Source organism: Galleria mellonella, unplaced genomic scaffold, assembly GCF_026898425.1.
Source record: "Galleria mellonella isolate WM207_F2 unplaced genomic scaffold, CSIRO_AGI_GalMel_v1 utg38, whole genome shotgun sequence".
Lineage (NCBI taxonomy): Eukaryota > Metazoa > Arthropoda > Insecta > Lepidoptera > Pyralidae > Galleria > Galleria mellonella.
In genome coordinates this window covers 8484793-8695091 of record NW_026442090.1, presented here as the reverse complement: position 1 = coordinate 8695091, position 210299 = coordinate 8484793, and the positions used below count along the sequence as shown (strand labels likewise).

Sequence of the window (210299 nt, the reverse complement as noted above, 5' to 3'; positions counted from 1 at the left end):
AAGTAAAACAATACAAATAGCACGTAGCTTAAACATTGAATACCAAAGACAACAAAAATTTAGACCATAATGAAAAATGTTTACAAGCTTAAATAATAATCTATTAAGTTTCAAACTAAATAATAAGAAAAAACAAAATTGCCGTGTATGTAAAACTCTGTAAACTCTGTAAAACAAAATAGTTAAATCTAATCTCGTTCCCACGCTAAGTCGGGAATCCGTAATTTCATTTCTAATTCCTTCTTATAAAAGCTTTATAATATATATAAGTATATATAAATATATATAAGTTTCTTACCACAACCTGTCTTATTAGTAATTTATCAATCAAATGTCTCTAATCAAATGCAATGCGCCCTATAAGAAATTTTTTTATTTTACATTTTATATTGAATATTATATAATATCCACCTATAAAATGTAAAATTTACAAACTGCTTTCAGCAACTTGTTATGTATAAATTGAAAATATTGTCAAAAAAATAGATTCACTTGTGTAAATTACTAATGAACTGTTATGAAAAATAACTTCAAAGTCATTTTCAACAGACTTCAAAAATAAGAAAGATCTCAAATCGGTTTTATTTTTTTCCTTTTTGTTTTGTTTCCTTATAACTCCACCAGTTGTAAACTGATTTGGAAAATTCTTATTTTGTCCGAAAAGATATACTTACAGACTGGTCCTATAGAAATTTTATCAAAATCTGTTCAGTAATTTTAAGATTAAAATAATATTAATGGAATATTAATATTTTTAGGTCACAATAACTAGTTTTGTCATTATTGAAGTCGGGTTTTTTGTGGTACATCTTTAATTATTTAAAGTTGTAAAACAAAAGATATTCATTTTCATAATCTGAATCGACACTTCAATGTTAAAATATACAGTCTTATTCAAAGCGAGGATGTGGCCAACTCCTTAACTTTACCAATATTATACATATGAATATAAGTTTGTTTAGTTATTACCTATTGGCGCTTTAACGACGAATCGTTACAGAATTTCGCATATACGTACTATTTTGAATAAAAAAGAGCAAAGGCTATCTTTTGTATCAATTAATCAATATATCCCGGTAACGCGAACGAAATTACCGCTACAGAAAATTCCTAAAAATTATTATATTATATTCATTTTTCTGTGTAGATGGACCTACCTAAACATATATACTATATACCACAAATATATCACAGTGTAAGTTATGAAAAGTAGTTCTTTATACTGTGGATATGTATTATAGATATGTATTATTTATTCGAATAAAGTAACTGGCACTGTAATTTTCAATTATTTTAAACTTTATACATCCTCCACTTTATTAGTATAGGGAATGTAATTATTTCGACTATTCAGAATACTTTAAAGTCAAAGTTCTGTACTTCAATGTACATTATTCTTGAATACACTCATTCATTACAGTGTCCGAAAATTAAAGTTTTGGGACTTATTAAATTTTCATAATATTAAATACGATTCCAAGAAAATTTAAACAACTTTCAATATCTACGAATCACAACAAACACAATTAAATCAAGAGCCGAAAGTGATAGACATTATTTTCAGCTACTGCTATATATTAACTATATATATATTAATAAAAAAATATCTACATACATTCAGAATGTCCAACTCAGCAATATTAAAAGCTAAAGCCGAAATAAAGGAATCTTTATTTCTGACCACATTTTGTATGAAATGTATGGGATTATCTTTTGAACATCCAAAGACTATGACAACTTATATTATCCAGAAACTAATGTTCATTCTTTCTGTCTGTGCTATATGTTATCACGTCTTCGGTGATATAGTTTACATAGGTATCACGATGGTTCATTCACCACAAGTGGAGGACGTTGTTCCCCTTTTTCACACTTTTGGATACGGTGCTTTAGGTAAGAAGTGTTATTGGGATTCTTTATTTAAAAAAGTGTACAAATATATCATCACTTTTTTTCTATGCTAGTATTTCAGAAACGTATATTTTTTTTCTATATGATATGGGTATAATTTCTTGATATGAATAGTACCATGAACAACATTATACCTACATACCAGTATTGTGTCTAACTATGCTCGCGACGCCATTCACGTACTTATATATTTTACCACAATAAAAAATATTAATTATTTGGTATATTTCATCAAAATTAGTTTATTAAATTTTGAATTTGGATTTTATGATACAAAAACATGTTCACAGGTCATATTACTTTTGTATGAGATGTGCCGTAAGATTATTTCTTAACGATCGGTAATAAAGCAACGTATATTCAACAGTGAATAATAATTAATTGAAATGTTCCTAATGATAATGACTGATTTTTAGTTTTTATCATTTCATTCATATATTTGAAATCGGAAAGTTAATGTGATTCCATTTTGAATATCCAAAGTTTCATAAAGTACCATAACTAATAGAGTGATTAATATACTTCTAGGTATCGCAAAAGGATTTGCGCTGTGGTACAAGAAAGATAAATTTAAAATATTAATTGAAGAACTAGCTGTGATTTGGCCGAATCCACAATCAGACGAAGAAGCACAAACTTTTAAGGAAAATACGCTTGCTACCTTGCACATCACCCATAAATGTAACCTAAAATAGTATATTGATACAGTTCATTTACTTTTTTATGTTTAACAATATTAAAACAATATTATTATTTTTAGAAAAGAGGCGAAATACTCTATTTAAAATGTCAGGAATCAGATTACGCGAAGTATATTTAAAATGTTTAATCATTATTATTGATTTCTTAATACTAATAATATAATAATGGAAAATTACGCATTTAAGTCAATGTGTTTTTCTTTTTCATCTGAAAGCCCAATATAATAAATTTCCTAAAAAAACAATGATATAAATGAAGGTTGCTCTTTTACATTTTAATACAAGATTGTAAAATAGTTGTGAAACCTTTTAAAAATCTAATCACACGACATTTTTATTGATATATGCGATGCAAAAATTCATTCGAACGTTTGATACTTAAATAAATCTTTTTCTGGAGAGATCAATCAAATTTAAATACTATTAATTCCTAAAATTGTTTCTGTCTGCTGTCTCAATTTCTATCTAATATATAACAAATTCTAAACCAACGAACGAATTATGAATTTGAGCCTAACATCATACCACAAGTATTTTATATTCACTATCTGGACTTAACGCGACGCGATTACAGATAAATAATACACAGAATTTCTTGCTGACATTTCGACATAAGTTGCACCAAATGTGTAAACAACGCAAAAGTTAACCGTACTATAAAAATTATCTCTCCCTATAAAATTTAGACTAAAACAATAAAAGTCGATACTATGAGACAGCAGACTTAACGAAATTATATGTTTCCATTTTAGTTGTTTTTATGAGGAACCAAAAAAGTCGCTATACATGTGTTTGTATTTTAGGGTACTTCGCTATAAACGTACTTGGCGTGTGGTTTTATAACTTGACTCCAGTTGCCATATACATTTACGAGTTATTGCTAGGACAAAACCCTGAAATGGGCTTCGTATGGCACTCTTGGTACCCATTCGATAAACACAAACCCTTGGCACACATTTTTGTCTATTTCTTCGAAATATTCCTGGGTAAGATTTACATTGGTGTAAGTAATTTACGTTTAAAATATAAATATCCTATATTTGTTGTATTAATAATCCTAAATACATTTTAACAGTAGTATATAAATTATAGTATATAAAAAAAATAACAACTGTTTTTTTATCCATTCTGTACATAATTTGTATTATCCTAAAAGTATATTGTATATTTTTACCAATAATTAATAATTATCATTGTGCTTACGTATTTTAGGACAAACGTGTGTATGGGTTATGGTGAGCACTGATCTACTGTTTTCTGGGATGGCCAGTTACATTGGCATGATTTTACGCATGCTACAACGACGATTGGAAAAAATAGCCTCAACCGATCAGACGGATGACGAAATTTATAAAGATATAGTCGCAAATATTAAGCTCCATCAACACCTTATTAGGTTTTGTTACTAATTTATTTTGTTAAGTGTGAAATGTTATTTTATTTAAGAATTTTCAGTAACTCTTTATTCCCACCAATTTTTATTTACAGATACTGCAACGATCTTTCTGACTCATTTTCACTATCATTCCTTGTAAATATTGTGCTGAGCTCGATCAACATTTGTTGTGTCGTATTTGTTATATTCGTAAGTATTGCATTTTGCAGCCAAAACTTACCATTAATTTGTTACAATATATATACGAGGTTAACACACCCTTTTCAGTTAAAAAAAAATTGTTTTATCGTATTACAAATACTTAAATTTATTTTTAAACACCAGATGTACATTTACAACATAAATTTTGTAACACAGCACAGTAAACATTTATAAGAATTTGCTTGTATTTTGTTTGAGATATTTTACTTTTACCAATTACTTGTTTAAATTTTTTTGAATACACATGTTAACAATTATTCTATTGCTCTCCAGTTGCTGGATCCATTATTGGCCGCCAGTAATAAACTATATTTAGGTTCAGCTTTGATGCAAATTGGAATCCTGTGTTGGTACGCCGACCTTATCATTCATGCGGTAAATATTAAAATAGATAATATTAGTTATTAGTGTTATATAATATTACTCAAATATCTTCAGACACAAATTATTTATTTCATAATAAATAATATAGAAGATATATGAAGTGATAATCGTAGTGAGTGGCAAAAGCTCCACCGACAAGAGCGCAGCTCTTAAATAGGATAGATAGATAGATGAAGTGATATAGTATAGTATGATATATGACATAGGATATATGATAGACATGGCATGGCATGATACCAATGTTTTTTTTATTTAATTTTTTTATTATATTGATGGATATATATGATAGGTAACAATAACAAAAATTTTATGAACTTACTATATTTGTCGTTACCAACAAGGGGCTTATGGCGCACTGCGTCACAGCGTTTCGACTTGCACTGCGGGCTGCGGCCCGCAATACTTACAAAGCCCGTGAAGACGTCAATGCGGACGGAGGTGCATGTACATAGAGATAATTAAAAATGAACATAAGTTTTAAATAATAAAAAAAAATTGTTTTTTGCAGAATGCGGACGTCGCCGTAGCAGCGTATAATAGCTGCTGGTACCGTACTAATCCTCGCTGTCGTCGCGCTCTGCTTTTCCTTATACAGAGGTAATTCCAACTGTATCTTCCTAAAATATATGACAAGTTCGATAACAACAGGCTAAAACATGCCCAAAAGAGACAATAAACAAAATGAACAAAGAAATCGAGGTCTATGAACCTACAGAGTGAAATTGAAATCATTAGCATCCTTTTATAGAAGTGTTCAAAGTCAAACTAACTTTTCCTAAAAGATTAAACATCAAAATAGTTCAAATCTTGTTATAATATTGTGCATCTGTTTAGTATAAGAAACTTTTAACGGCTTTAAAATCAATGTTTAACTTCACAAGTAAATCACTTTCTTAAAATGATGCTAAAGTTTCCTTATTTTTTCGAAAGCTACTTTTAACAAAATATGGACTCTTATATTCTTTTTTAATATTATTACAGAGCTCAAAAACCTATTGCGTTTAGTGCTATGGGTTTTACGAATGTGTCACTCGCTACTTATTCGTCGGTAAGATACACCTACATCATAATTAATTTTAAACTTTCATAGAATTCATTAAAAGCCTTTTACAAAACCAATTCTAAATAGCAATTCTAATATATAATCATTATATTATTAGTTGTAACAAAATTTAAACAATATCACAAATATATACATAACAGTTTATTAATTATATTTTCAGATCCTGACTACATCATACTCGTACTTTGCTCTTGCGTATACTATGTATAACAAAAGTACTCAAGGCAGAGCTAATAGAAATGCGTAATATACCTATATGTAAATTTATATTAAGTCACTCTGGGTTAGTCTGCATATGCAGTAATTTAGTTTCCTTGTATGTATGTACGAGTAAGTTTGATTGTGTATTTATATGTATATATTTATATTGTTTTATCAGTATTCTTATATTTGTAAATTTTAAGTATGAGATTTGTGTACCTTCTTATTTAGAATATTAGAAGTGTTATGCATAGACATATCAACATTTTAGATTTATTAGGTGCCATTTAGATGTGTTATGTTGTCTAGTATTAATGTTGCACTGGTCTTGTAACTGTAACACCTAATATTTTTCTTTTTTTTTAATTTCCTATTTTTTTTTGTCCCCCCCAATTCACAATTTCTAGTAGACATTAAAAAATTAACTGGAAGAGATCTCTTTTATAGGATAAGTCCGCTATTGTATTTATTCTTTTCTGAAGAAATCTGTATCCCATAATTTAAGACTTTACTATACAATAAAGTGTTACAAACAAACAAACAGTATATGTAGTCATTAAAAAGCTCTCGATTTTTTTTCAAAATTTTTTTAAACATATTTTATCACAAACAATAATAAAAACGTTCAGACAGTTAAAACTAAAGAATACCAAAGATCACTGGGGTATGTTAATTAAAATAGTTAATACTATTATTGATATTCTTACACCATACTTGGCCTCAATTTTTAATAAATATAAAGGCAATGGTGTATTCCCTTTTAATGAAACATGGCAAGTTAATATTCCTTATTATATCTGGGGATAAATCTGAACTCGAAAACTACACACAGATTGCAATTTTGCCAGTTTTAAGTAAAGTTAATACTTTTATTTTATTTTTTATTCTAATGAATGAATTACGTTAAAACAAATGCTTGAATATTTTAACAAAAATAGACCACTTCATAGTAAACAATACGGTTTTACTGCCAGTAAGTCGATGATCGATGCCAAAGTTGCCTTAATGAAACATATCTTTGATGCATGGGAAAGATCATAGGAAGCCATTAGGGTTTTTTGTGACCTTTCAAAGGCATTTGATTGCGTAAATGATCAGACTCTTCTGTTTCAACTAAAGCACTGGTATTAAAAAGTTGTCTTAGTCTTAAACGAGTTGTATTTGAAAAATAAAATACAAACTGTGAATATGTAAATTCAAAAGGAGCCGATATAAAGATGGGCGTTCCCCAAGGCTCTATTTCAGGTCCTTTTCTTTTTTTAATTTATACTAACGACCTATCTTACATGGTTGAGAGAATAGCTAATATAGTATTGTTTACAAATGATACTTTATTATTATTTCAACTCGACCATAAAAACGTATAGACACAGATGAGGTTAACGATGCTCTTTATGCTGTCCTAAAATAGTTTACAGCATACAATTTATTATTCATTCTAAATTGTAAAAAGTGCGTTACATTCACACTTTCAAATATAAGACAGGTTAATACATGCATATTACTAGATGGACAAACTTTAGATTTTGTTAACGATATCGTATTTCTCAGTATCACTGTTGATAATTACAGAGGGAACCTCGTTTATCAAAATTAGCTTAGCGTAGTTTTAACTCTGCTGCTTATGCAGTAAGAAAGATTAGGCAGTTAATAGATGTTGCAATAGCTTAACTTGTTTTAGCTACTTTCATAGTATTGTAATCTGTAGCATATTATTGTGGTGTAGAGCGGAATATATCTAAACTACATTCATATTACAAAAAAGAGATATAATCAATTTTTGTGGTTTCAAGAGAATCAGTACCTAACCGTTTTAAAGAATTACCCACAGATGCCTCTCAAAACAAATATGAAAACATAATGTATGTAAAATTAAACTTATATGATTTTACTAGCGGCACGATATGTGCTTTGCTACGTATAAAGTGAAATAATAAAAAAAAATTAACATCAAATTCATTTATTCAAACAAAAATTACTAAAAAACTGAGAAAAGTCCACGCACACATATACATAGTATACATTTGAACAATTTAAGACTCACCGTTTGTATGAATGCACTCAACAATATGTTTAAAAATATAAACACAAAACAATAATTATCGCTGACAATTTGCTTTAATCGAAGCACGTCCAAAATGAAATGACCGAATGAATGACATAACAACATGCTTGTACTGTCAACACTGAAAAAAATTTCAATTTGACAGCACAATCCCCATCTTACAAAAATTTTACACAAAAATCCCATAAAAAAATGACCCGCCATTTATTGAATTCATTTGTTATATAAAATCTGATAAATGAAGAACCGCTCGACCAATTTTGTGCAAACTACACATAAACCATCTACTAAATAGTCCGAACAAAGCCTAAACATTTGGTTTGGATAGGCGAGTCCGTTCTTGAGTTATAAAATTACAACGAAAAGTGGCATTAATTTTTATATATATAGACAAATGTAAGTGACCATACAAATAAAAGCTTACGCAATAGAAACAAATTGCTGTTACCACCAGATCGAATTAAAACGGTCAGTAATTCATTTTTGAGAAATTGTGTAAGGTTTTATAATAAACTTCTAATAATAAGTCCTACCTGAATCCTAGACCTACCTGAAAAAAAATTTTAATTTTCTGCAAAATTGACCCTCGGTAAAAAGGCATATTACAGGATAGACGATTACACCAATTATAAAAATGTATGATCAAATTAAGATTGAACATATTATACGTTAAACTAATATTATATTATGATTGTTTTACTAATTAATAATATCTATAAAAATTGACATTTTTATTTACAACTTATCTATATTAATTATTTTGACTGAAAATGTTAATTCAATTCTTATAATATATGTATATTTTGATAATCATATAGTGTATTGACGTAATTTGCATACATGAACTATTCAAGTAACTTGAAGTTAGTCACGCTCACTACAAATACATGACTGGTGACGAGGAGATAGGCCGTATCTTTAAATTCTTTCAATAATGGTTAATCGCAATTATTGATTACTGGCTCATTCGTCATACTCGTGAACGGGTGCTGCTTGTGATTACTGCTCTGCTCATATTTGCTTATTATCCATTTGATAATACATATAAATAGAACTTATTTATACTAATTATAATTACAGTACCCATACAAACGCAAAATTATGTTGTACATAATAATTTGAAAGGAGTAACTGTTGAGTTTCTTGCGGATTCTTTTCAACAAATAACAATATCTCGAAGCAGCAGAATACAATCACAAAAAAATTACGATTTAAAAAACAACAAAAGATTAAACAAACCCTTTTGAATACAGAATATTCTATTCATTAAATTATGAAATAAAAAAATAAAAAATCTAAAAGTTATATTCTTTACATAATTTCTTTCCTAAAAACCTTCTTTATAAATAGCTGGTAAAAAATCTATTACTTCTAAACTGACAACGGTGTGCTACAATCAACATCTCCATGTCATTTATGATACAGAGATTCTGGTATATTTTCATCATCAATATTAAAAAATAGTGTGAATTTGTCGACTTCAAGGTTTGATTTTTCTTTATAATAAAAAAAAGAATTAATGTTTTAAACAACCTTTTATCATGGCTTACTTTTAAAGTTTTACTCAATATGTAGAATCATTAACCTCATTATAAATAAAAAATAATTAAAATAATTATTATTCCTTAATAAGTTATATACAATATAATTTAAACCAACACGTAAAACAATACTTACATAGAACAAGAATGAAAAACTATTTCTGTTTTCAAACGCCAATTATTACTTATATTCTTCATAAAGTTTTGTTTTACTCATCGATGACTTAAAATATTCACTTATTATAAAAGAACATACAAACATACCATATTAACACAAACCGAACCAAGCCCATTCAAATTAAACAATACAAAATATATGTCTCCTAGTTTGAACATTAAATAGAACAAACAATCAAAATGTATGTCATATCAATTGTTAACTTTACAGGTTAAAATAAACGCATTTATATGTAGTATTATGCATCAAACTAACAAAAAAGAGAAAAGAAAAAGAATAAATACTAAATCGAAAATGGCTGAATTTTATGAGTATGATGAAACAGCATCGGTAATTGCATATTTTTGTATATTTTGTATATAAACCAGTTTCTTACAATATTATGATTATGGAATATTATGCATTCAGAAGTCCCTTACTTTTTTATACAGCATGAAATACAATGTATGCAAATAACCTGACAATCTACTTGATGGATAGTGGTAACCATTGCCTATAGATATGAACAACGCCATGGACATCACAAAATAAACTTAAACAACTATTCTTGAAGACCAATATGCCTCCTTTACCTATAATTTCACTATCACCCACTCTTTAAACCAAAACAGTTTTAGAAACCTAAAAATTGAGTGACAACACACTAAAAATTCCATTACTACCACACTAATACTCCACTCCACTTATTAATTTTCATATAAGGTATTAACAACTAATTTTGCATTTTTGGAGGAAGAGGTTTTCGATGTAAATATAAAGTACTGTATTGACTTGCCTAAATTAAATCCTGATGAGGCGAAGTTCTTACAACTAGTGTCCGATGATGATGTGGAAACTGTTATGAGTTATCTTCAGAGCCATTCCGAATTGAATATAAACTGCGTTAATATGCATGTTAATACTTTATCATTTATTGGGAAGGTTTAACGTAAAGCAAGTCACACAAAACATGGAATGGCAAACAAGCTGACCACTAACAGTATACATGTAAACACAAGACATTATTTTGGATTCTACAGCTATTAAGACAACTATTACCACTAAAATACATGTTACAAGCATAATATGTTTTTACATGTATTTTAAGATGTTCTCAAAAGTAAAAACTTATTATGAGTGCCATAGGAGATACGCAATATACTCGTATTCTATGTCTACTTAATACTACGGTTGCCACTTTCTATCGATCGATGTATTAAATTATTAAAAAAATATATATAGAAACGCTCTCTTATATTTAATGACATGACCATTACCAATTGCAATGTAGGGCACATCGGCTCTTCACATAGCAGTGCAAAACCGATCCGAAGCAATGGTGGATTTTTTGTTGAGCCAACCACATATAAAAATTGGTGACAACATATTACACGTTCAAGATAACAGTATTAAAATTTTGGGTAAATAGTGTTCTTGAAACGATTTCTCATGACACAATTTTATTAGTATAGCTATACATATATCTCTTAATTTTACAGTAATGTTGTTGGAAGCTCAGAAAAAAGTATATCCAGGATTGCTGGACAGAATATGCTGGATCAGCACATTCCACTCAATTTCCAGAACATGTAACACCTTTAATATTGGCAGCACAGTTGGGTCATTATGAAGTTATAGGTTTATTAATTGCTCGTGGTCATACTATAATAAAACCTCACCGACCGGATTATCATTGTAAAAGTTGCAAGTTAGTTTTTCATTACAGTTCTTAAGAATATATATTTAGAACACACGATATCGAAATAACAGCAGTACCCAAGTTATATGAAATTAATCTATTTGTGACCTTACTTATATCAATTCACCATTTACAGACTGCGCTGATTAAATGATTGTCATCTAGCTAAGACTCAACAGAGTTTAAATAAATAGTATATAAAAAAATATAGATACTTCTATACCTACACTAGCCACAAAATCTTTTTCTTAGACTGAAAAGATTATAAACCGATTTGAAAAATTCTTTTTTTTATCTGAACCTCTCGTTTCTTTTTTTTATTTGACCTCGTCAATGATGATCCATTGTATGCAAATATAGCGCGTCTCTCTACCTGCCGCGCCATATCTTCACCAGCGTATCTTATTCAAACGTCCACGGATCCTATCCTGGCATCATTCCAGCTCACATCAGAGTTAGCAGATAATGCTACTGCATACAGACAGATGGCTGCAGCCTACTTACAGCTGAGGGATGACGTCAGCGCTTTCGCTGTTGACCTTATAGGTGACACTCTTTCTTTTAAATGACACTACAAAATTGTTTCGGAAATTAATCATTCTTGCAAACATAATGTTTAGTGTTATTATAGACAAAAAATACCAAAATTATAACGTCTATGCATCAGCTCAAAACTGTTCTCACATTTCTATACCACATATTACCTACTTTAAAGGCATTTCTTTCATAATAAAATAATTTCAGTCATCTTCAACATTATTATGTTTTTAAGTGACTCTATTTAGGAGTAGTTACTTTTAAACTTTTGCGTTGTTTGCACATATTTTAAATTCACAATCGGGACTTAACACGATACGATTACAGGTAAATGATACTTACGTACCTTATCATTTTTTTTTTTGTAAACTTCTACAATAAAAACAGGTATATAAGTACTTTTACCTGTAATCGTGTCGTGTCAGATTTAAAATATCTATAAAGAAATTAATAAACATACATTTTTTGCATGTATGTAATCTAAAATCTTTACTAATTCTGAACCGATTTTGATTCTTCTTTTTATAATCAACAGGATTTTGCTCTGTATTGTTACATATTTGTTATTATTAAAGTCACTTTTTTACGGGACAGAAGGTTTAATTACTTATATATCATAAAATATTTATGTATATAAAATCTCTTAGCTCATTTAACAATATAACATTAATTAGAAATTTGCTACTGTAATAAAATATATTCGGTACTGTAATAAAAGTTACTATCACAATTTAATTAATACATAACTGTCACATATTAAGCAAACATGTTTATAAGGTTGCTGACGGACTTCTGGAGAGGTAGAGGTGATATTAAAACAATCAGGGTGCGATCAGCAACGATACTTTGTATTACCTCGGCTGCTTATGGCTTTAGACTACAAACAGAAAGAATTTGTTGCACATCCTAACACACAACAGGTATAAAATCTATATCACTGTATTTCTTTTTATAGAATAGCAATATTAAATACAAAAAATAGAATGAATTACCCTAGGACTTAAAATCTCTTTACTTTTTTTAAATCTATTATACATATTGCGCAATGTACGCATCTAGTACCAAAGTAATCACGGCTATTCTGCTATGCTATGCTATGGAAAATATCTATGCTATGGCATAGATATTTTCATAAAAACAGCCAAACCTAATTGAATAGCGTTGTGGTCCCGGCATAAAATGGACTACATTTACATTTGAAAGACTGCAAACTGATTTATTATGATCAGATTGTGTCAATACTACTCTAGATACTGAGAAACAATCACCGCATTGCAAATATACATGATACAATGTATATAAATGAAAAAAGCTAATATCAAAAGAGAGAGGTTTTTGGCACTTGATTCCCTTTGCCTATGTCATAAACTTGGATTGAATTTTTACATCTAGTTGAAATTCCTTTTGCATTAATTATATATGACAGATTATAGGTGCAGATTGAATTGACCTAAAATATAAGTACTTATTTTTAAATAAAGATAAAAACATTATGTTTATAACTTTCAAGATATCACATCCTTATGATACGAACACCTACTGATAGTTTAATAACTAGATTTCGAAATTACCTACTATAATTTTAATTTATGAACAGCTTGCATGCGATATAAATTATACAATTTCCTCGCGCATTTACTTATCAGCCATATTTTGTTTGTCTAATTAAATCGTATGCAGATAGCACCACGACACATGCTCGTTAGACACTGGCAGATACCGTTGAACAAACTTATTACTCATGCAGCTGCTTACTTCGTGTTCCTCACTCTAGTCTTCTACATCTCAAATCAAGATAAAAGTGAACAGAAACGGGGCCCGCCAAATACAGGTTCGTGTTTTATTAACAGATGGCGCTAATGAGAGTATCTCATTAGCGCCATCTATGTATCTAGATTATTGGTAGTTAATTTTATTGTTTTCGATTATTTTGAGAGGTTATTTAGATAATTTCATTTGAGGAATAGAGCCGTTGTAAACTTACAAACAACAATATAAATATTCTATGATATTAGTGTCAAGATATTGATAGTGCCTATATTATAGGAATAGAGATAGATATGTACTACTAAGCGTATGTTTGAAAGTCTTTCTATAATTGATTTAGAAAAGTAGGTACTTAAATACCATTTTGGTTTAATATTTTCTATCTTTTACAAGATAAATTGTAATTATGTGAGCTCAAGAAATACATCTTTTTTGATAACATCTCTCAAGTTAATATAATTACGGTGTTTCATCCAAGTTACTGTCTGTGTTATAGGTGCTGAAGCTCCAATAATACTATACGTATGTGGTTACCTATGGTCTGCCATTAGAATGTGTTTAATGCTAAGACCTCGTCGATATTTTTCTGAAATGTGGAACTGGGCTGAGATTATCATGAAAATTTGGTCTTACCTTTACATTTTGGATAACTGCTGCAATAAAAGTTGCTGATGCAGATACTTACTAGGTACTTATAATAAATTTTCTATTTTTTATTTTCAACACAGCATTTATTTCTTATTTATACGAAAATATAAAGGCAGGCAGAGTTACCATTACATTTTCGCCCATTAAATAAATTAATTGTCTCCTACTACAAGTTGCAGTGAGCAACCAAAAGTGGCAAAAATCCTCTGAAAACTGAATTAAAATTTATCATTGCAACTCATTTATTTTTCATAAGTATAATAATGTTAACAAAATAGTTTATTTACATTTTTTTCAGAACGCAAATATTGGAGCCAGCATGATCCAACTTTACTAGCAGAGGGCACGTTTTGTTTAGCAACTATATTTGCTTACTTCCGACTAACGTTCCTGTGCCAATTGAATTAGGTACCATCTAGGACCATTGCAGGTATGTACTCGTATATTATACAGGTAAATAAATAACGGTAATATATATATATATATATATATATATATATATATATATATATATATATATATATATATATATAGCAAGTTCATGATTTTAGGTTTCTCTAAGAAAAATGACGATTTATACGATTAAAATTGACATTTATAAATATGTAATAGTATTTTCGATAATTATATATGCCTTTGCTGCGGGATTAGCGCGACTCTATCAATACTATGATGGCATGGTTTATGAAGATGACTTCGGAATGAAAACAGTACAGGTATTTATATTTCATTGAACTCATTAATTTTTTTTTAATTAATATTACGAGGGTCGGTGCTGCCCATCCCTCGACTATTTAATTCCCTTAGTTACCTCTTACGACACCCACAGAAAAGGAAGGCCCATTCAATGCCAGAATCACACATCACCCAATCCTCATGCGTCGTACCAATCCTCTTTATACCCGAAAAACTGCGAAATACCCATGCACCTCTTTCACTCTTAGCTTCTCACATCTTATTTTAAAAAGCTCGTGTAAAACTGATAAGATATACGCGTATCTATAAAACTTTGAGATCTTACTCTGTCTGTGATACCTATTATGTAGAGAATTATATATCTAACTATCAGGTAGACAATTGGGATAAATTTTATTTTTAATAGTTTAACTTCTTATAAAGAGTGACCCAGGGCTACATGCCCTGCATTTGCGTTCACATTACAAATTGATAGAGTTTATATGCTATAAACCCACGCTGACCTCACTAAAATTACTCCACATAAATATACGTTATAGCATAACGTATTGCCAATATTAACTTTATAGTCTTGTGGACATACAGAATGTAAACTTACGATACGTATCTTTATCATTTATCTTTTTACCATACCATCTGATTTTTTAAGATATTTACTCCTTTTTAAACACAAAATAAAAAATGTTTTAATGAAAATGTACTCTTTTTTTCGAGGCTTTTTTTAATGACGAAAGAAACCTTCGACAGCTTAGTCTTACATCAAACAGACGCAATCTTTTAATTTACTGTGTGAAAAAAAAGTTAATAAACTTAAATAAAATTTTATAAACAAATAACCTACGTACCTACGTTTTATTATGAATTTCAGGTTTCTTCATTTACAAGCATTACGGACACATTAAAAACCTTGTTCTGGGCTATGTTCTGTATGGTTCCATTGGAAAGTGCTGATGTGGTACTTACGAATGTTAAAGATACAAAGACCCCTCAAAAGTTTCAAGATAATCGACATGAGTATACAGAACTAATTGGATACTTCTGTTTTGGTTGTATGTACTCAATTATTTACGAAACATTATAGTCTTTATATTCCTGTATATATATACCATATATATTTAAACGACGAAATTAAAATTCTTGATTGAGTGATTGACAGGCATGTGTAAAGATACATACGCAGAGCGGAATTAAACAACCAAGGGGGTAAAAAGTCCCACATTGCACGAATTGTAATAGAATTTGTTTTGCATAACCCACAAAATTTAATAGGCCCATCGCAGCCAATATTCTCCGAGACATGAGTCAAGATTACCCTATCATGCAAACATGAATAGAATTATAAAAGTGGGTAAAACAATCAGCTCTACTCTATTCGCATACCCTATTTCAACATGTCCTATTAAAATAGATAAATTTATTATATATGTATCTAGACTGCTTTTTATGACAAAAACAATGGTAATCCCGCCTGTGCTATCTGTATTAGCTAGCGAGTACCAGTGAGTGACGAGGTAAGGATGAAGTAAGGTCAGTTAGCCCATCGTAACAAATTCGCCTGGAATTATCTATGATGGTTTCCAGAGGAGCCACGTGGAAATAAACTACTAGAGTAGGTATACTGCAAGAGGTCCGTTACTTTGTTACTAACAATAAGATATATGTTGTAGGTAGTAGTAGTTGAGGGCGATTTTTCTCTAAAAGCGATTTAACTCTTCAAACAGTTCGTAATTTTACAATTAGATAAAATATAAAAATTATACCTGAAGACTCAATGACAAATACTAAATTCTTGTCACGATTTGTGTGTATGTACCTTTATTGACCTCTTACTACTTCACAGAAAGTGATATGCCAGAGGTGAGTAGTAAGAGCGCTCTAAACGCCGAGAGAGCTTTTAAACTGCTGTCAGTTCACTTACACCTACCTACTAAAAAAATATACTCACGACTGTAATTTCTGATGGGGTAGCCAAAGACATTTGTCGACTTTAATCGTTGACATAGAACATGTCCATATTTCGCCGAGCATATTAGATTCATACTTAAGCATTATTGATATGTAGAATTAACAATATAATCGATTTATTTTGTAGGTTTTGAAGTTATATCGGTAATTGTAGTATTAAACATGCTTATTGCAACTATGTCGAATACGTTCCAAAGGGTTAATGATAATGTTGCTATTAAATGGACATTCGGAAAAACAGAAGTGTTATATGTAAATGATAAAATAAATTATTTGGCTTGTAAAAAAAAACGTAGAAAAAGATCTTTAATAGAGAATAACGAATAATAAAATCTACTAAGCCTACAGTGGAAACAGTACATGATAAATTCGGCCTGATAATTTTTTTTACTAAAATGGCATGATTAAATGCTGTCAATAGAAGTTCCACTTAGCTCATTTACCCACTGTACTATTGTTTAATTATAAATAGACATTTATCTACCTGACGCCTCTACTTACAACTACTAGACATTATGTGCGAAATAATGAAATGGTAACGGTAACACACGACAGTTACGTAACACCACGCTTGTGAATATTATACACGTTTTTGTTAATTACAACCCGGCGTGTAAGTGCAGTTATGTAACGTCTCTATTCGTTACCTTGTATTATTCATTAGATCCGTTAATTGCGAACCCATGCTGATTTTTGCGCCTGATGTAATAACGTGATCAAGAAACCGTGAGACCACTATTTAAGTCCAAAAAAAGTGGGCCTACCAGAAACTTTTAGATGCTTAAGAAAGAATTATCTGACTAGTACTTATCGTTATGTTAGAATTGTTTAAAAAATGTATTTTGAGTCAATACTTAATATACTCAATTTGCATTGGCAAATGAAGATAAAAGATAAGTAATAACTATATAGAATTCAATTTTTCTCAAATAGCAAGCATCATACTTTCCTACATATACAATTCAAAAACATTAAGATATCTACAAGAGTGCAGTATTAATGCACATATACACTATTGCCTACTTATTCAAATTCATCATAAGCTTTTTGTAGTGCTATCTGAAAAAAAAATATACCTAAATACTTACTGTCTAACAAATAACATCAATTTTATTCCTGAACTCATATGAGTATGTAATAAGTAGATAATGTGTTTTATAATCGTATTTATAATCATTTTCATAACATTCAAACTCTCACACTATTCATATCTTTTCCAATAGTTACTTATAGTATTTACCCACAGGTTTACATTAATTACATGTTGCAAACAACCCTTCCATCGCCATTCAACATGATTCCGACGGCAGCTGGCATGTGTAACATTGTTATGTGCTTGTGGACTAAAATTAGCAAGCCAAAGGGAATACACGCGCGTTGGTTCCTCTCATATTGCTGTTATATGGTAACCTATGTTAAAGACTATGTTTTCTTTAAGTAAAATTGGCCAAATAAAAGAATATCTTGGATAATTAATGCTGCTGTTCCCAATTTGCTCGAAAATTATTTTAAATTACCATAGATTTTACAAAACAAATACACATATAAAATTTCATAAAAAATAAACCAAAGCAACCTGCAGCCTAAATTTATAGATTTAGATTTTATTTCACCTATAGATTTATGATATATCCCGAAGAAAGATACGCAAAAAATTCAAGAGAAAATGTTAGTTAAAATTTAATTTGTCGCCAAGACCGTTTTCATTAGATACAGCAGTTTTATGTATTATATACTTTTCTATAATTAACTTGAAATAATAACAAAATTCTATCAAGTTCTAGGAGCGTGACGTGGAAGCGAGTCTGCAAAAAGAGTTTCCGTCGTTGATGTCGGTGTTGGTACAACGATATTTTAGAGACAAACAGGTGACTACTGTGAACAACTTTGATGAAACAATATCGGCTCTAAGAAAAGACGTCACATTCATCAAACATGTACTTGAAAAACCTGACAATAGATCTCAAGCAGCATGAAGCATTACAGCATTATTATACATTTTTACCAGCCCTTTTATGCAACCTAAATATTTGCAAAAATTTTATAATAATAACGGAATATTTAAGCTAAACAAAAAGCACTTTTTTTATAGACCTTTTGTTTATTTATCGAGATCGAACGTTGATTAGATATCATTATTATGTGATTATATGTATGTTAAAATAAAAATATATTTCTGTAGAGTATAATAATATATTATTTTAATCTATATATTTACAACTTAGACAAGTATTTAAACTTAATATAACATATAAAATACATAATATATCTTCGTAATACATCATAAGCTGACATTTTACATAAGATTTTGACACTTAAATAACCATAGGTCAAAATCAAATATACTTTATATTGACGCTAATAAGGATTAGAGTAGCGCTGACGAGAAATTCCTAGTGCATTTCCACCAACAGTAACACTAGTACACATATATTTGCAGTCACTTTAACAAGTCTTCTTCTGGCATACATTGATATATATTTGTGGAAATATGCCCAAGCATTTTTTCACTATATGTACTTATAGAACTTAATTAAGGATTAAGTACATACAAGTATAATGATATATAAAATGGCCTATCAAAAATTTGTCTAAATTTAACAATTACCTATTTATTATTATACATATAATTAAATCTGTTAACTTTTTTATAATCGAGTATATTATAATGAATAGAACCGGACATTCCTTCTCAATACACAATAGGTACATGTTATTTAATAAATCCGTAATTATAATCACTATATCCGCCGGGGAGCCCCGGATATATCCACGGTCCGTCCGCGTCTGTTTCCCATCACATCCTCACGTGGAACTTGCCCGCTTTGGTTACATACTTTACACCTTTGAACGGCTTGTATTTAGCTCCATACATGTCCAGGCGACTAACCCGCAGACCGCTCACGGCCAATTGTGGAATCGTGAAGTGCACGTTGATACTCGGATTCGCCCCAGATGTGTCAGCGCCCGAGGCCACTGAAATCTATAATTGGTGTTATAATTATAGCTCCCGGTAACGAAATTAGGCTGTATTGATGGATACTTTCAAGAATTCACTTTCAATTAATATTTTTATATTAGTACTAAAAGTGGGATACAAACTGACAGTTCACCTAATGAAAAGTGACTATCGACCCCTTTAAACATGAATAACACTATGCTGTCTACGACAATAGCAGCCTTCAAGCGTTTCCAGTCTTAAATAAAATTCTTATGCCTTCGCAATGAGTATCGTACTCTTTAGATAGAAACATACATTGCCGTTATGTATTCAAGGTCAACAAAGCGTGCATAATGTCCCTGGTATTGCAAGTGTTCATAGGCTGCTATAACCACTTACCATCAAGTGAGCCGTATGCTTGTTTGCCACTTCAGTGGTATAAAAATGCGTTAAAAATGGATGATTTGATGATAGTGAGGTAGCGCACCCAAGTGAATTATATAAAACAATCTGAAGTACTACTACTAATCGTGTGAGAGCGGATACCATATAGTGTCAAGAGTTTCTAGGCTACTTTCGTTACATTTATTATTCTACTAGCTATATCCCGCGACTTCACTCGCGTGGTGCAACGCCTATGCTAATGACAAAAAATAATAAAGATAATCAGACAATCATAATTGTTAATAAATTTTAATAATTCTAAAAAAAATATTAATGTTTAATGAATTATTAAAAACTTAACCATTACTTTTTGAAAACTTTCTAAAATTACGAAATCGCATAAAGCACGTTTGTTATTTGCATTCGGATTCGCCCCAAATATGCCAATGCCAGAGGCTACTGAAATCTGTTATTAGTATTATAATTATAGCTCCCAATAACGATCAAAATGATTTATAACTATACTTCTGACAATTCACTTTCATAATTAGACATACTTAACACAGTATAAGGACACTGAGTAAATAGAAATCAACTAAGTATCAATTAACTTAGTGAGCCGACATAGTGGGGTCAATCGTTGAGAATAAATCATACTCTTTTCAGTTGATCGTATTCATAGTGCCATATTGTCACCATATTTTCTCTGCATTCGCTCAGAACGGGGTGGTCATATGTCGTATTATAATAAAAAAAAAAACTTGATCTACCCGGAATTGAATTACAAATGATTTTTTTTTTTTCAAAATAAGCTCTACTTTGACTATTGCTGTTGTGCCCTATATAATTGTTTCGTTTCAACGTATAATGTAATTACATTGCAGCTTTAATGACTATCAGATACAATGAAAGATATGTTTTACAAAATAAAAACTATACTTACAGTTCCTCTGATATTAGGTAACTTTGGTAGTTCTATTCGCCCGATATCCCAAAGAAGTACTTTACTTACAGGATCATATGAGTATTTTCCTTGATTTGCAGTCAACGAACAGTTTAGAACACATTTTGGCATACATATTTCTAATGCTACATCTGTAAATAATTATAATTATATGCAATCAATATAAATATTTGTTGAAAAGCCATAAATAGTACAATCTATGGCTAGAGAAAGTATGTTATTATGCATATATGGCTATATACTATAATTTGTCTTACTTTCTAAAGTGCGTCCCATAGTTTGCTTGGGGCCCACAGTCAAATCTAACCTGCCTTGATCTCCATTACTTCTCAATGCAAGGCTATGCCGCACATATATTGGGATTGCCACCACACTTTGCGAACCAATATGATAGGACATCAAACGAAAATTTCCATCTGGGGGTATGAATGACAATATCCTTTCAGACTGGAAAAAAAATTACAATAAAGGTGATGACCAAGTATAACTGTAAACTTAATATTAAAAGAAGTACATAAAAATACATCTTACCTCCCAACGTTTAAATCTTACACACGGATGAAATGATACATCATCAAATAATCGTGGATTCACAAATGTTAGCGTCAGATCAGGCATTCCACTTAATTTTATACAACAGTCAATCTGTAAATTTATTATGTGTGGTTAATAAATAAAGTGATGTGACATTCCAAAAATCAGATTGTTAATTTTCAATTATTGCAAGTATTTTATAGTTTAGTGTTTAAAGTCACAAGCTTATTTTCTTTTATTAAAGAGAATCTTTCAAAGGGCGACAAGTTATTGAATTTTGGACACTTCTCCACACTGATTGGGAGAAGAACAAGCAATACAGTTAACCGAAGATACAATAAGCGATGATTTTAACCTAATTGTTGGTTTACTAGTTACTTATTTTTTCTATAAATTTAATTAAAATTTCATATTTAGGTATATCTACATTTGAATCCAGTCGTAACTCAAATGCTTCCCTTGTTATTCATAATTATTATCATATTCATTATTATCCAATCTACTCCACAACAAATTAAATAACATGAAATTACTATCAGGTAACTGGTATTTCGAAAGTATCTCTAAATTTTCTTTAATGTGAATTAGTAAGTCAAACAACTGAATAAAAGACACTTAATAATTCTTGGTAATTTCATATTACTACTACCACTAGACGATATAACAGGTTTCTGTTCTATATTTTTCAATTGATGTTTTATTGATTTTACTATTTGCTCAAAACGAAATGTCAGTTTTAATTCACTAGATGTATCACACCCAGACAATGATGCTAATAGTTCCATCTGTGACTTATGGAATTCATCCTCAATATACTTTACATCCTGTAAACTATAACCAATTAAATCGGTGCCCTCTATCATATCTATGCGGGCAAAAGCATAATCACGCCCAATGCGATTTCTATCGCCTGCATCCCACTATAAACGACTAGTTTCCATTGTTAAACAAAATCAACTATTTTTTATGATTTTAAACTGTTAACATGGGCTTTTTATTAAAATGCATCCATGTACCATCATGTGTAATGTTGCCAGGGATTTATTATACTCATACATTATTTATATTAGAGCTGTGCATTCTAGAAATATTATGTTTTTTTTGTATATAAAGTACATTTCATTTTACATTTTTTTTTATATATATAATTAAACATATAAAAAATGTAAAAGATGTCATAGATATTGTATAAAGAAAATCACTTCCTAATCAACTTTAATTTATCAAATATTGCTAAAAAGAATCATAATATTCAGTCTGGAATCACTTACATAACCCTGTATTTCAGCAGATACTGTTGCACCACTTTTATCTATTATTGCATCAACTTCTTCTATAACATCAAAGTATGCTTCATTGTTGGCATATTTAACTCCAGATCGACGCCATGGGACATTAGAAAGTTGTCCTGATGGGAGTATTGATGAAACACTGAAAAAGAATTCCAAATATAATTTTAATAACTTGGATGACTCAAAATATTTAAGAAATTTCTATTCTTGTATTGCTGTACTGTGAAATGCAAGGGAGTGATAATGCATGATATTCTTAATATGCTGTCACACAGAGACACATTTTTGTAATACATACAAGATATGTGTAATAATATATTATAATAAACTGTATACAAATGAATGTATAAAATTTTCTAAAAATATTAAAATAGCCACAAATAAAAGAAACAACTATATCTATTTATATGCTAGTAATACCAACTTAGATTTTCCAGTAACTGTATTTGCAATAGTTCTTAGAATATTTGGTGGTTTTATTAATTCCTTTAAGATGTTGCTCTCTGTCGCTAATGGGAAACCATTGTCCAACATTTCATCTAGCAGCTAAAAATGAAACAACAAAACTGTTAAATTGAGACATTTACATTAATAGGAATTTAAATTAATAAATAGTAATAATAATGTTAAAATAGTATCTTTACCTCATAAACTACAACATAGTTTTCTTTAATTATAGTCTCAGTACAGTCTGAAAAGTAATCCTGTAAAAAATATTATATTTTTAATAATAAAATAAGAGATGATAAATATTTTACATGTGCAACTGATACAAACCTGGAATGTATCAACAACCCGATGCAAGAATTCAATAACAAACAATGGTGATACCTCTTGCTTGCACACTGCTACCAGGGCTACCCCACCTTTCTGTATAGAAATCAAGTAATGATGAGGAGCAGCTAGAACCGGGGGCACATCCTGCAATAGATATAATCAATGAAAATATGTATTGTGCATTACAGACCCTGAAATAACTTCAATATGCCCCTTCTGATAAACTGCATATGGTAGTCTCTAGGGAAAACTTTGGCAGAGAGCTCAATCTACAGGCTGAGCATTTGCAGAAAAAAAATCTTTAAAAACACATTGTTAACGGCCATTTAAGTGCAATCATATGAGGATAAATCCTCTGTCAATGGAGAATGGTGCAATGACAAAAAATTTACAATATACAATCTGTTGTACAAATGGTAGAACACACAAAGGGAGACAAAGCCTCGCCTTAGACCTAATTAATAAATTAATGCATTTTCACTTGTACACCATTCCTAAGTCCCATCAAAAAGTAACTAAAAAATTTAATTGGAAGGTACATTGACCTATTATAGGTAAGATTATTGATATTAACACAGAATTAATAAAAATATCTCATAATCTTGGTCAATATCTGTCCACTACTAAACATTGGCCTACCCCATAGCTTGCCATAAAGAACAGTTTTGAGCCACCTGTATCCACTAACTCCCTACAATATGTTTGAGGTTGTCACTCACAAATACATATCTCATGTACTGGGGGATTATCCTACACTGGGTTTGCCCATACAGGGTTGCCTGTCTAGAGACTTTTTCTCCATCAGTTGCCAGTTTCTTTAAGCTATAAAATAATACTATTTAAAAATAAACAAAAAGACTTCAAAATAATTAGTTTTAGGAGATGTTTAATATAGATAAAACACATGGCTTACGAGACTGATGATGAGAGGTGGAATGGAAGTAGATAAATATTATACACTGTAGTACATAAGTAAATGAACTTTAAAAGAATTTTGATAAGGGCCAGACAGATATACATTTATTATTACACAATTTACAAAACAATACTTTATAAGGGCATGTGTTTATTCAGTTTTTTCACGAGTGAGATGAGAGATGATAACAGATATTAGCCCTAGTAACTACTCAGACATTTTACTAGTTATATCCAACCTTAATAATGTTGGTTGTCATACTTACATTAGGAGAAGCTCGCTGTGCTTCCAAATAATAATCACATACAGATCTTGGTATAACACTTCTCCAATGTTTCTCAAGGAAAACATCCCTATAATACACACATAGACATTTAAAAAATTAAAATTGCTAGCAAGATGAATATAGCCTTCTATAAGATATAAAATAATCATCATCTTATCATATCAGGCTTTAACTGTCCACTGCTGAACATAAGCCCTTTAGGGGTTTTGCCAGTAGTTGCCACGCTTGGCAGGCGGATTGGCAACCGCAATCAGGCTTTAGACATGTTTTACGAGGGACGCTGCTGCCCATCCCTCTCCCTCGTTTAATCGGCTCTTACTACACCCATGGGATAGATAGGGGTGGCCTTTTCTATGCCGGGACCACACGGCTATAAAATATAAAATAGTAATTTGAGAGAAAAAAAGAGTAGTTTAATTCAAACTTATAAAAAACATAAATATGTTTAGCAATTACAATTTAAAATTAAAGATAAGATATATTTTATTTACATACGTACCCAGAGGGATTTATGATAAATAGACTATGAATCATTATCGAAAACTAAATATTAAATGATTGTCTGTTTTGTTATCTAGTCTAAATTAGAAATGTACAACATGAAACATATTAAACAGATAAAACTTTCTATTTTGAAAATTAAAATATCAAATAATCTAATGTCAATGCAATGAGTGACGTAAAGAAGTGACGTTGTATTCACCACTAGTGATGTGCGATTTTACTAAATCAACTACTAATTAATTTATTGAGCAGTTGAATGCTTTAAAAATAATTTGTATCAGACGAATGATTTTTAAAGCATTCTACTAATTTTCTCTGACTACTAATATTATTCGACCACAAATTTGATTCATTAGTACTTATTGATGTACGAGTCGGCACGAACATTGCTGAGTCGACATAAATGCTAGAATGCTTCTTTTTTGTAAATGGGCAATAATATAATGTAGAAAGTATAATTTGTAGTAATTAATTATTATATATCTACGTTGGAACAGAATGTAGTTAATCACTGTTTTGGTATTTTTTTTTCTTGTCAGTCAGTTCGTTTGATGTAGTAATTGACACAGAAAATAAGAAACAGGGAACGGACTTGTTAATAATAAATTAGATAGATTTAATTGTTACTAGTTAGTAAAATTAAAAAGATATTAAAAATTAGTATATTACTAATTTAATAATCAATTTATAAAATTAGTAATCAATCATTATTCGAATAACAAAATCGTTTGGATTCATGCACCTCTCTTCACCATTAAGGTTCACAAACTAAATTCAATATGATTATGATTATAGCTACTTTAGTATCACTCATTATAACACTATCTCTTATGTTTATAGGCAATGGCAGTAAAAAGAAAAGAATTATTAGTAGTGAGGTTTAATGACCGCATTGTTACCAATATTCATATTAAAAGGTATAAATTAATAATTAATCGCAATAACGTATCTCTATCTATATGTATCATATATATATCTGTATCTATATCTATCTACCTGCGCTAACGATATGCATTGACGGGGCACTAGTAAGTAATGATAGGTAAGAATAAAAAGTCAGGTCAGATAACCCATTGTGATGAATACACCTGGAATTCAGCACAATGGTTTCCAGAAGGGACCACGTGGAGGTTGACCTGATGGGGTATACTATTGCTATAGGGTATATTTTACCAGAGGGAGACTTTGTACAAAAGTCGATTGCTTGGGTACCTCTGTCCCATTTGTGTTTCAACCGTGAAGCAATTGTGTTCGCATGGCTGTGTTTCGGTTTGAAGGGTGGGATATGGCGTGAATTTACTGGGTACAGAGGAATGATAATGATAATTCTTTATTTAATAACAATTTACACCTAGTTACATCTACTAGCCACCGAACTAGGCTGAGCCTGTATCTCAGTGGTTAGTTAAAAACTACCTTTGACTTAACATAAGACGGTACAATCTAAAACATAAATATGCTTATGTGCGTGCGTGCGTGCGTGCGTGTGTGCGTGTGTGTGTGGAATAACACCTGAGTCCTCAGGAATGGCAACGCATGGGGGGTATCATGGGCGAAACAGTATACTCTGTTATGTCCATGGTACTGCTCATGTCTATAGGCGACGGTTACCACTTTCCATCAGGTGGGCCGTCATCTTGTTTGCCATTCTAAGTTGTATAAAAAAATTACTAACAATAGGACTAGTAGCCTGCATTACTAACAACCCTTCCTACCAGTGTTTCAGGCGATTACAATAAAGAATCAGAATATACTCTTTGATCAGAATTCACTAGCAGTACGCGAATTAAAATAATTTCGTTATTCAATTAAATTAGTAATATTTGCATTAGAATAACTTTACTAATTAATAAACGACTAAAAATGAAAAACAAAACATATCCGTTCCCTCTATGCACTACTTTAAGAATAGATGGTACTGTATATACATATAAAAAAAAATCTATTCAGAAATTATTACTCCAATATCTTTAATAAGTAGTAATAATAGTAATTAATATACTTAATCCTCATTTTTTTATAAATGAGAAGTCCGAATGTTGCTAATTTTTAATAAATGTACTTAATTGACAACATTATTAACAATTAATAAAAATTCTATTGTTTATGTTGCGACAGAACGATCTTGAATCCACCATCGAGATTAAATTAAAAAAATAAAATAACAAACATTTTCGCATTTGATTGATCAATTCGAGTACACTATTTTCGCATCGTCTTGTACATGAACGGATACTAATCAATCATTTTAACGATTAGTAGTAGCACTTTATGACCAAGGTATTTTGGTTATATACTTTTTTTAGTAAGGTGACCAACTATACTAATTTACTAAGTTTTGTACTCTTTTTTCGAAAACCGTACTCTTTTCAAATCCTCTACTCTGAAACTACTCAGTTGTAAAATTTTATACTCATTTGTATTTCTAAAACATTTTTTTAGTTCATTTTATTGTAATTTTATTACTTACATTTTTTAAATTATTTTGACAGTGATTTGAATTTCATTCCAATTTCAGTAACACATATCCCACATAAAAATTTAAAAGTTTTAATAGAAATTTCCTTATGTTGTCCAGGCACTAATGCTGCTGTTGAAAGGGTATTTTTACTAGGGAATGATTCTTGGAGCAGTGAGAAGTCGCAACTTTCTGTAAAAACATTATTTGCCATCTTAACAGTCAAATTTAATATGCAAAAAGAAAGTTGTTCGGATGAGGCTACATTATTAGACGAACATCCTCATTTAGCAAAAAAATCCACTCCGAAGAAAAATATGTTTTTAAAAGTAAATAAAGTATTTATCGTTTTTTCTTCTTTTTTTTTCACCTATGAAATACTTGCAAAGTGTACTCTTTTTGAACAAAAAATAGTTGGTCACATTATTTTTAGTAGTACAATGAACGAATAAAACTAATACGGGGAATATTTTCAGATACATTCGTTTGATATACTCAATGAAATAATTAGTAATCGTATTAGTAAATTCACGCTTTCATAGAATGTGCTAACAGTCACCAAAGAATTATTGTAGGATTCTTTATGTTATAGGTATAAATGCTCTTTAGATTTTCATTACTACTTATTGATTAACGAAATAGGAATACTTTCAAATTATTTAGCTATCATACCCTTCTACTTATCCATAAAATTGTCTCTTCTAAACGGATTATAATAAATTTATTAACAAAAAAGTCGACTCAATACTATATCGTAAGCAAAGGTTACTATGAATAACAGAATGTTTTTATAAGATAAAACAAAATGTAAACACAGAGGCTAATAACAGGGTACACTAACGTACCCTGCAATCTCATATAAGTTATCTTAGTCAAACAATCACTAACAATTATCTTTCATCACTAATTAATAATAAACTACATTAATATCCTAAGACCATAACTAATCTTTTGAAGTAATACTAAGCAAAAATTCAAAACATCGTGACTGTTTATCTATAGTTTAGAATTTTAGTACTGAGGTTATAGACAATGGATTCAGTTATGAGACACAATTTGATATAAATTTATAAGTTTTAATCTATTTAGACCATATTGTTCTTTAGAATAAAGATTTTGATGCTATATCACAATATATTAAATATAAAACAGTTTTGATGCAATTTATTAAAAATTTAGTTTACAGTGATCCTTAATCATTTAGTAATATCAAATGTAAATTTTAGAAATATAGATTAATTATGCTTCAGAATTGACATTATTATGCAATTAAGTAGTCTATTAAATTAAAATTAAATAATGTATAGATTAAACAAATGAAATCAATCAGATAAAATGAAACTCTAAAATATTCTTAAATTTTTATTGAGACCTGCCTTTAAAAAGAATTAACGGTTGGATTTAGCTACTCGCTCCAACTCGTCCTTTTTCTTGATAGCATAAGAATTTGATGAACCTTTAGCAGCATTGATGAGTTCATCGGCAACACACTCAGCAATTGTTTTGATGTTTCTAAATGCAGCTTCACGAGCCCCTGTGCACAATAACCAGATAGCCTGGTTCACACGGCGTAGTGGAGACACATCCACAGCCTGACGGCGGACCGTACCAGCACGGCCGATTCTAGTTGAGTCTTCACGGGGACCAGAATTTATGATAGCCGTTACAAGAACTTGCAATGGGTTCTCTCCAGTTAAAAGATGGATAATCTCAAAGGCGTGCTTCACGATACGAACAGCCATGAGTTTCTTGCCATTGTTGCGTCCATGCATCATCAACGAGTTGGTCAAACGTTCCACAATAGGGCACTGAGCTTTACGGAAACGCTTGTGTGCGTACCTACCAGCAGAGTGAGGTAAATATTTAGCATATTTCTCCTTTACAGAAATGTAATCCTGAAGAGACATATCCGAAACCTGGACATCATAACAACTCCATCGCCCGAATAACTTAATTTCGGGAATATCAGCCGGTTGTGGTAGGGGCATGGTTTCAACAGCCATGCTGCCAGACTCGATGGTTTCTTCATTCCAGTTCTCCTCCGCCATTATTAAAGCCTAAAATAAACAATAACGTTTTAGTGCATCTAAAACATTTGAGTTATTTATAAAATTAATTTAAACGAAAAGAAAATACACACACTTTTTATTACAAAATAGAAATTATAACCTCGCGCTGTCAACAGTACACGAGAAAAGGAAGTAAAGCCTTTCTACAATTTGAGATGTTGGCATTGCTATTTTTTTTTAAGTTTTTTTTTATTATACGGTCCTGAATACTTAATATTCCATTTCTATAGTTACCATAGAGCAAGTTATCATTACGTTGTTGTTGTACGAAAAATTTATGTTATCTATTATAAAATATTAATTCCTAAATATTTATATACAATATAAAATAGATATAATACAAAATTATAATTATAATATGATAAACAAAAATGATTTTCAACTTTTTTATGAACCATTCCGACTTCACAAATCCATAGACATGTCTATGGTTTCATCCACAGACTAAGAACTTACAATTCCGAAATCTTTGTTCACATACATATTATTATATCTGTAGCTAAGAACAAGGAATAACATAGAAGGAATGACAAAATAAAAACTGTAAATCATATGGTTGCCTCCTTTCTTCTTATGCAAGTATAATTAATAAAAAGAGAATGAAAAATATAACAGCGGTTGCTATTTTTCTCAATTCATAGCAGGCTAGTGTATAAAAAATGTTATACGGCCGTATAACCTTACCAAATTCAGATACAACCTGCTTACATACTTTCTACATAAACTGTGAATAAAAACATATTATCTACTAATGTAAAATTTGTAATTGACAAATAATTGACGTATTTTTTTACACTTTCTATGCACTAGCCTGCTATGAATTGAGAAAAATAGTAATTGTTGGTGTATTTTAAGTTATCTTTTTACTAATTATATTTGCATACGAAGAAAGAGGCAACCCTATTATTTACAGTTTTTAATTTTATTACTCTTTCTATGTAATTCTTTGTTCTTAGCTATGAATTGATAAAGATAGCCACTGATGGTGTATTTTTCATCCTCTTTTTGCTAATCATATTTGCAAAAAAAAAAAAGAGGCGACCATATTATTGACAATTTTTATCTTATTATTTCTTGTTCTTAGGTCTGTAGGTTCCTTCCACAGGTTGCATCGCACGTAAGATAGATAGGTACACTAACGATTCTATTCTATTCTTTGCCTATGGTATTGTTCATTAGCAAAAAGTTCTTCTCATATTCCTGTTGCTTTTAAAAAAGTTGTATTTTAGTTTTGACTCTGTTGCATATTTATCTTGAATTCCTAATAATAAATTCAATAAAGAATTCTTCAGTAATTTTATAATAATCAATATCTTTTGTAAGTTACCATATTTGTATTATATTTTTAGCTAACAATTACACAAATATAATAAAAATTATCAACACGGACAGGTTATTACAGTGTACAAAGTTCGCGATGGCTGCATTGAAGAATACTAGTAATTTTAAAATGCTCACGGTTCTGGCACCAAAATATTGTCCACGCATAAATGCAAGAAGAAATCTAAATCTTCAAGAATATCACAGCAAAGATCTTTTAAGAAAGAATCAGGTTACTATTCAAGATTTTCGAATTCTTGATAACTCTTTGGATACTAAAGCTCTGACTGGTTTTAAAGCGAATGAGTATGTAATTAAAGCACAGATCCTCGCCGGAGGTAGGGGCAAAGGTCATTTCGATAATGGTTTCAAAGGAGGTGTTCATTTGACTAAAAATCCTGATGACATTTTGAAATTAGCGAAAAATATGATTGGGCGTAAGTTAATCACGAAACAGACCCCAAAAGAGGGTATTCTGGTAGATAAGGTAATGGTAGCAGAGAGTGTAAATATTAAAAGGGAAACATATTTAAGTATACTAATGGAGAGAAGTTACAATGGTGCAGCCTTGGTAGCATCCCCTGCAGGTGGCATGGACATAGAAACAGTAGCTGAGAAGACTCCTCACTTATTGAAAACAGTCCCCATTGATATATATGAAGGTATCTCAGAGAATTTGGCTAATGAAATTGCTGAGTTTTTAGAGTTCAAAGGCCAATTGAAAAATAAATGTGCTGAAGAAATAAAGAAGTTATGGAAACTATTTTTAAAGGTAATTCATACTGAATATAATAAACAATTACCTCTCTAGATAATTAAGGAATAAATATGCACAATTTATTTAAACCTAATGTTATAAACATTTTAACATGTGTAATAAACTAATTACATTAGCAGCAAAAGTTATATCCTACACTGAAGACATTGAAGCTTAAAGCTTAGCATTTTTCAGCAATAGGGTTGTTTAATTGTAAAATTTAATCATGTCTGACTAGGTGTTGATATTATCACTCGCAATTCTTATAACAATGTATAATATAATAAAACTATTCTAATAAATAGCATTATAATTAATGCTTCTATTATATAGTATTTTAATTAAGAACCTTGTAAAGTGTAATTTTTCACAAAATTTCAAAAGCTATGTGAAATATGAGATGTAATTATTACTTGAAATAACTTTAGGTAACTACTTATATTAGTCAGATTGTATTTGAGTAATAAGTTAAATTATGAATACATAGGTTGGGTACTATGTTAGCAAGGTGTGGCATCTGTGTACACAAACATATAACAGCTGTTTCAACTAGCTCTAAAAACACTATGTGTATGTTGCATTTAATGGGTGACCTGATATAATATCCTCTGCACAAGATATCTATTACTCTTGGTTGGATGGTTCATGTAAATTCACTATTTTAACCTCACCCTGTAATTACTTTCATTATTGCTAGCAACATACCTTGACAGGTCAATCTCTAAGCAGTTCTCACTGAATTAAAGCAAGGGCCAATTCTTCTGATTTCATTCCCTCCTGTCATTGTTTAGCTTATTTGCTATTTTAAGTTACTTTAAAAAAGCTGGAATCAATCAATTTATATCTCTAATAAAATCAGGTAATCATAATATTTATTTATATTACTTTAATTAAAAATAAATATAACAAAATATATTAACTTGCAGGTTGATGCTACCCAGCTTGAAATAAATCCTTTAGTGGAAACTGATGACGGAAGAGTTGTTGCAGTTGATGCTAAAATCAATTTTGATGATAATGCTAAATTTAGACAAGAAGACATATTTGCCCTTGATGATGTTTCAGAAACAGATCCTCGTGAAGTAAGTATTCAGTTTCTTTTGATTAAATAACTCCCTGGAGTTTTGTTTTTTATAGAAATTTACAACAATTTTGTTTTGCTAGTTCTAATTATTTATAAAATATGGACTCACACTAACTTCACATGAGTTAGGATGTATTACATATAAACCTTCTACAAAAAATGTCTAAATAAAAGTGAAGCCCATATCAAAATCCATTGCAACATGCATACAATTTTGACATGGATTTCACTAGTTTTAGTTTTTTCAACATGGACAGAAACTTTGATTTAGTATGTTATTATTTACCACATTATGGAGTCAGTCATTATGATTATGTAGAATACAAAAATAATAAATACCTGGTAAATGTCTACTACTCAAACCAAGTAAATCAATTCCTAATATACAACATCCAACCATAAATAAATAATTTTATAATACTATATTTAAATAAACTAAGTGTATATCTTTATCTGCATTGACCTTTTAATTGCAAATAGCTTGTTGATGTTTATTAATAGGTATGAAACTTGACGGATAGATATTATTAACTCACAGAATATTACAAAAAAAAAAATTTATGTTGTGTTTATATTTTTTCTTTATTATAATGGGTAATAGTCTGTTTCCAGCATTCTTTGCACCAAACCCCTTTTTTGCATTCCCAATGTGAATTATATAAAACCTAAAAATGTATATATTTTCACCTCATATTAGGAAATCAACAATTTCTTTTTTTTTTAATAAATCAGTTTGGATGCAATGATTATTTTTTATGCAACTTAGAATGATAAACAAGCTGACAGCCTACCTGATGAAAAGTGGTAACCACCATGATGAAAAGTGGTAATGACTATGAACATAAACAGTACCATGGACATATTAGATTATACTGGGTCACCCATAATACTCTTTATGAATTGCCATTCTTGAGGATTAAGGTATTATGCCTTTGTACTGTGTAATTTCATTGTCATATCCCACCCTTCAAACCAAAACAGCAATGCATCTTGCTTCACAACAGAGACATGAATGAGACAAAGGTACCCAAGCAGATGACTTGTACAAATTCAGCCTCTTTCAAAGTACATAGTTATATATTTAACATACAAAAGTAAAATGTAATTACATAAAACTGACAATAAATTTTTAATGTTCCATTAGTTTTCAATGAAAAATAAAAAAACGCCCAGAAAAACCAATCCACAAATCATATTTATATAAAGTACTTATCTTTATATATGATTATTATATTATTGCCTTTTTATATATATTTCTAGTAGTCTTATCTTTTATACATATAAACATCCATTTTAAATAAACATACATTATCAATCAGTTTTTTTCATTACTAAAATATTGAATGAAAATATTGCATAATAATGTTTATTTATTTTTTTTATTTTAATAAGAATTCTTTAAATAAATTATTTTAAATAAATATATACTTGAGTGTCACATTAATTATGCAAAACACAATCAATAAATTGCTTCTGAAAGTTGTCTACCTGTTTATAGTTTCTATCCATTTTTTTTATTTTTATATAATGCCAAGTACCAAACTAAGCAGAGCTTTTGCTATGCTTGTGGCATGCTATATTTTCTAATGTATATATTTATATTGTTTTAATATATAAAAACCTGTGTCACTATGTTCTTTTACTCTAATCTCCAAAACTGCTCAACCGATTTTAATGAAAAAATTTCATTAAAATGTTTATAACAATTTTATTAATTATGTATTGTTTACACACATACAAATTAAGAGATATAAAAAATGTTACAAATTTCTTAAATTTTAGAGAGAGGCAGCATCTTGGAATTTAGTTTATATTGATATGGATGGCAGCATTGGATGTATGGTGAATGGTGCTGGTTTAGCTATGGCTACAATGGATCTAATCAATTTGAATGGTGGAAAACCTGCAAACTTCCTAGATCTTGGTGGTGGTGTTGGCCAGTCTCAAGTGTCAGCTGCATTAAAGATTCTTGAATCAGATCCCAAAGTAAAAACTGTATTTGTTAATGTTTTTGCTGGTAAGTATAAATTTTATATACTTATATTTGTCCATATTCCAAATTTACTCTTTCTATAGTTTTTTAATGGTAATGGTATGGTAACTCCACTTGCACTATCAGAACAATTTGACCGAGTACAGTAAGGTATGATAAGTGTGAATGAAAACAAGTCAGTTGGCCCATTGTCATGAATTCATTACAAATTAATCATGATGTTTTCCTAGAGGAATCATGTGGAGATCAGCCTGACAGGATATATAGCTAGTAATGATGCCAGTTCCCATTACTAAGAACACCCCCACCCCCTTATAAGCATATAAAAAACCCAATATCACAAACAAGGATGTGAAACTTTGATTTTTCCAATGTCAGTATAATTAGAGATTTTTTCAGGAATAATTTGACACAAAATAAAAAATCTAATAAAAATTTTTAAACCTAGGTATCGTCAGCTGTGCAACTGTTGCTAACGGAATAGTTGCAGCATGTAAAGAAAACCCTCCAAAATACCCATTAGTCATCAGGCTGGAAGGTACCAATTCAGATATTGCGAAGAAGATTCTAGAAGAATCAGGATTACCAATGACTATCATAAATGACGCCGACGAGGCTGCAAAGACTGCTGTCAAGTTAGCACAATAAGTATAACTAATAATAAAAGTACACTATGTAATTCAAATCGTATCAGAAAACCATACCTAACCAATGTATTGTATCGAGCGAAAGCAGTAGACAAGTACAGATTTTAAACCATAAATACCGATACATGGAAAAATTCGCATAAAATGTCCTGCTTGTCCAAGATAGTTTTGTATTGTATACAATTAAATTCTGTCAAGCACATATATAAAAGTACAAAGGTATAAAAGTACAATGAAATTATATATTATTTTCACTGTGAAATGTCCTCGTCTACGCAGGCTCTTGCTGTTTATAATTTATCTTTAGACTTAAGCACAAATACTGTTTCTTTCCCATACATATATTTCACAGAAAACTATATATATAATTATTATTTATTTATAAATCATTGCTATTTATTTCACAAGTAGCATGCAACCATTCAGTGAACTCGGGATAATAATACGAATATGATATTAATGAACTTATGTTTTATAGACTCATGTATTTAAAAAAAAAATGGTTTTGATCAACTTTCTTTTATATTTATATTTTATGTTTTAGCTATCTCAGATTTGATTTAGCAATAAGTCCCCTAAAGTCATATATATATAGTTTCTTATTAATATTATTATATTTTTTAACACTGAAATGAACTAAATCACGATTCGATATCGGTGCTAGTAGGTCGCGAGCTTACGATGAAAATTTGGTTGGCCCATACAATTCTGACGCATAATTACATACAATCTCAAGTGCTATTTTTTTAGAGAATGATACATTCAACCGATCAATTTTACATGTTACGAGTATTATGCGGGAATTTTTTTTTTTATTATTGTATTATTTTTAATAAATTTTAATTGTGAACTGTATATTATCAAGACTGAATTCCGAATTATTTTCGAAATGTCACTGTTTTCTTTAATAAAGTTTTTGTTATTTTTGTACATAACTGTACTTTATAATGTAAAAAGTTGTTGTTATATTAGTTATTGGAAAATAAAATAAAATGAGAAGAAATAATTTTTTTATTAACAATAAAATACAGAGCTATTTTATACTGAAGTATAATAATTATTACTGGTCAATAATTAGACACGGAATAGATTTAGCCGGCGCCCTTGAGGTGAGGCTTCACTGCTAGATAGAGACATGTTAGCTTGGATTTCCTCGAAACTAGGCAAATGTGCCAGCTTGCCCCGTGCAGCTACAGACGGTCGTCCGTTTAGCATACGCCGCGCAACACGTACAATATCATCTGCTGTTATTTTTTCTGAAATATTAAAATAGATTTATAATAATTTAAAATTAAAAATAAAAACGATTTCATTGTTGACAAAAGTAATATGAAATCAACACGGGTTACTTTCGAGTTGGTATAGAATGAAAAAAAGAATTTTCAAAGTCCGTTTAGAATTGACGAAAATATGGCAATACAATAAAATTCTAACGAATTGAGAGCTTAGGACTTTTGGCACTTCTATGAGACGTACGGGGAGGCGTCACGTCAGGTAACCGCTTAAGCCCTTTCCTTCCCCGCGGACGACTTGCCGTCCACACTCCCGACGGTGTTATCAGTATATAATCAAGATTGTTAATATTTTTATTTTACAATTAACGCCTCTCTTTAATCACCGAGATGATAAAAAAAAATTATACAGCTATAAAGAGTAATTACTCTTTAATTAAACAAATTGCCGTGACAAAACATATTCACACGAAATATATACGAAAATAATCCACACGTGTCAGCTTATCAACCCTAATTCATGTTAGAACAAGGATGAGATTTTTTTTTTATATCAGGGCAAACGAGCAATCGTTTCACCTAATGTTAAGTGCCTACCGCTACTAATGATCCCCCGCAACATCAGAGTTAGGGGGGGGGGGGGGGAGGGATTGTTAGTAATGCAGACTGAGAATCCCATTGCTAGCAATATACCCAACCAGGTCGACCTCCTCGCGGTTCTCCCTGGAAACTATCATGGTTAATTCCTGATGAATTCATCATGATGGGCTAACTGGCCTGTTTTCATTCTCATCTATCACCCTAACTAGTGCTCCGCCAGCGTATCCCGTTAGCGCAGACGGGGTTACCATACCTTTTTCACCCATCAAAAAAAAACATTATTGCCGCCGGACTTTTAAAAATGAATATGCTCTTTTCTTGAAGGTTATGATGTATCGGTAAGCAAATATTGCTGCTGGAAGTTGGTTCCAAATAGTGATTTTGCGTGGAAGAAAGTGCCTTGAAAAACGCACGGTAGAGGACCGCCACTAATCCAGATGATTGACATGGGACTTTGGTTTGTGGCGAGTTGTACGGTGGTGAAAATCAGCAACAGGTTGTAACACTCCTCATGATATATCCAGTAAAAGATGCACACAGATGCAACATTTCTATACACTTTCAGTGGATAGAGAGTCGGACAGTAAGGCGCCAATCGTCAATAATTTGAGCTGCCCGACTTTCGAGTGTGATACAACGGAAGGAGCTGGTGGTATGGCTCTCCTGCCTATAGGTGAGAATAGTATTCCAAATGTGGCGTGAGTAAAGCTTTATGCAATTACTAGCGGTGTTCTGCCATGAAATACCGTTTTTCTGTTGAGCACTCCTAACTTTTTGAAGGCAATCTTAGCCTTTTCCTTTAAATGACCGCAAAACTGGACGTCGCTGATCGTCGTCGTCAAAGATTACCAAAACTCGACTTATTATCAAGAGCAGTGCTTTGAAAGTGAGGAAATACGACAAACATCGTCTTTTTTACGGTGAATGCGCAGACTTGTATCTTCTTTTTAGGGTTAAATTGAACAAGATGTATGTTCCACCCCAGATCGCAACTTCATCGAGTGAAGTTTCGATTTCAAACGAGCATATTCCAGCACTCAGGAATGGCAACGCATGGAGGGTATCATGGGCGAAATAGTATACTCTGTTATGTCCATGGTACTGCTCATATCTATAGGCGACGGTTACCACTTTCCATCAGGTGGGCCGTCAGCTTGTTTGCCATTCTAAATTGTATAAAAAAAACTCATCTGTATGTGCCCGCAAGATATTTGCATGGCCGATACATAATGCATCCTCCGTACTCTTATGCGAATAGCAATGAATATTAGTGATCTGTAATATATCATTGATATGGAAAAGAAACAGGGTCAGGGATAGTACACAGCTTTGCGAGACACTAGCATTCACAGGTTTTAAATCAGAGCATGCTCCATCAACTACGATCTTTATACTACGTTTCTTGAGAAAACTGGCGACCCAACTGCATAATCTTGCAGGTACCCTAAGAAGCACCAGCCGAGCGTCCATGTCGAAAGCGTACTAGCGATCACAGATCAGCCAGTGCTCTTATGCTAGGTATAGGCCTATAGTTAGCTGGATATGAACAATCTGCCTTTTTGGGGATTGGGTGCACCAAAGCAGTCTTTCAAAACTTTGGGACTATACTTGAGTAATAGAGCAAAAAAAATGCCTAAGAACCGGAGACAACTTTGGCGCGCACATTCTAAACACAATCTAATCTGAAAAATCAATAAAACCTATACTAACCAATTTCATTAATGAAGAATGAAGGTGGTTTCCTTTTGCCTGTAGCCAGCACTTGACGGCCGACATCTTCAAACACTACTGGTCTTGCTTCCAGATTCATAAGCAACATTGACTGAAGCTGTGTCTTTGCTCTCTGTAAAAGATATTACATTGTTATGCTATTTATTCATTATCTGATATCTACACAAGTCAACAATCTTAGACAATTTTTAATAGAATTTCGGTAAAGATATATATAATATATTATTTGTAAATTCATAGTATATAAATATTTTAAAAATGTTATTGTGGAAACTTTTGGATTAGATATTTTAGAGTATAAGAGAATGATGAATGTGAAGATAAAGATAAATTTATTTTGCAAACATGTGAAATAAACTAATATCAGCTCATATGAGTAGAGCCATACTCAGCAGTGGAACAATAAATAACATACCTTTAGTTCAATTTCGCCGACCTTTCCAGCCATATTAGCAAGTTCGCGAGCAATTACGATCGTCGTATCGTATAAACGATTCGGTGGCGATGCTGAATGAACACAAAATAGACCAGTGTCTCCGTAAGCATGATTATATGCAGTTGCATTGAACATCCAGTGATATCTGGAAATTATTTTAAATAAAATTAATTAGAAGTATTCCAAGAATAATAATTTAAATATGTACTGATTTTGTGCTTATGAATTCAATATTTACAGTACCTATTTAGTACATTAGTATACAGGCGAGTATACATTCCCTTGCCTGGTCCGCCTGCCGAGAACGACCCACCACCACCCATCATCATATTCAACACACAAGTAGCCACAAAATCAGGATCACCGTGGGAACAGCCTGCAATAATAATACATTTATAGCAATATAATACAGTTTGTTTGAATGTGGTAAGTCAGATTTGAAAAGTTATTTTTGCATTTCTTATTATTATATTTGATAGCTTATTTCTTGAGGAAACTTATAAGGTGTTATCACGATACTATCCGCCGCGGACGAAGCCGCGGGATACGGTTAGTAAGTATTAACATTAAAAATAGTGTATGGTTTATACTAATAGTAAACAAAATATTGACTTTTTATACAACTTAGAATGGCAAACAAACTGATAATGCTGGCAAATAACTTGCTGAAAATGGTAACCGTCGCCAATAGACATTATACTATTCATGTCTATAGACATAACAGAGTATACTGTTTCGCCCAAGACACTTCCTATGCGTTGCCATTCCTAAGGACTCAGGTGTTATTTCTATGTATCCTGTAAATTCACTACCATATCCCACCATTGAAACCGAAACACAGCCAGGCAAAGACAACTGCTTCACGGTAGAAACATGGGACAGAGGTGGTCAAGTAAACGACTTGTACAAAGTCCCTCTCTGATACATTACTGTTAATTTAAATACATGTATCTACTATTGTTATTGCTTTAGGCTTTAAGGGCTTAACTAATTCTTATGAAACTTGGCACACTTATAATGTTATATGCGGAGGCAAGCAACATTTAGGTAAATCAATATATTCTAATCATGCAATGTTACAGGGACAGTTAATGTGACTCCATTCTATTTAATATATTTGAGCTGTAAGTAATTCATAAAGAAATTACTTACTTTCTAAGCCAATAACCACATGTGACAATTCAGGTAAATCAGATCCTGGATATAAAGGTATTTCACATTCTTCCTGAAAATAATTATTAAAATCTCATTTAAATGTGGAATGTGACAATGTAGACAGTACTAAATATTAGTAATTATGTTTGTTATTCTAAGTTTTATAGTATAAAAAATTCCAATAACCTGTTCTAATCCTCCAGTATATTGTGCAATAGATTTGTCAACATTAGGTTTAAATGAACTGGTTTCTTCAGAGTGCCATGTTGGCTTCATATCAACAAAATATTTCTGAACGAACTCCACAAATGGCCCATGCTCAACCTGAAATTTTAAATAAATAAACTATATAGTATGTATATAGGTGGATGAATCACTTTATAATTATAGCAATAGTGAAATTTTAAATCTATGTTAATTTATTTTTATACTTTATTGCACACCTTAAAATAAATACAAATATTTATTGTAAAAGCTTTTTCCAGCAAAACTAAAGTAAATCACTTAAAAAGTTTGTTTTAAATCAATAAATACATAAAAGTAAATTACCCCAACTGCTGCAACTACCATTCTGTCAGGCGTATAATGATTTTTTAAATAATTTAAAATTATGCCACGATTTATTTTATTAACATTTTCTGGTGGGCAAATTTTTGGCAGTCCAAGTGTATTTCCTTTATATGCCGCCTACAAAAAAGCAAACAAATTATGTATTATATGAACCAGTAAGTATATAATGATATACATTAAAGAGTATTACTAACAGCATGTATCATATCCATTAGTATTGTTTCCTGTTCTGGTCTCATAGATAATGTATCTAATTCAAATGCAACAGCTTGCCTCGCTGCTTCTATTTCTTCTGTAGATAGTTGAGGCCTTAAAGTTACTTCAGCTAAAACCTAAAATAGAGTAAAAGATAAAAATTTTGGAAATTAATGAAATGGTAACAATCCTATCTAGTAGCCCTATGTACATATCACATTCACCATAAAAAAAATATGCCATAAGAACCATGATAAAATTTTGGTAATCAGAAATTCAGTAATCAAAAATTTTATTATAAAACCAAATAGAACAATATAGAAGAAAATAATCAATAAAGCATGATTGAATTTAAAATGTTTTTCTTTATTAATATGGGTTATTTATTGTAGATAAAGTTGTGTTAATGGTGCCAACATTATCCTAGACACATTGACACCTTACAACTTCCAACAAATGTGCTGACAGCAATCAATTATGTTTCTTCTCCAGTTGACAATTTTTTAAATGAAAACAGGTCCACTTTAATTCTATTAGCCATAACTTAAGTATATGTATAATTGGTCAAATCTAAAACTGATGAAGACATTATGAATAATATATTTTGTATTATTGTATATAGTCTAGAATCTAACCTGTGTAACAGCTTCCAGTCCTCTAGAGTCAGCACTAGTAGCATAAACAGTAGTATCTCGAGAGCTCTGACAATCACATATACCCCCATGTCTTTCAAGTTCCCTAAGCATAACATCACGAGTTGCAAATTTATGGGTAGCCTACAACAAAATGGTATCTTTAAAAGAAAATTTAAATGATATAAATATATTCATGATTGTAATTCCAGATGGAGTATTTCCAAAGGCATTTCTTACAGTTTGTCATCGTGATAAAGGTAATTTTGCTAAGTATATATGAATCCAATGTGACTAGGGGGCAAGAAGCAAAAGTCTACAATATGCCTCTGATATATTATCTATAATTTTGAATAAATTTTGTAACATTTATGACATTGAGTAGCATTTTTTAATAAACTTACTCCAAAGCTTAACTTTTCAAGAAAGTGACAGATACCATTTGGGTACGCTACTTCAAATCTTGGTCCGGAATCAATAACCACTGAAAAAAAAAATACATAGTGAATAATGTATCATAAAATATTGTTATGAATAAGTTTTGTTAAAGCAAAATAAACATGTCTCAAGGGTTACCATTTTCTATTAACTAAAATTAGTTTTTGCACCCAATAAAATTTTGACACTGGTATTCTCAGATTTAAGAAATAGGTTTATTTTCATACAGCTATAAACTACTGGCCAGTTGTAATTAAAAAAAATATGGTTTTTAAATTAAGTTGACACACTCTCAGAAACAATCGCTGCTTTCTGTATCTTTTAAATTGCCAAGATAGCAGTTAGCATAACTATGATGTGCTATTCTAATATAATAATACAAAACTCCCGAACTATGTCCTGTATCAGGGCAATTTCCATCGACATGGAAGATCATCCTTGTACATCCTGTACCTAAAAAGGGCGATAAGTCGGGCCCTTCAAATTACAGGCCGATTGCGATCGCTTCCCTTCTCTCTAAGGTGATGGAGCGTATAGTTAACGCACAGCTGTTAAAATACCTACAGGTATTTTAACAGCTGTGCGTACGATTTGTTGTGTGACCGCCAATATGGCTTTCGCGATAGTCGCTCAACTGGTGACCTCTTGGTATATCTTACGCACCGATGGGCATCAGCCATTGAGAGTCAAGGTGAGGCGCTCACGGTTTTGATGTTGCAAAGGCATTTGACCGGGACTCGCATCGGGGTCTTCTATCGAAATTGCCCTACTATGGACTTCCCGACAGCTTCTATAAATGGGTCGCCAGTTTTTTATCCAGCAGACGCATAAAAACCGTTGTATATGTAGATAGCATGGATATTAAAGCTGGCGTCCCGCTTGGCTCTGTGCTGTCCCCAACGCTATTTCTGCTGCATATTAATGATATGTTAACCCTTGGTAACATTCATCGTTGTGCAGATGACAGCACTGGGAATGCCCATTATACGGTCGTACCAATATCCTACGTTCTGTTGTGGAGAACAATCTTGAACAGCTTGTGTCTAAAATCGAGAGAAAGTTAACTGGAGTCTCTGATTGGGGACGACAAAACTTGGTCCAATTTAACCCCTCTAAGACACAAGCTTGCACATTCACCGCTAAGAAAACCCTATTTGCTGTGGCCCTACAGTTCCAGGGCATGTCTCTTAACATCTCTAAAAGCATTGGGATCCTTGATGTCGACATCTCTAGTGACGTACAGTTCCATGGCTACCTCGAAGATAAAGTGAAGCTGGCATCCAAAAAGCATTACTTCACGTCGGATCAGCCATTAATGCTTTACAAATCGCAAATCCAGCCCCATATAGAGTATTGCTGTCACTTATGGGCGGGATTACCTAGATACCAGTTTGAACCCTTCGACTCAGTGCAATGACGAGCTATGAGAATTGTCGATAATCCCAGGCTTGCAAGCGGTATCAAACCCTTAAGTCTTAGGAGAGATTTTGCCTCACTCTGCATGTTCTAATGCTTGTACAACGGGTTGTGCTCAGAGGAATTATTCAATATGATGCCTACGGCCACTTTCATCATATGGCTCACCATTGACAGGGAGTTCACCCTCATACTCTACAGCCTAAATGGTCATGTACAATGCGGTTTCAGAGATATTTTCTCCCATGAACACTCAGGTTATGGAATGAGCTCCCTGCCAAGGTTTTTCCAAGAGACTACAGCATGGGGTTCTTCAAAAGGGGGTAAAAGAGGTTTCTTCAGGGTCGGCAACGCACACATAATACCTCTGGTATTGCAGGCATTCATAGGCTACAGTAACCACTTACCATCATGTGGGCCATATGCTTGTTTACCACCTCAGTGGTATAAAAAAATAATAAAAAAAACAAAATACTCACCTCCAGCAGTACAGAACTGTCCAAATTTTTTTTCAGATGCAACACGCAGGCCATTGCTAAGGGTTGTTACTTCAGTAAAGTAATCTTCTGACTTTGCAGAAGTATATATAACTGAAGGTAAATTTGTTAGTGGCTCAGAAAGCGGAGGTAAAGGACTCACACTACCTTTTGGTAAAGCCTGAGCTTGTTTATCAAAGTCTTGGCTAAATTTTCTAATACCCCATCTAGTATTAAGCCTGAAAGTATTTTTTATAAATGGACATATATAAAAAGTATCCTTTAATCTTTACTTACAGTTGTAATAAACTTATTATCCAAACCATTATAAAAAAAAAAAACAATAAATGTTATTTATTATTTTATGAAAAAACAAATAAAAAAATATTTATGTAATAATAATAATGCAATGTAATAACACACTGCGTAATAAAATAAAAATTTGTTACGAAAGAATTAATATCTAATAAATCTTACCCATTTTTTAGAGAAAATAACCTAGAGAAAAGAAATTTCACATCAGTTACATGTGACATATTTATAATTAATTAATTTTATAAATTACAGAATGCTGAAATATTTATAGGTAAAAAAGAATATGATACTTAGGTAACATATAAATATTTTCTTTAAAATAATATTAAAAAATAGACTGTTATTCGCAGAATTTAACTTTTTTAATTTTGACGTAGGATTAGTGATGTAGCGATGAGCGACTTTAACCTATTACCAATTATTCTACTGAATTCGATTACTAATCAATAAGTATATGGATGGTTCTATTCTTGATGGAATTTTCAACGGCTCTTCGTATTTCGTATATTTCTTTTTAATTTTATCACTTTAATTTGCAGCCAAGCCTAAAAACCTAACTTTTTTTATTATGGCACTGAAAATAAGCTCGATTTTAAAACATATATATACAAAAATTATACTTTGAAGAGTCAATTTCTCAGTCTCCTGACTTGTCTCTTGTACAAAACAAAAGCTTTGATGCTTAATAATACCCCAGTTTTAGAAATAAAATAGATGTTTTGCACTGAAATATAAATCCTTAATAAATGAACTTTTAACGGGTTTGTGTATTTCGTTACTAGTATTAAATTTAATTAAAAATACTGCATTATATTTTGTCTCTTTACTTTTACATCAGTCTCCTACTAAATTTTATGAAATTATCAAAGTGTGCGTAATTTAGTTCGTTGGTGTTCTGTTGAAATGAACGATCGAAGTGAAGTTAGCTTATGATCGTTTGACTACGTCTAGCTTGCGTTCTTGAAGTCGCAGTGACAAGTTGTTTGAGTGAGATTGGGTCGCGATCGGTCAGCTCCTCAGTATCCTGCACGTAATATGACAAAGACAGTAATTACCAGCTTTTTTCTACCAGTTAAATCTAGTAATATATTGAAGTACTTGTATAGATTTGCTTTGATTTAACATTAAAATGGTGTGTAGACTTTGTTATTAACCAATTACTAAAATATTCTCAGTCTCCTGTCCTCAGTCTCCTGTCCTCAGTCTCCTGCCAATTTGATGAGCAGGAGACTAAGATTAAATCAGTATACTGAGACTTAGTATTCATTTTGGAAATGATTATCTATTTAATACTTAATTATTTTACTAATTATAAATTGCCATACTTGTTTTATACTAAATTATTAAGCAAACTAGGAGATACCTTTACATGCCCGGAGTGCTTATAAGACTGCGACTACAAATAAATATGCATTCAGTATTCATATATACTGAAATGTAATTAACATATAATTTGCAAATTTTTATTAAAAGATTTTTAATTTGTCTTTGAATAAATAGGTATTTTCTATTGAATATTCTCAAAAAAAATGTTGTTTGTTCTTGATCTAAGATTTATAAGATTGTAATATGACTGATTATGATTATCGTACAGTGAGATATTGTGAGGGATATAGTGTGAGTGTGTGATTAAGTAAAGTTGATGATTAAATAAGAAAAGTATTATAGAAAACTGAATGTTAATACCTCTGTCTATTAATACTCAATAATAATTAATAATATTACTTAAAAACCTGTAAGAAGGTTATGAAGAGTTTCGAGTTTTATGTTTCTGATTTTTTTCTGTGAGTTTTATCTTCCAATCTAATTCAAATGATTCTTCATTACGTAAAAATGTTAATTATTTAGTACCTGAGTAATTTGATTACAATAAACATTGGTTTACGATGACTTATTTGTGGCGTATATATATATTGTATATATAACAAACCTTTATAAATACCTTTTGAATTTCTGTAGAAAAATAAATTATAAATAACAGCGCATGCGAAGTTGCGCGCGCAGTATAAATTGGAAATTGTCATTCTTTTTAAAAATATATAGACGTTTGAACATTGAATTAAATATTTTACTTACTCATTTCCCATAACTGGTGACCCCGTAAAACGCATATTACAATGGCATCGTCTAACAACAACGACGAAATATTTAAAGTGGGAATACGAGTTCCGCCATTTTGGCCGGAGGAACCCGAAATATGGTTTGCTCAGGTTGAAGGCCAATTCGCCGTCTCAAATATAACAGCAGATGCAACGAAGTTTAACTACGTTATTGGACAACTTGACCACCAATTTTCAAAGGAAGTGAAGGACATTATAATTTCACCACCTCCGACGGAAAAGTATGAAAAATTGAAAACTGAACTTATCAAACGTCTAAGTGCCTCACGCGAGAAGCAGGTAAAACAACTACTTATGCATGAGGAATTGGGAGACCGTCGCCCGTCACAATTTTTACGGCATTTACAAAGCCTCGCCGGACCGAACGTGCCAGAGGACTTTCTCAAGACCATATGGACAAGTAGACTACCACGCAACGTACAGACAGTGATAGCTGCTCAACCTACAGCGTCACTAGAGGTACTTTCTGATTTGGCAGACCGTATATTGGATATTGCCCCTGCTACTCCGCAAGTGTCAGCTGCATCAACATGTGGATCATCACTTGACGCTATGGCCAACGAGATAGCTGAACTCCGGAGGCAGATGAAAGTGCTTTTGGATCGTCAGTCTCGTCCCCGTTCCTGTCAGAGAAGTCGTAGCCGCTCTGAAACGCGATCGGAATCCAACTATAGAAAATTTCCGAAATGTTGGTATCATGCAAAGTTTGGTTCCAAAGCGAAACGATGCGTAAAGCCTTGTGATTATCAGGCGGGAAATGCACAGGGCGGTCGGTAATGGCGACGAACGGCCGTCCCAACACGTCTGATCGCCTGTTCGTCGTAGATCGTCGGTCGAAGATGCAATTTCTAATCGATACAGGAAGCGATGTTTGTGTCTTCCCACGACGAGCACTGCATGAGCGTCGTCCTAAATCAGATTTCCAACTTTCTGCTGCTAACGGTACTACGATCAGCACATTTGGATGTACTCACCTGGATTTGAATCTTGGTTTGCGCCGTGATTTCCCATGGCGTTTCATTGTTGGTGACGTCACTAAGGCGATTATAGGAGCAGATTTTCTAAAGTTCTATGGTCTTCTAGTAGACTTACGTAACCAACGATTGTTAGACAACACAACGACACTGTCCGTCGTTTGCTCTCCTGCACACTCGTCGACTGCAATTTCTTCTATCAAGATACCAATCGGCGAGTCTCGCTACGACCAAATCCTGAAGGAATTTCCTGAAATTACAAATCCATCCAGAAAACAAGCTGATATCAAACACAATACCGTTCACTTCATCAGGACTACGCCCGGACCTCCAATTTACTGTACTCCACGCCGTCTAGCGCCAGACAAATTAAAAATCGCAAAGGCAGAATTCGAGTCTATGATTAAATTAGGTATTGCTCGACCATCGGAAAGCTCCTGGGCCTCGCCATTACATCTGGTACCGAAGAAGGATAACGGATGGCGGCCTTGTGGAAATTACCGAATGCTAAATGCTCGCACCATTCCTGACAGATATCCAGTTAGACATGTTCATGACTTCACACACAGTATAGCAGGTTGCACAGTATTCTCAACAATAGATCTTGTCAAAGCCTATCATCAAATCCCAGTAAATCCAAGCGATATCCACAAGACTGCCATCACAACACCGTTCGGGCTATATGAATTTCCTGCCATGACGTTTGGTTTACGAAATGCTGGGCAGACTTTTCAGCGTTTTGTTGATGAAATGACGCGTGGATTGGATTTTGTTTACCCTTACATTGATGACTTCTTAGTCTTTTCCAAAAATGAGGATCTTCATGAGCAGCATCTGCGTATACTATTCAATAGATTGAAAGATTACGGAATTGTCATCAATATTTCAAAATGTAACTTTGGTCGGTCTGAAGTAAAATTTCTTGGATATAATATATCAGCCAATGGTATCAGACCTCTTGATGAGAAAGTTGAAGCGATCAAATCGTTTCCTCCTCCCAAGACAGTTCGAGAACTCCGCAGATTTTTAGGGATGCTGAATTTCTACAGACGATTCATTCCCAGCGCTGCCGAAGTTCAAGCACCTCTACATGCTCTCATGACTGGCTCAGTTAAAGGTTCTTACCCTATCAACCTGTGTGATGATACCCTTCAAGCCTTTGAAGATTGCAAAGAGAGTCTATGCCGCGCTACACTTCTTGCTCATCCGGATTGCCAATGCAGACTTGGTCTTGTGACAGATGCTTCAGAAACTGCAATCGGAGCCGTCTTACAACAATATAAAGATGGAAATTGGCAACCGTTAGCCTTCTTTTCACGTAAGCTAACCTCAGCGCAGCAAAAATATTCTCCTTATGATCGAGAGCTGCTTGCCGTGTACGAAGCATTAAAATATTTTAGACACATGGTTGAAGCCAGGGATTTCACGATCTTTACAGATCATAAACCATTGTGTTACGCCTTTCACCAACGCAGGGATAAATGTTCACCGAGACAGTTTCGTCATCTGGATTTTATATCCCAGTTTACAACTGACTTGAGACACATCTCGGGAAAGGACAACCTAGTCGCAGACACATTGAGTAGAGTGGAAGAGGTGGAACTGTCTATCAATTTCTCTCAACTTGCCGAGTCACAAGCAGCTGATCCAGAATTAAAGAATCTGTTAGAACATGGAACTTCATTACGTTTGGAGAAGGTGAAGATACCTGGAACGCATGCAGAATTATATTGCGATGCGAGCACTCCAATTCCTAGACCCTACGTAACAAAGTCCATACGCAAACAAGTCTTTGATAGCCTGCATTCATTGAGTCATCCTGGTGCTAATGCAACAATCAAGTTAGTAGCAGAACGCTATGTATGGCCAGGGATTAAAAAAGATTGCAGAGAGTGGACGCGTACATGTCTAGCTTGTCAACGTTCTAAGATAACTAGGCATGTATCCTCACCTTTAGGTACCTATCAGCTGCCACGAGCTCGATTCATGCATGTTCATATAGATCTCATCGGACCACTTCCAATCTGTAATGAAAATCGCTATTGCCTCACTGCTATAGATCGATTCACTCGATGGCCTGAGGTGATACCAATACCCGATGCTACAGCTGAAACAGTTGCTAAAGCTTTTCTTGCTGGGTGGATATCAAGATTTGGTTCTCCGGTGGACATAGTTACAGACCGCGGCAGACAGTTTGAATCTTCTTTGTTTCAACATCTTTCAAAAATATCAGGATTTCAGCATAAGAGAACTACGGCATATCATCCTGCATGTAATGGTGTTATAGAAAGATTCCACAGACAGCTGAAAACCGCTATTACCTGTCATACGACAGAGAACTGGATGGAAGTCTTACCTTTAGTTCTGCTCGGGATTCGAAGCGCCTATAAAGAGGACATACAAGCAAGCACTGCAGAGCTAGTCTATGGTGAACCGTTGCGATTACCGGGAGAATTCTTCGACCCAAGCACAGCTGGAACAACAGACGTTACAGAATACACTGCCCGCTTACGCTCGTTTGTTAATAACTTAAAGCCTTCCCCTGCATCAAGACATACGAAACCATCCATATTTATTTATAAAGATTTACCAACGGCTTCACATGTATTTTTAAGAGAAGATGCAGTTCGAACTTCCTTACAACCAGCATACACCGGTCCATATACTGTCCTGGAGAAATCTGAAAAAGTATACAAATTATTAGTTAAAGGCAAACCTGTTACTGTATCAATAGATCGCTTGAAACCTGCCTACATATTAGATGACCGCAGCCTCGCTCTACATGAACCTCTGGACGCCTTACCTCCACCTAAAGAAATTATAAAAACAAGAACAGGACGAGTAGTTAAATTTCCAGATTACTATCGCCCGTAGTAACGGTCTCGGAGGGGAGTGATGTGGCGTATATATATATTGTATATATAACAAACCTTTATAAATACCTTTTGAATTTCTGTAGAAAAATAAATTATAAATAACAGCGCATGCGAAGTTCCGCGCGCAGTATAAATTGGAAATTGTCATTCTTTTTAAAAATATATAGACGTTTGAACATTGAATTAAATATTTTACTTACTCATTTCCCATATATTATTTGAAATCTCAGTACACTGTTTCCAACCTCAGTCTTCTGGGGGGAAGGGATTGTTAGTAATGGGGAGGTAGGTCCCCATCGCTATCAATATACCTTATCAGGTCGACCTCCACGCGGTTCCTCCTGAAAACCATCGTAACTAATTTATCATTGAATTCGTCACGATGGGCTAATTGACCTTCCTTTTCATCCTCACCAATCATCTTTCACTGGTGCCCCGCTAAGGTATATCAATAGCGCAGGCGGGGTAACCATTCCATTATCATCCATCAAAAAAAAAAAACCTCAGTCTTCTGGATACTATTATTTTTTAAAAGGCAATAATAATCACATAGCTTGTTTTTTTTTTACTAACCCGTTTTAGATCAATATAGAAACAATATAGTTCAAACTACTTCTTTTGCCTAAAAAGCAAACAAAAGTTCGTGCCGAAATTAACATGGTTTTCGTCCTTCTTAAATAAAATCACTCGTATAACTAAGGGATACTATTAACATCATAGTCGAATCAACCTGATCGCTGAGATGGAATGCAAAATGTTTACATCCGTATAACCGTATCAAGTTCAGATACTGCTGCTGTTCAGATGCTTGCATACTTTCTACATAAACTGTGTCGAATATATAATCTAGTTATGTAAATGAACAAAAACAAATTCACACAATATAGAACACTAGTCTGCTATGAATTGAGAAAAATACCAACTGATGGTATATCTTCCGTCCTCTTTTTACTAACATATTTGCATAAGAAGAAAAAGATTTACAGTTTTTAGTTTATTCCTTCAATGTGATTTCTTTTTCTTAGCTCCTTCTATATAATTCCTTGTTCTTAGTCTAAAGACAAAATGATCTCTCAAAGCCACAGAGTATATAAATCATTACTTCACACACTGACGTGTGTAAAGTAATGATTAGTGTCGGCACTACCTTTATATTTATGAAACAGAAAATGAATCTATCCAATCATTTTGAGATATCAATCCAATAAAATTTATTACTATTCATAATGTTCTAGAGATATTTGTAATATAATTGTATATAAAATATCGATATCGATTGATATTATAAATGATCTAGTTACTATATAGCGTAAAATTTTCAAATTCAATTAATAAGTTGCATAGGATATATAAAAGTTTTTTGTTCGAAGTGACGTAACCCTGTTTAAAATAGTAAACTAATCTCAACTCTACTTACCTGGAAATTGGAATGAAACTATTTTTTTGTATACATAGTCTCTCTAAACTGTTTCTATATAAATAATAATTTTAAATGAATATCATGCATAAACAATTTTACACTGGCTTCTCCTAAGGTGTATTTATTGTTAGTTAAAGTCAAATTAACAAAGCTAACATGAATTTTATAAAACTTGTTAGTATTCGAAACTTTTCTTCGAGTCGAAACATTCCTCGAGTTTGTATAGTCGGCGCTGGACCTGCAGGTTTTTATGCGGCTATGCACATAACAAAAAATCTTCCAGCAGTCAATGTTGACATAATTGAGAAGCTACCTGTACCATTTGGCTTAATAAGGTAAGTTAATGATAAGCTATTTTTGGACTGATGTTTAACCGCCCCTAATATAATACTATGATATATTTTATTTCTGTGTATTCAGGTATGGAGTAGCACCAGATCACCCAGAAGTAAAAAATGTTATAAATCAATTTACTAAAGTTGCTCAGCAGCCCAATGTAAATTTTTATGGCAATGTTACTTTGGGGAAAGATATTAGAATCAGCCAACTTCGGCAACATTATGATGCTGTTTTACTGGTAATAATAAATTTCTGTATATTAAAACCTAAAATTAAGTATGATTATTCAGATACATTAATTATTGCAATTAATGTATCTGACTTTATTAAACAAAATAAAAGTTATCAACTGTAAGTTTTAAATTCAATCACAACAGTTCATTTAAATTTGAAAATGTTCATAGTATTTTTAATTTAAAAACTTATATTTATTTATTTTTACTTATTAAATATATCCTGTTTAGACAACAAATACTATTATTCATCATCATATCAGCCTAATGACATTAATAATCTATATTAAATGTGTAAGTTTAAGAATGCCTGTCTGATAATGACTTGTAATTACATCTTTATTATAACATTTACTGATGTTATATTTATATTTAACTGCACTACTTTGTTTTTGACTTGCAGACATATGGTGCAGAAGAAGATAAAACTCTGGGTATAGAAAATGAAGAGGCTGACAATATTGTAGCAGCTCGTAGATTTGTTGGATGGTACAATGGCCTGCCTAGTGATAAAGACTTGAAGGTTTGTGATAATAATAATAATAAATTTCCATTATATTACAGAAATATTATAAAAAGTTAAGACATTGATAAGCTAAAAAAGTAAGTCACCTTGTCGGAATATATTGATTTATGACATCATTTTATGATATGATAAATTAAACCACTGCCCTTTTTTACTTTTATAAGCTCTTATTTAATGATTAGTTTTTGTTTAATGAGTATTATTTATACTTATTAACGTTATTTAATTATGATATCATTGTTTTATTTTTGCCTAACAAATAGCTTTTAGATATATCTTAAAAATTTTAATATAATAATGATTTATTTATAATTATATGAAATACCTCAGTGTAAAACAGAAAACTCTAATATATATATATATATATATATATATATTCCAGATATTTCATGATTCCAGCACATTAATAGTAGGTTGATGTTAATCTTTTATAAAAGACAGAACTGTACTCCAGCAGTAGATTATTATTATATTGTGTGATAAGCAGATATTACTTTCAATATATGGTAGCTCATATAGTCTGATAAATTTATTTAATTTATTCAATAAAATTAAATTTTTAGAAAACAAGTAATTTAATTGAAATAATTAATTTAAAGTAAATTAATTTAGTTAGATTTTCTGAAAATTATCTCTTGATTTTCAGATAGATTTATCTGGTGACACTGCTGCTATTCTTGGACAAGGAAATGTTGCACTAGATGTAGCAAGAATATTATTAACACCAATAAATGAACTTAAAAGTACTGACATAACTGATCATGCTCTGAATGCTTTAGCTGAATCCAAAATAAAAGAAGTATATTTGATTGGAAGAAGAGGCCCATTACAAGTGGCTTTTACTATTAAAGAACTTCGGGAACAACTAAAATTAAGTAATTGCCAAACAGTTTGGAGAAATCAAGACTTTGAAGGAGTAGAAAATATGATTAATGATTTACCTAGACCTAGAAAAAGGTTAACAGAACTTATGTTGAAGTCTCTGAATGAATATAAAAGTATACCTATTCATAATGATAACAAATTGTTTAAACCAATATTTTTCAGAGCCCCTAAAAAAATTTTAGTTAATAGCCACAAAAAAATTACTGGGATTGATCTAATTTGCAATGAATTACAGGGGAATAAGTTGGAAGAACAGAAGTGTGTGGCAACAGCAAATACTGAAATCTTAAACTGTAGTTTAGCATTTAGAAGTATTGGGTATAAATGTGTCAAAGCAGATGATGAGATTGTTTTCAATTCTAATGGGTTGGTGGAAAATAGTAAAGGTATTGTAGACAATAATTCTAATACTCTGGCAAAACTTTATGTAGCTGGCTGGCTTGGCACTGGCCCTATTGGAGTGATATTACATACAATGGGAAATGCTTTTCAAGTAGCAAAAGTCATGTGTGATGACTTGAAAAATAAGGACTGTTTCACTGATAAAGGTGGTTTTGAAGAAATAAAAAAAAATTATATAAAAAATAGTAGTCCTATTGTAAATTGGGAAGGCTGGGAGAGAATTGATAAATATGAAATTGAACAAGGTAAATTGAGAAATAAACCAAGAGAAAAGGTATGTAGTATAGAAAAAATGATAGATATAGCTATAATTTAATTTTTTTTTTATTTTTATAATGACTTGGAATGTGCATAGATTGCTGTTAAATTTATATTGAATCAAATGAATTATTAAATACATATTTTTATACTTCACTTTGAAATATAGGTGATATTAATAAATTAAGCTATAAAGATAATTTCCAATTACAATTTTTTGTATAATTTGATTACATCATTAAATTATATATATAATATGTATCTGTAGGTACAATTTTTATAATTTTACTGAAAATAAATTATTTACACTTACAAATTTTTTACTTAATTTGAAAGTTTTAGTAGCTGCTCAGTAGTCTGGTAGGTAACAGGTTTTATGGTTTCAGATTTGAATGAATAAGATATGTAGTCTTTTTTTAAGTTAAAAGAATCAGATCCCCATCCATGTTATCGGTAGTATTATATTTTCTTTGCAACTGCTATATGTTGGGTAGCATTAGCAAAGATTTTGTTATTCCTTGTTTTCAGGGCACTGGTGAGCTATGATTGATAAGGATAAGAGCACGTTAGTACCTAAGTTCAATGTGATGAATTCCACAAGAAACAACCAAAATGGTTTTCTTAAGAGGGCATGCTGTTATTCTAGCAATGTGACCTGCTAGATTCTCATTACTAATAATCTACCCGAAGGCTATTTAAAAGACATTGCTCAGCAATAAGATAACCTTCTGTACTACACGAATTAAAAATTCTTCAACAATTCATGCAATATTGGTACAATAAAGTGCTAAATCAATCTCTTATCCCGCACACGATATAAGTTATAAACTTGTAAATTCTAATTCGGCTTGCAAAATACAAAGAAAGAGGGGAGTCTCCTCCCCGCCCTCTCTCTCCCTCTCCCTCCCCCGATTGAATTTTGTAGTGATGTGATACGTTAATATAATTACTATTACCAAACCAATCGTGCAATATCATAATTAAGGAAAATGTAGATAGTCTGTTTAAAGATTTACACTGTACGCGCCATTTTTTTTAAAATACGTGTAGTTATTAAGTGGTAACATTATTATAGGTTAATCAATGTGTATTTATGACTGCGACTGAAGGACTTACGTTCATGATCATGAATTAATTTAAAAAAAAATCAATTTGTCAATGTCAGTTGTCACTGATTTTCCTTTTAATATTGAAGACTAGGCAGCATGGTCTCCTACCTTAGCCTGTTCCACAATGGACCAACGTACTAAAAAAAAATTATGTCAGTAAGCCAGGATCATTTTTTGAAAAATAAATAAAAAGTAACCTAAATTTTTGTACAACTATTCTTATTTAAAACTATCTACATATAGCAAATTTAATTAAAGTTAGATGTGATTTGAAATACGTAAATCTAAGTTATAAGAGAAATATTTGTGTTTAAATTATTTTAAGTATTCGATATTTAATAACAATTGTATAATTTCATCGACATGCCAATGGCAAACGATCTTATTAAAATCGGTGACTACATAGTTATTCAAAAACAAAATTATAGAAAATTGCATAAATTAAATAAGCCTAATTCCACCATTATGTTAGGGCGCGATAGTATCAATCTTACTGGTATTGCATGCTGTCCGTATTACTCAATTTTTAAAATGATATCTTCTGGAAATAAAAAGAACAAAGAATATAATTTGGAATTAACAGATATAGCTGTTAATTTAAAGGACGAAATCGACGTAAAAATATCTGGTAATGATAATAGGAATATTGTGGATGATGGTCGGTCTCAAAAGTTAACTGCTTCCGAAATAGAAAATTTAAAAGTGGATGCCTATAGAGCATCTGATATTGTAGAGACATTAATAACGAATTCTAGTACATTCCATAATAAAACAGAGTATTCACAAGATAAGTATTTGAAAAAAAAAGAAAAAAAGTATTTTGAGTATATTCAAATTTTACGACCAAACTTAAGAATAATTGCTGAAATTATGTACAAGTTGGATGCAAATAAAATTCAAGGGATTCGTGTTGATACATTGTCACAAGTGATATCATTTGCTAATGTATATTCTGAAGGAGTTCATTTGCTTTATGATTCTGGGTCAAATGGCCTTATGGCTGCTGCATTACTAAGTGCCATAGGAAGTGGAACCTCTGGGAAACTTGTACATATGCATCCAGGGAACATGTCACAGAAGCAAGCTTTATTGGCAATGAATTTTGAAGGAGAACATTTAAATAGATGTATTTCTGTGAATGTTTATTCAGTATTGAGGCAATTTCACCAAGGATGCGACACTAATAATACATCATCAGAGGTCATAGAAAATAGTTTAAAAAGAAAAAATGATGAAGTAATAGACCATAAAGTGAAAATACCAAGATTGGAAAATGATGTAATAAGTGAGATTGTACCTAATGTAGATTGTGATAGTTCTGAGCAAACTCAGCCAGAACCTAAGAAGCCAAAATGGCATTTTGATAATATAGCAGCATCAGAATTAATTAGAGATAAAGTAGATTCATTAGTGATTACTTGCAAGGAGGACCCTCAAAATATATTCAAAGAACTGATGGAATTTGTAAAACCTGGACGACCTTTCGTAATTTATTACCCAGTAGCAGAACCATTGCAGCAGTTATATTTGACATTAAGATCATACAGTAATGTGGCTGCTCTTCGACTTATAAACAATTGGATGAGAAACTATCAGGTTAGCAGTAGAATATATTGCATTGTACATATATTGTAATCAAAGTGTTATATTTATTAAGCTGGGATAGTACTGCCTACTACACTGCAATACTAATCAGATCTGTATGCTCTAGATCAGTGTTTCCCAATCTTTTTATGCCATGCCTCACTTGAACATTTCTAAAATTTTTATGCTCCCATACATAATTTTTTCTGACATTGCATTTAAATGGTTTCGAGCAAGAGGGTTAAAAACGCTTCGAGTTCATTTTTAAATTGCCTCCCCTTTAACTATCAAATTGCCCTCCTGTGGGGCATAGGCCCCACGTTGGGAAACACCGCTCTAGATTGTGTTTCCACATGTTCAAATGTTTGGAGTTTCATAATAGGCAATTATAGCTCTAGGTGTTTAGATCCAAATTATTTTTTAAGATGTTTGGATGCAAATTATACTCAATCAAATATTTGGTGCTTTGTTTGGCACCTAAATATAGTCAGGTCAAACAAAAGGCTGTATTTGCAGGCTAAATCCAACAAAGTTAATTGTAGAAAAATACTGGATGATTGGTCATAACTTCAGATTTGTAATGTTTTAGTAAATGGCCAGAAAAACATTTAATATTAGCATATGGCATTCTGACTATCAAAAATGCTTGTATTTAAGTTTATTTGAATAAAAAATATTCTTGTTCATATTATGAATATTATACATAATCATTTGCAGCCTCTGAAAAAAGCTTCCATATATATCATTGAAATTACTAAAGATATTAGTGGTTCTTAGATTTAACATCAAATTTAGTTTGAAAAAATAATTGACAAGTATTGTTGCGTTCATACCCAGATTTACAATTAATCCTCCATGGGATAAGAAAAGACAATGGAGCATTGGTAGCCTCTAATTTTAAACAAAACCACCAGTGTTTTTATTTCAAAGAGGAGGAAAATATGAGTCTTATTAACTTTTACATGTATCTTCATCTACTGATAGATATAAGATAAAAGTAGCCTTAGTCCTTTGGAACTGTCCTTTTGGATGGACACAAATATTATGTGTATAACAAATTTCATTACAATCGGTTAAGTTGTCAAATTGCCATGAGGCAGTGGCGTAACAATAAGGTGGCAGAGTGGGCAAAATGTATGAGACCATGAGCACAGGAAGAACATTTATTGCATGAATTTGTAAAAAAATTTAATAATTTAAGAATTAGAGTATTAACTCAAGAAATATAAATTAACATGATTTCACTAAGGTAGTTCCAAGTAAAACAAAAATGCATTATAGTATGTATATTTACTTAGTGATGTAATATATAATAAAAATGAAACTACAACATGAAGCTTTTTCAGATAGAGGACCCCACCTAATTAATTTATCACAGGTCTCATATAGCATAGTCACACCACTGTTAAGCAGTGACAAACACACTTTCATTTTTATAATATTAGTAAGGATTATTATTTCCTTTCTTTTTCAGGTATTACCAGAGAGAACACATCCAGAAGTAATGATGAATGGATCTAGTGGATTTTTATTAACAGGTTATATACTGAAATAATAGTCCTGATTTAATAATATGCTGTACATTTTAATATGTACATACTATTGTATATTTATAGAATAAGAAATGAAATATTATAGCAGTTTTTTACAAATTTATTTTTCATTTACTCAAATGCACATACCATATTCTAAATGCATTATAAAATTTGATGATCAGTGTGATTGACATGCCATCTTATATAGTACTAATTATAAAGAAAATCTTTTCTTCTAAAGTAAAATGTTATGGATGTAATGTGAGGACTACACATACTAAGCACAATTTAATAGGTACATTTCTTTTATAATAGTATGTATAGTAGATATATTATTGCTTTATGATTTTTCGTTGTAATAACACATTCATAAATTCTATCATACCAATTTCCTTCTAAAATTTTGTATTTTCATAAAATTGTCAAAGATTTTATAAAAAACATTTATTCGAAATATGCATCTATAGTTGAAAACTGTCAATAAACACTACCTACGTAAATAGTCTTTCCAGATTTACATAATTTGTTTTTAACTAATGTAACTGTACAAAAATGTGTCCGCGGTTTAATGAGTAGGATTATACTGTACTTTTGGAATTTATGAGGAATGTAAATCAGTCTAATATATGGGTTGCATTTAATGTTGTTTTAGAAATTAACTTATTTCTCATCAATGCTCAAACACATAAAATATGCCTGTTGCGACTCTTGAAGCAAAATGGTCGAAAACTAGGATCGCAAATGTTGATATAAGACACTCATGTTTAACTGCCTTAACACAGATTCTATGGAAAATTTGCCCCCACTACTCTCATTGATCAACTTGTTTTTTTTTATTCAAAAGGACATTATGATGGTGGCAACATATGCTACTATCATATAATGGATACCAACACAAGTAGAGAATTAATTGCACTTGTTTTTGTTTTAACATTTGGAGTCGCCTCTGTATATAAGTAATGTTTTAGACAAGAATAAAATTTTACTTTGAATTTGTGTTTGAGCTTACATGGCGTAAACCTATAAGCATTATATATTAAATTCTAAGTAGCCATAATTAATTATTCGAGAGAGGAACATTATGAAAATAATCATATATATATATATATATAGAATGATATGAAAAAATTTTGGCACTTACATGGTGGTCAGTGCGCTTGTTCATTATCTAATATATCTAAACCATGGGAATACAATTATAAGGATTGAATTATTCAAGTATTTTAATTATATTTGAATAGATGTAGTGACTGCAAACAATTTGGTACAATACATTCACATAAGGTATTCTTTAATAATTGTTATTTTATCATCTCATCATTAATAAATTTATTTTCACTGTTTCTACAAGCACCATCTATCAAAACTGATAAGCACCTATAAGGTCACTACACCATTGCAATAACATCTAGATGTCACTACAAAGTTGATTTTAGCAATTGATTTTATTCAATGACAAAAGAAACATTGTTCATAAAAATTGTCATAAACATATAAATTAACTTGTTCATATAACTCTAGTGAACGGTGGACATGTATTTGTAGCATAAATGCAGTCATAATGGAAATGCGAGTGATATGATTACATGGAAGCAACAGCGATTGATACATGCCTATAAGCATTTCATATGATACAAAAACTATTTTACGCTTGCGCTCTACGCTTGTAAATATTAATTCATTCAAATAATTAAATAACATATATTACTCATATATTACAGAATATTATCATAAAATAAAAACATTTGTTTATAAATATTATAATTTCTTTAAACCTAAGTATTCATATCTAAAACTGAAAAGATAACAAAAGTCATAAAGAAGATATAAGGGAGATCTTTTGAAATTATGAGTGTAATGTGCGAATTCACAAATTATATTGTACTTATTGACTGACAGCTGAATGAGAAACAAAACATAAATAATACTAAAGCAGCTGAACAGTCATAATGTAGAAATGGATAATATTTCGAGCGATAAAAATACTGAATCAGCGACTAACCGTCAGCGTGTAATGAGTCGCTAAATATTGATTTTTTAATCACTTCCAATTTTATCAATTCAATTTTAATTAATTTATTGCCCGATTGAATTTTATACTATAGTAGAATATATTAAATTTTAGTGCTCTCCTAATCTAACGGAGGCTGGAGCAAATATACTAGTCCTATGTGGAAAATTATTCCATGTCTTAAACCTGTATATTGTATTGTTGATTGTATCAAAATACGAAAAGATTAACAAATACTGCATCAGAGTTTGCAACATAAAAGTTATTGAAGATATAAATTATACAAACACTGCACATGCAGTAAGGTTAAGTATTAATGTTAAATTTAAGCTTTGGTATTGGTGTTAATATGTTGAAAGGCATATACTGCTGCAGCCAGTACTATGCGTAAAAGCTGTAGCGCGGGCGGAGGCGTAGGCGGACGCCGGCCACGAGTCGTCACGAGCTAGTGGTCGCAGTCTCCTCGCCCAGCTATGATGAGTCTTCATCGTACCATGTACGAAAATCACAGCTCTCATCATAATCATCCTGAAATGTATTTGTACATTTTTATTACACTTTTAAAATCAATATTGGATGAGCTGAAATGCAATTCCCTAGTCGTAGTTCCATATTTCATACTTTTTGTAAACAGAGGCTACCATGTCATAGTATATTTTGTGATTTCCATGACGCTGCTCATGTGTATAGGTGATGGGTACTACGTTCGATCAGGGGAGCTAAGCTCGTTTGTCATTTTAAGTTTCATAAAAACAAGGCTTTTTGCAATCTTTATTTATTATAATACTAGTTTATACCCGCGATTTCGATTGCGTGATCGGGATATGTTACTTAGATATGTTGAACTGGGATAATAAGTAGCTTATATCAAATTACGAGTACAAAAATTGTACCAGTACGAAGTCAGGACGGGCATTTAATTTATAATATTATATTTTATACATTGATAAAATTATGTTTTGTAATGCATTTATGCTTACCGCCATCCAAGCGTGATCGAGGACGTCTTCGGCAGCAAAGCGCAATTCCGGTTGCGGCCGTAGCATGTTCGCCACAAGATCAATAGCACCAGCTGAGACCCGCTCCCAGTGTGGCGCAGGAAACTCTAGTCGCGCCGATAAAATTGCATCAAATAATTTTTCTTGGTCACCATCAGGAGATGAGAATGGAGGGAATCCACATAACAGTATGTAAAGGATGACACCAGCAGCCCACACATCAATCTGTAATCAAATAAGGACACTAAACAGAGAGGTAATATTTGACTAGTTGGGAATGTAATGAAGCTAGTACTGAAAGTTACAAATTCATGTCTGAATAAAAGTCAGACGCATTCTTATACAACAATGAAATACTTAATGATTAAAAGTTCAAGTGTAGGAAATGTAAATACTAGGCGCAGCCGTCCTTGCAACTTGAAACTGTGAGAACCGGTTATTATTGCGTCATTTCTAATTCAAATAGTCAAATTTTAAACGAATTTCGTGAGAAAGTTTCTCACGATATTACGGCCGATTTATTTTATAATTTTACTTATGTAATAGTACAAATTAGTAACTTGTTTTATTTTTTTTATTATTACGAGTAGAATTAGAAGTTTTTTTTTTTCAAAATTGTATAATTTTATGAAATTTTACAACACTGCTACGGCGAAAACTGTATATACTAATTTGTACTTAATTATTGATTAATTATACACTTAATAATTAAATTACAATCAAGTTAACAATATATTATTTGTATTACAATAGTACTACATATTTCATTATACCTTTAGTCCATATCCTGTTTCTAGTAGAATCTCAGGAGCTACGTAAGTAGGTGTGCCGCAGACAGCATGTAATGGCCGCCAAACTTCAACTGCTAGGCCGAAGTCAGCCAGTTTCAAACCGCGTATACTGCCATCGGAGCCTACTTCTACCTAAAATTGTTTATTATGAAATCAATTTCAAATAACAATAATTATATTATTTTCCATTGTTTTCTCAGTATATGCTTGTAATTGTTTATATTTATAATAATTATACTATTGTAACTTTTAGGACAATAAAGTGTATCTATCTATATATTTCCACTGCAGTATTAAATATAGAATTATATTTTATTAATTTTTTTATTATTATTTTAATATGATCATGCAGTAAGAATACATGTATTAGTAGAATATGTTATGTTTGTAATTTGTTTGTATACAAAAATTTTATGGAACAAAATGGAGCTTCATTTATTTATATATATTGGGAATTCTTTGAAAATGATATCGTCCAAGTTGCGTTCACGGCATTCATTTAATCGAGCTCTAAAATTTTCTATGACGGCTCGGCATGTCCGTGATGGCTGCCATTTCGTGACGGATATTTCCTTCTAATTGTGCCAAGGAAGTAGGTTTGTTGGCATAAACTTTAGATTTGACGTAACCCCACAGGAAAAAGTCCATAAGGGTTAAATCGGGACTTCGTGGAGGCCAATTTATGTCACCTCTCCTGGATATCAATTTGCCAGGAAAAATTTCACGAATTCGTGGTAAAGATCTGTTGGACGTGTGTGAAGTTGCTTCGTCCTGCTGGAACCATGTTCTTTGGTTATAACCAGGAAAGTTTTGCAGTTCCGGCACGAAGAAGTTGTCTAACATCTCCACATAACGGTCCGAGTTCACTGTAACTGTGCGCACCCTTTCATCTTCAAAAAAGAAAGGGACGATAATCCCGCGCGCCGACATTGCAGCCTATAAGGTTACTTTAGGCGAATGTAGGGGTTTCTGATGTTTGTGTTTTGGATTAGTTGCACTCCAGTATCAACAATTTTGTTTGTTTACATGTCCATTGAGATGGAAATTAGCTTCATCCGAAAAGAATATGTTGGTAAACGTTGAAAAGCGCTCAATCATCTAATTTACGAAGTCAAGCCTCTGCCCAGCATCCTAAGGCTTTAATTCTTGCACTAATTGAATTTTGTAGGGGTGCAGCTTTAAATTTTTGAGTAAAATGCGGAACAACGACGATCTATGCACGTTTAAAGCATAAGCACGCTTTCAAATCGAAAGGTCTGGGTTATCACGAACAGATTGAGAAATACTGTCTATGTTTTCGACCGTTCTCAAAGACCTTGGACGTGGATTTTGATTTTTCCAGCGTTGAACCGGTCTCTTAAAACTTTTTCACCCATTTATCAATGAGTTTAGGGCTTGGCGCGTCATTTAAATGTAGAATATTGCAATATTTTCTACGCGCTAGTCGCTGAATTACTGTTTTTGTAAAACTCGCGTACGCACAACGCACGATCCGCTCCCGAGAAACGCTCCATAGCGACTAAATTCCCAGAAGCTAGGCTACCGAACGACATACCCCCGCGCCCCTCAGAATAGTTGCATTCGCTTAATAACAAAAACAAATGTCACCTTTCTTTTGAAACACCCAGTACTGTACTGGCCCTCTAGACAAGTCACAAGCGAATTCGTCGTCGACATCGCTAGCGAGTCCGTGAGTTGGAATGAGTCATCCGGCGTTGCTATCTCATTCTATCTCACGGACTAGCTAGCGATGTCGATTCCATCGGCGAATTCGTTTGCCATTTGTCTAGAGGTCCTGGTAAAGCGTAGAATAGATTGCAAACAGGTCCACGCAGAAGTAATGGGCAAAAGTTAGTAATATAATTATGGATGATTATCTTTCAATTACTCTTAGAGAAGTTAACTAGTAATTAATTAATCGTGATACAACCAAAAGAGTCCTTAGTAAATAAGCTACAATATATTGTACCTATTTAAGATGTACTACGTTCCGACATACAAAATGTAAATAGGCAAGATTAAGCTTATCGGATTTGAAAACAATGATGCAATTACTATAAAATCGTATTATGAGTAGAACATGATAAAGATGATGTATCAATTGCGTTAGTCATTCGCTTACCAATAGATTCTCGGGTTTGATGTCACGATGCACTATTGAAAGCGAGTGTAGGTATGCAATAGCTGATGTTAAATGGCCGATTAGCAAACGGGCTTGTGGTTCAGAAAATTTGGAAGCAGCCGCGATACTATCAAATAAATCGCCACCTAGAAATATAAATTATTTTAGTGTATTGCAAATATAAGCCTAATGCGGGATAACGTAAATATAGTGTTATTAAATTATTAATCAATTAGTTGGATGACACGACTGATGTAAACAATGTATGATGATGTAACTTATGTATTATCAGTTATTTAATCAGTAAGATTTATGCAACAGCTAATTAAAGATAATGTAAATCAAAATATTATAATAATAAAAAAGACAAAAGTAAACAAGATCTTTCTTAAGTTGAATTTATATAACGGTATGGCAATTGTCAGAATTTCGTAGGGGTTTAACCTGTTATAATGATATTAAGATATTAAGCACATAATAGTGAAAATGATTTCGAAATTTTCATAAACAGACTAAAGTGAGAATGTTAGAGAAATAAAATAGCAAAAATATAAAGGGATGCAAAATATATTGTTGTATACATACCACTAACTAGTTCCATAATTAGGAATAGCCATTCGGGACTGTCTTGTTCTTCAATTAATGATACGATACGAGGGTGGCACAATTTCCGCATTACTCGTACCTACGAATATAGTACCTTTTTAATACTAAGACAAAATTTTAATAAAATGAGAAAATATATTGAAATATAACGACTCCGTAGTAATTTTATATAGTGATATTCAATACTTGATTGCGGTTTTCATGTTGTATGTATATGTAGCGATATTATTCGCCAGTTATGGAAAAACCAATTTTGATCGTTCTTTTTGTAATAGAAAGGATTTATGTGTTGCTTCTATAGTAATTTAGCTAAGAAAGTGTAATTTTATTTCAGAATTTTTTTAAAATATTTAGTTCCGATAGTATGTGCACCTGACATCAAGAAACTCTTACTATTAATATTATAAATACGAGTATGAAAATTTGTAAATTTTTTAGAAAGTTTGAAATTTAGACATTTTTTACCTTTACTTCGTACGATCACTTAGCATAATAGATCGTATAGCAAGCCCTTAATTAACATATATATATATATATATATATATATATATATATATATATATATATATATATATATATATATATATATATATATATATATATATATAATACTCTGTATTCTCATCTATGAGGGAAAAGGTCACGGGACATAGCTAGAAAGTCATCAGGCATAGCATAAAGCAATGGACAACTCTTATTTTTAATTATATTAAAATATAAACAAGTACCCAATATTTACCTCTGCTTCCACATAATGTTCTTTGCCCTTACACTTGGCTTTGTCTATAATTTTGAGAGCGTATTCTTTGTTTGTTGTTTTGTCTTTACAAATTCGCACAACTGCGAAATTGCCGTCACCTGTTAAAAAGATGATAAGTTTGGATTAAAATGAATTTCATTCAAACTGATGTACAATAGAGTTCTTATCAGACTAGAGTAATCAATGAGGCTGACAAATACAGTATCCATTAAAAAAAAAATACAAAATGTGACATAGTCACATTTTATTTATTTTAAACTCTCGTTATGCAGCTTACAGTGAAGAAATCTAATGATACTCTATTAATTAAAATCCATTAGTCTTATTGGTTCTAAGTTATGGTAAAAGTAAAAAAATTGTAAAATTAGAAAATCGTTACCCCTATTTTTCTAGATTCGAATAAATAATTGATTTCTTCATATTTATGTAATCGGTATATGAAATTGAATTTAATAGAAGTTTATGTCTGTCAATAACAAGTAGCGAACATTAAGAGAGATTTTAAATTAAAAAAAAAAAATAACATTCATATATTAAAAAAACAAAAATTAAATTGTCCAATGTGCAAAACACATATATATCAAATTATTTATATATTTAGGCGCATAAAATAGTTATTTATGTGCATCACAGTGCTAGCAAAACAGGTTACTACTCAGCATTATGTCGCAACACAGCTATGCTGCAGTGGTAGTTTTTATAATATCACATAATGAACTGTAATTGCACTATAATCTAGAATATCATTAATTAGTTAATTTATTAATGTACACACATAATGTTTTCTTTTTAATTGGCATATTTAGTACAATTTTAGCATATCTCCATAAATTTAATAAATTAAATAATATTAAAATATATATATATATATATATATATATATAATACAATATCAAATTGATCAATATATATGTTTTTAAATTAACTCATTTTATTATCTAATGTTTACTTTGTGTTCATTATGGTAAAACAAATGATACCTATGATTTTTCCGACGTTATACTTGAGTCTCAGCGGCTGCGGCAGTAGCGGCGCGGCAACATCATCCGCGGCATCGCCGGCGGCGCCGCCGCCCGCTTCGCTGGCTGCTCGAGCGGCCCCACCGCCTGCCTTTACAGGCATACGGGGCTTTGGTCCCGTCCTATGAGTTTTAAATTATAATAAGAATGACGGCTTTTTATGGTGGGAAAATAGACAATAAACAAAAATTATATAGCATTCAAGTTTTTATTATTTTTCTGCAACCTAGAATGGCAAATAAGCCCCATCTGATGGAAAGTGGTAACCGTTGCCTATAGACATGAGCAGTACTATGGACATAACATAGTATACTGTTTCGCCTATGATACCATGTGTTGCCATTCCTGAGGACTCAGGTGTTATTCCTCTGTACCCTGAGAATAAAATCGCATGTAATCTGTGACCTACTACTACCCTCCATTTATAAACCCAACTGATTTTTGTGCTGTTTGATTCAATTGGGTTCAATCAAATTTGTCTTAAATACTACTGTAGTAGTAGTTCTATACAACACATTAAACATCAAATATAATTTGAGTAAATCGAATAGAAAACGTGTATCTATTGACCAAATGTAAAGGAATTCGTAAGGGGGGAAAGGCATTGTTAGCAATGGAGTTTGATATCCCCATTGCTAGCAATATACTCTTTTAGGTCGACCTCCACGTGGTTCCCCCTGGAAACCACCATGAACAATTCTTGTTGAATTCATCACGATGGGCTAACTGACATGCTTCATCCTCACCTCTCATGTCTCACTGGTGCAAACGTACCTTGAATTCCTAGTGATGGGTGTTTTTCTACATTGTAAAACAGCTCTACTCTCTTCAAATTCTAATTCAAAATCTTCTTGATTAACCCTGTATAAAAAAAAGTGAAAAAGTATAAACAATACAATATTGTGGAAGACTACATTTTTACTTTATCACTGATTTGAAACAATACATTATCACATTAATAGTGATATATATATATATATATATATATATATATATATATATATATATATATATATATAATATATATGGGGGGAAAAACACACTGATTAATACGACGGTATCTCCACTAGGTAGAACTATAGAGCGTACATTCTTAAAATTTGGCTGAAAAATTGTTTATTTTACATATGGATAAAAATGGATCAGGAAAGGATATATCACGTGAAATATAAGATATATAAGAACGTGAAAATGATTTGCACGTCACAGACGGAACGTTTCCCGTTAGGATATTTCATATAACTATAAATTGCGTAATAGTTATAGAAACATATAGATAACGTATCTCAGAAAAATATACAAATAGATAAAACAAAGTCATCTGAATTATGCAAATTAATGTGTTTTCAAGAAGCAGCTATATTGCTGAAAAGGCAGTAATTTTAAAAATTAAAATTAAAATATGTATATTCCATACCATACTGTTTGGTCAACTTGATAATAGTAGGCTATAGTTGTATTTTACTTTTGTGGCGGAGGATTCATGCCCAGTAGTGCATTGGTCGCTTTATCATATATTATTTCTTACCCATAATTTAGACCAACTGAGAGAAATAACAAGCAGCCTATGACCTTTTTCATTCCAAATACTATGTATGTGCGTTTCGAATATCATGACAAGAGCAGTTAAGGCGTTAAGAGTTAACAAACAAACCCATAATCAAATTTATAATATTAGAGAGAAATTACCTTTCATTTCCATAAGCAAAAAACACATCTTCATCGTCAAAGAATTGGTGTAGAGCGGTGACAGCGGTGCCCGACTGCGTGAACACTTTCCGAACGCAGCCAGTGTCCAATTTGATACATTCCGTGATCGCTGCGAGTGCGTGCTCCAATGTCGGACTGTTGCGTTTGTTGAGCAACAGTCGGCACACCTGCACGGAAATTACAATACGTTATTACTTTTTCAGCACATACTGAGCGAAAGCTAAAAAGAAGCAACCTTACTTATATAATACTTCTATAGTTCAGTACAAGTTTAGATTCTAATATCTAGTTTGTGCAAAACCGTAACCAGGATAATACAAAATTAAAAATCCAATCGCAACCATACGTAGTCATAAAGATTCAGATCGGTCTATTGGCAAGTCTAATAAATATGTTCAATGTAAATCAAATTCTTGTATAATTTGTTAACGGTCTATTCGACCATGATCTTTAATTTAACATTATAGTATGTAATTGTTGCCAAATTTAAATTTGGCAGTGAACTACTGTTGAGGGTTTAACACTTCAGTGCTTAGGAATGGGAATAAAAAATTAAACCCTTTTACTGTAGCTCCGCAATTCGAGAACACATCCATTGTCATCTTAAAAACTATTGGGATCCTCAGTGTCGACATCTCCATTACTATAGTGTTCTGAGGTCAACTAGAAGATAGGGTCAAAAGCTAGCGTCCAAAAAGCTCGGGGTGCCCAATAGAGCGAAACGGTACTTCACTCCGAGACAAAGATTTGTACAAATCGTAAGTCTGGTCCTTCATAGAGTACTGCTCTCATCTGTGGGCCGGAGCACCTGGATACCAGTGTGGTTCTCTTGACTTGGTTCAAAGACGGGCTATGAAAATTATTGACGATCCCAAGTTCATAGGCGGTATTGAGCTCTTAAGTTTAAAGCGAGACTTTGCCTTTCTTTGTGTTCTACCACTTGTTTAACGGATTGTGTTCTAAAGAATTGTTTGGAATATTGCCTATAGCTATCGATAGGGAATTCATCCTAACACGCTTGGGTCTAAATGGTCACGTATAGTACGGTTTCAGAGAAATTTTCTCCCACGAACGCTCAGGCTGTGGAATAGGCTCTCTGCTGAGGTTTTCCCTAGAGACTACAATATATAGTATACAATACAAAATATACTATATCAAGGTTTTTTTCAGGGTCGGCAAAGCGCACGTGACACCCCTGGTTTTGCAGGTGTTTATAGGCTACAATGACTGTTTACTATCAGATGGGTTGTATACTTGTTTGCCGTTGTACGTTGATATAAAAAAAAATGAGAACAGATGATAGGTGCTATGGCATCACATTGTATTCTACAAGGTCTATAGTGCTGTTCTTGTCTATAGGCGACAATTATCACTTTCTATGAGGTACCGTATTATTAGTAAGGACTTGTAAAGGTCGAAAACCTCCATAAGTACGATTTTTTTTTATAATATACTACGTGCCCCAGCAACTTCGTTCTCGTAACTGTGACATCTTGTTTGACCGAGATAAAGATTGATCTGTGTCCTTTTTCCATGCTAAATGCTATATATATATATGAGGTTGGTGAACTGTGGTGGTAACATACACACTTTTAAATAGATAATATATTAACAAGGACAGTATATAGACAGGTATTATATTAGTCATAAATATTACTAGGATTCACGATTTCATATGTGAGAATTAACAACAATTAAAATTAATAATGGGTAGTATTTAAACATTACCTTGCGAGGTTTCACTCCATTCCTAATTATAGTAACTATCCGTGGTCGAACCACATTGTCGCCGGCTGGGCTAACGCGCGCTGTCCCGTTGCCGGTAGTGCTACTACCATTAGCCTGCAAATAACATTAAGTGTAGCGTCATGTCGTGATACTGTCACGTTATCGTGGCATATAACTGAGTCGGTACTGTTATGTTTAACTGTATATCGTATATATGCTCACGACTGTTATCAATAATGGGCATTTAAGATAATTTTCCAGGAGGGGGAGGTGCTGGTTTCTTTGCATACGTCTTGTTGCACAGTTGAAGGCTTCGCTCAGATCTCGGGGTGGGTCTTCGATATTTATGGAGTAGGCGCCGCAATCCCCCCCGCCCTCACTCTAAAATACACCTATGGTAATAGTCAATACCATAAGTGTCGACTTATTTAATTTTGTGGTGTAGATTGCAACATGATGGGAAACGAGCCTATCGCCGTCTGTCGGATTGGTTTGTTAAAGGTATATTCTATCACTAGTGAATTAGTCAGAAATTACACAGACACAAAATTTTTGGTGTTCGCAAATTCGAACTCATAAATCAATGTAGTATTATGTCACAATGCTGTGTACGAGAATAAACCTAAAATCATAGTTAGTAATGGGGTCTAACTAAAAAAAATGCTGATTGAGTATGTTGCTAGACAATACAAGTAGAAAAATAAAACAAATGAAATGAATAAATACACTTTTGAAAATAAATAAATATTCTTTTTCTATGAATCTAATATTAATACATTTGAACTATAGAACTTGTCCATAAAGAGTGAGGTGTGGCTACAATAGTTACCACGCGTTTTTTTTAATGTTGTTTTAATTATAGCTGTATTATTATGTGTTTCGTGATTCTACTGTGAAGTAGTTGTGTTTGTATGGCTGTATTTTAGTTTGAAGGGTGGGATATGGCAGTGAATTTACAGGATACAGAGGTATTGCGGGCAAAACAGTTTACTCTGTTATGTCCATGGTACTGCTTATGTCTATAAGTGACGGTTACCACTTTCCATCAGGTGGGTCGTCAGTTTGTTTGCTATTCTAAGTTGCATAAAAAAATATGTATGAGTATTAATTATATCTATACTTATATAGATGAGACTATTGTGTTTATATTAGAGTAAATAATGTACCTGCAAATATCGGGACAACCGGTTGTTTGCTCTGGCAGGAGACGGACTTGCACTGTCACTTAATGATTCTGGGCCACTCAGTCTAAAAGACTGAGGTGTCACAGCACTAGCTTCGTAGTCTAGACGTTTAAAAGGCTCGCCAAAACCACTACACACATATGATTGACCATCTTCTAAATCATCTAATTTGCCTATCTGTAAAATTTATTGCTTTTTGAAATATTTATCAACCATTAAAGATTTTATAATTCTAAAAATAGTTTTAAAAGTAGAATTTATAATTTAAAATTCTATTTTTAAGATTATTTTCTTTCCTAGATACAAAAATCTAAAAGACTTTTTTAAACAGTCATGTACATTTTTATAGAAATATATATATGTTGTGTCTGCAAATGAACCTGATCATTTTGACTGACCAGTATAAAAAAATATATTCATTATTCTTCATGTCAAATATTATATAAGGAAATGAATGTTTTAAGCTTTTATGGATCCTAGCTCCATTCAATGTATATTATATAGAAAAAGCAATTTTTTTTTCAATTTGTCTGTTTTAATTTACGTGTACACATATACTGGATGCAGTATTTTCGCTAATTCTAAACAATAAAATTTTTTCATCAATTGAGTTTAAGCAGCGTTTAACATGTGCGCCATAATAATTTTGTAATTTAAGGCATCATTTTTCTTCTATGTCTAAATATATTTGTTGCAATGTAAAACTAAGGTATCTCTCATTATGATTAGTTGAGGTAACAAATGAACACACTCACATTCATAATATTATTAAAAAAAAGCATGAGTAAAAAGAACATGTATTATTATTTACAAATTACTAATATATTTATTATTGCTAAAACAAGTACCTACTGAGGCTGCTTTTTTTTTATTAAATATGATAAATAATACTTACTTTTCTACCCTCAAGGGAGTATATTGTCCTGACACCACTGGGAAGAGTGACATTATCAACAAGCACCCTAGTCAAGTCGGCAGTTAAACTATCAAAAGACCTATGAGATTAAAAAAAATATTATTTATAATTAAAAATGATAATAAACAACATGCATGCATTATAAAAATAAAATATAATCTTAATAGGCAATATGATAACTATTTTTAAACATTTAGCACTAGGCTATGCCTGCATAAATTAGTTTATAGAATATCCTACTTGTTAAATTATAGGATATAACCTGCATCTGAGAATTTTATTTAAATATGTTTAAGCTTGCATAAGCAACAAAACATATAAACATCCTTAATTTTTCACTTTTTGCATTAATAGGATTGCATTTAGGGCTGCTATTGCAAAAAAATAATCTTAACCTTTAACCTTCAATAATAAAATTTTGTATCATAATTAATCAATTTAAATTTAATATCAAAACAACCTGTAAGACGCAAGTGTAAAGGCATCAATAGTGTCAGCTACATGTAAATATTATATGTATCAAAGTCAATGATATAATGATCAATGTGTATTAACAGAAGGATAGTATCCCTATTATTTACTTTAATATGATTGAATAAATATGAAATAATCACTCTTTTATTTGTATTGTTTGTAACTTGTTATACTTGTTAACATGCATAAAAAGTTGTAGAGAAAAAAGATCCAACGAACATTCTTGTTTTAATAATGAAGTGATATTTAAGCAAATGGAACATTCTTTTTATATTTCAAATCCATAATTTTATTAATATCATTATGTCACTGACATTAATAATGTTATCACCATTAGTGTCAACATCAAATTTCAGATTACATCCCAACATACAACAAATTCATGTTTGACACCTTTAATAACAAATATCACTTGCTTCATACTTTATAAGGCATGTAAAACTGTTGTCTAGTTATAGCAGGGCTATGATGTGGCTTTTGTGTCATAGTATAGAATTTCAAATAAAATAAAGGTGGATTAGAAACACCAGAAAATGACACCCTCATATTATTAGTCAATGGAATTATTTTCTTCAAAGATTTGTAAAATCACAAAAATGTAGAAAAACACTTGGAATAATATTAATTAATATAATACATACATCATTGACTAATATGATCTACATGATTTGAAGGGCTGACAGGCATGTAATGTTTACATTGTTTCTATTTTATATATATTTGTAAAATAAACAGAAAACCTTAAAGGTAGCATGGTTAAAAAGATATAATGGAGTGCCAAGAAATAGGCCATCAAGAACAAAAGTTTATTATTTTATAAAGTTTGATTGAATTAGTAAATAGACAATCTATTAAGAGTCTGAAAATTTAATTCAGGAATAATCAAGACTAATACATAAATGAAATGTTATTATCGACAGACATATGCTAGAATGATTATTTTATTGTGTCATGCTCCATCACAGATGTGTAGGTAGATAGTTGGGTGAAAGTGCTTGAATAAAATATATTAGAATTATTTAAATAGCTATAAATTATTGTAACTCACCTGTATCTTTCTGGCAAGACTGGGATTATAACACCTGAATAAAATTTATCCCCATTTCGAAAAAACCTAACTCGTTTCGCTTTCCGCGCTGGTTGTGATCGAAGCATTACGTTACGTCGGTTCGTCCTACTTTTCATAATTTCCATATCGCTAAAATCTTTTTCAAGCTCACAAACGGAGCTCGATCGACTACCACTACGGCTCAGATTATTCTCCATCCTGCTGAAAATAAAGAAAGTTAGAAAAAAGTTACGATGTCACCTAACGGATATCTTTTGCTAACACGATTCGACCCTCACCTTATTTTGTTTCGGTTTAAAATTACACAATTATTTTATACACGAATTCAAGTCATTACTTTCAATTATATCTCATTTTGTACAACTTCGTTATCTATACAATTTGCGAAATAATTAAACTAAGATTTCCGAAAATATGAATCACAGAAATCAGCGCAAAACGAACACTAGAACGATTAATGAATGAATGAATGAAATAAGAGTATAGACGATTTCTGAATTATAGAGACAAATGATTACTTGAACTTGAAATAATGAATGAATAAGAATGAATCAGGCCAGCAATTTAATTACTGAATAGCTATTGGTCCTAAATGTGACTCCATTACTTTAATTTTCTTATTAGCCAATAACCTGTGCAAAAATGAAATTAAGGAAATAATTAAACGAATCACAGATAATAAACATGTTTTCTATGTTCCATATCACCAAGGAATTAGCTTTCAATTTTATTTTTACAAATATATTTAAATTCAAAATATAATAAATAACAAGATTATATTTGTATTAATTTTTTATTGCTTATATCAATAATAAAAATAAATTTTATATGGCTCTTGTATTCAAGAACAAGGACTTATCTTTGTCGTACATATAATTTTTTTTAATTTTTTAATCTGGTAAGACAACAAACAGGTGACGCATTTATCAATTTCGTTTATGTCAAAAGTACAGACAAAGAGTGTGTTATTTTATATTTAAAACTAATTTTATTAAATTTCTGTGCAAAATGTCGTCAAAGAAAAAGGTTTTATTGAAGGTAATCATACTCGGTGATAGTGGCGTGGGTAAAACATCACTCATGAATCAATTTGTCAACAAGAAATTTTCCAACCAGTACAAGGCAACAATAGGCGCAGATTTTCTCACAAAAGAAGTGATCGTCGACGATAGAATCGTTACGATGCAAATTTGGGATACTGCTGGCCAGGAGCGGTTCCAGTCGTTGGGAGTGGCGTTTTATCGCGGGGCGGATTGTTGCGTCTTAGTGTTTGACGTAACTGCCCCTAACACGTTCAAGTCCTTGGAGAGTTGGAAAGACGAGTTTCTGATACAGGCATCACCAAGAGACCCAGAGAACTTCCCTTTTGTTATATTAGGCAATAAGGTCGATTTAGAAAATCGTGCCGTATCTGCCAAACGTGCCCAGCAGTGGTGCCAGAGTAAGAATGACATCCCTTATTTTGAAACAAGTGCCAAAGAAGCTGTGAATGTAGAACTAGCATTCCAAACCATAGCCCGTAATGTCCTCGCCCAGGAAACAGATGCAGAGCTTTACAATGAATTCCCAGATCAACTCAAGTTAACAGCCAACGATAATGGACGTAACAGGGATGGAGATAATTGTGCTTGCTAGGCCTCAGTAAATAATAAACTCCAGCACTGGCAATATATTAGTTTCTCATTTATTAATTTTAAAATTATAGTTACAATTATTATAAACTATAAAAGTATTGTGTAAGTAATGGTTTCTTTTGTATTGATATCATGTAAAAATGTATAGAATTGATAGAAACACGTTTGGGATCTTTGTTTTTTTGCACAACAACTAATAACTTGTAAATGCCTGCACTTTGTGAAAAGTACAAGAGTTTTAAAATAAAAAAAAAAATACCATTAATTTTATATATTGGGTAAAATTAAAATCATTAGCGTCCTTTTATGTGAATTCTCTATTGATGAAACTGAACATTCTTTCTAAAGAAACATGTTGAAAAATCACAAAAACTAAGTCTCCTATACTAAAGTGGTGCATCCATTGTAAAATTATTATGGTAATTATTTAAGTAGTAATTTGAAACTAATGGTTTCACTTGATATTTATACATTTCTTAGTTATTTTATATTTATTCATCTTATATAAATAAACTTTATTTCATTCACTTTACTATTAATGAAAAAAAGCATGAGTTTTGTTACTTTTGTATACTAAAGAAAGTTAACAGTGTTCATACCTAAGTCTGTACTATTTGTAAATTTTCAAAAATATTAAATATTTTGACTACTTTTAAAGTGCTCTTATGGTGAACTGAAACATTATTGTCCTATATTACAAGTTGCATGACTACAATGATTTTTCAACTGCTTTATATTTTGTTTACCATCAAAAGCTAAAATTTCAGTGATAGTTTTATAATAGTCATCCAAGATTAATGTTTTAGTTTGCTATAAGAGCACTTTTCTAATAAATATTCTAAAATATCAATTTTGAATATTGGAAAATATAATGCAGATATTGGCAGATATTGGTATGAATTCCAAAAATTGAGTGTAAAAATCTATGTTTTTTTTTTCAAATAACTATTCCTGTATTTCATATGAAAGGGGTTAATAATTGTATTCTTTATAAAATTAAATTACTTTTAATTTGGGTTGCATGATCGGCATTTTAACAATAATTGTAATGGTTATTTTGGTATACTTTGTATAGAGATTAATATATTATTATTACAATGCTATATATATTACATTATATTGAATTACCTACCATTATTTGAACAAATATTGTTAAAGTCTATGATAATTATCTTTATAAAAATTATATATTACCACCTAATTTTGGTTTCTATTAAATATGTATAAGACAAAGGTTTTTCATGGCTCAGTTCCATCAAATATGATGTAATATGGTTATTTGATGTCATATATCTCACAGTCTGTCCATTAAGTATTTAATTTTTCATTAGTCATACGTATGATTAGTAAAACTGACAGTGTTATCTATTATATACTCAGCCCCTTTAAAATTATATATTAAATGATTGGATTGTCAGCTCTGTATGCAGACTTGTAGAGTGCTATAAGAAATTCAGATTGCAGGCTTTATCACAAATTGTATTTTAGTTCAACATCACATACACAAAAGTTTTTCTTATTATTATTTTTCTTACATCAATATTTTATTCTGATCATAAATAAATATGTAATATAATCGAAGGTAATTATATTTTTTTCACTATGTGATTTTTGTGATTGATTTATGTGAAGAGCTTTATTCTCTTAATTTTGTAGTAACAAAATTATGGGAACAGGTAATTTTTATATGTAATGCAACATCTGAATATAATTATCATTAAAGTTTTTGTATATATTTGAATTTTAAAATGTTAGTTGTAAGTAGTTAATGATAACAGTATGTTATATTGATAACTAGCATTTTATTTATAACACTAATAGTGTTGTAAGAATAAAAATGCAACTACATATTTATGGTACCTATATGTTATAGTATGTCACGAACACACAGGAGGTCAAACAAATTACGACAGCTTTAGTGATGCCTAATGCAAAATCAGCTTTTTAAGTGTTTAGATATTTAAAATTAAAATGCGTAATACTGAAATTATGTTATTCTCGTTTCCGTTATATGTCATTCAATTTTATATTTGATTACATATAAATATTTTTATATACAATTTCAGTTTAGAAAGTTTACATTATTGAATTGACCGACCTTGCCTTTTAGTTTAATTAATTTAACAACATTTGTATTTTGTCATATAATATATACACTATATTACATGCCTTTCATTAAATTGAAAATTTTATTGTATTACTTATTAAAAGTTCCGAGACCTAGTAATAATAATAGGTAATAAAATATGATGTACGCTGTAATAATGGTCGCTTTTAATTTTGTATCAATAATAAATAAAAATAATCAAAATGTTGTTTTAAATTTAGAGTTAATATGTTACTCGAAGGATCAAAATTTTTTTAACACGGATCTACCATGAAATGAAATTCCGAAATTTCGGACTCAATTTAGTGTTTTTGTTTATACTAAAATCGGATCAATAAATGGAGTTTAACATTTCGTTCATCATACATCCTATCATAAAAGTCCAAAGAAACAATAGCATTTTTAATATTTCCAAATCGCATGTATTATGTAATTTTAACATCAAATTTCTGTTTCATTTGGCTCCGAAATTTCAGAAAACTTCATGGTAGGCCCTCTGGTTTATACTAGACGATTCAATTCACGGAGCTATAAGGTACGCACACGAGGGGTGAAATGAGATTGTACCTTGTTTGCGCGGTTATTTGATTTATCTAAATGTAACTGATATTTAAATAGACTCTCGATCGTTATTGTCCTCAAATAAATAAGCACATATATTAAGGGTTATAAAGTTTGAAATAGATAAGGATTCCAAATAAATTTATCATTATAACGGTTAAATGCCTCAAAATGAGATGATGTACTTAACAGTAACCATGGGAACTGTCACTTTATGTCTGTGTGCCCCACGTCACAAAATATTTCACTGGAGTCATTCATTAGTATTGTTTGTGTGTACATATAAGTAGAAGAAGTACACATGAATATTGCAGCTCGGCTTGCGCATGCGGGGGGGAGTATGTAAGGGGGGCGATGGTCAGCGTTTCAGCTACTGTTGGTCGCACAATTCAGTCTCGCTTGTGACATGAAAGGGCGCGATTCTTCACACGCATCACGGTGCTTCGAGCAATGCATCACCATGAACAGCCGCCAGGGAATGCATGTAATGGTGAGTACTACATTTTTTCGAAACGTTTTCCTATATGATGTTTATCTGGATATCACTATCGTCATTGATGAAAACTTCTAAGTTTAAGGTAGGTACCGCGTAAATATCTTACTGTTTAGGGCGTTTTCCTATATACTAGAAATAAATTCTTCAATATTTTATGTAGAATAAAAGGTGGTGATCAGAAATCGTAAAAGTAAAAGGTATAAGCCATAAAGTGATTAAGATTATAGACGTGTGTCTGTTAGAGGTAATATTTACATAGGCAAATATTAATTCTGTAATAATTACAACAAGTTTACAAGTATTCTAATTTCGTAGAAGAACAGGCATCTTAAAAATATAATTACTAAATAGGTAACAAGAATAACAAACGTACGTTTACCAATACTAAATATAGCTGATAAATGATTATGAGTAATCACAGGTTTCCAAATTACTTATAATAATTTTTAAATATTAGTATAATATGTAAGGAGGCTCTTGACTGATTTATCAATTTTCATGAAGTTGGTTCTGTCCGTATAAGACGAGAATCCACTAAGAAAGGATTTACTAAAATTTTTACGCAATGGAAAAAGTTACGAATATAAAATGATTTAATGTAGTCTCAGTTTCATTTTTTTATTCTGACATGTGGAGAAGCAGAGTACATAAATAGATAACCCATATTCGGGTCACTTTTTCTATGCGTATAACAAATATTATGAACTAGGTAAGCACTTGGTGCAATTGCGCGATTTTGTTAGTATAAACGGCGAACAAAAACTATAATCAAAGAATGAATAGAGGGCGCCTATAACTCTTTTTCCAAAAACCTTTTCTGTGCGTACCCAAGTCACTAAGTGTCTTACGTGAAATAACCCAATTTTTTAGAGTTGAGTAGTCCAGTTGTATGTATTTTGCAACATGAATATAGTTTTCATTAATCGCTATTAAAATAAACTATAATTATTTAAACCCAAAGAATACCATAAGAATAAATAATTTTAGACTTTGCATTATAAAATATACTATATTGCGCATAATGGTGTTCTTCATGTATTGTCATTTCCTCTCTTAGGCTCAGGTATACCTCTTGTGTTCTGACACAAAAGCCATAACTGATTGCATCAGTGAATTCATCTTTCATACTAAAATATGATCAGATACAAACCTAGCTGTAGGTTTGTATCTGATAATATCAGGTTGCGTAGTAATTCATCTATGCTTCCGAGCAGAAATGGAGACACTGTGACTCTTACTCAGGTGACATATACTAAACTCATTTAAAAAGTATATGTTATCCTTTGTGACAAGACGTTAATGTTTTATATGGTCTGCCAATCGAATATACTATCAACATCTGTGACTGGATGTCGTTACCTAAACCAATTGATAGAATAGTCGATAATTGTGATTTATATGTCATGATCTCAGATTTCCGTTGCGCAGTTGAAGTGCTCCTACACAATTTACAATGGCTGTTGGTGTAATGGTGTACTTACCGATAACCAACCAATTGTACGTTACAATAGTACACAGCTTTATAGCTTATGCCGACAAGAACACTGTGTTCGCGGATAAAATTTTACATTTTATGTTAGCCTTGTCCGCTAAGGCTTTTATAGGTATGCGATGCCTGAAATAGTAATACGTTTAAGTCGTATCACAAACAAAATTGCATACAGCAAGGCACATTTTTTTTTAAACCACAAGTGTGGCAAACAAGTATACAGCCGTTTGATGGTAAACGGTCACTGTAGCCTATGAACGCTTGCAACACCAGGAGTGTGTTCGCGTTGCCAATCCTAAATAGATCTTAATATTAAAGAACTCCACACTGTAGTCTTTAGGGAAAGCCTTCGCAGGCAGCTCATTTCGCAGCCTGAGCGTTCATGGGAGAAAATTTTTCTGAAATCACACTGTACGTGAGACCATTTAGGCTCAAGCGTGTTAGGATGATTTGTCTGCCGATGGCGAACGGTACCATAATAAAAGTGGTTATAGGCATCATTTCAAACAATTCCTCAGAACACAATCAGTTACACAAGCGGTAGAACAAGTAAGTCTACCTATTTAGATATATTTTTAATTTCTTGCAAAATATTCCTTTAAATCATTGCTTAGAATCTAAGTTAAAACATTGTGCACGTTTGTATGTTCACATTGTGACGTGATTGAAACGAAATTGCGCGTAAAAAGTCTGAACCGAGTTTAGTTATTGAAGGCCGTATAATAGAGCAAAAACGAAATCCATTTGGACGAAGTTCGCGCTTAAAAATGTAATGAATCATAATATTTTATAGACATTATTGTTGGTATTTATGGAACACTTGAAAGATTATTATGGGTATTATCATTGTAAGTATTTGCATCACGTTTTTTATCGCTAATAGAATTATTTTGTAGATTGGTAGTTGATGGCTGGGCATGTAGTTGGGCTGTAATTTAAGTGTCGGCTATTCTATAAACAGCTCAACACCTAAATTACCTATAGTAGATTCGACCCTCATGCATTGTAGTGAATAAGTGCCATTATATACGTTTAGGCATAATAGCAGGGTAGAGATGTGTGATTACTTCTCTTCGTATTTTAAATGTTACACAAAAAATGTCTGTCAACAACTTCGAGTCTTTACGAGATAGGGAGAGATAATTGAGATCTAACAGCATTTTACTCAAATGTTTAAATATCTAAATTAATATTAAAAAGAGTTTTTTAAAATATTAAAAACATCAGATTATTATATTTTTGTTTGTAATGGATATTCTTCCAATCAAAATTCTTTTATTATAGAAAATTACATTATCAATGGCTATATATTATTTTTAAAATAATTACAGATCCCTGCGAAAATTACAATAACGTAGTCCAAGGTATCTAAAATTTGCCTCTTAAAGTTATAAACAACTAATTTATCTACCTGTGCGGAGCCTGATTGAATTAATTAATTTCCAGGATTTCAATAAATTTGAAGAACACACCTACTTAATTCTACAATTAAAAAAGTAAATTCTCCTTTTACACATAGCACGTACTGTCATAGTAGGTACATTACGCTACGTACATACATTTAAGCATCTACTATAGTAGAAATTGAATTGTGCTCCCTTGTTAAAATGTCTAATAGTAATTGCTCCAATCAAAATGATTGATATGGCAAAGCCAATGTATTACATATTTAAATATACTTTTTGACACAATGAAATCTAAATCTGTAGGTAGAAAAATAAAACCATAAAAACTAAAATTATATTGTCAAAGGCGACATTCTCATAGACAGTTACTTAGTAATTTAATATTGATTATTGGCCTTGTAAACAATAAATATTGGAAATCTTGAACCTGTATCATGTTGATTTCCAAGGGGCGTATAAGTTCATAAACACAATAATTAGCATGGTACTGGATAACAAAATGCTGATGGATTATTTGATGTAAGATATATAGTAACTGTCGCATATATGGCGCATGAAAAGTGGACATTACAGATTACACTGTGACACCTGTAGTGCTGATCATGCGTAGCACCTTGATCTGTATTATCTTGATATCCTGTAATTTCATTTTCTGCAGTGTTATCTCGGCATAGAATAGGTCCCTTCTTTTCCCGTGAGAGTCGTTAGAGGCGAAGAAGCGTAAGAGGGAACTTAACTGTCGAGGGATAGCAGCAGTGTTCCCCTTTAAATATCACCAAAATCTAACTGTGGTTGCTAACCCGCCTGCCAAGGGTGGTAACTATTGGCAAACCCCCCAACAGGGGGAGGCCTATGTTCAGCAGTGGACAGTCAACGACTGGTATGATCATGACGGTGTAGTGATTTACTTTTAAATATTTTTATGTTAGTTATTATAAAGATGTCACTGAGAAGCAGTTAAACATATGTTAAATTTTATATATGTATTTAGTAATTACAATATTACAACTAATCCATTAAATCACTATCAACTATCATGACTGTATTTACATCTCATAGATCCTATTTTTCTTGCTGCAAGGAATTTATATCGTTGCAGATTGACATTAACATTTGGAGTTGATTTAGGCCGATTATAATGTCAAATAGTCCTATAATAAAATTATTTTCATCGTAAACAAACAGACATATATGTTTTCATTTGATATTGGTTTTATTAGCTATTTTTGGTAATTTTGGCTATTTATGCTAAGTTTGTGAGCATTGAAAAATTTCTCTCAAAATCGGAGTAACTGTATGCGTGCACAACTATGGTATGGGTAATAAATAATAATTATAAATTAATAAGTTTATTACAAACATTCATATAGATACATTTAGTACTATTGAGTGAACAAAGCCGCGAAATAGCCTTATGGTAAATATAGAATGTAATGTAGCGACAATTAGGTCTGTTCACATTTTGTAACGCGGCAAATGAAACTCGCGCCAAATGGTCATCGCTATTTAAATTGAGATTATTTATTAGAATCGTTTCAGTAATAAAAGTGTGTCATATGATACACTATGTACGGAGTTAGTACCTAATTACATTTCACAAATTACAAGGAAATGACAAAATTTACGATTTTGTCATTTCATTTTATAATTGTTTACTTTAATTAAATTAATTTTATATTTATAAAGTATGATTTGATATGTTGTATATATCATAAATTTTGTGTACGATCAACGAGAAAATTAAAATTCGAATTCGAATATCCGGGTTTGACTACGTTTAATCTTATACACAAAAAATATAAAAACTTTCGCATTTTTGTGGTCAGAAAAGCAGTTTTCAACACACTGTAATTTTTTTTAATATGTAAGTAAAAACATTTATCTTACACTATTAAATATGAGTAAGGTTGTATTTACTACGTATGTGTATAAATTAAAGGTGTAACAATTTATATTTTAGATCTAAATATTATACAACATAAAGATGACTTCCAAACTTCACCAAAGGATCACTAGTGATATATCGACATTAATCATACTGACGATTTATGTTGGCACATATACTTCAATATTAATGTAATACATTGTTTGGGTATTTAGGTACTTATTTATTCCATCAGATTGTATCAAATTAATTGTAAGGCGTATGTGTATATTCATTTTACTTTAGTGTTTATCAACATTGATTGCCAGAGAGATTGCATAAAGAGCTCTGTTTTATGATATCAATGCTATCAATATACTTACTGTAAAATGATGACTCCAAAATGACTGTATAGTATTGATGGCGGTTTAGTCACTAAATAAATACCTACAGAATTATCCTATTCTTATTTTGCAATTAAGTATAAAAATAGTATAAATGACGTTTTAATGTTTGAATGTTTGTTATTTAAGATTGTTCGTAATATTTTATCATATACTGATCTTATAGTGGAATAACAAATACAGTACTTTTTATCATAATTCACTCGGAAAAAGTTGCAGAATAACTACCTACTAGGTAGTTATTCTGCAACTTTTCCCGATTAGATAAAATTATCAACACAGACGTTTTTGTTACTTAAACTATTTACTTCCTTCATCCAAACTTTTAATTTGAATAGTTGCTACCGGTTTTCTATAATTTATAAATGATTCACCTTCACAATAATTTTTATTTCATTATAGACGGTTTTTTTGTCGAGTTTTTATACCTATAAATTTTTTAAATTTCATATTTTAAAATTTGAAGATGTTGTATTTATCGGAAATTCTCCTGTGAAGTAGACAGAGAGAACCGATTGCAAAAGATTTCTATCTTTACATACATTTTTGTCTAATCCACATTCATAACGCGATTCATCTATTAAAAACTGTTTTATAATTTAATAATATAAAATGGAAATTATACATACTGTACAACCTAAAACGGAAATAGGTGAAAATATGAAGTTTTGCAGCCAATTCTGATTTATAAGAAGTTATGAAATTTAATGTAGAGACGAGCGTAGTTCTATATATTACGAGTATTAGATTTTTTTTAGTAAATAGAATCTCTGTTATATGTGTGGTTTTTTTTTGATGGGTGAAAATGGTATGGTAACCCCGCCTGCGCTAACGGGATACGCTGGCGGAGCACCAGTGAAGGGTGATAGATGAGAATGAAAACAGGCCAGTTAGCCCATCATGATGAATTTATCAGGAATTAACCATGATAGTTCCCAGGGAGAACTGCGAGGAGGTCGACCTGGTTGGGTATATTGCTAACAATATATGTGTGGTTATAGACGTTTTAGATAGAGGACATTATAGGAAGATGATATTTTTGGAACTAGGTGCATAGTGAATAGAATGCCAGCCTTGGCTCTACATGAGATCTTATAACTATTAAACATTGTAAAGGTGGGGTGACTTGGCATCATATTTTAATGTGGAATATGTTTGATAGCAGGAATGGCACGAATAGGTATGCATTAATATAAGTACACTCATAATAAATTTTACTTCCAACTACAAATATACATTTCACATCTACATAGGTATTAAGATAAAGTATATACCAGATTTGAAGTTAGACTTTCAGAAATACAACTGTGAAAACTGCATTAAAACGTGCAGTAGTTTTGTGTAATACCGGAATAAACATAAGGCCGAGCGATAGATAAACAAAATCTTAAAAAAAAATTGATTTGGCTTCTGTTGCTCTTGACCCTTCATATCAATTTTTTTTAAATGTCTCATATGTAATCATCGTCTAGTGAGAATTTTATTATATTAGTAAGATAAGATTAGGTAGTAAAGACGTTTGGGTATCAGTAATTAAATATAATTTTACGTTATCAGATCAAGTATCAGCTTAGGTTAATGTTAATTTCACTTTATCCAAAAGCGAATAAGATAAATTTGGGAAACCCATCTTATTGATATACTTGTATTGTTAAATCTATACTTATATTTTAATAAAACTATATCTGTATACACAAGGCGAATTCGTTGAAAAGTTGTTAGTTGTAACTTTGGCAAAATCAAAAATCTACATGTGCTATAGAATACATTAGACAGAAGTTTTATGACTTAAAAATTCAAAAATGACAAAAACATTTGTTTTTTTTACTTGGATATACTACGCCAGTATGGAAGGAGCAAAATTTTTTGTTTGAAAATGTACAGTTTCATTGATAGAGCGATTTCTATTTCACTCTATATAATGAATGAAATTCAAATATTTTTTTATAAATTATTGATATGTCGATATAGGTAGGTCGATTTAAAAAAAAGTGTGTGTTTTGTTGAAATCGGTAGAGTCAATAGAGTTGAGTAGTTTAGTTAGTAGTGATGCAGTATAGCTTGAACCTTCCATTGTATAAATTGAAGTTATAGAGTACAAAAATGTCTTTATATATGTTAAAAAGATTCCCGTATAATGCTAGATTCAAATGATCATGGATGACCATGAAGTTGTGGTCATGGGTAAAGTTAGTATGATGATATGAGTGAACAGTCTTAATACAAACTAAAGTATATATGTATGTATATATATAAAATTAATTATCATATGGTTCTCTCTAAGCATTAATTAATATGTAAAGCAAACTACATCATGGGTCATAAGTAGGTGTGTAAGACAGTGTAAAATAGTTAGTTGACTCTTTTTTAAATGTCTGCCGATTTGTAATAATAACAATAATAATCTTTTTTAAAATACATAATTGAATAATATAAAAAGTCATTACCTACCGCTCTTGAGTTGGCAAAGAAATTTTAGGTAATTGTGACGCATGCGTGGAAATTATTGATTGGCACAACGCTGATTTCACTCTCGCTATGTTTTTAGCAAGATTTGCTGATAACTATTAAGATATTTTATGAATGGATTTTAGGGGTTATCCAAGGGCAGTCAACTTCTGTTCTTTGACCTCGCTACCTACTAATTCAGTACCTATATAGGTCTATCCACGAAATATAATTTTAAGAGCAACTATATACCTAGTGACGCATTAGTTACTAACAATGGTATTTCAACGTTAATTGGCAAACTACTCTATGAGATAAGGCTTCTTTTGTATTGAGCGAACCTTTATTGAACTAATCAACTGGCTAGGAAAATTTCTAATAACTATGAGTATTTGTAGCAAATTTACAAGCGAATGTATATTTTCACAGATCAGCGTCAGGTCGGTAGTAGGCCCGGTCACATGACAACGTTCGCAATCTCAGAATAACTGACGGTCCGGTCTAAAATTATATTACGTATCGCTTCAAACTCGAACAATACCATTCTTATTAATTGCATATTAGTAATGTGTATATGTCATGCAATGCATACTTACAATACTACTGCTTAGTTATGTACATAGCAAAGAGGTGGGTAGGTATCCATTAACAGTACAGTAAAATCATCGACATTTAATACATTTGTTTACTAAGCAATATACGTAATGTTCACGGTCTAACTGTGGTCTAACCACAAGCATTATACATATTTAATTATTACCTATTTATTTGATATGCAGATCTTTTTGCATACTTTTTTTTATTTTGTGTGTGCGTGCGTGTTTGTGTGTGTGTGGTTTTTTTTTTAGTGGATGTTAATGGAAGGTAACTCCGCCTGCGCTAACGGTATACGCTGACGCGCCACCAGTGAGGGATGATAGGTGAGAATGAAAAAGCAGGTCAGTTAGCCCACTGTGATGAATACACCTGGAATTCAGCACGATAGTTTCCAGGGAGGACCACGTGGAGGTCGACCTGACAGGGTACATTGCTAGCAATGGGACTGGTAGTCTGCATTATTGTTTACATGACTACATGTTTTGTGCTGCACTGATATATCTATCAAAAGTGTGATGATTGTACTATTTCCGTACAAAAAAGTGGGTATAATATCTATTATAATATTAATCGATTCCAAAAGAAAAGCACTTAATAACTAACATACAATAATCTAACTTTCAGGAGACAACAAGCTTGATTTGTACGAAATTCAAATTTTCCCTTTATTTATGTTGGGAGAGTTTCAATATTATTGTTTTATGTGTGGCTTCATTCATGCCAAATGTCACGGTTATATTCAACGAGAAATGGATAATAATTGAATAGAATACTTACCATTTTATCTTTGATGTATGATATCTGTTTTTATGTTACTGTATTTCACTTGAATTATTCACTTGTCATTGTATATTTTATTTATGGTGCAATAAAGAGTTAAATAAATAAATACTTTGCTCAGTAGAATAGATTTATAAAAATAATGAAAAGTTAACAAGATTAATTTTAACTGGAGCTTTATTCTATTTAAAGTCGTTGAGAGGTTTAATAAAGTTATAATTAATTTACATTTAAAAAAGTACTTTTTAAAGACCCCAGGCTTTAAAACTTACTTTTTAAAGGCATATCTTTGCCCATAATTTCAAGCTCCGCTCTTGATTTTGGGTTGGGTAGTAGACTAATACTGGTGTGGGCAGGGCCCACTCGGTCACCCCTCTAAATATGCATATGAATATAGTTTATTCGTTTATTCTAATCTTACATGTATATAAATTATAATATTAATATATTTTGAAGTATTATACATAATTATATAACTCAGTATTTTTGCCTTTACACGAGCCTTACGGCGTAGAATCTACGCTCGTAACAGTCTAGTATTAATGTATATAATTTTATTTTATTAAATTTATCTTATATAATGCAAATGAACTACCTTTTTAGAGTTCTAATTAATTATCTATCATAAAATGGCCTGTAGAGTCTGATGACACGTAATAAAATTACATTGAAGGGACTCTAAGAATTATGCAGAATGTTTAAAAAAAACAAAATAAAATAATATAAATTAAAGACAGAAAATAAATCAAAATTTTCAAGATAATAATTAGACTTATTTTTTATTCGATTACGACAAAATCGAAAATGATATACTGAGATAAGATCTTTAAAAAAAATATAACGATATAATTTTCCTGGAAAATAAGACTTGGTAAATTGGTACTTGAACTATTTTAAAATACGAATCATGTGTTATTTTATCATTATAATTTTTTTAACTCGTTATTTCAATTAGAAACATGTAAGTACATATCTTCCATGGTTACAATTACGAGCTCGTCTGACGTCACCTATTTTAGCAATTGGATATATTTCGACGTAACCTAATCATCAAATTGCGCAACAACCATATAATATTACTAAAACAAGTAGATATTGTGAAGAAATAAATATTTTTAAAATTATTAATTAATTACTAGTTCAAATAATTGATAATGTTTTGTTTAATATTTAGTATTATTATTAGTTTTGTTGGCATCTGTAATTGAGTTTTTCAGATATCAACAATATGTTCATTATGGAAAAAATTCGTACTACTAATTTTCACATCGCCTTTGTCGTCATTTTTTCATAGTTTTCTTAAAACAATCAAGTCAATAGAGGAATTTACATGTATTTCATAATTCGTTTTACCATTATTAATAAAAGATACATTTTTTAATTACTCTTAACTAACTAAACCTATTCGGCCATAAAATTTCTTAGATCTATCCAGTTTCTATTTTTATTCTTCTTTATTAGTTAGTTCTTTTTATAGTTATATATATTCTTAGTTAATTAAAAATAAATAAAATAATTCTCGACAAGAAAATTCTATGTTAGTATAGACCTATTTTTTTATTAATTAGTAGTATATCTATATTATTTACTAAGTAAAAAAGTGGTTGACTACCAAAATTAAAGTAGGTATTTTCTTCAGACTGAGGATACAGTTATAAGAATTTATTTACCTACCGATATACATACATCATTATATTTATAAGGAAAATAATGTCAGTGTAAAAAGTAATAATTAAATACAGTCAAATAAAATTACATATATTGCAGACTATAGTCACCGTACTCAAACAAATATAAGATTATTTTGTATTTAAATTGGTTTTTAAACAGTGACTATTGAGTTATTTGTGTGTATTTCCTCATTTAATCATTAAAAATAAAAAATAAAAATTGTCTACTTTCTATTATGCCCTTAGTAATTACTCATCTTTTTACTCTTACTCTTTACTATGGTGTAGAAAAGTGAATTTCCTACACCATCTTGTAACATTCCATAAAATCAACTAATCGATAAGTTATATAGATATGTTTTAATGTAATAACTGCCGGTTTAACTTATATGTATTGTAGTATAGAAAGATTGACTAATTTTGGAAACATTCGGGACTTTTAATTATGAGCAACCGTGACTGGATCGCGATATTGATGTGATTTGCGGACAGATAGATTTACAGAAAAGTTTCAGCAATTTGGCAACACCAATTGGCATAGGTAAACCAAAAATGGATCTGTGAAAACGTTATAATATTTATGCCACAGATATTATTTTATTAACTTTTAGATTAGACTTTTACACTGCATGTTTTATAAGAGACGAGAAATAATGCGATCATTTACGTAATCTATGGTAGTTTACCTAAGTCATCTCGATATTTTGACCAGGTTACACTGGCCGTGATCATGAGTAAATTAATGTAGTACCATCGTCTCTCTGCTTCCAATGCAAAAGTATTTTCTTTTACCCATTAATTGTCCCATATGTGGGACAATACAATACAATACAATACAACACAATAATTCAATACTATCTTCGACCCAATTTCATGACAATAAAATAAGCGAGTGTTAGGAAGGAAAATAAGTCCCGATTACATGTATAAGGACATCGTTATTCTCCTTCATCGGGAAAGGTTGGGGTGAAAGACCTTGTCGTCCTTAAAAAAGGAGACATTGCGTCGCCTTCAGTATTATCTGCGACCTCTAAACGTCCTTTGTACTGATCTTTTGTTCAGAATATGCACTAGCGAGCATTTTTTTTTAATCTTAAAAACAATATCTTCCTTTATGCAAATGAAAGCACAATTTAAAGAATAGAAAAATGTATATAATTATGAATATTCGAATACATTCACCGCTATAGTATCTCATAGAATAGTCGCAAATAGTAAATAATATGGTATGACTTTTTTTAGTTTTTAGTTAAACATTTTGAATATAAAAGGTACAGTGTAATTTTAGATGAAGATGTATTTTTTCACTATTTATTGTAATTAAATATTAGATGAATAAAAAAGATTCAGATCAGCGGCAAAAAAATTTGTGACCATCTGGTGGTAAAGTGTATCATTCTTCTTTTCAACCGACTTTAAAAAGAAGGAGGTTTAATTCAGTTATATTTTTTTATGTTTGTTACCTCATGACTCCGTCAGTTCTAAACTGATTTGGCAAATTCTTTTTTTATCTAAAAGAACATTGTTTTGTCACGTAACATTGAAGTCGGCTTTTTTGTGAGACACAATCTTTAATTATTCATGTGTTGTATGAGGTAATTTAAGAAACGTATTGTAGCTCCCGTACAAAAGATGGAAATACTTATAGTAAAATTATATGAAACCGCCTAACGTGCTGAATAGTAGCCTACCTACCGTCTTTACAATGTTAGACTTGTATTCTAGCAAGATAATAGGTTTTATGACATTTTGATGTGGACAATTTACATGTGCATTCATTTCAGTCAGTAATTTTCATGAATTTGTCAAAATATAGTATATTCTGTATCTGTTCACTATTTTGTAGACATTGACGCACTTAAATATTCATTAGGTAGTCTATTTTCGTAACTACCGAGAAAAATTTACAAATCTTTTCGTTTCAGGCGGACGTGGTCGTACCGTCAACCTATACGGTTCATTGAAAATTGTATATATACTTACAACATAATTTCAATTGTTTTTCTATACCAATGATGATATTGGCAAAAAAGTATACAGCCCATCTGATAGTAAATAGTTGACTGTTGTCTATGTTATATGTTCGTACTATATGGATGCAGTTTTTTTTTTTTTTTTATAATTTAAGTATATATATAAATCAATAGTTCCTCTCGATACTCTTACAAGAGTAATAGTAGAATTTAAAAATAATGTAGTGGAGCGCTGAAAATAAAATAAGTGGTCATGAAAATGTACCTATTTATTTTTCATATAATTATCTGTGTACAACTAAAAACAAACAAATTACCCCATCATATATCTACTGCAGTAATAAGCACTTTAAAATATAATTTTAAAACACTTAATGTAGGTAGGTACATACGTAGGTACTTTGTCTTTATTGCTTCAAGCATAAATTTAAGTTCAAAGACGCATACAGACAGGCTAATCTTAATAAGGACACTTGAATAGATGACCATTAGAAGCTTTATTTTTAATGACTTAAGTCCAGCTGTATACATATAAATGATAGGTATTTCAGTTATTAGTAACAGTAACATATATTTAGATTTTCTCATTTAATAAAATATTCCATCTGTTGATGTTTCGAAAAGATTGCACTAGCCATAATTAACCTTGATAATATCAGTTTACGTAGTAAATTCTATATATATATAAATTATATTGTTTCTATGTGACCCATTTCATACTCTTTTAAAGACATTCGTGACACCTTATGTTGCGTTTTGTTTTCATGTCGACTCTGCTCTAATTATCTTTATCTCATAGTGACAAGACTCAAGATTCAAAGAATGTATAAGTTTGAGTTTTATGTGTACTCTATCACTTAGCATGGTAGTTAACACCTCATGAACTCGGTCTAGTGCCAAAAAATTGCTGTAGTCAAATGACGCGAGTGTAGTAATGTTTATATTCGTTACTGACTATATTTGTTTTAGGAAATATGAATCTATTTAACTGTTTCTGCGGTCCGTTAAAATAAACACAACTGAAAGTGAAGTGAGAATAAATTTTCATGCGGTTTTCGGTCGCACTTATGCTTGATTTATATCTTATATATTAACTTTATGTAATATATCAAATTGTTAAATTTTTAAGCAACACCAAAAAGGAACAATTCGTCTATAATTTTGGCTGCATTTTTACTTCCGTGAAGCTCCTGAGCCCCAGAAATTTTTAGAACAAATAACTACTTATTACAAGGCAAAATCTACTTTTAGTTGGATCACAATTCGGCGATCTATATTCAAACGTTTTCAGTCTAGTCTACAAAAGATAAAATAATTTTCAGTATTGTTTGTTTTTGATATAATTGAATTAATTGAAATCAATGTAATTCAACCATAACTAAATGTACTGTATTTTCTGTTTGTACAGATATTTTCATTATATCCGATTAGTAGAATTTTATCTTTCATTTGGGGATTTAATAAAGATATGATATTTTTAAATTATAATTATTACGTAGATATTTATTTAGAATAGTTTTCCTTTGATTGAATTTTAACGATATTATAAATTTTTATTTAATTATTAATTTACCAGAGGGAGACTTTGTACAAAAGTCGTTTGCTTGGGTACCTCTGTCGCATTCGTGTTTCTACCGTGAAGCAGTTGTGTTTGCATGGCTGTGTTTCGGTTTGAAGGGTGGGATATGGCGTGAATTTACTGGGTACAGAGGAATAACACCTGAGTCCTCAGGAATGGCAACGCTTGGGAGGTATTATGGGCGAAACAGTATACTCTGTTATGTCCATGGTACTGCTCATGTTTATAGGCGAGGGTTACCACTTTCCGTCAGGTGGGCCGTTAGCTTGTTTGCCATTCTAAGTCGTATAAAAAAAAAAAAAAATATATATATATATATATACATTTAAAACCTAATGTATGTCTACTTACGAGTATATACTTTAAAGAAATAAACATATCAAATTCGCTATTATGAAAAATTTGCATTCAAAAAATCTAGTAGATGGTTGACAATTTTTAGCTATAAGAAGCAGCATAATCATTTTGTAGTATTCGATAGCATCGTCATGGTGCTAATGAGGAAATTGAAGACAAATTTTATTAAAATATTTAGTTGTTAGGCTTACCATATAAGGAGAATTTAGTATATTTATTTAGAGTAAGTTAATTATTAACATAGAATGAGTTGGACATAGACTATGCATGCACCTCCATCTACCTCTGAAACTTTAACTTTATCCCTTACGTATAATACTATATTAAATGCACTATTGAAAATAATAAACATTGCACTGACCATTATGTTACATATTCGCGTAGTATAATACCTATTCGCGTATTCTACGATAGATTGACAAATATATGTACAGTCCATTAAATTTCTCCTATATCTATACTGAATTAAAAATTAGCTGGAGATCTAATATACTGTATTTCTTATATCGCCTTCGAGATGAAAAACTTTAAGGATATATAGTATTCTGTGACCACAGCTAAATATATATTAAACTATAGTTTATGTTTCTAACTACACACAATATTTACGTAATTGACTAGCAATAGGTAAATTTTGCAAACAGTTCTAATATTGTCTTACTACGTCACAGAAATTCTTTTCTTTTACACGAACGAACGCACATAGATACAACTAAATTTATATTTTTCGTTTTTATTTATATTGTTCCCATTATTGCAGATGTTGCTGTTTACTGCACATGTATATACAAAGCATGACCAACATGTTGTAATTATATAAAATTTGTCTGGTGGATATGCTTTATATTGTTTATTAGATTCTGAAGATAAATATTGTGTTAATAAAATCAAGAAATGGTCATAAAATTTGATACAAAATGTAAAAATTATTAAGGATTTGATATTTTTTAAATCAATCTTAAGAAAGAATATATAAAGAACATTGAAGTCTCTAGGATACTGATAAACTGTCATTAATAAATTAATATTTTTGAAATATTTTAAAACGTATAGTTTTTGGTTTCTATTACCTTTTAAAAGTAATCAATTAAGTACTTATGCATAGACTTTATATAGCCACCACCAATAAAAATGGAATGGGTTAACATTTAGCATCATAATAATTATATATAAAATATAATTATATTATCTATATAATTAGAGTAATGCGATCTTGCAGTATCTTTACAATCGGAATTAAAATAAATTTGCGAGTATTATTTATTGTAGACTAAAAAACTATTTGTTGTCAGGAAAACTGATAACTATCCTGTTTTTGAAAATAAAATTGGAATTGACACAAGTTGTGTGTGATCGATTCGTCCTTTTCTTTAAATGTATTGTATTGAAAGTGACGATTTTCGTACATCTTAACTATATTTATAATTATAAATCAGTGAAACATTACGTAGACTAATCAAAGTTCAAATCTATTCCCATCGTGTAGGTATGTAAATGCAATGGTGGCATCGTCATATCGTTACGTTAATGCTCACTATGAAATGAAGTTATAAATAGAGAGTGTTTTGTTTATTTGAAGTTTGATAAGGATGTAGCCGGGGTAGGTGTCGAATCTCGTGGCCATTGATCGGTGGGCGGGCAGCGTTCACAGCGGCGGGCGGAACACCCACGTGTTCGCTGAAGCTCAGAATAGACAGTCCGCTCCGCGCCATCGCACCTCACTCATACCGTCCGAATTACGTCTCTCCATATTTTTAAAATTATTATAATTAAAATTGTTGTTATCATTGTGTTGAATGAAAAATTATAGTGATTTTTTAAGTATTTAATATTTACTTGTGTGTTAGTGGTTGGTTATGACAACGTAAGCAAACGTTCAATGTGTGGTCAGTCACGTACGCTGTGCAGAAGTGTGTGACTAATATTGTTGCTGTCGTGACATTGGCTTAGCTCTATCAGGCTGTTGTAGACGTGTGTTGCGTTATTATCAATAAGAAAAACCTTGGCTCAGTCGAGTTTTGTGCGCGGGCGCATCTGAACAGTCATAAGCGCCGGCGCCGCGTGTAAAGGTGTGAAGCGCCAAGCGCATGTGCGATGCGATGCGTGAAAAACTCTCTGAACTGCTGCGTGGGACAGTGCGTGCGCCGACAGATAACACGGACAAGTTGCAGAATGGCATCACTCCAGTACTGTTGTTCTCTGATCAAGGTTTATATTTGAATTACGTATTTTAAAATTTAATCTGGTCAAGTTTTATTGTGGCGTGTTTAAAAACTGATACTTTTAAAACCAACTTTACACAAAATTTTGTAACCTATCGTGAAAATTGCATCATATTTCGTCTTATAGAGTATATAGGTACAAAGTCATTGGCTTCGGTATACAACATGTAACAGAAGCATCATTTCAGAAAAAAAAGAGTTTAAAATTATATATCCTTTTTTGTATGGGTAAAAAAAAACGATAAGGTTCTGAATTTAGAAATGAAAACCGGTTTAGCAAGGGTAACAGGGTAGCTTATAAATTGGTTAGGTGGGTAACCTAAGGGTAAGGTTATCTGTCCACTGCTGGACATAGGCCTCCTCCAAAAGGAGGTTACAAATTAAACAATACCTACCAAACATTATATAGCTTAGACTTAAATTGAAGAGATTGAATGTTATTAATATTATAAAATTAAGGCAGTTATTAAAAAAAGATTTAACTATTCCGGTTTTTTTTATAAATTTAATCTAGAAAAATATTTTTTTCTTATCCGAGGATTTAGTCGTACATATGATATCCTTGCGTGTAATTATATACTTTGCCTTAAATTTGCCGCTCATAAAATTTACCGTATTAGGTTCCGAATTACTCAGCCTGCTGGTAAATCTACCACTGCATCCTGGAGATGAGAAAAAGGCTGACAGATTGTCATATATATAACGAAAAAAGAAAAATAACTACGAATATTTTTTGCTATATATTGATTACCTGTGCCTACAGTCTTTTTTGCAGTAGTGTAAATAAACTCTGTAAAAAATTTTATGATAATTTCAATATTCTGCCTTCCGTACTTTACAATAAAGGTTCGAAGCTACATGTATAATGCTTTCCTACTTAACTATCAATTAAATAATTCTGTATTCATGCATATTTTTGAAGAATTAATGAGTTTTTTATTACAAAAAACAGTGGCTTATTAAAAATATTCTTACATGATAACAACTATCCTATTTTGATATTATAACTAGTCTGGGCATAAAAATAGGATTGCATAGATCGCCTTGTACAAAGTAGATATAGAGTCGTCAGTCATATTCCAGACGCTTCAAAAGCTTGGTATCAGCCGTATGTTCATATATAGAACTATCTAATATATAACAGATACAACAACAGTTCGTCTGTCGAAAAGCAAAAAAGATCGGGGCGGCCGCATGCCGTTAGAACTACAAAGGCTCTTAATGCTGTTAAAGCCAGAGTTCGTCGTAACCCCATCAGGAAGCAAAAAATCTTATCGCGAGAAATGAAGATTATCTCTAGGACTCTGTCGCGTATTTTAAAACAAGACCTGAAGCTCGGTGCTTATCGTCGATATACACGACATGCCCTAAATGAATCTTTACAACTAAAGAGAGTGGATCGATCTAAATGCTTTTTGTCGCGATACACAGGCGAAAGGCACAGAAATATCCTCTTTACCAATGAAAAAAAATTCGCAATTGAAGAACACTACAATAAGCAAAATGATAAAGTGTACGCTCACAGTTCTCAAGAAGATGTTCAAGTGGTTGCAAAGGTACAACGTGGTCATCATCCTGCGTCAGTGATGGTTTCGTGGGGCGTGTTAAGACACGCCCACACACACTTCATAAGTGAAGGAGTCACAAAACTACATTTTTGTGAAAAAGGAGTGAAAACTTCAGTCAAAGTGTATCAAGATACAGTCTTAGATCGTGTTGTGAAACCTCTCAACAAAACACTTTTTAAAAATATATCGTGGACTCTCCAGCAGGACTCTACACTTGGTCAAAAGGCACAAACTACCCGAGCCTAGCTAGAAACCAACTTTCCGAACTTTAAAAGAGCTGAAGACTGGCTCTCATCTAGCCCAGACCTCAACCCTTTAGACTTCAAATTATGGTCAATTTTAGAGGACATGGCCTGCTCTAAAGGACACGGCGACATTGAGTCTTTTAAAAAAATCTTTGTAGTTTTTTCCCTTGGAAACAGTGCGTCAAAACATAGATTCGTGACCAGACAGATTTAAGGCCAATATAAAAGTCAAAGGTAGCCATTTTGAATAGAATATTTTTTTTATTTTTCGCTGAGACTTTAATAAATATGTAGGTATAAATTTTAGTAAATAAGTAAATAAACACATTAGTGAATTAAGCCACAGATGTTTTATCTAATGTTAACACATTACATTAGTTTTAAAAACAATAGATCATAATTCTGACATACTATGTAATAAGTAATAATAGGTATATATCTATCTACCTGCATTGTTATATTATTATCAATTCACATTGTCTCATTCATATGAAGTTTGAAAACATGGTTAACAATATCTACGTATGCAAATATATGTTTTTAATTTCAAGTAAGTGTTTAGATCATTTATACTTGGTTATATCTTGCACTTTTATCCTAGTAAATTTGAATAAAAACTTACAGAGTTAATTAAATTCCCATAATTAAGACCTTACAGAGTTAATTAAGATCTCTCCTATAAAGGGGGTTTTGTCGCTTGTCGTCACCTTTGGCAGGAAGGTTGACTACCGCAGTTAGATTTTGGTGATATTTTAAGATAGACGCTGCTGCCCATCCCTAGACCTTTAAGTTTCCTTAGTTATATGACACCTTTTATGATACCCGTGGAAAAGGAAGTGGTGGTCTATTCCATAACGGGACTACACGGTAGTAATTTAGGATATTATATACCTATTACAGGCTAAGTACTGTGTCACAACACATGAATTTTTTTATGGAATGTTGTTTAAGAGTGATTTAGTAATAAACATTTATAATATTTGTAGGATTAGTACATATCTAGTATACCTCATAGAAAGTAAAAACATTATAATATATTAATTATCAGTTGTTGATGTACTCAGGTTATTTCAAATTCCTGCCCAAATGGATAGAATATACACATATTTATTTATTTTATTTATTTAACTCTTTATTGCACCATAAATAAAAATATACAATGACAAGTGAATAATTCAAATGAAATACAGTAACATAAATAAACATATACATAGAAAATCTAAGGAACTGTAATGTAAATTATTTAATAATAACATCTATTTGCAGTGGTCGCGATTATTACCTACTAATGAATATAATAAAAGTGCTTTGTTGTAAAATTAACGATGTGTAAAATAAATGTTGTAGATACAAAATAAAGGTCAGGTTTAATAGGTTTACACATAATACAAACTCAGCATGATTTATTATATATTATAATGCTAAATAATAATATAATACTATTAATCGATTAGATTACAGCCTCATTTTAATAGAGGAAGATTGTAGAAGAGCCATTTGTATGGCTATCTTTGTCCCACTTGTGTTTTTGTCGTGGAGCAAATACTCTTGTATGGCTGTGTTTCAGTTTGAAGAAGCATAAGATCATAAATCTCAGAAAAGGTAATGCATGAAGTGCATTATGCGATGAACATGTTGTTATTCATGTATTTAGCTAACGTTTATAACTTTTTATCAGTTGGGCCGTTAGCTTATTTTCTATTCTAAATGTCATTAAAATCATAATACTTGTAGTAATTTATTGGAATTTAATACGCAAAATTACTGACATAATTGACATTGTATTACAATATTAGTGCACTTAATCTACACACCTACTTAGAATAAAAAAAAAGGATACTTCGAGTTCTTATGGGTGTTTATTTATTGTATTTGTAAAGTAACTACGTCTTATTGACTTACATATACAATGATGTAACCTCAGAATAATTTATAACTTAAACAAAATAATACCACTTCTTAAATCATAGTGAGCTAATACCATATGTTTAGACTAAAAATTTATGCAACGTTAATGAAGTGTACCAATATAATAATAATTTATTAGTACGTAGATACTTATTTGAATTAGCAATAGAGGTCCGAGTAACGAAAATAATAGCTTATAATAATGCGAGTAAGGATTAATATAAAAGAAACAGCTCCAGAACATAAAAACTTTTCAACTAAAATTGTTTATTGAAAGTCGATAGATGAGTTAGCTGTCATAATAATTTACCTAGTTACCACATATATAACAAATACCTCTCCCTACATTTTAAATATTAGGTAGGTTTAATATCATCTACTTAACATACATATCGCGGTTAAAGTTTATTTTAGTTTCATTCAATTGTATTCGTAGTAATATTTTCTATAGTAATATTTAGCTAGAAAAAAAAACTTATACAGTTCTCTAAATATTTATTTATGATATGTTACTATTTTGTAATGGATGATGGCGGGTTAGAAAATCAATATAATGAAAAAAAGCGTGATGATCGAAAACTCTGTTGATATTGAGTTTTATATTCGCAAACATTAACTAGGAAAGCTAGAAATAGACAAAGCAAATTTAATTAAATATTTCTTTATTGATTTCTCTCTCTCTCTTAAGTATGCAATAAACAACAAAATCAACAATTTTTTTTTAATTCAGTAGTAATGAATAAAATTAGTTGACAAGTAGCCATTATTATTTGTTACAGTAAAAACTATTTTTCCTCCTTTGTTTTAGAGTGAACTGCATAATAAAATTATGTAAGTATGTTGCTAATTTGCGTTTAACAGGATAAAAATATTCAAACATATGAAATAAACAATTGGTATATTTAATACATACGTAGTATACCTATAAGAACATGTGTACGTGATGTGAAGCAGATGCTGCTTATGTTACACTTACTTACACGGTGTCATGTGACACTGCAAGTCATCAAGAAGTACATACCTGACAAGTTTGCGATATATAAAACGCTTACTCATGGTAGCTTCGTACTGTATTAAATTATAATTATACAAACATATTTTTACTGATCAAATACTTTCTTTTTTATGCATGATAATAGAATAGTAACGGTAACGGTGTACGCTGTCGGGACATTAGTAAGGGTTGATAAGTGAGGGTGTAAACGCAGGTTAGTTAGCCCATCGTGATGAATACACCATGAATTCAGCACGATGGTTTCCAGGGAGGATCACGGGGAGGTTGATCTGACAGGGCATATTGCTAGCAATGGGACTGGTAGTCTATATACTAGCAATCCCTTCCCCCCTGACCAAATACTTAATACCAACTTTAGAACAAAGCTATGTTTCTGCAACAAAGATTCCCCAACCCCCTATTCTTACAATGTTCTGTAATGTTCAAGAATTTTATGTCATTCACGTAAATATATGCATGCAATAAAATGTTATATTTAATCCGGTTTAGATATATTTTTTATGTCTGTTCCTTTAAAACTGTCATTTATAGATCTGAAAGGATGTACTTTCTATCGATCTCATAGAATTTTCGTCAAAAATCGGTTTGCAGTTTGGTTATGATATCAAAATAACTGGTATTGCCACGATTGAAGTCGGTGTTTTTTTGGAAACAAAATAAACTTGTTTATAGGTAGGTACATCCTAAGTCTATCCCTCATTAAAAAGACGTTTTCTATTTTAAGCAGTTTCGAAAATGCAGAGGTTCTTGTATTTTTTTGTTTAGGTATTCTCTCTAAACTTTAACTGATTTAGGAATTATTATTGTATTTGATAGAAATACTCACTACTCCCATGTTGGTTCCACTTAAATTTACAATTATAAGTATACCCGCGTGACCGGGATATAGGTATTTATTGACCGGGATGAAAAGTAACCTATATCCTTCTTCATCTCATACAATACGTGCATATCAATTTCATAGTGATCGGTTAAGCCATTAAAGGTGCTATAAGATACAAACAAACAAACTCACTTTCACATTTATAATATTAATAAAGATTTGTGAAAATCTTGAATTACTGCTGTCGTAATCCACTTATCAGATTACCTGTTTTTATTATACAATGTATATAGGTACTGATATATTTAGAAAGCGATAACATATAGGTAGGTATAGTATATATGGATAGGCCGATTCTACATAGTAGGAACCTACGTGTATAATGTTGCGGAAATATCAGTATGACAGATATCATACACAAGGAAAGAACAATAGCGCGTAATGTCGTCAGTGATGATAAAGGCCATAATTATATGGACCACTTATGACAGCTTAAATTTCAGTACAATGAAGTTATTTTGTTAGAGTAGATACTTAAATTATTTAGATTTAGTTAGACAGAAAGTGTTTATTTTTTTTAATCTGTTGAAGTCACAAACAAACGTTATAACGATTATTTGCTATTCTGCTTTGTATAAGTGACTTGTATTTAAATTGATACCAATTTGAAATTCGGTGATAGTATTTATGAAGTTAAAAACAAAATATAATTACTCATATGTACATTACACCAAGTAGGTAATCCACACATATTAATGAACGGGAAGATGTTTCGTAGATTTAATTGAAGATATTTGAATTTAGAAATCGGTACTGTGTTCCTTCAAATAGATTTTACTTCGCAACATGTACAGTTATTTCCAACCAAATACGGCAAATTTAATCGTTATAAAATTAAAACAACATTTGAAAATTGGTTGAAAGGAAATAAACAGTCTTTTTAAACACAGAAAAATCAAATAGATGTTGTATGTTTTTTATTAATAAATGATAAACCTAGTTTTATAAAATATATAACTCTTAATCACCTGCCTAGATTTTGCTTATAGTTACATTAGGTGGATCAGGTGGTTTAAAAAAAATACTTTTAGTTCAACACATAAAAATATTAATTTCTTTTTTGTTAGAATATTTAATAGGATAACATAAAAATACTATTATTAACTAATGAAGTTACTTTCGTATCCGATCCTTTTATTATTTGGAAACCAGAAGAACCCTGGTCTTGGCCTAGACATAGCATAAAAAGCTTTAGATCTTAAATACATTGCCATTGACACTGACAGATAATCCATAACAATACGGTTAATTGGAATTGGCAGACTATTAGGTAGTAATATGCTTTTTATTTGCTAACCACTAGTCTATTGTAATAATGGGATTAAAATACAAGTAATTTAGTGAGATATTTGTCGCCTTGTCACATACATAGTCACCTACAAATAGAATTTAATTATTTCTAACCCTACATAACACATTTATTACTTTAAATTAATTCTGTAAGATTGTTTTGCTGTCGATTTAATAAGGTCCAACTGTGTCGACAAATGCTTATTACAAAACACATTATAAATGTTCCCTACTTCTTTAATAACAAACAGTGGTGGTCATACAACCTCCAGTCTATTTATCGTAATATTTAGTCTATGTTTCAGGTTCTAAATGGTTTTTATAGCAGTATATATTCTAATTGGAAAATATATTCAGAAATATAGTCTGTATGATTAATGACCTATTTTATACTTATACAACAAGTTATAAAACAACTAGTTTTCTACTCGTGACTTTGTTTGTGTGATCGGTTATGTTGATAAGGCGAAATAAAAATTGGTATCAAGAGGTAACAAACAAATAAAATCATTTATATTTACATTATATTAGCAAGACGTACCGTCGGCGTTTCACCTACATACCATTCATGACGTCCATGATCGTCACTCATGCTTTTAAGCGATGGTTGGCGCTTTTTAGCTGAATTTCCATTCTAAATAGTACAAAATAAACATTTTAAATTTATCTACCTACAGATTCAATATATATAGATTATAATGCTCTTCTTTATTGACGAGGGTAATCTAGCTACTTGGTTTATGAAAACTGTTTGAGAGTCAGTAAAAATATGTCGTCGATATAATAATATCAAAAATTTAAATTCATCCATTTCATTTCGCCACATACAAAATTGCAATCCGCTGAAATTTTGGCAACTGTTCCATGCGATTGAGTTTGTTTTTGTGATGTAAGTAGGTAGGTATATATAGCCTCATTGAAACTGTCACGTTACGTTTTTTATCACTATGTTGGTATGTGTTACATTACTTTCTATTTAAAAAAAAAATATAATGGTATGAGAAACTTCCATAGTTAAATTAGTTCAATATTTTTTTGAGGCAATGTTTAAAATTGTAATTTTTACCCAATAACAGCAACTTAAAAATATCCAGGACTTTACTTTGCAATGGGATACCCACAGGCACTTTGCGGTTGTTACCATTGTGTTAACATTCAATAATAGTTATACATAAGTGTCTAAAGTGTGTCAGCCAATATTTATTCGCAAATTACATGATATATTTGTTATTAATTTATAGTTATAAAATCCAGACCGACTATTAACACACATTCAAAATTATAAAGTTTAGAAAGCTGAAATATGAAACAGGTTTAATAAGAAACGTAAGTGTTTACGATTTTTGAAAATGTTCTATTTAAAAAGGGAATGGAATTAATTCACCGGAAATTTACTATGATGGTATCCAAGATGAACCGCGTGAAATTTGATCTGACACATATACCCTGTATTACTAATATTGGGTCACTAATCGTTATTGTAAATAATATCCTCCGTTTTACATTTTAATGGTACACGTTTTGTTACAATTATAATAGTTATGTATCTACTTACATAGAACTAGCAAGAAAATTTATATGCTTTACTTATGGAGTAATATTTATTGTCGCTACTGGTTGTAAGAAATTGATTGTGACGTCAATAATTGATAGGCATTTCATAGAGGTCAACTTAATTTAGGTACGTACAATGACTAGTACGATGGGACGATGAACTGTTAAAGCGTCTACAAGAGTACAATAAATTAGGTAACGTTTAAAATAACTATACCGTCTTCTACAACTTTTTATTTTCTTTTTACGTTTAGAAAATGAGCTACGTGATTGTTATACAAATGTTGATATTTCTTTTAAACAAGAGAGAGTTGGGTTCCGAGTGTCTCTAGTGGTTTATCAATCAGCCCCTTTGTAAATGGCAACTGAAGTTATTAGTAGATATATTTTCAATATCGTATATGCCTGAGAAGAAATAAGACGCCAGATATTGCAGTCTCATTCTTATGTACCTATACGATAATTTTGTTTGCTACTTGATCTGACCTTAAAACGCCAAAGTATTCTTTCATAGATTATCTAGTTTAAAACGAATTTTGATGCATTAATTTAAATAAGGAATTGTTTTAGAAATTTCTAATAAATCTTAATTGAACTGTGAGACGACATTTACAATCGTAATAGCGAGAATGTACATATGTTATGGCAAGAGTGTCAATATTAATTTTAATATGCTACTTGAGAGACTAATGTTATGTTCACTATTAGAGTAAGTGTAAATAATGCTCTTTACTATCTATAGATTAATTTTTTTTATGTAATTTGGAATGATAAAATGTAATATCGTAGTTTATATTTCGGTATGGTTGTATCAACTAAACATATTTTTATTGATGCAGGGAGCGCACGCGAAGGCGGATTGGTATGGCGCGGGTGCTCCGCAGGCTGCGACGACGCCGAGGATGGCACGGCGGGAGCGCTCACCGACGGGAACCTCAACCCTGGAGACAAGGTACTTAAGCGATATTTGATAATTAATTAAGGTGTTGTGGGTGACCATGGCCGGCGGTATTCACTTACCATCAGGTGAGCCGCATGCTCGTTTGCCTCCTGTGTTGTAAAAAAAAAAACTTAAACGACTAAACAAATTTGAATGAAATTTCGTATTTAGGCACGGGTAAGTTAGATCCTAAAATAGGCACATAGGATAATTAACATACTAATTCACACATAAAAGAAGAGGATATGGGCCAATCTGGAGTACATGATATACACAGATCCTCCACTCTAAAACTGAGAATGGTTTAGGAGCCAGAATCTTTTTCCAAGACCTCAATAGAAACATACCGTTTGCCGAACACAGCTCAGTATTCCAAAGCGAATGTGTAGCAATAACAGATGGCGCTATAGCTGTAGGCTATATAAGTTAGGAATTAATGACACCGGCATTAGATTCCTATCTGATATCGCGGTGATACTAAAAGCACTAAGAAACAACAAAACAAATAAGAAATCGAAAGCACTGCATAAGATATCATTCAATAATCAAGTTATCCTCCAGTAGATAAGGGGATGGACACAATGGATCTTATGGTAACGATGCCGCTAATAAATCAGCTAGAATAGATTCTATAATGAAAGGAGCAGGCCCGTGTCCACTTCTTTCTCTTCCGTTCTCTTAGTTTCGAATATGGGTTCGTCAGAGATCCACTGATATACAAAAATACAGGTAACTGATTACAGACTGAAAATTCACCGTGCCTGTGTTGAATCGACGACATGATGGTTTTTAACAATTTTGTCTACATAAATTAGGATTAAAGCAGCCTGTGGTAGTCTAGGATATAGTATTGATGTATTAATTATACACTGAAATTCGTTTGGCTGTTTTTGCGTGATGTAGCAAACATCGATACATATTATCATCATGTTAATAAATATTAACATTTTGATAGAAACTGTCACATCCTACTGATATATATATATATATATATATATATATATATATATATATATATATATATATATATATATATATATATATATATATATAGTAGGATAAAAGCATCATAGATGTTGGCAGCCGCACTTGAAGCATTCTTAGGCACGGGAAGAATTTTATTTACAAATCGTTGCAGAGAAGAATGAATCGCTATCGAACTGATCTGACAATGTCGTGTATAAGCACCTCTTGGAGTTCGTCCTTGCTAAGAACCGCAAAGTACTATCAAGTGTTCTCTGCGGCAACAGCAATTTTTATCATTCTAGTTATGTGATTATTTTAGAATATTTTATTTTTACACTGAAATTTTGTACAGATAATATATATGAATTGGTCATGTTAAAGTAATTTGAACACAAAAATTTCAAGTGAAATTATCGTCGCATATCCACTCTAAACAGATTTTTTATTTATTTATTAACTTCCTCTTTGTGGGTGATATCACATTGTATACCAGTATATAAAAGTATTGTAGACAGCATAGCAATGATGTTTATCCGTGTACAGAAACAGGGATCCATCCTAGTTTAAAAATATGTAAGAGTGACGTCATATTCCTGAAATTTAAATGCCACATTGGAAGGTGTATTTAAACTCCTAGATTGGAAAGAATACAGTATTGGGTAAAATAAAAAATACTTGTAACATGAAAGAGAATAATAAAATCAAATAATGGCCTCCGGATGGTCCACGAATAGAAATCGGTTCAGTTAAGAAGAGATCTTGTTTTTTAAATAGATAAATGAGAGAAGATTCTAGACAAAATTAGAGAACCGCTTTTTGTTGATGAACATAGCGACAAAATGTAATAAAACCACAGATGATTTCTACAAATACCAAAATTTTTATTATCGCAAATCATGAACCAATTATTGCGAATTATTGGGTTGTAGCCAATTTCTGCCGGTGATGATTGGGTTGGTATTTGTTTTGTTAGATTTTTGTCGCTGTGGACATGGCATATATCTAGATTAAACAGAAGCTTTTTATAAGCAATAAAACCACCTCCGCATCTACAGTTTCTATAATACCATTTACTGTTTTCTTTTTTTATACAAGCAGTAAAATGACCTACGTTCTACCTATTCGAGCCAATTTGAAAAACCTTTTAATGTTATTATCTACTTTTCTTCCATTTCTGGATATCATGAAATGGTTTCGTCGCCAAATTAATAACCCTTACAATTACGGTAACAGTTTGATCGTCTAATTCGTATATTCCCTGTACAATTTGGAAAGGCAAATAATAATTATTATTATAATAATAAATACATGTCGTATCGTACATAAATTTTTACAACATATCCTCTTAATCATTAACTAATAAAAGCTTTTAGAATTTCTTGGTATAAAAGCTTGTAAATTTAAGTTTTAAAACCAAAACAAACTTTTTGAGATGAAAAAATAATACATAATAATATCTATGTATTTTTTATCGAATGTATTATGGGGATTGTTTCGACGAGTTGTTCGAAATGATACCAGCTACTGAAGTTCACTTTTGTACAACCCGCCACACACTAAAGTTCCAGCTTAACCATGGTAGTACACCTGCAACTCTTCTGGCGTTGCGGGTGTTCATGGGCGGCGGTACTCGCTTACTTTCAGGTGAGCAGCATGCATGTTTGCCACCTATGTAACTATGTAAAAAAGAAATCTGACAGACGAATTTTCTACAAAGTCCGTTCTGGTATAATGTCATCTCGGTCCAGGCTTAAAAATACATTCAGCTATTACCACAATACAATAGTGACTTGTCTACTGTCTATGGTACCTCCTATTTACGGCATAGAAACAATGGTACAGCACGATTTATAAAATGTAAGTGTGTGTCATTAAAGTACTTTAACAAATGAATGTATGTACTTGGGAACTGGCAACAAAGATCAAGCAATCAATTATTTAATTTCATCCTTATTCTACAATGATCAGAGCCATCAGACAATGATCATGCTGTTTACGAGTGATCGTTAAAGCACTGAAATGACGATTTTTATGATTTTATTACTAAACTCAATGAAGTATTTAATAAAGAATTGCCAATCAAAGTGTTACGGATTTATTAGTACTATCAAAAGTATTATTAAGAATCAGACATCCTTAGTAGACAGTGTATGTTATTTCAAATTTTGTAGGTAGGTTTATAGCAATGTTTAAGTATTACTAAGTACTTACCTTGTTTACCAAAATGTTCATATATTGTGTCCTATACGAATACATTATTCCTACCTATTGAGTATTCAAGAATAGTGCAATCTTCTATTAGTAAAAGTATTCTTATAGTAGTATAAAAACATTAGGTTCTTTCACTTCTCCAGAATATTGCTCTTATTTTTATTCGTAGACTGTTGTAAAAGAGGATTGGGTAAATGAACCATAATATAATACACCAGTGCAAGAAAAGGAAAACTCTAAATAATACCCCATAACGTGTCTTTTAGACAACGTAGTAATAGTAGATTATATGCTGTTTATTATACTCATCTGATTTACTTAAATTTATCTTGATTTTTGTTATAGTTGGAGGGGTCGGACGCAGCTCCGGACGACCCTGTTCACCTCAAGCGACAGGTGGGACTCGTCAGTGGGGTGGCTTTAATCGTTGGCACCATGATAGGTAAGACTTTTCAAAATTATTTAAAGACCTATATAATAATGTATTGAGATATAATTTTTGTTTGCATTTTCGTACGATTAGACTAATCTTTTAAATTATGCGTACATTAAATAGAATTTGATAGGTACCTAGGGTGATATATAATAGTGAGGTAGGTGAATTTGATAGAATTTAATACAGTGTTAACATATTACATTGATACGATATTTTTAATACATTAGTATTAAAAAAATTCACACTAATATGACATGAATTTACGAGTATGTGGTGCTACAAAAAGCGCTATTCGTATTTGCGTCATCCGCTGCGTCATAATCTAAGCATAGTTCGATATTATGTGAACTACTTTTTCAATTTATAGTGAAATAGTTTCGCTTATGGTTTCATATTATTCTCGTTGGCGAATAATGTAGATCTGAGTCTCTAATGGTCTTAGAAAATGAAATTTGATAAGGATATATATATAATATTTGTGATATTAAATTAACCTCATTATCTATAAGTATAAAGAGATTAAGTTTTCATATGTTTTCAATTACCGTGTACTCGTATATCTATAATATCGTTATGCCATGTACAATCACATAATTGTGATTGCATACATTTTTTTACTCTTCTATTTTACGCTATTGATCGTTAGATTCTACGGTAAATTATATACAGCTTTCTGTTTTTTCAGGCTCGGGAATTTTCGTCTCGCCCTCTGGGCTTTTGGAGCGCACGGGTTCAGTGGGCATAAGCTTCATCATATGGATGGCGTGCGGACTGCTCTCGCTGCTTGGTAATAATTAATTTATAAATAAATAACATAAATATATTAACGACTATTATACCTCATGGGGTAGTCAGAGTTATTTGACAACTTTTCTCGCTGTGGTGAATGTAATATTAAAAGTTGATATTTTTTTTATGAAACTTGCAATGGTTAGGTAACTGACGGAATGAGTTGATACCTTATAGAAAGACTCGAGTTCCATGAACCAAGGTAGGTCAGTTAGTCCGTCTTGAATAATTCTCTACTGTGTGAGAGTCGGTCTACTTTTAGTTAGCAATGGGACAGTTACTCATAAAAATTGCCTTTATGGAGACAGGATGACAAGAACATCTTCTATACTAAGAGAAAACTAAGAAATCATTCACTTAGTCTATACACATCTTTATGAAGTTATAACATGTGGAAATCAGACGGTTTATTAAAAATAATTCATATTGTGATGAAGTTTAAGAGAAAGATCTTTTTATAAGCGGAAACAAGTCGTATGACTTGTTTCCGCTTATATACAAATACAAAAATACAACACAAATAGGCACAACTTATAGCTGTGCCTATGTGTGTTGTATTTTTGATTAAAATTCATTTAAATAAATCATTGATAAAGTATCTAAAATAAAAGCCAAAAATAAATCATTTAATTTTGCCTTTGGCAAAATTTTTGACCGACTTCAAAATAGGAGAATAGACTATATAATTTTTATGTATTCTTTCATTTTTGGATCATGGTAATGTTATTACAGGAGCGCTTGCGTATGCGGAGTTGGGGACAATGAACACGTCCTCTGGCGCTGAATACGCCTATTTTATGGATGCATTCGGAGGACCACCGGCATTTCTGTTTTCATGGGTAAACAAATTATTACATATCTAATTCGATTTTGATAAAGTTCTTTGCAGTCGATAGATATTCCATTTCGACGCCACGTTAATTTTGTCAATTTTGAAGAGACTATTATTTTTGCCGAAATATTCCATGAAGAAGGTACTTATGTACACTATTATTTTAAGTATATATATTAACATATGTGTATAATACCTATACATAATAATCTACCTTAAAGTGAGGAAGGAGTACAAAGTTAATAAATCAAGATCCTTAATCTTATTGATCGAAGTCCGCTTGAGAGCGAGTTTAATCTCTATTATCAATATATTACCAGTATCGATTGGTTTGTTGACTTTCTTGACGTAATAGTTTTATTTATATATCTGTATATAGAATACATGTTATCTATTTCTTTCAAAAATATGCTTTTTTAGAGTTCATAAGGACTGATGAGAATATTGACCTATGTAATTACGTATATATTTATAATAAAATTAAATATAGAGTTAGTTCTAGTTCATAAATATTGAAAATAATCTATTATGATTGAATACACAATATATATCAAAAAAACATGATTTTTGATTTGACAACATGATTGTCTTTAATTACACCATTTTTATATATGTATTATTATCACAATCCAGTAACACTGAATATATATCGTGTGCTTGTCTTTGTGAATAGGAAGTAGAAAGTATCTAGTTCCTATGCAAATTTTTGGGTCATGTTAGTTTCATCAATAATAATTTTTAGGTATCGACATTGGTGCTGAAACCATCCCAAATGGCTATAATTTGTCTAAGCTTCGCTAAGTATGCGGTAGAACCGTTTGTGTCCGAGTGCGAACCGCCACAAAGCCTTGTCAAGCTCGTAGCACTAATTGCAATTGGTAAGCTTATTTTAATATATATTTAAATTATAATTTAAGAACAGACACTAAAAATGTTATGTATTTGTAATGTATCTTTTTGAGAAGTAGATTTATATACTAAAATAAATAATTATAGAAAAATAACGTACCTACGCAAATAAGTTCCAATTGACTTTCGTGGCTTGCGCCTGTAAATTTTATTAAAATATCAGTTCTATAAGAAAAATATTTTGAGTATTACTATTTGGTAGTTTTACAAAATAACTCAATTGTACATGATCCTATACGATTGGTCGTATGAAAAATTGCTTAACGAGCAACGAGGAGAAATGATGCTTATAGTTTTCGTGTGTGATAGAATTCGCAATAAAAAGATCTGTAAATAAATGGACTACATGAATAAAGTAACCAATAAAGTATTGGTCAGCTGAACTGAAAATGGGACAACCACATATTTCATTTTAGTATTGATAATTAATAAGGAAAAAAGATTTTGAAGTAGCGACCCCATAGGGGCAAACGCAGTGTAGAGCGAACCTGCAGGGAGTCAACGGATGGCTGTAATTATTTTTGAAGTAAGCCTGTATAGTCTAAGTGGTGGCGTGAATTTACTGGATACAGAGGAATAACATCTGAGTCCTTTGGAATGGCAACGCATGGGGGGTATCATGGGCGAAACAGTATACTCTGTTATGTCCATGGTACTGCTCATGTCTATAGGCGACGGTTACCACTTTCCATCAGGTGGGCCGTCAGCTTGTTTGCCATTCTAAGTTGTATAAAAAAAAAAAGTGGTCAAATGTGAATAGCTAAAATAATAAACGTGACGATAATATACTTCTGGGATAGACACATGAGATACGCGCATTCTTATTATGGAACCATTAGGAAATAAATGTCACATCTGTCATATAATCTTATATGACGTCATCATCCTATCAGCCGTTAACTATCCACTGTTGAACCTAGGCCTCTCCACAGACTATCATAAGGAACGGTTCCGAGCCACCTGCATCCTATATGACATACTTACCTAGAATTAGAGTCTCATATTGAAACTAAAGGTACATATTGAAACTCTATATCTTGTAATTTGTTTAATTTCTTTTGTTTCAGTAATGATCTTAGCGGTCAACTGCTATAGCGTGAACTTGGCAACTAATGTTCAAAACATTTTCACGGCAGCCAAATTAGGAGCGATTGCGATCATCGTTTGCGGCGGAGCTTACAAATTGATATTAGGTAATAAACATTCAGGGCCGGAGTTACTTTATTACAAATGTATTTAATGTTCAATTCTTAATTACATTTTCTATTACTTACAATAACATGTCATTTAAAATCATAAGCATGTGACAAATTCCCATCACCATTAGATAGTCCCCTAAATCGTCCACCATCTAATCCACAATTAATCATAATGGGATGTAAATAATTCAGCAAAGACTGACGGGTGGTGTGTCCGTATGGTGCAGGTAATACGCGACATTTACAGGAGCCCAACTTCGCCAGTAGCACGGCGACTCTGGGCAACATAGCAACCGCATTCTACACGGGCCTATGGGCCTACGATGGTTGGAACAATCTCAACTATGTAACTGAGGAAATTAAGAATCCATCCAAGTAAGTAATATGTTACTTAGTATTTATTAAGAATAAAGAATTACGTTAAACTTTTGCTAATTACGATGACACTAAAATACATTGCCCTAGTATGTACATATCTACTACTACTATACCAATATTTACAATCAGTATTTTGATCAACACAAAAATGAATTTCTTTTTTCATTTTTTAAAGCATTTTTGTCTGCAGACAAACGCTTTGTTTTTCTGTTCTTACTAGACCTTTTAATCTCATGAAAAACAATCCTCTACAGCGTATATTTTAGGTCGGTTATAATGAAGCACCTAAAATAGTACTTACCTAAATACAACATAGGGACACGTACTTGCAGTACCCGATTTACACAAAGGGAAAATTGTTTGCGAACAAAATGTTTGTCGTCTGCGTAGGACTTTAAAATGAATTGGTAGATTTATATAATTAATATCTAAGATATAACAAAATTCAAATAATGTCAGTTATTTTGTATTAATAGATACTATTATAAATACAAAGATCACCCAAGTTACTATCTATTTAATTATATCTTATCTGCTTGTTTATTTTTTTGTTACCTTAGTCACTTATTTGTTTAAATATTAAATAAAAAAAAATAACACTAGGTATCTTAGGAATGTGGATATAAAATATTAAAGTGAGTCTGTACGTTTGTTGCTTTTTTACCACTAAACATTTAATTACCTGCATTTAACCTTTTTTCTATACTTATAATGTTAACTAATATTAATATCCCCTTGGTAGTGTTTCTTAACATTTACTTTATAAAATGACGTTAATTTTTTACTTAATTGACAATGTATTAGATATCATATATATTTTACTTTATCAATAACGGTGTCAAAATTCATGACAAATTTTGTAATACCTTTTTTAGATAGTTTCCACGAATATAACTTTATCAGAATTATATCTTACAATTCCTGTATGTATCTACTTTGCGTGTGATTCGTTTTAGGAATCTTCCGTTGAGTATAGTGATCGGCATACCTTTGGTGACACTCTGTTATGCTCTGGTGAACGTGTCATACCTGGCGGTGATGTCCGTCAGCGAGATGGCGGACAGCGAGGCTGTAGCGGTGACTTTCGGGAACCGCTTGTTGGGGCCCATGGCATGGCTCATGCCACTGGCTGTTACTATATCCACGTTTGGTTCAGCTAACGGCACTTTATTTGTCGCAGGAAGGTAAATGTTAATTTCATAATAATATTGTTTCATGTATAAATGTGTAATATTTTCCAAGGTTGTACAAAAATCTCGCCTGATTGGTTGCTTCGGCTGCTTTATTTGCTAAGAAGCTTGAGTGTTTTTGTTTTTAGTTTTGAAGGATGGAATATGTTCGTAAAAATAAAGGAAACGGAGACAACATCTTAACTCTTAGGAATGCCAACCCATTGCCAAAATTAATGGTAACCGTTGCGTATATAGATGTGGATTGACGTCATGCACCATTAATGGTCATCAACAATATACCTACTTACGAGTATAATGGCGTATTAGCGTCCTTCATACAGTGACGGTTGAGGACTAAGTTTGTAAGAAATTTTGACGTGTTAGGGTTTTCCTTGACATTTGTCTCTTCAAAGCAAAAATAATACAAAAACAAACTGGAATTGTTTTTTTTATTAAAAACAAATAATGTTCACAGCTGGCTACGAGAACTCAAAAAAATAGACCCAAGTCAATCAAAAATCTTTATTCTCATTGCATACTATTGTGATGCAGAATAAATACATCATTCGTATTAATTATACACACTGACGTAGCTGTCTCTAAGTAACACTATTACAACGTATACTATGGTAGGTAGATTGTAGACACAATGTATCTAGCTGGGTACTTGCCATATGTGACTATATACAGTACGGTCTTTGTTCATATGACATATTATACTAAATACTAATAGATTGTACACTTTGGACCAAAGATTTTGTAATTCATTGTTCTTAGCTGTGGTAGACTAAATATCATCTTAATTTGTTTTATTAATCCATAGTCATAAATTATTATTGATTGACAGTAAAGCGTACATAATTTATTTGTCCAATTAGAATTCAACTGCATAAAGTATTGATTATTCTAATTTTCTTATGTAAATTTTCTCAGGTTGTGCTTTGCAGCCTCACGGGAAGGTCATTTATTGGATATTTTGTCGTATGTTCACGTGCGTCGCTTCACACCCGCTCCAGGACTGATATTCCATGTAAGTATACCTTTTTTTAATGAGATGACAATTGATAGGTAACCTTGCTTGTATCATCTGTATATGTTGACGGGAACCAAGACAGGTTAAATGATCCAACTTAATAAATTTATCAGTAATTGTAGTAATAATGGCGTGAATTTACAGGGTACAGAGGAATAAAACCTGAGTCTTCAAGAATGGCAACGCATAAGCGAAACAGTGTACTTTGTTCTGTCCACGGTACTGCTCATATCTATAGGCGACGGTTACCCCTTTCCATCAGGTGGGCCGTCAGCTTGTTTGCCATTCTAAGTTGTATAAAATAAAAATTATTTTTAATGGCTGAAAAAATAGCTGATAATGGAATGGTAACCCAGTCTGCGCTATCGGTATACACGGGCGGGGTACAAGTGAGGGATGATGGATGAGGATGAAAGCAGGTCAGTTAATCCGTTATGACGAATTCATTAAGAATTAACCAAGATGGCTTCCAAGGGAACCCGCGTAGAGTACGAATTGATTGGCTTGCTAGCAAGTCACTAGCGAAATGTATTTCTGTCGAGTATATAGGTAAAACATAGGGTAATGTATAATTATTTTCAAATACAAATTACGAATAATAATTACGAACAGCCTTGACTACAATAGTAATAAATCGATAATTTCCTCTGACAATACCATAAGACATTACTATCATAAGCATATTTGTAATATAGAATTTATTTTTATCGTTTCAGTCTCTGATAGCAGTAGCAATGGTACTGTACGGGACAATAGATTCGTTAATCGACTTCTTCTCATTCACCGCTTGGATATTCTATGGTGGTGCGATGCTTGCTCTGATCGTTATGAGATACACTAAACCCCATGCACCTAGACCATATAAGGTATATATTGCGACTGATTAAATTTAATATAAAAAATAAATAAATAAAAAATGTCATAGTATTCCAGAACATTACAAGACTGATAAGCAAATGTGACGGTAGAAGATAGAGATGTGTGATTGTGTGGTTGCCTGTAAGAATAGACCGTAGGCATCTTACAGAAAATTATTTACATGAGCAAAGCTGCAATAAACAGCCGATTTAGTCGATAATCCTAAACAAACAAATCCAATAAATATTATAAATGTAAAAGTTTGTAAGGATAGACTAATCGATGGACGCTTGTTACTCTTTCACGCAAAAACTATTGAAAAGATTTGAATTAAATTTGGTACTTATTCACGCGCGCAAAGCCGCGAGATACAACTAGTTGTAAATATAATAATTACAAAATGCCACACAATCAAACTAATCGCCTGGTTCTCAAGCTATTATGCCTTGTGTTATGAGGAACCAGACAAAGAACGTTTGCAAGCAGAACCCAGAATCAAGCCAATATCATATACGCAAAGCTCTGTGCCCACTACTGCTTCATAGACGTCATAATTTTTTTAGTAATATATGTTAAAATAGTTTTCTTACGTGTTTACAGGTGCCAATAATTATCCCATATGTTGTTTTGTTGGTATCGGCGTATTTAGTGGTGGCCCCAATAGTGGACAAACCTCAATGGGAATATCTGTATGCCGCTGCTTTCATATTGGCCGGATTATTGGTCTATTTGCCTTTTGTGAAATGGGGATATACGTTGCCGTTTATGGGTAAGAATATTTTAGTTTTTATTAATAGAACCATTACTCCAGTTTATTAAATTATTGAAATAAATTAATAATTTAGTTATTATAGTGCCATCTACTGCAATGGGAAAGAAAGAACGAGAAAGAAAGAAAGAACGTATATATATTTTTTCTTTTCAGATAAAATAACAGTTTTCCTACAAATGGTGCTGGAGGTGGTGCCAACTTCAACAACATTTGAATACTGATGAGTCTGCGCTGGACTATAAAAGAGCATTTGTGACAAAATTAGAGTTTAAATTTTTCTGGTATCCTTTGTTAAATTTTACACTGTTATTGTTGATACATTTTTATCAATTTTGTCAACTTTCAATGATTTTTTGCCCATATATTTTATAATAAATAGACCATGAAGGTGGTGCTGAAAGATACTAATACAATGTTATTGTTTTCGACTGAGAATTTGTTCCTTGTTCTAAAATTCATAATTATTGTTTTGCGTAAGCGCTGTTAGAGACAAATGCAATAATTTGTTATTCGAATATGTAAATGAATTATTATAATATGTCATTATTATCATAAATAACATTTAATGCTTATATTCAATAGCGTATTTGGAAGAGAAAGGGGGGCTGTCTATTTTTGAATTGTCTGGTATTGACTGTAGAATTGTCTTGTATGGACTCAGAATAACGAGCGGAGCCTTGGGTATGTCTGAGAATGTACATGCGTCTTTTTTAATGTGTCAGGCCCCCTTTGGAAAATAATCTTAAATACGTCAATGACTATATTTAACAGAAATACAATACGTAAGTAAGGTGCATTCGGTTATTAAAAAAGTATTATAATAATAGTATTCATAGTTGTATTAAAAATGTGAATTTTCTGGCCTATAAGCAATTTCGTAATAAGTTGAAGTGTTTCAATAAATGTATGTAGCACCTAAATACATATAGATAGATATGTATAAAAATACTAAAAATTAAAATGTATTATTATTTCTTATAAGAGAACGTCGTGGTTTAGTTGTATAGTATCAGAATTTATAGACTCTAGGCCGTGAGTTCGCTTCTGGCTGACCGTTGTAAATTACCTAATAAGTATAATTTTGTATATCAGTTTACAAAAATCTGATATCGGTTGGGTAAAATTTGTTAGTAATGACATCTGAATTAACAAAGGCAAGGGAATGGTGTCAAAATTTCGATTATTCCATTCAGCCGAATGCACCTAACAACAAGGTTTTCAAATAATTTTAATATACAAAAAGAAATGATCTGGTTTTAAGTAAAATGCTTAATTGAGGTATTTACAATATTTGTAATTGTATTTTAAAGCCATAAGGCAATATTTTTGTGAAAATTAGATAGTGATGTCATAGTCCATTTCATTAGTTTGCACGAATCATTCCTATGGGGATCATGCAAAGAGAGATATTTTCAGGATTTACCATGTTTACAGAGCCAATATTTGTATTTTTAATAGGACATGTAAAAGGGCCACTTTAGATAGTTAAGATACCTACTTACTATACCTATATTATAATTTCTATATTAACATCGTAATTAATTTTTTTTATGATATGAATTTAAATTGTATTATAAAATATTTAAAACAGATAAAAAAAAAAAACAGAGGCTAAATCAAGCGCTTTAGAAGATTAAATACTTGCAAGATATACAATTTATATTTTAATTACAACATGGTCAATTATTAATCATAATATAAAAAGATACATAAAAATTGGCAAGATGTTGCATGGTACTTTTCGAATTTCTCGACTAAGCTTGAACCCTATTTGCATCACTATGAGTGATTGTGCTAAACTCATAGTTCGTAGTTCATCGGTCATCAATAGGCAACCTTAGTGGAAGTTTAGCTGTAACTGTTTTTATTATTACACAACAAAATTTGTGCGTTGTTTACTCATATTTTAGGGGCTTATACACATATATTTCACTTATTTTATATATTATAATATTAACCTTAGATTTTTAATTATATAAAGATGTTATGAAAGAAAAACAAAGACCGATGTTTTTATTGACATGAGACAAGTATTTATGATGCATGTAAATAATTCGTAAAGAACATTTAGTTTATAACATTCTATACATTTTATTTGTATGCGTCACAAAATTTTCTGTGGCAATGCCATGTATTGTTTTTTTTTAACAAACGTTTTTGAAAATTTAATTTTGCAGTGCAAATTTTTCATATTGATATTACAGGGTACCGATGCATATTACAGTAGTTTTTAGATATGGTGTCATATTAATACTATAACAGTTACAGTGAATTCTGTGACGTCCAATATGTACATGTATATAGGCGACCGTTACTGGTTTCCATTATGTGGGCTATCCGCTTATTTATCATTTGAAATTGCATAAAAAATACAATATGGGTTAATATTTTTAGAAATCTAAGGTTAAAAAAATTATACTAACAACGCGGCCCCAAATTAAAGACTAAAGTGTGTGTTTTCTAACAAATCTTTATTACCTATTGGTGGAGTTTTGCGACCGGTAAAATTTGGTCCTATCATTCCTTACCGGGGCATAACGATGCCGTCATTGTTTAAATTATGTTTTATTAAATATATTTTTGTATTTGATAACAAATAGCAATGTGTCAGAGATTTTTTACGATATTGAAATTTTAACGGTTAGGAACCGTTGTTAAAAAATATGCTTGAAATATCAATATTTTGCCAAAAATTGTAATACATTATTACGTGTAGATAGCTTCGACGTCTAAAATATAGGTGTATGAACCATTGTACCTACTATGTAGACACATGAGGGCACACAGCAAGTACACACCTAACGATGTGATATTGTTATGGGTAATTATCTAATGGTTTTATTTTGTGAAAAATATCAAAATACATACCTATACATACTTACATAAAATCTATAAACTATATAATCTATGTATGTACTTATCTCTGAAAGAGAACAGAATTATTTATTGTTATACACTTACCATTGAATTAAGTGAAATTTTAAATAAAGACGGAATTATAATACTTATCCTTTATTTTTCCCCATTAAATACAGGGAATTTTTTTTGTTGATGGATGCAAATGGTATGATAACCCCGCCTGCGCTAACGGGATACGCTGGCGGAGCACCAGTGAACGGTTATCGATGAGAATGAAAACAGGCCAGTTAGCCTATCACGATGACTTCATCAGGAATTAACCATGATAGTTTCCAGGGGTGGAGGTCGGAACCGCGAGGTGTTTGGGGATATTGCTAGCAATAGGATTTTCAATCTCCATTACTAACAATCCCTTCACACTTAACAGTTTTTTTTTAATATCCACTACAGGGAATATTAAAAAAAAAACTGAAATCCATATTATTTTTAAGACCTCAACCCATTAATATCCTACTGTTGGGAATGAATCTTATGAAAAGCTTCTTAAGGTTAAGTACATATTAAGTGGAAGGTATATTTGAAATGGATGACGAGATGACCGCCTATGCTATCTATATTCACAGCCTGGGCATGAATAAGGGATGACAGGTGAGAATGAATGCAGGTAAGTTAGCCCATCGTAACGAATTCAGAAATTAACCATGATAGTGTCCAGGAAGAACCGCGTGGAGGCTCTATCTGAAAAGGCTATCGCTAACAATGGCGATGTTAGAGCCCATTATTAACAATCACTTTTTTCCTCGCACGATGCGCTCTGCGCGATGGAAGGTATATTAAGACGGTAGAACTTGCAACCAAAGTACTAGTCGAACTTTGGTTCGACTTATAGAAAACAAAAAATATTAAATTCTGACATTTGATTTTTTAGAATGGCAAACAAGATGACGACACCTGATGGAAGATGGTAATTGTCGCCTGTAGATATGAACATCACAAGATACACTGTGACTCCCCTGAATAAATCTATCCAAATTATTTATAGTTTACTAATTGAAGCCAGCGGTACGTTCGCGCGGAAACCAGTAGTTTATGCGTTAAAGAATAACAAACATCAATACATTTATCCATCTTTACAAACTTTCGTATTTATTACATATTCAGGTATTCTGTAAATATGGATTTATAATTAATACTTATTTTTTGATATATGCAAATGGAAGAAGTCCAGTTTCATTTACTGCTGGAAGTTAAATCTAACATTATTTTAGTGGAAACTTGCATAATCAAGTGCTATAATTAGACAATTTCGTTGTTCGTCCAGTAGTTGCATGCCACTATCAAGCTTTTGTTAAAGAAAATTAGCATTGGATTTCGGTTTACCTGATTACATTTATTAGTAAGTAGAGAATAACAAAAAGGTTTATTATAAAAGTACAGTGGTAATATCTTTATATACTTTATAAGGTTATTACGACTATATTCCACTTTTAAGTAATAAGCTTTGTTTTTGGAAATTTTTATTATTAAAAACAAATAAAAGACAATATGTTCAACAATTTATTGTTGTTAATACACAAAGATCACAGATCTTTGCATTTTCAATACCATTTACAGTATTTTGGCATATCATATATATTAATACACACAATTGCTTAGGAAATGCGTGTAAGTTTTAAGCCTAAGATCATTGATATCTAGATAGTTACTTACAATTGCTTCGAAAAGCGTCCCTTTTAAATTATATTAATTGTGTAATTAGGGACTTTTCTCATGCAAATCAATATACGTTTTATTTTTATTTATTATACTATATTTTCAATTTTACAAAATCTGACAAGATTTTAGACACTTTAATAGTATGAAAAACGATATGTTAGCCAATAGTTGGTTGACCGTTCTGATACTTGACTTTCTAAATGTGTATGATCTTAGGTTTAAATAGCCAATTCGTGGGTTGCTGTTGTTGTAATTTGTTATTACATTTGTGTAGTCGCGTCAAGCGAGTATCTAAGAGCATCGATGCCTTGTAGTTTATTATATCAATTTGTTGACCCCAAAGGTCGAAATATGACAACAAAATTTGAGCTTCTAATGTGCGTTAAGTTGTGAAGTTATTACGGGATGCTTTTTTAAAAATTCTAGTGGGATGCTAATTACTTTCACGTAAATGTAAACTGTTGACAGCCACTTGGAAGTGGGCAGTAGACAACTACAAACAAATTAGCAACAATTCAGCAGCATAATCTTACAGCATTTGATTGGTACAGATATAAAAATCTAACAGGATTACATAAAATTTTCTGATATTGCATTAAAATAATTTACAAATTTCGTCAATAGATTATAATATGATTACAGCTATAAAATAATATATTTTGCAATTGCTATTCGAGATACGTGATAATTCTATACAGTTTAATGTAATTCTCAGAGGCTTTCATAGTAATTAATGTTACCCCTAAATGTTTGAAATTGTTTCATTATTTAAAAAATAATACGTCAATACTTTTCGGTACTTATGCAAAGTACCACACCAACACTTGTGATGACCTATGGAACCAAAAACATGGTCCTAGACGGTTGTCCATATGGAAATGTTTAAAATTACTCAGCGAGCTATGGAGAAAAATTAGATGACAGGAGGTCAATTCTCGTGCATTTGAATGAATTACGAATTCGAGCAAAAAAATAGATTTCGAACATTTTTCGAGTGATAATCAAACTACATTATACTGGATACGTCGATTCCGACATTTCTCGAGGCAAAGCCGATCGTGTTGCTTCAAGTGGTCTTAAGCATTCGAGACAAATAATGTAATAAAGAATTCACGTTGCAACGCGTAGTAGGATCATTATTTATATAAAATGACAACATTTTACTTTTTGATTCGAGATTGTTTCAAAATATATTTTGATTCGTGCTCAGAATATGTGATTCGAGAAAATGACTTCGAATTTCGAGGTTTTATAGTAGAGAAAGGATTTAAATCATTGTCTCTATTTCGAGAATAGTCGGAAGGAACGAGAATTGGCCTCTAGAATCCGAAATTAGGACATCCGCAATAAGTAAGTGAGAAGTACACAATATGATTTTTTTAAGTAGTACTTAAAAAGCATTTTAAGCAAATAATTGATCAGTTAAATTGGCTGAAACTTTATGATTCTATATATCATATTTTAACTCATAGGATATTTTATATACAGACTCACGCGGGCAGCGCCGCGGCAAACAGCTAGTTATAATATTATATAATAATATTAATGAATCAGTTTCCGCACAAATTAGAAAAAAGTATTGCATAATACTGCACGGTCCAAATAACAGTGAATGGACTTGATTTGTTAGAGAATAATTCTATTATTTAGCGTTCAATTGTTATATTTTCGGTTCAGAGAGTAAAAATTGTATTATTATGATACCGACTAGAAATTTGAGAGTACAAAATATGTAAAATAAAAAATATTGAAAATTCTAAAATATACAAATATGTAAATGGGTGGGATATTTTCTAGACCAAAATACATTATAAATGGCATGAATTGACTCAGGTTCGCTTTGCTTTTGAAGGCATTATTATACAAGTATTATAATATTCTATAGTGTGATAGAAATTTAAATAACTACAACAAACTTAAAATCTAAGGTGTGGTTTATTCTTCCTCATATGCCTGAAAACAAAAAATGACACTTTACTAAAAACTCTTATCTATGGAAAACTATTTAGCTGATAACGTTATCAATAAATAACATAGGCTATATATTATCTTCGAAAATTCTGTCTACTTATGCAAAGCTGGGCTAGATAGTTAGTTTTTATGAATAAAATAATAATGTTTGTGATAATATTTTGAGATGTAATAAAACTTTTTGATCAAAATTCAAAACTACTGTAAAATAAAAATCTTACTTGTCCAGTGTTTCCCAAAATCCAAGTAACACGGCGCGGTCAAGATGCCGTTTGGTACGACTTAGATTGAGTACGGTGACTGCCCAGCGTGCCACGTTCGTGTCCAGCTTCATCTCATCGAATTTCAGGTGAAACGCACAAACTAAAATTTTAAGTACATATTCGTATTTATTTTCGAATGTTTTAACAATCATTGATTGTTAAGAATATTTTTTAATCAAAGGCAAATTACAGCTATGTTTGTTACATTTAAAAATATCTTTTCTATACAACTACCACACCAAGGTGCTTAATAGATTTAAGGCACTTTCGATAATTATATACTTATTAATATAAATCATAATAGACACTTACTGTTGGCGAAAATTTGCACAGGATTGCCATCCCATGGCCAGCCTTTGAATTGCCAAGCTGGTCCTTGCACAAATACGGCAACAACTCTATCCCATTCTGCTGCTGAGAGTCTTGCTGGGTTGTCTACTACACGATATGGTACCTATAATAAAAAAAAGAAAATATAATATTTGCATTGGTATGTCAGCCGCACTCATGTTCTGCCACTAAGCTGTTGTGGTTGCACGACTGTTTTAAAGGTTGGTAAATGGCAGTGAAATTACAGAGTATGGTGTCATAATACTATAGTTCTTAGGAATGGCAACCTATATATATTATCGGCGTTATAGTATAATTTGTAATATATATCTATTGTTGCTGATCTGTAAATAATGATTATATGAGCAGTGGGCTTCTTTGTCATTCCATAAGAAACGGTAAAATATACACATCGGTAAAAATATGTAATTATTTGAATGACTATCAATGGTTGCCTAAATACATCAGAGGTCATTGCAAAAGTAGCAGTGGGAAGAATAGAATTTCAATTGTATAGATTTTAATCATCAGTGAAATTATTACATAAAAAGAGTAATAGTATACAAACCGTAATAGTAGTTGCATTAGTGGGCATTTGTTCTCCAGATGGCCCTTTCCTCCTTTGCAAAAGTACTTCATTCTCACGTACTGCTCCTTCCGATTTCTTCTGTTCAACTGGTACAAACCTAAAAACATAAATGTTGATTACAATTTTTTTAATTACGCAATCTAAAGGACTGTGAATAGTTATATGGTCCTGGCATAGAATGGGCTACCCATTTCTTCCCCGTGAGTGTCGTAAGAGACGACTAAGGGAATTTATTGGTCAAGAAATTGCAGTATTCCTCTTAAAACATCACCAAAGTCTAATTGCGGTTGTCAACCTACCTGCCAAGCAAAGAAATTATTGGCATGACGCCCTAAAGGGGAGGCCTAAGTTCAGAAGTGGACAGTTAAGGAGGTGATGATGATAAATCTAAAGGATTGAATGGAGACAATTTGTAGAATTTAAAATAAAGTTATTTAAAAATATTAATATTTCCATATTTTTAATTAACAAAATTATCCCAGGAAAAATTTGGATTGAAAATTGAATACTTCCCTTAAATATTATTTATAAATAGAACAGGACATGCATTAATTTTTTATAGATGTGTACTATCACTTACTTGAAATCTTGCAGCATTTCCTTTACATTGTACATAGATATAAGAGATGTGGCTGCAGCTGGTATTATGATGATGGGTGTTCGTGAGGGCCGCTTACCACCTGGTGGTGGCCTTGCTGCTGTTACAGGTAACAATTCTCTTCTGCCAGGAGTACTAGGTACTGGTCCATTTTCTAAAACAAAAAAAAAATAAAGTTTAGCAAAGTAAAAATTTGATAGTGAATTTATTATTTTACAATTAATACAGATTTGAAGAAATCTTAAATAATTTTTACATATTAGATATGCTTGTGAATGATTGAGATAACTCAATAAATATTTGTTTAAGGTTTGATAAACTTACGTGGCATCTGGCGGGGATGATTAGGAGTTTGTGGAGCACGAGCCGCAACTGGCACACTTGGACCTTCCGTCACTGACTTTAATGTCATACCGTGATAGGTACCAGTGGTGTCAATTTTGAATCCCTCCGTTTCTGCACATAAAATAAAACAAGTCATGAATGTCATTATTATAATCTTCATATATTTCATTGATGTTTGTGTGTAGTGGACACCCACCTTCTTTTTGCCTAATAAACCTTTCCTGATCGTATCTGTTATATTGAGTTTGTTGAGTGGGCAAAATTGTAGGTGGCGGCATAACAACTGGTTGAGGCCTTGGTACTCCCGGCCTGCCTTCTTCTCTAGCTCTAATGCTACCTAAAAGAGCTAATATGCTCTTAGCAAACATCTGTAACAAGTAAAAAAAAATTTCACTGCACTTCAATGTTTAACAAAATTTATTATAATATTTTTGTTTTGTTAATTACAGCAAATTTTACAACCGTGTCTGCTTTATAACAGACAAGTAGTACAAGTAGATCACATAAGTACAAAATTGCACCACTATAGAATTAAGTGTACCTAATGTTACAATCAATGTGACATAATATAAACATAGTAGGCTTTGATTATTCAGAAATAAATTAATGAAATCCATAATGAATACATATTTTTTTCCAGTTTAACAAAAACTCTGCACCACTTATTCAAAGCGTATAAAAGTGAAATTTCATTTATATGTGATAAGGTTGATTTATCAACTACAAGTTTGCAAGACATCTTTACTTACTTTGCCATTACTCTGTAATACTGTAGTTCTAGTTCTCCACTGTCTCTCACGACTGATAATGTCTTTGGTGAGATCCACATCATAGTCTAAAATTGCTCGTAAATCAGATCCAACAACCCCAAGTGTGTCTGAGTAATCATTACTTTTAATAGTAGTTCTTTTTTTAGCCAAGCGTTTTGCCTTAATTGCTGCAATTTTCTCAACTGACATCGCCTCCGATAGAGACCTAAGAAAAAACAAAATTGAATAAATGTTTATATATAATTAACTTTCAATTCACATTATTTCAAAATCTAATGAAACAAAATATGTGCTGGATTACATTTACTTTGGTTTTACAAAGGCAGTCAAAATATAATTCAATTACAATAAATACACAAATAATGATTCAATTTGTAAAAATGACTAATTTATATACTTAAAGATATGTAGATAATAATACTTACTTGATGTTGTCAACAGTAACAGATGCTTCCTTTGGTGCATCAAGACGAGCAGCAAGCTGTTCTCTGACTTTTTGAACATGCGTTTCCTCAATACGAGGCTTCTTTGCTGCAGATTCACCCCCATCATGGTCATGTGTTCGTTTCACCTACATAATAAAATTCAATAACAATTATATACTGTATATATCTAAATAATAGTGATTTTAGAAAAATATATAATTAAAATACACCCATCTGACAGTGGGTTGCTGTGTGGTCCCGGTAATTAACAGGTCACCCCTTCCTTTCCCGCGGGTGTCGTACGAATCGATTAAGGGAGGGCAAGGGATGGGCAGCAGCATCCCTCTTAAAACATTTTTTAAGACTAACTACGGTTACCAACCCACTTGCCAAGCGTGGCAACTACTGGCAAAACCCTCAAGGGTATTCAGCAGTGGGCAGTTAAAGGCTGATAATATAATTAAATTTTGTTCCACAATAAACTGAATCAGTTATATTGATTTAAAAAAAATTCAAATTGGTTTACGATTGACGAAGGTAAGAGTTAACAATTGTTTACTATAAAAATATATTTCAATATATTTTGAAATATATATACAGTGGATTTCATTTATTACGACCTTGGTTGTAGCGACCATATACCTATAGCGACGTTAAATCTAAGTCCCTTGAATTTAAGGCATGCTTTAGTACAAAATTTATGTGACTATAGCGACTTTGGATATAACGCCGAGTTCGGGTGCAGCGACTGTTTTTAATGCATCTATTATAACAAATACCTAGAAATCACATGCAGATATTGCGATCGAAGTTGGCCGCCAAAGAGACACCAAGATTTCTTTCTTCCACAAACATCTCTAACCTTTTGTTTATATCAACATAGATGGTCAGCAAGTATGAAGACTTTTACCTATTGTTTATAGATATCAACTAAATAGGTAGAGAAGCGTGTACGTTTTGGAGTTGAACTTATGGTTCAGTTACAAAGTGATATTCTGAGTAGCAAATGAGTTTAGTAAACTTTTGAATAAGTATGATTGCCTCGACGCACATTCACCGTTAAAGAAAAGGCGGAATTAAAATTGAAAAACGGTGAAAACAATACTGATTTGTGCGAAGAAAAAACTATACATGTGTACATGTCTGTATCTCTTTACCTTTGCCCCTTCATCGTCGTTATACCCGAAATTCACTGTATATTGAATTATATTTTTATAATAAACATATCCTATACTCTTCATATATTAATTTTTAATTTGACAATTAAATTTTTTCTTGTTTTAACTTCATTGAAAGTCACACATAGAGACTCTGGTAGATAATTTATATATCGACATTTGGGGATACTAAAAGTAAATAAAATGTAGCGTCAATGAAACACCCAAAGGAAAAAAAGATATTTGTTTGTTTAATTCCTTAACTATTCCCTAACTATATTCTAAAAACCAATGGTTTTGCCAAAGTAAGGTTATAGAGCCAACTTAATCAAATATTTAACAACATTTGCGGAAGTATGTTTTTATAACATTTGAAGTAGGGTAACACCCAAAACGTTATAAGTATTACCTATGATCGCCTACGATACCAAGGGACACCGCACATACTGCTGTTCTTTTTGAGGTCCTTTTGTAAAGAATTATTAAAAAAGAATGTTAATAAGATCATAGTATTATAAAAGATTTTGAGAATATCTTGGAAAGAAGATCATTCCATAATCAGAGCGTTCATCGGAAAAAAAAATTCAGAAATTGCCAACTATTTACATTCTATGGTATTAGAATGTATGAGTAGTGTTATAGTAGAATATGGCAGTGAAGATCACTGTGTTGTATATAAAACACATCCCATTTGGTATCCAGACGCTTGTATTCGAAGATAAAAGTAGTACCATATGGGATAAGATATGTGAATTGTAAAGTGAAGGGATGCATTACCCTATTGAGTACACACTCACATTTCAAATTATTTTGAAACTAGATTTTGCTTGTGATGGCAAGATCAAAGATCCAATGGCTTTCAGAGAGAATAAGAAATTATTCTGGAATTGTTCTACATTGTTTGACTTTCTTGTCAAATATCAACCAGAAGGCAATAAAACTACACAGAACATTGATTTTGGTAGAGCTTGATATGCCATGCTAGTGGTTTAAATAATATTAAGGGAATAGTTATGATACAGCTACAATGCTCATATCTGTCAAAAAATATGAGTATGATGTTTGTTGCGAGATTACAAATTGTCTAATCCTGAACATTAGTCTCCATCAGAAGGGGGGTTTTGCCAGTAGTTGACACATTTGGCTACGGATGCAATATCACTTATAAAAAACATCGATATTAGAACATAGATATTTTGAAATGTGAAATATTGATGTTTCTGAACAATATATTGATTTGTTTTTACCACCATTCAAATATACATATATCTGATGCATATGTTGAATAAATATGCCGTTTTAACAGAAATGAAATAACTATATTAATAAAATCATAATTATATTATTTTTTGAACTTTTATACTATTTTATTTTAACATTTTTATTGAATATTTATTAATTTTTAACAGGAAACAAGTATTAATCAAACATTTTTTATTTTTTTAAAAGAAAGTTTAAAAATGACAATTTTGACAACCTGGTGCCTAGTAAGTGGTTTCTCTTCTGGATGATTGTCACAACTTTTTCTGAGAATAACCCCTCACTGGGTACCGAAGATGCTACAGTAGGCAAATACATTATAATTAGACTATGGAGCCCAGGAAATAATCCTTCCATATCATCCAACATCTCCCTTTATTGGAGTGACAGGTGATGACATGTTTAAAACTCAAGGCTCTATCTATATAATCTAAATCTGAGCATACAGAACCTTTAAATAAAATTTTATCTTTTAAATTTATTTAGTAAACTAAAACAATGAACTTCCTACTTACTTTGGAATAAGTACACAGTTGAGGTTACCTATCATATTATAATAATTTTATTTTATTCTATTATTTAATATCTGTTTATGCCTATAGATGTAGATCACAGACAGAATGGAAAATGACACTATGATTAAAAATAGTTCATATAACATCACTCATGAAGAATAATGTAACATTGATGTTTATGAACGATATATTGATGTTTGAAAAATTGATGTATTGTTTGCATCCTTACACTTGGCAGGCAGATTGGCAATCAAAGTTAAGCTTTGGTGATGTTTAAAGAGGGACACTACTGATCATCCCATGACCATTAACCTTCCGACTGCATATTTTTTTTATACCAATAAAATACATCATTTTTAAGATATATAGCAATATGAGGATTTAGCCATCTAATGAGATTCTGAATAATAATATTAATCTACCAAAACAAAAATCACAGGATAACAACATCAATAAATATAAAAAAATGTGAGCACATCAAATAGTAGAATGTGTAAAATTAAACTAGTAAATACTGCAAGGGGGAAATCGTAGGATGCCCTGTCAGATGGTTAAGTCCCCTCTTACACCACCCATGGGAAAAGAAGGGCCGGTCCATTCTATGCCAAAATCATAGTGTGCTGTGATTATGATGATACACTTGACGTTAACATTTAATTTGTAGTCTTAGGTTTAAATTACATACCTGTGTTGGAATTTCAAGTGGCGCACTTTTGTCTATAGAAGCACAGGTGGCTGTTTCTCCATTTAGATAAGCCAACAGTTCCTTACGATCCGGTCGTCTCACAGGTGGTATATTAGCAGCCTACAGAAATATAACTGTTATTACAATACGTTTGCAATTTCATAATAATTAAATTAACTAAAACTTTTACTTACAGCTGCTTGCCTAACATACACTGGATGCGTCAAATGTATGTTCTTAAGAATAAATAGAAGACATTCCAGTGTATAGTATTCCTTATTGTGAGATGCGTCTTTACCAGACCTAAAAGTAAATAAAAATTGTGACATGACTTCAACATGAATACGACACGAGGGCATTTTTGGTTAGGTACTGAAACACTTACCCCCACATAAGATAGTTGGTCTTGACATTTTTAGGCCATGAAAATTCACCGAATATAATTTGATTATCACGCTCTATTATTTCTTTTTTATTTACATTATATTGGCGAAGTAAACTCAATGGGTCCGCCATGATTACGTTGTATCAATGTCGTTTTTACCACGTTTAGCTAAGAGTTTATGCAATCATTTTAAAACACACATGAATAGCACTGTAAATCCATTTTCAAAATAACCAAATAGATTTTCAATCTGTAAAATTTTGTTAATTATTAAAAACTGCTGGTTAGAATAATATGAAGCAAACTCCGCAAGAGATAAGTATAGACTAACAAAATAAAACATTCAGAAATTAAATTCTATAATGACACTGACATCTGACAGTTCGACTCTAAAGATAGACTTAAATATCTAAAAGATCCTTACATTATCTTTGGCCAGATTGTATTACAATATAATAATTACATAATAACTATAGATTCAATTAGCCGTTAAAGTTAGTTTTATTAAATAATATAAGTAATAATAGAATTCTGATTTTCGTCATTTGAGAACTACATTTTACATTGTGACAATACATTCTTAAACCATAGATTAAGTACAATATTCACTTTTAACAAGAACAATAAACGTAATACATGTAAAACGATTATTTTCTAATAGCTGGGTTGATTAAATCATAGAAATGTATTTTTCTGCGATAAATATTTGCAATCTACAAAATTAACAAAATGAAAACAAATATTTTGACCACTTTAGAACAAGAACTAGATAACTATAATTCTACTCCAAAATCTTTGATTTCGATCTAGGTGTTGTAAGACTTTTACATTTCGTTGTACGTTGTGTTTACCATCTTAACCATTTAACCAACAGATGGCGGTAATTGCATCAAATTGATCAAATTCAACAATTTTGCAAATTGTTTTTAAACATGGCTGCCGGTTTCGTCTTCTTTTACTGATAGAAATTTCTAGTTCAATTCCATTTTAAATCGAACATATTAATGAAATTGATTAATCGGCTAATGTGATAATATGTCATAGCGCCGAAAGCTTGGTTACACAATGATTTCTACTCCAAAGACTGAGAAATGCGGACAAGGTAAGTAGCCATAACATTTAGCTTTTCATCTTTGTAATCAATTTCATTATGATAATCTAGATAGTAATATTTATTTTTTGATACAAGTCAATTCAATAAATACGCTTTTTTATATCTTCATTGTACCTTGTAGGACATTTGATGTTATTCGAAGAAACAAATAATAGATATTCAATAATTACAATATTTTTTTTAAAAAAACATTACTTATTATTAATATTAGTTTTGTCATTATAATAAATTAAGAACAAAGTTGGTGTCTTGACTATTGTTATATGTTTAATTTTTGTGATCTATGTGTATGTTTTTGTAGTACTTGTGTATCTTTTCATCTACTTTTAATCAGGGTTCACAGGTTTTAGCTATTTAGCTTTTAATTTAATCTTCTAATTTCATAATATTTCTATGTTCAAATATATTTGATACCTACTGATTAATTCCATAAAAAACCAAGATATCATTCTAAAGTTTACATTTGTTAAATAAGTAACTACTTTGTAGTTTAAACTACTTATTGAATGTTTAACATACACATATTAATTAGCATATTGACAGGCTTGAACTAGATGAAGGAATTATTAGTAATGAGTATGCTGGTTTATATTGTTACGAATATACCTCATTAGGTAGAGTTTATAGTTCTTATGGAAATCATCATTGCTAATTCCTTGTAAACTTGTCCAATAGGCTTCATCTTCATTGTTTAATCCTCCATTAGTACATTATTTAAAAAAGAAAAGCTATATCGCCACTTTGTGAGATTCATCAAATTATTAGTTTATGTGATTGATTAAATTATATAAGTACATTTACACAAATTAGTATTTTTGCAACACATCATGCTGAGTAAATACTTTTATGTTTTAAGAATACAAATACAATGTTTACCTAAAAACATTGTAAATGCTACCTTTGTGTGGAGCAATTTAAATAAAATAACTAATAATTTTTCTGTAGTTGTTATTCTATTAGTATAATATAATTTTGTCTATAGATGTTTTGTGGAATGATAACTGTTAAATAAAAAATATTTAAAATTAAGTCAATGAAAATATTAAAAATAATTCATTTCAAAATTGTGCTAAGTTACATGTTTTCTCTACCACATTTACCCATTTTCAACATTTCAGAAAAAATAGTAAAGATATTTAGGAAGCAATGACACTGTGACACATAGACTGAGTATTAAAATTTAATTACATACATTAAGCAGTGAAGTGAAATATACATATATATCTGTCATGTGTCTGTCATTAGTAAACTATAATCAACAATAAATAGGTAGTAATTATTTTATGTGGTTTGTTATAATTAATAAATAGATACTATATTTTAAATAATATTCAATGTACCTAGTCTATAAAACATTCTTCACTTCATCAGTCAGTTTTGTCAATATTGAAAGAGCTATTATTTATAGAAGAATCAATTGAACAATCCTTAATAGATATTAAATCAATATGGAATTGTAAAATTGTTATTACATATAAAGTATGCTATCACTTTTTGTATTAGTCACATGTTTTTCCAGAATGACACATAGGTATTGAACACTGATATAGGTACTTACTCCCAAAATAAACAACACACACAATTATCGATACCTATATATATTAGAAATGCCATATTTAACATAAGTATTTACTTTATATTGCCACATTTAAAAAAACTATGATTCTCTTATATGAATGCTTTCATAAATTTTTTGCTTACTATTTATAACTGTTGAAACTATTTTCTCCTCTTTAGTTTGTTGATACTAGATATAAAACCAGTAATTATTACAGCTGATTAGCATTGAAAGCATCAAATACTGAAGACAAATTTATATATTTTAATAATATTTATATGTTTAACTAGTTTTTTGCCTGTTACTTTGTACATGTGGAATTCACAAGTAGGAAAACCTATGTAATTTGCCACTTTTAGGTGGCAAAGTATGATAAAACATGTATAGATTTTAACTTTAGGAATACAACTGTGAAAACCACATTAAATTTGGTGTAGTAGTTTTTGTGGGATACAAGAAGAAACACACAGACAGATAGTTAAAATAAAAAAAAAAATCTTTTGGTTCTGTTGTCCTTATTAAGAGCTCTCATATAAATTTTTCTTAAATATTTCCAATGAACTGACAATGCCTAGATATTTGAATCATCAAAGTGTTTTATCTCTAAAATAGTGTAAGTTCGTTTTGTATCATAATCAATAGTGTAGTTTCAAAGTAAGCGGATTAATTTTAAAATGCACTACTGATTATGATACGGGTTTTCCTGTTATTTTTTTACGAAATATCCTAAATAAAATTTTGTATAAATAGATAGGTAAATTCAATAGTAATTTGCACTCTTGTGAAGCTGGGACGAGTCCCTAGTTTGTTATACGTTGACAATTACTGATCAATATTAGTTTTGTTACAATTTGAAGATGCTGTTTTTCTGTTCTTGTTATCCCGCCATATCATTTATTCCGAACATTTTTGAAGAAATTGTCATGCTATTTTTTATTTTATTTTATTGTGTTGATCCTATAAACTTTTTTGAATTCTGTGTAGAATTTCCTAGTTGAGATTTTTCTGGAGTCTAAATAGACTTGCGTTTATTAGGAGAAAATTGGCATTCAAAGTAGGTTCCATACAGTAATCATACGACATCTATTCAAAGTTATGACTGTGCTAGCTATGGCCCTTCATTTTACTTTCACTTACGCATGAGAAAATAAAATACTTGTTTACGGATATCGAACATCTAAGCGGTCTATGATTACATATAAGAATGTTTTAATTAAGACGTATCTACGTTGTAAAAATAATAATATTAATACTGATTATTAATTTTTCTTTGAGGTTTCTTAATAATAAGGAGTTTTAAAAAAAAATTTTACTCTTCATTTTATTTGTATATACGGGTAATAAGTATCGAGCGTTGTTGCAAATTTGCAGTTGTAATTGCAATTACTCATATTAATTTCCGTCTACGAAAATACTCATACGTGTATTAGATAATACTTATTGTAAGTAAGTATAGAAAGCGTATTTAAATCTAATTGTTTCAAGTTATTTCATGGAATAATAGTGTCTATGTCTGACATGAATCATAATTCATGTGTTATTTAATACTTCCTACCGTTGGTACCTAATACGATAAATGACAATGTGAAAGTTTAAATGATGAAGATCGTTTAAATGTGGAATCTTAATAATAAAACCGTATATAAAAATTGTGATTTAAAACTGCTTACACAATCTCTTTAAATATTAGAATATATTTTTATATAACAAACAGTTCACTATGGCTTTTGTCCGCATAAAATAAGGTATATACTTACGTTAATTCAAATATGATTCATCTATAGGTATGTAAAATTTCATTTAATGTTAAATCGTTTAAATATAATTAAGTAAGAAATATCCCAACAGTTTACAAACTTTGATATGATATTACAATAATATTAGTAAAATTAATATGAATGACCTTTGCACATAATAAACCATATCCTGGAGTAAAAGTTCTGTGGATATACCTGTAATAATTTTACTCCTTACGAACGAAATCGTGAGGCATTCCTAATTTACTAACATATACTCGTATTATAAAGCGGTAAAACTTGTTTATATACGTATGGAGAAACTAGAGGATAATCTCTGGAACTACTGAACTAAATTGGGCGTTTTTGTAATTTACCGCAGAAAAACAGGTGTACTAATTTTTTTCTTTTTTTGTACATTTGTAAATATATATAGGATATTGTTATTGAGGCTATCAATATATAATGGCAGTTAGTTACCTATGGCAATTGCTGAATCTCCAGTACCGATCTACAGCTCTGTAACGGTACTGTGCTCGCTAGAGTCTCGTGGCCGCAACACGACGACATGCTATGTAATGTATAAATCTTCATAATGATTTTAAATGTACCTATATATATAGACATTTTTGTACGAAAGTGGCCGTGAAATGGGAACTATAATAGGCTTGAAATTAATATTCGTATAAAAGAAGTAAGGAATATATTAGATTTCTAATAAACTGTATCATTTTCTAATATATTACTTTCCAGATTTAAGTATCGACCATTTGTACTATCGTTTTTTAGAGTTTGCTTTGCAACAAAGTTTTTTGTTCTGTGAAGAAAGTCGGTAGTTTAGTCGTTACAAAATTAATGTGGGATCAGTACAGGAGTAAACCTTGTAAAAATTACAAACATTATATTGTTTTTTCTTGGGGAAAGACGTTCGGTTACATAAATGTTATTGGATTCCATATATTTTCTCATAATTTTTGTATGAGAAAATAAACGTTGATGACTTTGCTATTTTACAATAATAAATATATATGGTAACTTATGAAAAAAAAAAGAACAGTTAATTTCTATTCATCATGTTCTTTTGTAAAATTATAACGTTTGTTTATCCATGTACTCGTATGTTTATCAAATTCAAGCAACTGCATGATAAATTTGTTCGCATTTACTAATTATGTTATGTAGTTAGTATTTTCCAAATCATTAAAAGCAGTAATTCACCAGGATGTCTCACGTAGTCTTAGATTACCATGTTAAATTATTAGCATAAATTTCGTAACATCCGAAATGATTATTTTAATGGTTGTACTTATCATCATCTTAGATTACGTTTCCGATTATATTCAAAATGAAATATAATGAAATAACACAAGTTTTTTTTTAATGTAACCTTTACCGCTAGGTATATCAAAATTGATAACGCAATAAATTATTCTTAGTTTATTTTTATATATTTTGGAACTTGGTAAATTGTAATTTTTGAAATTCAAAGAAATTTGGTACACAACCTTACAGATAGGCAGGTTAAGATTATAGGATACTTTTTATGAAACACAGGCTTGACGAATTGATTTAAATAAATGAATAATTCACTTTATGTTTGGTTTAAAATTAATTTACTACAAATATATTCCGTAAAACTATTCATATTTCATACATAGCGTCAGGTATAGAGACCCGTTATGAGGAACCCATTTGCACTTGCTTCATGTAGCCTCGATTACTCTAAGCTATTTACATAACGTCTTCAATGCAAATATCCATTTTGAGTGCGCCAATTCAATTCTCTTTAGTGTATCTTGATTTGCGTTGATGGCTTTTGTTATGATGACATTAAGATTTAATTTGGTTTCTGGTTGAACAATTTTGTTCATGCCCATGTAACGTACTATAACTGAAAGTGAATCTTGTAAAATAATAATTAATATAACAGTAACTACACCCATTTCTGTTTGTTACGCTTAAATAATAAATGAAGCCTGTACGATGTTTCAGATATTTCCATTTGAGCAATGCATACTGGAGGCCACTGGTGTTTTAGACGTTTGATATTAAGACAACCTTACGCCTAATCATTGAGGTCATTGTAATAAAAAAATATATATAATGAGGCATAATGGGTTTGAAAGATTTTTCGAAATATTCGTAGTTGTAGAATTAAGAAAATTATATAAAATGCATTTACATTTATGGAAACGCATTGCATGCTACCATTGGAATGTTAATACATATTAAATGAACCAATAATTTGATTTGATTTGGTGATATATTAATGACCTTCATTTATAGGGCTAACAGCGTTTCTATTTTGTCAGTTTGGCTATGTGGTTGCGCAATCTATAACAAGTGTTCTCTTGGCCGGCCTCAACTTTTCTTGCGGAGGGAAATTATTGAGTTATTCATAGTGATTTCTATAGGTTTCTCAACATATTTTCTAGCGTCTGTTGGTCTTTTTTTAACTTAAAGATTTTTGATTTCGTTATAGCAAATTGTTATATGCTTTTAATAACGTTGGTGTCCAAATTACGATTGCAAGGTTCTCTATAATATAAGTATTTATTGATTGCGTTAAAATACTCCAGTAAGTTCTTGGGATTGATTTTAATAAACCTTCACACGAGTTTGACCTTCTTGTTGTATCTACCAGATTAAGTAACTTCGAGTAACAAACTCATCGATTTTTAAATTGATTAAATGAGTTTAAAGTCGTGATGCTATTTTTTGTCGTTCCCATTGCTACACGGCGACGCCTGCCTGGACTGCAACGTTAATTCATTTCAACATTCCAATTTCTTATTGCATAGTCACGATGAAATGCTATTACCCTCGCCGCAATATTGTGTAAACTTGACTATATAGGACAGAGAAGAGAGTTGCAAATTTTGGACAATTTGTTGGACACAAACACTTAAAATGTACCGTTTACAAATTAGTAGTTTTTGCACACATGAAATGAACAGTAAATTGATAATTATTTAGTGAATTTCCAATAAGTCGTTTAAACCGTGCTTGGGTGTAATGATCGGGTTAGCTACCTAGAATTGTATGATCCCGTTATACTAGGCAGGTATCACGATCGCTGCTAGTTTATTGGAAAGCGAGGCGCACGTGGCTGGTAGCCGAGCCGTTGCGCGTTCTATAGTATGTAATAAACTATTTACTGACCGATTTTATTTCGAATGAATTGTTTTTTGTTATTATTCATTCCCTAAATTATATTTTTAATGTTCCAAACTGATTTACGATTTTATTAACCTACTAGCTATTTAACGCAATTTTGATCGCACAGACCCAAACTTTTTTTTTGCTGTTGCAGCGAATGTATTTATAATAATTTAAGATTATGTTCGATAAAAAGAAATAGCAACTGGTTTCAGACTGAATAGATGGTTGGTTATGGTTGGCTGGTTACTGTTAGTCAACTTTTGTTACAACTTTCATTCCAGAGCGCGTTTTCCCTATAAATTGATGCGATTCGTGGTAGATAGAGTATATAGGTTAGTTGATCTTTCTTGGCTTACCAATTATTAGTAGAGACAATGTAATACTAATCAGCTCTATGGATCTAGTGATGAATCGTGTCCCCTGTGGGCACTTGTGTATACAAAATATATATTCGTACATATTAAGTATTATACGTAACTGTACTTCTACTTCATATACACACGACAGATTCATCTGAGTACCTATATGATTTTGAAATTTGTTTAGTGACTTGCACTCCTACATTTATATTGTCATCGTTATATTCAAAGTTACCGTTTATCTGTTTGTATCATATATTGTATAATATGGTCTATGTTAAGTCATTCTACTTGAGATGACCACAGTGTGTTTAGTAGCGGTTGAGTTTGTAAGTGTGACAACCATTATTCTTGACACTCATTGCTAGATTTCACTCGTATTACCGTAATATTTTTAAATGTCTGCACTTTATTATAATATCCAAATACTTATCTTGATAATAATAAAATTAACTTTATTGCTCAGATTTGGGACGAATAATTATTTCGCTTTTATTTTTTCAAGGACTCGGATTCTTTCTTAATCGATCCTTTTGGAAGTTATTTTGGCAGCATTTAAACATTTTTTTTTTCATCTAATTTATATATTTTTTTTGGCTACATAAAACTAAGATGACCGATATTGAATTTTTTTCTTTGTGTTGTGGTTGTGAGTATTGATAATATACATAGTTTTACATGTCTATGTATTAAATCGTGACGTTTTATGATTGCGTGCTGAAGAGCAGTTGTAAGCCAGGCCTAAGAAACTGATTCAAATGCTCTAGTCTATTGCATGCAACCCTGACATGAACTGCTAATGGTCAAGTGACACAAATCTTTAACACACTTCTATTTGTATTGTCTGTCTTTTCTATCCAAGATTTAGATATTTATCGAATTTATACTCGTACATATCCACACAAATTAAAATGTATGATCATCTTTGATTAACAGTGATTGCTAATAATAGAAATTAGTGATCATTTTCAGATTGAATTTCTTCCAGGCCCCTCTGGCAACCATCGTAGATAATTTTTGGGTAAACAACCACGACGGTTTCAACGACGGTACCCCGTCAACGTAAGTCGATATTTCAGGCGAGGTTACTATGAAAATATAAATTACCTAGATGGTGCTCCGAATTAAACTTATTTTTTAATGTTATCTATCATTAGGCATCAGCTTGTGGTATGACATTGTAATGCAATTTATTACTGCGTAGTAACCGAATGTAAATATTAGTGTCATAACCACAGATGTGATCATTAGAGCTGTTAGTACAGCAAGTATACCAAAGCGAAAGGAAAGTATAAAACATTTACGTATACTACGTATTTGAGTATGTAATATATAATGTACGAGTATGTAGGTACTGGCTGACACGTTTCGGCTTTGGACAGATAAACAATAATAAGGGGACCCTGATGTGTCACATGGTATTCGTTCTTATTTGAACATTCATATCAAGTATTGATCCTGCAATGCTCTTTACGGGATAATATTTTGAATTTATAGTATATTAAATAAATATACTATAAATTCAAAATATTATCCCGTAAAGAGTATTTCTATACTTTAACAGAGTTACTCATGAAGTTTATTATGTATTGTTTAAGTTACAGATTGTCCGGTATCTATCTCGTACATTTGTCCTGTCTTCGTTGGTTTATAGTGAAGGTAGTCCATCGTCTCTATATGTAAACTACTCACTGACAGATAGATGTGACTAGATACACATATGTTCCTTAGGTAAAGTTTATCATGCTAAGAAATGGTTTTTAGGATTTTTTTTTGGTATCGAATCCCTACTAATATTATAAATGTAAGAGTAAATTTGTTAGTTTGTTACGTTATAGCGCCGTGACAACCTAAATAGTCACTATGAAATTTGGTATATACGTGCTATATAAGATGGAGAAAGATTACAGGTTATTCTTTATCTTGGTTACTAAAATATATGGTGGTAGTTACTAAAATATAGGGGTGTGGGCAAAGCCACGGGATATTTTACTAATCTGTAGTATCTAAATAATAACGTAGTACAATAAGCACTGAAATATTGATTATATTGGATAACTCTGCAGCTGACTGCCTAGTAGTTACATCATTTTCCGATTGGTAATTTTATTTTCGTTTTACATCAGCGCGTCAGCACGAACTTGTCATTGTATTTTAAAGTTGAACATTACCTATTATAGTTACAGATACATTTCTTGTTACATGCTCGTATCCTCGTATCACGAGTCATTATTTGGACAAGATACCTCTATTTTTGTGACGAATCATTGGCGAAACAGTTTTTAATCCGGGTCGTCTGAGTCTTCACTTATTCAAGTTTTTGCTGATATGCCGCAATTGAATAAACATTGAGAGAAGGCTGCTTTTATATTACTTTAAGATGGCTCTTATTACTTGATTTTTTTATTTCAGTGACCTGTGGTTCATTAAGGTCAATATTTCCACAACGAAGTCTTGAAATCAGTAATAGACTGGCCGTTCATTTGTGGTTAAAGTCCCGTAAACATCATTGAAATTGGTCGCATTATGTGACACGTTCGTACCACAGCGAAATTTATATCCCTATGTAGATTGGTTGACAAAATATTTGTAATTATTCAAAAAGGAATAATTTTATTATATTAAATTGTAAAAGTATAATACTATGTATTTTATAGGATATACTAAAAAAGTATTTATTAATTAATTATTTATATACTGTACAAAATTTTAAATGAAGTTTTCGTATGTCTATATGTAACATCGTCAACATCTTCCTATTCTTATTCCAATTATTTGAGATCGGCGTAATATGTTTTTATTCATATTATTCTAGGTTTTGGCTTTTGATTTTACGATCGATCGCTTGCTTGACATTAACTCTCCTTTGGAATGCATTTGTTGATGGCGTTCGTACAGTATGAAGAAAAGGAGAGAGACTTTGGGAATGAGTAAAGGATGATTGTAAAAAAGGAATGAAGTATTTATGGGGAGAAAAAGCCCATCTACGGTAGTTGCAGAGGAGTCACTTGTCAGATATTGCAGTGGATTAGGAGGCCGGAGTCGCATAGTCGTGTGTCTTTATTCTATATCCGGAAAAGCCCTCTAGACAAGTGGCAAGCGAATCCATTAATGAAATTACCATCGTTAGCGATTCTGTGAGATAGAATGAGATAGCAGCGTTGGATGTCTAATTCCAACACATTGACTCCCTAGCGATGACAAATCCATCGACGAATTCGCTTGCCACTTATCTAGGGGATCAGATCACTATAGGAGAACACCCATATTTGTGTATAAAATATTCGGATAGAAAATTCTTTCGATCTAATCGAGTAGATCATAAGAAGTTCTCAAAATTTAATATTGATATGATCTTTTTGTGTAATTTCCGTCTATGAAGTGTTATAAAATATTTATTTCATTATCATCTTTTGTCTCCGCGTAACTAAACTAGTAACTAAGCTACAACGTTCTTGATTTATGATTAAATAGATTACATTCTCCAAATTACAAACTCATTTAGTCATATAAACAGTTCATCACAAATGCAGTTTCGTATAATTATAGTTACGAATTGCGTATTATATTTAACAGACGCGAGATACAAGGGAGAAGTAAATAAAAAAGACGTAGTAAAGTAAGTAGGGTCTAGAAACAGAATTTTACACAAATATTGAATAAATATGCGCTGTCATGGAGTGCATATGTGACAATTGTGATTGTGTATGATCAGTGGTGATTGTGACTGCTTAAATCTTTTCGCTAATGTTTTAATACGTATATAATGCATCTGTGATTTAAGGTTATTATAATCTATTATTAATTTTTTTTTTACATTTTCTTAATAATAGATTATTAACAAGTCTTTATCTAGATGAAATGTTTCAACACCTATTTACTGTTGATGATAATCTTAAGCTAATGCAATAATTCTATACCAATGTAATGCTGGGTCGACATGGCAGCAACTTCAAATTAGCGCGTGGACTTGAAAATTGGCTAGACGGGACTTGAAGTTGCGGTCGTTTTTATTTGTTATAATAGTTCACTGTATGCTTGTAAATAAATAAATTATTGTTACGGAAATCCCAAAGCCCGAGTCCTTCTATTTTTTCAGAATCGCTGATTATATTACCGTGTTACATTGTTGCTTATAGGAAGAGATTACGTCTATTAGGTAATAATCGCATTAGCATAAAGTCAGTTGTTCGGTCATTTATCAGGACAGGTGTGCGGCGGCGCAGACGCTGTGGGCTGGAGATGCGCGGCTGAGCCAACACTTTCACTCTCGTCGGTGTGACAGCAGTGGTGGCGGCAGCCCGCCGCAGTGCCGCCGCGCCATCGCCGTCGGCCGCACCGATTGTTTGCGCAAATTGCACGAACCACAGCGACTGATCGAAACCCGGTGTCAATCGTATGCTCTGTTGCGCATGAGCTCGTCTCAGCGTTGCTTTGCTGAATATTCAGATCGTGTAGTGAAAAACTCACGGCTATTTTTAGGTTTGATGTTTCTTCAGATCGCTGTTATTACATGAAGTTTGACGGCGATAAGATCGTGACTTTTTGTCAGTTTATATTCACATGTTCAGTGTGTGTGTTTGTGTGTGTGTTAAGGTTTTGTTGCTCAATAATTGAGTATCATCCTGTTTATATATTGCATAATGACTGTGAATTTGTTTTGCTAGAACACAACAATCAACTCAGTGTTTAAATTATCAATACGTATTGTCAAAACAGAGAAAGTAGTGAATTTCAATGTTTAAGTTTCACCCTTGTGTTAACATTTATTGACACTTGATTTCGTAACTATTGTTTGTGAATACATTCGTGACTTATTACAACTTACTTCATTGCGTATCTGTGGTCTGCATAAAATAAAACACGGGTGTGAGTGCCAGTACCTTGGCTTATATGTACGATTCATTAATAGATACTTGTATACAAGCAAGTGTTGGACGTTTTAAATGTATTCGGCACTGGTTTATTGACGCGTGTATAAATTTTATTGGGGTCGAATCTGTATTGTCAAGGTTACCGGGGCAGGCTGGATGGATACAAGTCGGAGCAGAGGCGTATAATGCGCACATAACGAGCGAAGCGACGTTTACTGTAAATAAATAATGACCTAATTGACGTATGTAGCATATTTGCTATTTTTGAATGTGACATGTACCTTCGTTTAAATTGATTCTAAGATTGATAAACATATTAAACAATTTCTTTATAGTAAAATATAGTAAAATCAAAAGAACCGTGCCTACTTTCGACGATTTCTACAGGGCCGCCTTTTCTCTCGGCCATCTAACATCTGGTTTGTAGAAATCTCCGATTGCAATGGAAATGTCCCGACAGTGTGACCCTTACTAGACGTGTGCTGCACGAAACAAACACGAATGCTAAGAATTAATTTATATATCCTATAATATTTTGTATATAATTATGGCTTACTGATAGCAATAAATTATAAAATGCCTCATTACGACGAAAGTTTTATACATGATGACAATCAAAATCAGCGCAGAAATAAACGCAGCTATCGTGTTTATAAAAATGGGTTAAATACCAAGAGTGGATTAGAATCCAGTGAAGTTTTACAAACTCTAGAAGACAGAGATACTTCGGTTATTAAACGAAATGTAAAAAACATCAAGCATCGGAATAAATGGGATTCTTCAGGTTTAACTGCACAAAAAGCTACAAAATATAAGACTCCAGATATAATTGTGGATCATTGTCCTCGAATTACTGTGTTTAATTCTAACGAGTGTTGTGACATAAGAAATAATAATGTAGTATCTCTGCCCTCTTGTAAAAGTTTTGATAATTTGACATTAAAGCAACATAGCAGAAATGACTTGTTTGTAGACAAAATAAAAAATGGCGTTAGTCTCCAAAATTTATTTGGCGATGGGCAACTTAAATATTACGCCTCCCCTTCGGAAGAATATTTATCAGTACCTCGCAAAGATGATGCAAAGAATTCTTACTCTATCATCGAGGCTTATCGTAGGCCAATGCAACGTCGTATTTCAAGACCAGCTCCTGCGCCAGGATTTGGAGTGTATCGACAGATCAGCAGTGAAGGAATCACCAGAAAAGGTACAAAGGCATAGAAATAATACTTTTATAAAAATTATCCATGTATGCATATACATAATAATATAATAATAATAATCTAATCACATTTATGACTACATTACGCCACTTTGATCGCATACATTTTTTCATCATGCCTTTGCACAACGATAAACCATGCTAATTTTTCTTTAAATAGATTCAGTTCAGTAGTTATGTTAAACCGCATAAGTAAAAAGAATATATACCATACAATAATTATTTTCTTTGGTTATGTTTGTGCTCGCGGAGAAAAATAATTTTGTTCCATTCCTTTGGGATCTTCAAAATGCCCAATCTTAATGTTCACTTATATTAAGCATATTATATTTCTGTGCAAAGTTTCATTGTTTTTAGACCTAGCATTTATGCCTGTTGTCATATTGAGTTGGTATATTCTGACCACTACACCTTGAATATAGATTAGTAGGAATTGTCGTTTTAAGTGTTTTATTATTGAGACCAATATTGAAATATCTATAAAAGTACTATGATGTATCCATTATCTTTGTAATTTTTACACAATGCTGCTCTTTCTCAACCTTTTTATTTTAAATCTATTGCCATTTTTTTCCGTAAACGTTGTGACTGTTGTCATTTTAATAAATGTATTTTTTCTATTAGTACGATATATTTTTTACAAATTAATAGATATCTCTACTGTAACATGTAGAACGGTATATGTGTAATTTGATAACGTCCTTCATTGTCATGTTGCAAAATTGAAAGTACGTAATGCGATATCAGTGTTCTATTTCCATAGAGCGAGACGGAAGAGTACACTAGTGAGCTTTCAGTTTTTCTTCCTTGTACGTGTCATTGTGCTTTGCTATGAGCTGGTGTATCTTATAAACATGTGATCTTGTATAATAAGGTGTAAGAGACGCGGGAAATCGCACTATTGAATCCATTGTTGAGATAATGTTAAGGCCGTACGCCTATTGAATAATGGTTGCAGATTATACTCTTGTAGAATAGTTTTTTTCGCATAGTATATATATATATATATATATATATATATATATATATATATATATATTATTGCACTAAAGTATACAGTAATAATAATAAATTAGTAACAAAGGCGAATTTATCTCTAAAAGAGATTTCTTCCAGTAAATCAATACAATGGCATAGGAAGTAGTAAGCCCACTCACTAGTAGTAGTACTTAATTACACAACTGCCCTCACGGTTGAAACACGAATGGGACAGAGGTGCCCAAGCAAACAACTTTTGTACAGTGTCCCTCTGGTGTACTTTATCATATCTTCGAAAATATTAAATTATATGCTGTAAAGAGCCATATTAAGTGCACAATGTATTTAAGGTACTTAATTGTATAAGGATTAATGCTGTATTGCATAAAATCGCTTCGTAAATACGTTATTATTTCTTATTAAAAGTAAACGATAAAAAATGGTTGTGTGTTGACCTTCTGAAGGTGTATAATACTGTAGTACATTATTTTGATCTATCTTGTAGGGTTTAGCAACAGAGTCGTTACGGTCAGTGTTCGCATGTGAAAGAGTAAGATAGCGCACATCTTTATCTCATTCTATCTCATGCATTTGCTAGCGATAATGATTCTGTTAATCGATTCGTTTGCGACTTTTCTAGGAGGCCAACATTGAGATTATTAAGGTGTAAAGCTTATCTTACAAATAACGAAAGTTATGTTATGTTACAAATAATGATACATTTTGCAATTAAGACTTTGTTACTGGACTTCACATTTAAAATATTTTATTGCATTCTGGATAATGTTGGTTTTGAATTAATCTATAATAAATAAATGATTTTGTACTTGTTTCTTTACATAGCATATCAATAATATCTTTTTTTTTACTTTTATTAGCTTATAACATAATACATTATTATTGGATTTTCAAACATTGACTAGAAGAAATCCCACCCAGTGAAAAGTTTGCTACTGTATTTGTTTTCTGTAACGTAATTACGAAAATGTCGTTTGTGGAAGCCCTTCGGAAGTGTATTCTTACTATGTAGGTACACTTTGTTTAGCATAATACGCCAGATCGAATGTTGAAAATGATTATAACGTTTTAAGTAATTCACTTCTTCCTAATTATAATAAACTATTACAAATTAATTTAAAAACTGTCGAAAGTGGTAAAACCACTTTCATTTATTTTGTATTTGAAGATTAAACTGGGTTTGTGGATAACGTTTATAAAATATGTAAGTATAGTATAATTTGCATACTAATTTGGCTTATTTATTTAAATCACCTGCTTGTTCGTGAAAATTGTGATTTATTTATGTTACAATCTTTAACTCGCGGCTTTGCTTGGAAATAGTAAAAGGTTTTTTTTTTTTTTTTTTTTTTTTATAAAACTTAGAATGGCAAACAAGCTGACGGCCCACCTGATGGAAAGTGGTAACCGTCGCCTATAGACATGAGCAGTACCATGGACATAACAGAGTATACTGTTTCGGCCATGATACCCCCCATGCGTTGCCATTCCTGAGGACTCAGGTGTTATTCCTCTGTACCCAGTAAATTCACGCCATATCCCACCCTTCAAACCGAAACACAGCCATGCAAACACAACTGTTTCACGGTTGAAACACGAATGGGACAGAGGTACCCAAGCAATCGACTTTTGTACAAAGTCTCCCCTGGTTCTTACACTTTATAAGATTAAAACTGCTCATCTGTGATAATCTGTGCACGACACATTCCTTTATATTTATCAAAACAATTGAACATCATTAAAAAGTTTCACGTTTATAAAGTTATTAGCATTCTTTATAATGTTGGTATCTATCTATCCTATTTAAGAGCTGCGCTCTTGTCGGTGTAGCTCTTTCACTACGATTTTCAGCGAGTCTCTTCACCTCTTGATACGACACGACACAAACTTCTTCCTTGATCTGCTTGATGTAACTATGTCTCGGTCTCCCTCTTCCCCTCCTTCCTTCTATCTTACCTTCTATTATAATGTTCATAAGTTCGTCGTGTCGTATCAAGTGTCCCAACATTTTTCCCCTTCTGTCCTCAATAGTTCTAATAATTTGTCTATTTCCTTAACCCTAAGCAGGACCTCCTCATTGCTAATTAGATTTACAAATTTTTATAATAATTCTAAATATAGTAACTATTGTATGTATTAATACCAGCGATTTTTTTTTGGGGGGGAAAGGGATTGTTAGTAATGGAGACTGAGAATCCCATTGCTAGCAATATACCCAACCAGGTCGCCTCCTCGCGGTTCCCCCTGGAAACTATTTGATTAATTCCTGATGAATTCATCATGATGGGCTAACTGGCCTGTTTTTATTCTCATCTATCACCCTTCACTGGTGCTCCGCCAGCGTATCCCGTTAGCGTAGGCGGGGTTACCATACCATTTTCATCCAATACAAAAAAAAAAATACCAGCGTTTTGCTGGTATCTAGTTAACCCTTGCGAGGTTTTTGGATATGGCACGTAAATAATAAAATCTTTACCTACTTGGTAAATAATTGCAATACTGAAGATATTTATGACATTAGGCGGAGCAATAAAGTTATATTTGCTACAAGGTGTCAGTGGATGCAGGTGACCGGAACCGTACCTTATGAGAATTTAGATAGACCTATCTTAAGCATTGGATAATTAATGGCAGAAATAATGATAATATGGCATATAGATTTAAAAAAAACTAAGTTATTATCGATAGAAATCGATGAGATAATATAGGTAGTTATCTTTTATCCAAGTCTACTCTTTCTTTTACTTTCGTAAAAAAAATGAAAAAAAAAAGGAACTATGAACTAGGAACTAATTCACTGAATCGACAAGACTAAAATCATGTCTAACGTCCATGGCACACATATATTGATTACGATTGAGAACACTACGTTCGAAGTCATCGACGAGTATGTATACCGGGGACAATTTGTCTGAATAGATAGCGTTCGGAAAACGTCACATCTTTTCATCCAAAATACCTCAAAATTTGAAGACGGAGGTTTTTAACGAGTATTCGTGCTCAGTGCTAACTTATGGAACTGAAACATCATTGCCCGTATGCAAAAGCTTCAAATTACTCGGTAGGCTATGGTTATTTCTAGAGTGGACTATAGAGCTATGGTCGGAGTTTCTGTGCGTGATAGAATCCGAAACAAGGATATCCGCAAAAGAACTAAAGTTACTGACAGCCCGAAGGATAAGCAAGCTGAAGTGGCAATGGGCAGGTTACATAACTCGAAGAACCGACAACCAATAGTGAAAAATGGTTCTTTGGCCCGTACGGGCAAAAGCAGTGTAGGTAACATCCCCCCCTCCCCCACCACTAGATGGAGTAACGACCTCAAATGCTTTGCAGGGAGTCAGTGAATGCAGGTGACTTAGGACCGTTCCTTATGCCAGTCTATGTCCAGCATAGGCCTCCTCCAGTGGACGGATAATGGCTAAAATAATGATATTGATTAATATATGTACTCATATTTACATAGATACACATGCATGGTACATAATTATGATCCTAACACTAAAGGATCTTCCGTTTTAGTGCATATATGGAATTGGTGTGTAGAGTATTGAAAATGAAGGGTCAGACGACTCTTGTCATGGTTGCATACTAAGTAGTATTTTATTATATCATGTGTGTGTGTGTTTGTGTTGTGTATGACGCATTTGGTTATGTTGTGAACTTGTGAGCCATCATGATGTGGCACCGTGCGACGCGGGGCGATCAGTCGTACACCGCGGCTTTGGGCGCGTCCTCCTGTCGCCTTCGTGTTTATTTATAAACTCGGCGTCATTGCAATGATAAACTTGTGTTTACTTACTATTATTGCTTTGCGAGAAATCATACTCTTTAGCTAATATATAAAGTCTGCTTTTAGTCGCTCCTATGTCAATAATTAAGTGTTCAGTGAATAACAAGGAATTTTGCTGATTTGAAAGAACTGCACAATTGTTTCTTGGTATTTTTATTTGTAACTTTTTATATTTATTACAATTATTGATTTCAAGTGACATCCCTGGTGTTACAGGTGCCCATAAGCTACGGTAACCGTTTAGCATTAGACGGGCCGTATGCTTGTTTACCGCTATAGTATTATGAAAAAAAATTATAAGTAATCTTATATTTCATTAAAATTACTATAATTTAATTAATCTTGTGTGCATGTCTTGTACTTATACAGAATTGAAAGGCTGATAAATTATGTAGGTAAATGCTTGATATACTTATTGTCGTGATTAAGCATTAAATTTAATATACAATCAGTAGGTGTACTTAAATATTTTTACTTAATTGCGGAAATGCCAAAATAAGCAGCGATTTTAAAAAACGACCTACAAAAATCTATTTTTAAAAATAGACCTACGACTATAATTTGTACATAATACGAAATATGGCAAATATTAAATACTAATTTACCTCGATAGGTATATGGAATGTTGGAGTATTCCATAGTATTTGTATTATAATAATTCAGTTTCCTTGTTCGATTTAACTGGTATTGTAATATTCGTGTTTTTTTTTCTATTTGATAGGTACTGTCACAATAGTTGTGAGCATTATATATTTAATTTTTATTTTTAATTATCTCTGCAAGTCGTCGATTAATAATACGCTTGATAGATTCACTAAACTTGTTTTATTTAAAAGTAGTAATATGTCTATGTATTATATACATGTAACCTTGGCAAAGGCCATTTTGTTAGATTCATAATATTATTTATTAGGTTACTACTTCGATATTGTACGCTTACAAACTCGTCGACTGATGGTCACTTTACCTTGTATAGATTCAGTGAGCAATGACGATACGTCATTACGTTTTGCGTTGTTATTAATACAAGGTGTAATGGGAGCACATTAAACATTAGTCACTTCTTTAAATATATAATTTAAGATGATTATTTCATGAAATATCCTTTTCAAACTTGTTAAAATTAATATGGAACCAAACGAGAGCAACTCTAACGAGGTCTTTGAAGTTGGTTTCGAATTAGCGAATATTTTGCCATTATTATAATTTCCAGACAAAAGTTGCTTCTGTATTGACATAAATAATTAGGATTAGTACCAAAATGAGGACAAACTTTATTTATTTCCCCTAATTGAATTTAAATCCAAATTTAAGTCTTAAAAATCTCAAAACTTAAATTCAAAATCAGAATTAAAAGTTGCCGTATAAAATTTACTAATTATAGTTTGTTTTTTTGTTTTGTTATAGTTTGTTGCGGTGTCTTTGAAATAGCAATTTTTTAATATTTTTTAAATAACGGAGTACTATGTGTTATGAACCCCAATTCAAATGATAGGAAACGAAAGATAAAGGTTACTATTATATTGTAGGAGTTCAAGAATATGCTTGAGAATGCAAAATGGACTGTACAAACTCGATTGATTTAGAAAGATTTGTTTCTCGTCATTACAAAATTAAATTAACACGGGAGTAAATTGTATACATTACAAAAATAATGATTAAAATCAGTCCATAATTTGTGCACGTATCGTGCAAACAATACAACCAATACTATCCTTAATTCGAAGTTTGTTGCTAATAACGTTCATACGGTACATTAGATTTGGTTGTACTGGCGAGTATTACTTAACCACCGAGCCTATTTTAATGAATCCCTGCTTTAGACGTTTGACATTTGAGACTCATCTTTGCGCCACACTTATTGATGGGGCAGGATTTCTAAATAAAGCACAACAGAAGTTTGGTAATGTCGTAGGGCGTAGGGTAACACTGACTTTGGATTGTTAGATGATGTTAATATGAACGACAGTCGTTTAGTTTTAGAGCTCGATTTCATTAAATTTTTATGTTGAAGAAATCTTTATTTATTATTTTGTAATTAAACAAATCGTATAAAATTGTAAATATACTATTACTTACAATGAAAAATATTTTGGACAAAGCCTCACGGTAGTGAAATAAAAGCAAAAAGAAGCCATGGTAGTTGTAAACAATTATCGCGAACTTCTATTTACCACATAATTGTAACAACTGTACTGTAATTATGAGTAGTTATACAACTATGTAATTTTTATCTTTATTATACTCATGCAGTTAGTGTGATTGAGTCATTGTAATAATATGCTAAACGTCTGCTAATCTGTTTGCAGAGAGCGACGCCTGTGGGGAGCCGGGCTCGGGGCACCGAGGTTCTTTGCGCGGCGCCAACAAACTGGCACGGCGCGCGCGATCGTTCAAGGACGACCTGCTCGAACGCATCTCAAACATGCGCTCCCCTGCGCAGCAGCACCATCCGCCGCATCTCTCGTCCGCTATCAGGTCACTACCAATATTATCGTTCATATCCGTTGATTAGGTCAGTGACAGGCTAATTGATATATTGCGTAGGTAGCTATTTCGATGTCACCTAATGCTGTGTAGCTTATGTTTATTGGTATCGTTATAATGTAGCAATTTTATTACTATCGAATGAAATCATAGTTTTAAATAGTTTTTAAGTGATTTATTTATAATTCTGAACTATTTTACAATTCTTTGCAAACGATAGGGTTTACTGCCATGTTTATCCAATATCCAATATTTATTTTTAATATTAATCTTATTTTTTTATATAGTTATAGTTATTTGCAAATAACAGATCTTGGATGACGTTGTGATGATTGAAACTAGTTTTGTTGCGAATTTACTTGTAGACACAATATTTAAATTTCGCATTCTAAATTTAAATATTTGGAGTTGAATGTGTTTACGAAACATCCCTTCGTCCATTGGCGTTTTGTCATGATTGAAGTCAAGGGCACAAAATGTGCTGTTATTGGAACTTAATGTTATGTGTAAAATATTTTATTGATAAAGAGCATGATTTGAGTTACTATTAATAACAATTATATGCAGTAGCATGTATTTGTCGGCGCCGAGTTGAGTGAGTTTACTTTTTGATAGATGACTGTAGGTGTTATAGTACACCTAATATCTATGATAGTATAAACGGCATGGTGCTTCTGAATAGATCTTCTAAAATTTGGGAGATCCACCGAGTAAATTTCACTCAAAATATTAAATAATGGTTTTATTGTATAGAATATTAAAAACATATATTGACTTTTATGAGAATTGACCGTTTTAAACATATTGCCACAGTTTTCAAATTGAGTTTTAATGCTGTTTTGTACTAATTTTAATAATAGAAACTTATACAGTAATAGGCTTTCAAAAATATTAAAGTATTTGCTGAAATTGAAAAATATTGTTCGAATTTTGTACAATTACAATAAGTTTACAATTTGTTTATAACTGTCTAGAATTCCGGCATTTTGTGGGTTCAAGACTTCAGAGTGCTCGATAGTTATTAATTTTAGTATAGTCATTACGCGTACATAAGAAATATGTCATTCGCTCATGGTCACTAACCAACCACATTTGGTTTTAGGGTTTTTTGACCAGTTATTACGATTTCAAAGAATATATTGTCATGCTTGTGGTGCTCACACTTTGCATAAATATGGTACAATTAAATATTTGATATTTTTTAATGTTATATATAGAGCGCCATGTTTTACATAACATACTCGTACAAATATTGCGACATGTTGGGGTAGATTCTGAGGTGCCATTTTAGTTTTTATTGTAAGGATCGATATGAACTATTTTTATAATAGATTTAAGTAAAAATTATTATAAATTTAGTTTATGTGGTAAAATAATAATTTTACGAAATTATCATTTTAAAATATTGGGTTAAGAGATTTTATAGAAATTGACACATAAGAATCGGCTCTAATAAACTTAAAATACTTTGTATATTTTTTTGACTCCTACATTTAAAATTGCAAACTATACTTTGCTTATTTTTAATTTCAACTTATTCTTTTCTCGTGTCACATTTACGAGTATCTTAATATATAAAAATCCCATGTTTATTCTTTAGTCTAGTCTAACACCGAAATCACAATTTTAGTGATTTAGTTCATGGTTCACGAATGGGACAGAGGTGCCCAAGCAAACGACTATTGTACAAAGTCGCCCTCTGATAAATTTTAAAAATAAAAAGGTAAATCTCGTATTTCCTCTAACTTGGTAAATTTTATCCCGATATGAAAAATTGAGCCCTTAGGTGGCGGTACACGGCAGAACAACGTTTGCTGCTTTAACTGCTATATAAATTATAAAGATACATACTCTCTACCTATAAAAGTATCGTCATATTAATAGCGTATGATTTGTGTTAGTATTTCTCAGTTTATTATTAGCAAACATGATATCTCAAATACATCAATGTTATCTATGAACATGTGTACATTGCTGTGAAATCCACAAGTTGTATTGTTTCTTATCTAAATTGATAAATTTACATACATAACTTTATCTTTACTGGCAACGACGTGACATAAGAAAGTCGCTCCTTTTATCAGTTTTATCTGGGCTACCAGTGATAGAACAATGCTATTGTGTTACTTATTTAATTTTGTCTGCACCACATTTTAGTGGCGTGCGGTATCGTTCATGCATATCTAACCTTTGTACCGAATTGTGTGAAACAGTGTTTTAGTGAGTTACCGTTGGTACTCGACTGTTTTAACGGGGTTTGTGCATCAAAATTAAATGTGGATGTTTATTATGAGTCACCGTGCGTACCGCGACTGTCGCACTCATTAGGGTCTGTCACTGAAATCTCATTAGTTTAGTGCGTGCAATGTTAAGTGATTACATTATAATGTCCGCGCCCGGACTGTCCGCGTGACTGAATTGCTTTTTATTTATTATGCGGTTGTTGGACTTGCGTTTTTATTATACTTGAGGTTGTTCGAAAGTAGTCTCTGAGTGAAACGTTCAAGTTACTAGTGTGATCGAGTGTTCTTTACGGTTCAGGCGCAGTGTTCAGGTGATTTTAAATGTCGAACGTGCCGCGGTCGCCTGTCGGTGATTGGTTCAATAAACATTCGAACAAATTTCAGCTGAAGTTTTCTAACAATGGAAAAAGGTACAATTAATCCTTGTACTATTTATAATAATTGTTGTACTTTTGTATATTTAAGTACATCACTTTCGTTCATTCTATTTATAAGTTTATCATATTTATAAATAAATGATTCGTGCATGACCTTCAATGTTTAATCGTTTACTTTAGTTCCTGTGTTACTAAATACAAATTTATTCCTGAAACGTTTACTAAACATTATCGCAGGGGAAATTACGTATATTATTTATTTTGTGACATTACTATAATAGAAGTATAACAATAACACTTATCTATGTTTCGAGATTTAGTTTTATTTACAATAAGATATAAAAATGTAACTATTTATGAATTCATTGGTATTTCTAAACATAGAAAATGTTTATTATAAGTATTTGGGTAATTTAACGTTAATATAAAGAAGTTGCGGAAGTCGATTTCTAATGACTTGTATTTTCACTCTAATGATCATTTCCCAATATCGTATCATACACAATGACTGACTGTCAACATGGGTTAATAGTATTATTTTAAGTATTGTGTTTTTGTTTGCACACGCATTCCTGCTTATAGTGAGGTGAACTGAAACCTCCTACTTGAATATCAAATATAGCTTAGCTTTGTTATTCGTGACATAGTGTGGGCTTGCATACTAAGCAATCTGTTTTGCAATACATTCCATGCAATTATATTTTTAAGTATTTCTAAATTGTCTTATGCATTATAGTAATTATATAACTTATTAGATATACCTACGTTAATAAATTTGTCATATTGTTTTTCGCCAGAATATACATAGGTATAAGTGTATAAGACTAAGTCACGCTTTATTTTTTTAAAAGTAGCTGACAAGGGTGTTTAGGGTCAACTTTAAACCTAATTTTTGAAGAAACAAGTTAATGCTTTTTGAGTATTTTATTTAGAATAATACAAATATTTGTATTCATAAGTATATTTGCTTATATAATTATTGGTCTAAATGCTTTCTATGTGTAAATGTACGTATTTACGAAGGAATTATTTAAGTATGTTCATCGATTGTTTTTAGTAGCCATAATAGGCACAAGTTCTGCTTAGTTTAGGTCTAGATGGTGCTATGTGCTATTTATTTATTTAATTTGTAGTCTAAACGGTTTGGTGGATGTTTCTAAATACTATATGCTATTATAAAATAAATATGGTGCTTTTTTTTATACAACTTAGAATGGCAAACAAGCTGACCACCTGATGGAAAGTGGTAACCGTCTCCTATAGACATGAGCAGTACTATGGACATAACAGAGTATACTGTTTCACCCATGATACTCCCCATGCGTAGCCATTCCTGAGGACTCAGGTGTTATTCCTCCGTACCCAGTAAATTCACTGCCATATTCCAACCTTCAAACCGAAACACAGCCATGCAAATACAACTGCTGCTATAAAATGTCTAGAAATTAATTTATAATGTGGGGGTTTTTTTGTGATATTGTCACGTACATTTTTTATATGATTCATATACCTATTATGTTCATTGTTCATGACATATGTTGGGATTGTGACATTATAAATCGTGGGAAATTATCAGTCATCACGCTTTTGACTAAGGACTAGAAAATTGTTCATGTAGAAATATATTGTATGGAGTATATATTATATAGGTTAAGTTCATCTAAATTTTCTAAATTTCCTGTATGGTTTAATAAGACTTTAATAAAACTCATAAATCAAAAAGAAAAACTTCGAATCAGGTATCATAAATTTCATAATCCTCGAGATAAAATTGAATTAGATCTACTCAGAGAACGCTGCCATAAGTTTATAAATATTTGTCAAAAACAATATCATAATAAAATAGAAGCTAACATTTGCAAGAATTCAAAATTATTCTGGCGATACATTAAAGATAAACGTAAAGGTCAGTCGACCTTCCCCACAAAAATGAAAATGAACAACATTACAGCAACTACAGGTCCTGATATTGCGAATTTATTTGCAAGTCAATTTTCATCAGTTTATAGTTCAAATGAACCCACTAATTCTAAATATGTTCCTATTACAAATAATCATATATTTAAAATAAAAGTTAACGAATCTGAGGTCTCTATGGCAATAAAACGTCTAAATATAGATAAAGGTTCGGGCCCCGACAATATCCCACCACTTTTTATTAAACGCTGTAGAACTGCTATCACACTCCCACTAACAATAATTTTCAATCGGTCTTTACAAGATGGTGTATTCCCTACTGAATGGAAAAAAACAAGGATTTTGCCAATATTTAAAAATCATGATCAAAAGGATGTTAAAAATTATAGGCCTATATCTATATTATCATGTTTATCCAAATTATTCGAGTCACTTCTATATCCACACATATTCACCCATATTAAAAATTATTTGACAGAATTCCAACACGGTTTTTATAAAGGTAGGTCCGTAGAAACTAATTTGGTTTTAGCAGTGTCTGATATAGCTCGCGAAATAGATAATGGTGAACAAGTTGACACAATCTACACAGACTTTAGCAATGCTTTCGATAAAGTAAATCATGTTGTGTTGCTAAACAAATTGGCTGTTTTTGGAATAGAAGGTTCTCTACTCAGTTGGTTTAAGTCATACCTATTTCAAAGGCCTCAGGAAGTAGTTATTAATGGATTTCAGTCTAAACAGTACTATGCAGAATCAGGCGTACCGCAAGGATCGCACCTGGGTCCCGTTCTCTTTTTGATATTTATTAATGATATTACATCGTATATAAAATACAGTAAAATATCTCTTTTCGCCGATGATTTAAAAATCTATCGCACAATAAAATCCATACATGATGCAGAACTTCTGCAAAAAGACTTAGATGGTGTTGGGGAATGGTGTACTTTGAATGGTATGTTACTTAACACAAATAAATGTTCGTACATTCGTTTTACTCGTAAAATTAAACCTCTAGAATCACGTTATTCTTTAAACGGTGAAAAACTGGTAGTTGTTAGTGAAGTTCGAGATCTAGGAGTATTGCTTGATAGCAAACTTAAATTTAATGTACACATAAATAATATTGTCACACGGGCAGCACAAATGCTTGGTTTCCTTAAACGTTCTTTAAAAGGCTTTAAATTGAGGCAAACTAGATTAATTCTTTATAACAGTTTAGTACGTAGTCGTTTGGAGTTTGCCTCTGTTTCCTGGAATCCAGTCTACAGCTCTTCATCTCAAAGAATAGAAAATATCCAACGAGCATTCACTAGACACCTAGCTTACATAACCCGTAACATATCGCATAGGCGACCTTATAGTCAGAGAATGTCCTTCTTTAACATTACCTCTCTTAAGACGCGTCGTATGATTGCAGATTTAATGTTTATTCATAAAATTCTCAATAATAAAATTCATTGTGCAGATTTACTGAGTTCACTCCAATTAACGGTACCTCTAAATTATCCTCGACACCCTATAACTAGAACATTTAGCTTACCGCGCTGCAGAACAAACCTAGGACTGCATCAACCTCTGGCCAGGATTAGTGCGTCATACAATGAAATTAATGCCAAATTACCTGAAATTGATATAGTGTACGATAATTCGAATTCCTACAGGAATAAATTGCTGAAGCACTTTGTACAACAATCTTATGAACATTAACTCTAATTGTCATAATATATATTTTTTTTAATATTTTTTTTTTTTTTAATCTAATTTACTCATAATCTTATTTTCTGATTTTGCTCACAACTTAGATTACATGTTTATTTTTGTTATTTACTTAAATTTCTTACACTGTATAATTACGTTAAAGTGAATGCTGTGAATACCTATAATAGGCATGTGCATTAATATTGTATTGTATTTAATGTTGTTATACCTATATGTTATAATGCAATATGCTGTTGGTGTTCCATAAATAAATAAATAAATAAATAAATAAATAAATATTATTTTTAGTATTTTTATAGCCTGGATTTAAATGGCTCTCTGACGATGTCTTTTTTATTATTTCTTTAATCTAAATTTAAAAAGGATTTTCACCGAATCTTATATTTTAAAACTTTCCCAACGAAATAGAATAATTCCTTAAGTTTGTTTTTTTTTTCGTGTTATCAAGGCACATCAAAAGTACGTGTATATATGCTAAAAATGCATATAAATGATATTTGTTATCTTCATGTTATGCAAAAAATTTATACAGCTTAATGCCTCTAATGTTTATCTAATATATGAAGAATATTGGCGGGCTTCACAAAAGACTTAATATTTAGGGTTTGTCCGAATTTGCAATTATACACGCCCTAATTATAAAACACAACATACATTTAATATATAAAATATAAGCTTCTCGTATTTGAGATAGTTTTTTTAAAAACATAATAACTTTGTCGTCTATAACAGATAAGCAAAAATTTTCATTACGTAAAGATGATAAGTTAATAAGTTTTTAAATATAGACAACTTAGAGAAATAGAATATAATGTATAGATAAATTATTGTGGGTGAATAATTGTTTGAAATTATAAAAAAAAAAGCAAAAAAGATTGAAAAAAAGATTGTTAAATATAAAAACGATGTGCGATTTTCGAAAATTTTTGGTGCAACACATAATAGTATTAAAAACAAAATAATATTTTGTTAAAAATGTTTTGACTAATGTTAGTATGGTTAGTTGGTGACTGTACCAGTCATGGTTGGCGACAGCGTTGCAATTTTTGTTTTTGTTTTACAGATCACATTCCCCGCACAGTCCGAAACTTCGGAACATGGGAACGAAACCCGTTACGGCTGAGGAGGGGGAAGTCACGCCTGCCAAAGAACTGGAACGGCTAGTCAAAGAGGTTTGCCAATGCCTTTTTATTCTTTTTATTTGTGCTTGCTCTTTCATCCAATAAATTGCATCTATTGTCGGTACCTACTAACGTGAAGTTTTTCACTGTTGCAGGTTACGTTTGGTTTGAAACACTTTTCGGATGTTATTACGAAGAGGAAACTGGAAATGCTTCCCGACAATGGCACCATTGTTTTCGAATCAATTGCAAATATACACAAAGGTAAATACGCTCATTATGCAACAAATACAACGGTGATTTACCTTTATGTTTCTAGTTGCGTTGAACAATGCCGTTTTTGTATGATCAAACGAAACTCGCACCTATCTTATTGTCATATTAAAGTTTTATCATTAATTATTAAGTTAAATTTGATTTTCAGTATGTGACAATATATTTCTTTGTTTTGTATTAATTAGAATATTATTAAATATCATAATTGGTAATTATATTTTTGTTTTAATTTCAGCAATAAAACCATATAGCAGTCGGTCACCGACTTTAACGAGCGCTGTGAATAGGCTGTGCACAGCATTGGCCATGTTGCTACGGTTGTGCGATGAAATCACAGCGGTGAGCTTTCGAGCGGACGATGCGAAAGAGGAATTGGATACCTCTGCGCCAGCTCTCTCTCCCGACCACGTCAGTTCAGTAGTAAAATCTGTCACCACTGCTGTAGAAGAAGTAGCGGCGCTCGCCCAACAACATATGACCCGGCCCGCACTCTCCCCCCGGCCGGCTCTCGTCTCGCCACGTTCGTCAACACAACGAAACTCATTACCAGGTTATTGTTCTAAAATGTGTTTCTTCTATAATAATATATTAAAATAACATGATTGCATCACGGTCTTTTGGTCTAGTGACTTAGGTACTAACATATCTATCTTATAAACATTCTAATGATCGTGAGCTCAAGTTTAAGCAACAAAAACAAATCTTCGTTTCCATTTAAATTCTCGACTAACTCTACGGTGATTGTAAACATCGTTAATAAGCCTAATTAATTTGTGAGACGGCGGTTGGCTTCCGTGTCCCGTTAAATGTAATTTCACGAAAAATGGACATGTCGAGTGTAACGTTTACTACAACAACAGTTGACTAAATCCATTTACTATACGTTATTATAGCCATTAACACTTTTTTTTTTATTTAAATAAAGCTTTCATTTTATATATTTTTATTGGTAATGATTTGCTCTTTAAATCATCATTATAATGTTCTTTATAAATCTCATTTACATAAATTGATATCAATTATTTAATGTTGATTAAATAATCCAATCGAGTCAAGGTTATTGATAAAATATTTCTTTCCAAACTAGGCACTACTTTCTTCTTATCGAATATGCATAATATGGAGATTATCTATTGACGCTTACAAGTTCAAGTGTAATTTACTGTGTTTTCACTTCTTGATTTCCATGAACTCGTAACTATTATACTGTATTGATTTTATAATATTATTTCTATAGTAATTTCTATTTAATTCTATATATATGCTATTGAGTCGACGATGAATTTCTTGAGGATAATATATCGAAATCGCAATATTATATAATCAAGTTTGAGTGTACTTAAAATTAAATAAACCCCTTTGTAAAATCTGGGCATTTATGGTATTTTTAATGGTAAAAGTGTGGTAACGAAGCGTTGAAATAGTAAGGTCAAACTTTATATCTGCTATAATAAAAATTTATTGTATTCTATTCTATTACCATACGGTGGGAGAGCATTTGATGTCAATTTATAACTTTGAACAATCTAGGCAATTAGTGACACCCTTAGTTTTTATAAAAATTTGTCAAGTATGTCAATCATGAATGCCTGTGAAGAATAGAACGGGTGTTACATTAAATTGTATTATATATATGGTGTTATTTCTTATGTATTTTGTGTACGCCGATAGCTGTCTCTTACTATCAGATAGAACATCATCTTTACCCTTTATAATAAAGAAAAGTATAAAATAATAATAACAATTGGCAGATATCCCTCTGACGCCTAAGGAGCGTTCATTGCTAACTGGAGAAGGAGCATCGGAGCCAAGTGGTGTACGCGCTTCTCACTCTTCCGAGTCCGTACTAGACGCACCTGACTCGCCGCCGCCAAAGCCCGCTCGGCCCATCCGGTAAGTAACTTTCGAACGAATATCGGAAAGTGGTTTTACTGGTAGTGTTTACGAGCTTTGTTTACATACATCATGTTTTTCGAGTTTTGAACCGATGTTGAAAAGTGGGAAGTTCTCAATTTTGAATGTTTATATGTTACACGATATTCTTACTAATTTATAAACGGATTTCAATTACAATAAATTTTTATTTACTTTCCCAATGTTAATTTGTCAACATTGCTGTTTATTAAAACATATGTTAGCGTAGCCTAGATTATTTTTTTAATTATTTTTGAAAATTAAAGTTTTTTTTTCTGGTATATAAAAGGTATATAAAAGTGCAAGGATTATAATTATGATGATATGTTTTTTTTCTACGTACATCGATATTGTGCTAATTAATTTTAATAGCTAATTATAAAATATATTTTCTCATTATTTTACTTGCGACTTTCTAAATAGTTACCAGTTGGAAGGTTTGATGTGAAAAGTGAGAGTATAATAATTATATATGTTGCAGGAAAATCGAGTTGGCCCCACCTCTACCGCCCAAGCGTAAATCTGCAAATGACAATTCTCTTCTAGCGTTGTCCATTGATAGGTCAGTATTTTTTTACATTTTGTATTGAATACATTCTGTAAAAATATAATAAATATTACATGACACTTAGCTTCATGTTTGCAGCAAATATGCGACTTTTATCTTTTTTTTATAATATTTAGACTTTAATTTTATTGCGAAATTCTCTTAAGGGAAACTTTTGTATTGAAACATGAATCATAAAACAATTATTTTATTAATTAAAAATAGATTTGTAAAACCTGTGTTAACGCAAAATAATATGCTATTGATTAATGATATAGACCTTGAACTATTGAAATTTTATTTGATAATTAAGTATATTACACATAGTTGATCCTATTTATTAAATTAAAATACAGACTTATATTTAGACCATTTTTTTAATACATTTTAATGTCACCGCTGTGATATTTTTATTTGACATTTGTATACTATTTGCATAATCCAAAATGTACTGTATTAGCATAATTTACATATGTAATATAATAGATATACTTGATTATTATGAATATGAATGACTAAGTTATTATGAGCAATGGAGGTGCCACTTCTCTAGAATATATGTCGCCATTACTTGCGATCTCGTCCGCGTGACTACGATATATTCATCCTCGGGAATAAAAAAGTAGTCTATGCCCTACTCAATTCCATATAGTGACTGGTTAAGCCGTTAAGGCGCCAAGAGGTAACAATCATATAAACTTCTTTTACAATAATATCCGTTACGGTATTTTTCGTTGTTATTAAAGATTTATAATAAATGGAAAATAATTTCTCTCTCCCTGAACTAAACTGAACTCAAAGTGTTAATTTCCACATAAACAATAGATGATAGTTGTAACATAACAATGTTCTTTTTATGTTCTAGGTTGTCCCTCCAATCACATAGCAGCGGGTCTTTAGATTCCATGCTAAATGTGTCCAACGATGAAGAGCGTAATGTGCATGACGCCAATAATCACGACAATGTGTTCACTACGACCAATGATATTGTTGGTGAGTAGAAATTTTGTTATTTTAGAGCTATCATTAACAATTATCGATAGATTTATTCATACATGAAATAATGTATAATCGTATATATGTACTTAAGTTTTATTTACGTAATTTGGTTATTGCGTATAGGAAATTAATTTACTAATAGATTATTTACGTGTGTACTAAATAGGGGGAAACCATTGTAAATAAGGCTATTATGAGGGATAAATTATACCTGCAATTCGTATAATTTTTATGGTCGTTATATAATTGAGTGCATTTGTAGTATAATCATGATAAAAGTAACATAATATTACATATTTAATAATAAGCACTATTAGTAGAATTGTGTATAATTTTATTTTTGTTATAGAGCTCGAAACTCTGTATGGTTATCCATGTTGTCTTTTTAAAATTACAAGGAAAATCTTGTGTAATCATCTTTTATTGACTATTAAGTGCGTTAAACATATTGTTTTCGTGATTGATATAGACTTAATAGATATTTTTATAAATAATCTTAAGTATTATGGCGATAAAATTTATGATATTTTTTTTTAAATTACAAATGTATACATAAATAAATGTATTACAAATATACATAGCTAACTTATTTGTAAATTTTATAATAACACTCATATTATCCTTTAGTCTAAAATGCATGTCCCCTAAAAGAAAGTGGGCTATGATTCTATGATAGTCATCATATAAGGGCCCGTACATGTGAGTGTTGGAACGGTCGCTGTAGCTGAACCGGTTAGGATAGGTTCATTGGTTTATTTAAAAACATTTCACATCTATGTTATTATGATAATTAGGTCAGTACTTGCATACTTCTGTGTTGTATATCTATTTAAAGTGACGTCTGAAAGAAACTTATTCTCTTGTCTGATTTTTCGTGGCTACGTTACGCGATTACTTCAATAATTCTGAATATCTATTTACAATTATGTTTGCGATATTATATTATGACAATTTTTGCTGAGTCATTCTCATATTTGATAGTTATTAGACATACCTGCAATATTATTATACGAGTATAAATTATTTAATGCCCCTATTACTACCAGTAGTAGTACATACGACTTAATATTATATGGTCAAATATTTATGTAAAGTTGTTACACAATTGGTAGCAGTATTCTTTTAGCTCTGTTATAAGAGAAAGTACACCCGCGATTGTAGTAATTATTATATCGTGATTTCACCTAATTAAAGTAGGAAATTATTAACATACATTGAATTAATTCATGATAAAAAGAGCAGATTAGTAAAACCAATTTGCGAGTGAGGAATTTTTATCAGGTTTCTTGATTCAGTCGGCTACATATTTCCGGCAACCATTTCTAGTAATACGATTGCATAGTTAAGTCCGTGCAATGAATATATTTCATTATAGATAATAATGATAATTGGTTGGTTTCAATATTATCTATTGATTTTAATTGTTAGTTAATTAAAATTTAATAAAAATAGTGCAGCAGACCTTTTATCTGATTTATATCTATACTAGTTTTTTTTCCTTCGAGATAGTACGTATATTACGTACGTACGTATATAATATTGGTAGATTTTTTTTAATAGTTGTTATATTTAGTAAACAATGCTGTATGTCTGTAACAAACAAAAAGTAGCAGCAAGTGATAACGCATTATATAATAATTTTACAAAAAGTAATTCTTTTCGACAAATATACGTGCTAAAACAGGTTGCCATGCATTGTCAGTTGACACTTGAGTACCAAGGTTACTTCTTTATATTGGTTTTGGATTGCTAAGTAATGCTATTTTTATATACTCATATGATATTCTACAGGGTTGTGCAGTTGTAATAGTTCGGGCGAGGTGCGTACGTCCCTCGAATCAGCCGAGTCACACCTCAGTACAGCGCACATGCATTCACACACCAACCATAATCGGTATGTTACCCAGTATGTATGTATAGTATTGGTGTTTTTCTTTTTATTAGTTTCTGGAATACAATTAAGTAGACGTAAAGTGTGAAGAAAAATTAAATTATTAATAGAACTTTTGATTTAGTTTAAAAAAGCTACGTATAATGTTTATTTGATTTGAAAATTAGATAGGAATTTTTCTTTGAATAACTTTTTATATTTTGACTTTGCCTATGTGATTTAGAATAGAAACTATGTGGATAAGATCAGTATATATAAATTTTATTCAAATTCATCCAATTTTCACATATACTATTTAGTTTAGAATTATGATTGTCGGAAAAATATCACTTCTAAAGTCGCGATTTATAGCCTTGATAAATTGTTTTTCTAATTACCTTTGTAGTGTGGTTTTTAGATTTTATTTTTTCCGACATTAAGTCTAGACTATTAATAGGAGTAATTAAATTAATTTCCGTTCTTTAAATTATTTTAAAGCTTTTCAAACGAGTCCGGGTTTGTCTCCGTGGGTCACGCGGAGATCGCTACAGAACAAAATTTCACGTCATCGTTCTCTACTCATCACTACTCAACTCATTCTGATAGGTATACTCACTTTTCCCTTTCTTGATAATGTTTGGTTTATTTCTAATTGTTTGTTTATGTGTATATAATTTTTGTTGTTTGTTTTTAATAATTTTCTATACAAGTGTTAATTTAAATAGTGGCCATAGTGACCAAACTTTAAATGAAATTAAAAGAAAGGAATTTTGCTATTATTGATATTTTAATGTAAACAACGTTATCATAAATTATGGCTACTATTCATGTTAACACCGATTTTAATTATATTCTTACGTGTTTATTTTTTTTTTTCATTTTTCTGACAAAGATTATCAATATGAATGTTTAATTACACGAAATAATATTTCGTTTATTATAATCTTTAGAATTATTTTAATTATTAACTATCGCGTTGGTATCATAACTGTAAAGATATGGCCGTGAAATTAGCCTGTATTTTTTTATGATTTGAAAAAAAAAACCTTATAGTGCTTTCCATATTTTGATAGGCAAATGTTCATCTATTAGTCAATAATAAATTTTGTTAAAAAAAAGTAATACATAGTGAAGCCTTATTCTAATAGCATTGTCAATCCGATATATTCGTATTGAAAATCTTTGTGTGTTCAAGCTTCCTGTTATTGTTTTTGCAGTCATTTTGACAGTACAGACTGTATGAGCGAAGTGAAGTGCACACGACAAAGCTTTGAGAGCCGCATGAATATTATGAATATGAACAGTGTTACCACGCACTATTCTTCTAAGTGAGTGTCTTTTCTGTCTTTGAATGATGCTTTACCACACCCTGCATACAACGTATTATCTTTATAACTCCACACAACTATTTTTTCTATCTATGCACCATCTTATAATCAATCTTGCGTCATATAAACTGAATTCAGTTTTTGGTTTGCATTATTTACGTTATTAATGTTGTCTTTCGTTTATTTATGGATGAAATATTGATATTATTTCTTATTATGACAGTGTTTATTTTTCCATGCGACAGTTTATGTTTGATCAGATAGATAAAAGTACGTCACTACTATCAATCTCAAGTATGTTATTACAGGCCACTAGGCGTTTAAAGCACAATACACCAACGAAAGAACATAAAAACTCACAACCTGGCCAACGTGGTAATAATGGATAATATCCTTCTTTAATCCTGTATCGTATTTATCGTATTGTGCATTGTCATTAATAATAATAATCGATCACTATAATGAATGTTCTAGGTGCCTATAACTATAATTTATTTGATCAGAAATAAAAGTTATATATCAAGTTATAACGTTATTATGCGTTAAACTAATTCAACCATGAATAGGATGACCATTGTTATTTAATCTTATTAATGAAAATAGCAGCAACAAATCAAGAATTAAAATTATAAATTGCAACCTGAATTATCTTATATTGTAGTAGGGACTAATAAATGAAATGGTGCAGATCTACTCGTATTTTAATATAATAAGCCCTAAATGCCTACTGCCCATTAAGGTTGGTTGGCCTTTTATCTGAATTATTTCGTGTCAGTGACTATACTCATATTTTAGTTGTTTGTGAAACGGTTAATAAATCAATTGTTGAAATATTTCATCTTTGGAGGCTTTTGAGGAAAAAAAATAATACGTCATATTAATCTCTTCGTACGCAATTTATTTCGAGTTATGTATTCGAGTTTTGAAACTTATTAATTTTTGATTTAATTAAACTTATATGTCTGTTATATATATATGTCTATATAATTTAAATGTTAACATTATTACTTATTGTGATGGACGATAACAGAAGAATTGAGAATACACAAATTTGTTTTTAATACATTATAATTTTTTGAAAAATTAATTTTAAAATTAGAATATATTAGTTTTCTATGAAAACTTTCACATAACCCAAGGACGTAGATCTGACGTTTCGTAACACCGTGTTCAACAGATTGGCAAGCATAACGTCAGACGAGAACGAGACGCCGCCTGAGCTGCCGGCCAAGAAGACGCGGCGCATTAATCGCGCCGACGTTCAGCAACACTTCCCTAATGTCGAAATCAGGTGATGATTTTAACCTTGTTATTTTATACCGAAATGTCTATAACAACTTGTTTAATTTTGTTTTACTATATACTAATGTGTTAAGTTAGATTGTTTTTCAAAATCTATAAATAAATTGTATACTTTTATTGTATATTTATTATAGTTAAGAACGTTTTGATGGCTCTGTTAAAAGATTGGTTTTATTGAGTTGTACTTTTTTAAAGTTACTATTTGCATGTTTGGATAGTATATATGTTATTTTGGACATGTGAAGGGAAAATCGGATAAAAAGATGATGAAATATCTACAGTATTTTTATTTATTCTCAGTATTATATTTATTACAGACCATTTGTTATCTGAGGGAGGAAAAAGAATAAAGTTCAGGAACTGGTATATCATAATATTGCTTACCTTGTAAGGAAGAAATAAAAATATTTCTTTTATACTACATTAGTAGCAAACAAGCTTATGACCCGTTTAATGGTAAATGGTCACTATAGGCTTATATCCGTAAACATTCGTAACAACAGATGTTACATGCTGTCTTCATTTGCTCCTTTTGAACGATTATATAGATATTGTAGTCCCTAAGGAAAAGGTTTAGCTTTGTTTAAGTTATCGTTCACATTTACTAAAAAATTAAAGTTAATGCTACTGCGAAAAATAATTTATAAAACCCATCAAACATTTGTTACTTTCAGACAAAGTCCAGTTTGTACAGTGCACGGCGAAGCGCGGCCTCACACTCTCGCAGATCACAACCCGCCGCGGCCGCCACCGCTGCCTCTCAAGAAAAAGCACAGTGAGTAATTTACTGTATACTTTAGTTTTTATAAATACAGCACTACACGATGCACTTAATAAATGGATATTATTAAAAATGGAGCAATACACAGGCATGTGAGATGTGAGCATTAAATCAGTATTCATAATATACGCGTCTTTTGTTTCTAAAATAGAATTTTATGTAAAATATATCTGTCTCAGATACTTGCTTAACCAATATATGCATGAATATGCGTTAGGTCTATTAAATTATGCAATATCTAATCATTTCCAATATATAAATTGTCTTTTGGTGTATAGAAAAATCTGACAATATAATTGTATTAACTGTTTCACTAAACTGAATCACTATGTTTCTTTTTGGCCAGTTCGATGTGAATGATATAACCACAAATACATGTAAACTAAATGTTATATATATATATATATATATATATATATATATATATATATATATATATATATATACATATAATAAATATGATATCTATCTCAAAGATGCTCTATGTATATAGGGGAGGTTGGGTTTACTGAAAGACAGTTGATTGGCTTGTCATATGGGGTTTTAACGGCATGTTTGTCTGTTGTGCCGGTGCGGCCCGGCAGTGTTCCAAAGCGTCGCATACAGCGGTGAGTGGATGCATGCGATGCGCTCTTACAATTCAGAAAATAGGCCCGGATTTGTTGAATGCAGCAGTTGTATTCTGTCATAAGTTTACAGTTGACGGGTCCACTCCACATATAGACAAATTGGAGATTTATTCGATACGCTTTTAGCAAATGTAATATAGCTTTTATTTCAGACATTTAGATTAGAGATAATAATCATTGTATGATTTAGATCTACATCTGTTTTATCTGTTTCATACTTGATGATTGATGACTGTCTCTTTCTTGAGGTACATAGTATGTGAGACAAAATATGTTATTAAAGTACTATGATCGCCTTGCTTCTTTACGTAAAGATCATTCGTGTGTTGTAAATAATAGGCTTACGCCGCTTGGATGTCTGTTAACAATAACAACGGAATTTTGTTCGCGCCGTAGTTATTATCACCTATGATGAATGTAATTAGCGCTTTATTACAATCATATTTTGCTCATGCTGTTTCATGTTAATTTGACGGTAATAGTATCGATCAACGCACTCTTGTCTAAGCTCATAGTGATTGACTAACTGAATATAGCGCTAGCTCGTTTATTCTACAGCAAAATTAAAACTTACCAATACTGATTAGTAAGTTGAAAACATTTGTTTTCATATTATGGGTTTGCCGTAGAATAAGAGCGACAATTGAACTGAACGTGACATAGAATTTGTGATTGTACAGTAATGGCGTATATGGAGATGTTCGGAAACTGTAGTCATCCACCGAACAATGCGGCAGCACCTCCTGATCTGGTCCGGCACTCTATTCACACATATACATTAGGCTGGTAAGAACAATTTCTACTCTTTTCACCTTATGTTATTTTATATATCGTAAAGTTTGCAAATATTACTATACATTTATAAGTCTATTTATATACTCGGTCGAATTATTTCCTTAAGCCACCGTAATGTTTTTTTATGAATGTTAAAAATATTGGATGTAAGAAATTTATATACATAATTCACATAACATTTAAGAAAATTAAAAAATGTACAATGTATTTTTATTATAAGTGTATATTTTAACAATATTGGAGATAGATGTCATCAATGTATGTAGTGTATTTAATATTATATGAATGTTATTTTGTAGTGGCCAACACATGAGTGCGGGCGCTATTACGGTGCAGCGTCATCAACAGGTTCAGCGTTCGATCGCGCAGTCATTCACAGTTCAGCACTTTGGCACCCCACCTCTCAGGTACTAATGTGACAAGAGATATTCCATGTATCATATTAAAGCGTCCTTATAAGAGGCCTGCTAGAGGTTCACGAGCGTACACATGGTTGTGTATGTGAGATATGCACATATCTTTAGACTCTGTGTGGGTATATCAACAATGGGTTATTGTTTCATGTTTCGTTTGAACATATTTGAAGTTGAATTTGTAACTTTTGTAATTCTTCATTAAAGAGTTCAGAGATGTGCGCTCACTTAATTGTATTTGTATATTGCAGTATAAACTCTGAAATCCTCTATTTTACTATTATTTGTACCAAAAAAATTATCATTAATACTAGTATATTTTTATTATGCTGTGCAATAGGTTATTACATCTAAATTACAAGGCAAATAACAATTTGGTATTATCTTTTAATATAACTTTTCTTTTGCAGCGGATCAGATGAGAATATGATAGCATGGTCGGGAGCTAGCTCCATTCCACTAGAACCACCTGCTTTGCCGCCTAAAATTAACAAAAATAAACAGGTAAATTTAAATTCTCTCCATCAGTAGATAATATAAAAGTAGACTAATAGTAGATTTTAGTTTTGATCAGTCATCAAAAGCAGTTAAAAGTTTTGGTTATTTGAGTATAAATGTGTGTACGAAACGAAATAATTAAATTTTTTGTATTTTGGATATTACTCTTATTTTTTTTTATAATATTACAAAATGATTTTGATTTCTTTTTCAGTTACAAGTAAGCTCAAGCAATGAACTTTTACCTCCATCGTCGCCGCGACCGTCTTCACATAACAGTTCGGCTGATGAATCGATCTTAAATAATTTGGTATGTTTTTAATTTTTCTATTTAAAGCATGAATTTATCTGAACAAGAAAAATTAAATGCTAATTTTATTTTTCAACTTTATTATTATTGAAATATCGTCTTTTTTGTTCATGAGACAAATATTCTAATAATAATCTCATCAATTAATTATGTTTATCCAGAAATGTTTGTTTCAGAATTCGGATGAATCCTATGTGAGTACATCTACTCCAGCAAAATTCCCAGTGGAACATGAACCAGAGCTTTTACAACCGCCAGCTCCATCTCCTGTACCCTCACAGGTAATAAATTAATTCATTTAAAAAATGTATATTCAGAACTTTTAATTCAGTGTTGCAGCAAATTAATCTCTATGGTTTTATCTTTTTTATTTGTAACGTTAATTATGGGAATATGATATTTAGCTCTCACTGAAAAATTTCATGCTTTCAGACCTGAGGGCCTAACATGAAATAAAATTTCGGATTCAATTTCGTGTTTTTGTTCATAGCAAATTAACCCAGTAAATGAAGCTTAATATTTCGTTCGTTATAAATCCTACGATAAAAGTATAAAATACCGATATTTTAGCATTCTTAATATTTTTAAACGGTGTGTATCATGTAATTTTAGTATTAAATTTGTGTTTCGTTCTGACCCGAAATTTCGGAAAATATTTCAAGTAGACCCTCTGATTAGTTAGTCAAAATTTAATCTGTTGCTTGGTTGACAGTATTATTATATTTTAGACATATGTAAAATGCCTAGGGTATTTTGGGGTATCTAGTTAGAATACAGAGGCAAATGTATAACATTACTATTGAAATTGTTTAGTAATGTATTTATTTATAATTACTTACTAATATAATATTTTGTATTGTTCCAGAAAAGTGAAAGCAGTATAGATCCCCCAGCGGCGACAACAGAACAAAGTAGCAGTCCAGCACCTACAGATCCGGAAGATATTATATTACAAACTGATATTAGTTCTTGGTTGCTTCTCAAGACGCCTGCTAAAGACGGTCCGGAGGTCCGAGGCGGGCATCCCGACGCACTCATAGTGCTTGCCACTAAAGCTACCAAAGGTAACATCCATTGTATTGCATCATATCCATTACTCAAGGGAAATAAAGGTCTAATATTCATTTGCATGGGAAATATGATTGTTTACTATGAAATTTTTCTGACTTGGTAGCCATGAACTATTTAATTGTAATACAAATATTCATAACTCAAGGTGATATAGGCATGAATTGCATTGGTTCATCAAAGTCAGTTATTGATACTTATGTCCACCAAATGACTGCAGTTTTCTGGATAGAAATTATTTTCTTATTTCTTATTTACCTTATTGTAATGGTAAAATATTAAAATATCCAGAAATTTGTGTCATTTATAATCTCATATTGTGACGTCTTATGTATCAACCAACATGTTCAGCCAGAAACATATCTTTTCCATTGCTTTTAACCTTTGAACTTAATGCTTTCACTTTACAGAAACGGACGAGTGTAAGTGTTCAATCATTGTATGAATTGGGGCTGAAACAGACTGGTTTTTATACTAATCTATTGATGCTTGTACTAATGTTGCTTCATTGTTTCACTTATGTTTAACATCGTTGTACTCACTAATTTGATTGTTGGAAGAGGCTTGCATCTAATCACAGCACATGAAGCTTCTATTTTAATTAACAAATGTATTTTTGTTCCATTTTTAATTAGAACTTTAATTTTGTTTTATTATGTTGTTAACAGCTGATTTATATATTTTGCTATGTTTTATATCGTATCGCTTGGTAAATATCGTAACACATTTTTTGAAGAGTATACTTATAAAAATATGTGATTTTTGCATTCCTATTGAAAAACTGCCAGTCTTCAAAGTGTGTTACAAGCTTTTTCATTTTATTATAATCGATTTACTTTTCGACAATTCCTGCGATTATTCGTCATTTATTTCTGACGTGTAAATTATAATATAAATATAAGAGTAAACAGTAAACTAAATAGGATTATGGAATATTAACATTATCTGGGGATTTTTTTTCGTAAACGACACTATCCACGTAAATCAGGATAAAAGTATCTATATATTAAATTGAGAAATAATTTGGTTGTGTACTAAATTTCATTTAAATCTGTTCAGCTGTTTGAGCGTGATTAACAAATATCTTAATCAATTATCACTGCTTTTAACTATTGATTAAATAATTGATATGTATTATAAGATGAACGTATGTATGTATGTTTAGAAGTTTTTTACTCTATCATGTTCAAATGTCTAATGGTTTATCGAAATTCAATTAAAATTTAATCATTTATTGCTATTTAATGTTGTAACAATATAGACCTTAAACTATTAAAGGTACATAATCAACATGAACCCTGGAAGGGCACAGTAATCATATTAATAAATATTATATAAAATCTTATACACAAGACTATATCTTGCTTTAACATAATAATATATATTTTTAACGTAATTCATGGGGGTAAAACTACGGCGTACAACTAGTATGATAATGTTAAGACGATAGACGTTGTAGTCGCAGGTACTGTCGACGGGTAGTTCCCGTGCACGGTGTAACAGTAGCTTGTGTGCGCAGACTTCGCGTACCAGGAGGCGTTCCTGGCGACGTACCGTACGTGGGTGTCGCCGAGCGGACTGGTGGCGAGGCTGGTGCGGCGGGCGCGGCACACGCGGCCGCGGCCGCACGACCTACGCTCCACGCTCGGCCTGCTCACCAGGGTCGTCGCGGATCTCACGTACGTACCACTAGTCTATTTCTCTAGAGTACTCTAATGACTTGCGCAGGCAAGAAACACTTTGTCCATCATAAAAGTTTCCTTTGCATAAACTGTGTATATATTTTTTACGTAATTTAGAATAGCAAACAAGCTAACGGTCCATCAGATAGAAAATGGTAACCGATGCCTATATACATGAACAACACTATGGATATAACAGAATACTGTACCATGTGTAATGACACCCATTTCCTACAACGTTCTGGGCATGAAAAGGAATGATGACATCATATTAAACAGCTGTGTTAACATTGCAGAGGGTGGGATATGGTAGTGAAATTAAAGTACGGAGACATATTATCATAATCCTTAGCAAGGGCAACGCATCAGCATCCCAGTGTATAAATGAGGTCTCTCAATGCTAGATATTCTTAAGGACTATGGTATTTTCTGTTATTTAATAAAAATGGAATGATAACTGTACTGTCGGTATACGCGTGATAGATGAGCATGAAAATAAGTCAGTTGGTCCTCCTATGCATATTATTTCATAATGTATGTATGTAGTATGCAATTTAAATTTAAATTGCTTTTATTATAACATAACTAAAATTTAAGCCCTCAAATATACCCTTTGTGCTTTAAAATTTGGACAGGCGTAACACATATGTATGTATTGATAAGTATAACAATATTAAATAACATTACAGGATGACTGATCTAGATCGTCCACTAATGCAAGAGATAATGGAGTTCATTTATTGGCTAGTCGATGTTGAGGAGTTGCCTATTGCAAAAGCCTTACGACAGATACTAGTCGACAAACAAAAACAGTTGCATTTCCAACAGGTGAGTGTTATCGTTACCCTGTTGTATGTTAATGGCATTTCTACGACATTTTAAAAATAAGAATTAAATTGTTACAAATTTTGCGCGGATCGGTAAATTATCCAACTAAGATTGAAAATGTAAAAGTTTGTAAAGATGTTTGCATTTATATTAATCAAATAACCGAACAGATTTAAATGAAATTCAGTACACGGGCAGAGTGTATTATAATAACATATATTTTATTTACTGATTCATATGGAGAAATCCGCGAGAAACAGTTGGTATTCAGTAATAAAGAGTCGAATTTAAAATAACCTTTTTTTTAAATAATTACTAAAAACTTTTTTAAAAAATTGACTAAATGTCTGCCTAGTGATTGTATTTATAAGATACAGGTTTATAATAAATAATACTGAGGTTCAATTGTTTCTTTTTTCAGACCAACAATAGATATGAATACGACACACCATGCTACGGCAGCGTATCCCTCCGGCGAGACACTCTGCTGGACTTCAAAGCGACTGAACTCGCAGAGCAAATGACGTTACTGGATGCTGCTCTCTTCGTTCGTATCACTACCGCTGAAGTGCTCTCGTGGCCTCGGGACCAGTCGGAGGAGAGCTCGCCTAACCTTACCAGGTTCACGGAGCATTTCAACAAAATGAGTTATTGGGCCCGTTCCAGAATATTGGAACAGGTAAGTTTTGGTTATTTTTATTATTTTATTTTTATTTATTAAATATAAATGAGTTTACTATAGTGCTCTTTAAGATTACCAAAATTATTAAATGTAAGGATAAATATATTTTTCAATTACAAGATATTTATCTATTATTCTTATAACAAATTTTCTTTAAAGTCGCTGCCCACGTCAGTATCGTTGTTTATTTCTTTTAAACCATGCAAAGGATTTTGATTTGGGTTTCTCTGTCATTTAAATATTTTTGTATGTAAATAAATATACTTATTATACTTTTTTATAAGTAGATAATTGTAACTGTGTGTTATTTAATCTTTTTCTTTCAATTTGTTTATATATAATAATTTATTGCAGGACGAGGCCCGTGAACGGGAGAAGTATGCGAGCAAATTCCTGAAAGTAATGAAGGCGCTCCGCAAAATGAACAACTTCAACTCGTATCTAGCTCTGGTGTCGGCGTTGGATTCTCCGCCGGTACGGCGGTTGGGCTGGCCTCGGGCGATAGTAGATACGTTGCACGACCACTGCGCGATTATCGACTCCTCCTCGTCCTTCCGCGCTTACCGGCAGGCTCTTGCTGAGACACAGCCGCCGTGCATACCTTATATGTAAGTACTTTTATATCAGACATATGTATGATGATTCTTCACTAGATGGAGGGTAGCAATTCAAGCAGGTGTTTCATTGTAAACTGTCACAGTAGCTTATGAACGCATGTTTTTGTGTATGACCACAGTTAGCGCGATCGGTAATTTAACCGTTAATTTTACGTGGTAAAAAAAATGTCTGTACAATCTCCGAATATACCCAATATCTTGTTCTTTTGGTATTGGATTATAATAATTATACATTTTTTTTTGTTGCAGTGGTCTAGTCCTTCAAGATCTGACATTTGTTCACATTGGGAACCCCGATCTGCTTCCAGACGGTAGCATTAATTTCACCAAAAGATGGCAGCAGTATCACATAATGGAAAATATGAAGAGGTTCCACAAAGAGTGTGTATTGATTTAGTATATTTTCTATTTTGATAATAGAATCTGATCTTGATTCAGATTTATTGTTTTTTCTGATAAGATCAATTTTTGAAGTTATTGATATTCATTTATTAAAAATAATTTAAATATCTTGAATTTAAAATGATTAATTATCTAGTTACGTTATTTACAGTTTTTTTATTTTATTTACAATTGTAGAGTGTGTTAAAAATAATATTTTGGTTTATATAAATAAAAACCACAAATTAACTGGAAACAATGGCATTACTGTTTCTATTAAAGCAGTATTTTATTATATTACTACTAGTCTCAATTATTTGAATATAACTTATTAAATCTGAAGTTTACATTATACTTAATCGATAAACTGATACAATATATACTGTTTCAATAAAGATAATGTTTCTTCGACAGCAGACAGTACAAGTTTAAGAAGAATGAACGCATACAAGCTATGTTTAATGAGTTTGACGATGTGCTAAGCGAAGAAGCGATGTGGCAAATCTCGGAAATTCTAAAGCCACGAGGAGGGCGAACTCGCACTACCGCTCCGCCACCCGCTCCACCACCTGCTGCCGCGACCGCTGCCGCACCCGCGCCTGCCCCTGCGCCCGCTCAGACTGCCGCTTAAAGCTTGCATAGCGTATCTGCAAATTAATGGCAGGTCTGTGATTCAACAAATAATACTAGTGAATTAATATACTTAATTTTTTTTTCTTAAAAAAATATGGTTGTTTAGTAAAGTTATAGTTATGTTAAAATGTTTATTGCATACCAAAGAATAAAATTATATAATAGAAAAGTAATATACAAAATGCTCAGGTACTACGGTAAACAAATTTACGTCCTATATGGTCACTTTCTCGGTTGCCTCTGTCATCAGTTAAGGAGTTTTTATTACTGGATCATTGGAAAAGTTAACAAATTTTTAGTGGAGCCAAACATAAGGCTACGAAGATTCCTTTTGCCGACTGTGAAAGGAACTGTACCATAGTTAAGTGTCTTACTGCTGTAGTAATGGAACATCGCGCCTTTGATATTATATTTCACAGCAAAATTATACTGCATAAGTTACACAAATGTAATGCTAACAATATTTAATTATGGTTTTTCTGTTTACAGGTATATGCATCCAAAGAGAATGAGGTATGTATAGTTAGAAAGAAAACTTGGATCAGGAATTGTATAACTTAAAGGAAATGTGATTTCTGTCCTAAAAAGGCCTAATTAATTTTAGTGTATTTATTCGTAAATGTGCGATTTTTCATCTGTGATCGGTTGGCGAGTACGATGCGAGGCCAAATGTGACGGCGCTGACGGTATCAGTACCGCCTATATTCGCTTACAGTTTCATCGCTTCTTATATAAAACGATTATAATATTTACATACAGAATACGAAAGCCAAATGTCTTTATCAGTATTTGAATCGAGTTACTGTTATCTTTTACATATCAGTATGTGACTTGCATAGTGTACTAAAGAAACGAGTGGCGCCTTGGTGTTTAGGTAATGTCCTTGATAATTCTTCTTGTTGTCGTATTTGCCATTGATGTCAGTATGTATACATAACTAAGTCGGCTTCGAAAGTGAACGCTTTTCATTACATCGAATTAGATGAATTTTGGATTCGTAGTTATGGTAGTCATACTACTGTTTGATTATAGTAACTTAGTCCGTCTTTAGAAATTGTAATGTTCATGTCAGTCCTAATTTCGGTTACATATTTTACTATGGCAAATATTAAGCAAATCAAGGTATCGCGGAACACGTATATGAAATGGGACAGTTTTTGCATTCAATAGTCATTCAATTATGTCAGAGACATTATTATGGATCATTAAATGGGGCTTCCATAGTTTTAAATAAATGAAAAGTTATGCGAGTTACCCATAAATGTGACATAAGCAAAATCCATGTGAAATATTTTTTATAAAACATTGCTTTACACGAATCCTGCGTACAATACAACAGATACATATCATTAAATGAGTGTGCCAAATGTCGAACTTATCTAAAATGTCCCATTTCCATATAACTATTCGGTCTTTGATATTAAACGCATTGATTATGCTTATTGCGTTATTAATAATGTTATTAATAATAAAATTAGGGAAGGGGCATCGTTACGAATTTAAGCCAGGCTATCATATTACACATAAGATGGATCGCAACTCAAAAACTCAAGTTACGTATAGATGTCCCCTTTTAAAATTGTTGTCAATGGGTAATTATCTTGAGACCCATGTATTCTATTTTTAATACTATAAAGGTGCGATACGTTGGCGTTTCTTGTTAGTGACTGCCATTTAAATCGCAGTGTAATTACAGTTAATGCGATATTTTTGTGCATGATCTTAAAGTGTTGAAATTCAATGCATATTATTATTTTTGATATTCAGAAATTATATTTTTCCTATAGGTTGCTACCTTCAAGGAAGCAAACGTTTTATGATTAAACATACTTTTGAGATCTATACATACTTGTTTATATTAATCGTCACGGTTCGTGTCATTTTACTCTAAGCTTTAAGAACAGTGGGCTCTGAAGCCGTAGCTAGGTATTGTATAAAAGCTGAATCATGTTGAAGTTCACTTGATTCCGTAGTCTCAAATTTCATGTCAAAATGTTTAAAAGTATATATTATAGGAGAAGTTTAAACAAATAGTATAATCAGCATTTAATTTGCCTTAAGACGATCAAGTCTTTAATGAAATAGCAATAAATTTTTAATTGTTGGTAGAATCGCTGCACAATTTGTGATACTGTTCATGTAGCGTGGCGCTTAAGTCCTGGCCACGTGGGCTATTATGTACACGTGCGTTTACAAACTATAAACGGCAGATATTCTCCGTCTATTATTATTATTACATCAGTAATTAGCGTACATGTGGCTAGGACTTTCCTACTCAGTCTTATTGACGTCCTCTATGCGTACGCGTAGGCAAATTATATTAGGCGAATGTTAGCAGTAAGCGTAATTAAACCCCATTATTATAACTATCTGTTAAGACCCGTATTACACGTAGGGTAAATGTATATGCCACGTAATGTAACTTCATCGTACCAAAATTAATTATATGCCGTCTTTAAATGCTAAGAATATGATCAAGTGATTCGTTATTATAGTTATACCGACAGTGTAATACCGGTCTGTAATCATATTAATACCATATTCTGCATCGATCTGGTAGTTTGTGTGTCGTCGAAAAGGAACAGTAAAGTTCCATGCAATAAATAAATTAGACCAATATTTAGAATGTTTTACTACAGTGCTTTATTGAAATTATGTGCTGATATTTGTGTATAAATAATTTGATTGCTAGTTAAGTTGGTAGGGTTACCATTTTTGTTGTCAGGTATTAAATATTATTTATTTAGAGTACCTATTGTAAACTTGTATAATGGTTTGATATAATAATTATTAATTGATATTAAAGACTGCCTAAATTAATTATTCAGTATAATTGACGTGTAAATTAGCGAAATAAAATTGTTTAAATGTCCCATTATTTCTCACTCCATAGTTTGTTAGATACAACATAGTAAAATCTCCCGTTGCAGATTTTATATTAATTAATAATATCACAGTGTCGATATTTATTATATTAATTAGAATTTATTCACATTAGTGAACAACGTATATATATTTCTTTGTTGTATTAGCGAGTTCAGTATTATGTTAATGAATGCCATACTGTATGAAATGAAAAATAATATTTTATTGGTTATTCAGGGAAACAAACTATTTTACATTTTATATTACAATGTTAATTCTTATATTATGTAAAGTTTTTATGTTAAATATTATTTTATTACATATTAATGTAAATTACTTTTACTAAGTTATATCTAAATATACATTATATCAAAATTGCATGCTTGTACAGTCTTATGTGTGTCAAGTTTTCTTTTATAATTATTTTGTAAAATAAATATAGCACGTTATTTACAACATTAATTGTTTTTCATTCTGTAACTAAGGTAATTTACCTTTTTTTTATATCTCAGAATGGCATACAAGCTGACGGCCCACCTGATGGAAAGTGGTAACCGTCGCCTATAGACATGAACAGTACCATGAACATAACAGAAGTATACTGTTTTGCCCATGATATCTGCCATGCGTTTATTCCTGAGGACTTAGGTGTTATTCCTCTGTACCCTGTAAATTCACGCCATATCCCACCCTTCAAACCGAAACACAGCCATGCAAACAACTGCTTTACGGTTGAAACACGAATGGGACAGATGTACTCAAGCAATCGACTTTTGTACAAAGTCTTCCTCTGGTTTTCTTAAAAATTAATAATGTGTCAATAAGTGTTAATTATACAGGTCACGATATATTTTATTACCTTTTCAAGGATTAATGAGTTTCCGAGATGAATTTCTAAAACTTTATTATCTGATTTTTGTGTAATATAACATACAGTAATTTATATTCAATACCTTTTGCTATTTGGTTTTTTATTTTGTGTTATTTATCCTATTAAAATATGAGGGGAAAATGAACTACTTATAATTCTATGCGCATCCAAGCCCACATATGGTCTGACATATCAAGAATAAATAATTACCAACTACATCCTTTTCGCATATTTATTTACGTACTAAATTAACATTGGCATCTATAAATACAAATGCAAATTAAAAAGTATGTTACACGTAAAGCATTTTAGTTAAAGAATTGCGATGACAAACTTTGAAGGTTGTCTCCCATATAAATATATGAGTGCCTATACATTTGTTATCACCAACGGAAACTAATCGCGCTGTAGGTGAGTGAGGTATCCTGATGGGAACTCTGCATGGTCCTTAAAGATAATTCAAATTGCGACATAAAAGGCCACTTAATTTCAAAAGTCTGCATGTTATCAGATTACTATCTAATTAGAGCACTACATATGGAATAAAGTACCTATTATACTTTAAATAGGCGACTGCATTGGATTCGCAGTCCAGTATACACATGGTTGGTTTTCAGACAACTTTATTAGATAATATTGAAATGTTGATCACATATTTTGGTATTTTGGTTTTTGTTTTTACAATAAATGGCAGTCCTATTTACAACGATATAAATCTTGACAAGTTTTACGATGGTATCGGTAAGTAATGAATTTTGTACTATAAAAATATATATTAATATATAATATTTATTAAAATCAGAATAATATTGCGTAGAATATATGTAATGAATTATCGAGATTTACTGAATATCCTAGTAAAATAGAAATTAATTGAGATACAAGTATTATGGATATTTTGGATCAGTTAAACATTTCGCAATCATCAAAATTTCAGCGTTGACATTGCATGCAAAGCAAAGTATAAAAATGTTGTTGAAGTTATGATCCATTTCGATTGTGGCAAAATTTTACCACGAAAAGAGCATTTTTTGAAAAATATAATCATTAAAATCGGTTCAAAAATTATGACAGTGTCGCGTAATATAAAAAAATTATTGTACTTACAAATTAAAATTGTCCTCATTTTTGCCGTCGGTCAGTTATGAATTCGTAAGAAAAGAATGCATAAAGAATGAAAAAGAAACATCCACATAACTATAATTTGCATTGTATTATGCGCATTACTGTCGCTCATTGATGAATTAAAAGTATATTTTAGGTATTCAGTACAGATATTATATATTATTGTTATAAGTTGTCTAAAAATACAAAACCGATAAGTGTATCTTTAAACATGTATATCTAATTATAACTAATTACCTATATTTTGGAGTGCCAGGTTCCTTATATAAGTTTATTATATAAAGTGGTTTTAAATTTAGAGGACGAATTTGGCGAATACTTTGAGGGCGATATGGTACTGACGCCGATTCAGGAAAGGGACATCTTCGAGGCTACAGAGGGCCGTAATGGTTTACGCAATGGTGCTAAACGCTGGCCCAATCGCACAGTCGTTTATCATATTGAAGAGGATAATTTCGGTTTGTATTTTTTTTGTAGTAATTAGAATTTGGTAAATGATATTAGTTAAATAAATAAATACCACTCGACACAATTGTCCAACCCTATTTATGTAGGTCGACGTTAAGATTTTATATTAAGAATATGGTTATACAATGTTTATTATACTTATTACAAAATCAAACAACGAATAGACATTTTAAATGCACACAAAAAATCAGACCAATATAAACAGTCATGATACAACTGTTTGTATTTTGCTATGACTGAACCCGCAACTATCGGATGTTTCCAACCGTTATAACACCAAGTGCATCCTATTTCTTAATTGGTTTAAGAAAAATGTTTGGGTTTGAAGGGATGGAAATTTATTTCCAAATAGCGTGTATGATAATAGGTATGTTATAATTTTTTTATTATAAGCATTTAATATTATTTTGATTGGACCTTAAATAGGTGAAGACGAACTGAAGATTATTGAAGAAGGTATGGCGGAAATCGCAAATAAGTCTTGTATTAAATTTCGACCACGAAAGGATAAAGAACATGCAGTTGTTTTCAAGGTATGATGACAACCGTATATATTATTGTCTTGTTTATTTACATTTATGAACAGAATCTGCATCTGTTGCTGTTTAACTTTTTTAAATATTCATAAATATACCTACAAATACTCTATTCAACCAGGTAAATAATCATTGCAGGTAAAATATTTATTATAGACTGATAGAAAACTTCGTAAGGTGTTTGCACACTTAGGCATTAAAGTTTAAATAAATAAAGTAACCACTTAGTAAATAGACATAATGACGGAAGGAGTTGTTAGTAATAAGGAATAAGGCCCCATTGCCAGCAATATGCTCTGTCATGTCGGTCTCTGCGCCGTTCTCCCTGTAAACCATGGTGGTTTATTTATAATGAATTCGTTACGTTGGATTAACTGACCTGCTGTCAATTTCACCTGTTATTCATCACTGGTGCCCCGTCAGCGTATACCGATGGCGTAGGCGGGGGTTACCATACCATAGATTTAAGAAAATAATATTTCATTATGCAAAAACTGCGATGCAAATAAACTTACATTCTATGTTTAGTACTCGACTTGAAAAAATTAAATACTTGTAGAATATTGAAATAATGTAAAAAAGAAAAATGTTTTTATAAAGAATTTCTAAGAATTAAGACAACTAATAGAAATCATTCAGTATGCAACGCTATTAGCAAGCTCGAATTTTATTTGATAAATTTGTCTTATGTATTATTCATAAAATAAGTATTTATGTGAATTTATAAATAGTTTAGTCTTGGTCATCTTAAGTACTTAGAAAAATTTAAAAGTTTGATCAAAATCGCTTTAGTATTTGAACGTAAATGTGCATTTCACAATATTTTAATTGCAATTACTAGCTAATTCCTTTTAGATAAATATGAATTTGTGATTTCACAGAATTTATTTATTTTATTAGTAATCTTGAAAATACCTTCATTTAATAATGAAGAGATTTACTCACATAGAGTATAATTGACACGACTCTTATACAGCATTTCTTTTGTCTAGATCTATTATTTGTAGAGTTGATAGAATATTATAATTTTAAAAAGGAAATTATAAATAAAATTTGAAAAAACAGTAGGACAAATTTTTGCAAAAAAATACCATGAGAACAAGGAATATGGGATCAGATTTGTTATTTTTATGATAAAACCTTTTTTAACACTTTTAACTGTGGTTAACGTTTAACGGTTTACTGTATAATCGACATAAAAATTTGTAGAGCTCAGCAAACGGGTGCTTCTCAAATGTAGGCTTCAATAATGATGATGACGAAGAATCTGAACAAGTTTTGAACTTGGGCAAGGGATGCTTTAAACACGGCACCGTCGTTCACGAGATGTTGCATACATTAGGATTTTATCATATGCAGAGCACATATGACAGGGACGACTATATTAAAATTGTTTGGGAAAATATAAAAGAAGGTAATGTTTTGTATGTCATTGATTGCTTATATGTTTATACTTTTTATTTAACTTGGAAAGGCAAACAAGCTGACAATTCGACTAATGGAAAATGGTAATCATTATCTATAAACATGAGGAATGAACATCACAGAATACACTGTGACATTGCGAATTGCCATTCTTAAGGATTAAGATGTTACGCCTTCATAACCTGTAGTTATACTTTCATATCCATAGCCAGCTGGCGGTAGAAACATAAGTTAGATGGAAAGTACCCTAGCAAACGATTTTTGTACAATGTTTTTTTGGTAAAACATTTTGGTTTTTGCATATACTAAATGATGTCATTGTAGGTACCGAACATAATTTTGCAAAGTATAACAATGATACGGTGACAGATTTTGGAGTACCATACGACTATGGGAGCGTCATGCATTACCCAGAAAAAGCATTCTCCAAAAACGGAAACAAAACTATAATTCCATTGCAGGTAATTATAATTCTAAATACTTATTAAAATAGTACATAATATACACAAAAATGCAATTGAATTACCTAAGAAGTGCTTTCTGGAGTTAGTTAAAAAAATTCTTGGGCTTGTTTTAGGAAAATGCACACATTGGGCAACGAAATGAAATGTCAGAAAGCGATGTTCTGAAGCTAAATAAAATGTACTGCGAACAATCTGAAGAAGGTGAGATAGACGTTACACACCGGAACAGCTAGGCGTCTTTCAGTTTATCTCGTTTCAAATAATTTCATTATATTAAATGCATTTTACTGATTGATGTTTGTAATTTTATACCGTTTTCCACTAGTGCAGAAACTATCATTTTCCATTATTGTGATTTTTTTTGGGAAATTCATTTGAGTCGATAACGGAGATCGTTTATGTAAGAAAAAAATTGTGAAAAACATGTATATATTTTTTTTTTATAGAACTTAGAATGGCAAACAAGCAGGTGGGCTGTCAGCCCACTTGGTGGAAAGTGGTAACCGTCGCCTATAGACATGAGCAGTACTATGGACACAACTGAGTACAACGTTTCGCCCATGATACACCCTATGTGTTGCCATTCCTGAGAACTCAGGTGTTATTCCTCTGTTATGTAATAGGAAAAAATCTAACGTAATTTGTTAGTCAAAGCTGTAAAGGATAGTAAGGTGAAATTTACCGTATTTTGATAGAAAATATAAAGAAATCTAGAAATAATCTTTAGAGACATTTCACTAATGCATGTAACGACCAGTACGAGTAGTAAGTACATAAATGCTTAAACTATAGAAAAGTCAAAGCTCACAAATTTGAAATTATCAGTTAGGTACTTAATGTTACGGCGAATATTAATATTTATTTAAAAGACTAACTGTTGAGTTTCTTAAGGATTCTTCTCAGCAGAATTTCGAGCCCAGCAGTGGAAATATAAAAAAGGACGATTTAAAAGAACTTCTAAACAAATTTATTTGTATAAAGATGATTTGAATTTGAGTAAGAAGAGCTTATTTTTTGGAGATTCTGCGTTTTGTAAATTTAAAGGTAAATTTAATAAAAATAATATTATTAGAATCATACCCCGCAAATTGAAGCGACGATCTTAATCTTACATCGAGTCAATAGATGCAAATGGTGCAGGATCGATGGTGAAATATGAAAGACATCTATGTTCATTAGTGGATAATGGAAAGGTTGTATTGATGATGATGATATCATGATAATATTATATAATTATATTAATTGTATTTTAATATTTTGGTGAATGTTAGCGACAATAAAATTATTTAAAATGATCTAATTAACGTCTGATCTCTTTCACGTGAACGGATAGGATATGATATTGAATTAAAAAATATATGCGATTAGGTATGGTGTGGTATACCTATTTACTTAGGTGGTACTAAATATATTAAAAGTATACTTTGGTTCCACCACCTTGTAGGTATTGTATATTGTCTGCTTTGTAATGTAGTTCATTAATTCAGTGTAGTTATAAAACTGTGACAAAATCTGAAGGTTTAATTTTAGTTATTTGACTATAGGAATGTAAAAATAAGTAAGCTCATTCGAAAAGTTGCTTCGTTTGGTGTTCGGCGCGGATAAATATCTGTTTTCTACTGCTATCGCTACTGCTTGGAAATAAACAAAACTAAGTAGATTCAAAATAAAACTATATCAATCTGCCTGTGGTAATAGTAGATACTTAGGTACCTTTACCCTGCAATTACCACGCCAGCCAGGTAGCTCGAAATCGAGGAGATTAAATTACTAAATTATCTATTCTTGTTTTTCTTCCTTGTTCAAGCATATTTATGTATTGAGTAAGAAAATTAACCAATTCGTCATGTTGACTCCAATTTAATTCAGTTACTCGTTCCTTTGGTTTAAAAAATATGAAGGCTGTATTGCATCATTGGCTGCTTTTTTAATTCTTAGCTATTTTCTGATGTTTAGGTCCTCAATAAAAAGTTTTTTAAGATGAAATATTTAGTTTTATTTTCACTCTAACAGTAATTATAAAAAACCTACTTTTTTGAAACACCATATCAAGCACACACATACATACACATACCGACTGATTGTAAGGCAATTGCTTTGTGCATTTTAATTGTATGAATATGAACTTTTATACTATTATTAATAAAAACTAAAACCTACAAACCTATTTTAATTATTAAACTGTTTTGTTATTTCCTTTAAAATTGGGATTTTAGTTTAAAATAAAGAGACAAAATAGTTCAATAGCTGAAATAGGTTTATAAGAGGTTTGACGTTTTTGTGATTAAGGGGGTTAGAAGCTACTAAATCGGCCCAGCTGTCTTCAAGTTTTAAATATATAAAAAAGAACTATACATATACGTTTACGTTTATTAAGTAGTATTTAATTTTTATTTATAATAAAAGGTAGTATAATTAGATATAGGTTTATACCTAGATATTTATATAAATCTTAAAATAAATAAATAATATGATGTGAACTTGCTGTAATCTAAATAAAGAATTGATATAAAAAAAGAGTGCACTTCTTATAGTTATATAATAAAATGATAAAAATGGTACCATTATTTACCCATGACTATTATATGCATACATGCTACAGAAATAAACAGTAAAACGTGTCTGTCACACTAGAGATCAGTTCTTTAAATGTTGAAATTTTTCTGTTCAATTCAAGGGTACCTAACCTACTTATACAAATTCGATTTTCTCGCGCAAATTATAATTTTTATGGTTTTGTTAACTGACAATGGCATTGATTTATTGCAGTAGACTCGGCTTAAATTTGATCATGTTGTATAATCTTTTAAACTATTTGCTTAACCATGTGTAAAATTGAAAACATTTGGAGTACTTCTATGTTCCGCGCGATTTGTAACGTCAATAAATATTTCGTTGATTTGCCGATGACGTATTTATTAGGTAAGTACCCATTAAAACAGTTACAATAAAAATAGCTAGTAGTAAAAATATAGTTGTTTATAAAAAGTTACTTATGTTCTCCACGTCACATATGACTTTCAAGATGATTATTCGAGCTATTAAATTTTAAGGGGTAGGAGAGTCGTGGAACCAATAAATGAACGCTTAAGCGATTTTAGTCACTTTGAATTAAAATAAACTTTCACTTTTAAAATATTAGTATGGATATGTTTTTCCTTACGTTACGTGTCATTGTTGTGACCCTCCAGGTCATGCTGTTGGGTAAACTAAGTTGCTCCAAGAGCTAAATATATATCTAGTTTTAACATTTAGCATACAATGAATGAATAAGTGCTATTTATTTGCGATTTCACCGCAACGAGCGACAGCTGATTTTCCTTTTGTGTTTCACACCATGCAATTACAGAAATGTCATATTGAATTTATTGTTGTATTAAGATAAAATTTCATGAAATGTTAGAATAACTCGGCCGATAAATTTAGCAATTTGGTCTTGCATGAGTTATGTTGGTGGTGGTGGAACGTGCTGTGACCAGCGCAGGCGCTGTCGCAAGCGGCGTCTGCGCAGTTACAGGTTGCCTTGTGAAATGGTCGTACCGGAATCTATATTAAATCCTGCTCCACCCCGATGGGTTTTGTTCGGCAGAAAAAATCTTACGGTACAGGAGTAAAATCTATAAATGGATCATTGTCCAACATTAGTGACATGTTTAAAGATATCACTATTATGACATACTTGCTATGGAGTGTGAGTTGTAGATAGATATTCTGATGCGTTAAATAATACGTCATTAGGGATAGGTTTCAATTAGAAAATAATGGAATTAATAAATATATTGGTGATTATACTAGTGGTTTGTGTGCTCGAGTGTTCTACTATGTCTCAAGATGAAATTGAAGAATTCACCGACTATCTCCAAAAAACTTCGCAGTTAGACCAAACTTTGAAAAGTAAGTGGGTATATACTTTTTAAATACTTTGTAATTTTGGTAAATGCATGTCTTAAAATTACAAGTGGACTGTGTTTTGCAGTTATAATGATTATGAATTAATTCAAACCAATTGAAGGAAAAGGTACCTTCTACTTAAATTAATCAGAGTAAGTATTAATACTACTTATAGGCAGTGTGACTTTGAATGAATAGATCTACTTTACCAAAAACATTTTTTTGTTTGAGTCTTTTGTAAATAACCAAAGTCCCAAGACAATATTGACGCTAGAATGTTACAGTGTTTCTTATCTACTACGTAAACCATCTATGACATTAAATAATTTACTGTAACTTAATTATTATTTAGAATATAAAACAGATTTAATTCGAAACTTTTAAACTTTTATTATCTTTCATATTAATCTTCTATTCTTTTATTTCTATCCTTCCACTTCCGCAGAAGGTGCGGATCCTGATGACGACCTCGACGAGGATGAACCAGCATCAGATCATGCGTGGGAAGAAAGCGGGAAATTTGAAGGAGATCTTATCCTTAATGAAAAGCAGAGACGTTTGATAGTAGAAGACGTCGCTGAAGGACTTTCTAGGAACGGCCTTCGGGACAGTACTAAGAGATGGCCTGATAACGAAGTCATTTATTATATCCAAAAGGAACATTTCTGTTAGTAATATATAATTAAAATAAAGTATTTTAAGAATAAAATATATATGCATTTTGAAATATCACAATTGAAAACATTCAATTTAAATTTTGATATATCAAAAATTAAGTTAAAAAATTTACCTTCCGCCGATTCGATCCGATCGATTCGAATCTACATCTCTTTGCTATCTGTGTTGTGCTCCTAGTTCCACCACAGAAACAACTAACGTTACTCAGCATTATGAAAATGATATATTAAAAAAATGTGATATTTCAGCTTCTGACCAAGTGGATGCCATACAAAATGGGATAGATGACATTGCTCGGGCATCTTGCGTTAAGTTTCGACCTTATAAGAGAGGAGACAGAGATGCTGTAGTTATACAGGTATAAATAAAGTGTTATTTTATCGTTACATAATTTTTGTACATATATGTTGGTAATGTGTATATTCGTAAATATTTTACGACTAACTTAAATTAGCAAAAGTTTGTGAAGTTAATATTCCGACTTGAAGCGACGTGGATAATTTAAGTCTTCCAATGCCTATATAGAGATGGTGCATGCCTATAACCGACTCTTAATTTTTACCACTCGAAACAGTATAACTTTAAAAAGAAAATTGCTATAAAATCTTTTTATCATATAGGGCAGCAGGCGTGGTTGTTTCTCACAAGTGGGATACCAAGGTGGATACCAAGTATTAAATCTCTCAGGCCGGCATCCAGTAGGTCGGGGATGCTTCCGACATGGAACTGTGGTGCATGAACTATTACATACACTTGGATTTTATCATATGCAGAGCAGTCCGGATAGAGATGACTATATTGATGTTATTTGGGAGAATATTGTACAACGTAAGTCTATTTTTTTAATAGGTGAAAATGTAATGGTACATTATCACTACTCGCCTACACTATCACTGTACGATGGCGGGGCACCGGTAAAAAAACAGAGCAGTTACCCTATTATGACAAATTCATCTGGAAATAACCACGATGGTTTTCAGGAGGAAACACGTGGATGTAGACCTGGTAGGGTATATTATTAGCAATAGGATCCCCATTATTACGTTGACATTTGAAATTGATATGGTACTGCGGACTAAAACAGGTCACTCATCATGCCCTAGCCAATCTTATGGTATTTTCAGTTGAATAATTTTGCAATTTAAGATATCGTTATTGCAATATGTAGTCGCTTATCTCAGGTCGCTGACATTCGCAAAACAAGTATTGATGAGGTAAAAGTTTTGACTTTCACTATAATGATAAAGGAAAGGAACGTGGGAAATCACATCTAAGTGTTCGCATGTATAGACCTATGTGTGTATAGAGACAATGAATCCAGTATCGTGGTCATAGATACTGTCACCATCTGTACACATTAAGAATATAAATTGCGTGGCTTGATACATAGCTTAGTAATAAATTGTTTTCACTATGTATACTTAAGTATAAATTCGTAAAGGAAGAGCTAGTATGTTGATTATTTTATGAAGAAATTATGCAGCAAATTTTATAAAGGTATTATTATAATAATATACCTATATATACCTACATAATATTACCTATATATTCAAATAAAAAATATTCTACTTATAAATCTATGATTATAGTTTACATCTATGGTTAAGTAACAAATGTTTAAATATTAGTATAAACTTCCACATTTATAAGTAGAAAATAATACAGAGTAGGTAGAGAGTAAAAAGTATAAAATATACGAATAAATTGCACACTAATTCACAAAAATTCACATTAATTATTTTTATTGTTTATCCAAATATCACATAAAAGCCACTGTACTGGTTTTGATGAAATTTTATAAGTATATATCAGGTCAGGAATAAATGTCGGTTTAGCATACAGATACGGTTCAGAAAACTATCCTTCAAAGAATATTTTGGTTAAATATGGTAGATGTTTATAACTTTAATTTAAAATTATCAAGAATCTAATCTAATGTTAATATATATTTTATTATTTTTCTGCCTTATTATGTGCTGTTCTAATTTATCAGCATTAGAATTATAGTTGTATATATATTATATGTAGGTATAGTACATTATTGCAGCGGCCAGCAACTGAGGCATTGATAGACGAACGTACAAATGTGGGCCGAGGTGTAACCGAGGCACACATACGTGAGTCCATCAATGCCTAGTTGTGGCCAAGGCTTGTATAGTACTTTTCTCAAACAATGCGTGGAAATAAAAAACACAATTTTAGTTTTTAAATTCAATGACGAATAACGAACAATAATAATTTTTCACGCGCCATAATGTTCACTTGTTTTTTTTTTTTCAATAAATTTTTCTTTCTATTTGCAAGCCAGTTCGAAATTTAAATAAAACCTTGTATAAGTTACCTCCTTGGTAGCCATGTTTCGAAGTAAAAGGGCATTCCATTTTTAAATTACAGGACAGATATGAGTTTACATAGTAATTTATCTGGCCGCAAAACACGACAGATATGGATTTTCATATAACTTTTGCCGGTCGCTGCCCGCATGTATCTTGGCCAGTACGGCAATTTTGATTTATCTCGAAGAAGATTGTCAAAATAATGCTCACATTTCCAAGCATGTTTGAGTAAAATATATTTTATATACACACCTCAACACCGGCTAGGGATATTTCATATAAAGTTCTTAAATTCTAAAAATACTGGCCGTTTTTTTTTTTTGGAGATATTTTATAGGTCTTTTTTAATGATTCTAAATTTGTATTTGAAAAAATAATTAAAAACAATTGATTTGCGCGGCATTACTAAGGTAAAATTCGAATGTTTCAATTTACTTATCATAGTTTTTGGAAATCTTTTTTGCCAAATTAATGTTTTAAAACAAGTTAGTGATTGATCTGGAATTTATGCGACTGTTTTCATCATGCAGTGGCGCCTTTTAATAAGAGAGGAGATGTTACGAGCAGTAGGCATGCTCCAAACGGGGGCTACTCAACGGACGGTAGCTGAGGCGATTGGAATAAAACAAAATGTGATATCAAGATTATGGTCACGTTATCGTCCTACTGGTGAAGTGGCTGAAGGACACCCTGGTGGGAGGCACATTACCACTCACCAGCAAGGCCGATTTTTGCTAATTGCCGCGAGAATGCAACCAAATGTTACGGCCATGCAGTTAGTTTAAAGGCTCCAGTCAGAGTACCAGTTGCTCGTGAGTGACCAAACTGTGAGGAGAAGACTGCATGAAGCTAACCTGCATGCTCGCAGACCGCTTCGTACTCCAGCGCTGCGTCAAAGAAATCGTGGACGAAGATTACAATGGGCTCATGAACATTTGCTCTGGGAGAATATCCAGTGGTCTGTAATACTGTTTACTGATGAGCTCCGATTTGGTTTCCATCTAGATTCACGAAGAGTACGTGTATGGCAAGTTCCTGGTCGAGAGAGCCGTTTGCGATACCCTCAGGAAGTCCATTCTTACCATGGCGGAGGAAACTTTGTAAAAAAGTCGATTGCTTGGGTACCTCTCTCCCATTCGTGTTTCAACCGTAAAGCAGTTGTTTGCATGGCTGTGTTTCGGTTTGAAGGGTGGGATATGGCGTGAATTTACTGGGTACGGAGGAATAACACCCGAGTCCTCAGGAATGGCAACACATGGGGGGTATCATGGGCGAAACAGTATACTCTGTTATGTCCATGGTACTGCCTATGTCTATAGGCGACGGTTACCACTTTCCATAAGGTGGGCCGTCAGTTTGTTTGTCATTCTAAGTTCTATAAAAAAAGGCGGTACAATTATGGTTTGGGCGGGAATTCGTGTCGGTAGCAGAATAGACTTGGTTTTTTTTATGGATGAAAATGGAATGGTAGCCTCCCTGCGCTAACGGGATACGCTGGCGGAGCACCAGTGAAGGGTGATCGATGAGAATGAAAACAGGCCAGTTAGCCCATCATGATGAATTCATCTGGAATTAACCACGACAGTTTTCAGGGGGAACCGCAAGGAGGTCGACCTAATTGGGTATATTGCTAGCAATGGGATTCTTAGTTTTTATTACTAACAATCCCTTTTCCCCCAATAGACCTCGTTTGGATCAGAAACACCATGAGCGCTAAAAAATACCGTAACCAGGTGCTAATACCAATTGTCCATACCCGTCGACTGCAAATGGGCTAAGAATTTAAACTCATCCAAGACAGCGTCCGCCCGCACACAGCGTGAATCATGACCAGCTGGCTGCAGGAGCACGATGTGTCGGTCTTAAGCTGGCCCGCGCAATCACCAGACCTAAACTCCATAGAGCACACGTGGGATATACACCAAAGAAGGGCTCTGAAGGATTTTACTGCGAACATTGCAACTGAAGAGCAACATTTTTTGCATCTAAGCAGAACCTGGGACAATATTCCACAGCAGGACTTTGATCACTTGATTCAAAGCATGAAAAACCGCTGCAGAAACGTTATTAAAATCATGGGTGGTTTTACTGACTTCTAATTTTTGTATCACTTTAAAAACTTGAATACTTAGCTTTATATTTCTTTTTTCTTATAAAAAACATTAGCTTGTTTGCCATTCTATGTTGTATAAAAAAATCTTTAATTAATTTTACCATTTTTTGTCTTCACTTAAATAAAACTTAAATTATGCCAGAATTATTATTTTATTTTATTTTGAAGTGTAATCTGTTAAATGGGCTTTTCAAAAATATATATGATATTTATTTTAGAAAATTGAGAAAATTCAAAATATCCCTAGATGATATATATAGGTGTATATGTATTAGTATATTTTATATTTTAGTAGTAAATGCACTCCTTAATTGTTTGCTTGCCTACTAAAAGAGAATGTCATTAGGTGTTAACTCTGCTACATGTATATTTATTATATAATTATGCATTGATGTTTAAATTAATATTTCTATATATGATTTTCAGCTGCAAGACACAACTTTCGCAAGTACAATACGTTTGCTGTCTCTGACTTTGGTGTGGGTTACGATTACGATAGCGTCCTTCATTACAGTCGGCGAGCATTTTCCGCTAATGGACAGGATACGATTGTGCCTAAAATGGTAAGCATCTATGAATTACCACATTGTTTATAATGTAAATTATAGAGACACTAAATATTTTAATTATTTTTAGAGTGGAGCGGACATTGGACAACGAATTGGTCTTTCCGATAAAGATACCCAAAAATTAAATAAAATGTACTGTGACGCAGATTCAAATAATTTTGATGCAGAAGAAGAGACCACGAAAAAGCCCGTGCCAAAAAAGAAGACTCCTAAAAATAAACCTTTCGAAGGTCATGGAATTGGATATCATCAAGGTAAAACAGTGGTCATAAAATTGCTACCTTCAGCAGAAACGTATCAGTTGCCTGATATTCCAGAATTTCATTTATTTGATTATTTTAGTAAAACGCCGGAAGCCGTGCCAACGTCGCAAAGTGAAGACTGGGGAAAACAATTAAAATATAATATATATAAACCACTAGCATCAATAAGTGGAGAGTACTACAGTAGTCGTGGTAAGATGAAACTACAAGATCATATTAATGAGAATCCACAAGAAGAAAATAATTACAATAGTTATGAAGGTAGAACAGCTAAAAACCCAAATTTAATGTATAAAGGAACCGAAAAAAGTCTAGCGGAAGAAAACTCTCATTTGGGCTCTACTTTTGAAGATAAAAATCTAAATAACTCACAGGAATCAACATCCGAAGAAGACAATCAAAATAATTCTGAGGAAATACGACCTGAAGTTAAAAATAAACAAGATAGCTCTTCTGATAAATTAGATGACGATCTGAATGATGCTTTTCAAAGACTTGGAAAAATAATAAAAACTCATGTATATCCATCTCAAACACCAGATTTAAATGTGTATAGACTTAATACAGATTATAAAGAATTCTATAGTCCTGAGGACACGTCCCGAAAAATATCTGATAAAATAAAAAAATTAAAAGGTCCCAATTATAATTTTTCCTTATTACCTAAAGAAATAAAAGAAAAATATATAAATCAGGAAAACGTTAATTCAACTGCCTTATTTTTAAAGGATTTATACAGTTCTAAGAAACAAAACGATAAAAAAGAGTCTGACATATTAGAAGAAAATCAACAAGAAACCCTAAAGTCAACAGAGGACGATGAACCAACATCAAATAATGAAATGGATTCAACATATAGAACATCATTTCCATTAAAACATGAATATTATGCTAAAAAGAAATATAACACCCCAGGTTATGCATCATTGGCTAATATTCTACCTAAGAATAACTATAGTAGTTTATATTCTCCTACAGATAAAGTGTCCGATAATGATACAAAAATACATTATAAAGTATTAGGAAAACTTGTACCAATATATAATAAATGGTATATCAAAGATGAATATAAACATAATCCAGTTAATTATGATCAAAACATTTATAGCGATGATTTGCAAGATAAAAGTGTTAGTCCGTTTTCTGCAAGAAAGTCGCAAAAAATATATTCTCCAAATGCTGAGGAAGTATACTCCCCAACGGCATATTTATTGTTTGGGGTGCCCGTTCCTTTAACCCGACATTGGTACAGAATAGATGACGCTGGCATTCCGCCATACAATACATTCGATACAAGTAAAACAATCGGTTCGAAGAAAACAAGTGAAAACAATAGGTGAAAAGAATGATGGTGTGTAATACAAATATTTTTACAGTACAAAATTGAATTTTAATACGTATATAATTTTAATATGGTTTAGAGACTTGATTTAAAATTTCTTAAATTAAATAAATACTAGCTCTTTGGTCTTGACAGTGTTCATGAGACCAAGATAAAAGTAATTTATTTACGTAGTACTCTGTGTTGTGTTTTTATATAATATATCACAATGCAGATGTAGCAGCTCAATTTCGTGTTCGGGATAGAAAGTACAAATTCATCTACAGAAGAATAAAAAAATTGGGCTGTTCTAAAACAGCCCAATTTTTTAAGCGAAGCGTTTGTAGTGAGAATCTTTTTGCTGAATGCTAAGTTTCTTACTTCCTTGAGAAATAGGAACCTTATAGAATATTTAAGATTAATACTTAGGTTCAGTAATTCGCATTTTTTTTATAATGTACATATACTAAGAGATAAATTTATTAGAATTAAAGTAATATTTCAATTATTATATATTTGTTTTATTTGGTTCGACTATTGTTATTGGAATTGCCAAGTATTTTGGCACTTCTAGGTATTAGCACATAAGATTGTAATAGATAGAGGTCAGTTAGGTCAATCTCTTCAAATCAAATCAAATCAATCAATCAATCAAATCTCTGCCATGTGCGAAGAGTAGCAATGACTGAGTGGCTCACCTTCGCAATTTGATGTGACAAGCTGGTATTGAGTTTATGTAAAGACAGAGATCTTTATTGGTAGCTTCTAGATGTATAACTAATTTGTTAAATGGGATAATTGTAAGCTACCATCAATTCCTAGGGTGGGCACCAGATAATTAGAGGGTGGGTTTAAATATGTTATTGAAAACACCAATAGTAAAACAAAAAAATATTGCAGTGTTGTCTAAATAGCAAATTCTTTTTTAATTTAGTGGAAAATATTCTTCTCTAATATAGGGAAAATATTTATTTAAAAACAAATTTAAAAATAAATTTGTTTCTTATTAATTAATGGCTAAATATCTATTATTTTCCTTATTTATTAACATATTTATTTATTTTACACTTTATTGCACCAAGTAAAAAGAGAAATAACAAATATAGTAAATATTAATGAGAAGTGATATAAAAGGCGGCCTTATCGCTAAGCAATCTCTTCCAGACAACCTTTGGGTAGAGGACATTGAGAAAAGACAAAGGGTAGGTGGCGCATTATTATATAAATATTATCATATACAAACATATATACATACATACATATACATATATACATATACATATATAATATATACACAATTAAATATATACATAACATACACATACTTAATAGCACACATACAACAGAAAAAAAATTACGAAGGAAAACGAACACAGGAAAATAGTACTAAAGTGAGAGGTAATAGGATTTGAACATAATTTGGTATATTCGTAGACTTTTTTTATAATAACAGCATGTGATCACTATATGGTTCTGAGCGAACATAGGGACAGTATGATCCATGATTGTAGTCACCTGAAAAGATTTAGTCGTTTTCTTAAAGGTTGCGTAATACTATTCCATTATCATCAATTAAAAATATACGCCCACAGTGTCTTGTTTTTATCATATTATATTATAACTGTTTACATAACACTTCTATATATCATTGTAATAACTATATGAGTCAGTGTATATTGATAGCGCATGCGGGAATTCCATTCCAGTTTCATCCCATAAAAAGATCTCTATTTATGCATAAAATAACGAAAATCAGAAAAAGCAGAATATCTTCTTTATCTATTCATATCTTCATTTACTAAAAATCTTATTTATATTTACAATTTTTTTTAACAACAAATTATACATTATTGACAATATTTGTAACAATATGAATTATTATCAGTATACTCGTATTCTAGTGGTTAAATGTTTGTTCTGGGGGGAAAGGGATTGTTAGTAATGGAGACTGAAAATCCCATTGCTAGCAATATACCCAACCAGGTCGACCTCCTCGCGGTTTCTCCTGGAAACTATCATGGTTAATTTCTGATGAATTCATCATGATGGGCTAACTAGCCTGTTTACATTCTCATCTATCACCCTTCACTGGTGCTCCGTCAGCATATCCCGTTAGCGCAGCCAGGGTTACCATACCATTTTCACCCATAAAAAAAAATGTTTGTTCTGGGCATAATGAAATTTGAAGAATAATTAAAATGTTAGCAACACTGGATAGTATTTGTCATTTATCATTGACAATTTCTTACGATGACAGGAATATTTGATAGGTCCCAATTATCATAAAATAACGAAATATTACCTACTTGTTTTTATTCTAAACAAATTATTTGCCATGATTTTACATCGGTGATAGCGAAATTGTTAAGTGTGTTACTTTATTATTTTCGAATTTAATGGGCTGTGGAGTGTCTTGTTTGACACAAACGACAATGTTGTTGTTTGGTAAAAATTCCAATAATACTAATGAATCACGAGCTAAATTAGAGAGGAAACTCTATCTAGCTAAGGAATCACCCGAGCCAGATTTCGATTTATCGGATTGTCAACTGCGGCATGTACCGTCCGGCATATATTCTATATGCAAAGTATACAGGAAACATCATTTGTATTTGCATTGTAATAACTTGCATTCTTTAGAAGGTGGTGGACAATTATCAGATTTATATTGCCTGAAAGTATTAAATATTAGTTCTAATAAATTTTTACAATTATCATGTGACATCAAATATCTGGTGAATTTGACTGAGCTGTATGTACAAGATAATAATTTAAAGGATATTCCTAATAGTATTGAGTTTTTACAAAGCTTACAAATTTTAAATGTTTCTAAAAATAGACTGAAAACATTAACACCATCATTAGGGAAGTTAAAAACACTTAGACAATTGGATATTACTGAAAACAATGATTTGAAAGAACTGTGTCCGGAGCTATGTTTTGCCACAAATATAATATCTTTAAAACTGGATAGTGAACATTTCATTTTCCCTCCAGCTGGAGTTGCTAGACTAGAGACATTTGAAATAATGAGCTATCTTTGTAAGCAAATGAATGTTGACTACATACCTCCTTCATCCACTGATTCTGAAATTTTATCTATTCAATCCCCAAGTTATGTTTATGACCCTTTTTTAAAATATAATATGACTACATGGGAGGAGCATGAGGCAGCTGTAATGGAACAAGAAAACAAATTCCATGAGGCTGCCAAACAACAAAGAGAAAAATTTCTAACAAAAGTGTTACAAGAACAACAAGAATTAGACTCAGAAATTGCAAGAATCCATGAAGCCAAAGAAGTGGAACGACAAAGGCTATTGAAAGCAATTCAGGATGATGAAAGAGAAGTTGAGTGTTTGGTTAGGAATTTTATACAATCAGATCTTTTGAAACCAGAGATTTTACAGCAACAACTAGCACATGAACAAGCCGAGCATGATCGATTACTTGAAATCACTCGTCAGAATTATGACAATATCAAAAGAGTTGATGTTTTAAAGGCTATGGAAGCTCTTATTGAAGAAGATTTTTCAATTCAACATTCCAAGAAACATTATGAAGATAGTTTAAATGATATGAAGCACAGCATACTTATGCAAGAAATGGAAGGTGCTGTTAAGTTAGAAGAATTATTGAGTGCCAAAGATCAGTCACATACAGTATTAGTGCAGCAGTTATTAGAAGATGAAGATCTCCAGAAAGCGATGGTTGCTTCACTGATTGAAAGAGTTGATTCAAGAAGTTGGAGCTTAAATCAAGAAATTGCATTGATTTCTGCACATCTTGCCAGACTTAGTGTTATTGAACAAGAAAAGAAAAAACTACAGATTTCTTGTAATTATAATGAGTTGCTTCATCAGAGAATGCAGTTAGTGAATCTGTTAGATGATTTGTTGGAACAACGCAATAAAAGAAGGAAACAACTTGTTGACACATTAAAAGAAATGGAGAATGAAACTGTAAAAACAACAGATTTTTGGTTGAGAAATTATCAAAAACTAATAGACTCTGCACCTAAGAATTTATTAGAAGTTGGGAAGCAGTTGGATCCTGTTCTTGCAAATTACCTACTGCAGGAGGGTGTAATACACTGTTTACCATTCTTGGTAAAATTTTTGTTTTCTGATAAATCTTTATTGAATGTCACAATAGACGATTTGAGAGAAAATGGGGTGTCACTCTCTTCAGATAGAAAATCAATATTACGAGCAATAAATTACTATGTAAAGGCCAAGACTCAGATTCATTCTTTAGCTGATAATGTTGACAGGGTAATACCAAGTGCTCCTACAGAGGAAGATGTCGAACAAAACTATACTGGTGTTGTTACTACCAGTGAAACTGAGAACTCAATATTGGAGTCAGAATGTGTTATCTGTATGGATGCTAAGTGTGAAGTTATATTTATTCCTTGTGGCCACATGTGCTGTTGTCAACCATGTACTGAGAGTGAGAAGAAAATTGAAAGCTGTCCACTGTGTAGAGATAACATAGAGAGGACTATAAAAGTCCGAGTTGCATGATTGTTATGGTAATTGTAGGTAATTATTATTTTATTTTATGTTTATTCATGATTAGCTACTTAACTTGCTTATCTGTGATTTCATTTGTATGAATTAGGACAAAGTATCCCATGAGTTCATCTAGACATTCTAGGCTATAATTTGCATACAAAATATTAAATACATCTGTAGGCTACCAACATATGCTTTCAAATCTATATAGGTAGAGAAAAATAAATAGTGACATGTTTGACAAGCTTGCTAAATTTAAACAATTGGTGTACAGAACATATTTTTGTAATGCTATATATTACAATGAATGAATTAAGTGTAAATATTATTCCTTATATCATCCTATATTAAATCCTTTCTTCCCTCCTTCTAAATCTCTAAATATAAATATCTTTAAGCCAATATCTCCACTTCCATTGAATAATCAATAATGAAATATCTAAACATTCAAAGTTCTTATTATCAAAATAAACATACAGTTCTTTTGGATAAGGAATTTTTTTTTAATGTTATTATGAAATGATTTCAATTTCTTTTTATGATGTTGGAATTAAAAAAAAAATGATGGAGCATATGAATTTTATGTGTATTATAATTTGATGTGTTTAAAATTCTGTTTCAGGAGTTCAAGACTGGAAATTGGTACAAAATGGACACATGAAGATTCTATAGTTATCAATTAATTGTGTATTAACCACAGACAAAAATTTACATGTTTGCTGCAAGAATCTACTTCAATAAGTAAAAAACAAGTATTATGCTATATAATTATTATATTATAATAATATATAAATAATTTTTGTATAAGTCCTCTTTCACACTAAACTGACTCCATGACAATGCTATACTGTATATGCTGTTCAGTTATTATCAGTAATTTATTTAAAAAATATTTTAATTTCTAAAATTTGAGTTGAAATGTACACCACCACTATTTTTTAAATGTTAGTAGTGACATCTGTGAAATTTCATTAATTGAAGTTTGATGTAAAGAAAAAGAATTATTCTTCTAAACTCTTTGGCCAGTATAATAATAGTCTGTGCTATTAACTTCATTTTGTCAACAATAGTATCTATTGATAATATTTTTTATGGATTCATAAAATGTATGTATTTTGTAAGGACTGCTTCAAAGTTGAATAAGTCTGATATGATACCAATAATCCATAAAAACTATTACTTAAGAATAAGTAAGTTAGTTTTATTTTTTAGTTGTATTATTTAGCTAATAAAGTCGCACATTTACATTCGGGAAAATATGAAAAGCAATACAATAAATTATTGCCTCAATTGATAGCTTTAACATATGGTTATTTATATGCCTATTTCCAAATCTAATTGTAAAATACCTATTCGCCCGAAATCTTTGTGTTTGTATATTTTCTTACAATATCCTTTGTGATTAGGTAAGGTCAACTGTTGATAAGACATTCCTGTAAAAATGAAGTTGTATAAGTAAAAACTATGTTAAAATTACAAGTTTAGCTCTAAATGTAATATTAACAAATGATAGGACATGATTTGTGCGTGTGTAATTTAATTGTCTTTGGTATCAAAATACAAAGTGTTTTTTTTTATAAATGAAAATGGAATGGTAACCTGATACATGATATGTTAGGATGAAATCAGGTTAGTTGGCCCATCGTGACATATTAACTAGGAACTCACGATGGTTTTCAGGGGGATTGGGTCGTATCGTCCTGACAAGTTATATTGCTATTACTAGCAATAGGGTTGATAGTCATAATTGCTAACAGTCTCCTGTTAATGAATGTTGTAATTTAATAGAAGGAAAATTCTAAATTGCCGTAAGTGCCACAAAGTGTTGCAATACAATTTAAAAACAGGCTAATGGGAATTTGTAGGAACAAAATATTTTCCTATTACTGTTTGCCTTGTACTGTGTATATAATGTTTTAAATTTATATATTATATAAGTAGATTAAGTATCTAAGTATTAACATAACGTGGAAATGCTAAAATATTACAAAAGCTTGTTGATATTATATATATAAAAAGGTTGCGTATTTAAGATTCTTGAATCTTCTTTACGTTACTGTAACTATTTTCTCTTTGGACACCTTAAAAAAGAAATGCAAAAGCAAATTTTATATTTTATTTATGGCCAACATTTTTTTATGTAATTGAAGATATTGGTTTTTTGCTATTGTATTATTTTGTGTCATAGTTTAAACTTTTATTTATTAGGAATATGTTTATTCTTTGCTCATGTAATGTATATACTGTAAATAATATGGCGCATGTCAATCGTATAGATTGTGCCTTTCTATTATATTTATAATAGTTGTTTAAATTTTTATATTCGATAATCTCAGATTCGGGATTCGGCTGTGATTTCAACACATTCAAGTTAGGTTTTTTTTTTTTATTTATTGATCAATAACACGTGATGTAAAATATCACTTATTACCAATCTTTGGGAAGTGCAAAAATACTTGACGGGCGTCTGGTATAAACAGTATAAAAATTGTAAATGAAGTGAGCAATTTATTTAAGAATATTAAATAAATATAAAAATTAGGTAATACGATCGCAATATTATGGATATTATAAAGCAGAACGAAAAATGGCAGGATGTATACAGATGTATATATCCTGCAGACATAGATAGACATTCGTCTCGATGTGTGCTGAAAAGTACTCGAATAATATTCAAAATTTCTTAAAGTTTGACTTAACCAGTGCGTGTTGCCAGTGATGACACATGGGACCGAAACACGGTCTTACACGGTTGCCCGTATGTAAAATCTTCAAATATTTTAGCGAGTTTTGGAGAGGGCTATGCTCCGACTTTCTTTGCGTGACTGAATTTGATATGAGGATATCCGAAAAAAAAAATCAATGCTACCGACATAGCCTGAAGGATAAGCAAGCTGAAGTAGCAATGGGCTAATCAAATAGCTTTAAGAATCGATGGGGACGAAAGGTTCTTGAATGGTGACCTCGTACGAACAAATGCAGTATAGGATCCCTCTCCCACTAGATGGAGTGACGACCTCAAATGCATTGAAAGAAGTTAATGGATGTAGGTGGCTCAGGAACTTTCCTAGTCGCAGTCTATGAGGGAGGTCTATGTTCAGTAGTGGATAGATAATGGCTGACATCAAGATGATAATTATCTATTGTGTTTTAATTTTAGATATAGATGGTTTCCATATTATTACTAAGTTATTCTATAATCTTGTCTATGAAATTTTGGTTCACTTTACTCTAGTCAATGGTCCATTGCGTGTAGAATATTCTAATCAAGTAATTTTAAAACTGGATTTTTACAAATAACTATAAAGTTGCACGAAAGCTGTCTGTTGCGTTTTTTTTTTGTTGAATTTGTCATAAAGACGACCGTTTCGTTTAAAATGCCGTTGCGAGTCTCAATAATGGATTCAAAATGAAAACGATTTATACTACATGATTGAATTCTGAATTCAATAATTATATAAAAAATTTCATGATGATCTCGTACAAATTTTGTGGTTTTTGTTTTATATGAGTGTATAAAATTGTGTAAAGATTCACTATATTTCACTCAATATCTACTCGTATATGCTATTATTTTTACCTATTTTAGTGTCCCATATTGTAGGGAATTGTATTTTTATTGAAATATGGATTATTAGTATAATTTCCAATTTAATAATAAGTACCTATATAGCTATATGGTAACTAACTAAAGATCATATATATGTTACTGTAAAAGTCCGAACATCGGTAAATCTTCAATTTTACTAACAAGGCACCCTAATTTTGATAATATTTAGCGAATACCTTTACTGACCTAGAAAGACTTCACCACTTGCCATGTCACAAATTCTAGTTAGTTTGAAATTTAAAATTACCACAGAATGTTACACTTTTTAGTATTAGCTTTTACTGGAAAATCTTATGATTAATGGATTTTACCGCAGTTCGAACTTTTACAATATTTACTAGAAGACTATAATCTCTATAACAGTACTTTATATTATGGCTATATATTGAATACTCCATGCTATGTTTATATATTTTGGTATTACATACATATATATAAGCGCATACGTTTTATATAAAGAGTGAGGTTTGATTACACTTGCTAGAGCAACATTGTTATATTTTTCCTACTTTTTGAATTGTTATCACAATTTTTCAAATACACAGTTATAGCACATCTTTGTGTTTGTTTTTAAGTAAAGAATCTAAACGTACCATTGTGTTCACACCAGAATTATTACCGTTCCAAAATACCGTTTGATAACTTACGGAAGGGACTTTATTAATTTCAAAATGTCTAATGTTTCAAAATGTTAAAACTTAGTAATTGTTAGTTTTTTTTTATACGACTTAGAATGGCAAACAAGCTGACGGTCCACCTGATAGAAAGTGGTAACCGTCGTCTATAGACATCAGCAGTACCATGGACATAACAGAGTATACTGTTTCGCCCATGATATCCCCCATGCGTTGCCATTCCTTGAGCCTTCCTCACTCAGGTGTTATTCCTCTGTACTCAGTAAATTCACGCCATATCCTACCCTTCAAACCGAAACACAACCATACAAATACAACAAACCCAAGCAATCGACTTTTGTACAAAGTCTCCCTCTGGTGATTTAATTTAGTAACAGGATATAATATCAGTTTTTAAAAAAATGATTAGGTTCACCGTTAGAATAGTCTTAAAAAAGTTTAATTCATTCGATTTTACCCTATATCTATAACTTTTTACCCAATACTTCGTAAGTGTGGATTTCAGAAGTAGAAAAACAAAGAAATATACTACTTCTGGATGGCGTTTCAAGATAAAATATACACCACATTTTAAATGTGCAGCTAACTCACACTTCATATTACTTTATCATAATACCTTCCAATTACATGCATTGTTTAATTATATTTTTATTATATTAGTAAGGTCCTATGCCTTTGACACTTAATTAAAATTTTACATCGTTCATTAATATTTAATTATTGTTTTTAAAAGAAATGAACTGCATGTGCTTAGTGCTTACTGAAAATTATAAAATCAATAGGTTTATAATATATCTTGTTTAATATAGGTAGATTAGATACTTGATAGAAATAAATGCTTAAGTCTTTTAATACTTATAGGAGGTTTCTTAAGAATAGTATACAAATTTATCTTGGACTATATTTCTAGAAATGATTACCTTCGCTCAGTATCGAACAGATAAGTTACCTTTTAGATTTGCGTATGTTATCTGAGATAAAGCGTTTTTACATAATAGGCTTTTGATACACGTGAGGCGATGCTATGCTACAATGGAGTTAACACGTAAATAGCAATTACAGATAAGCCTTTTATGTCAACCTTCATTCCGTTCAAACATGAAGGAAATTATATAATAGAAGTAAAGAGCTGTTGTGAAATAGGCATTTGTTAAGAAATCCTTATTACTTTTTGGATTACGGCAATAATTATACGTGAAGCAATTGTATTTGCATGGCTGTGTTTCGGTTTGAAAGGTGGGATATGGCAGTGAATTTAAAGGGTTTTTTATACCACTGAGGTGGCAAATAAGCATAGGGCCCACCTGATAGTAAGCGGTTACCGTAGCCTATGAAAATCTGTAATACCAGGGGTTATACGCGCATGTTGCCGACCCTGAAGAAACCCCTTTACAAGCCTTTTGAAGAACCCCATGCTGTAGTTTCTTGAAAAAAGCTCGGTAGATAGCTCATTCCATAACCTGAGTGTTTGTGGGAGAAAACATCTCTGAAACCGCTTTGTACGCGACCATCTAGGCTGTATGAAGGTGAATTCCCTGTCGATGGCAAGTTGTACGATGATAAAGTAGTCATCATCAATGGGCATCATATTGACAATTTCTCTGAGCATAATCCGTTGTAAAAACGGATTGTACTCATTGTAGACTTGTTCAATATGATTGATCTCTGCTAAGACTTAAGGGTTCGATACCGCTTGTAAGCCTGGGATCACCAACGATTCTCATAGCTCGTCGTTGCATTCAAGCTCGTATCTAGGTGCTCCTGCCCATAACTGACAGCAATATTCCATGTGGAGATGGATTTGCGATTTGTAGAGTATTTATTATTAAGCACACCGAGTTTTTTAGATGTCAGCTTCACCTTATCTTTGAGGTGGTCACGAAACTGTACGTCACTAGAGAGGATACAGAGGTATAACACCTACTTGTTATTCCTAAGGACTAATCCTTAGGAATGACAATGCATGAATGTTATTATGGGTGAAACTGTATACTCGGTTTTTTTTATGGGTGAAAATGGTATGCTAACTCCGCCCGCACTAACGGGATACGCTGGCGGAGCACCAGTGAAGGGTGATGGATGAGAATGAAAACAGGTCAGTTAGCTCATCATGATGAATTCATCAGGAATTAATCATGATAGTTTCCAGGGGGAACCGCGACGAGGTCGACCTGGTTGGGTATATTGCTAGCAATGGGATTCTCAGTCTCCATTACTAACAATCCCTTTCCCCCCTGTATACTCTGTTATCTCTATGGTACCGTTCATGTCTATAGGCGACGGTTACTACTTTCCATTAGTTGGGCCGTCAGCTTGTTTGCCATTCTAAGTTGTATAAAAAAAATATAGGTATGAAAAAGCAGTTAATAAGCTTTCTTTATGATGTCCAATTTGCACGCGATAATTCTGATTGCATTTATACTATTCATTCATACATACAGTAACCACATACACTATATTTAAACCACCGTCGATACCTACACACTTTTAATTTAGTTTTATAAGCTTGTTTGTTTGTCATTTTAGTTGAATAAAAAAATACGAAAATTTTTGTTTTTAGTCTTTATTAAAAATTGTTTTTTTTTTTAATGGTATGAAAATTGAACGGCGATTCCACTTACGCAATTTGTATACCCTGGCGAAGTCTAGGGTATTAGTGAGGTATGATGGTTGTGGATGAAGTTAGGTCAATCCGCCTATTGTTACTAAAAGGGTTGTTTTTTTTAAGAGCTTAACTATAATATTTTTTTTTACAAGACATTAATATATATACAACCAGATATAGTTTCAGAGATGTTTTCTCCTACGAACACTCCGGTTATGGAATCAGCTCCCTGCCGAGGTTTTCCCAAGAGACTACAGCATGGGGTTCTTCAAAAGGGAGGGTAATGAGGTTTCTTCAAGGTCGGCAACACGCGCGTGATACCTCTGGTATTATGGGCGTTCATAGGCTACGGTTCAGGTATGCTTGTTTGCCACCTCAGTGGTATAAAAAAACCAGATATGTCGTATAGGACATCATTTTCGTGGGAGAGGGAAAAATCTTATCTACTTAAGACATTTTTAGTAACAGGGACTATTCCTTCGTGTCATTGCTAGCAATATATGGTACGTGTATATTAGCTTATTTAATGTGCTGGATAAATATATTGCAAATGTAGGTTAGCAAAAAAGTTTCTGCCAACGTCAATATTTTTTATTTGCGCAGGAAAGCTACGGAGGGAAATTGCCAAGCCAACAGAGGTAGAATAAATAATGGTAACATTTTTATTCAGCTCATGAGTTACAGAGTGCGTCAATGTCGTCTTGGACGAAAGCTCGATTTGACGATATTGCTTATTCGTACGTAGGTAGGTATTTCGATATGTCGTGGACGTATAATTCTTATTTTAAAATGTTATTAATTTCTTATTGCTTTCATTTTATAAAAATGCAGGTACTTACTTATTATTATACTAGTACAAGTTTCTGCTTGCAATTTCATATACGTGGATTTTGGTAGTGGGAAAACCACATCTAATTTGGTGTAGTAATTTTTGCGTAATGCTAGAATAAATCGACAGTTAGATAAAAGAATTTAATATTTTTATGGCTTTTTTGCTCTTATTAAGACTACACATATATTTTTTCTTAAATCTCTCTTATGTAAGGACAACAACTAGTTATAATCTTATTCCACATATGCACCTATTCTGTATTTATTTAAGGTAGGTATATTAGATATATTGGATAGGTTGTGATACAATATCAGATCGATATAATATATACATATATACATGTATGGTAGTCACTCTGTGAAGTGGAAGTGAATAACCAAATGCGGAGGAAATTGAACCGAAGGGGCTTATGTATCAGTATCAGTAATGAAACTGAAACCGGAAACGATTCTGTGCTCCGTTCTTTGCATCAATGTAGCATTATGATTGTATAGCAATTCACTTGTGTTATTAAGAAGGCAATAGCATCTATCACACCATGAATAGGAGATAAATTAGAGTTAATAAATTTTGTTTCATAAAAAGTAAACTTTAATATTAATAAGGTTTAGAACTTAAACTCCAGAACCACGAGTATAAATTGATGGAGATGTTGGGAGGGGCCGTCCTAGATGGGCGTATGTCGAACAAATAGGCAACATGGCGAAAAAGGGTCAAATTAAAGGTACCTGTAACCGGCAAGGCAAACCTGTGTGAATAGAAAGATGCATGTGAAGGAAGAGAAAGAGGTCTGTTTGAATAGGAGTAGTTTACGTTCCATTGTTTCTCCATACTCCAATGGAAAACAGGTGTGACGGATGTATATGTATATACTTATAAACAGACTGAGATAAAATTACTATGAGACCAATCAGAAAGTATATCCCTTCACTTAAAAAAATCCATATCTGTTTACAAATGAGGAAGTAACTGAGGCAACGAACAAAATAATATACAACCGAATTGAGAACCTTCTTTTTTGTGAAAGTGACTAAAAATATGACAAATATATATCTAATTGTGTTTAATTTATAATATTAATTAATATTATTTATGTCACTATTATATGAATAAAGATAATACCATGACTCGATCTACTTTATATCTTGCAGTTGTGTTTAATACTTAGTTATGTGACTCAGGCAAGTATACACAGTTTATGGAAATCCTCATGGGAATAGAGGCAAATAGAGGTGATAGATCTAATATCTTGTAGGTTATCAGGTAAACGGTGCTTATAATACACTCGAACATGTATGCATGATATATATGTTCTCGAAGAGAAGAATAGTTATTATGGTTATAGGGGAAGCCATATTAGGTATAATAAAATAATGGGTATAAAAGATGGGATTAAGATAGATAAGTACGTGCCTGAAGTTTATGAATAGTTTTTAATTTTAGCAAGTACGATAAATCGATATATTCTATGTAAATAAATATATTTATAAATAGGTATGAATGGATATACTTAATTATTTATATATATTTATAGATGTATGTAAAGCACATATATTTATAACAAGCAGTACCTAGATATTAAGGCTAGGTTATTTATGTATTATGTATGTATTTTGTTTTATATGTATCAGAAATGAACATTATTTAGCTACCTCTTTTCCCATTTCTATAACACCAATTAAGTATGGCGTCGATCCTCATGAATATGAAGATGCTGGGGCCCCTATCTTGTTCCTTTACGGGGTATTCCGATAAAGTTAACAGTACCTAAGACCCTTGGACGCGATATATTGTCCCCGACTAAGCCTAGCTTCGACTGGCTCTT

At 31.6% G+C, this 210299-nt stretch overlaps 16 protein-coding genes, 1 long non-coding RNA gene and 1 pseudogene across 30 annotated transcripts; 13 read left to right on the top strand and 5 right to left on the bottom strand.

Annotated features, from left to right (window-relative positions):
- Positions 1 to 1622: 1622 nt before the first annotated feature.
- On the top strand, positions 1623 to 6499 carry LOC113522963 (odorant receptor 85c-like). The gene is made up of 9 exons (XM_026908819.3): positions 1623 to 1893; positions 2440 to 2592; positions 3416 to 3598; positions 3825 to 4008; positions 4101 to 4197; positions 4483 to 4584; positions 5102 to 5190; positions 5575 to 5641; positions 5817 to 6499. Exons 1-9 carry the CDS (start codon positions 1623 to 1625, stop codon positions 5901 to 5903), a joined length of 1233 nt encoding a protein of 410 aa, XP_026764620.1. The 3' UTR covers positions 5904 to 6499.
- Positions 6500 to 9935: 3436 nt separating this feature from the next.
- LOC113522964 (short transient receptor potential channel 4-like) lies at positions 9936 to 19180 on the top strand (annotated as a pseudogene).
- A 22-nt stretch (positions 19181 to 19202) lies between these two features.
- On the bottom strand, positions 19203 to 25681 carry LOC113523099 (AP-3 complex subunit mu-1). Its single transcript, XM_026908979.3, has 10 exons — positions 25526 to 25681; positions 25006 to 25093; positions 23825 to 23968; positions 23692 to 23751; positions 23472 to 23593; positions 23027 to 23186; positions 21753 to 21866; positions 21479 to 21668; positions 21201 to 21352; positions 19203 to 19915 (listed from the first exon to the last, which is right to left on the bottom strand). The coding sequence occupies exons 1-10, from the start codon at positions 25558 to 25560 to the stop codon at positions 19730 to 19732; spliced, it is 1251 nt and encodes a 416-aa protein (XP_026764780.1). The 5' UTR covers positions 25561 to 25681; the 3' UTR covers positions 19203 to 19729.
- Positions 25682 to 27463: 1782 nt separating this feature from the next.
- LOC128201256 (uncharacterized) lies at positions 27464 to 28339 on the top strand. The gene is made up of 2 exons (XR_008253136.1): positions 27464 to 27810; positions 28109 to 28339. It is a non-coding gene; the product is annotated as an uncharacterized LOC128201256 (long non-coding RNA).
- Positions 28340 to 29337: 998 nt separating this feature from the next.
- Positions 29338 to 30280, bottom strand: LOC113522758 (40S ribosomal protein S5). The gene is made up of 2 exons (XM_026908566.3): positions 30129 to 30280; positions 29338 to 30045 (listed from the first exon to the last, which is right to left on the bottom strand). Exon 2 carries the CDS (start codon positions 30034 to 30036, stop codon positions 29377 to 29379), a length of 660 nt encoding a protein of 219 aa, XP_026764367.1. The 5' UTR covers positions 30037 to 30045; positions 30129 to 30280; the 3' UTR covers positions 29338 to 29376.
- An 888-nt stretch (positions 30281 to 31168) lies between these two features.
- Positions 31169 to 36713, top strand: LOC113522487 (succinate--CoA ligase [GDP-forming] subunit beta, mitochondrial). Of its 3 annotated transcripts, none has more exons than XM_031913950.2 (5): positions 31169 to 31187; positions 31450 to 32149; positions 33061 to 33216; positions 35001 to 35235; positions 35660 to 36713. In XM_031913950.2, exons 2-5 carry the CDS (start codon positions 31475 to 31477, stop codon positions 35857 to 35859), a joined length of 1266 nt encoding a protein of 421 aa, XP_031769810.1. In that variant the 5' UTR covers positions 31169 to 31187; positions 31450 to 31474; the 3' UTR covers positions 35860 to 36713. The 3 variants fall into 3 exon arrangements, with proteins under 3 accessions (XP_031769810.1, XP_026763980.1, XP_026763979.1); XM_026908179.3 differs by lacking the exon at positions 31169 to 31187 and adding an exon at positions 31218 to 31375 and having other exon boundaries at positions 31460 to 32149; XM_026908178.3 differs by lacking the exon at positions 31169 to 31187 and adding an exon at positions 31218 to 31375.
- Positions 36714 to 36853: 140 nt separating this feature from the next.
- Positions 36854 to 45438, bottom strand: LOC113522965 (mitochondrial-processing peptidase subunit alpha). Its single transcript, XM_052897693.1, has 12 exons — positions 45217 to 45438; positions 44743 to 44978; positions 42814 to 42893; positions 42413 to 42553; positions 41777 to 41914; positions 41562 to 41699; positions 41199 to 41336; positions 41010 to 41082; positions 40101 to 40233; positions 39837 to 40002; positions 39401 to 39533; positions 36854 to 37114 (listed from the first exon to the last, which is right to left on the bottom strand). Exons 1-12 carry the CDS (start codon positions 45273 to 45275, stop codon positions 36933 to 36935), a joined length of 1617 nt encoding a protein of 538 aa, XP_052753653.1. The 5' UTR covers positions 45276 to 45438; the 3' UTR covers positions 36854 to 36932.
- A 1733-nt stretch (positions 45439 to 47171) lies between these two features.
- Positions 47172 to 47951, top strand: LOC128201269 (uncharacterized). The gene has a single exon (XM_052897737.1). The coding sequence runs from the start codon at positions 47172 to 47174 to the stop codon at positions 47949 to 47951; it is 780 nt and encodes a 259-aa protein (XP_052753697.1).
- Positions 47952 to 52421: 4470 nt separating this feature from the next.
- LOC113522504 (NADPH:adrenodoxin oxidoreductase, mitochondrial) lies at positions 52422 to 55783 on the top strand. Of its 2 annotated transcripts, XM_026908203.3 has the most exons (5): positions 52422 to 52779; positions 52865 to 53021; positions 53420 to 53539; positions 54189 to 55103; positions 55616 to 55783. In XM_026908203.3, exons 1-5 carry the CDS (start codon positions 52601 to 52603, stop codon positions 55631 to 55633), a joined length of 1389 nt encoding a protein of 462 aa, XP_026764004.1. In that variant the 5' UTR covers positions 52422 to 52600; the 3' UTR covers positions 55634 to 55783. The 2 variants fall into 2 exon arrangements, with proteins under 2 accessions (XP_026764004.1, XP_026764003.1); XM_026908202.3 differs by lacking the exon at positions 55616 to 55783 and having other exon boundaries at positions 54189 to 55392.
- A 552-nt stretch (positions 55784 to 56335) lies between these two features.
- LOC113522444 (tRNA (adenine(58)-N(1))-methyltransferase non-catalytic subunit TRM6) lies at positions 56336 to 59432 on the top strand. The gene is made up of 2 exons (XM_026908121.3): positions 56336 to 57792; positions 59255 to 59432. Exons 1-2 carry the CDS (start codon positions 56560 to 56562, stop codon positions 59333 to 59335), a joined length of 1314 nt encoding a protein of 437 aa, XP_026763922.2. The 5' UTR covers positions 56336 to 56559; the 3' UTR covers positions 59336 to 59432.
- On the bottom strand, positions 59052 to 75189 carry LOC113522443 (serine/threonine-protein kinase GA29083). 2 transcript variants are annotated; one of them, XM_026908118.3, is made up of 14 exons: positions 74982 to 75189; positions 74683 to 74904; positions 73140 to 73239; positions 72227 to 72421; positions 71061 to 71174; positions 69312 to 69499; positions 68397 to 68483; positions 67584 to 67744; positions 66583 to 66701; positions 65823 to 65922; positions 65238 to 65383; positions 63098 to 63247; positions 62307 to 62549; positions 59052 to 61854 (listed from the first exon to the last, which is right to left on the bottom strand). In XM_026908118.3, exons 2-14 carry the CDS (start codon positions 74898 to 74900, stop codon positions 61798 to 61800), a joined length of 1878 nt encoding a protein of 625 aa, XP_026763919.1. In that variant the 5' UTR covers positions 74901 to 74904; positions 74982 to 75189; the 3' UTR covers positions 59052 to 61797. The 2 variants fall into 2 exon arrangements, with proteins under 2 accessions (XP_026763919.1, XP_026763920.1); XM_026908119.3 differs by having other exon boundaries at positions 74683 to 74901; positions 74982 to 75188.
- Positions 75190 to 75610: 421 nt separating this feature from the next.
- On the top strand, positions 75611 to 78648 carry LOC113522588 (ras-related protein Rab-7a). Its single transcript, XM_026908322.3, has one exon. It carries the CDS (start codon positions 75712 to 75714, stop codon positions 76336 to 76338), a length of 627 nt encoding a protein of 208 aa, XP_026764123.1. The 5' UTR covers positions 75611 to 75711; the 3' UTR covers positions 76339 to 78648.
- A 689-nt stretch (positions 78649 to 79337) lies between these two features.
- On the top strand, positions 79338 to 120250 carry LOC113522509 (b(0,+)-type amino acid transporter 1). Of its 2 annotated transcripts, none has more exons than XM_026908212.3 (13): positions 79338 to 79495; positions 105593 to 105705; positions 109216 to 109312; positions 109992 to 110093; positions 110828 to 110934; positions 111670 to 111805; positions 112904 to 113029; positions 113263 to 113410; positions 114370 to 114597; positions 115519 to 115615; positions 116335 to 116484; positions 117077 to 117245; positions 117402 to 120250. In XM_026908212.3, the coding sequence occupies exons 1-13, from the start codon at positions 79456 to 79458 to the stop codon at positions 117467 to 117469; spliced, it is 1581 nt and encodes a 526-aa protein (XP_026764013.2). In that variant the 5' UTR covers positions 79338 to 79455; the 3' UTR covers positions 117470 to 120250. The 2 variants fall into 2 exon arrangements, with proteins under 2 accessions (XP_026764013.2, XP_026764012.2); XM_026908211.3 differs by lacking the exon at positions 79338 to 79495 and adding an exon at positions 95775 to 96276.
- A 1401-nt stretch (positions 120251 to 121651) lies between these two features.
- Positions 121652 to 131453, bottom strand: LOC113522674 (parafibromin). The gene is made up of 12 exons (XM_026908437.3): positions 131117 to 131453; positions 130926 to 131034; positions 130732 to 130851; positions 127115 to 127260; positions 126669 to 126894; positions 126116 to 126287; positions 125899 to 126030; positions 125557 to 125728; positions 124956 to 125073; positions 124370 to 124511; positions 124016 to 124157; positions 121652 to 123776 (listed from the first exon to the last, which is right to left on the bottom strand). The coding sequence occupies exons 1-12, from the start codon at positions 131245 to 131247 to the stop codon at positions 123740 to 123742; spliced, it is 1647 nt and encodes a 548-aa protein (XP_026764238.2). The 5' UTR covers positions 131248 to 131453; the 3' UTR covers positions 121652 to 123739.
- Positions 131454 to 132029: 576 nt separating this feature from the next.
- On the top strand, positions 132030 to 180481 carry LOC113522741 (guanine nucleotide-releasing factor 2). 8 transcript variants are annotated; one of them, XM_026908543.3, is made up of 28 exons: positions 132030 to 132218; positions 152240 to 152408; positions 159740 to 159848; positions 159953 to 160061; positions 160309 to 160623; positions 161825 to 161966; positions 162469 to 162549; positions 163400 to 163527; positions 165325 to 165427; positions 165902 to 166009; positions 166621 to 166731; positions 167909 to 168022; positions 168708 to 168808; positions 169399 to 169422; positions 170124 to 170229; positions 170538 to 170645; positions 171062 to 171155; positions 171364 to 171459; positions 171636 to 171740; positions 172325 to 172523; positions 172938 to 172949; positions 174047 to 174206; positions 174899 to 175037; positions 175459 to 175716; positions 176074 to 176327; positions 176586 to 176717; positions 177132 to 177381; positions 177840 to 180469. In XM_026908543.3, exons 1-27 carry the CDS (start codon positions 132182 to 132184, stop codon positions 177346 to 177348), a joined length of 3531 nt encoding a protein of 1176 aa, XP_026764344.1. In that variant the 5' UTR covers positions 132030 to 132181; the 3' UTR covers positions 177349 to 177381; positions 177840 to 180469. The 8 variants fall into 8 exon arrangements, with proteins under 8 accessions (XP_026764344.1, XP_026764343.1, XP_026764339.1 ...); XM_026908538.3 differs by lacking the exon at positions 132030 to 132218 and adding an exon at positions 143365 to 145126 and having other exon boundaries at positions 177135 to 177381; positions 177840 to 180480; XM_026908537.3 differs by lacking the exon at positions 132030 to 132218 and adding an exon at positions 143365 to 145126 and having other exon boundaries at positions 177840 to 180480.
- A 274-nt stretch (positions 180482 to 180755) lies between these two features.
- Positions 180756 to 186993, top strand: LOC113522966 (seminal metalloprotease 1-like). The gene is made up of 6 exons (XM_031913943.2): positions 180756 to 181827; positions 182511 to 182669; positions 183106 to 183212; positions 184425 to 184629; positions 184965 to 185101; positions 185218 to 186993. The coding sequence occupies exons 1-6, from the start codon at positions 181689 to 181691 to the stop codon at positions 185335 to 185337; spliced, it is 867 nt and encodes a 288-aa protein (XP_031769803.1). The 5' UTR covers positions 180756 to 181688; the 3' UTR covers positions 185338 to 186993.
- A 1412-nt stretch (positions 186994 to 188405) lies between these two features.
- LOC113522967 (uncharacterized) lies at positions 188406 to 196786 on the top strand. Of its 2 annotated transcripts, none has more exons than XM_052897906.1 (6): positions 188406 to 188998; positions 189444 to 189662; positions 189922 to 190031; positions 190294 to 190501; positions 194549 to 194685; positions 194759 to 196786. In XM_052897906.1, the coding sequence occupies exons 1-6, from the start codon at positions 188866 to 188868 to the stop codon at positions 196292 to 196294; spliced, it is 2343 nt and encodes a 780-aa protein (XP_052753866.1). In that variant the 5' UTR covers positions 188406 to 188865; the 3' UTR covers positions 196295 to 196786. The 2 variants fall into 2 exon arrangements, with proteins under 2 accessions (XP_052753866.1, XP_031770026.2); XM_031914166.2 differs by having other exon boundaries at positions 189441 to 189662.
- Positions 196787 to 198521: 1735 nt separating this feature from the next.
- On the top strand, positions 198522 to 204957 carry LOC113522668 (E3 ubiquitin-protein ligase LRSAM1-like). Its single transcript, XM_026908431.3, has 2 exons — positions 198522 to 200819; positions 201415 to 204957. Exon 1 carries the CDS (start codon positions 198672 to 198674, stop codon positions 200799 to 200801), a length of 2130 nt encoding a protein of 709 aa, XP_026764232.1. The 5' UTR covers positions 198522 to 198671; the 3' UTR covers positions 200802 to 200819; positions 201415 to 204957.
- The last annotated feature ends 5342 nt before the right edge of the window (positions 204958 to 210299 follow it).

Coding starts and splice junctions, on each gene's coding strand:
- LOC113522963 (XM_026908819.3), top strand. CDS start 1,623: ATGTCCAACTCAGCAATATTAAAAGCTAAAGCCGAAATAAAGGAATCT. Junction 2,593..3,415: donor CTTGCACATCACCCATAAAT/GTAACCTAAAAT, acceptor TTTGTATTTTAG/GGTACTTCGCTATAAACGTA. Junction 5,191..5,574: donor CTGCTTTTCCTTATACAGAG/GTAATTCCAACT, acceptor ATATTATTACAG/AGCTCAAAAACCTATTGCGT.
- LOC113523099 (XM_026908979.3), bottom strand. CDS start 25,560: ATGATTCATAGTCTATTTATCATAAATCCCTCTGG. Junction 23,752..23,824: donor GGGTTGTTGATACATTCCAG/GTTTGTATCAGT, acceptor TATTTTTTACAG/GATTACTTTTCAGACTGTAC. Junction 21,867..23,026: donor CTGCTGAAATACAGGGTTAT/GTAAGTGATTCC, acceptor ATAAATTTACAG/ATTGACTGTTGTATAAAATT.
- LOC113522758 (XM_026908566.3), bottom strand. CDS start 30,036: ATGGCGGAGGAGAACTGGAATGAAGAAACCATCGAGTCTGGCAGCATG.
- LOC113522487 (XM_031913950.2), top strand. CDS start 31,475: ATGGCTGCATTGAAGAATACTAGTAATTTTAAAATGCTCACGGTTCTG. Junction 32,150..33,060: donor TATGGAAACTATTTTTAAAG/GTAATTCATACT, acceptor ATTAACTTGCAG/GTTGATGCTACCCAGCTTGA. Junction 33,217..35,000: donor CAGAAACAGATCCTCGTGAA/GTAAGTATTCAG, acceptor CTTAAATTTTAG/AGAGAGGCAGCATCTTGGAA.
- LOC113522965 (XM_052897693.1), bottom strand. CDS start 45,275: ATGTCACATGTAACTGATGTGAAATTTCTTTTCTCTAGGTTATTTTCT. Junction 39,534..39,836: donor TCGGCGAAATTGAACTAAAG/GTATGTTATTTA, acceptor TATCTTTTACAG/AGAGCAAAGACACAGCTTCA. Junction 37,115..39,400: donor ATTCTTCATTAATGAAATTG/GTTAGTATAGGT, acceptor TTAATATTTCAG/AAAAAATAACAGCAGATGAT.
- LOC128201269 (XM_052897737.1), top strand. CDS start 47,172: ATGGCATCGTCTAACAACAACGACGAAATATTTAAAGTGGGAATACGA.
- LOC113522504 (XM_026908202.3), top strand. CDS start 52,601: ATGAATTTTATAAAACTTGTTAGTATTCGAAACTTTTCTTCGAGTCGA. Junction 53,022..53,419: donor ATTATGATGCTGTTTTACTG/GTAATAATAAAT, acceptor TTTGACTTGCAG/ACATATGGTGCAGAAGAAGA. Junction 53,540..54,188: donor CTAGTGATAAAGACTTGAAG/GTTTGTGATAAT, acceptor CTTGATTTTCAG/ATAGATTTATCTGGTGACAC.
- LOC113522444 (XM_026908121.3), top strand. CDS start 56,560: ATGCCAATGGCAAACGATCTTATTAAAATCGGTGACTACATAGTTATT. Junction 57,793..59,254: donor ATTGGATGAGAAACTATCAG/GTTAGCAGTAGA, acceptor TTTCTTTTTCAG/GTATTACCAGAGAGAACACA.
- LOC113522443 (XM_026908118.3), bottom strand. CDS start 74,900: ATGGAGAATAATCTGAGCCGTAGTGGTAGTCGATCGAGCTCCGTTTGT. Junction 67,745..68,396: donor CCCATCACTAGGAATTCAAG/GTACGTTTGCAC, acceptor TAAAACTCATAG/GACGGGACCAAAGCCCCGTA. Junction 65,923..66,582: donor AACATTATGTGGAAGCAGAG/GTAAATATTGGG, acceptor CTATATTCGTAG/GTACGAGTAATGCGGAAATT.
- LOC113522588 (XM_026908322.3), top strand. CDS start 75,712: ATGTCGTCAAAGAAAAAGGTTTTATTGAAGGTAATCATACTCGGTGAT.
- LOC113522509 (XM_026908211.3), top strand. CDS start 96,156: ATGTGCGATGCGATGCGTGAAAAACTCTCTGAACTGCTGCGTGGGACA. Junction 111,806..112,903: donor CGTAGCACTAATTGCAATTG/GTAAGCTTATTT, acceptor CTTTTGTTTCAG/TAATGATCTTAGCGGTCAAC. Junction 114,598..115,518: donor ACTTTATTTGTCGCAGGAAG/GTAAATGTTAAT, acceptor AAATTTTCTCAG/GTTGTGCTTTGCAGCCTCAC.
- LOC113522674 (XM_026908437.3), bottom strand. CDS start 131,247: ATGGCGGACCCATTGAGTTTACTTCGCCAATATAATGTAAATAAAAAA. Junction 127,261..130,731: donor CACTTGAAATTCCAACACAG/GTATGTAATTTA, acceptor TTTATTATGTAG/GTGAAACGAACACATGACCA. Junction 125,074..125,556: donor GAAATGCTGCAAGATTTCAA/GTAAGTGATAGT, acceptor TTATGTTTTTAG/GTTTGTACCAGTTGAACAGA.
- LOC113522741 (XM_026908537.3), top strand. CDS start 144,496: ATGCCTCATTACGACGAAAGTTTTATACATGATGACAATCAAAATCAG. Junction 170,230..170,537: donor CACACATATACATTAGGCTG/GTAAGAACAATT, acceptor GTTATTTTGTAG/TGGCCAACACATGAGTGCGG. Junction 176,328..176,585: donor CCGCCGTGCATACCTTATAT/GTAAGTACTTTT, acceptor TTTTTGTTGCAG/TGGTCTAGTCCTTCAAGATC.
- LOC113522966 (XM_031913943.2), top strand. CDS start 181,689: ATGGTTGGTTTTCAGACAACTTTATTAGATAATATTGAAATGTTGATC. Junction 184,630..184,964: donor TTGGGAAAATATAAAAGAAG/GTAATGTTTTGT, acceptor ATGTCATTGTAG/GTACCGAACATAATTTTGCA. Junction 185,102..185,217: donor AAACTATAATTCCATTGCAG/GTAATTATAATT, acceptor GGCTTGTTTTAG/GAAAATGCACACATTGGGCA.
- LOC113522967 (XM_031914166.2), top strand. CDS start 188,866: ATGGAATTAATAAATATATTGGTGATTATACTAGTGGTTTGTGTGCTC. Junction 188,999..189,440: donor GTTAGACCAAACTTTGAAAA/GTAAGTGGGTAT, acceptor CCACTTCCGCAG/AAGGTGCGGATCCTGATGAC. Junction 190,502..194,548: donor TTGGGAGAATATTGTACAAC/GTAAGTCTATTT, acceptor TATGATTTTCAG/CTGCAAGACACAACTTTCGC.
- LOC113522668 (XM_026908431.3), top strand. CDS start 198,672: ATGGGCTGTGGAGTGTCTTGTTTGACACAAACGACAATGTTGTTGTTT.